Source organism: Corvus cornix, chromosome Z (genome assembly GCF_000738735.6).
Source record: "Corvus cornix cornix isolate S_Up_H32 chromosome Z, ASM73873v5, whole genome shotgun sequence".
NCBI classification, from domain to species: Eukaryota; Metazoa; Chordata; class Aves; order Passeriformes; family Corvidae; genus Corvus; species Corvus cornix.
Window position 1 is genome coordinate 57888278 of NC_046357.1, and position 288358 is coordinate 58176635.

Here is a 288358-nt window from a genome sequence, read left to right on the forward strand (position 1 = left end):
TTAGGATACCTAGCCTTGAAAATTGCAACCCATTCAGACAGTGTGGAAGTCCAGAGGCACTTGGGGAGATACACACAGTGCCTTCTCTAACAGAGAATTCTCAGTACAGAAGAAAATGGCTCTCACTTGTGTAAAAGATCTACATTTAGAAAGACTCACATCTTTATTCCTATCAAGGTAAATTAGGATTTGTGTAGGTTAAACAGATGGCACTACAGAAACATACTGTGAGAAGTGACTATTGCCAGATGCTTTAATTTTTACATTTTAGAGTACAAAATCATAGAATGGTTTGGGTTGGAAGGGACCTTAAAGATCATCATTCCAAACCCCGTGCTGCAGGCAGGGATGCCTTCCACTAGAGGAAGGTTGCTCAGAGCAGCCTGGCCTTGAACAATTCCAGGGACAGGGCACCCACAACTTCTCTGGGCAACCTGTGACAGTGCCTCACCACCGTCACAGTAAAGAACTTCCTCCTAATATCTAACCTAAACACATTCTCCTTCAGCTTAAAGCCATTCCCCCTTGTCCTACTACTACATACCCTTTCTATCCAGCCCTCTTGTTGGCCCCCTTTAGGGACTGGAAGGCTGCTCTAACAACGCCCCAGAGACTCCTCTTCTCTACACTGAACCACGCCAACTTTCTCAGCCTTTCTTCACAGGAAAGTTGCTCCAGCCCTCAGATTATCTTTGTGGCTCTCAGTCTGCCCTGGTCCCCTTGGCAGGTTTTAATTCACTCTGTGCAATGTGCAGGAGAAATAACAAGACCCTCAGAAGGTTCAACAACAAACCTCTACTTGCAAACTTTGGAGCATTAAAATAGAAGAAGGTACATGGCAAAATTTAAAACAGCAACAAAGTAAGTAAGGCACTTCACAAACTTGAACTTAGCAAACTTACAGTTAGCCAACTTCAACCTATCCAGACACAACAGGGCACTTACCAAGGCATTGGCTGGAACTTTTCAGTCTGGCTTAAAATATATTTTGAGAAAAAGTTAGGAGAAGAAAGAGAGAAAGAAAGAGAAAGAAAGGATAATGATAGAAAAACATCACCACCTGTGGATCCAGAAATGAGACTTGATTGTTGCAATTTCGATGTCCATTGGTTGAAGTGATGGTCACAGTCTTTATCAATCTGGGGTGGGCAAAGACCGTGAAACACGAAGTTCAATGGGTTAATACACACTCAAGTTCAGGCGGACCACCCAGGTATTTCCCCTGGGATGGGGACTTTTATACTGTCTGATGCAACACTGTGAATCATGTTGTAACACTGGATCATGCCCACTCCTCTGGTGCAAGGCCCCAGAAATGAGTCTGGGGGCATTTTGGGGGTCTTTGATGGTTTATGACACTTCTCTCACATCAGCATAATAGAGCCAATTATGCTCCATCAGCAGGGTTGAATAATGTGAATGTCCCAGTATCTTCCCCTGGCGGGAGGCGGGAGGGGAGTTTTACAACTGAGCCAGTTGTGTAAGGGACAACACTGGTAGAATTAAAAGCATTATTCCATCTTGCAGGATCTGCTTATCAGCCCCTTATGTAGCTCAAACCCCAGATTCTTGCTAAGCAAGAAGGTTGATTTGTCACAGTCATCCTCTGGTGCTCACACCTCCTGCACACGGGTTGTTTCCATGAGCATCGACAGCAAAACACCTGATTGCTTGAGGTGTTAACAATTAACATTTCAGTCTCTCACACCCTCCCGTGGACCTGCTAGAGCATAATAAAGATTTTTGAAAGGGTTAAACATTTAAACAACTTTGAAGCACCATACAACTCCACGTATTTCATATTTAGTGTGTATGTGCATAAACACACATACACATACGTGTGTTTGTATATATATACACATATAAATTTATATATATGTATATGTATAAATACAAAAATGGCTATATTTCAGGGCCTCACCCTTGTCTCACTGTACATAATGACTGCAAACTGCCCATTTATTTCACACGCGCAGACGTCAGCTGTTGCTGCCCGAGGGACAGGCCTGTCTGACACAGTATTTCAATGGCTGTAGGGAATCAAAGCACCGAGCCCATTTTTTGGGAAAGTTTGCCATCTAGAGGTCGTATCAGGCAGCACCAGGAGAGAAAACGACCTTAACAAAAGAAAAACAGACTAAATGGATTTTCTGGATATCCGTAGGCATAGTTATTACAAAACAGCACTGCCTTTAATATATTTAATGTTTAGCTTTGCTAGCAATATCATCTTGGAAGCACTGAACTAATGCTTTTCCCCAAATCAGAATCAGTTCTTCACTAAGTTTGCAACACGTGTAACAAACTTGGTTCTAGTGTAAGGGGATTCCTTAAATATTCATATAATATAACCAAAATAATTAATTTTAATCCTGTTACAGTGTTAAAGATTTATTTCAGAGACCATCTCCTTCTCTGCTGGTGCAGTAAAGATCAAATAAGCAGTAAAAACAAGTATGTTCATTACAGGCAGAATTCAACATTTTTGAAAGCAAAAGGAAAAAAATTTTTTTTTCTTTGGAGCACCATCCCTTTTGCTGTCCTTACAAATATCTCTCAAACTGCATGACTCTTTCTCTGAAAAATGCTGACTGGTATTTCCATTTTCATTTGTTTACTTCAAATTAGAGAAGAAAATAATTTTTGAACGAAAATACCAATAAAATACCTTTAAAATATTAAGAAAGCTCTTCAAACATATTTGGCAAACTTTCCAGCACAGTTTGCAGAAAGACTAGCAGTGTTATACATCAGGAACATTTGTGCGTAAATCTGTCTCCAGCTGGGTGTATGGATTTCGTTTTGCTCTCTCTTTTGAGATGAAGTAGACAAAAATTTGGTTCTGCAGCATTCTTGTTTATTTTGGCACCAAGAAAAGAGGTCTCTTCATACCCAGTTGCCCAGGAGATACAGAAATTTGCAGGGGCAGAAAAGCAAGATGTAAAGTTATGAAAAAATGTTAGTAGTCGGGAAAATTCCCTCTTTTTGAGGCATATTTTCTATGGGAATTAGCTGATGCTCCCTGCATTTTCACTTCGACAAAAGATCATCAAGTGTTAAAGATCAGCACCAAGATCAGACTTGCAGCAGTGGGTGTTTGGCAATGTGGACGTGAAGACAATGGGGATAGTTTTCAGAGAGCTTTGGCTTCCTGAAGCTCTTTACACTAAGCTGTAATGGATGTTTTGTTGAAATTATTTTAAAATACATTTTGCTGGAATTACTGAAAAACATAAGAGCATGGTTTCCACATGTTTTGATGAATTTATCTCCCTTAATTTTTGTTGTCATTATTTTATTTGCATTGGAGTCCATGTCAATTTTTAGCTTCTGTAAAACCCTGAGGGAAATGGTTCCCACAGCTCAGTTTCATTTGCATGTGAGTGGCTTCCTTTTGCTTGCTTTGAAAATATCACACAGTTTCATATGATGGCCCTTATTTCTTGCATTGAAAAAGGTGGTGGTCAATCATTCTGAAAGATGTGGCAGGTTTTTTTTACAGGCCTAGTTCCCAGTCTTAATTTACAGGCGCAGGCAGAGTATGTTTGCATTACTTTCTCTAATTCTAATAAAAATTCTCACAAGCCCCTCTGTTCACCAGGTGCAACTGAGCAGGTCTTCCTTTTCTCAGAGACACCAAATAGTGAACTCCATAAATTAGGAGATACAACATTGCATCCTAGGAAAAGCACTGACTGCCATGAAGAAAATCTCTGTTTCATGCTTCAGTTAAGTGAACTTAGTCCAAGTGGATCTTTCTTCTGATTCCCTACCCAATATGGATAATGATATCTGTTGTAAACCAAAATGATATTCACAAATGACGAGACATATATAAGAAACATTATTAACACATGAATTCATAAACTTGTGTCTTGGTTTTTTTTTTTTCAGCTGGGCTGGTCCAGAGGAATAAAACCCTTAAGATCAAAAATGTGAAGAAGCAGCAATTATTTGTTAGTACTGCCAGAGAAACCTTGGTGGAAATAACCGATTAAAACTCTACACCACTTCCTAAGGTAAGAGAGCTTGCAGCTAGTTGTTTAGCTGAGAAAGAACTGGATCTACTAGTAAAAAAAAAAGTAATAGAAAAAACTTTATTTTATTGATTTTTTAAAAATACATTGCACACATTATGCTCCAATACATTCAGAAGCAAATACAGATTTTCCAGTATTACTCCACACAGAATATTTTTATTCTACAGTCATTCAATTTTTCCAACACAAAAGTGTATCTTTTTATGTAGCACATATCAGAAAGCTGGGCTTTACAAAGAAGCTAAAAGAAATTAGGTATTCAAAATCCCAGCGATATCCCCAGTTCCTCTGTAAATCCTACTTCTACTGTTGTGATTAGAACAACTAGGTGTTACTTAGCTGCTTTTTGTTCTTTCAAAATTGTACAGATGTGTACTAGTCATAACAAAGACATCCTCTCTCTACAAAGCCTGCACATGTGTTCACTGCCAGTGCATCTAAAGGAAAATGATTTTGAACTTTGCATTGATTTTTAGCAATTTTTCTCTTCAAGAATCAAATACCAACCCTGCTTTCTAATAGGAATTTAATTAATTCCTCTTGTTCAACAATTAATTAGTTCATGGTTTCTGTGTATGTATTGAACATGCATATTGACAGTTTATGAGAAAAGACATGAGGAAACAGCACACATTTTAGTCACACATTGGATAAATCCTAGCAATATCATAGAGTGTGCTTCATGAGAGAACTGTATTCTTCTACCAATTTCTTCTTCTCATTTAATTTTTCCAGTATGGCATCCATTAAGTATGAGGCAAAAGGAAACTGAAAAAGAAATAGAGTAAGAAAAAATGGTCATTGAACTTTATTTTCTTCATGTGAAAGACATTTATTAAATATCTTTAAACTATCAGATTTCACTTAGTTCTGACAACTACCACACACACATATCTGATCTTTAAAGTTCATCTGCCTGGTTAGTGTCTGAAAATTTGCTCTCTATCATAAAAATGATAAAAGAGCAGTGTAAAATGAAAAAAGATAAACTCCTTATTGAACAATTCATGCTTTACTGACCATGTTAATGATGTAAACTGCAGTACCAGCATCTCTGTCATTTATCTTCAATCAGCTGATCAATAAAAGGTTACAGTCACCTCTAGGGCATCCAGAAATGGTAGTGTATGAGTGTAAGTTCACTACTCTCAGGAGGGTGACACAGAACGACCAGTATAATTCTCACTGCTGTAGCAAATTGCCTTAGACTCACACACAAAACCTTGTAAATAATTAAAAAAACAATAACAAAACCCCCCAAAACAAACAACAACAAAACCCCAAAACAAAACAAATGAAACCACAAGAAAACCTCTTAAAGTAAAATCCCAAACCTCCAATTGCGTAAACTGGAATAGGACACAAATGTCTGCCTCTCTAAAACTTTAATCCAAAAAATTGTATTGATATATCTACAGAGAAAAAAATAAAACCTCTTTTATAACTTCTCTTATATAAAGATGCATTTGTACAACCAATGTCTTTGAAGGAGATTTGGTATAATTTTCAGTGCCATAGCTTTAATGCATAAAGAGGTTTTCTTTCAAAGTCTTGGTGTATCAGTGCACTGTTCACTGGGAAATATTTTTAGAGGTGGTACAGAACAGTGGTTGTGGCAGCTCCATCCAGAGTAGCCAGTGCTGTGCCACAGAACAGGACAGTTTTCCTTCACTGTTGAAAAGTCTGTAACAGCTTTCACAGGGCTCTGTCAGCTTCCTGAACACATGGTGAGACCAGTGGTGACTGAAGGGTCAGTACCACAACAGAAGTAACAGCTCATTCAGAAGGAGAGATAATTTTACATTATGAAGCCACCAGAAATAAATAAGGTAAAATATAGCAGCCAGTGGAACAGGCCAATCATCATTTTCTGCTTTTCACAACCGTAGTTTGAAGCAACACTTTTCTATCTGGAACTCCTGTCTAGTTCCACACTTCAGTATTCCTGTGCTAATTTCATTTTTTCACTTCTTTATTCTATCTGAAAGAGAAAGTTGTATGGTACTTACACCAGATAGAGTAGTGCTTGTTTCCTAGATAGACATGAAACAAAAAATATAAAAGAAACAAATAAAAACCCCAGACATAAAAGTGCATCAAATACAAAATGTAACATTTGAAGTGATATGCAGACTTGAATCTATGTACTGATATTTAAAATTACTAACAAGTCAGAAAAAATATCTAAAAAGGGAAAATCTTGTTAATAGAAGGCATGTATTGTGAAGCGATATAGTGGCAATCCTACATGTTGCTCAACAGTCGCTCTGTAGTTACAGGAAAAAGACAACGATATGTATTATCTCCCTTTTCTACAGGAAATGAGGTTTTCAAAGGCTGGTACTTGCTGGTCAGACATGTCTCCATCTGTCAAAAATAACTTATGTGTATGGTAAGAATCTTCTAGAAGACATCTATACCTGTCAGCTTTCTCCTGTGTGCTATTGTGATGACTTTTTGGGGAATAGAGGGTTTGAACTCACTGAGCAGAAATCTCTTCAGTGTAATATAAGACATAATCTTACCTGAAATTCTGGGACACTTGCTACTACGCTTTAAAAACATTGACTTCAGCATCCTGTTCACTCTAATTTCTCTCCCTCTTCTTCTAGGTATGTCTTTTATGAGAACACTGTATCATTACCTCAAAGTCTCTAATTCTTCTTGCCTAGCTTGACTACATCAATTTCTGATACATTTCACCTCCTTAATGTTGTGCCTGAGATGAATGGTTTCTTATTGATGTCTCTGGCTCGTATCATTCTGACTACATTTTACTTGCTGCTCACTACTCTCTGCGGCTTCCATGTCATAGCAAAGTGATCTTTCAAGAACTCTTGCCATTTAAGTAATTCATTTAAATCAAGAGCATTTGAAAGTGGAACATTATGCCATTCTTTCAACATTTGTTGATTTCAGAGAAAATGCTGTATGTTTCTCTCTGGTTTTCTCTCTGTATAGACATTCAGAACTGGATGATCTCTAGAGTCTTCATCTTTAATACAAGCCTGTCAGATTTACTTTTAATGATGGCTCTGCCACTATCCTGGGAAACTTCCCTTTACATTTCTCCCCAGAACTTCACAACTGTTGAAGTCATCTCTACTCTAGAGCATTCATCCCAGCTTCTAAACCTGCCATATTCTTGGGGAAGGCTTTGGAAGTTCAGTGAGTGCCAAGTGCACACTGAAGGAGTGAAAGCTTGTTTCTACCACTGATAATTAGGTATTTTAATACAGAATGATACTTCTTTTAAATGTTTTACAATTATCTGTGCCACAACCCGTTTAACTGACCATTAACAGTGGCGATCCTAAATCAGTACATTATGGTAGGCTTTAACAGAAGTAGTATTGATCTGTATGATTTCACAACATCTGAAAGTGCAAACTACATGTGGATTTAAAGAATTTTATTTATTGATTTGACTTTCCAGATTTACAAATTTCTTCTTTGATAGTAGAGAGCTATATGAATGAAAGGCATATTTCTTATACAATTTATCAGACAGATATCTGATAAATGTAAGGTAAGATGATCCTAAAGACTCAGAAATAGTGACAGTTAATTCTGTTTCTCTCATCTACTTATTCTGAAATTAAGTTTGCTTCTTTTGGAGATCCCTTCTGTAAAAAGCAAACTAGTAATATTTATTGACCTTACACCACATGACTGAGTCTCTGTCAGCACAAGTGCATAAATATACACCGATCTGCCAGTGAAAAGCCTTATAATGAATGCAAGGCAATGTTGTTGTTCTAATGAGACATCACATCTCCATTTGCAGAGTGTAGCATTACACTCTGTCTTCTGCTTCACAAACTCTAAAATGTGTTAGCATAAAAATAAAAGTATTTAGGTTTTGGAATATACAAATTAGTGGTTACAACTATTTCAAACCTCACCATATGGATCATCAGTATAAAATACATTTTCCCAACAAAAACTATTCAAACACACTGCAGACATGCCTTAGGTTGAATTAGATGAGCCACAAAAAATAATATGAAATAAAACTAGACACTAAGACCAATAACCAAAACATCCTAATTTCACTAAAAAATAGAAGTCGCAATTTTAAAAAAAGATAAATGCCTCACTTTATTGCTGTTTTTTGTCTTATTCTTTGTTCTTATTCTGCTTTGTGGTGGCTGCATATACATCATTATATAAACACATAGGTGCCTATATGTATTCTTACCCTGAGTGCCAAGCCAATTTTTCCTTGTTTTCAGTTCAGGATGAGTGATATAACGTGGTTTTGTTTGTGCCCATGAGATAAAATATAGATTTATACCATAACGGATTGTCAGTGCACAGGACTAAGCTCTTATTCTCATAATGAGAAGAAAATCATGACCTGATATAAGTGCTAATGGTACCTAGGATGTGGTTCAGACTGTGCTGGTGCTGCTTTTTAAGGTGCAGGTGAAGCACCTGGTGATGGTGGCAGTGGTGAGTGTGCACAGGTATTTGTGCATGGGTGAATACATGTTTCTGGGTGTGACCTCTTCAATGACACACACAGACTGGGGAGAGACTAATAAAAGCAAAGCAGGCGAGTCACAAGCCAAGAAATTTGGAAGGAAACAGCTATGGCTGTTAGTGTCCATTCCCAGATGACAGCAATAGAAATATGCATTTAGAAGCCAGTGCAAATCGTAAAAAGAGGTTGGGGAAAATCCTTACTGGCGATTAGTTAATATACTGTTCCAAACCCTATTCTGGAGATGTGCTATACAAAGAGTGTCCACACAATAGAAGGAGAGGGAGACTTTCTGATGTTTTCACAATTGGAATATGACTTTTAGATCCATAATGAAATCATGAGAGGAAAGATTTTATTAAGCAGCTTTGTTTATGTGAGATGTGATATCCCAAGGAGGGCATGAGGAGGGAGGAAAGGTAAGTGCTACTATAGATCTCACAGGGACATACTAAATCAATGCTGTCATTTGCTTCACTGCTTGGAAAACTTGGCAGATGATTTGCATTTTATTAAAAAATAATTCTTGGAGACTTCAGGCAGTAATCTGGATTGGGCTACCGTGCTATACTCACACACAAAATTATTAACAGATTGTTCTGAGATGGGCGTTCCTTAAAATAAGTCACAGTGAATGAAAGCCAAGGGTGCTATAAGAAATTCATGTTTAAGTTACATGAGAAGAAGTCATCCTCTTGGCTTATCTATGTAAATTTCCTATGATGGGAAAAAGCTAGAGAAGATTGCTGTTTTGTTTGAGTTTTTAGGGGGAGTGTTTATGATGATGAGAAGAGAGTGCTACTATACAGAGCCAGGCTCAATTAATAAGACAGACACACTCAGATGTGAGGGATAAAGTGCGTAAAAGCCTTATCACTTGCCTTGCAAGATGTAAACACACATACATATTGAGATAATCATACTTGTTCCCCCCCCAAATATTATAAACTGCTAAAAGCTCAAAGGTCTATAATGTGAGACCTCTCCCAAGCCCAAACAGTAATGTGTAATTAGTCTGATGCCTCTACACATGTGCAGGTAGCAGGTATCTCCACGCACTCATGTGAAAACTCTCCACGTATAGGTTCTTCACAGGCCCGAGAACCTTTTCCTTTTATCCCAGTGTCAGTTATTGAGATGATTTATTTTTATTCTTTCATTCTTTAGTGAGAACAATCTAGGCTGTTACTGTATAAATAGAGAGAGGCAACAGAAAAAAAACCACTTCTTGGCCATTCAAGATGTAGATTGAGACAACAAGTGATTTTTACCAGCTCTTCCAAGTTTATATATGACTGTACTTTCCTATTATATGATTCTTATTTACATAATAACATCCCTATGCAGAGATGTCTCTTTCAAATCATAAGCTTCTTAGCAGTGGTGTAGTTTCTTCACATAGTAGTTGATAAAATAAGGACACAAACTCTGACTGGTATCTGTGAGTTTCAGGAATGCAAAAGTATTTATAACTAAAATATTAATATTCTTGTAAAGTTGGCAGATATTAGATTTTTTCAAGTAATAAGAGTATGGAAAACAAAGGTACAGATGAAGTGAAAACAGGTGTGGTATCCTTTATCATTACACTTTAGGGGAATCTATAAAATGACAGTAAAAAGCAACTAGTACTCAGTCTCCCCCAAAACTCTAGTGCAGCAGTAAAATGGCGTATGTCAGTAATAAAAATAAAATGTCTATGACATTTTAAATGTTATCGTACTGTCACAGTGGAATAAAATTAGCTTGAAGAATGATCTAAAGGGATATGATGCAGTTCATTATGTATAACAGCAACAGCAGCAGTTTCCCAGTGTTCATAAAGGTTTCTCCATTAAATTTACCTCCAGTCAATAATTAGGAGTCCACAAATAAACCTAGGCAATTAAATCAATACTGCTGGGCAATTATGTTCCAAAGTCCTGGCTCAATGGCACAAAAAGACACTATATCAAACTGCAATATTAAGTGATCTGATGCAATTTTCCACTGAACATTTACTCAGAATAACAGAAAAGGGCACTCCTGCATCTTTGTTCAAGATGCAAATGGGTAACACAGTGTGCCAACACGTAACACTTGGCAGGCAGTCTTATGAGCAAAATCCTGCAGAAAGCTTACATTTCACCATGGGCTTTAGTTTGCTGATCAGAAATATTACCAAAGCTTACTAAAAGAAACCACAACCAAAGTCTGCAAGATATGAGTAAAGCATTTTAAAGGGCACAGAGCTGTTCCATGAGCTGCTCTCAAATACGTGAAGAAATCTTAACCATTTCCATCTATGTGCCTTAGCATGGACAGAAATGAAAAGCAGAGCTGGCTGCTCCCCAAAACCTCTATAATCCTCTTGCAATTCTAAACATGGTCTGCTTGCCAAAAATTACTTCTACACTCAGTGTTTCTTCTGAGGAACCCCACAAGATGGAGCAAAAATCACTGAAAATCATTATTAACTTGTACACAAATGTACACGGCTAAGAGCAATGAGCTCTTCTATCCTTATGTAACATTTGCAATCTTAATATACCTGGTTTCATTCAATAATTCCTTCACTCTCCCTCCCCTGGTTTTTGCTGCCTGTCTATAGCAGATGAAGAGAAGCGATAACATTCTGCTTAGTGTTTTTTAGCGATTTACCAAAGAATAACAAAAACCAGAACAAGAAGTCTTCATTGTATTCCATGGAACTGATTCATATTTTGGAGACCATAATATGAACAGAATCTTGAAATTTATAATTTTTTAAAAATTCTTAAAATTATGGCAATTAAATGAATAGAAATAATTGTGCTTTTAATGCTGAGTTTCATGTAGCATTATGAGGTTTAATTAAAACGCCAGTTTTTCTGACAAAGCTAGTAAAAGCACACTGATATTTCTATCTTCTCTGCTGCAGCAATTAAGCAGTAGTAGTAAGTTTTGATAATGAAAGAGGGAAAATCTGTCATTTCTTACAAAATCTGGTCACAGGATACAATCTTGACACAAAAGCTGTTAATGGTAAAATACATAAATGTGATGTGAATGTTCCTTTGAAATGGCTTTCAAAATATTTTCCATCATTCACATTCTTAACTGATATTAACTACATCGTTAATGGACCCATGCTAGTGAATATGCATTAGGAGCACTAGATTTATAAATCAAGTTTTATTTCTTTCCAGACATCAGCTGCCCATCATCTAAATAAAAGAGACAACTAAAAATATAATGGAAAAGTTTCAAGAGTCAGTGTATGTTGTCAGTGATGTCCAAACAAAAGCTGACTATGGTTAGAAAAGCTGGGCTCTCACCTGCCAATAAACTGCCCTTGATCACTTACAAGAGGGGAGCATCCCAGCAGACTCTGTGTGTATTAAAAAAAAAGACTTGAAAGAGAAGAAAAAGTATCACACAGGTCACAGCAGCAGTCTCAATGGACCCCTCAGGGATTTCTGCTAGTCTCAGACTTGTCATCCTCTATGCAGCTTTCCTCTCTGCCCAGAAAATGTCGATAGGAAAATGTTTGAGGGGCCTCTGGTGGAAATTTTTTCATTCTTTCTGCATTGACAGGATGCCAAATCAATATTTACTTCCCACTAACAAGCTGCTCGAGGTCTCAGTAGAAAATATTGTAGAGAATGTGAGAAGACACGATAATAAACAGCTGTCTGGCTATGAGGAAAACATGAATTGACTGGAAACAGGTCCACAGTAAAAGGTCACTGAAACCCATGAACTCCTCAGGTGTCCATAACAACTAGTAACTTTAAAGGCACATAAAAAAAAGTCTCTTTTTCCTAAGAGGTATGAGAGAATGGATCATTTTCACTCTAGCAAGTATTATACTGCATTTCAATAATTCAATTAACACATTTGCCAAGATATGCGCTGGTTTTCTCCAGCACTGTTTTACTGGCTAAGTTAGCTTAAGTTAGCTGTTAAGTTAGCTGTCACAAATCCTTGATTAACATCTCTTCAGTTTTATGCAGTAACCCTGGTTTTAAAAGAAATAAAAAGGAAATGCTACAAAACAAGGATTTCACATTGCCTCATCACAGTGTAATTTGAGACCATCAACGGCACCGCAATTAAAAATACAATGTATTAATTACAATCTAAAAACACTTAGCTAATCAGAGGAGAAAGTTACAATTCATTGTGGGATGATATAAATTGAGCACCTGTACTTCAAGAAGTTTCTGTATATGCTGTAGCCATTCTTTATCTTTTTCAAATTCCATTTTTGTCCTTGCTGTTTCCTAAAAATAGAAAAACATCAGGAGCAATAAAGGAAATGTGTAACTGGGTATACATTAAATACACAGCATATGAAAGTCGGAATCACATTTGCAAAATTAATTATCTGAAGCATATCCACCAAGTATCAATGCTCTGTTAAATTTTTAAACCTATCCTTGTCTGCTCATGCCCCTAGAAATGTGCATGGCATGTTCTTTTCATATGAATATACTGGTGTAGTGTGATCTATGTCTAAATTGTATGAGTCCAACATAAAGATGCCTGAGTCTATGCACTGATAGATGGAATATATATTGTATGTGTAGATTGAATTCATCACCTGTGTTATAACTTCGTTTTATATTTATAGTTAAGTATGTTTATGTGTTTTACACATATGTTCACAGTGACTGAAACAAAAAGAAATAGGACATAGAAACTACTCTGAGAATGAGATAAGCATGGAACAACTCTGTCAAAGTGAATCACTTTATAGGGTTGTATAAATGTTAGTAAACAGGCCAGGGATCAGCCCATTATATTTGTATTCATGAGTGTAATCCATATCAGTGCATACACATACGATGCACTGTTATTTAACCAACATGAAAACTCCCTTTTCGTGACCTCTTTAATATAAAGCTCCAACAAGGCTAAATCTAAGTCATCACCAGAGTACTGTTACAACCCAGTAATGGCCAACTGCTAGACACTTGCTAAAGTAACTGTACAGGCTTTTTCGTATATTATTTGAGCAGGACTAAATAAATCTGGAAAAGAAATCCTATCACTGCATCTATTTAATAGAGTGATTTGATGAAACACTACCAAATATTTCATAGTAAAATGTGTGATAGAATCAACAAAAAAGGCAATGAATTCACCCAGAAACCATCTGTCTACCAGAAACACCTTTAATAGGTATCACAATTCAGACAGGAAGCATCAACAAAATCAATCTAGCACACCAAGATACATTCTGATTTTGTTTTCTTTAATGCAGAAGTCTATTTAAAATGTACAATCCTGATATAATCTCTAGATACACATGCTCTAAGCAGTATATTTATACTTATGCATGCCTGAAGTCTTGCCACCTCATGAATCTCTAACCTGACCTTTTCATTTAGATTAAATCCTTCTTGATTTTTGTGCTGCATCTTCCACAATGAAATTTCAGTCTTTACCTCCAAATCCTTTTCCTCAAGGATGGATATAGTCAGCATCTTCTCATCTACACCTTTCTTTACTGAAGTCCTTAAAATAACGTACCTCATCATCTTCTTCTTGCAGTATTTCGTAAAGATCAGTAGTTGAAACGTTAAGGATAGGTGCTGCCCACTGAAGACACTCTTGGGAAAGACCCTTTTTGCATGCTTTCATTCCTCCCATTTTTTTTGCCAGTTTGATTTTTGTTCTCAGCTCTTGTACACTGCGGTGTAACTCTCTGGTTAGAGTCTAGAAGACATAAGCAAAAAATTCTCTACTGTGATTTTTTTTTTTATAGTACAAATAAGATGGAAAAAACAGTATCATTCAGACTAAGCTCATTTAGATGGGAGTTATCATCATTCTGTGTTATTGGTTCAACAGGATATGTGCTGGAATATTAAATTACAGGATACTTAGAACACGAAATATGAATTAATATGGTAAACCAAAAAATGTTCTTAAATGTAGGTATTGTTTTATTATGTTTTTAGCAAAATAACTATTTTTATAAATGCCATCAGTAGTAAGACAAAACAGCTTCCACAGAATCAATCAAAATCCCCTCCTGACCCAGTCTACCAGAAATGTTCTTGAAATAAGAACATAACTGTCAGGCTTTACTGTGGTCAAATAGAGTAGGGTTTTTTTGTTAGTTTGCTTTTGTTTTTGTTTTTAAGCTTATTGACAGTCTCTGCATGCAGAAACACCAGTGCGCCTCCTTATTCAAAACCTGAAATTTTGTTTCCCACCAAGACAGGGTAATTCAAAACTGTCCTGGCTACCAAGTTTCTACCTTTCCTATTTCTTAAGTCCTGTGGTTCAGTGAAATAACACTAAATACCAGTGTAAGTCATCAGTTTTATAACGGAAGTTATTTTGGTTTAATATTTATGCAACTATGACACAAAGATTTTGTCAAAAGCTGAGTAAGACAAGTTTATTTAAAAATTGTTGACTAACAAACAGGACTAGTAATCCATTTTCAGATGATCCGCCTCGAATACTCTATTTCCATGACTCAAACAGAACTGTGATTGTCAACACAGACACCTTGGTTGAGTTTAAAATGAGAGAAGATGATTTTCGTTTGATAATCCTAGTGGAGCTCATTTTATTAAGATACATCTCAACAGCAGCTGATCAGCTTCTGAAGATTCTTTTTCTATAGAATGCCATCATCTCATAGAAACTGACTACAGAATTATGAAGCCGTTTATTGGCATTTAGGGTAAAGTATTCTATAGTCTCTAGTGTATCTGAAACAGCCATTAGAGAGCATTTTCTAATATATTTCAACAAAGGCACAGAAGACTCATCCAATTCCAAGATTTGTTTGTTTGTTTCCTACCACTTCCCAAGTTAACATTTTTCTGTATTTAATAAAATTTAATTACTTAAAGTAAAAATACCCTACCACAAATCTGGGGAGAGGAGGCACAGTGAAATTTGTCCAGTTTTCTAATTCAAGTGTGAGTCCCTCCATCCACAGAATTTCCAGCAAACTATTTCACACATAGACCTGTCTGCAAATGCAGAGCTGAGAGGAATGAAGAAACTTGAAATGTAATGAGCAAGGATCTAGGGCAACTTGGACTAAGGTCATGGAAGGAAATAGACTAAGAGAAGAGGGAGCCTCAAAAAGAAAAGCACCCACTATGAAAAACAATACAGTTAAATCACATGTTTTTGTGGCATCTGAAATGGTCTAACAATAAATTGGCTCTTGCAACACATATTTGACAATGGAAAATAAGTTCAACCCTACTTTTTAATGAAATTGAATCAGCTTCCCACGTTTTAAAAGGAGATTTCTCTCAGACGTAAGTGATCACTCTACAAGATGCACATTTGTAACCTGATGCAAAGAGGAAATGTAAATTAAAGGAGCAAAATACCAAGAAAATTAACTGCAAAGCCACATGGAAAGGCCACAAGTAATGACAAACAAAAAGCATGATAATAAACAATGTTAAACATTCACTCGAATGCCTTAGAAAACACTGAAACATTGCCAGGCAATAGTCATTTGACATTGTCACATAAATTGGTATATTGGTATATCCAAACTCTGAAAGAAGTTCATGATGAATGAATAAGCTGACAGCAACAGTGGAACTCAGAAACTGCAACTGCAGTGTGATTGTCTTTTAGTCCACAGTTCCAGAAATGAAGGTGCCAGAAAGACAAGTACCTGAAAGACACTGAAGATTCTATAGCAGCAATTTAAAACAAGAGAAATAACAAAAAATTTAAAAAAAGAAAGTTAGAAAAAAAGAAAAAGGAAAAAGCAAGTTTAAACAAAAATCAAAGAAAATTACAACTAATAGGTTTTAATATGCAAGCACACACTTTATATATAATCACAGTAGATCATACATATGGAGGACTTGCACTTCAATTCCTCTGTCCCTTGAGCAGTTCAAATACACTAAAGCATATGTGAAGCACAAACCATATGTGAAAAATAAGGCTTCTTTATGGACTTTGAAGTTGGACTCTGAGAGACTAGCTATTTTTGAACCTCCCTCCTCTAAGTTATTAAGTTGATATAATGTTTTGATATGCATTTTATCACTAAATAAGCTCCTTAAAAAATTATAGTCTTCCTATGATTTTGTTTTTTCTTCTGATATTTTCTCATCCATCGTATACTAATGTATTCATGTGCTAAATTGTTTACTTATTAGTGATTTAATTTATATGTCTGTTCATGCTCCAATATAGAAATGTTCAGTCTCAAGCCACACAGGTTTTAGAAACTGAAAGACCCATTTCCAAACTGAAAAGTACAAAAACTCAAGAGTTAAGCAACATAGGTTTTGCTGATGAGTGTAGTGAAGCCACATTAACGATGTTTCTGTGATTAAGAATTTGATCAAATGCATTCTGGAGCTAGGTGTAGGATTTTGAACAAACACATTTCCCTTTTTGTATTTCAAAATTGTTTATTTTCAAATTAATAGGCATAGGTGATGCAAAATGCCTAAAATGAAATCAATGCAGTATATGACTTCTGTACTATACTGATATATAACAATGCCTTTATTAGTACTAGTAATACTAGGATTTGAGATTTTTCTCCTTGGTTGTTTTTTTTTTTTTTCTGCTGTTAATTCTAGAGGATATTTTGTTAATAAAGCCATTTTCCTAACTTAGATGTTATCGTCAGAGTTATTCCTGTGGGACACACTTAGCTGCTACCAACCAACTAGAATAGGAGTTCCTGATTAATTCCTGAAACAAATCTACACTGCTTCTTGTCAGACCAGTGCAACTGCTACTGATCTGACTAGGAAAAAAAAAAAAGCTTACAATTCTAACCAAATGAGCTTAAAGTTCCTAGTCCTTTTTAATCAGTAGCAATTGTTGAATTATCTACCAACACCATATGATTTATATAGTACACATTACAGATGTTGGGTTGCATATAATTCTGAAATATCTCTATTCTAAGCCTTTTTACTTTATTTTCAGTACCTAAAACATTTATTCTTAAGAATATATTGTTTTTAAATTTGGCCTCAGCATGTAATCACTTCTTAGCACTGTATCTTTTGCCAGTTTTGAGATGTATAAAGACAAAGGTCTTCTTTCAATTAAAGGGTCATATTTAATTAAACACTCAAGCCATGATGATATAAAGACCCTGACAGCACACTATTAATAAGGCCTTCACATCCCAAACCACTGACACTCGTTGACCCTGGGATTTACACAATTTGATCAATGGCCCTAAGTAATGTCATATGACCAAGGCAATGCAAAAATTTTTCCAGTAATTACCATGTTAATTTACACACTATTGTTTCTAGCATAATAAACCTTAATGTTCCCAAGACAAACCAAAGTCTGATGCTAGCTAGCACCATACCTACATATAGCCAGCTTTCAGTCTTGCACTGGTGCAGATCTCAGGGCAGAGGCCATGGCTCACAAGTCATGGATAATTTTAAGTTTTACTGTATTTTGTACAATAGTAATAACAGTGTGCTGCATCTGGCTGAGATCACAGAATCATCAAGCTTGGAAGAGACCTTCAGGATCACCTAGTCTTTAACCACAGTGACCAAACTGACGTTCAGTTTAGCTTTGGCCCTTCTAATATTCTCTCCACATACTTTACAACATCTTTGTAGTCCCCCCAAGTCACCTGTTCATCCTTCCAGAGATGCTATGCTCTCTTCTTTTGTCATAAGTTCGAGCCTAAGGTCTCTATTTAACCACACCAGTCTTCTGCCCTCCTGGCTTATCTTACAGCACAAATAGAAATGAAGTTGTCTTCTAACAGCTCAGCTTCTAGGGTGCAGCGCTTGGGATTTGTAACTAAACCAGTGCTGATAACATACCAGCCATCGCTGAGCAGCACTGGCACAGTGTCAGGGTCTTCTTTTTCCCATGTTGTCACCTCAGCAAGTGGGCTTGGGATGCACAAAATGTAGAGAGGGAACACAGCTGGGACAGCTGGCCGCAAGTGACCAAAAGGACATTTCACACTTACAACACTTAACAATAAAATCTCAGGGGAATGGTGGTTTGTCTGTCAGGTAGATGCTGCTCAGAGACTGGCTAGGCATTGATCTACATTCCTTGGGGATTTATTCCCCTTTCTTTCTTTTATTAAACTGTCCTTACCAACACACAGGTTTTCTTACTTTCCCTCTTCCTATTCTTTCCCCAGTCTTACTGCAGAAAGGGAGCAAGCACGGAGTGAACAACTATGTGGTGTTTAGCTGCTGGCCAGGTCATCCAACCAAAAATGTATAGAAGAATGTAATATACAGAACAATTTTATGTGTAGCATTGTGCGTGTAGTTCAATATGAAACTGTCTTTATATACAAGTGATGTGTTCTTAGAAACTCATTTGTTTTGTAGATCAGAAAGGCATACAGACTTGGCTCAGAGCATTAAACCAAAAATGAAGTGGAAAATCTTTTCTGAAACAAGGTTAGTTTCCTAAAGAATCAAAAGCATTATGAAGATGTTGTAGCTGTCTGTGAACAACAAGAGCTAAATTTCACAGAACTGAACACTGAGCTTAAAGAACTCTACTTTTGTGATAGAATATTTATTGCTGGCCTAAGGTTAGGCCAGATCCTAATGCTGTAAAAGGGCTGAGAAAGTATTACAACCCCAAATACCTCATAATCAACAAAAAACAGAATGAATGGGCAAAAAGACACAAAGAGATGATGTCATACATAATTTCAGCATCTGAAATAAGCATTCAATGAAAGTACAGTTATTTCTTCCTTATTGCCTCTCTAAAAATGACTTTCAAAATACTTTCAGTAATAATATTTAAACTAATCTCATAGCATGATTGAAAACTATTCCGTAGTAATTTCATTTTTAAAATATGTTACTCAATATATATTTATATATGTTATTTAAATTAACTCAGCTCCTTCAATTGAAAAAATCACACCTTCTAGGCATAACCTTTTTTTATCAGAAAAGGGACAAGACAAGACACAAAGACTGCCCACTACAATAGACCTGTTTGGCTTAGGGCTATAACAAGTAGCATTCTGACCCAAGGGAATGAGAAAGCCTCAGGAGGTTGATTTAATTCTTATGATCCCCAGAGATCACATGCCATTTTAGAGACTCCAGCAGATTCCCTGTAAGTAGAGTATAAAAATGTAGAGGACATATAGAACAACCTTACCTTCCTTCACCAAGTTCAGTATTCAAACTCCTGCTGCCAAATATTAAAGTGGTAATAACATTATTTTACCAATGTCACACAGGCCACATTTATAAAGTGATGAGTTGGTCTTATTTACCTGTATACAGTCAGTTTCTGCTGTAGTTCTAAAATGTATTAATATTCATGTTCAAACTATGTGTCTCATAGTTGTGTGTACTTGGAGCAATTAAGATATAATTATCTTTTCTATTAAGAATAAACAAATGTACCATTGAATATGTTGAACTCCTTAAAAATCAAAAATATACATTCAAGAGAATATTAGTGTGACACCTAAAAGCTAGAAGAGATGCAAAGTTTCAAAGGCTAATACAGTGAAGTCCTGAAAAGAAGAAATACCTCCTGTAAATACCTAGCTTTCAGACCAATATATATGATTTAAGTTAAACAGTCTTATGTTGATTAGCACTGAGAATAGTGCTCACAACTTCACAGAGATAAGTGGAAAATGAAAGCACACATTGCCTGGAAGAACTCCTGTTACAGTGGGGATACTGAAACACGTGTATCAGACAGCGAGGCCCATGGAAAAGAAATATCTATGGACCGATTCTTGGTAGATGTTTCTGAGATGTTTATTTCTCCAGCCGCATGGCCGGGATCTGCCCAGGAACTGCTCAATCCCGGGACCCGAGGGTCCTTGCCCGCGCAGGGAACACAAACCAACCAATGGGAACGAGGCTGACCAGGGGCTGGGAAACCCCGTGTCTGTGCCCTCAGGGCCCCTCTGCCAGGGCTCCATGGCGGGGGAAGGGATGCCAACATTTCACCCGTTTATTTTTAACAAAAAGAGATTTAAAACTTAACATTGAAAACAACTGGATAAACATGAGATAACAAGGACAGTTTCAAAACAAAACAAGCCACCCTCCTGAATCTTTAAAGGTCCAAACAGATTCTGTGGAACATCTTAAGGCTGACAATAGGGAGACAGGACTCTCCGGGCATGCTTTGTGGGGAAACTGAGGCAGGAGAGGGTTTCTTCCATTTGTACCTGTTGGAACTCTAAACAACAATAGTTAATTTCTTCCCTCCCCCTCTTCATTCCCCACTCAGCATTGGAAAGGGATTTTTGGGGAAACAATTGGCAAAGGCATGGTTTTGTGAGGGAAACCATGGGTGAAAAAACGGATTGGGAATACACTGGGGGTAATAGGATATAGGATAAAAGGGAAAGGTGGGATTAGGAAAGGGAGACTGTAGGGACTGTTTATAATGTGGATATTGTCTAACATGACTACGATTTTTAGCATATATACTGCCTTTTACAGAAACACCATCAGGCCCAGTGACCTCTACTGGTTATAACCCTTTTCTACCTTGCACAATTTTAAACTCTACTACTTCTCCATCTCCTAAACTTGGGATGCATTTTTCAGGGTTATTCTTTTTAATAGCAGTTCTACGAACGAATATGTCTTCTTGGTTGTCACATCTTGTTATAAAACCATAATTTTGTTCAACATTATACCATTTTACTATTCCTAAAACCTTAGCTACGGTGATTTTTTCCTTTTTCGGAGTGGCTGCTGTTTTCCATCTTGCTGCGTTTTTGCTTTCTCTTTTGTTTTCGCTCACTCCCGCATTGGAGCTGCCAGGGCTGCTGGGGCCATGGAGGCTGCTCGTGCCTGCGCGCTCTTCCCGGGGTTGCATTCAGGGCCGCGTGGGCCGGGCCACGCTGCTCAGCTCCCCGCGCGCCGCCACCTCTGCTCACAGCTGCACTGCCGCTGCCTGGGGCTGCGCCCACATCTTGGCCGGGCCTCCGGGTGACGAGCCCCCCACGCCCTGCTCCAGCGCGCGTCTCGGCTGGGTGTGGCTCCGCTCTGCCGCCACCACTGCCGCCGCCCACTGCCTGTGCGCCGCCCCTCTCGGTCGGGCGTTCACGGGGCTCGCTCCACCACGCGCTGCGCGGGGCCGGGCGGGCACCGCTGGTCTCCCCGCTCCTGCTGCGCCTCGCTCCGCCACCAACACTGAAGCTCGCGTGGCTCCACCCGCACGCGGGAACTGCCTCGCTGCTGCTCGGAGAGCGCTCGGTCCACATAGCCTGGGTTGCACAGTCCCTGAAGCAGTTTTAACTTCGCAAGGACACAGCTGACATTGCTCAACAGCCTCAGTAATTAAATAATATTCACGAAAATATTCTTCCATCGGCATATATTTTGACTCAGAAATTAACTGTGTCCAAACGCTGTTCCAAAAGTCTTTGGTAAGAATCAAATCCCAAGAAACATAGAAAAAGTTCTTAAACAACCATGAAAGGAAATGTTTCAGTTCCTTTTGAGCTTGAATTAAGCTAAAATTTATAAATCGTTGTTCAAGAATCTTTTCAAGTTTAAGATAAATGTCCATGTGCGGCTCTGAGAGCCAAGAGTCTTCCCACGGTTCCTCCATAGAGATGGAACAGCAAAACAAAAACAAGAAGAGAAATCCAAAGTTTACTCACAAATCAGTCGCTGTTGATCGGGGTTCGTTCTGCTCTCATTATCCACCATTTGTTACAGTGGGGATACTGCAACACGCATATCAAACAACGAGGCCCATGGAAAAGAAATATCTATGGACCGATTCATGACAGATGTTTCAGAGATGTTTATTTCTCCAGCCACGTGGCTGGAGCTCTGCCAGAAACTGCTCAACCATGGGACCTGAGGGTCCTTGCCTGCGCAGGGGAACACAAAACAACCAATGGGGAACGAGGCTGACCAGGGGCTGGGGAAACCCTGTGCCTCCCCCCAGGGCCCCTCTCCCAGGACCACACGGCAGGGGGGAAGGGACCCCGACAAACTGCTTTACTGATGACCTGTAAGAATTCCATTATACATAAATATAGAGAAACTGCTGTCTGAGAGTAAAAAATAATGTGATACCACAGTTGCATCTACAACCTGATTTTCCATGTCAATTAATACAGGCAAACGTGAACACACAAGAGCATAACTAAGAACCTAACAGACAAGATCTGAAAAATTCGTTGAAGTAATTTAAAATATTACCATTCTCTTCTATCCTAGTGGCAAAAGCTATCTCCAGTTTGCAGTCCAACATCCTAGCCCAACCCTGCCTCTTCCATGGCTCTGAGCTATGGATGACAGATTGTGAACTAGAATAGGTGAATCCATAACATCCCAAACCAAACATCTAAAGAAGTGTACACAGATTTGCACAGTATTTTTTTTTCAACTATGAAAGCTAAATGCATTGCAGCTTTTCTGAAAATCCCTTGAGTCACACAGTGTAAAAAGAGCCTGATAATTTCAGCATTTGCATACAAAACTTCAGCTTCCTGGCCCTTAGTACTGCAGACCCCAAAAAACCCAGTTAAAATGTAGTAAGAATAATAAGGTACAATGACAGAAATTAGTAACTGTGTTGCATAAAATTTGATAATCTGATCCCTATCAAAGGCAAGATCTGAATTTGTATAACTATGCTGACTTAAATTGTGATATTCCTACTTGCCATTAGGGGTGAAAGCCTACCTTGGCTGGCTCCCCATTTCTCCAAAATACCTCATCCTACGTACTGTAGCAGAATACCATTCCTTCTGGATTCAAAACTATTGAAAACAAAGAGTTTCTTTATAACCATATATTTATGAGTAGAAAATTGAGAATGTTCTTTTGACTGCATTTTCTTAACCATCTCCAGGTGCAGAAAACCATAGGGAAGAACACTTAAAATATTTCAACCTGTATTGGACATTATAAGAAAAGGAAATGGAATACATTGTGCTATGTTCTAAAAAAAACATTAATTTATTTACAAATTTATGGACAATTGACTTAAATCATGGACAATTTTTAATTTTAGGTTGTCTTCAAAACAAGCCATATTTAAGCAAAGATACAGCAATGGGCTTATTGTGGCCATGTAGTTTATATTTCAGTAGAGAATATACCATGTATTCTTAACAGTATAGTTACATTTTTTAAAATTCCCTTTGTGAATAAAAATTAATGGGCTTTGTATTACTGGTTAGCTTTTTTCTCTTTTTGTTTTCTAATCCTCTCCTAATAACTGTTTAACTATCCCACTTAAAGCTTGAAATCGTCTTAAAAATCTGCTTTTTCTCATTACATTCTTTTTAATACCTTTAAGTAGAACTTATTACACCAGCTGTACACCTCATTTATAGAACAAACAGCAGGTACTTACTAATATGAGGGACCTATGGTCATATATAATTTTACAGCTTTATAATTATCTAATCTCTCCTGTACATTAAGATTTAGGACTGTCAAAAACTTGAACTGTAGACCCAAATGTTTTCAGGCTGACGCAGCAAACACTCCATAGCTTTCATTGTACTGTTGCTAAATTTTCAGCACAATTACCATGTTTTGTGACCTATAACAGAGAAAAAATAATAGTTTTCTTCTAGCAGAGAATGAGTTGAAATATGTATAATCAGTATGGAATGACAGGCAGAATATTTCTGCCAAAATATATTGGTTTCTAAAATTCTATTTATGTGGAATAGGCAATAATAATAATTTAAAGTCCTATTTACTTCTGCATTTAAGTACTACCTCATTTATATTAATTTTTAGCCTGCTGTAAATTCTTTGGTTTCAACAGAATTTCCACTGATTTACACAGGTGCTAGCAAAACTACCATCATTCCTTTAAAACTTCATATATTACACTTATTTACACAGAGGGAAAAAAAGGCACTGACAGAGATTAGATCTTCACATGTGCAGCAAGAGATGCCTGGGATCTTAGAGAGTTTATTATCTTGAACAGTTAGGGCAGACAAAGTCAGCACAGTTGTACTGGATGTAGCAAACAAAGACATTCAGGGCAGACCAAGAAATACTGAGGTGAAGCAACACTCCAAAGGTCACATAGCAGGTCAGTGACCAAGATGTGAAGAACACCATGATTTCCTGACACTCAGCTCAGTGCCTAAGCTTATGCTATCTTTCTGCAGAAACACACAAAAAGCCTAAGAACGACAAATCAGATGCTCTGAGCAAGACCACTGCCACTGCACGACTGAAACAAACCTGTCTGAAACCCAGCTTAAGAGGCCAGCTCTGGCATTACTTAGACTCTTAAAAAATCCCATAAAACTTACTAACTGTGTTTCCTTAAAATATTTTAGTTAGTTGAGTTTTTTAATGTTTCTGTCTTCCTAGGGCTCTTCTTACTTCTCTGAAGCCCATTTGGCAAGTGCCTTCGGGAATCCCCTTAGTTCCCAAGTTACTGCGGACACTTCACAAGACCCTGTATATGAGTGCTTTATGTTCTCCCTGCTATGGCTCACTTTCTTAGCAATTTGATTGACATACATTAAACAATTATTTCTACAAGAACTCTTAAATAAATCATTACTGGAGACCTTTTTCCTCCTTTCCAAGTTTTGCTAGTTTTCCTGTTTTTTTGCCAAAAGGCTTTCTAATCACTTCAAGCCCAGACCCTTTAGTATGTACTCATATGTCCACCCCTGAAGTCTTCCAGTTACTTCTTTTTTCAGTCAACATTGTTTCTGTCTTTTAGACCCCAAACTGGCCATTATCTTAAAACTAAGCACCTTTCTATGTCCAGCAGAGAGCTGAGTAAGAGCTTTAAAAAGAAGTCTCTCCAATCCATTTAAAGAAATCCCAGGTGGATCTAGACCCTTCCAGGAAGTGCAGTACAGAATCTCCAAGTAGTGCCCAGCTGATCCAGCTGATCCTGTTTCAATCTCATTCTCTGTTAAACTTAGGTGATTTTTTTTTTTTACTGAGGCACAAACAAACTTTTTTGAGAGTTGGTGAAATCAGTCTCCCGTTCAGTTCAAGTTTGTTGGACCTGTTCACACACTGTCTACCATTATGGAGTCATGGTCTGTGAAAATGATTCTCATGCACTCTAAGAAAAATGAAAATAGCACCACTATCAACAAAGTCACCTGTGTATGTGAGACATGCATCTAAACTTTGCATGAGACATACATGTGCACGTACAAAAACCTGACACACCTTAAAACTTGGTTACATAGTTGAATCCTCTAAATCAACATCCCTAAATTCTTAATACAGAATTAGATAAAAAGTAGGATATAAAAACATTCAATATATTTTAAGCTACATCATTTATGGTCTTTACCTATCATAGTCAAAAACCAAGGTGAAGTGTTATCCTTCCATGTCTAAAAAGGCAAAGAAAAAGTAGAGTAAGGAAAAGCTTTTCAGCATCTTCCTCTTTATTCTTCCTTTTTATTTATCAAGATTTTATCCATTAAGACATCTACATTATATGCTGTTCCTGGCACACTGTATATATCAGTAATCATATGCCTTCTGTAAATGGTAAGAATTCAGCCATTCATTTCATTCATTAAAATTCACAAGGCCTATTATTCTGTTTACAGTCTAATAGATATTCACTGTCACTATTCAGGTCTCTGATTCAATTTGCCTAAATCCCAGATGCAGAGCAATCCTGATGGAGATTATCTTAATTTATCACAAATTTCTTCTCAGAACCAAGAAAGGTTGGTATTTCATAATAAAAGCTGTGTTTCTCTTTTTTTCCCTGAAGTAGCATGCACAATGAAGAAGCAAAAAATGCCAAATTTTTTTAATGGTGAGGTTTTCTCAGTTACACAAATTCTGCTTTGCATATAGGACACCATCTTTTAAGGTGCATATTCTACAGGTAAGACGACTGATTCTCGTCATAGGGGAACATATTCCTGGAATCAAATGTTATGCTGATTCTGAATGAACGGATTGGCAGACTTATCATGTACTCCACACAATACAAAATAATCATTCTGGGTATACTTTTCTAGGTAAAGTGTTGACAGTTTGGAGTGTAATAAATGAAATATACTTATCTTTTGGCTCTCAAATGTTCCCAGTGGGGAAAATTTTCTAGCAACTTGAAGACATATTAAAGGTGTCCACTTCCAAATCAAAACTGACAGTGCTGATTTATGTGATAATATCTGCTGTTGTTTGCAAAATGTCCCAGCGACTTGCTGAAGAAATCTTTCTTTGGTCAAACAACACTTCCAAACTGGCACAGTTCAGATAAAATTGCATAAAATTTTCAAAATAAGCCAGTTTTCATCTGTACAGCATAGTTCTACTTCCATAAAAAGTTAGTCTGTTTTTGCCAAATACTGAATTTTACAGTTACCCATTATGTGCTTTTTTTTCAGATAAGGAAACAAATGATCATTCTGCATCTGATCTGCATCTGAAAAACTGCGTCCCATCATTCTGGGCCTGAAGACGTTGGAGCAGTAGTACTGCCAGGAGAATTGAATCCAGGGGGTTTGATAATGCATTCAGCAACAGGAAGGTTCTATGAAGAATATCTCTTGCTGTCTCACTGTAACTGGAGAATTCGGAGAGACCCTTGCAAGGATTTCCTTGTGTCTGAAAAACTGACTTTGTGATTGAAAGTACAGACAGTAGAAATGTACTTTGTTGTTCTTATGTTGTAAAGCACCTGATAAAAACCAACCGAATATTTCCCAAATATTCATGCCTTCCAACCCAACTAATTATGTCTAATTTTTTTATACATTTTTATACATTTTTATACATTTTTTGTTTATACATAAAGACCAAATAGGACAAGATCTGTATACACCCATGCTGAGAAGAACATACTTCCTAGCAATGCTCTATCTTGAACCAACACAGAACAGCTCAAGAGAAAAAGACAATGATAGTAAATAACAGGAATTTGCCAGATAATAGGAGTTTTTAATGTGGCCAGTCACTATCTAATCCGCTATTGTTTGCAACAGTACAAAGTTACATGTAAAATTTTCAATTAGCACTGCCACTAAGGCGCAGTCCCAGCATCCCCATCCTGCAAACATGTAAACCTGTCCCTGTTCTGACACTCTGTGGTACACAAAAGCTGGTGGTGTGGGTTTTTAGACGGTTAATTGAATTTTCATGAACTAGCTCACAACTGACCCAGATAATATCTATGATGACATTTCAGAAATGGAGTAGGGATGAAGTTTTGTAAGGGCAGGAATGAGGAGTGAGGTTCACTCGGGGGTGTTGCTTTTCAACAGAAGTGTTAACTTACCTAAACCTCTATTTTGAACTACAGCCAAAATTTACATCAGTATTCAAGGTAAACTGCAGAAAGGTAATAGAGATTGACATATATTAGGATATAAGGTAAACTGACTGAATGGCAAATAACTGGCAGACCACCACTTGGCCAAGCAGAGGTGATATAAGTCCTGTGACACATGTGGCTGGTGAACATAGATGTATGTCAAACAAGAGGGGGGGGGGGAAATGCACGTAGCTTAAGCCCTGCTCTGAATAGCCAAAATGAGGGCAGCTGTCTTAAGAGGGTATTAGATCCCACTTAGATCCATTAAGCTTGCCAAGTGAACTGCCACGGGTCTTGATTTTGGCAGTCAATTTTATCAGATGGTTGTACTGCAGACCTATCAAGAACAATGCCAGAACACACCAGATGTGCACTGTGCTGCAGTGGGTATCCTCTGTGGAAGGCACACAAGTCCCAAATGACAAAGGCATTATGGAAGTGAGAAGTGCACTCAACTGATTTCAAAGCATTCAGCTGCCATCACCTATTCATTACTGCCACAGTTGAATACAGATGCCTTATCAAAACAATCCTTCTCAAGGTCAGAAAAGTTCTGATATGCTCAGGCAGGTGTCATCACTGCAGATTAAAATGAGTTTTGCTGATGTACAAGTTGAATGGGACAGATGACACTACTGGGTCTTGGCTTACAAAGGTCTCTAACAGAAACATACGGTCAAAGTCTAGAGGACTGTAAAAAATAGAACATGCTGGAACACAGAATTCATGCAGGATTTTGGACAGTTTCATAATAAACTAATATGTTGTACTGTATTTTCAATAGAAATCCAGCCAAGCAGTCTAATAGCAATTTTTTAACTTTATCCAATGGCTATTTTCTGCATGAGTTCTCACAAGTACTACAAACACACAACAAAGAACATTTTGCTTCGGTTGCTGTGCTGCACATAACTGGCAGGACCCACCTGAGGATCAGAAAGTACATATTATAGAAAATCCTGAGCAATGGTCCACCATAAAAACTGAATGCATGATTCAAAGAGAATTTATGGTGCTGATGGAAGTGGGATGGGATAAAGATATGAGCTCTAGAAAATGCTTCTGAAGTACTCTCAGAGCCACCTGATCCTTCTTCCAGGTAGCTCGCATTTTCATTATTTGGTCAGCTGACATACTTAAAGCCTTACTTTCATTACTATTTCTTAGTCTTTATAAATGACATGGAAAAATTTTATCAGCATATGAATTTTGTGAAAACGTTTAATAATCAAGTTTAGTTCTGATCATTACAGCACTCTAAAAAACACCTACATTTAATGATTTATTTTTCAGATCAACTGCATGAGCTATTTTTAATCCATTTAACATACTATTGATATTGTATAGCCTATTTTTCTTATCTCAACATCTCAGTAGTAGGTCAGACACCTTAAAAAAGTATATTAAAACAAATAGTAATCTTTATCAACTGACTTGTAGTACTCTCCAAAAAAACACCCAGATTTACTCAATACAGTTTGCTTTCCATAAAGGCATTCTAAGAAGTATAACTATACTCCCATGCTTTAATACTTTAATAATTGAATTCTGTATCAGTATTTTATTCAGAAATTAGGTCAGACTAATGAACATAAAATATTGCCTTTTCTGAATATTGACTCAATATTATCATCTTTTTAGACTCTAGGCAGTGTTATAATATATATGCACTAACTTTGAATACTTATTCAAAATGAAAATCAGCAAGAGAAAAATTTCTTAACCAGCTCTATAAAGTTGTAAGCTGTAAAAATTCTCAATTCAAAATTACTACCTCTTTTTAGAAAATGTTAAAACTCTTCCCTTGGCTACTAATGATTAAGGATGTTGCAGCATCTTCATAAGATATCAGCCTACTTCATTCCAGAAACAGAAGAGAAATATTAATTGACCTCTGTCTTTACACAGTTATAGCGTTATCTAATGATAGATTGTATCTGCCCTGTAATAGATACCTTAGTAGCAGTACATTTTTAAATCCTGCCTGTTTACTACTGTTCCTGGCCTTGCTACCCACATATTTCCTCTTGATTTCCTTAGTCTCTTTTCCATCTTTTATACTCCATTGCTGCTTTTATTTTCAGATTATTATCTATAATCTATTTTCCACTTTGTTTATATTGCCTTTTATTTCTAAATACTTTGCTCCCTTTTCTACCAAAATGAAACAGGTATTTATAAGGAGCTACCATCTAATTATGCAACAGTGGTTTTTTGATTACTTAATAAACTGTTACCATCCACAATTTCTATTCATATTTCCTACTAGCCTATATCTTCCTCTTAACAGCTTTGGAGAAATAAATAGCTCTGAATTAACCTATATTAGGCATCCTGTTGATTCCCACTGAAAGTCATTCAGGACATAATGCCTGATCCCTATCCCACACTCCAACAAAAATAAACCAAATAATTACTTAGAACATATTGGATTCAGCAACTTTTGTTTACAAGTATTCCTTTCACCATTTTCAGAAACTATTACTAGATTCTACAATCTAGCGATGTTAGTTCATTGCCTAACTGTCCCAAATTGGGGTGACCACAGCAATGCAACACTATATTACATTACATTAGAAACATGTGCTCAATTAGTAACTCACCATATCCTCTAATGTGATCCAGTGGTGCATATTGGACTTCTACAAGAAACCTCCTCCCTAGGTTTTGCAACTTACTATCTTGACCCAAAGAGATCCAAGATCCTGTGGTTCTGTGCTATCAGTAGCTCTAAAAGCAAGTAACACTGCCTGCTATAAAGAGTCACACTCTTTTCTCTGAAGTTCCCCTGTTCTCCCATTAATAGCTATAACTGTTAATTAGAAACTCTAAAATAATTTAATTGTTGTATGTTACAAAAGAACTATATAATGTCAAAGAGACATGGAATGGGTAGAACAAGTAACCGCATTCAATTTATGAATGAGGAGAAAATTACACTTGCACTCTGAAAAAGAAGTAAAGCTTATGAAGCCATCAGAATAGCAGATGAAGATTAGACGGTCATATAATTTTGTTAACCTGTTTAAGTGATATATATAGGTTAAACTTGATCTCTATATGGAAAAACTTATTTGAGTTACAGGAACTGGAGTGAGAATCAAGATCAGGGGACAAAAAACTGACAGCTATCCACAAGAGTAGAAACAAGGGAGACCAGACTTCAAAAGTAGAGCTCCTCTTCAAGAGGAAGCAGTACTGCTATTTATTACGGTAAGTACTGTCACAATACCTTGTTATAACATCAGATACACAAGAGGTATTTTAACAGGATTTACTTGACATACTGCACAATTCCACCGAATTGTCAAAGATTTTACTTTTTTACAGTGGTATATTGTTATCTGATTTTAGCACCCAACTAAACAAAGTAGTTTACTTATAGATACTATCTTTGTTTTCAAAAAATCTTTCTGCAGAGGAACAGTGGTCAGTAAAAAGGTTACTTGAAATATGCATGCATATTCTTTCTATCTAGGCAAGAAAGTAGGTATTATTAGCTAAATATAATTGTTATTATTAATATTTTTGTTATTGTTATTATTACTACTACTTGAAGAGAAATTTTCTTATTAAAATTTTTTTCACATATAGTGTAACTGTGCAAGTGCTAATGAGTATTCATGGTAATTAACAATGAAGCTGTCATCTTATTCAACAATGAATAAAGTTATCATTATAGATGCTAATAGGTGATTCTGCTCACTACAGCTACTTTTGAGAACAGAAGACCTTTCATTTTCTCATTTTCTAACTTTTGAAAAACTTTTCATTAAGACAGTATGTAAAATATTGATAGTATGATTGGTTTATCTCCTTATTTCTATAACTTCTCCCTTCACTTTATTAAATGAAGAAATTCCAAAATTCATAGCAGTCTGAATGGAGACTGAATTGCTTCTCTCTGTCATCAATGACACAGGAGTACTTAACTAAAAATAATAGATAATACATTAGATTAATTCAGGTTTTCCCATATTGATCCAAAAATAAGCATGCAGCTGTGGAAAGAACATCTATTTCTTCCTCTTAGAGAACATTCAGTATTAGAAGAAAACACATTTTCTCTCATGAAAATTTACAGTTTGTTCAAGACTAGGCAGCATATTTCTGAATGAACAGGCATAGTGATCAGTTTTATACTTCTTTTGCAAAAGTTACATCAAAAGGCAAACAGAAAATAGCCTTTATTTTAAACACAAACTTTAAAATAACTCACTTTTTTAAATAACAGGCACTTTTTTTGTGAAAACCAATCATTATTTTCAACTTAGATAAATTAGCTTTGAATTATTTGAATTTAGGATTTTAAAGTGTATTCAACATCATTCAGTCTTTTTTCATAGGAATTTTATATGAACTTTGCAACTGAACTGAACATGGGATGATTTCAGGCAAATGCTAAAGGTCTGAAAACTGCTCTGCAGAGTGACTTTTCACCTGATGATGACAGAAAGGCGTGCACAAGTATTTAAGTTACTAAATTTCAATCCAGTGTTGAAAGTTTTTCTTGAACTATACATGCCTTCTTTTTCCAGTGCATCAAAATACCATTACTCTTTACTTTGAATGCTTCAGCTTGCTCAAACATATCTGAAAGCAGCTTACTTCTACAGAAATCCAAGAGCAGTAGAGAAGTAGCTCTGTTTCTTGGGCTAATAAGGAATAGCCTACTTTGAAAGTTGGTATACAGTAGTTATATGCTAAATTAATACAATAAAAAAATATTCTGAGTTGGAAGAGACCCACAAGGATCATCAAAGTCCAACTCCTGGCCCTGCTCAGCACCATCCCCAAGAGTCACACCACGTGTCTGAGAGCACTGTCCAAAAACTACTCTGTCAGGCCGGTGCTGTGACCACTTCCCTGGAAGGAATGTAAGGAAACAATATTCTACATACTGCTCTTAAAACGGCTTTCAATTTTGCAACATGGAAGCTTCCTTATTTAGTATTTCTAAAACAAGAAGCACGTGCATATGGAAAATGAGGTAATTCACAGTAATCAACATGAGTTATTATATTAAATGCGTTGGAATTTTTTTTTGCTGCAAAGTAATCTGATACACAACCAAGCACCTTTTTTTGGGAACAAGTATATGGCAGCTATACATAAAAAGATGACCAATAAAAGTTGTGGAAGTCTTTGAAAGTCTGGGAGAGAGGCACTGATTCTTTCTCCTCATTGAAACCTAACACCAGAACACTGCAGGAACTACAAATATTGTTCTGGAACAGGGAGTGCATCAAAGCCTTGCTTAATCTTTTATTTGCTTTCAATCAAAAATACATTTTTTCAGGTGAACACTCAGAAGAAAATCAACATTCAAACCTTCACAAATGTCTTCAACTCTTCTACTTTGTCACTGGCAAGCAGCAGCTTCTTCTGTAGAGTTTCCAAAGCCTGTGCACTCTGTTTAGCCAATCCATGTAGCTGTTGACATGCAGCAGTTTCAAGGTCAGTCATAGCACATTCAGTCTCAATCATTTCGCTCTCTAGTTTGGTAAGCTTGAGATCCTAAAACACATCCACAGAGACATAGCAGTGCTATGACAAAAGCTGACAGGATTACAAAAAAATGAATGAACAAACCAACCTCCCACACCATGGTTGCCATCACACAATATTTCACTTCCAACATATAATATGTAATTTCATGGCAAAAAGTAATTTCATTTTCAGTCATTGTGCCCACGTTTCAGTATCTAAATTTCAGAGGTGTGACTGAATAACATCAGAGAAACAGATTACTATTATTCTGCTATTTTCTCCCTTTCTGTACTGAAAGTTTAAGCTGATGACCTTGCAACTTTTCATTTGAAAGGAAGGTATGAAAAAGTTCCACCGTGGAGCCATCAAAACTCTAGTTATACCTTTTTCTCCAAATCATCTTTAGCCTTGTGATACATCTGCTCATACTGAGACTTCTCTTTCATAGCTACATTAAATCTTTGTTTCAGTGAGTCAATGGAAGCTTTTTTGTCTTCAGCCAGTGCCTTCACCTGAAATAATGAAAGGTCAAGAGCATTGATTATCAAGACAGAAAACTCAAAAATTAGAATAAAATCAGAACTAAGCATATCTATATTACACAAACATACGTAACTATATAAATAACTTTATTGAAGTATCTTTTTCTGAAACTGCGGACTTTAATAAATCTCTACTGCTGATCCAGTAGAGATCAGTTTGCACACAATCTTGTCACATAAAGTTTTGACCTGTATTAAATATAAAGAAAAGCTCTTCATTTGCAGAGTTGTTCGTTCATATTTTTGACTTACAGTAATTGCAAAAGGGAGTAAACTACAACTTCCACGAATTTCTTTTGTCAGAGATAAAATCATAAATTCAAACTCAGCTGAGAAAATAAACGTCTATATGTTAACAGTCTGTAAAGCTTCTTAGATAATGATTATCCAAGGTAAACACTGATTGGGGGTAAAATGAAAAAAAACAATGCTCTGAAAAATCGTTCAGCTTTCCTATAGTGCTTATCACAAAGTTTTCCTGTCAATATCAAGTAACAGGGAATTTCTTTGATCTTTTGAGAAGATAATGTAAAATTTATCAAGCTGATTTTCCACATGGAATAATCAAAATAATATATGGAATATGATTCTCTGGAAATGCAGTGCTTAAAACAGTCAAAGTACAGCACTAAAGCACATCATTCCATGCTAAATCTTTTATCTAAAACCAAAACCAGGTATTTTTCTCATACTTAGCTCTCATACCTTAACTCCCTTGCTTACTTATGTTCTCACTTTCTGGCTGTGGATTTCTTAATAACACCTTATCTTTAGTATGGAGGGTTATACAGTAGCTCTCTCTGGAGCAGAAAACACTCTGTGACAGCAAGCAGAAACAGGGCTTGTGATATTCAGCAAGCACTTGCATTCTAGGCAAACAAAAGCAAATTGGCAGATTGTTTATTTCTGTTTTGGATTCATAAGCTGCATAACCTGACAGACAACCAAACATCATGATCTTTTTCTGGCACTAAAGGCCAAAGTGCAATACATCAGTTGGATAACACAGAAATATGCCAAACCATATGCAAGTTCTCTTACCCTCAGTGAAATCATCCTAAAATTTTGCAGGAGAAAATGATTTGCTAGAGAAGTCAAATACTACCTACACAGTTAGAATTACTTTAAGCTAAGAACTGTGAATCATTCATAACACTGCAGTAGAAAATAGATTAACATATTAAAGCATTTAACTACTATAGCCAGGAGAGATGCATGGACTTCATTAGCATATGTCATGTAAAATCACCCTTGTTTCGGGTCTACTGTATTTTATGAACTTACAGTGCATAAAACTAAATCCCACTACTTACAGCATATCCTTGCAACTGTGTGTTCTGAATACTTTAATATTTAATTACACCTATCATGAAGAGAAATTAAATTATGCTGAATCCATTCAAGCTATCACCATATACTGATTTCATACAAATTATAGTGGAGGGAATTACACCCTTCAATTAACTGTGTGTTATTTGCTTTAAGCAATATATTGATTTAATATGAATAGTGTGTTGAAATAACTTCTGTAAATCCATCAGCTTCTGTTTTTCCAAAAACTAGGAATAGCAAGAAAGAAATACCTTTCTCTCAAGACTTTCCAATGTTTCATGTGAGGTTTTCTCATTTTCTTGATTTGCTTTTAGGCGAGACCTTAAGTCTTCTGTCAAATGTCTTTTCATAGTAAGGTCCCTCGCCAACTGAGAAATTCTGCACGGGAAGAAATTGGACTGGATATTACTATTAGAAAATTTGGTTAATATGCAACTAAAAGGTATAAAGGCAGTAGACAATCTATCATGCCTGCAGCTTTAGAATACTTTTAAAAACAAAAGCTGATTCAGTTCTTGCAATTTACCCTGTTCTCAAGTACTAAACCCAGTTTCAATCTCTTATTAAACAGACCTATTTCTAAATATGCAATATATTTGTGATTTGCTTTTTGCTAGTCTGAGCTGATATCACAATAATTCTTAAACTATTATCAAAAAAAGGGAAAAATAAACCTGCTGAGCCCACAAAATTTAATTAATTAAATTCCTTTGATCTCTCAAACAGTCATTCAAACAGTATTTTTTGCAAAATTATTTTCAAAAGAAAGTGAAATGGGGAAGTCTGCTCTCATCATACTGAGCAAAACACAGAAAACTCTCTCCCTGTGTGTCAGATGAGATAAAATGCAAAACCTAGAAATAACATCAGCTTTTGTCAGAAACTGCTCAAAAAAACCCCAAAACTCTTATGTACTAAAAACTAAGTTTGTTCAATGAGAAATTTATGCCTTATACAATGCTTCCAGTATAATAACAAAAATTAATATTTTAAATATAAACATAAGCAATAACGATATATGTATAGATATCTGTATCTTTTTCCAATGAAAGCAAAATGAATGGTAGTATGTTCAGGAATACAACACTGTCAATATAATGTCAATATCATATTAAAAAAAAAAACAGGAAAAGAGTGCATCTAAAAATTTCTTTGATCTGTTTCACCTTTACACTCTTACTGTTATTTTGGTTACTATGTCTAACAGCTTATGAAAAAACTAGTATCTATTTTATAAAGAAAGCATGCTATCCTTTGACTATTTTAAATTTAAAATCTTATGGTGGAAAAATTCAGTTTCACTTTGAAACAGAAAATAAACAATGAACACAATTTAACCATTTTAAGAGTCTATTTTTCAAATGAAATTATTTCCAATAAGTAAACTGCATTCTTTCTTCAATTAAAAAAATCAGAATGGTTAGAGGAGTTAAACTCTTGGGCAGACAAGAAATTCAGATACACTAATAGCTTTTTTATGGTTTATAAAAAAACTATACTGAAGATCAGTATTATATCAGTTACAGTAGGTAGAATAAAAATCTCGGTGGCATACCTGACAATTTATGAAATTCAAAATGAATAGCAAACCTTAATCAATTCAAATAGAAACAAATACATCTGTCTTTTTGAACTTTTTTATGAATGTAAGAGTAGCTATTTAATCTTATTTAAGCATCTGAACCTTGACATGTCTCTTAGCCCCTAGGCAAAGAATTACTGAATTTGAAAGACTGTGTTTAACAGTGCTGAGGAATTCATTTCGACTTACATCAAGGATAAAATATCCTACTCTAGAGTCTGAGTTCTGACTTAAGGTATCTTTATTGCCATACAGGTACTGTAGCTAGCTAATCACTCATCAGTTTAAAAAAACCCGAAATTTAAGCATATACTGCTCCAGTTTAAAAAAAAACCCGTAACAGTATGCAAGACTGCAATATAAAGAATACATCGCTCTCTTAAAAACCTAAGTACAGCTAACGTTGAAGCGATTTTACAGCTGCCACTGGGTGGCACCAGACACAATGGATAGAAAAGTGACCATACTTCGCTTGTAGTTCCCGAATCCGTTCTTCTTTTTCCTGGACTTGATTTTTAAGTGACTTAATGGTGGTCGATTGCTTAACGGTTTCAGTATTCAAATTCTATATTGAAAAATATTAAAATATAAATAAAGTAGACTAAATATGATCACAGTCAACAGTAAATTCCGAAAAACATTATCTGTGTAAATTTCCATGTATTTTATGAAGGTTCTTAGAAATTAACTGGTAAAAAGGAGCATTCTTACTTTCTAGCAACACTTAAGCAGAAGCACATTCCTTGGAAAAAACGACGAAAATCAGTACTTTTCCATTGTTCTAATAATGTACGGTTAACAGATGTTCCCCGGGACACTTGCAAGCACCAATCAGGACCACATTTTCTCTTGCATAGCATGGTCAGAAGAAAAGGTAACAGAAGAGAAGTAAAACTGGATCTTCATTTGAACTACATCTTTGAATGGTATAGTTCTACAGCACAAGGAGTCTACATCTGTACAGCACAAGAACGTCCAGTAATTCCTTTCATCTTGAGTATTAGGAAATACAAGAAAATTTACAAGAGTGATTGTTTTCATGTCTCCTGAAATTTAAAGCACAAGACACAGACATTTCCATTTGGCTGTTCTAACACAACAACAAGCAGGTATGATCCTAACTTTCAGGCACATATCATTTCAGTGAAGGACAATTATACAGTTGTTGGCCATTCCTCATTTGTATACAGTAAGAAAAGAAGTGCCTCTATTCCTCCATGCAATTACACATATCATCTACCCAAGACCTAAATTCAGATCTGAATCAGCCTACAGAAAAAAAAAGAAATTTAACTAAGTAGCCATCTTAGCAATCTGAGCATTGACTGCCATTGCTGAAATGGCAGCTCAAACACACCACACTGAGGTATTTAAGAACTCCAAGAAGTGTTGCCAAAAGATACGTATTAAGCATATGCACAACATATATGTGTGCCTATATGTATACCGATTCAACCACTGCACTACAGCTTTTTACTCACTATGTATAAACAATAAGCAAACAGATCAGATATGCTGTAAACAAAGATACTTCAGGAGAATTTCTCTGCTAGGTGCAGAGTTGTAATGCCTATTAACATTAATGGCAGTATTGTACATAACTCTGTGCACCTCAAGGGGAGTATATATTCTTGTGTGCATAGTTAGATGTAAAATATTGTTCTTAATAACTTGTCTAGTCTATTTACTATTATTATAATGCAAGGTATAACCAGAAAATTGTTAAAATGATGTATGCTAGCAGAATATTCCTGAGTTTCCCAAGACCTGTTTGTGGAGCTTGAGTTCCATTAGTGTAAAGCACAGCACCCAGTTACGTGGTTTACACACCAGACATGAACTTGAGTATGTAGGTGGGCCCCTGCACATGTTCAGAGGCAAAGACATATGCTTACGGTATTTTGCTTTCAAACTCACCACCCACACTTAACACATTTCTTCCTATTGGCAGAGATACAAGGAGTCATTACACACAACATAAACAAACACTGCAAAGACAGTGCTAAGGAAAAAAAAAAATAATAAAACCAGGTACTTGGAGATTTTGAGCTATAAGGAAAGCTTTTGCTACTTATACATTCAGATATCTAAGAGAGTAACTATGTGTCTCCTTTTTAAGTCAGCTAGAGAGCCTGGAACAATAATCGACAACCCTTTGACAAATTCTTCTGCTAAAAGGTGACTTGCAGGACTTGAACTAGCTTTAAATCAAGTTAAGAATTTTAGAAACTTGATTAAGTAGTTTTTGAGGCCCTTTTATTAAAAACTCTCATCCAATTCAGAAACCAGTGAATTTACTCTACTGCTTAGCATTTGGGGTCACAGACTATCTCCATCCTAAATATAGTTTTGCATACATGATTTATTTTTTCATTAAAAATTTAATATATCTTTAAGAAGGAATTAAAAGTCATGCTAGTATTTTTGATATCAGATTTATATATGCTTGCTAAATGTTTCCTCTGCTGCAGAAACAAAAAAACCTTTGATTTTTCAGCAATTTATTTTGCTGTTCACATTTGGCAGACAAATAGAGCAGGCTTCTAGCATGGGTGCTACTCTTAGGCTATTTAAAAAAATAAATCCCATTTTTTTTATTTTTCCTACTTGCATAGATCAATTGATTGCTAGGTTTCTGTATAATGAAGATACTTATCTAAAAGGTACAACCCTAATTAACAGAAATTACCACTCACCAGCAACAGAAGCAGACTAGTCAATCCCAAATCTAAAAACAATACTCAAGAAGACAGTGTGTATGGTTTTAAGACCTCTTTCTCATAATTAAAGTACATCAGTTTATGTGCCTTTTCATGGCTACTCCCAGCTGGGCACATCTCTTTATCAATGTGACCTACCTTTACTAATCCCTGAATTTAGATGTTATGCATCCAGTGTGCAATAGCCAAGATCTGTAATACCATGATTACCATCAACAACGAAGAGGTCTGAGCATTACCCACATCTCGTGTGCTAGCACAGTTAATCCAGCATTTAGAGTCAGCTATGTTGATTGTGTAATACAGCCTTCTCTTGTAGCTGGTGCTTTGGCAGACCCTTTGGCTACTGTGGAGTTTTTTCTAGCAGCACGAAGCTGTACCATTTTGACCTTTTCTCTTTCTTCTACTATTTAACAGAAAACAATGGGAAAAACCAACTTTAAGACATTCTGTTGCAAATATATTTCCTCCAGTGAGAAGAGAAGAAGAATTAATATGCTTGAGCAAGGCCACCTGCTGAGAAAGCTTTCAGAACAACACAGTTCAGTATCTACATCACTCACACGCAACAGATTCACCGGAGACTGAGAACTGAAATCATCAAGTCAGTATTTCCCTACCAGCTAATCTACAAAAATACAAATTGAAAAAAATAGTCCCTTTGAAGACAAAGACAGTAGTAACGCACACACAACAGTGTTGCCCCATTAGCTCAAATTCTTTGCTCCCCTTTCACAGACAGCTATTGCTTTTCTTCTTCGTAAAGGAAGAAAGGAATCAACTGAATTCTCATCTAACTAATTCCACAGCACCTTCCAACAAGATGTACTTTATCACTGTGCGAAAACCCAGCAAGTCTCCTTGTCTGGACTATTTGATCTGCAGGAATTGTTTTAATTGTAACTTCTAGTTCTGTCTATGACTACATTTCATCTTACCATCAAAGGCAATCTAACACCTAAGCTGCTAATCACTGGCTATGATATACAAATGTTAGCATATGTGAGTATACGTATGTCTGCTTGACCCAGTTATGAACTACTGCTCATACGAATTATCCTCAGCTCTAGATAATCTGTTCTGTCACCTTTAGTTTGCACTGCAGCTGTTTTATCTCTAAATCAATGTTCTTTGAAGGAGCTGGTGTGGCTTCACTCTTGCCAGCAGTTTGAGACAGGTGTCCTCTCAACTTTGATTTTCCTTGTAAATCCTCCTTTTCCTGTTGCCACTTGCCCAGGTTGGAGGTCAACACCTGTTTTACAAAGAGAATAAACAATCACAGTTTCATCCTAAAAATATTTCTGCTTGATCATTATGAGATGTTTCTCCAGTTCAGCATTCAAGAGGAATGAAACAGTATACATTATCCGTAATTATATTGCATAGCTGTTGGTTGAATTCTCTAGTATAGGCAAAGATCAAATCCAGCAGGAAAAATAAGTCTAATTCCATTAAAAACAAGCCAAATTTTTTTAGGGCAAAATAATTCAATTTTGACTGAATATGTTACTGTTTTAACCACGACAAACAAAAATTATCATACAAAACTGTGCAGCAGTTACTGTTGAAACCTGTTTACCTAGACCCCTCTGGAATTCAGCAATTATTTTTACACAGAACATGAAGAAATACCATGATGTCTCAGACACCAGTGTGAATTAAGGGTCGTTAAATGTCAAATCTGTTATAATGGTGACCACTGAAGCTCACTAGAATTGCTGCGTTGACAACTCCTACAAAGCATACACCCTTCTCTTGGCTTTTGTTTTGGTATTTGTAGGGCTTGTAGAGGTTAAAGCAAAGTGGACCAGCTGCACTAAAGATCTCCTGGTTGGCTGGTCTTTACCTATGTGTTATTTCATCCCTTTCAATATATGCACCACAGCCAGAGAACCACATATTCCATAACCTTGACTCTAGGGCTGAAGTACTTAAGTGGTAAAAGACAAGCTGGAGCAGGACAGGATAACAGATGTTAGTTGTTTATTCCACTGGGTAGGTCTTACCACCCTATACTGCAGCCAAAATGCTTCTCACTTAGCAACATAAATGCAAAGTCCAATTAGCAGACAAGCCTTGTTAGGGATTTAGTTCAAATAAATACCATGCAAACAAACTCTGTCTTGTTGCACTTGACTGACAACCAACAAGACTTATTCAACTTTGTACCAATATATTTCACATTACTCCTTACAGAAGTAACGTTTTAAATAATGGCTTTAATTTAAATAATATTGAATGTTGTTCTGCAAAAAGGGGAACTGAAATAATCTCCATGCTAGTGATTAACTTTCACAAAACTGTAGTCAGATGAAAGCTAACAATGGCCTAACAGCTCTCTTCTCCTTAAAAGGGTTATTAAAGTGCTATCTTATTATTCCATATAAGACTATAATATAGTAGCTTAACATAAGAAACAATTGTACAAAATTGTATTGAAATATCTCAAAGCACAAAAAACCCCTTACTTTGTGAAGAATCCTGATCAGAAACATGAGAAGATACAGGACAGCTTGAAACAGCTAAATGTGTGCCTGATTATAAGCTGGTGCCAGACAAAATACCCAACCAAAAGAAACCCCAAGCCTCAGAAACACACAAAAAACCCACCCCAAACCCAACAAAACATTAAAAACCCACCCCAAAAAAACAAAAAACCCATGAAAAAGTTAAGGAGAGTATTCTATTTTCGAGCAATTTATTATTTAACTTACAAATTAGATTTTATACAGCTTGATGTTATTAGAAAAAAAATTAATATATATGTGTTTATAAAAACACTCCCATGACAATATATATACGTGTTTATAAAACACACTCCCATGACAATAATCTGATGATCATATATATACAGCTAAAAGAGAGTCACATTTATTCCCATTATGAATAAGAAAAGAATGCTTGTAGATTTTGCATTAGCCTAAAAAAATATCATGGGTACAAGGTAAATTCATCTGGCATTTAAAGTTAAAACTCTAACAGTATTTATTTCATATTCACTAAGTGCACTTATTAAAGTCAGTGGGCATTTTACATATGTATCTGAGGTAAGTACTGTTCTTAGTGAAAGGGTTAATCTTTCCATTCCCTTCTGTGTCTGCTGTCATTAAACAAGCAATAGATACTGTATTTTCGAATTGACTATTCCTTAATCTGATATATTATTCTCATAATTAATACATTCGCAGAGTAAAAGACAAAATGAGGGCTATTTCAATAAGCAAAACCAGTAGTAGTACAGAAGGACATAGTATAGAAAAATATGAGGGTTATGTTAATTTGTCCAGTATAACCAATATTTCTACATGCAGAATTTCATGATTCAGTGTCTCTATAATAAATTATTCATAAAAAGAAAAGCAAGAAAAAATAAAGCATAGCTAGATCAATATCTCTGTTCAAAATTAGAAATGCCCCAATATCTGCTCAAGATAACTCGTGCCTCTTAGAAGTATCTTACACTACTGCTCCTGACAATATGCATCAGTTCTAAAACGTCATGACTTGCACCAGACACATTCTCAAAAATCATAATAAATATATTCAAAAAGAAAAGGTCTTTGTGGGACTGTTGCTAAAGATGACAGTTATAAAAACTACTTAAGGAGGTAGAAAAAAAGAATTTGAAATAAAAATCTACATAAATTCAGAAATAGCGTAAGGACCACAAGGATAAAGTAGCATATAATGTACAAGACCCCCAACTCGCAAAAGGAGACAGGCATGCAATTGCAATCAGAGATTTCACAGAAGTTGTCTCTTAATATTTCTGTAGACATTGTAAATGTACTACAGGACTGATAATTCTACTGCACTACTCTTGCTTTTAATCTATTGAACGGTTATGTGAAAATCCTGTGTAAATCCATGTGGGATGTAAAAAACAGCCCCCTTGCCCTATAGAGATATTTATGCCTAAAAGGTATTCCTTGCATTTACTTAAGAAATAAGTTTATTACCCTGGTGTTCTTTACCGCTCCCTATATTTTAGGTCAAGTTTTTTATTATTTTTTTCTTTTTTAGACACAATGGAAGTTTTGTGTGTGTGCTACCATGCACACAAATCCTGAATGACAGAATAAAAAGAATTTACTCCCGGGGAAGAGGTCACCAGGATGAAAGGTAGAAGAATCTTAAACATCAGCTAGACCAGATGTTGGTAAGCGCAGCCTACCGCTGTTCCCCTATGATGTAGTGGCCTTTGTCTGCTGCACCTCCTCCAGAGTGTTTTTGGCTTAACAGATGTTTATAGGTTCAATATTTTAACACCCATCTATCTTAATCTCCTTGCTCCTGGTATACCCACGACACTCTGTTCTGCTGTTCACAAAGGAGTAGTGATGAAACCTCAGTTTCTATGCAGTCAGCATAAAACTTGCAGTGACTCAGCAAGGCTTTTTACCCTCTGCTCAGAAAGACAGCTGTGTGGATGGCCCAGTGGGTTAACACAGGAAGTTCCTGGAATGGCCTATTGTTCCTTGGCATCACAATCACTCAATAAGGGGCTTTGAGCTCATTTTACAGAAGTCACTATTCTACTGCAACTGCACGTATGAATATAACATTTCTGTTGGAAGTAGCCGATACTGTATTCCTACTGAAGTCACACAACCCCATACATTTATATTTGCAAAATAAATTATACAGAATAATTATAAACCAGGACGTAAATCAAACATTCTTGATACACTTTTTAAGCAGTGACATAATCTTATTTTGCTACTCATTTCGTAAACCGGCTAAAGCTAATATACTGTGATGTGTAAAAATCCCACTTGCTATGAAGCTTCCCACCCTAAAATCCTGGCAGACGAGAACATTTCTATGTCTGTAAGAAAACTGAAGTTAACACACTCATTTTTCTTTTCTCTAAAAAATCTTGCTACAGTAGGTAATAAAATACATTTGCTATGTGAGTAGCTCCTATACAAAGTTCTATTTTAGAATTTAATACTGCTTCTATAAATGTTTTATACAGAATAGTATTTTCTCACAGTTTCAGCTCAATCACGGAAAACATACAACAACATGAAAAACAAGTGCAGTACTTGTTGCACACATAAAACATAAAATAACTTTTCAAAGCATGCTTGCAGGTAGACAGTTACGTAGTTACAGTTTTACTCACTCTATCAAATATTATATGACGTAATGATAAACCTATTTACAATATCCAAGACAAATTTATTGTGTCAATCCCACTAAACTTGACCTTTCTGCATTCTCTTGAATCAAAACCTGCCTGAGCATGATGGGTCATAGAAAAAAAAAAGCTAAAATTAATAAAGATGGTATGTAGCTCTCTGAAAAGATACATACCAGACTAAAAAGCTGTGCTGAATACTTAATGTGATCATATAGAGAAAAGGCAAATAACTTCAAATCCTCAATCAAAGTTCCTTTCATGCAAGTGCTGTAAGTCGTTGATTACTTAGTATTCTAGACATGAAAATAAAATATCAAACAGAAGTCTTTGGTGACTTAATATCCCATCCCTAAAATGAAACAAAGACCCCCCAAAAGCAAGGAAAACTTCTAAAATGTAGGAATTATTTGTCATTTATTCCTCTGAAATTTTAGTAAAATCTACAGAATCATTATTAGTTGTAATAATTAGTTGTAATTTTTTTCAGCCAATTGCAGTTATCAGGAGCTGACTATTTCACAAAATGTCAAATAAATGAAGGTAATATAGAGGACTTTTTGCCAGTGCTTTAGCTAGTTGTTAGACTTCAGTAGCCTTTAGAGACCATTAAGTACCCTTTGGCTAATTGGCCAATGGTAGATTAATCCTCTTTTTATTCTAGCAGCACTATTTTAACACCCTTTGCACTCTGTCAGTGTAGTATCTGAATGACAAAATAATATTGTGCATGAATAATAAGCAGAAAAGTTAAATTAACATTTCATGTTTCACATGCCATACCTATGTGTCAGGGAAAAGAACCCTCTTTTAAAGCCACTGACATTCAACTTTTTTAAACAATCTCGTGTTGACACCTTACTGAAGTGAATCTTCCTAATTACTGCTAATTGCCTATCAAGGAAAAAAAAATCTTTCCTTGAAGTGCAGTTGTCTAGTATGGATGAACACAGCTCCAAAGTGCATAGTAAAGACAAGCATGACACTTGAGGTGTGCTACATTATTATGAGGTCATACTAAATATGGTTTGCAATGAACAAAGCAGCTTTTAAGGATGTTTAAGGTACTGAAAATGTCAATCTCTCATGAAGTGTTTAAATTAGTTCCCAGAAGAGAAATACAGACATTAACCAGCAGATAAGAGGTATATTTCTCATCTCAGGTATTTTACTAAAGAGAAACATTTGTCCTATTGATATTGGTAACACAATTGCAGTTCATCTGCTTTATAAAAGCAGTGTTTACATTGGAATTGTCCTTTCACACATACAAATTATAAATTCAGCTATTATTGGAAAAACATTTGTAATCACTAACAAAGACTCCTAGACTCATGGATTTTGAGTGTCTTCTTAAACATGCTTAAACATGTTCTACTACTGATCAGTCATCTTTTATAAAGGGCTATTTACTGTGTAACACTTCATAAACAAAGGTTTTTCCTGTAATTTTAATTCAGGTACTCACAGTTAATCTACAGCTAAATTTATTCTACAACTTATAAAAGCCTTGTATTGCAACATCTGGCTACAGCAATTTGTTAAATAATACAAAAAGAAAATCAATTGAATCTGTCCAGACAGGTCCTTTTTGAATTTTGGTTTGTTTTATTCTTTTTGTAAATACTAGTAGTATCACATCGATCAAGAGCAGAAAACATAAATATATTTTAGAGGAACACACAACACTCATGTATAAACAAATCGGCTAATACATTCTGGGCCCAATTCTCCAAGAAATTATCTGCTCCTATAACAACAGACAAGTCTGAGTACAAAACTGTGTATTGTGCCACCAACAATTTTTCAAATAAATTATAGAAAATAAGAGAAAACTTAGTAATAATATAAATCACAATTTTTAAGATGATGAAAATGCTTCTGAAACATGTAATCTGTATAATGATTACACCAATTCAAAGATAAATGCTTTGTCCTGCAGCAATTCTATTTTAGCCTTCATTTTCTATCACTTTCATTTCATGTCTATGTACAAGTAAACATTGCTGTATCCCATGCCTAATTTCTGTGCGTATTAAGAACACTATCTCGCTTTCATACTAAAGCAGATGCTGCACTCCATCTGTCCTTGCAAATTTCAAAGGAATATAAGGAATATTAACTATTTATTTAACAGTACTTATACAAGTATTTCATAATGATCACTTACATGACCACAACTATGTGATTTAATTTTTGTAGTGATTGATTTTCCAATATGGAGATGTAAACTCACAAAATATATAGTGTGCAGGACACTGTCTGCAAGACCTTAATATTGCCAGAGAAAAATTATAGAACTTTAAGAAATCAATATTAAAAATAAAAATATTCAGTACTTCAGTATATACTATCTTATCTATTTGAACTTATTCGAAGTATTAATACCTACCAGACATAACACAATACATTAAAATGTTTTACTACAAATAAATTAAAAATGAAAATATAACTGGTGACATTTCATGACACTTTGTCCCGTTTGAAAATATCTGAGTATGATGGCAAACCAGTTGTGAAGATGTGGCTGAAGTTCAAAACCAATGTTTTCATGTACCCACCACTGCTATTTAAATAAATACTAGTATTCCAACACCTAACATGCCTGTGCACATTATTAAGATACAAGAAAAGATTTACAGCTGATGCATAAAATTTGCCCCAAGATTTCCATGGCTGTGTACTTACTACGGGATTTTCAACATAAGACATGATATCCAGGCAATCTTTTGTAGTTAGGACCAGGTTTTATGGCATTATTTTTTTTTCAGGACTACACAGTATTTATCTGATTTCCACCAAACACAAGAGTAGGGGCAAACTCATAAAGCTTGAAATTTGAATTTTTCATCTAGGGTCAGGGATAGTGCTTGCCATATTCCCCCTGCTTAATCTTAACACATCTAAGCACTGCAAATGAACTACTTGCATGAGAGCCAGTCAGGGAATTTCACAATCCCTACAACTCATTACAAATTTAACAGCAGCAATACTAAGTATTCATATGTTTCAGATAACACATACAAATATGCTGTACTAAAACTCATTGGGGGAAAAAATTAATAATGCTTCCATCTGTTTTCTGTATAACTCACATAAAATAGAGAGAAACCAAAATGAAAATGCTATTTTAAAGACTGTGTTTAAACTTTCTTTTGATTTACCCACTAGGTTTCGAAGCATACAGCTTTATATCTTTAAAAACTAAAGTTGTTTTTAAGAGAATATATAAGAAAAAAAGAAACAAAAGAACTGAAAGAATGGAGAAATATTAATTTAACCTCTCCTCATTTCCATCTGTTTTAGAGAGTAAACCATTTTCTACTGAAATATTTCTGCATCTCAAATGTAAGTGAGCAGGAAATCTGTGCTTGTAGGGAAAGCTGTTCCACCTCCCACATTACTCCTTATGTATTATTTTCCTTTGCTTAAATTTCAGATTTTCAACTGTTAAAGACCATTCTCTTCCAACTTACTTTGAGGAAGTGATGTAACTATTTTAAAATAAAAATTACTAAAATGTATGTAGGCTATAGGCATTCTCAGAAGTTGGTTGCAATATTCAAGGAACAAAATTTATAAAGATAGCTCTATGCTTATTTTTGTTTAATTATTTCAGCATCTAATTTGTAGCCACTTCAGATATCAACAAAGCTGAAAAAATGTCCTAAGAAAGTTTTCTTACTTGTTTTTTTGCAGACAGCTGTGTAAAAGCAAAACATTTTAAATATAAACTGCATTAACAAACTTAGGTAATGGAAAAGTTCTATGTTCTCATAGAGAATGAAAAATAAACAAGAAAGAATTGCAGGGAAAAAACCATTAAGTATCTGGAAGGAATTTTTCTAGACACATAAAGGCGATGTTATATAAATATTTATGTATTATTTACATTTTTATAAAAGAAAACAAAGATATTGCTGGCCACTTCTGAGAGGTATGAGAAAGCTGATGACAGACATTGTGGTGAGGATGCAAAGACAGGAATATTTTTCAAAATAATGAACTGCATTTAAAAATTACCACTAAAATGTACTTCATATAAATTAAACTGGTAATTCATCCCTGGATTCTTGTAAATGAGCCCCCACAGTCTTATCTTTAATTTGTAATTTATGTTATCATTGGAACTCTTTCTAAAATTACAGGCATAAATGAACAGTTTAGAGTAAAATACTCTTTATATTACTATATTACTTATATACTATTTATATTTATTTAATATCTGAAGAGACCATCACAAGAGAAAGCCATGTTTTCAGTCTAATGTGTAAAGTGAAATATACTTTCCCTTTATCACGATTATCATCAACATTATGACTCACTTGGGCAATTTATTATTTTCACATACATGAACAGTTTGAGGACAACACTACAGTTCTAAATCCCAGCTTGAACCAGACCTACAGCTGCTGCTCCTTAGGAGTTCCCTCATTCTCTTCTGCTTGCTTTACCAAGGTAAGAGCATAGACAAAATCACCCATTTTGTGTACATAATACCCTAAATTGTGTACACAATACCCAAAAGACCACAGGACAACCTTTCAACCAAAAATAAAGAGAACACTGTGCACAGTTCAACCACCAAAGAGTAGATGTTTTCCCAGTGCCTGTGAATCTTGTGAGATGTGCTATGGCTATGGCTATGGCTAGTCATACAGTCTCCACTGCTGAGAAAGGAAGGAACTGAGGCTCTTGGCACATTAGGCATCAAGAGTAGAGTGGAATGATGCAAAATAAACCTGAACATGACACAAGCTATGGGAACAGTCCATGACTCCCTCATTAACTCCCAATTAAACCTTAGGAGAGCAAATCAGACTGTGCAAAACATTAGTAAGAAAGCATAAAAAGTCTTCTACCTCCTCTAGCAGTTACGGAGTCCATGAGGTTCAGGGACTTCAGGCAAACCAGCATCTCGTCAAAACCACAAAATTCTTCCCTTGGGTTACAAGGACAGTAAGAGTGTCTGACTTTGGTAGGGATGCCATAGTATCCTAGGAATCAGCACTCATTGTCTGAAACAATGGGGAGTCTAAGGCAGAGAATAACTAAGACAATCCCAAAGAGGAAAAGCTGTAGATAAATATTTTTAAAAAGGAATCTCAGGTGTAGTTCCCTTGTCTCAGAAGTGTCTTAGTTGTAACACTTACTTTTTCTACTGTTGTTGAAGATGCCTTGGTTCTTGACTCCCATTCCTTTATGCCTACAAAGTCCAACCCCACCCCCCCCCAAAACAAAAAAAAACAGCAACAAAAACTTTAAGAAGGTTCGTGCATCATCCTTGGTGAAGTGATAAGAATGGCTTGTACTCCTGGCTATGGATGTATGTTTTGAAGTTTCTTCCTATAGCGGAAGGGAGTAGCCAGGACAACAGAGCAACAACATTAACATTGAACACATAAGCTTAAACAGAGGATTGTGAGAGTAAGAAACTTGGAGTAAGATGCAAGCTGTAACAAAAGTGCCAATTTCCTTTGTGCAATATAATCCAGACAAAGAAATCTCACTGTGACAGGTAAGAAAATAGGGTCAAACAGGAAACTCATGCTTTGCAGACCTATCAATGTTGAACTGGTGGTGGTGACCATTCCTCTTCTGAAATCCAGAGGAGTCCAAAAGAACTCCTGTTCCCAAAGGACAAGATGTGGGAGCTGTTATGGTCCTCCTTTCTGATCACTGTTAAACCCTACTAGAAATCAAAGAGTAATAAAATGCATGGAGGAAAAGGAGAACTTGGAGTCCAAGGAGTAAGACTTTTCAAGAAAGACTTTTCAAGAATTAGCTTCTAGATCCATGGTTCAAACTCTTCTCAATTACGAAATTTTTCCTGTGCTATCTTAACAAAAAGATCTTCCATTTGAGAATGAATGCAAATAAAAAACTAATTGCTAAACAAGAAAGTGATGTCAAGAATACATTAAACATAGCACACGGACCAAACAGTATAAGCAAATTATTCCTGAAAACTTTGGTATAAATGCAGAGAAGATTCTCCTGGCAGCCTTCTTCCATGTCCTCAGAGAGAAAATTTGCATTATCTATGAGTGGTCCTTCTTGAAAAATTAAATCCATTCTCTTTAAAGGATATGGAAGCACAAACTGACCACTAATTTTAAATAGTCTTCAATGTGTGGAAAGGTGCGTGTTGCACTCCTTCAGTCTTTACCATTAATCTGTTATTATTTTATAGATTTCATTAATTACACAACTTCAATCTTTCCTCACTGTTGTTATGTTCAAAACTAACTAAAATTCTTGTTCCTTTCTTCCAGTATGTGTTTTGTGTATGGTGCCAAACCAAGGTGCAATATTACACAGAGTGCCTTGGCATTGCTAAGTAGAAAAAGAAATATCCTCTGTGAAATTTTCTGTAAAAAATGCCTGACAAGCTAGCAATGGTTCTGCTATGAAGAGCAGTAGTTTGACAAGCTGGTGGCCTTCATGCTATGAAGTACCATCTTTGTGTTCCTAAGAAACACACACTGGTATTTGTTCAGCCTGTGGATCTTTGTAAAATAAACACGCATATCCACAAGACAAAATAAATCCCACACGCCAAAACAAAATCTCAAGCAAACAAAAAAGCCATGACCCAATCCAAAAACCAACCACCATTTTGACTTTTCCCACAACTTACTGAGTTTTACCTTATGGTGGATGTCACATACGGTAATCTTGTAAAGGGAGGGATAACATGTAAAAATTAAGGCTTCATATATGCAAATACTTTTTTCATGACCAACAACAACAACTTCTCCCCTCTAGGTTTACTCTTTATGTACAAATGTTGGAAGAACATTTGAAAAAGTAGATATCAAGAACATTTCTGTGGTCATTCACAAGTGGTGTTTCAATTAAATCTTGATTTTGTCTTGTGGGATTCAAACTACAGAAATTATTTTAGAAAAATAAAAGAAAATCCTTGCTAGCTTTGGAAAAAAAATACCAAGACAGCCTAACTGAGAACTTTCACTTCAATAAAACCTGCTTCTTTTTACTTTAACTAATAACTGATTTTTAAAACAAATAGGAGGAGATATTTTAAAAGATTTAAATGTTTAAAATTGAAAAATGTTTGCAAATATGTATTTTTTTTTCCCTTTTCCTTCATGGCTAACTTTGAAATTGTTAATATTATAACTGATTTAGAAAGAAAAAATGAAAATTAAGAATTGCAGCTTTTTGTGCCTTTTTTATACCTGAAAAGAATTTTTTAAACTGAAACACCACCTATAAAAATGTCTGGAAAATTGACACTTGACCTTTACAAATATAGAAACATGGAAGTTTGGGATTTTGTTATATACCTTAGCTTTACCTAGCACTTTTTAAATGACCTGCTTTTGATACTAGTAAAAAATGTGCAGCCTTTCTCAATCATTTTTATAAAGAAAGAAAATGCATAATTATCAATATTACGACAGTTTTATCTGTGGAGACTGTCACACATCCTTTCCGACCACTGTTACTTAATGAGATCTTACTGACAAACATTAATTGACACATATCTCTACCTGCAAAAATAAAGCAAGGGAAGTTAAATTTCTTTAGAAAATTTAAGCAGAGTCTCCTGCTTGTAGCTGTACAGGAATCACCCATTTGCTACAAAGAAAACAAAAATTACACACTTGCAATGCTTAGATCACTTTTACTAACTTTAAATCTTGTTTTCCCTAGTGACTTGAAAACCAGCAGCATGACTACACTGTACAGGGTGTTCCTAGTGATAATCATACTTTCTTCAACACCTAATACAAAACACAGACATTGTTTTAACAAATATAACTTGGCTGACCTAGAAGATGGGATGAAGGAATAAGAGAGTCACGTCCAATTCCTCATGGATTCTCAGCTTGAATCCTGGATTTTGCACAGTTTACCTTACGAACATGATCTGAGTGACATTTCACAAATTCCTGGATAAATGTTGCTACACTCTGCCAGCAGAGAGACTGGCTGTGTCATGCACAGATCAATAATAGCACTGTGTTTCATCAGCCTCAAAATCAAAAGTGCTTCATCTGGCAAAAGCCATGGCCCTTGAGGATCTGACATATATAAAATGAATACTGTACACATGATGTCTACTACAAAAACTGCTAGTGTAAAGACAAGTCTAGAGACAAAAAGCTGAGTATATGTAAATAGGAAAATATGTATTTTTATATATAAAGAAGTTTTAAACTCCATTTTATGAAGAGTGTCACAAATACCACAAAGAAGCAACTGAAAAACAGAAATGAAACAAAACTTTTATGACACCTGGAAGAAATATAAAAACACAGGAAAATCCAATATTCACAATCTTTGCAGGAATTCTCAAGAAAACAAAAGGACATTTTGAACTGTACACAGTAATATCTATGACAGTGGGCTGCAATAAAATGCACTCTAAGCTATACATAATGCCTCCTTATCAAAATTATGTTCATTGAAAATCTTCTTTTATCTTATTCAGAGTAACTACTCAAAGTAGAAGTCTTGAGACCGTCAGTCATCATATACTATTATCATATACTATCATCAGTCCTCAATATAGGTTTTCCTGAAGAAACAACAGAAATTTATGTCTCCTACCACTTAGACTTCCTCGTATCTAACAAAATCTTTTGGTGACAGAGCTTGTAAAATATTCAAATAAGTGCAGCACTTGTAGAATTTTAATTGAAGTTACTTTTTATTATAATGCTTCTCCTTCATTTTTCTCATAGTAAATTTAGTTTTATTATTTTTTTCTGCCAAAGTTTTTATTGCAAACAATACATTGAAAAGTAAGTATTTTTATTCTTTTGAAACCAAGCCTTTAACAAAATATCTCGAGTACTTTATCAAGATTTTGATTCAAAAAAAAGATATTAAACTATCTCTATGCCCCCAACTAAAACAAAAAGCTTTTTCCTTAAAAAATGTCATGACTAACTCACTAAAAACATGTTTCCTTATGCTCAATCCTCCAGGTAGAATATGAAATAAATATTTAAAAAATCATAATTTATCTTTTGTTTTCTGCATTTTTCATACCAAGTTATATACTACCTAAATTAAATAGCTTTAATCTTCTCTCAGATCTGCAATCAGCAACATTTAAAGGGTTTTACAAGACTAACATTTCTGTGTACATGATACACAAAAGCCGTTTTTCCTTCTCTGCATATCTTCTGCTTAAGACTAATGCTCTTTAAATGCTCCTGTTACACACCATAGAACAGGCATTTCCTTTGGGTTACTTCCTTCATTTCAACATCCATCTTCCCTGTGCCATGGCTTTATATATGTATGCCTTCAGTGGTGATGGCTTCTTCCTCTGGCTCAGAATTTCTCTTCCTTATAACCTGACATTTGAACGTTAGTATAGCACTCCTGCTTGGATTCAGGTAGATCCTTAAAAACAAGTGGTTTGATTTATCTTAAATTTATCATCCATCTCTTTTCCACAGCATTAAACTCATTTTAGCATTAATTACAAAAATACTGTTGCCCAGCTGAGCTCTAGGATGTAAATGCACCTCTTCCATCAGTTCTTCAGGTGAGTGAACAATGTTACTGAAGTTGAGAATTTACTTTCCTGTTCATACCTCCCATTAATTCAGCTCATGCCATCAAACAAATCCTCTCTCTTCCTGTTTCTTTTTCATGCATCCTACAGACCCAATATTTTTTTTATTCCTTTAAGAAAGAATCTACCCACTGCTAACCACAAGCAGCTGATTTCTCTCTAAGTCTTCCTTTTTAGATTAGTTGGCCAATATCATGGCATTTGTCTGACTCCAACTGGCAATGGACAGTTACAGTCACCTAAAAATTACAGATCTCATATCTGGTATGTTTCTATCTTCGGTATTTTTTCAATCTTCCTTTGCTAGACAGAAGTCTCTACAAGATTTCTTTTTCTTAGATATTTAAACTTGAGTTACCTGTTAATCTGCTCTCTGAAAACCTTACATTGTTCTCTGGAACAAGGTATTTTCAGATCCTCCTCCTAAGTCTTCAAATGTTTTCCTTCCTTTAATTTCTTTCTTGGATTCTGTGTATTGGAACTACACACATTATTCTAGACCAGTCAAATTACACCAGTGAAAGAAAACATAATCTTTCTGCTCCTCTTGTACAGACTCCAGTTTCTATATTCGAGGATAGTATTTTTTAAAATGGCAACGGGAGGTCATGCTCAGCATTACCTCCAAGGACTCTCATTTTTCTTTAGAGACCCTGGTTCCCAGGAGACAGGCATTCAGCCTCACTCAACATGAAACTCGAGCAATGTATTGGTTTTCATTATGATGTAATGATTTGCTCATTAAAAACACTGTGAGATCATAATGATCCATACTTTTCAATCAGACTCTGGTGGATGATTGAAAGCTTAAGAGTAGTTGTCAATGACTGAAGATATCTTATTGCACTGGCTTGGATTTTTTACGTTGCCACTAATTTTTAAAAAATGATTGAAAGATTTTACTTTTAAAACAAACAGCAAAAAGTCATTTATTTCACAGTCTATCCAGATAGAATAGATATGTAAGGTGTAAACCATTATCTTGGTGAAAAAATAATGTTATCATTCATGTGAGGGATCAACTGAAAAATTAATTTCATGGTACGTGAGATTCTGAGCTAGTGAAAATGATTAAGTGGTACTTATATGCATCAATTTAACCTTAAAGCATGAATTGAGACATTGAGTCTACACTGTGTTCCATGTAGCAGTGCTTAGCTCCAATCCAAATACTAAGTAAAACCAAGTATGATGAAGACAATTTTAGAAATTTTATTTCATATTTACATTTCAATAAGCAATGACTGTTGCACAGAGCCACATAACAAAAATGACTGAATGTGCTTACCAAACTTCTGATACTTCCAAGTCATGGAGCTATTTTTTCTAATCCCATGACCCTACTCATCCAACTTAAAAAATGCAACTCTTCAAATAAAGAACTGTCTCTTATCAATTCCCCTAGTCCCCTAGTATGTACTTGCTAACCATACTAAGCACTCTCCTCCACCAATCTTATGTTCCATATCTTCACAATGAGAAGAATTTATTTACCAGACTAGGACAGGAGCAAAGGAAAGAAGAAGTAAGGCAGAAGATGCCATTACGAGAGTGCAGGAGAATCAACTCACTTAAAGTTCACAATACAAAATTATCTCTCCAATTTTGCATGAGTCTTGAAAACTTTTCCAAAGAACATAATCAGGAAAACATTTATCTAGGCTGGGAAAGAGAGAAAAGAGTGACTGTTAGGTAAAAATCAATCACAAAAGCCCAGCAAAGAGAATTGAAACTTCCAAGGGAGGATATATGGCTGATGGAAACCCAAAGCAGTTATTTCTTGCATGTTATATCACAGTCTATCAGAATACTAAATCACACAATATTAAAAAAAAAAATGCTGTTGTTGCTCCTTCTCCAGAAGTTGAAAACAAAAAGGAACCTCTCACTATAGAGAGATCTATAGGCAAGATTAGAGCAAATAAAAATTTTACCACAATAAGTAGGATGTCTTGACATTTCCATGAACTCAGTGGAAATAAGCACATGCATAAAGGGTTTAGTAACTTCCAGAGTTAATAGTAGTAGTTACTAATAATGAATAATTCATGGACTGCTCTGGTGAACAAGCCTAAGAGTACCGGTCCAATTCCAACGCAAACCGGTTTTCTGTGACAATCTGTAAGAAAATCTAATATGCCAGATCTGAAATGTAATCTCTTGGCAACATATGAATTCCCAAATCAGTGAACTTCTTTGTGTGAGATTAAATGGTGAATAAATATCCTCTGACAAAACCATATATTATCCATAGAACTTTACATAGTAGAGAAGGTTCAAGAATCCAGTGTAGCTTTATGCTTAACTTTCATTAATGTGCAGGTCACAGTGAATTCAATGAAGACACTCCCCTGAACACAAAAGGAAATCCTATTATGATAGTATATGTTGAGCTTTTCCAGGTCTCAAGTGGTATCTTATTCAGGAAAATTTTTACAGGAAAAAAACGAAAATTGAGTTCTCTTTTGGTTCATGGTGTTTTTTCCAATAGTAAGATAAGAGTCAATACAAAGGAAAGTTTGATCAAATCACAGGGAAGGTGAAGAAAAATAAGCTCATATCACATGACATTAAAAACATAAAAATTACAGGATTGTATCTTCTGGATTTCATTTCAATACGCATACAAGTATGTTGTATCATCTAAATGACTGTTCCATTACTATATTAAACTATTGGATATAAATATATTAGATATATTTACAGATATGTGTACAACCTCTGTTTGTAACATTACAATAACATGCTAATTCTTTTGATACAGGTTCTTTCTTCTAATATAGAAGAATGCTTTTTAGGATTTCTACATGATACAGCAATATAAATTGTTTTTATTGTAAGCTTATTCTCTGAACTTCACATAGTTTTCACAAATTTTAATTCATATTATGTTTTTCTAGAATTTACCTATCTCTAAGTTATTTCATTTTGACAGGAGTATAAGTCTAGCAGTCCTAGTTCATGCCAACTGTTCTTTTTAATTTATGAATGAGACTCATTCCCTACATGCAAAGTACTTCAAATGCTGTTCATCAATAATGCAACATGTCTATTGTCATTTTTCTTCAAAGATCAACATAAATTGTAAAAAGTATTTTGCTTTATTTTTGTTCGGTAGTGACAACACAGTTTCAGGATAAATATATTTTACATATAGTTCTGTTAACAAAACAGACTTCAGGATGCTGTAAGTATTTGATGCAGCAAAATATCAAAATAATTAAAAAATTTTGGTGTAGATGCATTTTAAAAAATCAGTTACTCTCATTTTTACCCTTGGCAATTCCTTATTTTATTTCCAAGTCAACTTAAGAAGCAATGCTGACTCAGTGGTTAGAGGAAGTATTAGAGATTTCCCCATTTAGTAACCATAGAGTTTGAGCAAACATATTTGACTAGCTGACTGTTTCTTTCCAGGCAGAATTTTGGAGTAGGACTTGAAAAAGGTGAATTCTAATCTCAGAGAGTCACAGAGCATTTTCTGTCTCTGTTCCCAGCCTTTATGTGACTGCATACTCTGATTTTCAATTTATCTGGTTCAGCAAAGCTTTAATAAAACTGCAACAGACCAGAACCTATTATTTTCAATATTGTCAATTCAAAGCCTTCAAAAATTACAAGTACGGCCCAGAAATTAAAATTAAATTCAAAAAAATTGAGGTTTGAAGTAAATTACAGATAATTTTTCCTGCCTGCAGATAATGGCACTGCTCAGGTCTGGAACAACACAGTGAGTCTTTCTTTCAAGAACACATAGACTGGGCGTGTGTTTCGAGCTTTTAATTATATACTGCGCCTGCAAAGAGATCTTTTCAAGACAAATATAAACAAGGCTAAAAGCAGTGTGACATCAGAAGTAAAAAACCAGAATTTCTCAATCAAATTTTGAGAAAACATCAGTCTCATCAGTTCAATTATTAGATAAACCTCTGCTGTCTTAGACTGCATTTGCAAACTCTGGAAAGGTCAGCAGTATATCCTGGTTTACCACAGGTTTATTCCTTCTGGTTTACCTTTCCATTTCAGCTGCATTTTAAGAAAAAGTAGAATAGAAAATTTGCTGGTTTGATTTTTAAATATTTTTGAGAAATCTTCTTTACTTCTTTTTGAGTATTGCGTCCAAAGATTACAGTTCTTGTAAACTAACCTAAACTACTCTTACTAAAAGTAGTTAGGAAAGATTATCTATACGCTTCTATAGAAGAGGGGATAAATCACGATTCTCCTCACATTCTTGGGAACAGACTTTTCCTAAACAGCTTCACAGAATTCTTTGGTTGTTCCATTACAATCTGTGCCAAAGGTGGACAGCTGCAGAAATGATTTTGCATCAGGTTTGGCAAAGTGCTAAAGACGACATATACAGGGTTTTTATTTTTAAGATACATACAAGTAAGAGGTTCCAGGCTGAACTTTGCCCTGTAAGAATGGAAAGGAACATTGTTTAACAGAGCAGAAGCAATTTGAATTCTTATTAGATTATTTTTTACCTATTAAAATATGAAGTCATTATTAGCATCTCTACTTTGACTTTCTTTTACTACTTATATATATGAAAGTCAGAATTCCTGCATATGCTACTGACGTAGTAGTAACTTCTTGCTAGGTTTATTTGAATAAATTACTATTTATGTTTAACTTGAAGTCTTGCAAATTTCAATTATTCTAAAACATTTAATAAAATTTTATCATTCAGATCTTCTGTAGGTATCATTAACATTATCATACACAATGAGAAATATCTTTTCATGCTACTAGAGAAAGAAGAAAACCCAACACTTAATTTAGAAGATGTGACACTAAATGTAGAATCTCTTATGAACTTAATAAAAATGCACAAATGCCCTGGAGTACATCCATGTAAGAGATTTCAAACACATAAACCCAGGACATGGATCAAAGTGTTTTGACAGGAAACAACCGGAACAATCTACAAGCATTTCTAACTGGACAATGTTTATCTAGAAAGCCCACAAACCTGTCCAAGTAATTACACATTTGCTGGAATGAACAAAATGTGAGGAAGTTTCAAAAGCAGTTCTAGCTACCGCAGGATAATTACAAATATCATTCAGTTTACAATTTCAAATTTATTCATAAAATTTACTTCAAGGAAACCACAACCATACAAAAATTGTTATATAAATAGCAATACATCTTTAAAGAGTGAAAAACCCTTCATGAAAACCAGAGTCTAAGTGAGATCTTTGCATAAATAATAGTTCTGTCAATAATTTCCAATGCATCTAAATTTGTCATCAGTTTCTTCTTTGTTTCAGTGTAATTGAATAATGCTAAATTGGCTGACTTACTTATATTTGGGTACCATAAGAGGAGTGAAGCTGTGATGCTGGTTTTGCAGATGCAACACTGAATTCTGGTCTGTCCTTTAATACACTGAGCAATAAAAAATAGTCAAGAGAATATGTAAAGAAAGCCACAACCTTTAAAGAATAAAAGGCTTTCTTTAGCACTTTACTTTTCTGCTTTCCATGCTCACACTTTTCAATGCTTGAGATAATCTATTAGATAAACAAACTATGAGCTCAGGGGGAAAAAGTTCCCTTAAAATTCAAAGAAAAGTGAAAATCAAATAGCTAAAATAAAGTTTGGAGGTATGTTTAAAATGCTGTCAGAAAAAAAGTGTCGTCTGGGTCACAGTTAAAATATGCTTCTAAAAAAAATTAAAAGCTTCCCAATTCAGCAGAAGTGTATATATCTGCAGGAATGCATCTGAAAAAAACTTTACTTAAACATTCACATTATCTGCATTTGACAGGTTGACTTGTTCTTATTCTGAGATTCAAATTTCCTGCTGAAGTAGACTTACACAGGCACTTTGCAAATGCCCATAGTATTCCACAAAGCAATGCAGCTTTCCTGTGATATCACCTGAGAAACACTGGAGAACTGGAGATGCAAAAGTATGGTACATTTCAGCAGTGGGCCTTTGAATAGCCTTGACATGAATAAGAGAAGCACTAGTGACTTAACCTGCTTATGATTTTAATTTCTTATTCAATATACTTTGTCTGGATTTTTGCCACAAGAATGACACTGCATAAAATTATTATTACTGTGTTGTAAGCAATAAATACACTCCTCTTATAAGCACTTAATGGTAGAAATTAGTAGAGAAGGAGACTAAACCTTAGAAAAAAGATCCTGAACTTTTACAACCATTTCTTTCAAATGCTTTTCTTAGAAACTAAGAAAATGCTAAATACCATTGCTTCTGCATTAAGTATCTGCTCCAGCTGTGATTTCTATACACCAATAACAAAATGTAACTACTGTACTTCTGTACAGATGGTCTTGACTCAGTGTTAATGTGAATCCTTAGAGAATGTAAGTGTTGATTCTCACGTGTGCAGTCACTTCACAGCCATTTTTTTAAATATACAAGGAATTGCTTTTGCAGAAATGAAACAAAGATATCTACATTACTGCAAAGCATTTATAAGGCCAAACAAAACTAGAACTTAAATCCAGAATTCTGAACTCTTAAGAGCACACAAATATACACCTACATACATGTCTGTGTGGATCTTCAAGAGAAATACACAAAACCATGCATGAATATATATTCTGAAAATCAACAGATGCCAGACAGTCCTTAGGTTGCATGAACTGTAAAATCTGTCTCAAAATGAACATCTGGAACATTTAAATCTTAAATCTAGAGTCGATCTTCTAGATTCCCTGGGGACTATAACAAAGGACTGACTGCACAAACATCTGTCCTTGTCTGCTAAAGGATTTATTTTCTTAGATAAATTCAGACAAAATGGCATCTTGTCCAAGCCATTATGTTAATGTTTACAGTTGCTAGACTGCTAAACTTACCTTAGCCTAGGATCAAAATATTTAATACACGTTTACTCAGAACTTTATGGTTATGGCAGTTAATAGAAGTTTATTTTTGGATATTAGTAATTTTGGCACTCTTTAAGTATTTAAGATTACCCCAAATCCAGAGATTGTGTCAATCTTTTATTTTTTCATGATTTGACTGCTTGTTTTTCACCTTCTACCTCTCAAGGAAATTCTAAAATCTAAAGTAACAAAAGTATTAACAAAAAACTTAACAAAGATTATTTCCCTTGCAGTATCTTAAAAGTTCACTTCTAGATAGTATTTCTTACAAAAAACCCCCATACAAGTCCCACACACAAACACGTGTTTTACAACCATTTGATCTGTCTGAATCAGGGTTCTCTCTCTAAAACATGAGTCTACCCTGCAGTGACTGTGTAGGTTCTTTACCTCCTTAATTTTCACCTGGCAAGTAGCCCAAGCCTCTGCTTTAAATTTCCCACTTGGTAGCACTAGTATGGCACCTGAAGAGTAATTAGTTGTAAGAAAGGGAATTTGAATTGTTTGCTGAGAAGGAAAAAAATGTGCATGCCTAATAAAGATTTTTTCCTTGAGTACCTGCAACACCATTTATTTATTTTTGCTTAGAATGCACCACCCTTTAAATAGACTAGTGACCATTTTTTTTTTAAAACCTTCCAGAAAAACTGAGTGATAGAAAACCAGTTTAGTTTTAAAGCCATGCTGTTTTCATTTTAGTCAGTCTTTTCCATTACACCCGCTCTTCCGTTACACAAATTTTGTCCCCTCCGCCTTTTCTTTTTTTTTAACCTGTTCCCTGATAACAGCTTTTTCTATTTAATTTCTCACATTGCTCTTCTATGGACACCTAAGGAGTAGTCTTCTAGGAAGGCAAATCATGAAGATGTCTCAGAAATCAGAACATTTTAGCTAAATTACACACATAGTTCCCTGTGAAGTTTATACTGTCCATGAAACTTTGTATTATGATACTGTTTGTAAGATAGGCAGATCTCCACTGGTTCCAATGACCTTGGAAACACTTTTTGAACAATTCATTACACATATATAGTTATGCAAAATGAGTAACAGAAATGAAGTTTTCCCTCCTCCAGAAATTAGCAGTTCCCTAGCCCTAAGAAAGTGAAAAGTGCTGCTCCTGATACTGCTTCTGCCTTCTGTGCAGACAAAAACACGGAGAAGTTTAAGGGGGAGGGGATTTGATTTCTTTTTTAATGTCTGCCTCCTTCCAGCAAGTCCATCTGTTGTAGCACTATAATTCTGGAAGCAGGATATGTGTGTGACCAACAGGAGACAATTACTGCATAAGTGTTTGTTGATTCAGCTCTATAAAGGGCAGGCCAATCACTACAGTATGAACAGAAAAGAATTCCAGCTGAGGAGCTGCATATAGATTAACACAAAATACATATATACATGAGAATGGGGAAAACCAGAAAGGAGTAATAGCATGGAAAAGGATTAAGTAGGAATGAAGACTGAAGCAGAGAAGAAAGTTGGTGTCCTTGGGCTGTTAACTAAATACTTTTACTAATCTCTATTTCCATAAACTTTGTTCTTTTGCTTTTCACCTTAACAGAGAAAGATGGGATTAAATAGATATGAAACTCGTCTGAGCTCCCTTTGGAAGAAAACTCCAGTTGTCTTGGGGTGTAAAGAGACAGTGTCTGTTCTTCACAGAAGAACAGATGCTAGTTCTGGGCTAATCAGATTACCAGGAAAGTTTGCAGACTACAGGCTAAAAGTGAAACTTACCTTACTCATTTGAACACATGTAAAATATCAGCATGAAGGCCATTTACGGAAGGATAAATGAATGGGGTCGACACACTAACCTCAGTATCATTTGTACATAATAACTGGCTCACATAAAGCATGGTAATATAAAATATTTCATAATTTTGACAATAATAAATTAAAATCCAGAAATTAGTGTTACCAAAAATTCACAGAACTGCAATAGCATTAAGGTGAACATTGTAAGACACTGTAATGAAAAGTACTTTACCTCTATGGTCAGTTTACTAGTGTGAAGTGTCTGATCAGCCAAATGTAGCTGATTTGTTAACTTTTCATTGGTTTCTTTAATCTTTTTCATGGAAGCCACTGCTGACTTTTTTTCACTCTGTAAAACAGCTATCTGCTTCTGCAGTGATTTAATTTTTTCTTGCAGTAGAGCAACAGAGTAGGCTGGTTTCTGGACAGTGGTATTTCTCCCTTTTGCTCTGTTCACTGAACATAAAATGGCATGTTACTAAATGGACAAAATCATCATAAGGAACATGATTTATGATTTTTTTTTGGCCCTTCACAAATCTCTAAAATATTTCTCAGTAAGCAAACTGGTAAATTAACAGTTGACCTATAAAAACATAAAATGTATAAAAACAGTCAACCTGTAGGCACTCCACGTTGTGCTTTTTCTGAAGTGCCAACACTACAAAATCAATACAGACTTGGAAGTTAAATGTGTCTTGAGTTTCTGATCAATATTACCAAAAATAAAGGCTTCAGTGTCTTGTTACAAAATACATTTAATTTGTTGCATTGGCTGTGTTGGCTACAAGGGGCAAACATGAACAAAAGGTAATAAAACACCTCATATCAGTCAGTAGATTCACTAGGTGGGACTTAGTAAAAACTTACTTTAACTGCGTGAAAAGATGCTGTTTGACAGTCACTTATATGCGAATTCCACCTTAAAATGATGAGCTAAATATTTGAAAATACACATACAAATTCAAACAAGCAAATCTTGCAACAGCATATCAGTGGGTTGGTGTAATATCAAAGAGGTTTTAGTAGGCAGGAATGTTTTATCAATCTTACTTATGAAATATATAATATTCATATCTTTGCTTAGAATTGATGGATAAGATGGTATGGGATAGCAGGTCCTCCTCTTGGAATGTAATTTTTCTAGGTCTTTAATCTGTTAATGGCACAAATAAAAACCAGAAGTAAAAAGCAAGCCACTCTTCATTGTGGCACACCAGCCACAATAGTGCAAGTTTTTGCAGTTTGAATTGAAAGAACAAAAATTACTTCAAATAATACATAAATTCCAATTAATTTTAATTGGAAAATCATTCTTACAACATCATCCAAAAAAGAGTAAAAATTTCTGCCTTTCACATCAAATGTAAAAGAAATAATGAATGGTTATAGGTGATTCATGGCCTTTTCCAAATAATCTCAGAGAAAAATGGAGTATCTGTTAATACATACTTTACTTGCTTAGATAAAGCATGAATTTACTAGTAGGGAAAAAAGATGGTCTGTATTACTTGAAAGTCTATAGCATCCTATTCTTCAAGATATTTAAGTGAAACTAAAAAGGAATAGCAGTCTCATTAGTTCAAAAAGAGGAAGACCAGATTAGACACTGAGCTGTAACTAGAAGATGCATACATCTATATGAACATGCAAGAGAAGATCCCTGTGTTTGACCGGGGTTTAACAGAAGTCTGCTGAGTGCCTTTTAAATATGCGATTTGAAAAACCAGCTGTTTCTAGAACCTATCAAATGTTCAATGACAGAAGCAGAAACTGAAGAAAAATGTTGTTTGCAATACATAAAATAAAAATGGCCAGAGTTTGGCATAGTCTAAAATCAAAGTACTAATTTCCTGGGTATTAAATGCTCAGTGTATTTTTAACCACTTTTGATCAGGAATTCTGCAGCATTTATCTAATTTTTAAAGTCTTCAGATTGCAATTTCTATGTCATATCATGCAACATATTCCTGGGAATATTCATATCTAAAATAGCTGCTACGCAAATTTAGAAGAGTAAAGAGCAACACATTCTCTACTAGCTGCACTGAACAAACTACTGACATTGCAGGATAACTCATTAATGAATTCTAGATTTGTACAATCACCACACAATTTGAAAGACCAAGAACTGAGCTCTCAGCAGATGACGAGCAAACAATCCACACCTGCAGCAAAAAGATGGAGATCTCCACTCTAGGCCACAGCTCTTAATAAATGTATGATTGTAAGAGTGTGCCCGTAACTCTGCTGATAGTGCACAGGGTATTATATATTCATACCACATGGGGAAATACTGACCAAGTCCTTGTGTCATAAATTATCTCATCTCCAACCCCTCGCACAGCTCAAGACTTAGGAGATTTCTTCAGCCTCTCTTTGTATGAGAATACTGTGACTCAGCAGTAGGGTCCTTAAATCCTCTGGATGGATTTAAGAATCCTGTTAAAATTGGTGTTCCTAACTATTAATACTAAATGTTTGTGCAATAATATCTTCCACACTCATAAACCATGTTTTCAGGTGCTTTTCCTGCAATCGGGGACTTCTGCTGAAGCATATTTAATGCTTAGGGCTCTCCAGACACTTCCTGTGTATGCTTCAATTCCACCAGTCTGTTACAGATGTAATCAGAATATATCTGTCTTCTCCACTAGGAGCAGAGAGTAAATACACGCCCTACAGGAATCGTAATGGATGTGCTACACTACCAATAAGAGAGGACAGTCTCCTGGATTCCCTGCCTTGTATGTCCTCACTCAGGAGCCGCAGGAGATTAACAGGAGTAGCACACTTGGTCAGATTTTCACATATATCATGTACACCTACTCATACTATGTATTGTTACCAACAAAGGGTTGCATAAGAATTTTCCCTTTTTTCAGTTTTTCTGACCAAAAAGTATTGATTAGATAACACAATCAAGTATATTTAACAAGACCAGAGAGTTTGCATTTGCTTTAAAATTTTGGAAACTAAGAAAACACAATTTTTTTTAATATTCTGCTATATTCAGTATTATATATTTAAGTATTCAAAATACTGAATTTCAAACTAGTTATCTAAAAGCAGCAAGCTCTTCGGCGTTTCAGTATTCTATTTTTTGAACTAAGAAATAATAATATCTGCTTATGTTTTAAATTCTGTGAAGTGATTTATTTGGACAAACACAGGAGGGAAAAAGTATTAGACACTATTAAAAAGTCCAAGAATGAGTCATCTGTTACAGATTGTATGGAGCCTCTAAAGACCTGGGACATAACCAGCTGGCCCTCTTCTCTGAGAAAACAGCACATAGATGTTAGCAATGAGACAAGCAGTTCAGATCCCAGACAATGAATTTAAATAGGCTAAGAAGAGGCTAAAAGCATACTTTTCTCAAGACAGAATCTCCTGGACACAGAGAGAGTCAAAAGTATCTTTCTAAGATGGAACAATTCGTCCAGTGCACAACAAACGAACTGAGAGATGTTTATGCTTGATTAGTCAGCACACCATTTGGCTAGAAGGGAGGGAGAGAGGGGTGTTGCTGTCTCCCTGTTATGGGTTAGGTCAGCCTGTTCTGTATAGCTCTTCTGACTGAGAGAAAGTTTAACGTGATGTCTGTGGCATTCTTTGTCTGCATTGTGAGACAGCACCATTAGCCTACAGCAGCTTTACATTTTTTAATCATCCAAATACGCTCCAAATACTTTTACAGATATATTTGGTTTGTATGGCCAGGTTTTGGTAGTGGGAAAAAAGTTAGCTTATGTGAAAAGCTGTCAGAAGCTTCTTCCATGTCCAGCAGAGTCAATGCCAGCCAGCTCTAGCCAGACCTGCAACTAGCCAAGACTGCGCCAATTAAAAATGATAGCATCTCTGTGATAACATATTTAGGAAGGAAAAAAATGATTGTGCAGATGTAATTGTGGCCAGAGAAGAGCAGGGTGAGAATATGTGAGAGGAACAACTCTGCAGACACCAAGGTCAGAGCAGAAGGAGGGACAGGAGGTGCTCCAGGTGCTGGAGCTGGGATTCCCCTGCAGCCCATGGTGCAGACCATGGTGAAACAGCTGTGCCCCTGCAGCCCATGGATGGAGGATCCATGAATGCAAAGATCCACCTGCAGCCCACAGAGGAGCCCCACACTGGAGCAGGTGGATGCCTGAGAGGAGGCTGTGACCCCATGGGAGGTCTGTGCTGCAGCAGGCTCCTGGCAGGGACCTGCAGACCTGTGGAGAAAGGAGCCCATGCTGGAGCAGGTTTCCTGGAAGGACTTGTGACCCCATGGGGGACCTACACTGGAGCAGCCTGTCCTTGAAGGACTGCACCTCATGGAAGAGTGACCCACATGGAGCAGTCTGGGGAGGACTGATGCCCATGGGATGGGCTCACATTGGAGATGTTCATGGAGAACTGTCTCCCATGGGAGGGACCCCACACTGGAGAAGGGGAAGGACTCCCCTTCCTGAGCAGTGGGAGAAACAACATGTGATGAACAGACCGTAACCCCCATTCCCTGTCTCCACGCACTGCTGGGGGGGAGAAGGTTGAGCAGGGAAGGAGGGGGGGGTGGGAATAAGGTGTTTTTAAGGTCTTATTTTATTTCTCATTATCTGGCTGTTAGTAAAAAATTAAATTTATATCTCTAATTCCAATCTGTTTTGCCCATGACAGTATTTGATGAGTGATCTCCCTCTATCCCTATCTCAAGCCATGAACCCTTCATTATATTTTCTCTACCCTGTCCAGCTGTGGAAGGGAGTGAACGAGAGGCTTTGGTGGATGCCTGGCATCCAGCCAGGGTTAATCCACAACAGCAGACTTATTGTTCAGAAAATATTCTAAAATATAATGCATCCACCCACTGAATATCTGGAAGCAGGCTTTCACTTTAATATCAAGAGTCAAATTAATTAAGAGTAGAACAGCAGTGCTAATATTAAACTACAAAACTCCACCCAGGAGAACAAAACAAATTCTATTATATACCTTTTTATTATATTGCTCATTTTTGACTTCTAAATGAACCACATTGCAGGGCTTTTTTTCTTCTTGTTTACTTCTGTCTGGCAGTGGATCAATGTCTTGCACTGACTTCATAATCACTGTTTCCAAACTTTCAGAAGTTGGTATTTCAGAGTCACTAAAGTAGCCCATGCCGGAAACAAAACAAATCAAGCTAAATATTAAATGTTCCACAGTCAATGCATAAGCACACAGAAATAAACACATGCAAGAAAGAAGGGAAACTAATATAAAATCCAAACAGTAAAGTGACTTATTCAACACATTTTACAAATACAATGAAGAAAAAAATCTATCTCTGAAATTTTTTTTTCAAGTTCTACTCTGTCAAACGCAATCTCGCTACAATGCAGGGAGGCCTGAGACTTCAGCTGCTTCTTAAAGGACAGCTTTTGTGAAAATCCACAGAAGTGGAAAAAATGAAAAAATACTTGATTGTATTTCTAGTCTGTGAACGGCTTGTAAACTACTAAATTTCTACTTTCCTTCACTTTCACATTTTATAATAAAACAAGTAAATCCACAATACTTAAGAACACTTTTTTTCAATTGAGCTTTATTTGTAGTGTTGACTGAGACAAACTCAGAAAGTACACTTCAGAGGAAGCTTATTTAGCACCCCTTTGCAGTGCTTTTAAATTCTGTAAACTTGTTAATCCTTTCGCCGAGATTGCACGCTGTGCAGAGAAACTGGACCTGAAACTTTAAATCTTTTTCAGATTTTTCCTTAGAATTGCACTCAATGTGCTCCTAATTTCCAGTTTTTCACTGCCTTACCCCACATTATCATTACATTAAGGTAGAGAAATCTGCCTTAAAACATGAAGTCTTGGATATATTCTTTTCTATAACATCAGCGGGTATTTATCATCATTTGTTTGAGCAGATTTGTGAAGGAATCCCTTGACAGAAGTCTATTTTGATTTGTTACTTTTTAAACCAAGGTATTTAAAATAGCATAACTGAGTTCAAATTAAGTTACACCATCATAAAAATCAATGGTTTAGAGATGCAGTCTATTTAAGCAGAGAAAAGCCCTCAAACTGACAAAAAGAATTCACACATAAACATGTTTATACTTTCCATAACCTGTCCTGACACTCTGGTATGTATTATTGACTGATGAGAACAGAAATCAATGCAATGGTTTAAAGGTGCTGCAGTACCACTGAGATATTTCTAACTATACACACATTTCCCCCACCTGCTTTCAAGGAATGTTCTATTTAGAAAATGGAAGGCTTGCATTTAGAAACTCAGAGACAGGTACTAGTGATAAAGAATGGTATTTATTAATAAGCAGAAGAGGAAACAAAATGAAGATATTTCCCTAACTTGATGAGAATGACACCTTGACAGTTCACTTTCAGAAATATTCACTGTTCTACGACAAGAATTCCCTAACCCAACATTTGTATAATTATTAAAGGTAGTATTTATGGCTAGCCACAAGTGAAGCTATGCAATTACTTTTCATTTCAAACTTAAAGTGGAATGACAATGTGCTTGCTCAATTTTGTTCTTAAGGAGAACAACATAGCAAATTAAATACTCACTAATTACAACATGCATACATGTTTCCATATGTGCAAACAGGTATGTTTTCTATTAAAATCAGATCTGCAATATTTAATTATATATAAAACCAACCAAAAACCACTAATGATAACAACTGACAAATAACACAGTTCTTAATTTGTTTTCTCTCTCGAGACACTGTGTTCAGGAACCCTCTATTTTGCAGGGGGAGAAGCAGTAGAAGAGCTTCACATTGATTTGCTCCATATGACATATAAAGCCAGTATAAAGTCTATGAAGAAATTCCATTTTCTTTTTTCTTCTCCCATGTTTCCTGTATTTTGGATACATACAGGCTTGAGAAATTTCTTTGCTTGTCTCTTAGAACGAAGCCTTGGAAGACAAGGTGTGATAACCATTTACCTAGCCGCTAAATGCTGCCTCCTCAAGTATATGGGAACATAATACGGAGAAGCAAAAATTCTCTATGTTTATGAAGCTTGCCAGTGGAATTTTCAGAGAGCCTTTTGATTCATGACTGAGATTGTATGTGGTAACCATTACCTTTAAAGAACTGACTTTTTAACCATCATTCAATTAAAGTTGGTACAATGACTGCATAAAACATACATGAAATAATTAGTGTGGATGGTTCTTAATTTAAAGGATGTTAAACAGCTTGTAGACATCTGCTAGCAAGCTGAAATGGGTCATTCAAAATTTATCTAACTAAATTAAGGGGAAAAAATGTTTCTCCTCCCGGGTCGGCATGTCACAAGATAACTAAACTGACTTAGTAGGCTTGCCTGGGAATCCTTAGCTGTCAGTGGTGAATATGCAAAGGGCCAGCAAATTAAATCAACCTGCCAAACTGTCAATTTCAAGCCTCATGACTGCATGAAAATAGCATCACTAGAAGAAATCAAGCATTGCCTTCTTTTGGGTTTCCTGGCACCTATTCAAATACTCATGCAGTTGTGGCTAATTTCGCATGCAAATTTCAGTCAATAAGCTCAGAACAAGACCTCCCAAGATATTTCAAAGGATCTGACAGTATTTTTTTTGAATACCAAATCAACAGTAGTTGAAATTCAATCTCCATTTGCTAGTGCTTTACATATGCACAGTGTCCCCTCTACAGGGCTAAGTTAATGAGAGCCGTACCTGCTTTCACTCACATCCTCCCAGCCGTCCTTACTGAAGTTCTCAAATACATTACTCATAACCTTGATGGACTGTTTGAGTAAAGCTCCATGATGTCCCAAAGAGCTCTTTTTCTTGGCTGTTTTTAATTTAACCTTGGTGCCTGTTATCTTGCAATTACATTGCCCAGAGATTGCCACTGCTTTGGCTTTATCCGGCAAACACTTCTGCTCCTGCACTTGACTCAGCAAATCTTCACTTTCATTTCTCAACCTGTTAGCTTCTGTCACTTGCCTCTTCAAAGAGGCAGCTTCTTTTTCCTTCTCATCAATCACTAACTGAAGTTCTGCTTTTTCTTTTTTATTTCACAAATCCTCTTAAGTAGTATTTCCAGCTCTCTTTTTCTTGTGTCTCCATCTTCCTTTTGCACCTTTAAAGATTCTTTCAAATAAATTTTCTCATTCAGTAAGTCTTTATTTACTTCTTTCTGTTTCTTTAATTCCCCTTCAGTAGCTTTGAATCTTCTTTCTAATTGTTGTACCTAACAAAAGCAATTTTAGCATTCACAATATTTCAACCTGTCCTGTAAAAACGCCAAACTATGTTTTCAGATATATTTACTATATGACAATAATATTACATGAAGAGCAAGGACAAAAGCTATCTATAGTCCTTCATTTAAAAATAATTTTAACATAGTACAGATGAAAACATTTTAGACGCAATAATACAGCTGTTGAACAAAGGGCAGATGGTAAAAGAAGTTACAATTCCAGGCAAAGTGACACAGAAGTTTAAGTATCCCATGCTAATGAATCTTCCTGATGCATCTTGAGCCCATTACTGATTTGGTTATACATACTAATTGAATTAAAAAAAAACATTTTCAGAAGGATTACTACTTTGAAATATGGACAATTTTGCACTAGCTATTTGAATCAACAAGTTCTTTCAAGTGTCATAAATACAGAAATAAAATATCAATTTGATGTTTCAAAAAACCCCAAACAAATCCTAGAAAAATATATTAGAAATTCAACACCTGAAAATTATGGAAGCTAGTATGTGTTTTCTATTCACTAGAAGGGAAAATCTATCATGTTTCAATTAAGAGACTAATTTTACAAGTTTATCATATAAATTTTGAAGAAGCATTTTACCTTTTTTGCTTGTAAAGTCCTTTGAGGTTTATGCATATTGAAGTCCATTAACAATAAACTGATTCTCTAGGATGTTCTGGAATATCCACATAAAAGACAATTTCCAGAAATAAGGGGCAATTTTAATTTTAGCAGATACTCAAGTGATTATTTAGTCTAAGAGATTTCCTCAGAAGCTTGAAAAGAGCATCAGAGCAAATCTTGTGCTCAGTAACCACTTACTCCAATACTTGGCACAAATCTTTTTGGTTGCTTTTGTACAAGCGCAACCCCTTTCACTCTTTCACTAAGCTAAGTGTCAGGGGTTCTAGATTTCTCTGTACATGGTTAGGAAAGGCTGATTTTCCAGGAGCTATACTAGCATGTGTATGGCTAACTTGAACTCCTAACCTTGTAAAATACTGGCCAGTTCCCACACTTTGTAGCAATACAAAATGTCAAAACTATCTTTGACACTTAAAATATTGAAACCATACTATTGCTGCAAGATTTTACTTACAGGTTTTTACAAGGACATTTTGCCAATGCTTTTAAATGATTTGAAGATTTATGAAATGTTTTACAAAGTGGGTACTACAGACATAATTCAAATAAATGAGAGCTCTTGATGTACATGGAAAATTAGGACAAGAGCTGATCAAACTTCATATATATTTGTGAATTGGATACTGAATTTGTGAGTTTGATAGGAAATCTTTAATATGAAGAGACAATGCATTATAGCTACATTAAGTTATCGGGTGAAATTCGAAATAAAAGGGATTTTTTTTTCAAATGCTTTAGTGAAACAAAGGGTTACGATTAGAATCACAGTTTGCACTTTCTACCCCAATGACAACGTGTTAGACCAATATCTTTCTTCAATCCCCTTCCTAAATTGAGATTTTCTCAGTTCTTTAAAGCAACCTTTTGCACTCAGTAGCACTTAAAGTCATGTATGACAGCTGGAAGGAAATGAACAATGAATAGCTTCTACACCTATCCCTAAGGTACCATCATAACTCTGTATATCCATAGAGATAAAAATTATGTAGTACCTGGCAAACAAAATTATAGTTCTGAAATATAGATGATAAGCAAGCATAAACTGTGTGACATTTCAGATGGTAGCATTCATATTATTTCAATTACTCACTCTACCTTAAGATAAATGAATGTGAGCACTTCCTATTCTGTGTGTTATTATTTTAACATGATGTTTGTCATTCAGTAATAACGAGATGACAGCCTTCATTGCCTGACCATATGGCAAGTGTTACAAGTATACGCAATCACATCATCTGCTGTAAATTACCATACTTCCTACAAGTTAATTCACAGATAAAAAATAAATAGACATACCTGAACTGACATTCAAAGTTATAGATTTGTGTTTATTCAATTTAAGCATGCTTTTAAAGATTTATAAGTAATTAAACAAATAGTTTTGCAAAATGACAAACAAAAGGCATGATACTGTTTGAAGGATGCCTTTTCTTTGCAAGCAAACAAAACATATGGTAAAATACAAGTGAGCCCTCTTAAGTGAACACCTGTTAACATACTAAACTACTTGTGTATATTACAAATATCAATACAAATAACAACTAGTTAAGAATATCTCGTTACTGCATGAGGCAAAACCTGTAGAATGAAAAGCAATAAAGATAAAATACTTACTATATTTGTTAAGCTAAAGAACACTACATGTGTATGGTACTATATTGTAAAAAGAGTGGTAGACCCACATATGTAGAAAATATTTGCATATGCAATATTGGGCTAAAATTTAAATACAACAAAAGGTGGATTTATTACTATTATGCATCAATTCTATTCTGTAGAAGAGCTCTATGGAGATTAACACCAGATATAATCTAAAGTTAAACACCCAGCCAAAAAAATTAGGGTTCCCGAAGTTCAGGGGAAAAATGCTAAGTGTATGGTATTTACAATTTAGGTAATTTCTTAGCTTTTAACATTATGCCCCTAAACACTCTTTTAATTTTCTATGACATTACCTATGTTTATCATACAAGACACATTCACAGCTATTTCCCTAGAATTAATTTCTGAGCAAAATTCAGGAAAGCCACATTTTTAAATTAGGTAGGAAAACAATGGCTAAAATTCATGAGTACTGACATATACATATATATATAAATAATTCTTTTATTAAAATTTAGATCTGTTTGCTAGGGTTAGCATCTTACCTTCTGTGACATTTCATGTGAAACTTCTCCCATATACCTCTTTGCAGTATTACTCTTGACCTCATCATCTTCACTAAGTTTAAAAACTGGCTATATCAGAAAGTAAATAACACATCACTATCATATAATAAATAAAATACATTCTGACACCTAGTATTTCATTAAAACAATCCATAGACATTTTAAGGAAATGCATTCTTTATTTCTGTAATTATTTATAATGTGGTCTATCTTCTTGACAAGCCTTTTGGTCAGTTTCTAAAATGACCTCACTTCAAAGTGTTCTGTCACATAATTATGAATTTCTGTAGCATCACAGTATGTTTTTTTCAGAGTACAAGCTTTTCAAAGGTACAATAGATCTGCAGGTTAAAGACACTCTACTTTCATTCCAATTTTTATTCTTTTACAGACTATTCCCTCTATGCCTTAAAAGCAGAATTCATTGCCTTTTTATCTACACAGTCACTATCAGTTTTGTTCTCTAGGTCTTGTCCCCTGCTAGGAGGATCAGAGTGATTGTTGAACAAAGCAAACAGTAACTGAATTACGATGGATGAAAACTTTAAACCCTGGTTTTTGTTAAGTTAAAGATCATGTACTTCACTAGATAAATCACACAAATCATTGAACTGAAATACTGTGAAATCATAACAATTAGAAATTGATAAAACTAATGATAGCTAATACAAATCTAAGCATCACTGTCAGAGACAGCTATACATTTGAGATACCAAAAATCCCAAGTTAAAAATTAGACTTATCCATAAAAAAAATGTTTAGAAGTACCAATACATATGCTCAATCAGAAGTAAACCATATTCTGTTTAGATTTTAGTCAAGAGCCTTAGCATTCACAAATCTCCCACTGCTCACAGAAATGAGCAATTACATACCTCAGAAGGATTTCACCTTAGAATATGAAATACCGCATTACAGACCAATACTCTAAAAGCACCACAATATTAGTATTTCTTTTTTGGTCCTTCTTTCCCCCAAATTAACTTAAAGAATTAATCTTAAGGGATAAATATCTGTGCTACACGGTGGAGGTCTGCTTTAGAAGTAATATTTCAAACTACAAGCAGACACTGTAGGTCACTTAAAAACTTTTGATTTATAAACAAAGCAAGTGTAGAAGAAAACAGTGTTACTCTCTGTAGATTCACAATCCTCTTGATATAAACAGTGACTAACAAGTTTGTTAGAGTGAATTAGACCTTTCTTTTGTCTTTGGAACATGTCATGGCCAATTAATACTTCTGTATTCATGAAATAAATGGAACACTATTCTAAAGATAATAAAAGCTGAAAAAGGTAAAACTATGCATCTGGGGAATATGTACCTTTACCTTGATATTAATATGTTAGTTCCCATGTTACTTCAGACTACGGTCCCCCAGCACAGTGGTACTGCATACATTTAGAACATTCTTTAAGTAACACACAAAGATAATATGAACATGCTTTTCATCTTTTTCTAAATATTCACTCATTTGAATGCCTGTTGTAGCTTTTATATCAGCATTTACTGTACTCCACTGAAAAGAAGAATTATTTCCCATAGTCAAAGAAACTGATCAAAGCACACAAGGTGTTATGTTTATTATGTGGTTGTATTAAAATGCAATTTAAAACTCTATAAATAAACATATTATATGCAGATAATAAAGAATACTACTGCAAAATGGATAGAAAAGACTATACATGTTCAGTATTATCAAAGAAGACACAAGCAACATAACTGAAGTATAGCCAAAGGTCACTGAAACATAACCCTTTCTACTGAGCAGAAAATATATGGCCCATTCAAGCCCCTTCTTCCCTCCTCCCTTCTAATTGTTATGTAATTGTTCATAGGAATTGGTTAGGGAGGCAGTGAACAGCATTGCCTTTAACTGTCTGTCTAGGACAGCAGAAAGATACATCATATCAGTCTACTCAGCAAGACATGCTCTACCTGTCATACTTCTACATAAAAAAACAACATCTTCTCCCTCAAGGAATATACCCACAAGTCATAAACCCCACTATCTTCAGTCATCAAATTACCATGGTCTTACATAAGGACACTTACATCCCACTGAGAAAACATAGATAACTGTCAGCTTTAGAACATAAAACTTAATTCCTAATTAATAGTCACCAAATCTGATGATGAGTTAATTCAACCCTGCTGCCAAAATGGTACTTGAACTATGAAACTATAGCTCACTATTAGTATTTGCAGAAAGCCTGCTTACACAGAGAAAAAAACCACCCATTTAAAAAAACACAATAGAGCTCCGTTATAGTCACCTACAAAGAACCTATATAAACAATCAAAGGAATGACATTTTTTCCTGTAGTACACACCAGGTGAAGGATTTCCCTGACAGACAAAAGGTGTTATGGTTCACAAAGCCACTGTGTTACTGACTCCAGTGGTAGCTACCCATGCTACTGGGTGGAAAGAAACTTCTGGTGGGAAACACCAGGGTGAAGACCAGAAGGGAATGCCACTCCCACATATGCACTGAGGACGCAGTAAATTCAGAAGTCTCATAATGAAAGAAGCCTTCAAACTGTCTCATTGAAGAAATAGCAGGCCAACAGTTTACTGCTTTTTAGGAAGGCATTTGGTATTTTTCTGAATAGGATTTTATGGATCCACTATCCTGCTTTTGGAGGAAATACCGTGACTACCTGCCAACATATTCTTTACCTTCATGAACAAATAATGACATGAATAGCATGAACAATGAATTTAGATTTGATGACTACAAGAAAATAACTGGACAACAGAATAAGAGTGGAAAGAAATTGGGAATGGCAGGAACAGAGTTTCCTTTTCCCTTGACCCACTTCATCTTTGACCAACAAGATTTGAAAAATTATATGGAAGAACAACATAACTATTTGTTACTTCTTCCTGACAAACACAGCTGATATCCAATAAAGACAATTTTAATATAGGAAAGCTCAGTCTTTTTTTACAGATTTTATCCCTTGATATTAGAATGCCTGATGAAAACAGGTATCTGCTAAGGTGAAAGTGAACTCCAACCTAATTGATAAAATGAGGAAATTGGCATCAGATTTTCTTTTATGAAAGACAACATACTAAAATTATGAACAAAGTGTATTTAGACCACATCAAATTTGGACTCTCAGCAAATTACTGGTAATAGACATGAGGGTGTATTTTTATCTAGGAAGAAGGCATTTAACACGCTTTTTAAGGCAGAGGGTGTATGCACTTTCTTAGCGCATGAGCAAGGACTCATAACATACACTCATTTATGCTCAAAGATGGACATCCAGCTTCAGTCATTATGGTGCAACCTTCTAGAAAATCTCAAACAATACATGCATCACGACACTGCAGTGCCCTTCGATTTGCAAATGGAATAAGGAAATTACTTTTTAGAGACCTTGTGAGCAACTGTTTTTTTACATTTCAACTGGCAAAATATGGAAACGGCAAGAATCATCTCAGTCTTCAGTGCTTAATACATATCTTTGGACTTTAATCTTACCAGACATTTCATTTATATGACACCCATAACAAAGACTGGTAAAGGTAAATAAAATTTGCCTAGAATGCTTCACTAGGAGCTTAAACATTTTTTTCAGTCCCAAAAAAAGAAAAGCTAATCGTTATACTAATTACCAAACCAGAAAAGTGCATCTACCCACACACTTTTAAAAGAGGATATGTTAACCTGAAAAGAGAATGAAAAAAGAAGGAAGAAAATACTAATTGCTAAAGCACTAAACATGTCAAGAACTGGCAATTCTGGAGATCTGATATTTCCACTTAATTTTAAAGATAGAATTTTAAAATAAAGGAAAAAAAACTTTATTTTTTCTTTCAAGTGATCAACATTATCACAAAGAAGAGAAAACAGCCACCAGCAGAAAACTGCAGTAAATAATGGTAAGGCTTTATTGCTAAGAATGTGTAGAGTATTTCTCCAAGTCTCCTACATACTACCTTTGCACAATACTGTGCATAAAGAATTCACCACAGATGCAATACCCAGCTGGACTGTAATTATGCATTCTTGAATGTTTCTCCCAGACCATTCAGGGACAGCTAATAATACAAAGAATCAGAGGAGTGATTGAGAGGCAGTGGCAATATATTACCTATCTGACTGACAAAGACTCATCTTCATAAAACCATTATCTATGGTAAAGATTATAAAGATACAGAAGAAGATATTCATGATCAATTCTTACAATTTCACCATTTTGATTTACTTTCAAATTCACACGCTTTGTTAGACTAGTATTAAAACCGAAGTCTGAATAAGCATAACATTTCTATACACTGTATTTCATACATTAGTTGCAAATGTATTAGTGTGTATATATTCATATAAATTGTCATTGAATTAATAGATATGTGGAGAACTAATGGGCAAACATACTTTCAAATCATATGTATGGCCTTATGGTTACAAAATGCACATTGAAGAAAAAGCAATCAATCTTTGGAGAGAAAATAACCTTATATAAATAATTAGTATTCTGACAGACTACTGTACTGAGTGGCCAGGTTTTGGTGGTGGGAGGGCCTACAGAAGTGGCTTCTGTGAGAAGCTGCCAGAAGCTTCCTCCATGTCCAGCAGAGTCAATCCCTGGCAGCTACAAGATGGACCCACTGCTGACCAAGGCCAATCAGAGTTGACAGTTAACACAGTAACATATTTAGGAAGGAAAAAAATGATTGTGCAGATGTAATTGTGGCCAGAGAAGAGCAGGGTGAGAATATGTGAGAGGAACAACTCTGCAGACACCAAGGTCAGAGCAGAAGGAGGGACAGGAGGTGCTCCAGGTGCTGGAGCTGGGATTCCCCTGCAGCCCATGGTGCAGACCATGGTGAAGCAGCTGTGCCCCTGCAGCCCATGGATGGAGGATCCATGAATGCAAAGATCCACCTGCAGCCCACAGAGGAGCCCCACACTGGAGCAGGTGGATGCCTGAGAGGAGGCTGTGACCCCATGGGAGGTCTGTGCTGCAGCAGGCTCCTGGCAGGGACCTGCAGACCTGTGGAGAGAGGAGCCCATGCTGGAGCAGGTTTCCTGGAAGGACTTGTGACCCCATGGGGGACCTACACTGGAGCAGCCTGTCCTTGAAGGACTGCACCTCATGGAAGAGTGACCCACATGGAGCAGTCTGGGGAGGACTGATGCCCATGGGATGGGCTCACATTGGAGATGTTCATGGAGAACTGTCTCCCATGGGAGGGACCCCACACTGGAGAAGGGGAAGGACTCCCCTTCCTGAGCAGTGGGAGAAACAACATATGATGAACGGACCATAGCCCACATTCCCTGTCTCCACACACTGCTGGGGGGAAGGAGGTAGAGCTAGGAAAGAGGGAGAGGTGGGAGGAAGGTGTTTTTAATATTTGTTTTTACTTCTCATTTTCCTTTGATTTTTTAGCAATTCAATTAACACCCTGAAGCTGAGTCTGTTTTGCACATGACAGTACTTGGTGAGTAATCTCTTTCTGTCCTTATTTCAACTCATGAACCCTTCATTATATTTTCTCTCCCCTGTCCAGCTGTGGAGGAAAGTGATAGAGAGGCTTTGGTACATGCCTGGCATCTAGCCAGGCTTAAGCCACTACAACGACACATAAACATATAAAATACTGTACTTTCCCTTTTTTTGCTATAAGCACAGTTCCTGTATAGTGAACTTACTCACAGATTGGTGTGTTTTCATCTTATCCAATTCTTCTTCAAGATTCAGTCTACAAAGAGGAAATAAAAAAATAGGAACAATCACACAGATGCCACTAAAATCATAAAAAAAAAAAACCAAACCCATACCAACATATTACCGGGAATAAAGTTGTCAACACCCAGGAATTAGTTCTAATTTGTCAACACTTAGCATTACTTCAAACACAAGGAGACCTTCATACAACAGCTTTTTAAAATGTGTAAAACATCTGAATTCCCAAAATTCAGACACTGCTGATTGTAACACACACTAAGAAGTTTCAGCCAATCTTTTTTAGGCAAGAAAATGTTTGAGATGAAAAGAAGACCAGTAGGAGGTAGAAGCCTTTTAAGAGGTGGATAAATACTCTGTGTCAGGGGAAACTGCCAGCCAAACTTGTGAAGATATGTCTTATGATCTAGTAACTATTTGAGAAATTTATTAACAGAATCATTCCTACTGTTTTTCAGCCCTGATGGAGTATTATATCACTACCATAGCTTATTCTGTAATATCAACCAGCTAAGGTCTGCACAACAAATTGAATTACTCTTTTTTCAATTTAATAAAATTACATACAAATAAAGTTGCCAGGATACCAATACTAAAGTTTCGAAGTCAAATTGGGAAATGCTAGAAAGAAAGACATTAATTTAAATTGTTTATTTATACTTGTGTTTTCTGACACATTCTCTAACTCTATAGTTGTACACTATTTCAGCAATAAAATCCCCACCTGTTTCAGCCAAGGATCATACAGCACACAAAACAGCACACAGTCATTTAATATGAAGCTTTTGCTTAAAACATAAACACATACATGCACAAACAAACATTAACCTAGCTCTGTTGTGAAAGATGGACAGCTAATTTTCTCACTTATTTCTATTGTACTCTGAACAGCAGCACCTGTTTCACAGGAAATTTACGCTTTATCCTACTTTGCCCTCTGAAATAAGGCACAAACAAAATCTGGCCAAAATATTTGCTAACTTAACAAAGGGACTTTAAAAGCCTGTCTTTTGGTATACACAGTATGTTAAAGCACATTATCAGTTAAATGCACCTCTGACTCAGCTGTAAAACATGAATTACAGAGAAAATTATAAATATGAAAAGTTAAAGTAACTTGCTTTGCATGACACATAAGAAATCCAGCTGTTTTTGGGATCACTCACATGTTGACTTTGCTGTTCTTTCATCCTCCAAAACTCAGTCATCATCAATTTATATTACAAGACTACAGTGGCTTTTGTCTTCACACTGTCTTAACTCTTCACAGCATGTTAGTTTTTTGCACTGAATGGCAAAATATTTCCTTGAAAAAACATTGTTTATGTAATTACAGACTGAAATCAACATGCTTGATCTTCTGAACAAGTTAATTTTCAACTTCATAAACATTATCTGAATGAACACGTTTATGAACATATATACTGCCTCTTTACACACTAATTGACAAGCATACAATGGTGACTATACAAGATTTTTAAGAGTAAACTTCTACATGTATTTTTTCTCTAGGCTGATGAAAGACATGCAGAAGTAAACTAACTATATGAAGTAAGTAAAGGGGTAAGTTTATAGTCAGAATAACTGAAGTGCCTCCAAATAAACTCATTTGTCTATGAAATAACCTCCAACTGAAGTTATGATATATCTACAACAGAAAAATTTTAGTCAAGTCCAAACCAAAAATTACAATGTGCAATACAAGATTCGACCCATACAAGTCAATGACTGGCTTGAATGAATGTTAGAAATGCCCAACTGGGTTAGCCAGGTGCCAGGTCCAACCACCACCAGTACTATGTCTCCAACAGAGGCAAAAGCAAATGCTACTCAAGGAAATGTAGAAGCCTAACAGTTTCTGCAGTCTCATTCAAATTTTTCACCCTGGAAGTGTCACATAAGCACTACTCTTTGCTTCTTCTGCTTTAACTGGTTCCCAGTTGCGAAAAGGACCTTTCCTCCAATCCCACAGCAACAGAATTTCTTTATAACCTTTCATGTGGAGCCTTTTCAAAGGCAATTGGAAAATACAGATCAGATTACTGTTACCACATAGTTACTGTCACCCTTCTGCAATTCTGCAGGTTAATGAAGCAGTATTTACCTTTACAGGAGCCACATTAATGCTTCCCCAACAAAACTGTATTGATCTGTGCTTAGTGATATCTTCCTCTACTGTGCTTTTTGTTGGTTGTTTGGTCATTGGTGGTTTTTTTTTGCTTTCTCCCTTCCACCCTCTTTTTTGTAAAGACTGACTGCCATCTTCTAAGTTCAGAAGCAGTCAGGCTCACTGGTCTGCAGCTCCCTCTGGAGCCCATTCTGCAGATGGGAGTTACAGTGGCAACCTGCGGGTCTGATGGCACAGTGGCTGTAAACAGTGAGGTTATAGTAACTTCATACTTCAGTTGGCATGTGAAGAATATTAACTTCAATATACTTACAAGTAACTAATCTACTTGACCTCATAATTGCTGTACAGTTACTTCAAACAGGTCTAACGCCTTTGATCTATCTGCTGCAAAGCATACACAAGTTGTTGGCATCTTCTAATCATCATTAGCATGTAGACATACAATCATAGCAATGTTTGGGTTGAAATGCATCTTAAAGACCATCTAATACCAAAGACTGACCAAGCAAAAGATTGTTCTTTTATGACCTGTAAACCCAGTGTATCATTTTACTCTGTTATCACTAAGCAAACCTATGGATTTCCTTATTGTCTTCTTTTTCACTCTATATAAGCAAAACTTTACTGCAATAGTTTAAGCATCTTTGCAAACCACTCTTCAAGAGCCTTTTTAAGCTTCTGAACTTCCCACCTGCATTTGTCCTGTCTCTATTTATTGGTCCTACCTGTTTCTCAGCAATGCAAGCTTAAGTTTTAAATGCTGACCTTTTCCCTTTAACAGCCATAAAAACTTCCACAGTCTCTAAAGAGAGCTCCTTAAGACTCTTTGGGGGCAGGGAATGGTTTAGTTTTATTTGAATTTAATTGTTTTAAACTGTAGCACGTATTCCAGGTAGGTTTCAGCTACAGTATCTTTCTTAACAGTTTCCAACCAACGTTTCTGTACGACTTTCTCTAGTCTTTAGGGGTTGGAGATTTTTTGACTAGTTGCTTCATTTTTTATATGGCTTCCTTTCCAGAAAGTGAGTATCCCTAGGCCAATTGATTTGGTCCACTCTCTTAATGATATTATTTAAATTAAACCAACCAAACAAAAAACTACAAAAACCCAATACAGGCCTTCCTTCTTTCCCTAGCAAAGTTACAGAGCAAATTATCCTGGAAATAATGTCCTGTCACCTAACAGACAACATGATTGAAAACAACTAGCATACACTTACCAAGGAAAAATTTTGCTTTACCAATCTCACGACACCTGTAAGAGATGACTGGCTGTAAGAATAAAGGGGAAGTGGGCAAGCGTGTATAGCTTGAATTTAGTAAGGCACTGCCTTGATGGCCTCTCATCTCCTTATTGCCAAAGATTTGAGATCTGAATTGAAAATTAAATAAAGTGTCTGTAAAATTGGCTGGACTGTTAGGTTGGAGGGGTGATTATCTGTCATATGGACTACAACTGGCAGCTAGCAATTATAAGCATTCCTCAGGGATGCATTATAGAGCCAGTACTGTTTACTGTCTTTATTAACAACCTCAAAGATGTGCTAGAGCGCCTCACAGCAAGTTCACAAATGATGTAAAACTGAGGGAAGCAACTGAGGGCTCAGTGGAGGGCTGGACCACTGTTCACAGACACTTCGTAGGAAGAAAAAAATGGCTGATGGGAACTTCATGAAGCACACTTAAGGCAAAGCCCAGTTAGAAAAATTACTTGAAAGAGGACATCCTGGAAGACCAATTGGCTCTAGAGCAGCTTTGCAGAAAAAAATTATGTCCTTTGAACCAATATGACCAAGATTAGCAGTGACATGCCTTTGTGGTGAAGCCTAACAACATGCTAGCCGTATAAGCAAGTCAGTCAATTTACAGAACTGATTCTAATCCGTGCTTCTGAGACAGCATGTGTGGTTGTGTCTTGTTTTAGGCTCCTCCAAGAAAGACACTGACCCAAATAGATTAAGCCTAGCAAAGGGGTACCAAAATTGCCAGAGGTTAGGCATATATTTTATGCTGACAGGGTGAAATAAAACTTCCCACTACCAACACCTGCTTCTTTCTATCTTTAAAAAAATTCCTTTATTGCAGGACCATTCTTGGTGCAAGAGGACATTATTACATCAGCTAGAAAGCAGGTCTCATATTTCATCCATGGTCTCATTTAAGGGACTCAGTTCCTCCTGGTGAGCTCTTCTTTCTCAAGGGTTATGCTCTTTGTGGTTATGTCTTCTTATATGTAGAAAATCGTACATGTCACACTACACCAAACTGGGTAAGACGCATACCACTGGGGGGACTGCTATCTGCATCCTGAGTTTAATTTTCTTGATCTTGGGAAGCTAACATAGATATAGCCCCCCTTTCTGAACCAATTACTGTCATCCTATCCTATCACGCCCTATGCTAATTAGTTTGTTGGTTTCTTATTATTTCTAACAGCTGAAGCCTGCTAATCTTCTGTTCACTAACTTTTGAAGTTTTGAATGCAAATATTAGGCTGCTCAAGACCAATATGTTTGCACTGAGCAAATTTCTAAGTGTTTAACTGATTTGAAAACAGATACTATACTGATTTCTGCTCACGCTTTTTTTTTTATCTGAAGAATAACATAATAAAACAAAACCTTTAAGCTACTCTAGCTAGAACTTGGAAGAAGAAAAAAAAGCACCTGTATAAGCATTATAATAAGAAATACACATTTATTTCAGCTCTCTAAAATTAACCACAAAAGCACACTGCAGTTTTCATTACAAGAGTGGTCTTCTTGAAGAGAACAGCTCTTTGAAAAGGCTCTATAATTGCCACATTCCTCAAGAACAAGTGAATCGGATCACTTGGAAGAAGCATCACAGAAGGTTCAAGTAAGAACTTGCAAAGAAAGAAGGGACTCCAAGCAATTCAAGGTAACTGAAGGCTGCTGAAGTATAATTCAACACTGAAATTACTCATCCTGAAAGAACACAATGGCAAAAAGCAGAGGTGGGGGGAAATACTTGCTTTCCAGTCTTTCATTTACAGCATTATCTTTCTCAGTGTCTCAAACAGATATGCCAACTTAATAGGTAAGAACTGATTTATTTTTCTGAAATTTTCCCTCCCTCTCCAATTAAAAGTAAGTCTGAAGATAAATGTCTCGGTTTTTCACCCAAAAGTGGGATTGCCTTCGACAAACTATGTCTGCCCCACCAGACTTTTAAATGATTCACATACAACTCTTTCACAAAGCAGATTAGGAAGAGACCTGTGATCCAGCTGCACAGATTCTAGTGACATGAGATGCCTCCCTCATTTACTGATGGAAGAATTGCCTCTCCAGTCCTGCAGCTCAAAGGAGCAAAAGTTGTGCATGTGGTAATGAAGAATACTAACCTACTGGAACTATAGTCAGAACAGCAGTGTCAAATTTCAGATATTGTGAACAAGAGCTTCCAACACTATTTTACCAGATTAAGCTAATATTGGCTGTAATTATCTTAAGCATATGCTCACTGGATTTACTGCATTAGTTTTTGCATCGTTCACTTTCAATTAACACATCAAAAAATGGAAAGAAGGAATGTGTCAGGTTTTGGTCCTAACTGAAAAGGGGATTTCTCTGAACATTGAAAAACTTGTCTTTGATTTAGCAAGTGCTGAGCAAAGGGCACCATATTTATTTCATCTGAAACCATCCAACACACAAACTGAGGCTGAGAGACAGAATCTTTTAAGATATTTCAACAGTGAGAAATTAGTTTCTGTCTAAATTGTTCCTAAGGTGATTGCAGACTTCAGGCATGGAAATTGAAATGAAACCTGTGAATATGAGTACTTGTTTTCTCCATCTTTTGACAGTAGAAACACTGAGAGCTGATGATGTTTCAAGACTAGGCAAGAAATGGCTTATGTTAACATCCATTTAACTGTGTTTATACAGTTTTTTTTCTTTTAGGACTTTCCATGGATTTCATATTTTACAATTACTACAAGCTTGATTTAAAAAAGAAAAAAAAAAAAGTATACTTTAAACTTTTTGTACAAGATATCAAATATTTTTTTCTTCTAATAAATCCAGTAGTTACTAAATGAAGTGAAATAAATTACAAGTTTATATTGCAGATGAGGTTAAATACCTTCCTACTTCCTATTATAATATTAAGTGGCACACGTACTTGAGCACAACTTTCTTTCTCAGGAGGGAAATTCAACAATGAGTATATAAAGGAACTGTAGGAGAAGCACAAACCTACAAAAATTTGGAAACAGTCTGCTTTAACTGTCTGCTTTGGCAAGCAGTAACATCAAACAAGGTGGTTGCTTTCAGTTTACCTTTCACAAGTCTCCTAATGACAATTTATCAGTTGAGAAGCAGAGTACTTTATAGTTCTCTTCTTCTTACTATGTTTTTCTACTGTGGTAACCATAGACTTTGTTTTGAGTTCTACATTGCTGTATGTATTTCAATTTAGAACTTGACTTGACAGAAATAACACAAACACAACCATGTAACCATAGATTTTAAAATTTCAGTTTTAAAAAGAACTTTTTTTTCCTCAAAAAATGCTGATTTATAAATCTCATACGCTGCATTTATTTCCTTGCTCATGGTTGTATTTGTGTTATTTCTGTCAGCATCTCATAAAGACAATCTCAAAATTATGTCTACCAAACAGTATTAGAACCCCTCAAACTTCTAAGCATTTTGCAAGAAATGAGGAAGAACTAGAAACTGAAGTTTATTTAAAGATGAAATCCCTGTACAAAAGGAAGAATATGCTACCTGTGGGTACCTAAGTGCTGATAAGCAAACCATACACAACATCACAAACACAGTCAAGTTCTAAATTGAAATACATACAGCAATGTAGAACTCAAAACAAAGTATGGTTATGACAGTAGAAAAACAAAAACTTTTCTATGGAAAGAAGTTTGTTCTATAGACTCAGAGAAGATAAACCTCTGAACTATAATTCAAGAATGAATGATGAGATTTGAATACAATGAAAACACACAGGTCACAAGAAAAGACAAAGCAATCTAAGTGTGAGTATTAATTGGTCACGTCCAGCTCAAAAATTCGTAGCTTCACACTTTGTCTCTTCACAGAGACAAAGATGACTACTGCATTTTACTGTCTCTCTCACATTTCTGTTGTGTATTCATTCTATTACTTAATTCAACTTTAAAAAAATGGAAGTTCCTGGGATATAATTTAAAATAATAGAGAGATACCAGATACAAACTTTGCACAAGTGTTTATCAAATACTGTGAGCTATTTTGACAACTTACACACTATTTTTTATTGACATGGGGAGTAGGTTTTTCAACACCTTGCAGGATGTTTAAAAGCCAAAATTCTGCAAATAAGCTCTTATCCATTAATAAATTTATGGAAAAAATAGAAATAAAACCTAACTAAATTTGAATGGGTTTTCAAAGTAATACAAAAACTGTTCAGAATTGTCTCTGTAAATTTACACAAATAACACATACATAAATAATGTCAGGCAAAGAAGATTCATTACTAGGAATACATATCAGCAATCCAGAACAAAAGAAAATAAGTAACCACTGAGTTAAACTTTCATAATGTTTCTTTAAGTCTAAACTCAAATCTGCAATGGTAATGCTAACACAGTGAGCCACTTCTAAAAACCTGCAATGTTGAAATTTCAATTATCACTTGGCCTTTATCTAGATGCACTTTTTTCATAGGTTTACTTTAATCACAATGGATTGGTTTCTTTAAACTGAAAAGATACAAAACATTTTCAAATCATGTCAAATGTGTCAAATATTTTCTGATTGCACTGTAGGAGTCTTTACAGTCCTGATTAGTTTACATTCAAGGTTTAGAAAGTGCTAAAGAAGACTGTATAACTGGAAAATGTATCCTGAAAATTTACAGTAACAACATACCAAACTTGCCAATAATGAAGGTTACGTAACTATGAGTGACACACATGACTGCTATTTTTAATTTTAGGACTACACTAATCTTATGTCTGTCTACCAGATGAACTGAAAATGGTCTTTGAAATAACTATTCAGCTCCCACACAGTCTTTTCAGCTTTTGAAGAGACAGGAAAAGAAAAAAGAAAAAAGGCCGGTTTTGCAGTGTAGTTGAAAGAGTAATAAAAACTAGCAGACTGAAAAAAGTCCAGAATTTATGACTTCTTCCAGAAAAAAATGTCTTGCTCTTATTTATACTCACATGTTGTACTTTCTAGCAGCATTGCCAAGTTTAAATGATAGCCCATCAGATGGGAAAAAAGTGACTTAAAGCCATACAAAGCCTAGAAACTAGTGCACTGCTTTTCAGCGTTATGCACACCTTAAACTGCTTAATGGCCTTGAGCCTTCTGCAAAAAGAGGTTATGCTGCTTGTAAGTATATCTGGTAGATTTTATTCTATTCCTTCAGTAAATCTTTGTCAACAATAAGCATTTTCTTATCTGCTTCCAAAACAAGCTGACCTTCTGACGATGTAATCTACTTGAAAGTATTTTTAAAGATTTTGTTGACAAGAAACAGGGCAGCAGCAGTCGTAGATGCTCTAGACTAGGTTGTCAGAGAAGAACTTCCAACTCCAAGGAAGAGACATTAAGTCCTTGATTTAAGAGGATTCAGCACCCTAAATTAGCAGGAATCCATTGGCATTTCCTAGAAGACTACCAGGATCTTCTAATACGGCTGGTCAGAATTCTAATAATGTGTTTTTACATTCTGAGAATAACCTCAAAGCCTTTGATTTGCTACAAATAACTTCATGAAAAAAGTCATTCTTCTTACTTGTAACACATATAGAAAATGCACCATCAAGAGCAGTAAGTGTGCAGCATTCTGTTTTATGTAGAAATGCTTCATTTCTATCCTCCAACTATGATTGCCACAGTCTCACTTGGCAGTATGAAAACAAGGATATTCAGAAATCAAGAGAGATCAAATCTATATGAAATAGCTTATGGTGGTATTGCATTTATTTTTCAAGGTACTGATCTTTACCCACAATTACACAATCTACTGTTTTCAGTAACCTACAATATTCTGGACTCTATTTTCTGCATTATAATACTATTGATTATATAATACTCCTCCATTTTTAAGTTATTTTTTAATACTCACCAATTTGGAATACAGGAAGAGGTAGCATATTAAAAACTGTGCTATGGAATCAGTTATACTAAAAAAACTACCTCCCATTTCTTTTAGATTATAGCTAGGCATCAGCAAGAAATTCTTTGTAACACTTGCTTACTTATCAAGTTACTAGAATAGGAGAAATGCTCCCACCATCTGCATATAAGCTGGGCTTCTGCAAAATATACCTTCATGCTGGAACAAAATATCCTAGTACTCATCATTTTTAACTGTCAGCAGTTCTAAAGATACCATCAGGAGCCCTCACACAGCTCCAAAGCTAAGGTACATATATACCTGCACACTTAGGTCCCAATGCATTAAAGAAAAGGTAATTTTGAAAGACAGCCTGAACTATAGCATAAACTTTCTCTCTGCATTTATGAGTTTAAAGGGTTCCTTCCCTCCAGAGTTGCTGACCCTGGGTTAACCCATTGCCAGAAGACTCTAGTTAGTCCTCTAGCAAACAACTGCCTCCTGAGTAATGCACATCCCGTAAGTCAGCCATTGCTCATCAGCAGCTTTCAGCATTCACAGGTAAGACAAGCAGGAGACTTCTACACTCCCCTGCATACAGATAAAAGGAATTAGGAGAGCAGGCTCATGGCAGTCTAAAATAAACATCCAAACAAACAATAAGACATTTTTCCCATTTGTCCCAGGGAATTTTATCTGGAAAATAAAACCATGCAGAGAATCTAATTTCTAATAGAGCTGAATACATAAGATGGAAAAACCCACAGAGGAAACCGACTCCTTCCCAAGGATTACAAGTTGTAAAGACCGCAGCAGGATGACTCTTTGGAGAAATAAGCACAACCAACCACAATCTCCTAATGCATATTGTTGCTGGTATGGACAGATATTAGGGGGCTAGTCCAGGAGCTGCAGCAGTCAGGGAAGCCTTCCTCTGAGTCCATGAGGTTAACTATTGCCTTTTCAAATGTTTTCCTCCAGAGTCATGGAAGACTGTTAAAGACAGGAAAGCCAAATTAAGAAGAAAATCAGACAGAAAAAGACTGCTAAGCAAGCTTCACATGCTCTTTATCACAGTCCTTAAAAAGGGACAGCAGCATTGCTTATTACAGTACCAAAAAAAGTAAGTTTTAAAGACACCAGGTCAACATAGTGAGACAGAATTTTTTTCTTATCCAAAGCTTAAGCTGAATAGCCTAATGATCCTTGCAAGGAAAATAGAAAAAGGACAGCAGAAGCAGCTCTGTTTTCTTCCCCTCAGAAAAGAAAGGTGCTTGAGAAGAAAAACAGCACATCAACATAGAAACATCTAGGTAAGCAAAGGTGAATTGCACTTTCTGTTCTTTAGACTTCAAAAGGGTAAAATTTCTGCTCTGTAAAACCAGAGGAGAATGCACATGCGCATTACACATACTTCTGTAAAAAGCCCATACAGAAAATATACAAAGAGGCTGTTGTAAATGGTCTCATATGTCATAATGTTAACATTAATTTTAATTTTCTGCTACTTCAAAATTATTTCGAGTCAGGAAAACCAAGCCAGACAGAAACTTTATCCAACTTTTACAGGTGAAATACTACTCTGACAGAAATATGTCACTTTGCTCCTACAGCATTATGATTCAAGTACATTTGCCTGCAGTAAGAGCAAAATATGCTCTTTTTATAGGTCTGTATATTCATGTGTCAACAGACAGCCTTGGGAACTCAGAGCAAATCTGGGAGTGAGTGTTTGATATAGACTGTGCGAGAGAGCAAAAAGCATTACATATGTCTGGGGATAACACTGCCAAGGTAAGAGTAAATCAAAAAGTACTAGCATTACTCCCATTTTGTGATCATTCACACTATCCAGAATGATTTATTGGAATTCCCTTACACTAAAAAATTGTAAACTTATAGTTTACAATAAGAAATGTATAGTCTTAATTAACCAAAGAAATGAAGCATTTGACTACATAGAGTCTTTGAGCTATCCATCTTACTTGTGCATTCACTTCCCAGAAATATGTCTTTATCATTTTTGTTTCCCAATTCAGTCACTTGTAGGATGGATGAAAATTGCAGAAAGAGGTATCTGTTGGTGCTAAGTAAAGTCTCTCTGATTTACAACTCACATTCAGGAGCAAAAAAAGGATAAAAGCAACTCCCTCTTCAACAGTCCAATGTCTGTTCACACAGCAAAAAAGTCAATAGTGTCATAGTTGTCAAGAGTGACTTTTGAGATATATTTCAAATTAACAGTCACTCCAAAGCTAAAGAAGCACTAGTGACTAAGATAGTTTCAACATACAGCATAACCTTTAGTTTGCAAAAGGATGGTAGAAGCCCATGCCTAACATTTTATCTACCATTTAGTAATCTTTTATTTGTTTCACTGTAGCACAGAATACAGCTTATTTATCAAGAAGTGTTTAATGACAATATAAATGTTACACTGTGTGAATTATGTTTATTATTCTAATTTGCAGTTTTTCATTCCTTTAAAATAAGACCATCAGAACAGCCTCATAAACAGTGTTTTTACCTGTAGTTGGTTCACAACAGATTCAACCTCAAGGGCCAAGACTGGGGTACCACTGCCATCAGCGTAACTCAGAGAAGCTCATGGCACAAGGGTACATCTTCCATCATATGAATATCAAGAGAATTTTGTTGTTCTATCAGTCCTTCTAACCTTTATAAACCTAAGATGACAACACACTAAAGTCTCTTGCCTACAGCCTGCTGTTAGTATTGAGCTGGTTTTCAACAATGCAAAATAAGGATAAAAATTAATTTCTTAATTTATTTCTTCCACTGAAGTATTTGAGTTTTAGGAAAATTTTGAAGATTCTATGTTTATTCTCACGTGATTGTGTTTGAAAAAAGCAAATACAAAAATAATTCTTAGAAAATGCATTCTGAATTCCTTATAAATTAGAAAAAGATCCAAAAGCATTAAAATAGGTTAAACTTTTGCATGTATCTGCATATTCTGCCTCATGCAACAAAAGACAGCTAAGTATTTTATCACAAAGATCACGATGGGCCACAATATAGGTCCACTTAGCACCACATCTGACTTTCTAAAATTACAAAATAGTACACTTTAGGAAAGAGTTCAAGAGATAAAGCAAGAGTACATAAACAATGTTTAATAACTTTCATTGTAAAATACTATTTGCACTCTCTGAAATAAATGTCTCTATAATTTTGCAAAATTCAGTTGTTGAAGTTCCATATTGTATTATCAAAGCTGAGATACATGGAACCTGGAAAATTTGTGATTTCCCTTCCAAAATCAGTACTATGTAAAGGAAAGTAGAAAATTAGCACTGTATGTTAAATTCATCGTGCCAAAATATACCAAGCACTGCTACCTTTACCGGAATTCCCAGAACTTCACAGAAGGTACTGTAGAGAAACTTATTTTCATTACTCACTCCTTATTCTCTTAATATATCAGTTTGACATGTTACTAGCAGTTAGTGTGCTTTGGAGTTAAAGATTGTAGGTTCCTAGGCTTCTTCTATGAACATTCGGCCAAATTTAACATGACACATTTAGTACTTGTTTTTATACATGCATATATATGTATATGTAGGCTAATAATTCAGACATTTCCATCTGAATGCTGAAAACCTTTTGTCTAGGCCAGAGAGGGAGATAAGAAAAAGACAGTTCTTTTGCAGGCAGTGTGCTTATCAACAGTACAACAACTTACTTCTAAACCAAATAATCTACAGAAATCACTCTGATCCAACAGCAAGGCAAGGAATAGTACCGTGCAAGCAATACAAAGGGGAGCTAACAGAGAGTCCTTACCTTTCTTCACCATCTCTCTGCTATTTTTGTCCCTGAAAATGCTCAAATTTTACGATTAATGCAACTTTAATTTTGCCTTTCCCTGCTTCTGTATCATGAAAAAAAAATGTTAAGCAGCATGACTCATGTTTTCAATATGACAAAGTTCCATCATACATGAGAAGGCACATACAAATCTCTGCAGACAAGCAGAGTCTAATTAAACACGAAAGCACAAAGGAAAAACACAAACACATCTGATATAAAAAACCACACTAAGTCCTCAAATTTGTCTGTTAGCTACGATGCAGGAAATTACAAGATCTAGTGGATGTAGGTAAGAAATGTTCTAGAGACAAGGTTAACAATTAAAAAGCATTAATCTCATAATCCCTGACAGAACCCTCTCACTGAAAAATAGTTGGTTGACACAGTGCCTTGTGAAAATAAACCTGGAAGCTTGCTAGAAAAAAAGAACTAATTCTCTTGACAAAAAGGGCCATTTTGTTCATTATGTAAAAGCCCCTACATGAGTGCATGTGGCATTTACATTTCTGACTTTGGTCCTTTAGAAACATCTTTTAGAAACTATACTCTGCAGTACAACAAATGCTGCTGATTTCTTACATTTTAATTTACTTTTAGTGCACTATTTCTTGTTCTCACACTTGAGCCTGACTGTCATTTTCACTGAGCAATGTTCAGTTAGGTCAGTAAGAATGCACTTTGTCAAAACCCTCAGAAGAGTCACAACACCAGCTGCAGAACTTAGGCTGAATTGCTTTCAGTAGAATGAAAGGTGGTATTTCAGATTTTTTTTTTTATCCAAAACCTAAACAAACCCATACACATAATCATTTTAACTACAGAACTACTAACTGCAGAAAAAAGTAAACAAAAGCCCTGACCTATTAGATTTGAGTAATTTACAGTAAGATGTCTGCTATGTCCCAGCATTCCTAATACTGAGAACCAGAAAGATTACTTTACAGAGAAAACACATAAATCAGAAGAGCTATATGCTGTAGATGACACTTTTTAACACTGACGCAGCATGCATACCCTTTGCTCCAAATTAATCTGGTACATGATGTACCCATTGAGTTAAACAAAAAAAAAAATTACTGCGGTATTTGGATGTTGCACAAAACCATAGAGGTTTAAAAATAAAAGTCTTTGATGATCAGGTATTTCCTATTGCCTGAGACTGTCAAGATTATCAAAGCTGCATTTTTCAGGAAGTTCTCTAGTTAAAAAATGTAGGGGGGATGATACATTCAACAAGCAGAGGAACCAATAAAGGCTACATTTGTTTTTCTTGTTGCTAGCATTCCAGCGCACTTAATTTAGCTTTCCTCCACCATACCGATTCTGATAGCTAGAAAAGGCAAGAGGCATCACATGGTTTTGCTGGTACTAAGATAGGCTCCTATCAACTAGTTGGTCGCATATCACTACACCAGGTATACAGCAGTTGCTTTGACTCTACAGGAACAAGGAAAGCAGAAACCATGAGGTCTTGTTTTCCTAAAAAAGGAAAGCTTATCAGAAACATTTATTAAATAGCTGCTATAGAAGAGGAAAGATACCACTGAGCTTGTAGTGATTCCATATGATTTAAAGACGCAGAGCACACTTCCTATAATGGATGACATGCACAACTACACAGCACTCATACGGACAACAAATTTCCGGCTAGCTGTGAAAATGATGACTTATGTCATCATGTCTAATGCTGAAGAATGTTCTATGTCAAATAATTGAGTGTTGCTGGTATCTATTACAAGGTCGCTTACAAATAATCCAGAATGAAAGATGTAAAATTTTAAAGATTCCACAATAGTTTATATACAGTCATCTATACGTTTCCAAAGTCTGTACATAAAGGCCAAAGGGACAGGATATCCCTATGCTCCAACTAACTAGCTTTTGATATGGAAATACCGAAATAGTTTAAATTAGCCAGCCTGCAATTAAGTAGCAGAACAATTGGATGTGTGGCAAAGCAGTTCTATGGAGTGGGACCTGGGGGGTCCTTCTGGTCAACAAGATATCCATGAGCCAGCAGTGTGTCCTGGTGGTGCACTAGGAATAACACGGCCAGCAGGTTGAGGGAGATGATCCTGCCTCTCTGCTCAGTCCTGGTGAGGCTGTTTCCAGTTCTGGGCTCCTCAGTACCAGAGAGACATGGAGCCCCTGGAGTGGGTCCAGTGGAGGGCTAAAAACATGATTAGTGTATGTGCATATTAAAGACATTTTACATTATTGCTCTCCCCTCAGAAGATGGGAGAGAAAATCTTTCTTACAGATTGAATACATAAACAAGCAATAAAAAATAATCCTATCTTTGTAACACTCACTCTTTGGCCTAGTCAGAGAGAGAAATTGAACATATTAAAGTTAAAACTACTTAAACCAAAATAAAATCCCTACACAGGCACTGTTCTTTAAGCAATAGTGCATTGGTTTTGGTTTATGTATGTTCTATGTCAACTTAAGACAACAACCAGTAGGGTCTATTAAATTAAGTGCATTCACAAAAACTTTGGGCTAACCTGATTTACTTAGACTGCTTGTAAATTACACATATAAGCAACTGGTCCAACTCCACAGATCATATCCTTTATCCACAGAATTTAAATAACAATATATGCAATATAAAGAAGCTCTATCCACAGATCTAAAAAGTACAATAAATTTAGTATTGAATTTCTTAAGAAAATGAGCTGAAATCCTGAAATAGTGACTTCCTTCAACAAATTAAAGACTGTCACTATTAGAGAAAGACAGATATAAACCCCACAGTTATGCATCCATTTCTTCCTTACTTCAACTAACATAAAGTGACATTGCCCATAAGGAGCCAAACAGTACCCAAACCCACACAAGGAGTTCACCTTAATGAACACAATGCTGCACTGGCTTCTTACTAAGTACTTACCACACGGAATTTTATGAACCCATTTTGTATTATAAATTCTGTATTTCGAAGAGCTCAACTGTTTGCTCATGCCACCTCACCACAGTCTAGTCAAGGTCAGTGATCTGCAACTTACAAGACATAAGGGTGTTCCCATAAATGTGACTGCACAGGAACTCTGGAAAAGCAGTCCAACTGTACAAACCTTCAGGGTGTGCAAAATACATAAGCAATCTCTCTTGCATGGCTTTGTGTGAAAAAAGTGGCTTACATTATTGCTCTTGAGTTACTACTGCCTGTGGTGAATGTGTTCATTAGTGATGGAGGGAGAATTACATATATGAAATTACATATATGGCAAGAAAGTGTTCTTTCCTACATAAAAACAAAAAATGAAAACCCAAAAATTAATTGCATGTGATAATTTGTTGTTATAGCTTCAAAACAGCAAACAAAGATATGATAACCAAGTGACAAGAACAGACACGCAATTTTAACTGGCAAATATAAGAATACCCCATGTAACACAGCTACTGGCAATATTGCCTATAATACACCAAGGGAGCTTATGGTCAACACAAGGACTTACATAGAACAAAACAATTTGCTACCGTTGAAATTCTGAAATAGCAGCCTTCATGGTATCGCCACAAAATGGGTTTATAACATGACCCATTGGGAAAACATATTTTCTTCAATGCTGACAAAAACAAAGTCTGAATAAAACTTTCTATGATGTCTTGGTTCTTAAATTAAAACAAAAAAATCATCGTGACTTACAGAAAGTGTTAAATCACAGCAAAGGGCTAATTATACCATACTAACTTCCTTTTGTCTAGTATAAAAGGACATTTTTTTACTTTGCCTGGCTGAGTGTAATAGCCTATGAATTATGAGATCAAAGCAGCAAACTGTATGTTTTCTAAAGTAAGAGTTTCCTTCACCAAGTTTTACACTTACTACAGCTGAAAGAGCTGTGTGAAGGGATCAGCACTAAACCCAAAGGACAGGCTGTGCACAGCAAGAAAGAGAGCAACTCCCTCGTGCTTTTTGCAGGTCACTACCAAGGACCATGTTAGCAGATCCACACCAGACCCTTAACAGGCAGCTCTGCTGCTACCAGTAATTAGCTTGGACAGCTCTGGCTCCAGGAGTAGCAGCAAGGCTACACCATAATGAGCTCAGCTGGGATTAGCAGGACAGGGCAGGGAACCAAGAGAGCTGAGGCATTCTGCATTGCGTATGTATCACAGAGATCAAACAAGGATGGCTGGCTAGGTTATCCCCTCACCACCTCATTCCAAAAATGAAGCACGGCAGTGTGTAAAATACAGGCTAATGAAGAGCGACACCTCCAACAGATGAGAGCCACATTAATTAACACAATCCCTAGATCATGGAATACAGTTTCTGTTAGTGCTAGCAAACTTGTAACTTGTCACTGATTTAAGGGGGAGAGAGAAGGAAGGAAAAAAAAAAAGAGCTGATGTTTTCCTTTTCTGCTTTTGGTAGATGTTTTTATAACAGAATTTTGCAAGGAATTTGTCTTGTATGGCCTGTAAAGCACTTCAGAAAAAACCCAGTATGTTTCTTTATTTAAACACCATTTAAGAAACAAACTCACTTCTCAATCTACAGTTTTTTGTGCTCACTTTTGAAAAAAGCCAGTTCATTCCACACTACACCAGGATCCTCTTGACAAAGCTGACAGAAGCCTGTATACTGGTATCTGCTTTTACTATTTTCAAGTCTGTTTATGAGTAAAACTAGGTTGTTCATTTTCAAATATCTAAATATTTTAGGAGAACCAGAATGAAAGCACCCTTGCTTTCAGGAAATACAAATTTTCAAGTACAGCATCCAGTGAATCTAAATTTTGTATGAAGTATATGTTCTGAGGCATGAAACCTTAACTGTGGCAATGAAGAGAAGTTCAATTACATAGTTTCAGACATATATTGTGCTAGTATGACACCATGCCTCCCAGGTGACATGAGGCAGAATAGTGTCACTCACATTCTGATGACATTACTTCAAATACTGGTATGAGAAAGAAGTTGTTAAAATCATCACATAATCTCTTGAAATATAAGGGAGAGCCATCAGCTCCCCTAAAGCCTCAGCAAGCCAATCTGGAAGTTGTAACTAATGCCCACTCTAAATCAAACTGTTCTACAGTTTAATAAAAGAATTAACTATCTACACACAAGATGATGTATTAAGAAAAAGCATACTGACTTTAGAAGCACAGAAAAATAAAATTAAAATATTTAACAGTTTATCTGTCATTAAAATATTTTTAGGTATTTTAATAATGCCAAATATAAAAATTGTATTAAAAAATCCTTTATGAAATTAATTTAAAACTCTGCAATCTAAATTCCTACTGGGCATAGAAATAAACTGTTAGACAATGTGGTAACCTCCTAAGGCCCCCATCATCTTTGCAGTCACGTACATCAGTGGAAGTTGTATGTACACTGACAGGTGAATTAGGTCCCATCAGCTGCCATCTCAATAACAGATACTAATCTATGAAGAATAAGGAGAATGGGGTCCTCCATCCCTTACAGAGGATCAGAAATGCCACATAAGCACCTGACACTGAGTTCTTAATGCATGATTTACATTACAGCAGCACTATTACAGCTGAGATACCAGAATAACAGAGTCTTATTGTTACAGACTGCTTTTATTTGTGTCTTGTCTACACTCCTTTGTTTAAGCACAATAAAAACAAAAACCAAACCTCCTCTAGTGTGGTTTCATACAATTCTATTCTGATGACAAAAATTATTGAAACCCTGTTATTTTCAGCTCATCTTAAATAGTGATGAAAAAATCAAATGACTAACTGAAGACTGAGCATTACATTTTCCCCAATATCTACTTTTCCCAAATACATTCCTGCTGGTCTCATTTACTTTAAACAGAAGCAGAAGTCTCCTTTGGCTCTCTTTCCCTTTTCTTCTTCATTCTTTTTTTCAACTATCAGAACCAGAACACCCAGTGCTTCACTACATATCAAGTTTAAGATTTTACTGTCTTTATCTAGCTCAATTTTTAATCTTTTTACTCTTGGCCTCTCAGTGGATATGAATGCCTGTTTAGGTACAGATCTAGAATTAAATAATTTCATTGAATATAGTAATTATCATCCCTTAGTCACTTCAAGATTGCACTAAATTTAAAACAGTGAGCTAGAAAAAAAAAAATCCGTATTTTTCCTAAATAAACAAAACCTTTTCATTGTAATTTAAATGACTCTATTTGTCTTTATGCTTGGGTATTTCAAAAAATGATCCTCTGCTACCATCAATGCATGTAGCAATTTTGTACTTTGCTATTGTTTTCATCCACACTTTTTTCCCCCCTTTTTTAAAGACAAACCACTCCTAAGTAAATGCTAGTACTTCAAAGCAATGCAAATCTACTAAGATAGGCCATAGCATTACTTATATATGAGGAACAGTTTATCATTCACAGTAGGATGCTTTATGTCACCCTGGACTCTGAACAGCTACCAGTTTTGCAGCATTTTCTGTGACTCTCTTCTTGTTCAGAGAGAGTTATAAAGTTAGTGTCAAGATTAGTGAGTATTGCTCTAACTGCACAAATAATTATTTTTAGTAAAACACGTGTTTACTGAGCTGTAGGTGCATGCTAAAGCCCTGCTAAAGCCACAAGGAAATTACTTTCTTGAAACTGGTCCTGAAAAACAGCAGTGTTTGATAACTGAACTGATGAGAAATGTTTTCATACCTCCAACTGCATCTGTTTACCAAAAATTCTGTCTGCTAAGGACTTAAAAAACAAGAAGAATATCTGCATAAAATTTTCACTCTTCTGTATAGAACCTAAGGGAGAATGATATACAGAATGTTCATTATGCAAATTTTATGTGGGAAAGGCTTTCCTCTTTCCATTAGTAAAGATATATTACTCCATTTTTTTGTAAAATTATCGAAAATAATTTATTTTTGAACACTTTAACAGATGAAAACACCCTGCTATCATGCACGTATTATTTTTCCCCTATAAGGAAGGAGATTTTAGCTTCAGTTAATATTTGAATCACTAAATGTTAGAGATATTTCTATATTTCTATATTTTAATGAATAAAACTATTTTTGAAAACTATTTGAAACATAATGAGGAACTGTTGTGTTACAGAAAATTAAAAACATACACAGTCAACAAAATAATTGAGTGAGGAATTAGACAAACACAAGTAAGCAGTCCTAGCAGATCTGTGTCCAGTACTCAGTCTCAGAATGAGATACTAAACAAAAAAAGTCAAAGTGTCAGCTCAATGTATTTCCTCTTGGTTTCAACTATAATTTTTCTCATATAGGGGTAAGCCATGCATTCTGCTTTAACATGCTTTAACATTTAACAAAGGATAGTCTTGATCACCACATCATAGCTTCTTCCTTCAAATCAAATTCTCTTTTGAATACCTATGTAATACTTTAATTCAGATTTTTTGTGTAAGGAAAATGTTTTTAATGAGCTATGTAACTTACCTGCTATCGCCCTTTTGAATACCTATGTAATACTTTAATTCAGATTTTTTGTGTAAGGAAAATGTTTTTAATGAGCTATGTAACTTACCTGCTATCGCCCTCTTCCCATTGCTTTAACTGCTCTTTTAGTGCTCTGTAGTTGGTCTGTAACATCTGCAGCCTCTCTTCGTGTTTTCCATAGGCTGCTCTTAGCTCATAAGATTCTTGAGACTATAAGAAACCAGAAAAACAAAATTAGAGTTGGACAAAATGTAAGAGACTGTTACACAGCTCACATGAAACAAAAGTTCTCTTTTAACAGCTACCATGAGACTCAGAAATCTAAGCAGAAAGATCACGAATCACAGTCCTTGAGGTCAAAGTTTTTTTATTACTACTTCAGAAAATTTTGCTGATTTGGCAATTCACTTAAATATTATTTTCATGCTGCTGAAAGTTTCAAAAATTTACTACCAAACTGTCAGCTTTCATCTGGCAAATGCATTGCCCTAATACATTTAAAAATACATAGGCTGAAAAAGGATTATTGGCACTGTTTCTTTATTCAAACTACTCTTTTTTTTCCCAATGAAAAACTGATCTACGTGTTTTCAAGGGAAATACTGGCCACATGAAAAAAATCTAAATTTAAATGGCTTCAGGATTTCTTCACATATTAAGTTGTTTATGTAAGTATATATATACCTGCAACAACCAGACTTTGTCCTCTAGTAAAGCAGCAAATAAGAAATAAAAACAATTTTTACAATAGCTTTTATGTAATGAAAACCATACCAAAAAAAAAAGTACAGAACAAAAAGCGAAATACACCTTGATTTATATTACTGGATAACATCATGTAAGCTTAAAACCAGACTTTTCTAAATGACAATACAGTGCTCTGCAAAAAAAATTAACACTAAGAAGAAGCATTTCACAGTATAAAGCAAGTCAAACTCTGGTATACACTAGTAAAGAATTCACCAGCAAAGAATTCTGCTGTAGCAAAATTTGCAATCAGAGCTTCATTCTCAGTTCAGTGGGAGCTCTGCTTTTAAAGCAATTATAGAACTAAATAAATCACAACACTTTATTTGCAAGTATTTACTGCTTATATGCAAGGAGAACTTTTCAGCATTAGTCAATAAATTAGACAGACCAATAGTCAGAGCTGCAAACAATAAAAATTGAATCCCACTATAAAAACATGGCAAGGGTTTCTAGAGAACTGCTAACTACTAAGTACCTATACTAAGCTTGGCTTATCAAATGTAGTCCAGCTTTCATGATGCACAAAGCTGAAAGATACCAGCTAAAGTTTGAAATGGTACTATATGCAAAATTCCAGAAGTTTTCTGGAAGTGACTCAGGAAACACAAAGAGAAGATTTAGGAACCCAATCAGGTCCAAAGTGACCTTACCATTAAATACTTTCCCAAAGCAGTGGTGGTAAGGTTTTTTTTGAAACAACCTCTAAACCAAATACATTTATAAATTTTGAATTGTTTAAAAAGTACTTTTGACTGTTTTTAAGTGACTCATGTATATAATAATATATACCACAATGATATTAAAAACAATCACATAAATAGCAATATAAATCTTAGACTAAGAACATAGAGACCATTACCAAGCTTTACAAGAGAAAATTTTTGTAAGAATCCAATTACAGATGTTGTGTTTTCAAAAGAAGTTCATGAAACAACTGTTCTGAGAATGGTTGATATCGCTAGCAAAAACTGGTCAAGTCTGGCAGGGTACTGGAAAATAACGTCTTCAACATAAATCCTCAGAAGCTTATTAGTGTCAATGCCCTTTCAGAGATGCAACCAACTGTAGAATTTGGCCTTTCCTATTTATGAATCTACATTTTTCATTATTGCTTACCTGTTCTATTATCCATTCTGTTACAGTTATTGCCTTCCCTTATCACTTGCCCTGCTCTTGCAGAAATAGAAATTAGACAATTAACTGCCCTAATAACTCTCTCTCCATTAAATTAAGCACTTCAGGACTTTAAATATACACTGAAATTTCCATAATCTGTTAGATCTGTCTCTGTCTGACTGTATTATGTTATATTTAATAACTAAACTGTCTTATACACAGTTCTGTATATATTTACAGAAATGGGACAGAACAACCATCTCTAGCAGTGCTGGACCACCAGATTATTCTCCAGCTGTCCACTGTCATCTGTAGTACTTCCCATGAAATAATGAAAAACAGTAACATAAAGTCCAACCTGCAGGAGAAAAAACCCAACTGCCTATGAAAAAAAAGCCTTCTTTTTCCTTTTTTTTTGGAAGGCTGCTCAGACAAGTCAAAAGATTCTAATCACTAATTCAAATTTTTGTTGAAATTGACCTTCTGTTACAGTAAAAAGAAAATTTTAAAAACTACACTCATTCAATTATTTGACTACTATTCTTAGGCTTACAATAACTGAGGCATCCAATCATTACAAAAATAGTTTCTTCCACAGTTACATGGATAAGCTGCAATATTCATCTATTTTCAGCATTTGAACACTATACATGGAACAGGACTATAGATGAAATCTGAAGTAAATGTGAGTGTGGTCTTGCTCACACAAGTATTAAGGTGGCCTTAAAGACTGATGTGCATATTCTACAATACATGTATTAATTACCTCCAAAAATTTTAGAACCTAGAAAGGATAATAAAACTCAAAGGGAAGAGCTCCTCTTGCTTTTGAGACCTCTCCAGTTAAAGGGAGGATTATCTCCTCCAGGCTACACCAGCGATCACAGCTCTAGAAGCAATACAGGAGAAGATGAATATATTTTCTTAGTTTGTATCAAATACCTACCTCTCAACAACCAAACTCCTACTCACTTCTTAAAGATCAACAGTAGATTGAAGTACTTATGCTTTGGACCATTCTAAGTAGCAGCTTGATAATTTATTTAAAACCCTAAAAATATTATATATTTTGACGTTGTCTTCTGTAAACAAGGGTGCAACCAGGCATGCTCTGTTACTTTTTTAGTATGTCTAGAAACAAAGCCAATTCTGTATAAAAACTCTGAATTTATAGGATCACCCCATTTATATTAGCAACAAAGATAGTAAGAGCCAACTTTTCTTGTTCACAAATGAGTCAGTTGAGAGAACTGAATGGGAGCTTGAGCTTTCCTGCTCCTTTGCAATACTGACTGGGGCATTTCTGTTCCTGAAAACCGCATAAATAGAGCTGTTCTTTTTTTTTTTTTAATTGTTACCAATTTTTCTAAAGGACTAATGTATGGAGTCACAATTTCCTGTTCGAGACATGCATCATCAGTGTGTGTATTGATAGAGCAACCATTTCTCTGAGCAAGAATATTTCAAATAATCATATAGACAACACTTTGTTTGAAGAGGCAATAATGCAAGGACCAGTTTTGAAAATGTTGATCAAATCCATTTTTCTTTGTTGGAAACAATGCCTGAGAGAAGGCTAGTATTAAGAAATCACAGCATAGCAATAGAAATATTCTGCCATTAACTTTATGACAGCTTAGTTCATGCTGGCAGTAGCCTCATTGAAATATGAATGTAGTGCCACAACTTATTATGTTGACCTGGGTCTCTATAGCTTATTTTCAGCCCATTAAAGCATTCTGCAAAAGAAGCCAAGTAGATGAAATTTCAAGAGAAAATGCAAGAATTTCATGTGTTCACTTTTGAGGTGAGACTTAGCCCTTAAAGACATCATGGATGTCTGTGATAGAGATCCCACATCTCTAAACATCATAAAGCTGCTCAGATTTCTAAATTACACTTTAAGATTAAATAGAACATAAGTAAAGGCAGTATGGTGAATGGCACAAATTATTATATGAGGTTATGCAGAGAGAGTTCTTTCTCTTCTGCATCTGCTTTCCTTCACTCCTCTTTCCAGAAGAAATGTCGAGCTCTTTATCATTTAGGGCAACAACAATATGCACTGACATGGGAGTTTTGCTTCCGAGGGCAGAACAGATGCAGCCCACAGTTCCAGAATAATCTGTAGCACCAGTGTCAGGCAGGGCAAGTAAGAGTAATGAACAGGAGGCCTCCCAAAGGCCAGTTCCCAGGTTTAGCTGCTGGGACATGCCTTAGATTTCTCAACAGAGAGAAAAAACACAAAAAATTAGTTTTCTATCTTCAGGAACAAGACAACCTGGAAGACTGAATTTGAAGTCTAAATAACCTTTCCTGTCCGTATACTCTACATGTGTTAAGATGATGCATTAAACTCCCCCAAGTATACAGAGGGGTGAACTGTGGCATTTGTGCTAAAATATATTTTATATATAAATATTCCCATTTACAATTTTTCTAAAACTGACTTATCACTATGGTTGGTAGAGCTCCCAGATTTTTCACTTACCTAACATTTACCACAGCATGTTCAATATAACCAGTTCTCCTTTAGGCTACACATACTTGAAAATATCTTTCAAATTCCATAACTGAACAAAGATAAGCAAAAAAAAAAGAGAAGGAGGAGACGGAAGAGAGGGAGGGGAGGATGAATTTTACATGTTTGAAAAGATACGACTCAGGGCTTGCGTTTTGCATTCAGAGTTGCAATTTTAAACCAATCGTTTGTTGAAAAGGTACTGTATTTATGTAGCAAAATACCAAACCAACAAAAACACAGCTACAGAAATCTGTGAAACAGGGACAAAATGAGAAATTGTAAAACATGCTCAACTAAGATTTTCTATGAAGGGGTGGAGCGAGCAGAATTTTTACTGGGTTTTTTTTAACAGCATTTATTAGACCAGCAACTAACTGAGCCATAATTTCTATGATTTCCAGGGGTCAATCTGTTTCAAGTAATTGACTTCAGCATTTTAAAGTATGGGTCTATTGTACAGAAAAAAAATTCTTTGTAGTTTCAGTGTTTGTACTTTCTGATTTACTTCATACGAACACATCAATTTCTCAAAATATATATTCTCAAACACAAACTTTGAAAATGTATTTAACAAGTATACGTTATTGATGACAGATCAATTAAGCTTCCACAGGACAGCAGGATTATTCACACAGTAAAGCAAAAACTAATGGACAGTGCTCTCTGATCCAAACACACAGTCCACAACAGTACGTGTATTTTTAATTGTTAAAATGTCTGTTTTGGTGTATCTTTATCTATGTAAGCTTAGCTATCAGGCTCTTTATTTATTTTATTTAATGTTCACCTTTAGCTGTAGTGTCTTCTCTAAGTTTTCAATCTTCCTTTCAGCTATTTTAAGCTTCTTTAGCTCCTCTGACTCTCTAAAAGAGCTCTTTGGGGACAGAGACCTTGAACGTTTCACAGGTGGTTCCTGGAGAATAAAACAAGGACATGGTTGAACTAGTTGGAACACCGGATTATGAAAGACATGCAGAATTAAAGAAGAAGTAATTTTGAATACTAATAATGAATTATAAAAAAAAAAATCTGCATGGAATACCAGAGAAATAACAAGCAGAATTACCACAGCGCTACCACTAAAGGTTTCTCTGTGACTCGTTAATGAGAATATTCATTTACATTTACATTGTTTCTTTCAGAATAATGATGTCCCATTAGGGAAGACTAAAGGGTTATAGACTCAGAAATGCAAGAAACCTCATTACAAAGGAGGGGATAGAGGCTGGTCTAATTGCTCTATAAGGGTCCAAGGTTACACTTGATAGGACAACCAGAAACAAGAGGGAAAGGATTTTTTTCCCTTTGAAATAGTTTAACACACTGTGAAGTTGAAGGAACAATATGCTTGAGGAATATAAATACAACAGACAGTAGATCTTATACCATAATGACCATATGGTCATTAACTATAATGTGACTAACTAGAGACAAGAATATGTGTTTATATTATGTACAGCTTCATATAGCAATCTGGAGAAAGAGTATGTGAAAGTAACACTTAAACTGGGCAGCTTTCTTGTTCATTCTATGTCGTAAGTCCTTATGGCAAAGAAAGAAAGGCCTCATAAAATTAGACTTTCAGATTTTCTGAATAACTTTGGTTAAGAACAGTGAAATACTAACACACAGTTAATGCCAATAAGGTAAAATCCATTGTGCCAATACATAAAGTCAAACAAAAACTTAAGATAAATTGTGATTATTCTTGTTGCATTATGCCACTTTCACTGTGAAATAACTGATGTACAATAAAAGGAATCAAAGATAAATTCTTCTTCAATACTGCATACGTCAATACTTCCACTATTCCATTAAAATAATTTAATCTTGAAGAGTATCTTAATTAGCAGCTGGCATTTTTTTCTTTGACCACTGCCTTCCAGTATGAAATATTTACAAGACATCATATATCACAGTTTCATTTTAAATAGTACGGGTTTCCAAAAAGGAGAAAAAGAATCTATCATGAAATATCAGAAAACATTAATATCTGATATTTATATTCCTATATATGAATGTTAATATTTCCAGTGTGGTTTTGTCATTTGGTTTCAGGATTCTTTTGCCTCTGAAAGAGAAGTAAGAAAGTGATGTAAGAAAGCCCAACAAACAACCAAGCAAAATGTTTTAAAAAAACATTGTTATAACCTCACAAAAAAAACCCAACCAAAACCAAAACCAATCCAAACAAAACAAAAAAACCCACCAAAAAACAACCACCACCACCAAAAAAACCACCCCAAACCAAACCAAAATAAAACCACCAAAACAAAACCACTAAAACAACAAAAAACCCCACCCTAAACCAAAACAACCCACCTGCACAAACCCAGAACTAACATCTGGAAAGAATTTTAGTACATTTAAAATCTGAATACCAAAAAAATATATGCATCTTCGAAGTCCCAGATGTCTTGAATAAAACGAAGAGCTTTAAAAAAAACCCCCAAACCCAAACCCCCTATTTTCTACATTTCCTAATCATTATATGACCATATATTAGTACAATCATAAATCATTATTCTTCAAGAATTGTTTTCTATCTAAACACTATGTTTGTATAGAGAAGATCTGGAACATACATAGTTTCTCTGAAATCAGAAACAGAAGGTCAAAGCTCTCTACTTGTTGCCAAAGAGAAGGACAACAAAGGAAAAGAAGTGGATCAACCAGTGCCAGACTGTTAAGAATACATAGGTAGAGAAAAGCCAAGAAGGAACAGGGGAAAGAGAAAAAAAGAAAAAGAGAAAAAGATAAAATTCATTGTCTTGCTAGTCTAGTCACAGCTGATAACATACGATGAGTACGTAAGCATTTGTATACATATATATATATATGTACGTATATATATATATGTATATATATATACACACAGAGTTTATATATAGCTACCTAGGATTGTGCTAGAGCCAAGGTACGTAAAGAAACAGCGAAAACTGTTAACTATTTATGGATATGGAAATAATTCCCTGTGACAATGGATGGGATTGGTGACATGTATTAAGAATATTCTATTGCTTTTACCTTCTTAGTGATCAGACTAAAGGTCTGTGGATAAAGGACACTGGGTCTGGGCTCCACAGTTGCACATAGGTAGTTTGAACAAAATCTTTGCTAAGGAGGCAACAAGTCCTATCAAGACAAAAGAGATTGTGTAGTAAAATACACTGTAATTGGATAGCTGAGGGCTGCTGCAAAACTCAGTTTGAAAGATGGCATCTGTAATACCCTTCTCACAAGTGCAAACTTTACTGCTCCTGATGCCACCAAATATAAAGAAATAATTTTTAATTCACTCCTCAGATTCTACAGAACAATTCTGACATATCTGTATTTAATATCTTCAGAAATGTATATCATGTTTCAAAATGTAATGTTCCAAAAATTTTCTACATGTTTCGGAGTAAAAAAGCCCTCCAATTTTATCAGTGAATAATGTTAATTCAAGTAAGTAAAGGAATTTAGATCAGAAGACTTTTCATTGAATGTTCCTAAAACATTTTTACCAAAGACTAAACCAAATAGCAATAGCAGAAAATCAGAAATAAACAGAGTCTGTAATATGAAATAGATATAACACTTTGTAACAGAAAATTTAACATAAAGAAATAGCAGGTAAGTAGATGGGACACACATTAACTGGTAATGGAGGCACACAAGTAGAAAAAGAAAATATGCCTAATTCTAGACAACCTTCTCTTACCTGTCTGCGCCATGAAAGACACCACGGGATGAAGCTGCAAATAGTCACATTCTTGAATTCAGCAAGTTTTGTGTTTAATAAAGTGCCAAAACAAGCCAGTAAAACAAACAAACAAACAAAAAACCCAATCCAACCAACCAAAAAAATGACAAAAAAAATAAATAACAACAACAAAAAAACAAAAGCACAAAAACCACCCACAAAACCAAACCAAAACAAAAAAACCAAAGCCCACAAACAAACAAAAACCCAACCAACCAACCAGCAAAACCCAAACCAAAGCAGGGAAGTCAGAACTGCTCCTGGAATATCTTAATAGTTGAGGACAGTGGCCAGAAATCTTAATGTTTTTATCAGTTGAAGAAACAGAAACATCATTGAGGCTGAACCCAAGACTGACCAGATACAGGTGGGGTTTTTAGGGAAGAAAAACAGCAAATTCTTGATTCGCTATGTTTCTTCAACAGAAACTTTACCAGTACTGCAAGTTAACATGCCTTTCAGTATCTTGACACTACAGACTTAGAAGAATGATATAGAACGTATATGAATAGAAGGCAATTCTAACTCCCATGCATCATACCACGGGAAAGCCTAGCTGTAAGAAAACCCCAAAACCCTACTGAATCAGCCAGCACACATATGAATGTCAGTTTAATCAGCTAACAGAAATCATCTAAAGCTCAAAAAGGTACAAAGTGTAAGTTTCTAAAAGAGCTCTAGGAAGGTCAAGCAACTGACTCCTATCAGACGCAACAGCTATACCACTTTTCACAGAGACTGGACTTATGAAGGTTACAGTTGCCTGTAACACTTAACAGTATCACAGTATCAAGGTAAAAGACATGACATGCATATTTAACAAAGCTTTTAACCAGCTCTTGCAGAATAAGTTGTTTCTGTTACTCTGTATGACTGTAGGCAAGGCGGATTTCTACATTTCACAAAGAAACCAACACAAGGCTATAGAGGCATATATGCTGTTGCATATATACAAACACAGCTGGAAGCATCTAGTCATGTGGCCATACCTCCCGATTTATCACAGTAGCGCCAAGTTTCTGATTTGTACCAGGCTCTTCTTTTTAACACCTCTCCACCTATTCCTTCTTTCAACACCTTCAAAATCTTTTCAGAGCAGTAAGTCATCAAAGCAGTGCAATTCCGATCAGAAGTGATTCCATGCTTATTTGTTCTTTGTATCCTGGGAATGTACATAAGGGGGAATGAAGGGGCAGCACAACAGTCTTTGTAAAGTCAAAAGGGTCATCTTTTTAAAACAAAGACTGAATATCCAACATATTTTTTCTGTCAAATCATGTGCTAATAACTTCTGTCAGAAATAATTTTGTGATAAAAGGCTGAACAATGAGTTAATGAGAAGATATTTCATTGAAAGGGAAAAAGGGTAAAGCGTAAAGTACTACCGCAGCAGTACCACCTTTCTATTTTAGAAAATCCAGAGTATTTCCAAAATTTCACTTACTGTGTTGCCTAAATACAAAGGATTTGTAGCTCATCAGTTGAGTTCCCAAAATTTTTAATAGAAACTTGTGTGCACTTGTGAAAAAGTGGACATATCAAACAACCTTGACTATTGAAAGAACATGATTCAGATCTACATATCAAAACAGGAAGAGATTTTCTACAATAGGCTTAAAAATTTGTATTCAGTTTTAATCAAGGAGGTGTAATTGCTTTATTTTGACACAATTCACGACAAACACAGCAGACTCATTTACTTTCCCCTGAGGAAATAGAAAATAACACTGTGGAGTGCTAACCTTGGCAAAGGGTCAAACACCCACTCAACTGCTCTCACTTTCCTTCCTCACTAGGACAGAGGGAGAAAACAGGATGATAAAGCTTGTGGGTTTACCACTCAACATCATGGGCTGAATCAACTTGAAGAAAATCAATTTAAGTTACTGCCACTTAAAATATATTTAAGTAATAAGAAATAAGGAAAAAAAAATTAATCAACACCTTCTTCCCTACCCAGAAGGAGCTCCCAGCTTCCCAGGCACAACTTCCCTCCATCACTCCTGACTTTTTTACCACCTTCTGAGCCATGCAGGTGGAAGGTTTACAATCAATCCATAACAGCTCCTATTGGGCCATTCTTTCCTCCTCACACTTTTCCCTGCTCCAGCACTGGGCCTCTCCACAGGCTGGAGTCCTTCAGGATAAACCTATTCCACAGCTTGTCTTTCATGGACCACAGTTCACGTAAGAGAGGAACCTGTTCCAGCATCAACTCCCCTCCATGTGGCTTCCACGAGTGAATATCCATCTGCTCTGGGTCCCTCCACAAGCTGTAATATTGACATCTGCTCCACAGTGATCCTCTCCATAGGCTGCAGGGAAATACCTGTTCCAGCATGTGAAAAAACTCCTCCCTCTCCTCCTTCCTGACCTTGGTGTTTGCCGGGCTGTTTCTCACCTTCTGTTCTTCACTCTGCACTGCTTGTGTAGCATTTTGGTTTTTCTTAAGCACATTGTCACAGAAATGCCACAACATGCTCCTGAACAAATGTTCTAAAGTATGTTTTTTCCCAAAACTAGCACCCAGTGCAGGACATTAAGAAAGAACAAGCCATATATTTTTCAAAGAAAACATTATGAGATACCATATGTGGATAAACTAGAAAGTTTCTAAGGAAGCAGACATGATGTTCTACCCTTGTACATTACTTATACCATTCAGAATCATGTTCACCTTTGCAAACTTGTTAAGGAGATCTCTTCCAAGATTCCCATACTCTATACAATCACAATAGAAACAGATGAGGAAGAGTCTGAACACACTGAAAAGCATCATGATTACAGCTAATTTAATAGATCCATTTAAATCACAGGATTATTTACAGATGTCATTCATTTTACTATAGCTTATAGCTGTTACTGTTATTTAATGCCTAAATTAAACAGTGAGAAACAATGAAAGAGGCAATCCAGCACTATACAAAGTTGAATGTATAAACCTCAAAGGACATCGTCATTCTTCCTCGAAAAAATACTATATCCCCCTCTAAAAATCAAGATTTTTTTTAAAAAAAAATCTTTTTCACTTAAAAAATCATAATAACCATTTATAGTTCTCTCATTTTCCTTACAGTGAAAGATGGTCATTCTGATAAACACCACAAAATATCTGATAAATATTCATATTAGCAAACCTACAAAGAATTTATCCTTCAAATAGTTCATTTAATTAGGAATCCCTTATTCAGTATTTAATAAGGTAAAAATCTTCTACTCCCAACAGCTATTTTAACAAGTCTTTGGCAGATAACACAGGAACTATTCAAACAACCTTCCAGAATTATAAGCAGCGTCAACAGATATTAAAATTATTATCTGGACCCTTGAGCAAAAACGTTTGGCTTCACCAGCCTGACTTAGACACAAATACACCAGACAATAAAACTACCCTACCTCATGCTTTCTTCCAGTCCTTAGACTGTTGCTTTCCAGAGTAGCTGTAGTGTACAAATTATGCTCTGCTAGGTTAAGACCTGCTTTTTTCAATTTTTTCTATAAAAGTTCAATTTCATATGATTGCACTGTAATACAGCACTCTAGTTCACTTAAAAAAAGGCTGTTGAAATATTTAGAAAATGGCAGCACAGTTATATCATATTGGTAACAAAAAATCAAAACCATAACACACCATTTACATAAAACTGCCCAGAGAAACATATTAGCAATATTACAGAAACATGTAAAAGCTGCAAATAATTCTGCTTTCAAAAATGACTCATTAATCCATAATCAAAACCAGATCTCAAAATATAAAGTAAACATTTTCAGACCACTACCATATCTTCCAAATCCAAATTTGCGTTCTTAAAAATGGTTGTTTTATACAGATGTTTCTTCTGCAGCAACTTATTCTACTTATTCGATGGTATTTTGTATGTCACATGCTATCAAGCTTTCTTGACAAAGTATTGCACCGTCTGGACTTGTTTCTGGTGAAACTTCAAGTTGTAAGTATCACTGGTCTAACAAAAAACCTTTAACTGCATATTCTGTAAATAAACATACATTCTGTAAATAAACTTATTGTTAGTTAAGAACTGCCTCAGAAAAGAACTTTTTTGACGTAAATCTACAACTTGTCCCCATTACATCCTTAAACTCAGCACAAGCGTTGTGGTCAAACTGAAGAGACTTATAGAAAAAATAGATTTTAGGTCACAGTGTTACTCAAGCTAGGTACTTTATTTTGTTAAATTGTTAAATTCCAGGACCTTTCCTAGCTATCAATCCATGTGCAGCAATTCCTTGGCACAATACAATGCTCCTGCACACCGATCAATTTGGCCTAGTTACCAAACCTGTTCAGACAGGACACATTTCACTGGCAGCAGCTACTCTAAGTTATATCCCTGATATCCAGTAGCAGACTTGTGTGCACATGACCAAGAGTAGTAAAGTTACCGTGGCTTGATGACTGACTCCTTGTCAGCTTAGTTTTCATTACCTGGCTGTGATGACACTCTACTCCATTACAAGTACTGGGCAAAACTTCCTACGCTTAGCGTAAGCAGCAGCAATATGCCTGTTGTGCCACCTTATGGCAATCACAAAGTGAAATGCTCTACCTCAAACCTCCTCCACAGTGCCTTAAGGCTGGGGACACACATTCATCTTCAAACAGCTGTGCCAAAGATGGTAAAATTCCCACATTTTAATACTGCATCCAGGCAGCTAGAGGTTAGCACCTCAGTGCCACTGCTGGAGAAGGAACGATGAAAAACACCTCCCTGATTGATTGCATAACTAAAAGGGCTGGTTAGTTTAAAAAGTCAATGGAAGTGGCTTGAGCTGACCTGGTACTACACTGATGAGAGGAAACTCATGGAACTCCATTGCCAGTGGTGTTCTGACAGCAATGACAAGCAGCTGGCAAGCAGTAAAGTCTTCAACCAACAAACTTCATCCAGAAGACACACTCTTAAGACTAACTACAAGTTTTATTTTACCCCTTATTAACAAGGTCCTGGCAACAGCACTTGCTTGCAACTGTTTGAGCATATTCTTAAGACCAATACTTATTTCAATAGAGAAGATAAAATTAGGTATAATTATCCCTTGGTACTACCATCTCAAATACTGGTATTCCCCATGTAAAACAAGTCAGGTATACTGACAAAAATCAGAAAAAGCAGTGTAAAAAAAAGGTTAAGTAAATAAATCTCCAAATTCATGCCAATCAAGAAATGAGGTGGTCGAAAGTTGATTAAAATCGATCAAGCAAACACCTTAGTAAGCTTACTATTTTTTAGAAACAGACTAATGGGTATAGCCATTTTATTTCTATGCAGTACATGATGCTTTTCATAAAGCCTAATATAAACTCACAATTTCAACAAATAAATACAAATTAAGGATATTGAGCACTTGTTTTAGAAAAACCACAGCTCTTCTCATAAAGTAAGTGTAAGAAATTTGTCAGAGAGTAGAAGTTGCCCATGCTTTTGTTGACTATAAATTCCGTTCCTCATTTGCATAGTTTAGGCCATATGTAGTTGCAAACAGACATCATTACTACCTATGATCAGTAAAAGGCCTGTTTATAAACATTAGATAATTAACACACAGGGAAAAAAAAAACCAGGAAAATGAGGAGTAGACAAGCCATGAATTCAAAAGAATGCTTTAAAGAAAGCTGGACCACATGTTTGTTTGAACAAAACCTGAGCACTATTTAAGAAGGAAAAAAATCCAGCAAAACCTAGAAGACAGAAATAGTGTCAGTAGATAAGGGATATGTAGCTACACTTAAGATGTGGAACTGATTTTATTACTTGAACTTTATTCTTTCTTTTTACAAATGAGAAATACACCTATGTCTTGGGGTGACTTTATGATGTGTATCCCATATCGCTGCCTATGCCAAGGAATTAATTTTGTGCCTTTCTATGCCTTTAAACTGAGCCTGAGAGGGGGGAGGAAAACTTGAGCAAAACTTTTTCAAAGCAGTTTGCAGCTTGTTCAAGGTCACACAGAGACAGAGATTTTTTTTTCAGCTGCAGCAGGGGAGCGAGGAAGCACCCGGCTTGCTGCTTTCCAGTCAGTTTCTGGCCAGTTGTTCAGTTTCTTTTTCTCCAGAGAGAGACTGAGACTTGGACTTTTTTTCCTTCCCTGGAATTTCGGATTTTCTCCTTTTCTACTGGACTGCTTCAATATCAGAACACATTGGGAGGACTTTCCACCAAGCGCAGAGGGCCTGGCCCTGGCCCAAGCCCCAGCTCCGAGGAGACCAAAGGAGGACTCTAACACTTTCCCAGGTTTTTTCTCCACAGTGAGAGATTTTTATTATTTAGCATTATTTTCCTTTTCCCATGTGTTTGTTAAATAAATAGTTTTTATCTCCTTCACTTTCCCTCAAGGAAAATTTATTTTTTTCCCAAACCTGGTGGGGGGGGAGGGGTGGTTGTGCCTTCTCTCAGAGGATATATTTCTAAATTTGACCAAACCAGAAAAACCTATGAACTTGACACACACATCTTCCTCAGCTGCATGTAAAAAAAGAGCTCCATGTGGAGCTTTACAATTATATTAGTAATTCAAAAAAGAGTCAACAATTCCAATCTGTTACAACAATTTAAATTCACATTACTGTTACTTTAAAGAGTAACACCTGTTAAGTGCTCATAGAATCATTTAGGTTGAAAAGGACCTTCAATATCCTCAAGTCCAACCGCTGCTGCTGACTTTTAACCCATAAGAATTACAGAATTTTCACTAATGATTAACTTCTTATTGTACTTTTTTTTCTTTAAAAAATGAAATGCCGAGTGCCTTAAAACATAACTCCATGTAAGAGTCACAGACTACATCAAAACCTTGCTCCTCTATGCCGTGCAAGTTCTACTATTGACTTCAATAGGACCAATACATAAACAGTATTATTCTTAATTTCTTTTGAGGTTATTTTCCTACTCTTTTCTTCTTCCAAAAGAGATCCCTAGAAATCACCATGCTGTGATACTTATTTCAAATAAAATACCGTAAAGGCGCAGTTTCTAATAAAACCCTTACAACAGTCTCTGTGCAAATGGCTATACAGACATATTTCTTGGAAAACTAAATCCAACAAATCCAGTCTTAGATCTTAACGTACACCTCCAAAATGCTTATGCTTTTACCACAAAATATTCAATAAACTGTTACCAAAACATACTTACCTATAGAATTGGGGTCTAAAATATCCTCAAAACCTGCTCAATTTTTTTAAGCATACCTGTCAAATTTCTTCATTTTCAGAAATTCTAAGAACCCAGATGTAACCTGATGAGATCAATTTAAAAACAAAAGTTTTGCTTATCAATGGACTCCAGTTTAAAAGGAGTTGGGTATAATTTTCCATTAAACTTAACATATCCTTGAATAACTGAGAAATATTCTTTTAATTTTCCTAGCCTAAAGACTTTGTTTATTCAAATATCAAGAGAATGTTAAACTTTTTTTTTTTATACATTAAAGTAGACCTTCCCAAGACAGAAAGCTGGGTGAAATTTCTCTCTCTGGTCTTTTGTTTCATATCCATGTCAATTTAACTTTATACTTCCAGACTTTTGTGCTCCAGGTATCTTTGGTTAAGAGCAAAAAGAATTACTAAACCCAAATTATTTAGTAAAAAGATTTGGTTACTATGAGAACAACCAATTTTTCTGTATAAAAAAATGACTCCATGAACAAGACAGAGTTTCTACGCATGAAAAAAGAACAACATTTTTACAAAGGCATGTAGTGACAGGACAAGGGACAATGACTTCAAACTGAAAGACGGGAGATTTGTACCAGATATTACAATGAAATCCTTTACTGTGAGGGTGGTGAGACATTGGAACAGGTTGCCCAGAGAAGCTGTAGATGCCCCACCCCTGGAAGTGCTCAAGGCCAGGTTGGATGGGACTTTGAGCAACCCAGTTTAGTGGGAGGTATCCCTGCCCATGGCCACGGTGAAACTAGATGATCTTTAGGTTCCTTCCAAGACAGGCCATTCTATGATTCTGTGAAATGCAATTCCATCAGTTCCTCAAAGAGAAATGTGACCTTGGCTTTTCACTTTCTAACTTTACATCTAAACTCTAATTTGTAACCTAAGATGGGAAGTATTACAAATAGTAAGGCCAAAAAGGCAAATAATTTGGACTATAATGGAACTCTGATTTAAAAATCCTAACACTATCAGGAAAAAAAGCAGAATACTGAGTTTCAAAACTACATAAATCATTCAACATTCAAGGCCTGTATGAAGGATGGAGTCCAGTTTCATAGTAAAGATCAAAAATCTACAATCCGGAAAACTGCAATCTGAGAGGCAGAAAATCGCAATCTAAGAGGTTCTTCAACAGCTTCTGCCTCAGAATGATCATTAAATTTTTCGTTTTATGAACTGAAACAGTAACTCACAGAGTAACTCACCAGGGAATTCTGTAAAGGTTCACTTCCTAAAGTCTATTCTGAATCCTATGTCTAAAACTAAAATTTCTATGAGACAATCGTTTCAGTGTACATACAATGGTGACCCTCTTCACAGTCTATCCATCTACATGCTGAGTGCAGCAAATGAAAACTTTTCTCTCAGGTTCAAGCATCTTAAGAGTCCAACTGTATTACAAGGTCTAGATTAACAGAGTAATGGTTTCCTCTTTCACACAGCAAAATCAGTTTACATCACGTTATTTTACGAAAGATCACGTGTCTATTGTGATACTGAAACTTCCCTTACAGGCAAAATATATATTCCAAATAAATGTCAGAATTTTAGTTTATGTTATAAACAACAAATATAATCAAGAAAATATGTATTTCTATCAAGTAGATATCTCACTACTCTTACATGTCTTTTCACAGTGAGACTCAGCTGATGGTTTTCTGGATGCATTAATCAAGCTGAAGCATAAGCACCACCTTTGCCACAAACATGTAGTATATAGGGAGCCATCCACTGTACTTAGAGAAGGGAATCCAATACCACTGTTGTCACCTATCAAAAGCAGTACAAACAACATGGAAAAAAATACAGCTATGCTCCATCATATTTCTATTCTGCATGAGTTTTCTGAACTGGCAAATGAGAGCAGGTACCAAAGGAATGGATATCTAAGAGCTTCAGGACTAATTACACAGCTTAACAGGTTCTTCTGTTCCTTATGGGTGCATGTGCTCAGCTTTCTTAGCAGAAAGCTGTGCTAACACCAACTGCACCGTACCAACACTATGGGCTAGGAGAGAACAAGAAGAGCCTCAACAGTCTTTCTGTGAGTTAGATGCAAGCTCAACTCTGTTGCAAACTGGTCAGGAGGCACACTGTGGCTTCAGTAAAAACTAAAGGCTCAGCAACAGAGCAAAGTTTAGACATACAGCTCAGACCAGGGAACAGGTATATAGGATTACCAGAATACCTGAATTAGGAAAATAGTAATTTTGATCTGTGGCACCCAACTAGACTATGACCCATACCTCAAAGTTTCCTTCAGTCAAAACTCCTGGAATCCAGTGCCATATGCCAAGCAAAGCCATGATGAATGAACTGTTGAGAAGGAGTTTCCTCTTATTCTGTTATTCAGTTAAAAAGCTGCCCAGCGAAGTCACAGGCAGTGCTCACTACAGCATCCTTTGCAAACTCCTTTCTGCAGCTTGGGCATCCTATTACAGCCTCATGACTATTCACTGCAAATACATCTAAGATGGGCAACAAGTCTTGAAAAGCAACTTACTCAGACTGGACCTTGATCTCATATGTCCCCTTGAGCTGCCAAAATGTGCTACAAGTCAGACAAAGAGTTTACACCATCCATTCACCCTCAAAAAACACTTATATTTGTCATCCTCCAAAATTCACGTGATTTATATCATATAAAAAGAACACTCTGATCATCTAAGATCAGAAGAACAGGGAGGTGAAAAAAGGGTGCAATTCCTTTCTGAAGGCCATGTGGCCACTACACCAGAAAGATTTCCCAAACCCGGTATGAATGATTTATTTTATTCATCAGGAAGACTAGACCTCCTGGTATACAATTAATGCCCCAAATTATCAGAAAAAATATGCAATTACAAGATAAGAAAACCATTTTGTAGTCTGAAAATGCATTTAGAAGAATAATCACTGAAAGCATAAAGACAAGGCTGGATTTCATTAAGCCTTTTTGTCAAACTAGCCACTCATTTCCTCATGCATTTGTTGAACTGGCAACTTTTTAGCAGCAAGTACACAATAAAACTGGGTATTTTTCCATAAAACTGATCACAGCACAGCAAGCAAAAGTTTAAAACATCAGTATTATTTTCTTTAATACATTATAATTAGTAGACATTAAAAACAGACTGCAACACCATAGAAGCCCAAGTAAACATTGATTAAAATATCTTTATACTATTGGAACAAAGCTTTACAACTCTGGTTTAGAAGTTTCTAGTAAGTATTATGGCTTTTTCTTCTTATTTTTTCTTAAGAACTCTTACAGCATTTCCTCTGGCATCTTAGTTTTTAAAAAGCTTATTAACTGATTACCAGGTGATTTAACTAGACCAAATACACCAAATGAAGACAGTCTTTCTTCAAAGATTTTAAACTATTTTAAGATATAGATAGATAGACAGATAGATAGAGAGATATAGATATATCTCCATATTGGAAGTTACCAGGTAAGTTTAAAAAAGCACATTTTTCTGAGTTTTTACTGAGTCTCAGCACTAGAAAGATAAAAATATAAACCTTTGTATGATGGTGAGGCTGCTCCAAAAAAGTAACTTTGCTGTCTACTGAACTATTACACTATTATCACAAGTAAAAATCAAACCTGTGCACTAATGGTGTAAACTAGGGACTGTGCTTGTTATGCATTATCATCTCTGTACATTAGAACCTCAATCATACTCAAACAAATTCACTAAAGTGTGGTTTTCAATCTGCTAACTATGCATTCCATAATAGCCTGTAATTATTAAAAACTGACAAGAAAGCTACGCCACCTGTGTTTATGTGAAGCCAGGTAATGAAAAAAACAACAACGCTGTCATCACCTCTCAATTCCTGATTGCATTATCAAAACTGTAGCCGAGTTTGGCATCTGGGTGTGACCTTGTTAACTGCTAGGGTAATTAAATTTATTCTATTGGGAAAAGGGATGATAAATTATTAGCAAGAAGATTTTGTTCACATTTTATTAAATTGGCCTGTCAAAGGGTCGGCCAAATTATCAAGGGCCTCATTTATTGGAGGCCAGCCATATTGCCACATCTGTTACAATTATTTATAATTTCAGCAGTTGAAAACCAACTGAGTTCGGCATCCGCCATGTAAAGTAATTTACAAATTATCTGATGAGGGAGTGTTTTAGCTTCTCCCTCATTTCTAGCCAGCAGAAAGCCGCGCTGTAATTACAGAACACGATTAGGTTCTTTGGGGAACTTATCTTGCACTCATAGCCATAGTAAGATGCAGCAAGAACATATGGAGGAGCTTGTGCTTCTACTCCCTGAAGCTCATGACCCGCCTGCCGCTGAGCCCTTGAGTTGAATTTGAATGAGAGTGCCATGGCTAATGTTCTACACATGCACCATTTATGCCACAAAACAAATCGGATCACTGTTAATTATGAAGCAGCTATAATCAGGCCTTCACATCTGTGTAATGTGAAGCGCAGTAGGCTGTATTCCAATAATGTATGACTACCTTTGGGTCGCAAATTGCGAGCCATATTGCCTCAGTAGTAGTTACTAAATTCAAAGTAAGTCCTTTGATAAAAGCCCATCACAAAGATATTTTTATCCTTTTTTTTTTAAACACAAGCCTTTCTTTATCAGCTATTGACCAGAACAGTTAAAGCATATGGCACAAGTTCATTAATGAACAGTAGCACACAGCACTCTAATTTAATGAAACCACTTGAGCCATAAAAATCAGATTTAGTTAATTCCCCCCTTCCCTATTTTTTTCTTTTCTACATCTAGCCTATACCCTGGACTCCAACATAATGTCATGGGTGATCTTGCTGTAAAATATAATTATTTTCTCGTACATTTATAAACAGATTTTATATTTCAAGAGCCTGTGCATTTTGCAACGTGGAATGAGGGGGATATGGGGTGTGTGGGGATGAATGAAAAGAAATTTGAAAATTGGAAAGAAATGTCCAAGTAGTTTCCTCTTCATAACCCAAAACTTAACCTGATAACAATTAATAGTCCATGTATCATTTCTATTCTAAAAATTATTGTCTGGCAGCTGTCTTTTAACAAAAAAAATATTCTTTATTCAGTGAAAAATCTTTCTGTGAGAAAGCAGCTAAACAAGCAGCACCCAGATGGCAAACCAGCTACAGTTTAATTAATTCACTAAAAGCCATTCAGTTTTCAGTAAGGGTAATGTAATTTTGAATAATTGTAGAGAAAAAAAAATCACTAAACGTTCTTAAGTTTTATTATAGCAGCATGAATAGTGCCACTATAGAGTAGTTAAAGTTGAGTTGCTCTTTGCATTATAAACCTCACATTTTCAGTATCTTGGTCCTTTTTGATTCTTGTACATTGAAAATAGATATATGGAATGTCAAACTAAACTAAATGAAACTATTCTTCAAATCGGCTTCTTTTTTTTCTTTCTATATTTTTAGCACTGTGGAGCAGGATGTAGATTACTTTTCAAAACTTACACTACTCCCTAAGGTACGCTGCATTTCTTTCCTTCTTTAAAAAGAAATTTCAAAAGCTGCACAAAACCACTGTTCCTTGTTTTACAGGCACCACATGCCTGCATCCTGGCACACATACAACATTGCAGGTGAAATTCCAAACTGTCATAGTAAAACAAACCCAGATATAACTGAAATTGCATTTTATGGTGATCAAGTGCGAGTGTACTGCGATCCCAACAGCAACAATGACTTCACAGACTTCATTAGACAAGTTATAGTGCCACACAGCTTTTCTGAGGCCAAGAATCACTCAGTGCACAGTCCTTATATGTGCATTACCTCAGCATGTGTGCAGCTCAAAGACTTTATAGACTTTTTGAAAAATAATAATACTTTAAAAAATACCTGTATTTTCTCCTTTGCATCTTGTTTAAAAACATGTATACAAAACATTGTAAATACAGTTGCACAACACATTAGTGTAAGAAAACATGTCTGGAAAGTAACAAATTATTACTGTTTCTCTGACTGAGAAACAACCTGACACAGACTTGTAGTAGTTTTTTTAAAAGTATTTAGCTATAAGCTACCATAATTAATTTGATATTAAAAATATAACAAAAATTTAAACTACCTCATTAATATTGAAGATCCCATGTGATGCACATGTAAAGTTAAAATTATACTTACCTATGTGTTTCAAACACTAATAAATATTGTTACTTTTCTATTACATATCTGAGCATGGAACAAATTAAACTTTGCAAGCTATAATTTATACTTGTCCTTATTATAAGGGTAATAATCTCAAAATAACAGACAATTTGCAGTTAGGGGAATACAACCATTTGAAAAATGTTATTGGTATTTTCCATCATTAAAGCCTAATTATTTACTCAGCATGTTGTGTCACGTAAATTGGTCAATTTCAGTTCCATATTACTTTCTCCAAAGCCTGAGCCTTCAAGCAAACAGTGATAAATCTCTTGCTTTTCTCAATGTGTTTTAGTGTTACACAGCAATAATATCCACTATGATTTCATCTTGCCTACTACAAATACCTTTTTACTACAGTATTTGTTAGTTCCTTTAAAAATTACATTTTGACATCTTTGTGATGACTTTAATTCTTTTTTTTAATGAATTGAATATTTCTAAAAACTGGAAGACAATTCTGTCAAGTTTTGACCCATAGAGGGTGCAAGATTGAGAAGTTTTTATTGCATATAAATTAATAGGTTTTCTAACAGTAAAGACAAAATAATTGTAATGTAAAAAGCATTTTGTTAGGAATGTTTCAGCAACTGAAATGATCAAAAACTGTAAAATGGAATTTACAGCACCACACTTACAATGGGATATCTGCCTTTTTTTATGCTGTATCACAACCAAGACAGAAAATTAAGCTCAAACATAGACTTCAAATATTCACATTGCAATATAAGTATATTGGACTAAATCTAGAACTGCCAAAATAAACTAGAGTTACCCTGTCCAGCTAAGTTCTTTTACCATTTATATTTCAGCCAAATTCAGTATTTTAAAGACTCTACTACATAAGCCTAATAAACTGAAATCACTGAAAAACTAATGTTAAAAACCAGTAAGTCATACTCTGAAAATACATCTTGATGGACTTTTGCAAGGCAACAATGGTGCAGTTTTGAAATATTTTCTTTATGTATTTCTCATATGAATCTAACTTTTTATTTTAGTCAAAAATCTGCTTTTTTTTTGTCTAATAATCTTAAGTTCCATCTATGTGCAGTCTATGTACTTCCATTGTTTTACTGATATTTTCTATTCTGACTAGTTTTAAAAACTTCATAATCAGAAATTATGATACTGCTATAAAAGCACAAGTGAATTCTGCATTAGGTAGAACACACATACCTGTCAAATGCTAGTTACAAATGGAAACTTTTACATGCCTGTTAATTACTGTTCTTTGATCAAGTAACACCTCTTTGGTGACATTGTCTTTGGTGTCTGCACACGTACAAAAAGTAGGAGCCAAGGCACTGACTGCTTCAGTTGAGTAAATATATTGGTATATTTTTTATTTACAGGGGTAATAGTTATGGTATACTAACTGTATGACTAAATGCATACATAGTAAGATGTAAGTAGAAATTTTCTGTAAGGCAGATTGAAATTTTTCATCATACACATTACCAGAATAGCCAAATGAAATGAACCAAAAGTTTGTTCTCACCAACCCAAGCGCCACATTGACTAGATTAAGATTACAATCTTTTAAAAAGGCATCTTTTACCTTTAATGGAAGAAAACAGAGATACTCTTGCTAACAAAGCCAATACTAAAAAACTCGGTTTTGCCTGACTAGACATAATCTGAACAGCAAGAAAAGTTCAAATCCAGGAAAAACACATGCAACACTGATGTATTTCTAACACATGCAACACTGATGTATTATATTCCTAGCTGCTCAGTATATGAAGAAGATACATTACTGTGTAGACGGACTGTTAGCATGCCCCACATGCTGAACTTTCAGCAAGGCATTAATCTGAACATGCTCAAGAAATCAGTATTTCATGGCAGAAATTAATTTGCACTTAAACCAACTTCTCTTCTTAAGAATGATTGCTTAAAAATTTTTATAGGGGAACTAACAGGTGTCCACACTGCTTTGGTGTCTTGTTAACCAAGCTTTTATTCCAAATCCATTGTATTCTGATGTTGCAGTCAAGGGACAGTTGAATGAGCTAGAAGGTTCCTCTTAATGACGTTTGACTTCGGAATTTCACAAATTACCAGAATTATGGCTATCTAACAAGTCAGAGAAGGTAATCATTGTTTTTTCCCTCCAGAAACCCCTGATGTGCAACCAACACAATAATAATTACCTTTCTGAAATTTATACAGGATAGTAAAGTTGGTGATGGGAAATTTGGCTGTAATCAAAATCCAGTCAAAAATGAGCATTATGATACATTCCCAAAAGGCATACTCCAGGCTTTCAACCAGAGCAAGACTGCATGTTAACAAAATTTGTGGTATTTGTTACAGCAGAATGCAAGAATGACTCTTCATTTTACTCTTCGTGTTGTCACTTTTATTTAAGTGATACAATTCTTTCTCCCTTTCATTTGTTTATATCACTTAGGAGTTAAAGCCTTTGAAAAATGATCACAGGTTTTAGATTGGGAAACTACCTAATATTTTGTGAGAAATTTGGAAACAATAATCAGCCTTTCATTCTTCCTATCATTTTCTACTCCCATGGGCTCTCAAAATCCACTTAGGACAAAGTGAATTACTTCTTGGCTATTTCCAAGGCAGATCAGAGATCATGTCTCTCAGGCAAAATTAATTCAAAGTCCAGATAGATTGATATTTCAAATGAATCCAAGTCATTAAACACTTGCATTGAAATTTTTGTGCCTATCAGATCTTTCTTTTATATTTGTATTTAAGAATGCTTACATCATCTCTAGAAGTGGAAGTTCAAGATTAGCCAATTTCTTATGGAAATAAGTATCTCAAAGGAACATAAACAGTTCATTTATCAAAACCATGCATTTTTATATAATGTCCTTCCAAATGAACGGAACATCAAGACACAGTTACTTCCAGCTATAACTATATAAGCTCATTAGCTAGATCATACTGGTATGACAATTTGCTGGTTTTATGACTAGCAGTACTTAAGTGGTTGTAATTATAGTATCTGAAAGGTAGCATCCTAGTAAGATGAATGGAGAACATCAAAAATATGATGCTTTTTCCTAGTTGGCAGCCACATCCCCTAATGTAGCTAATGGGTTTTTTTGGTAGTCAGCATTTGTCAGGACAAGACAAATAGCTTGTCTTTTGACTTGCATAAACTTTTCCAACCTTTCCTGCTTTGAAAACAGTACTAACAAAAAACATGTTCAAACATAAAGCCAGCTAAATCTATGTGTAAAAACCATATTCACACTATTCATCTTTTTAAACTAAGGTTTATATAATTTTTAAACAACACCAATGTACTATTCAATACTAGTTGATAATACTTAGGTCCTTTTTTAAAGGAATTTAGCATCAGGAAATTTAAAAACCGAAATTATCTGTTAGAAAATAACACCGATAACCGGAACAGCTTCCAAATTTCCATGTGGCTCCTCATCTTTTCTTTTTCTGTTTTGTAGATCAAATAAATGCTTAATATTTACACTGGATTATTTTGCGTTTAATGCTAATTTCTGACCCGATTTTAGGAGAGGCACCATATTTAATCACATTGCAGAGTAAGCACATTCCAAAATACTCAGAATTGCACAGCATGATGTCAACCATTAATAAAGTCAGGTGTAGAGAAACAAGATGTAAAACAGAGATCAGAGGACTAGAGACAGAACATTGCATAGAATAGTCAAAAGAAAATCAAACATATTGTATGTCATTTATCTCAGAACTAGCAAACTTCACAGAAAAACCAGTGGAATCTTGACTGTATATATGTGAATGGTTATACCTTATTAGAATCCAAACAGGACATGCGATTTACCCAGTAAATGTTTTAATCCCCAAAACTTAAAAAATTATGCTTGTAAGATAAAAATAAAAAGGAATATATTTTAAGTAATTCCTTACAACATCTTACGACATTTGATAGCAGAAAAAAAAAAGCACCAGCAAGCAAAACACAAGTGCTCTGCAAAAATTGCTGATTGACTGTACTTTGAGAATTTCTCCTTAACATGTTATAGCTGTCCTTTCTCTGACAGGCAGCACAGACTGTTACAGGTGAAGATACTTAAAAACAAATGAGAAAAGATTAAAGATATCAGAAATCAGTATACTGTAATGAATCTAGTCTATATGACACAAGAGCATTATTCATCAGTCAGAAAGGTAAGTAATTTAGCTGAATTATACAAAAAATAAAGTATTCCACATTTCTCAGCTAGCCGAACAATTTCCTGTATTGATTTACCTGATTTCATCAGAAAACAGTTTTTTGGTACACCATTGAAGAGTTACTTGAAACAGAAAACATAATGCCAACAAGTAAGCAAAAAATGCCAAACCAAAGCCAAGACTTCCAGAAATAAAAGATGGGACTGTAATGCCTGCTCAGAGCCTAATAATGGTGGGATGAGGAAATACTGACATATATTGCATACGTGTGATGGCAAAATTGTCTTAGGTCAGACCAAGAAAAGCTGAGAAACTACAAAAAACCCTAGTAAAACTAAAAAACCAACCCATGCTATTTATTGGATGGTATGTTAGCCAGAAACAAAGCACAGTTGGAAAAAAAAAACCTGCAGAGTGAAACAGCTGAAAATAATTACCAACACTAACAAGTGTACAGGAATTATTTCAAAGTAGGTTTAGATTGCTCCTATGCACTAAACGCCAGCTAATAGCCGGGGTACATTTTTCAGTTTCATGGTCCAAAAGGTATTTAGTTGATACTGTCATGAACTTTTCTATGATATCAACTGAAGTACAAGAATAGGGCCATTTGGGAACCTTTCTTAATTTCTGGTGAGGAACTAACACTAAGGTAGATCCATCTAAAAAATGTAATATATGCACTGTGTATAAAACAAGTATTCTCCTACATTAAATGTTTTATCACAATTCTCACACCCTAAAAAAGTGTAAAGTAAACAGAGACCCGAGTAAATAGAATCATAGAATCACTAAGGTTGGAAAAGACCTCCAAGACCATCAAGTTCAACCTTTGACCAAAACCATCACGTCAACTAAACCATAGCACTAAGTGCCACATCCAGTTGCTTATGAACCCAAACATACTGTAATATTGAACATATAGTAATGATGTAAGTTTCAAAAAGTTAGTCTAAATTAAGACACAGTAAAACCATAAATGGAAATTATTACAACACCATCACAGAAATCCATGTTACAACCCATGCTTTTTATGAGAACTTGAAAAGGACAAGGGCAGAAATCGGCTGAAGAAATTCTAGGGTGAAGGTGAAGAAACAGTCCAGACAGACTATACATAGCACATTCATGATGTTTAGTTTTACTTTATTTATATTCACTTTTTTCCCTCCCAAATACTTGAATATTCTGCAGATATCATTCTACACCATTACACACAGGAACTACTGTGCTGTAAGAATATCAGTACAGGGTCTTCCAAGCATGACAATCATTGCCTGTGAGTGCACAATTTAGTATCACCCTAACAGACTCAGTCTAACCCAGAATTTCTTCAACTTTAACCTATAAGAACATCTGGTGCCAAAATCTACTTGCTAGAATGTGACCAAGTGTACTGGTGTTTGGCATACAAGAAACAAAGACTACCTTAATTAACACCCTTTTTTTTTATTAACAATAGAAAACAGTATCTGAGCTTGAACTAAAGTGTGGGAATCTGCTAAAGATCTGAATTCCTCAAAACTTTTCCAAAGTAGACATGAAAATGACAACACACTTATTACTTATGTGGGCTTCGGCATATTTGACTGGACATAGAGTTTCTCCCCTGCCTTATCATGTGAGAAAGAACTTAGGCTTTTCATTCCAATTTGAATAGGAACCTGCACTATCACTAGCATTTACAGATCTGTATAGGTTTAGTATTTATTTTTAGACTTTAATACTGCTTGCATAAACACATTTATTTTTAACTATGCTTAAAGGTTGCTGCAGTTACAAAAAATATGAGAAGTGTAAAATTTAACCTTGTTATGGTAAACACAGTAACTTGATGTTCTGATGACAATTTCTTGGGCTTGAAGCAAAGCAAACTACTTCTAGAAGACACCATGAGAAGGACTAGCAAAAGCAAATGCAGGTACGATATTAACATCTGAAAATGTATCTGTCACGTTTCTATTTTTAACTATTTGCTGATGCACTTGATGCAGATTTCTGCAATGCCTCATAACTGGAAACTCTTACTTGCTTTCTAATTATTAAATCTAAATAGTCTAATTAGACTAACTACTGTGCATTCCTTTTCTTCATCCACAGACATGCACGGTACCGCTATTCATAGTATTCTCTATTTGAGAGCTGAGTTCCAGGACATAAATTATCATTTCCTGTTGAATGACAATGGTCTTTTCACTCCACTGAAAAGTCTTCCACTGAAAAACATCTAATCAGTATGATTAACATGGATCCTAACGGCCACATCAGATCAAGCAAAAGTACTTCATTATAAAAACAAAGGCCTTAAATTGTAAATTTCAGAAAACTGTGATAAGCTGGCGAAGGACTTCAGAATCTCTTCTTGTCTTATTATCCCTAGTATTGATTGAAATCTCTCCACCTTGAAATTGTTGGTGAGGACAAATCTATTGAGTCTCATTAAATCCAGCATAGGAATGAAGTCCCCAGAGCATTTGGGACCACTAAAGCAGATGCTACACATTTCAGAAAAATATTCTCTATCCTTGAGAATATGAACTACAGCTGCAATATGAAGTAGACATCAATTTGTTTCCATAAAAGCTCTAATGTAAAGGTGTTATTGTAGAATACAAAATCCTTAAAATTTGTACTTAGAGGAAAAAGGTATGTCAAGTCAACCCAACTTGATAAAACAGATTACAGATCTTTACATGCTGCTCACCACAGCTAGACTTGAAAGAGAATTTGTGGTGCCCGATGGATTTACATATAATCCAATGCAAGTTTATGATCTTAGATTTATCAGAAATATTTTTTTCTTTTTCCAGTCTACTGTTTCATACTACACATTAATATCAGCACAAAGATCTGTTTTTCTCAATGGTACCCTGTTAACGTGAACTTTGAATATGTGAGCCAACCATACTGCCTGAGCTATAGCACATTGTGCCTATCTGACCACTAACAGTGAGGTCATTGATCTTGCTGTAAGGGACAATATATCATAGGATGTACACGCTGATAGGCTCAGTGCCATTTGAAGAAGTAGGAAAATATTCCTTTGTGACTATATTTATGGAATAGCTGACACATCCTTATCTAGCTGTTGCAGACTGCATATTATTAATGGAGGGAAGACAAACCGAACACAGATTTGTCTGCAATAGTTTGTTCCTCCCTCATTCAAGCAAAAAAGAAAGACATTTGTACAATTTCTAGAGATGCTGAGTTTTCCAAAAGCCTGCTGTGACTTTGGTAGGACTGCCTATCTTGTGATTCAAAAAATCCATGTAACTTTGAAGCAATTACAGTTGGCTGTTTTATACAGTTCTGATTAGAAATACATAATAGGACTGTCATGATTAGGAATTCCTTTCCCCTTCCAAAGTTCTCTCAACTCAACTTGCCACAAACATTAGATCTATTCCACTCTGACTTCAAAAACTTCACTTACTCCTTTTTTCACCTTTTTTTCTCTTTTTTTCCCATGTTTTTTCAGGTACGATATTTTACAAAAAGACAACTTAGCAGTTCCACAATAGTAATTTTTTAGCAGACCTGAGTTGGCTTTTAGTGGTTTAAGAGGCAAACCTTATTCCTTCATGTTAAAAAATATTGAACTCAACACCTCCAAACCAGCAAATTTTAGGGTCTTTTATAAGTTGGAAGTATTTGGTAGCTATCAAAAATTAGGACTTATCTTCTAAACCACATTATTCTTGTTATAAGGTAAGATAGGTAGAAGTTTTAAGTCCTGCCTAAGACTGACTAAAAACTGTGAAACAGCTTTCTGAAGCAATCCTGAATATTGAACCAAATCCAGATTAGAAGCGGCTTGACCCTATAGCTATATCAGTATACCCATCATTTTACATATTACTTAAGCAACTATTTTTCAAAGGACAGATCAAACTCTTTCCCATACGGAAGAAATACTGGCAAAATCACTATTATGCAAGGTAAAGTAACCTATATAAAGAGTTTTGTCATGCTTTAAAACAGTCTAATGAAAATCCAGTTTTATTTTCTTTCATATTGTACTGTCATAGAACTTGTCTGGAAGAATATGGTTTTACAGCCACCGGTGAAGACACTTCCTACTGTCTTTTGTCACCTTTTTTGTTGGTTTTTGGGCTTGTTTTTGTTTGGGGTTTTTTTTGGTTTTTGTTTGTTTGGGTTTTTTGTTGTTTTTTTAATTTGGTTTGGTTTTTGTTTGTTTGTTTGTTTTGGTTTGGGTTTTTTTGGGCTTTTTTTTGTTGTGTTGTTTTGTTTTGTTGGGGTTTTTCGTTTTTTTGTTTGTTTGGGGTTTTTTTATGGTTTTGTTTTTTTGGTTTGGTTTCCTTTTTGTTTGAGTGACTCAAAGGATCCATTTAACACCTTCAGAAGCATTGACTGCAGAATGAAAAATAAAAATCTAGCAACTCCTGACACCTATATTCCCTTTTTTTCGTTCTAGAATTTACTCTGTCTTGCCCCAGCTGGATAAATTCCCCCTGCCTTGTACATGTTCTGAACAACTTTGATGGAAAGTCTACCTGTAGCTTGACTGGGCTACTATTGCAATGCAGAAGAGATTTAATATCTATCATCACTGCAGTCAAATAAACTGTAGAGTTTTTTAGGTGTTTGGGGTTTTTGCCACTCCTTTTGATGTGCAGCAGCTCTTTATGCTGGTATTCCACAACATTTATAATTACCTTAGCAAACTGCATCACATGGTACAGTGTCAAGTAGACAAGAATGTGCTGGGCCCTATGAGCTATAAAATGCTAACCAAACACATCTTTAGAAACCCAGTACTGATTCTGGTTTGACTCAGGCCTAGCTTCACAATTTTATTACAAACTGCATACTCTTAAGTAAGATGACAAAGGGAAGAAAAAGTTTTTGGGAAAAAGCACTAGCAATACACAACTCCAGAAAGTAGTTCCAAGATACAAGAAGGCATGTGAAAGTTGTTTATACAAATTCTTTCTTTGCCTTCTTCCTTCCTAATCTTTCTAAAAAGGAAGCAAATATATCTTCTCTATTTCTTACAGATTGAAAAACATACATCATTTCATAAACCTAAAACAAGTTCTGAGTAGTGCCCCTGACATCACCAAAGATATGAAACTGTTCTGCAAATGTACATACTGTTCCAGCTTTGTGAACTAGTCAACCATTTCAAAAGATATTATACCAATAATTTTTCCAGTTAATTTTTATAGAGCAGGTTTTTGTATCTTAAACCACTAAAATTCTTTGTGATTCGCACAAATACTTTGTTTACAAATGAAAAGAATATCTTCCCCTAAACTATGAACATCAGTTTGGAGAATTTAGTAATTGAAAGCTCCCATCCTTCAGAAGAGGAAGAAAACCATAGTTAACACCAGATTAGATAAAGAAATTTATATGCTTGGCAATCCAATCCTATTTTTCTTAAGATGAAATATAATCTTGATTTTTAAGTCTGATCAATTCAATGTATGAAAGGGGCCATATATGCTGGTATGCAATTAGGCCAATAAACTCTCATACTCAGCTACTTTTGGCAATAATAAAAAGCCAGAGATCTAAAGGATGCAACACTACAAAGAGCTTTGATTACTCTTTCCATTGATATTGAACAGATGGATATTAAAATGAACCCTAAGATCACAAAGCAGAATAACATACTTTTTGATATGATGTTGTTTTAGCTGTGTGAGCATACTCTCAGTCTTGCAGCACTTTTTCTGTATCAGTATTGAGAGTCTGTAGCTGCTTTATCAGCTCAGCCTGCTGTGTTGTATCTTCAGTGTCTTGTCTGTAAAGATTTGGTAGCTCCTCTAACTCCTTCCTGTGCAAAACAAGGAATAAAGAGAAATTAAGAAAAAGAACAATGACCTCTGTTAAAAAATTGTATGCAAATAATTTTATTGTAGGTAATAAGCTTCCTATCTTCATTCATTTTTCTGTCAATTGCCTTACAAACACTCTAAGTTACATGTAAAATATTTACCACATTCTTCTGAGAAATATCTACAAAACAGTTAACTTTCAAAATAGAATGCCTTTCTATTTCCCTGTAATGCTTTAACTGCTCTAAAATAAATGAATTTTCACTACTGCATTGTTTTCTCATCAATATTCAGTTAGCTCTTTAGCAGTTCATGTCAAAATGTAAAATATGCAGAACACATCAACTGTATATAAGTTTAATTTTTTTTTACCTAGAACAATCAGAAAAAGATAAAACTTTTTTCCTGAACTTGCAGAGTATGTGTGAGGCAAGTTTTTTTTCTGAAATGCATCTATTCCCTAGACACATGAAGTATGTCTGCTGATAAATTACTTTTTGTCTGCAGGTACGGCATATTGCAACAACCATAAACAAACTAAGCAAAAACTTTGGTGTGTATTATATAACATAATAAAAGCCCTATGAAGACAATAATAGGAATGATGTTGTAATGCAACCATAGAATAGATCTAATAGCCAGCTTTGTTGATAATTTTACTGTACTACTGATGGATTTTCTAAATTAAGATCAAAGTACAGTAACACTATTAATAATGATTAAAACTTCGAGTATTTTCTGCAAAATATATTAAAAGTACAGATGATCCCTGATGAGTACAGTATCCCTGTTTATATATTTTCTACTTAATTATTTTTTAATTCACAAGTGCATTTCACACTAGTATTACATATAGATACCAAAATATATATTTAGCACTCCAACTAATTTTCTTCCTTATTTCTTCAAAGATTTGTCTCTGTAACCTCTAACACATACATAAGATTTCTCTGACTAGAACTATCATTAACAACAGGAGTTATCACTGAATTTTTCTAATACTGCTGGAGATGTCCAGGCAAAGATTAGTGTACAAAAAGTAAGCAGCCAATACCAACTACACTGTTTTCTTCCAGGGAAAACACAGAATGACAAATAAACAATTTTAAGGGGAGTTCCCAAAATTTTTTTCTTAAAACCTATGCCACTAATTAATAAGATTACTCAATATAGATACATCTGAATACAAGAATTTAAATTACATATACAATACAACAGTCAGACAGTTTTATTTTGTTAAAAGGCACCATTTCAGAAGGCCTGTTAACACAGCAACACAGGATAACACTTAAGGACATGCTAACCGTGCTTACTAGGACTTAACACTAAGTCCTACTGTTCTGAATGAATTGTTAAGTAGTTAGTTCCCCGAAGTTAACAAGGGTAAAGGTACATTAAAGACTCCTGATGTAAGAAAGTGCCACTGCAGTATGTATTGCATACTTAGTAATTTAATTCTGTTCAGAAGTACAACAGCAAAAATAAGGACAGGGTGATATATTAGTGCTTTCTGACAGCTGTACGATGAGCTTCCAAACATGCACCTGTTTAATTTCCCTGTGTGTATACAGTAGAAAATGACAAATCTTTTCACTGCAGTTAAAACAGAGATTGTATTAATTTTGTACAGGTTCTCCCATCAGATCTTCATTTGGTTGTGGAAGGGAAAAATATGGGATAATGTTGAATTCTCAAGACTGGTCTGCTATATTGCTACTCTTTAATTTGTATGCAAACATCAATGCAGTTATCTGTGTCTGTCACCTGAGAATGCAGTATTATGTGTTCTCTAATGGTCGGCCCACAAACTGTATTAAGGTCAATGGGAATCTTTTTTGTTGACTTTATCAGACTTCCAGCTATATCCTTAAGGGGAGGCAGTGGGAGGGAGAAGCTAAACCTTGCAGCCACACAAGAACCACAGCACAGTCAGAACACATTAACATATTTGCTTGTGTTAAATTCAAGGCCTTTTAAGTGTAAGGAAACTCAGCCACAGTTCAGTTACAACATATTTTAAAAATCCAACTTGATTTATTCATAGTTGTACTTTAACCTGCTTCCCTCTTTAGTGAATAAGGCACTATTTTTACATTGTAAGTCAATGGGGGTACCTTCTTTTATCTCATTTATTTCATTTTTACAGAGCAATATGGAAATTCTGCTAACCTTAGCAGGTACTATTCAGTAGCCATGTGCAGTACAAATAAATACACAGAAATAAGCACCATTGATAACGATGAGCCAAATCAATGAGGGGAGTTGTTGGGGCCCTCCCCCTGCCATGGGGTCCTGGGAGAGGGGCCCTGAGGGGACAGAGATGGGGTTTCCCTGCCCCTGCTCAGCCTCGTTCCTCATTGGTTGTTTTGTGTTCCCCTGCGCGGGCAAGGACCCTCGGGTCCCGGGATTGAGCAGTTCCTGGGCAGAGCCCCGGCCACGTGGCTGGAGAAATAAACATCTCTCTGAAACATCTACAAAGAATCGGTCCATATATATTTCTTTTCCACAGGCCATGCTGTCTGATACACGCGTGTTACAGTATCCCCACTGTAACAAATGGTGGGTAATGCGGGCAGAACAATCCCTGATCCCTACAGTGACTGATTTGTGAGTAAACTTTGGATTTCTCTTCTTGTTTTTGTTCTGCTGTTCCATCTCTAAACTATGGAGGAACTGTGGAAAGACTCTTGGCTCTCAGAGCCGCATATGGACATTTATCTTAAACTTGAAAAGATTCTCGAACAACGGTTTATAAATTTTAGCTTAATTCAAGCCCAAAACGAACTGAAACATTTCCTTTCATGGTTATATAAGAACTTCTACGTTTCTTGGGATTTAATTCTTACCAAAGACTTCTGGAACACCGTTAATTTCTGAGTCAAAATATATGCCGATGGAAGAATATTTTCGTGAATATTATTTAATTACCGAGACTGTTGAGCAATGTCAGCTGTGTCCTGGCAAAGGGAAGCCTGGCTCAGGGACCCTGCGGCCTCTCCCACATAGACCGAGCGCTCTCTGAGCAGCAGCGAGGCAGTTCCCGCGTGCGGGCGGAGCGACGCCCCGTGAACGCCCGACCGAGAGGGGCGGCGCACAGGCGGTGGGCAGCGGCAGTGGTGGCGGCAGAGCGGAGCCACACCCAGCTGAGACGCGCGCTGGAGCAGGGCGCGGGGGGCTCGTCACCCGGAGGCCCGGCCAAGATGTGGGCGCAGCCCCAGGCAGCGGCAGTGCAGCTGTGAGCAGAGGTGGCAGCGCGCGGGGAGCTGAGCAGCGTGGCCCGGCCCACGCGGCCCTGAATGCGACCCCGGGAAGAGCGCGCAGGCACGAGCAGCCTCCATGGCCCCAGCAGCCCTGGCAGCTCCAATGCGGGAGTGAGCGAAAACGAAAGAGAAAGCAAAAACGCAGCAAGATGGAAAACAGCAGCCACTCCGAAAAAGGAAAAAATCACCGTAGCTAAGGTTTTAGGAATAGTAAAGTGGTATAACGTTGAACAAAATTATGGTTTTATAACAAGATGTGACAACCAAGAAGACATATTCGTTCGTAGAACTGCTATAAAAAGAATAACCCTGAAAAATGCATCCCAAGCTTGGGAGATGGAGAGGTGGTGGAGTTCAAAATTGTGAAGGTAGAAAAGGGTTATAAGCAGCAGAGGTCACTGGGCCTGATGGTGTTTCTGTAAAAGGCAGTATATATGCTAAAAATCGTAGTCATGTTAGACAATATCTCCATTATAAGCCCCGCCTACAGTCTCCCTTTCCTAATCCCACCTTTCCCTTTTATCCTATATCCTATTACCCCCAGTGTATTCCCAATCCGTTTTTTTACCCATGGTTTCCCTCACAAAACCATGCCTTTGCCAATTGTTTCCCCAAAAATCCCTTTCCAATTCCAAGTGGGGAATGAAGAGGGAAGAAATGAACTATTGTTTAGAGTTCCGACAGGTACAAATGGAAGAAACCCTCTCCTGCCTCAGTTTCCCCACAAAGCATGCCCGGAGAGTCCTGTCTCCCTATTGTCAGCCTTAAGATGTTCCACAGAATCTGTTTGGACCTTTAAAGATTCAGGAGGGTGGCTTGTTTTGTTTTGAAACTGTCCTTGTTATCTCATGTTTATCCAGTTGTTTTCAATGTTAAGTTTTAAATCTCTTTTTGTTAAAAATAAACGGGTGAAATGTTGGCGTCCCTTCCCCCACCATGTAGCCCTGGGAGAGGGGCCCTGAGGGCACAGACACGGGGTTTCCCTGCCCCTGGTCAGCCTCGTTCCCATTGGTTGTTTTGTGTTCCCCTGCGCGGGCAAGGACCCTCGGGTCCCGGGATTGAGCAGTTCCTGGGCAGATCCCGGCCATGCGGCTGGAGAAATAAACATCTCAGAAACATCTATCAAGAATCTGTCCATATATATTTCTTTTCCACGGGCCTCATTTGATACATCGTGTTACAGTATCCCCACTGTAACACATTCCTAATTTAAAACTCCCTGTTATAGCGGGGAAACTGCAACACACGTATCAAACAACAAGGCCTGTGGAAAAGAAATATATATGGACAGATTCTTGGTAGATATTTCAGAGATGTTTATTTCTCCAGCTGCATGGCTGGGATCTGCCCAGGAACTGCTCAATCCCGGGACCCGAGGGTCCTTGCCCGCGCAGGGGAACACAAAACAACCAATGGGGAACGAGGCTGAGCAGGGGCAGGGAAACCCCGTGTCTGTGCCCTCAGGGCCCCTCTCCCAGGACCCCATGGCAGGGGTAAAGGGACCCTGACATTTCACCCGTTTATTTTTAACAAAAAGAGATTTAAAACTTAACATTGAAAATAACTGGATAAACATGAGATAACAAGGACAGTTTCAAAACAAAACAAGCCACCCTCCTGAGTCTTTAAATGTCCAAACAGATTCTCTGGAACATCTTAAGGCTGACAGAAGGGAGACAGGACTCTCCGGGCATGCTTTGTGGGGAAACTGAGGCAGGAGAGGATTTAATGTCTTCCGTCCCCCTTTTCATTCCCCCCTTGCCATCAGAGAGGAGTTGTAGGGAAAGGGAACTGTATAGGGAAGCCATGGGGTGAAAACCAGATGAGGAATAAACTGGGGATGGGGTAAATTTAGGAAAGGGTTTATATTGGGTATAGGGTAAAAGGGGAAAGTAGGCTGTGGGTAGGGAAGTTGCTGGGATGGATATTGTTTATAATTTTGTGCATAACGGCTGCCTTTGACTGGAATACCTCCAGGTCCAGTAACATTCGCTGCTTGTAAACCCGTCTTTCCTTGCACTATATCAAATTGTACAATTTCCCCATCTCCTACACTTTGCAGGTAATTTTTAGGGTTATTCCTTTTAATGGCAGTTCTATGGATGAATAAATCTTCCCCTGTATCATCTCATCTTATAAATCCATAGTTGTTTCTGACGTACCATTTCACAGTTCTTGTGATTTTCATTGCTACAACTTCTCCTATCACATGCTTGCGTGTTTGTCATGGCTGCTGGTCCCGCATGGCTGCTGCCTCGCCAACTCCGATGTCTCTGTCGGGCCCTTGCGTTGCGGCTGCTCCGCGCCCTCCAAGCGGCGCTGCTCCGGCAAATGTCTGGGCTCTGGCCCCACGGCCTCCGAGCAGTTCCGCTCCGCCATCTCCACACTGCTTTGAGAGCGGCCCCGTTTCAGCTCGGCGCTGCGCACCTTCTCATGTCGCTATGGAAACCGCCGCTTCTCCCTCCACAGGGCTCGCCGAGCCGTATGCTCAGAGCGGGCTTCCACGCTGACCCCCGGTTCCTGGCTGCTCATGGGGGCCGCCTCTCTGCTGCATGTGGCCCACGGCACCCGCGGCGCCTGTGGCATCGCTCCCTCGCTCATGGTTGAGCGGCCAGGGACCCGAGACAGGGATGGGGTCTGCGATAAGGCGTGGGCTCCCAAGGGGGCCGGGCGCATCCAGCACAGGCACCTCCGCTGGCACGGCTGCAGTCACACACTCCTGGGATGGCTGCCATGCGGTCTCGGCCATGGGATTATGGCCATCCTCTGCTATAGGGGTAATGGGACCATACAAATGATCCTCAAGAGCTTCACTGATTACAAGGCATCCACAGAGCGGTTCAATCACTAATGCATGTTTTGTTTGATCCCTCATCTCACACAAGATCTTGTACCAAAAGCACTCGAGACTAGTTCCAGGAGGATTAATATCAAAAAGTAAGTCTCAAGAAATATAGAAGAAATTTTTGAAAAGCCAGTTAAAAAAATGTTCTAGATCTCCTTGAACAAATACTTTCTTGCTTTGTTGTTCGAGGATTCCTTTAACTTCTAGATACATTTCTTTCTGTGGTTCAGAGAGCCACACTTCCCATGATTCTTCCATAGTCCAGAGAGAATATCCAAATCAAGGTGAGAAGAGAAAGATCTAGAGTGGTTTTTACTCACGAATTTTCTGTCCTTAGGGATCGGGGATCGTTCTGCTTGCAATTCTCTACCATTTATTACAGTGAGGATTCTGTAACATGATATATCAAGCAAGGAGGCCGTGGGAAAGAAATATATATGGATGGATTCTTGATAGATGTTTCAGAGAGATGTTTATTTCTCCAGCCGCATGGCCGGAGCTCTGCCAAGGAACTGCTGCAGTCACGGGACCCGAGGGTCCTTGCCTGTGCAGGGAAACACAAAACAACCAATGGGGAATGAGGCTGACCAGGGGCAGGGAAACCCCGTGCCTCCCCCCAGGGCCCCTCTCCCAGAGCTACATGGCAGGGACCCTGACAGGAATGGCAGGGAACAAAGATGTTGATGAAATGACAAGTGAGGGAGCTGTGGCCTCGGCTGGCCAGCAAAAGCAGACAAGTAGATATGCAGAGAAAAGACCTTGTGGTGAACAGCAGAATGTTCAGGGAGGACCTTCACCTTAATGCACATAAATAAGAGAGTGCTGACAGTATGAGGGAGGTTCTTAAGGGTCTTCCTGGTGATAGGAGAAATGGATGTTAATGTCTTCACAAACAACTCAATCTGAAAGAATCAGCCAAGTTCTGGAAAAAAGGCTGTGGGGGTCTTCACAAACATCAAGCTGCACAAGTTTGTCACAGAACCGAGTGCAGTCTGAACTTCAGGGAAAAATGTGCAGGCTTAATAGACTTATGAATATTAACTTTTCCACCCAGGGTGGGCTTAAAGCCAATCCTAACAGCCATGCAATGAATTATGGTGGGGGGGGATACTCTTACAGGGGAATATGCAGTGGATGATTCAGAAAGGTTGTACCTTCCTAGTACCTCAGCCAATGGGGAAAGGACGAGGGCAACACGCAGTCAGGAGTTTAGGAAAAAAGGAGGCCATGTCTTCCAAAAACCCAAGAGAGACCCCACAGGGGTATGGCCTAGTGAACTCTCTCCCTTTATTCCAATAAAGTTGATTCTTGCAGGACTCCTCTGTCTCCTTTGTGGAAACTGGCCTTTGACAGCGTGATTTTCCACATGGAAATAAGCATAACCAGGTGCCTATCTGAAGCTGCTGTTCAAATGGACACAGCACATCCCCATGGAAAATGACAGGAGGAATGAGAGATCTATCTGCACCTGCTGGACTCATTGGGATCACAAAGACAAGGTGGGACAACTCACATGACTGAAGCACTGCCATACATGGATACAAGTTCTTCAGGGAGGCCTATGTTCAAAAAGAAGGTTCTGCGAAACTAGAGCAGTCAACCACATCTTAGTCTGTGGTGATCTATTTACTCATGGCTTTTTCCTATCCCAGATTGTTCCCCACTCTGTTCCTTGTCCCTAGCTCTGGGCACTCCCACAGGCTCTCCCTATTGGTTCCTGTACCCCAGCTCCGCCCATGTACCGCCCCTGTGCCCCTGAAAAAACCCCCCAGCACCCAGACCAGAGGTCTCTCTGCCTCTGAGGGTCATTGGGACAAGATGAGATAAAAGTCCTCTCAAACCCTCATGGGAGACCCTTCTCACCTCCTTTGCCATCACTGGTTGTAGCGCTGATAGCTGCCGGAGCAAGATTGCGGGGCCGTCTGAAATGGACCGCGGGAGGGCGACCATGGTTGCACTGCCCTAAGCAGCCCTGCTGAGTTCTCAGGAAAGCTGCAGCTTGCTAAGCTAAATCTAGCGACTACAACATTAGTCCCTTGGAAGGTGATGGACCATGTAATGGAGAAGATGATCACTGGGAGTCATAAGGGGAAATAATATTCACAGATTCATGGAATATTCTGAGTTGGAAAGGTACCACAAGGATCATCAAGTACAACTTAAGTAAATGGCCCATACGGTGACTGAATCCACGACCTTGATGTTACTAGCACCACGCTCTAACCAACTGGCCTGGCAGCCTTCTCTGAGGGAAGTACTGTCTCAGTGGCTAAGGGGTGAGCACTGAATGTTCTTCTTTTTGATTGTAGTAAGAAAGACTTTTGACACAGTATCCCAAAAAATGCTATAGGCAGACGGATGAGGTACAGGCTAGATAAGTGGACGGTAAAGTTCCCTTGAACTGGTAGAACTGCTGGGTTTTAAGAGTTGTCATCAATAGCACAAAGTCCAGTTCAAGGCCAGGAACTAAAGGAGTAGCTTAGGGGCCACAACTTTTCAACATCTTCATTAATGACAATGGAACAGAATGCACCAAAGCAATTTTGCTGATGACACAAAAAAGGGGGATGGCACAACAGATGTTTGTGCTGCCATTGAGAGGGACCTTGGCAGACCAGACAAATGGCCTGACAGGAACCTCATGAAGTTCAACAAAGACAAGTGCAAATTACTGCCCCTAGGGGTAATAATCCTGTGTAAAAGTACAATCTGGGGACAGACAATCCGGATAGCACCTTGCCAGAAAATGCCCTGGGGGGCACCTGAATTGCCATCAGATACTAATGTGGCCTTGTGCTAAATGCCATGACATCCTGAGCTGCACAGAGGATACTGTTGCCAGCAGGGCAAGGGAGGTGATCTTTCCCCTCTGGTCAGAAGTTTTAAGGCACATCTTGGTGCTGGGTCTGGTTCTGGGCTCCCCGGTACAAGAGAGACACAGACATGGCTGGAGTGAGCCCAATGAAGGGCCACAAATATGATTAAAGTATTGCAGTATCTGCTATACATAGAGAGGCTGGGAAAGCTGGGTCTGCTCAGCCTGGAGAGGGAAAGTTCAATGACAAATGAACTATCAACATCTATAAATACCTGATGACAATCTAGAAAGAAGATGCAGATGGACTCTTTTAAGTGGTGCTCAGTGAAAGGAAAAGAGGCAATAAGCACCAATAAAAACCAAGTGAAATTCCAGCTAAAAGTAGTAAAAATATTTTTATCCATTAAAAGTGGCCAAACACTGGAAAAGCCTACATAAAGAGTTTGCAGAGTCTCCATTCTTGGACATACTCAGATTAGACACAGTACTGGGCAGCCTGCTGTAGCTGATACTGCCGGAGCAGAGGGCTAGACCTGCTGAAGGAGCGTACTACACCATCTCCAGAGGTATCTGCCAGTTTCAGCCACCCTGTGATCTTCTTTGATTCTGTTATTAATTTGCTTGTCCTGTGCTCCCAAGTATTCAAAATCAACCCCATGGTAATCAAAAAAACTGTTAAAAGATAAAAATTAATTTCTGATCAAAATATTTATTAACATGCTTACTCTAAGCAGCAAACAATAAACACCCTACAAGACAGACACCTGTCTGTCACTGCAGCAGGATAAGGATGTCAAGTCCTCAGAAAAATTTTCGTCCTGGGTGAGGACAGAACAGAAGAAATAACCAAAAATTACTAATTAAATGTAACAATGATGAGTGGCATCTAAAATATAAATGCCATTATACACACCCATACATGTATACAGGCATCTATACATACATATAGATATATAAAATACATACATCTACACATAAAATATAAATTACATGTAAACATGTACATACATAGATTTAAATAGATGTACAAACAAGCACATGCTGATAAAATGTTTCAACACACCATACACCTCAAAGAAACACAATTTTAAGAAAAAAGTCACCATCAGCAACAGTAATTGAAAAAACAACACTGTCAGCTAAGACCCAAGCTGAAACACTCAAGTCTACTTTTTTCCACCACCCCGCATTTTCCATAAACTAACACACTACAATACTGAGAGCTTTTAACTCCATTTAAGAGCAAAGAAGAAATTTACAGACCTGCACTCTTCAAGCAACAAGAAAGGTTGTGCTATGAAAAACAGTCTGGTCTTTCTCAAGTCAAAACAGAAGAGCATTACTAAATTATTTCAGTCACTGAAGTAAGACTATTGTTACGGTAACCTTAGTAGACTTTGCTCTCAGCATTGCAAGGTTGATGCTACATGAAGACTCCACAAAGCAGACTGCAGAAAGACTCAGAGATTTGGCACCTTGTTCTACCAGTAACAATATTTAAGTCATTACTGTTGCTAAGGGTATAGAGACAGCTCTGGTGCTTGAATCTGACATTTCCTTCTATCCCTAAAACATAACAATAAATAAAACCTTTCTGTTCCTGTATGCCCCTACCAATGGTTTTAGAGTAACCTGTGGCTTCCTAGAGACGTAAATGAAATGAGTAGCTATTGTCATTCCACAAGCTATATAACTGTGCTACAAACAGAATTAAAAACACACCCATCACTTCAAGCGATGTTTCTTAACTTTGTTTCACCACCACAATTTTAGTGAATATACTGGGACTTTGAGCACCGCAGCTGCCCCTGTCATCAAGGGAATAGAAGATGGTTTGGGGTAATTCAAGAATCTCTAGGTTCCATTGCCTGCAGTTTAAAAATACAGCACAGTGACAGGTCCTACAAATTATGACTTCTCATGGAAATGGCATAAATACTACAAAATGGTTTGCAGCACACAGCAGAGAATTACCTGAAAAATCCAAGAGCAGCAAATTAAGACCTGAGTAAAAACCTGACTGTCTCATAACTTATAGCACAAAAATTAAGAGCAACTGCATTGGAAGGGGTGGTGGGCAGGGTGGGGGAGTAAGATTAGCAATATTATTACAAAAAAATTAGTTGGAAAATTATCAGGGGTACCTTTGGACTAGATACAATTCAAAAGCATGAAGACATGGCTCACATTTCCACTAAAAATGCAGGGGCAAGAAATTCAAATTAATTTTAGAGTAGATTTTACTACCTTTGCAAGCAGTTTAATATTTCCTCAATAACAATGACAGCAAGGCTCAAGCCTCAAAATGTCAAGCAAACCTCTCCAGTCTGATGTTCAGAGCTTCACCAGAGCTCTGTGTCAGACCACAAAGTTCTAGACCCTAGTATTTAGCATAATTTTAAAGCAAAAATCACCAAGTTTGATAACATGAAAATGGAAAGGTTACCAGGGACTCTAAAGAGATCCAGAAAATTTGTACTGAATGCAAACACGAAAAATAAAACAAGAACATGCATTTTACAAGTAATTGAGAAGTTTGAAATTAAATCTAGTAAGGTCAAGAGTGCTTTGCAAAAATTAAGCCAAAGAAGAAAGGTAGTGGCTTCTTGAAGACATTCACTATGCAGGATGGATCCTGTAAATCCTGTTTTTTCTCTGGTCCTAGAAAATTTATCTTCCACACCTCATAATTATGTGGCAGACTCTTACTAACACATGGCAGTATTTTCAGAAATATCTTTTATTCTGTAGGACCAGAGTTACACTGCAGTGTTTCTTCAAAGTCTGATCTCTGCTAATTTGCTGAAGAAAACGATTCTCTTGATGTCTACAGACACATTTACTGTTAAACTAAAAAAACCTCTTGCTGGCAAACTGACAGATATGCACAACACAGGAAGTTGTGAATGCACAAGAAACAGAGCACTAGCCCAGTATGCACATATTCCCTTGGAGACTTCCTTTTCCAATTGAATTTAGCACCTAGTGAAAAATTTTGGACAGTGTCACCAAGGTGTCAGCAGAAGGTGTATTTTTCTGAATCTGCTTATGGTGCATATGAAAGAAGACACCAAATGAAGGAAGCCAGTTGCCTTTCTTTCTTCTTCCAGAGCTTGTTTCTAACAATTTCAATTGTGTTCCTGCTCTGTTTTCACTGAATGGAAGGTTGGGGACAGTAGGAAGGCAAAAAACAGGGAGACAGAGCACTGGTGAGAACAGATACGTTTCCAAGTTAGATTGTCTTTTCAGCTCTAAAGTTTGAAATTGATAATGGGAAACTGAAGATAGTAAGGAGAATGGGGTATTTTCCACACTATTTGTCAAAGAATTTTCTGCCAGTATCAAATGAAAACCAAGCATTCAATGTGATACTTTTATAAGACTAAGTTTTAAACTGATTAAAAAAACCCAGTAACCATAAAAAGGAAAAATTAAATGCTTTCGTTGTGAAGTCAACACAGTTGTAAGACCTTGGCCTAGATATGAAGATGGAAAGGCTTCATTTTCTCCTCAGATTTTTTCCCTTAACTGAGGAGTTGTTACTTTAACTTAAATAAGAGTTTGTCTTTTGTTTACAAAGACCTGCATAATTTTCACTATTTTTTTTCATTGAGAAACAACAGAAAATTAGTTTTCTCTACATACTGACATCTCCGGAGGATTAGGAGAAATTTCAATATTCTGTACTGTAAAAGTACAGACTATTTGCAATTCTTAGTATGCATTGCTAACTACTGGAACTGTGAGTTTTACAAAATATAAGTGTAAGCCTTCTTTCTTCATAACAGAAATGTCAACAAGAAATTTGTAGCTGAAGTTCATTGAGAAAGATTAGCAGAAAGAAGTTAGCAGACAATGAATTATAATTATATTGATCAAACATATACATAAAGACATGTGAAGTGTAATTCACATACTAGTGATATCAAAAATACTATTATTCTTTGCAATACCACTAAGTATCTAGGTAGGAAAACATTAAAGCATACAAAAAACCCCATCTGATTGATTTACTGTTTTCCTTAAATTTAGAGGACTGGTTATATGGAAAAAAACATAGAAAAAGACTTACTTTAAAATAAGTATGCTGCTCATCTCTTTATTACTTCATGTTCAGACCTTATGTTAAAATGCCCTTATTTTAATTCTGTATTTTAATGAGATGTTTGTGCCAAATTCTAAGAGGTTGTTTTGTAGTGAATAACAAAGAACATATTTTGAGAAATTTGAAGTTCAATGATTTGGCCAACTCAGATTGCAATATCCTAAGCTGAAACCAGCAAGCAGTAAGTTTGTTAATTTGATTACTTGACTAAAATGCCTTCTTTTCTGTCCTCACACATATGTATTTTTCTGAGAATAATTTCAGGAGATAAATTCTATTAGTCCATTACTGAATTTCACAAATGCTACTGATTTCCTCTTTCAATACAATTTCCCAATAAGCTTGCCCATGTTTATTGACTTTTTTAAACCAAACTGGTATTATTCCTTTTAAACATGAATAAAACAAGACATCAGTTTTCTTGTAAAGATTTCAACAAGATGACAATTTAGGTCAGATGCATCAAAAATCATATTTCTTGGTTTTTGGTTTTTTCCCCAAAAAACACGTAGATAGTGACTCCTGATAGAAAGAATATTTGTGCTTGGAAAGTTAAGAGAAGTATCCATACCAATTACTTCTACTTCCCAACTGCAGCTCTTCAGGCAAAACGTCAATTTAAAGGAATATTGAAGGGAATATTATTTATCTATCATAGAAGTTAAACACTGTGTATGCCTCTGAAATTAAGAAGTAAAAAACGGGCAATTTCCTGACAATCCACTTAAAGTTACCAATTATCTTCTGACATTACCTTCATTCTGGGGAATTCAGCAGTCTTTTCAATTCATGTAATTCATTCTGTCCTTTACTTCTTTTCAAAGACACAAATAATGCAGCACTAATCTTACAGATTCAGTGTGAAAAAATAGTGTGTGAGACCTAAGATAAAGCTTAAATCATTGCACTTTAAACCTTTAGCACAGGCCTATGTAGACTTTTGCTGACTTGTCAGATATGACTCTAATTAAAAAGTTAAACTTGGGCTTAAAGCCTTTTCAAGTTTAGGGCATTTAGCATTTCTAATTAATGTTTATGTCACTAATCATAATGGTTACTTTGTTACTTTCAGTAGAGATTGGTAGTTCTCTGACCCAAAGCTAATTACAGAACTGTAATGTTTTAAGTCTATCACTACTCAAAAACTGGTAAGATACACCAAGAGTCAAAATGTATCAGAACGAGTCTACATAAACTGGTAGACTTCCAAAAGCCTTAGGTCTTGTGCAACAGAATGTTAAAACACACTGTTGCACATCTCTAATGCATGATACTGCTTTGTAAGCGGAACAACAGTCCTTTTCAGAGGATTCAGACTTGAAGTCATTATGAAATACTTACTTAGCTCTGACCACATCACAATCCTTTTGGAAAAGTTCTTCCTCTTTCACAGCTACCTGAGATGACAAGTTACAGCATATACTGTGCAAACTTTTTATTTGTTGTCTTGTCTCTGCTAAATCAGCTTCCAAATTCTGCAAAGAAAGTATTTGAAATTCATTAAAGCTAATGCAGAAGAAATAATTAAAATCTACTATGCAAGTTATCTATGTAAATAGATATATAGATGTGTCCATACATACATGCATACACTTATTGTGGTCTAAGCAAATACATATAGGTATATGAGCATGTATGAAAAATGTGAAATACCAGAAAAAAATGCGCGTTTCCAATTTTAGGTGGCCACAACTTCTTTACTCTAAGAAGTTTTCCTTAGTTCAATTGCTGGATGTGGAAGGAGGATCCTGAATTAAATCTTTGCAAAACAGTAGTTCCCTATTTAACTACTGAACTGATTAAACCTTGTTTTCTATGTAGAAGCTCCTAAAAAAAAGCAGCTATGCATTCATTGTTTTCAGCTCTCAGAAAAATTTACAATATTGTGTATATGAACTAAGAACCACAGATACAGATTCATTTTTGAGACTGCTTGTTGAACCTGCTCTTATTTTGATCTGTTAATACAATGCAAGGAATAGTTTATTCAGGAAAAGAAACAGCATACAAGAAAACTTCTGAAAGTGCTCACTGAAAACAGTGTAAACAAGCAAGGCTCTGCCTTTTGCCCTAAGCTAGAAGTTAGTCAGCAAACTGTGAAGGTGTATCCAGGAAACACAGCAGTAAGGCACCTTACTTAAGCAAGACTTCAATCTCTACATAAACCTTGCCAGAGTTCCCTCAGAAGAGCACATCAGTCCTCAGGAAGCTTTGTATGACTGTTCTCCCCAGAGTGTTTTGAGGCAAGAATGGAAATACAAATACTACAGCAATATCTAGAACAGAATTTCAGACGCTGGCAACAGCCTTAGACCTGCTTTGGAATCATGCTACTCACAGATGCAACCACTCGTTCTCAGTAAGGCAAATATTCAATGATTCATTAATAATTTAAAATAAAAGCCTCCTAGTAGAATATCATCCCTAATCTACTGCCAAGAGTGTATTAGTTTTCCATTTACATACCGACTTCGTTAGAGACATAAAGAAATGTATATTTTTCCCTTTCAGCAATATCTCAAATACTGAGGTTATCAAAATATATCTATAACTGAAAAGTGAATAATTAAATTCTAAATAAAATTCCTTAAAATTGCATAAAAATGTCTTATAAGTATTTAGATGTATGAGAAGTGTACTACAATCAAATTCCATGAAATTTTACAAGAACTGTGATGTCCTGTTAATAACAGTAACATTGATGTAAGGAAATACCAAAATTCACAGGTGAATGAGGTAGGAAATTAATTTGTTTCTTGACAAATATCAGGCTATATACTTGGTGTACCCAACAAAGGAGTCACCATTCAATGTCAAAGGCTAGGTAAAAAACCTTATTTTTCCTTGAATAACGAAAAAATCAAAATGATAGGAGACAGTTCACTATCAACATATGAAGAAATTTTTTTAATGTAATGAGGTATTTGTAACTCGCAGACAAATAATTGTAGGGTTTCTCCTCAGTATTTTTCTCCTCTGCAGCTAAAGGTATTGAATATGTGAACAAAAACTGTAATAGTTCATATATTCTGTGAATAAATTCTATATGACTATTTTTAATACCACACTATAGAGTTGCAGAGGTTTTCCATGGAAGGGATGGAAAAAATCTAACGTTACCAGTGCTGTAAGTTCCTGTCACCCATTGCACGGTACAATACAGAGAATACGTAACACATTATTTTGTCATAAATACAACTTTAGAAGTTATCTAATGGCAGAATTTAAAATTATAAAAAAGTATCCTTCAGTACTTCCATTTGTGACATATGTGACTACAGCTCTTGCTTTCAAGTAAGAAATTAATCAGGTCAATCTTTTGAACCAATTTTGAAAGCTTGAGTTTTTTGGAAGCATTACTGAAAAACATGAAAATAGGGAAAGAAAAAACTTGTTATACAAACACCTTACCTACTGAAATACTGCATACTGATGTACAAAAGCTCAGCTTAATACTGAAATCAGAAATCTAAAACAGAATCATAGAATGGTTTGGGTTAGAAAGGATCTGAAAGGTCATCTAGTTCCAGCCTCCCCACCATGGGCAGGGAGATCTACTAGGTCAGCTTGTTCAAGGCCTTATCCAACCCGGACTTAAACACTGCCAGACAGCAAGAGAAGGTGAATTTAAAAGAACTTCAAAATGAAAAGCATAAAAAACCAAGGCATGAGGCAGCACAGTTATGCCCATTATGGAGTCACTATGAATTAACACTACAGTTTTATTTGTAGCTTCAAACCCGTTGAAAGTCACTTTCAAAGACAGTAGCTTTGTTTTCACGCTTTTTCCTGTTACATATTATGACAGAAGTGAGAGTAATTTTTCAAGGTCCCATCTCAATAAAACTCTCATTTTTCAGTGGAACTAAAATCGTAGGCTCCTCTTGAGAGAGATGGCTGTTTCTTTGGAAGTTCTGACCTTCAGACTTTAGAAACTTCAAGAAGTACCATGCTAACTAGGAATTAACAAAAACAAACAAACAACGCACCTGTAAGCAATTTCACTAGCTTTTACTTCACTTCCACTTAAAATCTGCCAGCCTGACATTTTTTCATCTAAATACAAAACCTTTTGTGACTTGAGTTTGGGGAAAAAGGTCATCTTGATAATAAACAATAGCTTAAGTAACCTTCACCTAAAGAACAATCAAATAACTCAAATACCTAATTGATTCTTAGATAGGGAGACAGATGGCTGGTTGGCAACTTTTCCACTTGTTCACTTTTAGGATATATAGAAAACTCTGGGAAGCACAAAAGAAGCACAAAAACTTCTCAAGAACTATTTTAGGCAGAAAGCAAAGACCTAAGTCAACTTTCTGTACACTGTACATTATTTACATGAAGGTACATACAGAAAGGACAAACAATAAAACACTACTGTCAACTTTTTTGCCACCTTATCAGGTATCCTCCTGTTAACCTGTCTCAGTCTGATTTCAGCTAATATGACAAAACTTTAAAGAAATGTTCTTCGAAAGGACAAACTAGCCATAGCAGCTTTTCCTTTCTCTCAATTTGAAGAAGTTGAATTTTATACCCGAATTCAGGTTACAGTAGGTTAGGAAAAACAACCAGTCTTTGAAAGTGAGAAGTGGCACTTTTCTTCAATGGATATGGTTTAAAGACTGGGGGGGGGGGGGGGGGAAAAAGAAAAGAAAAAGGCTAATAACACTTAGTTCAGCCTCTGTACAGGTGACCATTTTTCCAAAGAAGCAATCTGTGATTTAGATGTTACATTTCTAGCATCTAATACACGTTTTAAAGGCAATGTTGGGCTAGCTCATTTTGATAAGGACTCTTTTTATTCTTTCAGATAGAGGAGACTAACATTGATAACATCTGCATACAACACATCTTTAATATTGTAAAATTCCTTGTTTATTACTAAAAAACATGTACAAAAAGATGCTGATTCAACTCCCAAATTAAAGGCTGAGAGGCAGCCAACACTCCCGGCACCCCTGGACGCAGTTCATCTCAGGCTGTCCCAATGGACGTGTACTAGTCAAGTTCCCTCAGGTATCTTCTAACACATCCATTCTTAGTACTTTACACTGAAGTCTCTCTCTAGGCACAAACTTTTGGGGACGTCTTGGAGAAGACTGAGGGAAAGACAACATTTAGTACCTCTGCTGTATCTATTACCTTTTGTAATTATAATTGTTACATTTCAGCAGCAGATCCCCATTTTCCTTGTTCAGCTTTTCACTGATAAAGCAGTGCAAGAAACTCTGGTTTTACCAGTCATTATTTGCAACTCTAAACTGCAGGTAGGTTACCACCACCCTTCCAGACAATGTTTCTCAACTCCTCCTTTACAGATTTCACTGTTTCCACTTCTTGAATACTGTTTTCCACCTGCAGCCTCCACTGGAGTCTAGTGGTGAATTCCGTTTCGCCAAGCTGATCTCCTCATGCATCCACTTTTTTTCCTGAATATCACAGTGGACCATACTTGGGCTTGGAGGAAGCTGTCTTTAAAGACATGATAGTTTTTCCTGAGCTCCTTACTCTTCAAGGCTGCTTCTCACAGGATTCCACCGACAAGTTCCCGGAACAGCTGAAGACTCTGCTTCTAATTCCAGGACTCTACTGTGCTACTTTCCTTCCATCATTGTCTCAAGGTCTTGGCCTTGACAACTTCATGGTCATTATAGCCAAGACTGCCACTGATTATTATTTTCTTAATCTGTTCTTCCTTGTTTGTAAACAGCAAATCCAACTGTGTGACATCCCTGGCTGTCTCAGGCAACACCCATCCCCAGAAGTACCCTCTGTCACACTCTAGACACCAGCTGAACCTGCTTGTAAAACCCCTCTGAAATACCAACTCTACTAATTCTCATCCCTACAATCACCCAGCTCTTTCACTCATCAATGTGCCTCATCAGCCACAAAGACAGAGACATAAAACTTATTCTGTGTTCATTGAAGGGATGGGTAACAGATTTTCAATAATTTGTCCAATATTACAAGTATTACATTTGACAACTTAAAAATTATTTTATCAGTTTGGCGCACAGTAGATTTTTCTTTCCCAAGAATCAACAAATAATTTCTTCTCCTGGGAAGCCTATAACCCTTTCATCATAACCAGTCCAAAGAAGTCAATTTGCAAGAACTTTACTTCCCGTGAGATCTGAATTAAGCTCTTTCAAAAGAGTTTCCATCACCATAACAATCAGAAGCATCACCAAAATTCCTAGTTCAGGAAAAAAGGGCATTTCTGGGTGACGTGTTAATTAGATAATTAAGGCAATGAATATACTTCGATAATGTAAAAGAACACAGCATTGTAAGTGTACGTTAGTCATGCAAACAAAAAGAATCCACTACTTAGGTGTGTATATAGGCAGCTGTTGAACACTAAGATAGCATGTTTGTGGCTCATTTCTTGGAGGAATTTAAAAAACACTAGCCAACTTCCACCAGGAAACAGGAAAAAGTATCATCTAAATAAGAGAAAATACTCTGTATCATGTATTCAGTTATTTCCTTTTTTCGCTTTACCATAAACTATCATAAACTTTTTAATATATTCTAAGCAATAATAAGACCCATTACAGAACAGAGATCTTTGGAGGCCAGGACACAGTGTATTTGGAACTACATGTTCTTCCAAAACAATGAAGATCAAGTCTACTGCAACAAGATTATAGGTAAATAAATTACAAATCAAGAAAAAAATTGTGGTAATACTTTTAAGCTTTTATTATTTTACACACATATATATTATCTGAAAGTACAGCATCTTCTATTTTTTAATGATTACATTTTAAGATGACTATTTGAAGTCAGATTCCTGCTTTGCAGCATCAATTTTTAAAAAGCTGTGGGTCTTAAGTGATAGAATGTAAATGAATGCAAGTCCCCACTGGTAGATTTGAATACATAACTTGCTATTTAAAGAAAATAACTTGTAGTGAAATGTCTGGAGAAGTTAATTCTCAAATAACATCTAGGAGTCCATTCCACTTCATACCTTTATTCTGGCATCATTGCCAGATGTTTCCCTATTACTGCAGGCCTGGTTCCTACGGTATATCACCGTGTCCCACAGCCATAGGGAGGAGGAGGAGGAGAAGATCCAGCAGGCAGGAATTGTGCAGCAAGATTGATTTATTTAATTATTTTACAAACTCTTTTATAGACTTTTTTCTTCATAGTCTAATTGGACAAAGGACCAGCCACCCCTTGGGGGTGATTGGCCAAAATCCTAAAACATCCATTATCAAAATATTTTCTACTATACCATAAACAAGACTTTCCAAGGTTGCAGGTGGCTTGGTTGTTTACATTCCCTGCTACCTCTTCTGTGAGAGAGAAAAGTCTCTCACGGACTTAGAAAAATAACAAGAAGATCCTCACTAACAGCATTTTTGTACCTACAATTCCCCCTTTTTGTTTTATAAGATAACAACCCTACTATTAATCCTAAATAGAAATCTACATCAGTTATTAATTCTAAAAATGTCCTTAAGGCTTTAACTATCTGACTCCATAACAAGAAATTCAAAATTCAGTCTCTGCTTGTGGAAGGACCATCCCAGTCTCTGCTTGTAGAAGGACCATCTGCCTGATGGTTGACATCCTGGTCATCATCAGAAGAGTCATTAGGCTGATGATCTACATTCTGGTTGCCATTTGGATGGTTGGCGTTCTGGTCATCATTTGGAGGTTGCCTGTTCTGCCTCTGCTGCCATAGGTCAGGGCGAACGCATTTTGAAGGTAGCCACCGTACCCCAGTATCTGTGGAAACGCAAGCATACCCACGACCCCAAACGATAAGCTCATGAGGGCCTTCCCACTGGTTAGTGAGTAAATTCCGTACCCAGACTTTTGCCCGGGGCAGCTGTCTGTCGCCTGCAGACTGCAATGAGAGAAAATGATTCAGAATAACAGGATTATTTGAATTTTGTGGTACTGTAAGGTGATTAATTGTATACAAAGCTTTTGCTAGTCGGCTCTGTGGGGTTTCTCCATGCATTCCCCTTTTCTGTTTGTCCAAAACACGCTTCAAGGTACCATGAGCGCGTTCGACAATGGCTTGGCCAGTAGGAGAATGTGGGATACCAAAGGTATGGTCTACACCCCATAGGTGTAAAAACTGCCGCGTCTTCTCCGAGGCGTAGGCAGGACCATTATCGGTTTTCACAGAAGCTGGCACGCCCAGGACTGAGAAAGCCAATTTCCAATGGGCAATGACATCACGGCCCTTCTCTCCAGTGTGAGCAGTAGCCCACATAGCCGAGGAGAAAGTGTCAATAGACACGTGCACATATTTTAGCCGACCAAATTCTGGGATGTGAGTTACATCCGTTTGCCAAATCTGCAAGGCTTTTAGCCCTCTGGGGTTTACCCCTGCTGGCAAAGGCGCAGCGAGTCCGTGACAGTCAGCACAAGCACTGACAATGTCGCGCACCTCGGTTGGCGTTAAATGAAACTGCTTCTGCAGGGTATGTGCACTTTGATGGAAGAAACCGTGCGATGCCTTGGCTTGTGCAATTTTGTCAGGCTGAGGCCCTACCCACGCAGGGTTGGCCAGCATGTCAGCCCTGGCATTGCCTTCTGTTAGAAACCCTGGTAAATTGGTGTGGCTTCGAATGTGCAGAATGTAATACGGATGCACTCGAGCCTGAATCGCAGACCACAAGGTTTGCAACAGTGAAAACAGAGCCGCATTGTTCACCTCCTTCAGAAGTGAACAATCTAAGCGTTGGGTGATATCTGCTACATAAGCAGAGTCAGTAACCAAATTCAAAGGTTCCTGTGAGAATCGCTGAAAAGCCATGGTAACAGCCCTTAATTCAACTAACTGAGCAGAGCCTGACTCGTGTTCCTTCAGCACCTGCCATTCCGATCCCTCCTTCCAGGTAACAATGGCTTTCCCAGTTTTCCCTGAACCATCCGTAAAGACGGTGGGTCCTTGCACCGGCACTCGGCTATTTCTCGGCCGCAAGGAAAGTACGGTCGATTTTGCCAGCTGCAGTAATTTATGGCTGGGCAGATGGTAAGTGATCTGCCCTGAAAAGTTTTGCAGCGCGCTTTGCAAAGGAGCACTATGGATGAGGCTCCACTCAAAGTATTCCTTTGAGATCGGAATGACAATTACTGCAGGATCCGCAGCCATCAGTTGCAAACACCGTTGACAGCATTTGATTATCAGAGAAGCGACCAATTCAAACACTGTGGTCACCGTCCTTTTTGGCTGGTGAGGCAAAAAGACCCATTCTAGGATATGCAAAGGATCAGGCCATTGTGCATTCCACTGGCCAATGATACCTGTAGGATGGAGGTCTGGAATAGTAATGAAAACAGTGATAGCAATGGAGGCATCCACTCGATAAACCTGACGAGCGGAAGCAGCCCGTTGGACCTCCTGCGGCGCTTGCCGTGCTTCCGGAGTCAACTCCCGAGGTGAATTCAGATCAGGGTCCCCTTTTAATGTATTAAAAAGAGAGGAAAGCTGCTTTGCAGTTAGACCTAAATAAGGTCGTAACCAATTGATGACACCCAACAGCTTTTGAGCATCATTCAAGGTTTTAATTGAATCCGGGAATTGCACCTCTTGGCGTTGGATAGTTTGGTCCAAAATTTTCACTCCTAAATATTTCCAAGGAGGATGCTGTTGAACTTTCTCCGGAGCTACCTCTAATCCATAGGCATGCAGAGCAGCTGAGGCTGTATTCTCAGCAGCTCGTCCCGAGTGGATGCTGCCACCAGGATATCATCGATGTAATGGTAGCAGCGTGCATCAGGAAACTGCTTGCGAACTCCGGCTAAAGCTTGGGCGACATACCACTGACAGATAATTGGGCTGTTCCTCATCCCTTGAGGGAGGACCTTCCATTGGTATCTCTTAGCAGGTTCAGCATTGTTAATGGCAGGCACAGTAAAGGCAAATTTTGGTTTGTCATCAGGATGCAAAGGAATTGTGAAAAAACAATCCTTTAAATCAATGATCAGGATGTCCCACCCCGTAGGAATCATGGTGGGAGAGGGCATGCCAGGCTGCAATGCCCCCATACCTTCCATTACTGCATTAACTTTCCGGAGGTCCTGCAATAACCTCCATTTCCCTGATTTCTTCTTAATTACGAAAACAGGAGTGTTCCAGGGACTAGTAGAAGGTTCAAGGTGCCCCTGTTGTAACTGTTCCTGAACCAGCTGATGAAGGGCGTCTAACTTCTCTTTTGGTAGGGGCCACTGCGGCTCAAAGACTGGTGTGTTAGTCAACCACTGCAAAGGCAGTGTAGGATGCTGTGCGCCCTTACACACAGTGACCCCTGCTAAAAATTTGTCCCAATCCGTACGCCCCAAGCTGCCAACACATCCCGCCCCCAAAGGTTAAGGGAAGTGGTAGTAACATAAGGCCTAATTGTAGCTGTGTGCCCCTCTGGGTCCCTCACCATCACAGGCTGTTCGCTTAAATAGCTCTGTGTGGATCCTCCTAATCCTGCGATGGTCGATCCCACCGGGGCTAAAGGCCATGAGGGAGGCCACTCAGAGAAGGAGATGACAGTTACATCAGCACCCGTATCAATCAAACCTCGAAGCCGAGTCCGGGGCGGATGGTCGTTTGGCAGGATCAGGGTACACGTCATCTGTGGCCTTTGGTCAGAGATGTCTGCAGTCCAGAAGGCCTGCAGAAGTCCCGTAGATCCACTGCTGTTATCTTCGTGAGCTTGTTGTTCTATCCTGGGGACACAAGACTTAAAAGGCACTAATTTAGCAAGGCAGGTCTTTTCAGGAATAGTTACAGGGGGTTTTTGCATGGAGACCATAGCGCAAATCTGACCTTTAAAGTCAGTGTCAATAACTCCTGAGTCCACTAAGATTCCTTGATGGGCAACGTCAGGTTTTCCCATCAGCATCACACTGGATCCCTGGGCTAAGGGTCCATATGCGTCCAAGGGAACCTTATAAACATCGCTAGAGTCTAAGACGACTGCGGCTGCGGTGTGGACGTCAAAACCGTCTGACCCCTGGGTGCTGTTTCTAGGGTGGCTGGGTAGGCCTGTGCCTGTACCTGTGCCACTCTCTGGGGGAGCGACTGCATCGGAGAGCAATTCCCCCTCCTTGCACCCTGGCAGAAGTTTCCCGACAAAGGCTGACCATTGGCATGAGTCCGGGATCTACAGTAGCTCGTGCAATGCCCTGGCCTGCCACACCTCTTGCACTGGGGGATCAGTGTGTTCTCTTTTTGGCTCGGCTTAGGCTGCTTCCGTTTTTTCACCTGTTTTGGTTGCTTTGGTTCACGACCAGAAGATGCGTGAACAGGCTGCAGGAACGCAGCCAAAGCAGACCTTCTCTGGTTCCCAGATCCCACCTTAGCGCAGGCTTTGACCACGTCTGTTACCTCAGGATCCCCTGGTAAGGCATCTATGATTTTTCTGCACTCCTCGTTTGCGTTATCTCTCACTAACTGCCTTAACAACAACTGTCTTAACCCGTCATCCTCAACCTGCTTCTCGAGAGAAGCAGCGACTTTCTCTACAAAAGAGAGGAATGACTCTGATTTCCCTTGAACTATTTCAGTATATCGCTTTCTGGGTGCTGACAACTCTATGGTTTTCAACAGGGCAGCCATGCCGACCTGTTGAGCTTGCTGCAGGATGCTAGAGGACAAGTTACCCTGTAGACTGGGATCAGAGAAGGGACCAGTCCCCATCAAAGCATCCACTCCTGCTGTCTGTCTAGGATCAGCAGCAGGGAGCTGCAAATTTGCTAATGCAGTCTTGTCGGCCAGCTTTCTCCAGGCTTTCTCAAAAACTGTAAATTGTACAGGTTGAAATAGAATTTGACCTAAGTGTCTAATATCAAATGGAGAAAGCAAATCTGTATTTATCACCCTTATTATTTGCATAACCTCAGCAGAACCTAGCCCATATTGTGCCACCTTGGATTGGAGGTCCTGGGCAACTTTCCAAGCAATTACCTCATGCTTGTCATGCTCTCCTGAATCTGGGAGAGCCTTATACACTGGGAAAGCATGGATCCCTTTCGGGGAACCAGTACCATCCTGAACTTCTGGCACAGCCTGCGGATGGAGTGTAACAGCTCCCCGGTTACCCCCAGAATCCTCAGATCTATTTGGCATTCCAAGGATTTCTAATAACCTCCAGTCACCCTCCCCCAATGCTTGCATCTTAAGAGACTCTAGGAAGCGAGTATGGTGCGTCGGACGCACTGTTACCGTGCAGTCCGGAAAGGTCCAGGGGCGAGGCCAGCGCAGCCTTTTTCTTCGCCGCGTGGCTACAGCCGCCTGACGACCTGGAGCCAGAACCTCATCTGCCTCACTGCCTGACGAGGAATCATCAGGCAAAGGCAACTTTGGGGTGCTGGGAGGGAACAGAAATGTACGGGGAGGTGAGGCACTTTGGCTAAGTTCGCCAGAGCCAGAACAGACAGGACAGACTGCAGCTGGCTGCGCGGCAGTTTTTACAGCAGTCTCTTTACGGGAGGCCGTCTTGGCCAGATCCGACCGAGCCGGTACTGAAGCTGCAGCCGACTCTGGGGCTACGGCTGCGCCCGGCGCCGTGGTCGTCTCCCGCACAGCAGCCGCGTTCGGTGCGGTCGCCGCTTCCGCTGCTGTTTCGCGCTCCCCGGGCGCGCTCGGCGCCGCTGTCTCCGGCCGGCGCTCCGCGGACACGCCCAGCGCCGCTGCCGGTCCGTTCTCTGCGGACGCGCCCTGGCGCCGCTGCCGGTCCGTTCTCTGCGGGCGCTCCCGGCGCCGCCGCCTCTGCCCGCCGCTCAGCAGCCGCTGCCGCTTCCGGGTTTTCCCGCGGCAGCGCTGTTCCCGGTTTCGCCGCCGGCTGCGCCGTTTCTCGGCTCGGAGCCGCGGCTCCTGCTTCTGGCGGGGGGGGCGGGGTGGGCGCGGGTGGCGCGGACGGCATGGCCAGCGCTGGCGTCGCTTGCGGCGCGGGCTCGGGCATTCGCCGCTCTAACAGGCTGAGCAAGTCCTCCATCCTTTGGGATAGGTTTCATAGCTCTGCCAGAAAGGGCAAATGCTGCATAAAAAGGTCCATGGTTCGGTTCTGCGACTGCGCAGAACAGTCCAGCGCCAGGGAGGGCAGCGGACCATAGCCAGGCAGTCCCGGGGGAGGCACGCCCGGCGCAACACCCGCTAAGTTAGATCCAGGTGCATAGGGAAGTAAACTAGGAGGCTGATTTGCGGCCCTGGATAAGCCGTGGCTGCCATCCAGCCAAACGGCAAGGCAGGCTGTGCGCCCTGCCTCTGCCCTGACCCCCCCGCCTCTGGCAGCGCGGGGTTCCTGGGGGCTGCAGAGTCCTGAGACTGTGCAGGGTGAGCCGGTGCAGGCTCTGCCTGTGGAGCCAGGGGGGTTATTCCAAATCCACCATCACTTGCCCCAGAAGCCCAGTCAGCGGGGCCCCCCTCGGACATTCCTCCGTCACTCATCACCGAGACAGGCGATCCAGCCCTGCTATCACAGTCAAGGGCTGTCAGCAGAATAAATAACGACTGCCAGGTTTTGTATAATTCTAACGCTGCTGGCTCCCCAGTCGGGAGCACGTGTCGGACAGCAGAGCCGAGTTCTTGGCATAAGGAAAAGTCCAGGGCAGTATCTCTGTCCATGGAAATCCCTTTTAAAGTAGCCCAGTCTAATAATTCCCGAACTGAGTTTTCAGGAATGGAGGTGCGCAATATGCTAAACACACCCTTCCAGACCAGTACGACAGCGTTGTTCTGTGAGCCGCTGTTCGCCATTTCTCAGTTCTGTTGGACCTCCCGGTCCCGGGGGGGTAAAGGAACAGCGTACCTCTAGAGGAATTCGGCTTGGCTCGCAGCAGCAGGACACGTCAGAGAGTGCAAATCACGTCGGGCAGCACCAAATATTACCGCAGGCCTGGTTCCTACGGTATATCACCGTGTCCCGCAGCCATAGCGAGGAGGAGGAGGAGAAGATCCAGCAGGCAGGAATTGTGCAGCAAGATTGATTTATTTAATTATTTTGCAAACTCTTTTATAGACTTTTTTCTTCATAGTCTAATTGGACAAAGGACCAGCCACCCCTTGGGTGTGATTGGCCAAAATCCTAAAACATCCATTATCAAAATATTTTCTACTATCCCATAAACAAGACTTCAAGGTTGCAGGTGGCTTGGTTGTTTACATTCCCTGCTACCTCTTCTGTGAGAGAGAAAAGTCTCTCACGGACTTAGAAAAATAACAAGAAGATCCTCACTAACAGCATTTTTGTACCTACATTTCCCTTTTCCATTGTGCCTCCTGTTTCCTCAGCTTCTCCAGGTCACTTAGCAGGTCAGCACAGCATATATTTAATTCCTTACTTTCCTCCTCCAGGTTTTTTATAACCAGTCTGTTTTGCTCTTCCTTCTTTCGTGCACACTCCTCAGTGTCCTGTAGAACAGTACCACAAGGGCCGATAAACAAAAAAGTGAGAACTAATCAGCAAATATAAACTGTGCAGTTTTACCCTCACAGCAGCTTCTTCTATATTTGATGGCCAAGGTCACCTGTGTACTTTTATTGGCCTCTTTCATGCAGGTGGAAGGGTCATATTTTTTAGCTGGATGACAGCTTTGATGAGTACACATTTGCAAAGAGCCCATTAATTGATCAAGCTGCCTTTGATGCTGTCCCCAGCTATTTTTGAGACCCACACAGACATATCCTCCCAGACCTCAGCTTTATCAATTAATAATGCCAGTCCCATCAGAATCTAATTACAAGAAGCCACATCTTCACACTTCTACTTTCTTTGCTCCATTTCCATCATTAACTATTTATCTGAAAGTTACAAGCTTGGATTCTTGGCTTTAAAGCATCTTTCTCAGTTGGCATGTGAGAAAACGGTAAGGTATAGCAAGGCCTAAGGCAATTTTTTCTCCAAGCTTGTCACTTTCTGTGCCACAAAGGCTGACACTGCTTAAAGAAGTACTTCAAAGCTACAGTCTTACAAAACTATGTACAAGTCAATATACCTTAAGTTCTTGGCTTTTATCTTTAAATTTCCGGTTCAAGTTACCGAATTCATTCTTCAAACGGGTATTTTCCTCATCCACAGCACTTTTTCTCTGCATTAAGCTGTTTATCTCCTGCTGCTGTCCTGTGAGTCTCTATTTAAAAAAAAAAAAATTTGTTCATAGACAAAAAGCAAATGCAGAAGAGCATGCATGTCCTGTGTTTTAGGCCTATGAAATGTAACTATCTGACATATGCAGTTTTTACAGCATTATTTTAATTCATTAGTACTTTAATCATACTCAAAGCTGAATGACTGTAAGACACAGTAATGCAAATGAGGAACCAAATATTCTGCTGCTACTGAACAAAGAAGCCTATAAATGCAGAACTGAATGGAAATTACTCAATGAAGCTTATACAAAACCAGTCATTTACAGAAGTTATATCTGTGCTTATGGATTAAGAATATATTAGAATACCATTTAACTTGCACTGCTAGCACATCAAAAATTAAACCAAAGAGCTGAATTCAAAATTCTCCACAACTTCCATATTTTGTGACAGTAAACACAAATGACTATTAAGTGAGGCTACCAAAACGATTATGATACAAAATAGTTTTAAAGAGAATTAAGTCTGGCTGAATTTAGAGCTCAAGGAAAATAATACAACATTGCTCAACACATATTATGGGTCAGTTCACCCACAAACAGAAAAATCCCACTGCCATAAAACAAGAACTTCAAGTTTCTGTGATAATTTCATTTGATTCTCATGATACTTGCAATGCCATTAGAACTGTGTTTTTCTGAAGGAGTCTGCTTTAATTCCACAGTCTATTTTGTCTCATCTCTTTCTAAATCAAAAGGGCATTAATCTGTAATATTTTCCTAGCAGTGACACCATAACTGTGGTACAAAATTGATGAAACTTTCACGTCAGTACTGAAGTCTATCTGCTTCACTTTTAATACACAAGCTAAAATGAAATGTGTACAGAAATATGAAAAATTAACAACAAAACAATAATCCTCTAGATTATTCTACAATACAGCTGATAATACATGTAAGAGTTTTCACTGTCTAAAGCTTACATCTGGTTCATAAGTATGTCAGACATAAAAAAGAAGGAAAATGTGCTGAGTAAAAAACACGCAAAACAGTACATTTGAAGTCGCATTTTCACCATTCAAAAGACAAAACATTTGCTCTTTGGATATATTATTACACTTGCAGAAATAAACTACTGCTGGCAGAGATGATTTAGTTGAATCTTTAAAAAGGTATGTATCCACATTACTACAGAAAGCATCAGTAATTTTGTTTGTTACCCTCCCACTCCCTGGTCCTCATGGAATTAGAGTAAGCGGCTCCTTTGAGTCTTCCTTCTAGCTCATTACTACTTAACATTTATCAAAAGTCTGTACTTGGAGACATCCTTAAAACATCATTAAAAATCTCACCTGTCTGAAAGAGACTATTGGCTCTGACCTAAAAATTCACAAACACACATTTTCATAAAAGCTCCAGCTCTTTAAGGCATCTAATTCCTGAGAACACAGGTACATCATATTAGTACCTAGTTTCATTATACACTGTGCAGAAACTGGTAAGCATATGTGTATTTGTGAAGCAAAATCAGATATATTTGGGTTCTGTTTTGAATGGGATGTTTTCCAGCAATTTAGAGAATGAACGGAGACACGATGGTACAAAAGTGCAACTAGATATTTCAAATGTTTGTTCTGTATTGCTCAGGATTAATTTTCAACTGAAATAAACTACTTACTGTGAATACCTTGCAGAATAGTCAGACGGGTTATCCTGAATCAGACTTGCACACTAATTACTTATCTCCACAACTGACTGACTTAGCACTTTGAATCAATCAAAAGGCAAATATACCACATCGATCACTAAGCAGCAAACTCACCTGAGTAGTCTACAAAGTCATCTACTGCAGCAGTAGTGAAACATTACCTAGGTGAGTTACACTTGCATGGAAAAAAAAATGTTATGTTTCAAAGCATTTTTTTGGGGCATCACTTTGCATGCTCTTATCTTTTCCTCTAAATGAATTGAACTTTTACTCACATATCTGCTTATTTCATGCACTTATAAAGAGGAGAAAAAACCAGAAGTATTACACAGGAGCCATAACTGGGTAGAAATAAGGGTCATAAAAAGGAATTTCTGAGATACAGACAATTAAGTAAACTATCATCTGCCTTTTCCTGTGCAGCTGTTTTTGTACTTTGCTTCCTCAACCTATACATTACTTCATATAACAGGAGAGTAAAGATTGATTTCTTACAGCAGAGAACACAAGCAGTGTTCCTAAAAGACTACCCTATTCTGGTAGGCAAGGGAAACAGCAGAGAAAAAAAGATACCAAATCAACACATGGGGCAACTTCTGACATGAGGTTATTTTGACAGATTTCACCAGGTAAAACACCCATCAGGAATTCATCTATTCCCATAGTATCTACTGATTTTTGTCTAGATACTATATAGACAGTCTGACACTACACAAGAACAATCTCAACTTGCACTTTGAGTTGACTCAGTCATCCTTGTTTGAATACAATAGGGCAAAAGCAGTGTTTGACAGCTTGGAGGTCAAGAACCATAAAAAACCCTAATGTAACTAAGACATTTAAAGTACACTTTGACAAACTTCCAAGAAAGAAACCTATTCTAAAATGAATTTGTTCTAATCAAAACCAAAAGAATCTGATTTTACCCTTCTGTTTAGGTGGGAAGAATCAAAGAGTATCCCCTGTATACTGCTGAAGCCCAGAGTGCTCCAGGCAACAGTACACAGAAAGAAACACTGTGACCTGGTGGAACAGACCTTTTGACGCTCAGAGGACTGTCATTCCAGAATTCATTTTCATCCTTTCCCATGGCATCTCTTTACCTACAGTACAATACAATTTTTTTGCTTCCATAATACAGCTACACTGTTTACTACCAAATACTATTTCTTTTTTAAACACCTTCATATTAATCTGAAGAGGAAGCAAAATCACATACTAAGTCGAACTGAGAAAATCTGCTATGAAAACAACAGATCAAAACCAAAAGGACACAATAGCCTTTTTTTGTCCTAAATCTGAACACATAAGTCTTTTCACAGCAGTAGGATGTCAAAATTATCTGTCCATACTTCATGTGACTAGCCAAAAAAAAAAAAAAAAAAAGGTTTTAAATTAAAACCTCATTTTTACCCATTTGTGAATTTTCACTGTGGAGACAGTGAAAGGGGTGACAAAATCAAACCTTTAATTCCAGGAGTCTGATTCAAAAAAAAAATGTGAGTTAGGACACAATTACCAGAAGTTACATACTGTTTGATATTGCAGATATCATCACTGAAATTCCAGTCTTTAGCGAAATATTTTTTAATCTACTACATAAAAAGCGTGTAGAAAGAACTATGAAACAACAGCTGTACATGTTATTAGTACATTAAGTGCTTTCCAAATTTTCTTATTTTGGCGGTTGAGGCAAAAATGTTGGGAAACCAGCTCCTAACTCTGCATTTTGAAATCAGATCAGACTCCACTACTAAATCAGTATTGCATAGCTACCTCTATACAGGTTCATAAAATGTAAGTAAGAGTGGATTTTATTTCATCTGAAGCAGTTAACCAAAACTGGAGTAAAAACTATCTAGCAGAAATGCAAAACTGACATATCCTTCAATGTTGCTGCTAATACAGAAATGCACCAACACACTGGGTGTTGAAGCACTTCATGAAAAAATTCTGTGCACCACAATATTAATGGAGTCCATCTATGAATGCAACAAAAGGGCATGCATTTGATTTTTACTACCAAAAGGATCAGGGTAACAAATATTAAATTCTGTACTTTCTTCATTGCATTCTTTATCAGAAGCTTTTAGTGTGCAGTAGTCCACTTCTAATACAGCACATGGAAAAATATTAATAAAATTAAAATCCTGACATCTTATGCAGAAAAAAAATTAATTTAGTAATGAAATTATTTTATTAAATTTAAATGTGGAAATACCATTTCTTTTAAAGTTCTCCTCAGAATTTCTACTTCAACATTTTACGACATATTTTCTCCCTTTCATCATCTCTTTTTCCTCGCCAAGTAGTTGAGGTTGACTTACCACACTTTTAACCCCTCCTCTCCTTCCTGTTTTCAATTTCTAGCAGGAATTTATCAGTAAGTATACACCATTAGAAATGTGCCAGTGACATTTTGTATCTTCCCTTGATTAAGCTTTCTTAAATTTCTCTCTATATTTTTTCAACTTTATTAATCCTCATGGTTCTTGAGCACTCATATGCACATTTAACAAAAAGCATTGCTAGTCATATTCTCATACAGTCCTCCAAAACAAAGGGAAAAAAACAAAACAAAACAAAAAACTAATAAAAGAAGTTCCCTTTCTTTCATCTCATGACTATTCATTAGATTCTTAAATTATTTTCAGATGTAGGACAAACAGAAGTTCAATGCAAATAGTTCATGAAAAGGTAACCATGTGCTGTGAGAGTCATCAGCTGCATTCTACAGTCTGTACAGTGTCCTTTCAGAGTCTGAATGACAGTAGCTAGTTATGATATAAAATATCAGTTATTTTTAAATCCATACTGCTCTAGAAGTAAAATGCCAACAGTGCTACCTGATTCTACCATAGGTTCCAGAGCATACCTGTATTCACAGCTAAGTATTCAACTTGAAACTTGTCTCCTAACAAGGATGAAAAAACAATGAAAAATAGCAGCTGACATATAATGGATTAAAATGTAACACATATAACAGTATTTTGAATGCATGTCCCATTTTTAATTCTTACTTTTCATTCCTAATCTTCTGCCAGAACAATCTTAAACAAATTAAAAAAGCAACCACAAATATAGAGTAATTTAAGTGGGGGAGTTCACTTGATTTTCGTAACACCAAAGTTTGTTCTTCCTCATCCAATCCCATGTTCTCCAGGATTCCCTGAGATAAAGCAATTTTAAAAATGGTTTCTGAGAAAAATTATTAACCTGCAAGCAGGTATGTATAAATCTGTTCCCAAAATGAATGAGAATTTTTGAACGCCTATTTCTATCAATTTAAGACATGAAATACAACATGGTAACTTAGAGATGTATACAAGGAAAAACATTCTTAAAACATTGTCCATTCAAATGTGCTTTCCTACCATATACGTGCTGTTGGAAAAGGACAGGTCTGTTTTGCAGGCAGTAGAAAAGAAAATCAAGATTCTTTAAAGTTTTTTTAAGAGGATCAACTAAAATGGTTCTACAGAGAAGCAGACCAGAAATATGAGCAGCTGACTTCATCCTGCTCATCCTGCAGGTCGTGAATATGTATTTACTTCTCTACTATTAGTCAGCCTTGCTCCTGAATTCTCACCTGACCCATAGATTAAGGATGGGTCAAACAGCATAATCTATTATAAACACCATGTTCCCTATCGCCCTCTTTGGACTTGTCTGGCGTGATTAATTTGCTATTTTCAGCAAAGTTTGCTATCTTAATCGAAACACCTGATAGAATTTTTCATTACCTGAACATGTGGTGGAAATAAACTGTGGCTTTATGCAACTCTAGCACCACACTTTCACCAGCAGCAATGGAACCATCTCTCACCAGCAACCTACTGAGTAAGTCACAGCCTGGAAAGAACTTTTTTATGATGTGCACCACCTCCTTTCCCCTCATGCTGCTCCTTACAACTCCACTGCAGCACATTCCTTCTTGTTCACTAAAACAAAGCTTTACTGATATTTTCCACAATATCTTACAATCCTTTGTATCCCTTTCTCTCAGTTCCTTCTGCTGCAAGCAAGCACTGCCAGCAACTGCATTTTTGCATTGACAAGGAAGCCAAATACTGCTTCTGGCACATGTAGTTTTCCACAACAGGCTTTCCATCTCTGAAACAAGGAACACAGAAGCTCCTTGCCCTGCAAAGGCAAAAAATTTAGGGACAGTTTTTCGCAAAAACACACCTCTAATTTGGAAATGAGACAGCATTTCGTCAAAATAGAAAACCTGCAGCTCCATAATAAATTCAGCATCAATACCAAGCAGTGTAGTGTGTATTGCAGCAATGCATCTGCTACACTTAGGAATTTACTGTCCATTTTACTCTACTGAGCTCTCAGGAAAACTGCAGCAAATACCGACAACATAATCTGACAGTCTTGCCACAGCTAGTGATTCTCTACACCAGGACAGACCAGATTTTCTATACAACCCATAACACAGTGCTGTACAGCAACACTCCCTAATAAATTTATTCTCTGTTCTTTCCTCTCAGCAGCTCTACTTTGAAACAGCAGCAGCACAGCCTTCTAGGTCAGAAAACAAAAAATCCAAAGGATCTTTCTATCCTCTATTCTCTCTACTAATTTCCAATCAAATCCAATACCCTGCTAAATGAGCTTTTCTCTTATTTTCATTGAAGAGCACAATCTTAACGGAACTAGGTTTAGATTATTTTTTCTACGCTTTCCTTTCCAGCAAGGCTTAAACAAGGTGCTCAGAGTGAGTTAGCCTCTGCCTCTGGAAGAGAGCAGGACGATCTGAGATCTGCAGGAATCGATACCTACTAGCATCTATGCCTGACACAGCAGTATTTCATTACACTCATATACATCAATGCTGCCAGATCAGGTGTAGTAAATAAAGAACAGCTGTTGCTGTGATCAACTCTTCTGACAAGCTCCTTCTGAAGTGTTGTCAGCAGATTCATAAGGCCACAATCTAATCTCACAGGGCTCTACCTGCTTCTTTCTGGTACTTGATCCTTAAAGCATAACCATTTTCTTGAATTTCAGGAAATCTGCCTGTATTCAAGAAACCATGATATATGAAAAGCCTCCTCATCAAACGTCCTTAAACAGGGAATAAAATCCAACCCCTTAAAAGCCTACTGACCTTAGAACTGAAAGAAAAAAACAAAACAAAACAAAAAAAGCATCACTACAATGACCAACTAATATACTAAAAACAGTGAAGAAGTTAATATCTTACACAGTAAAAGTAGATTCCAATGGCTACAGAAACCATTTTCAGCTCAAATAAAAAGCTACTCTGTTGTAACTCTCACTGGCTACATGATAACTGTTCTTACCAGGCTGCAAAGAAATTTCCCGACTAGACACTAACACAGGAGGATGAATGAGATCATAAAGACCACATCTCTCTCTTCTTTCTAGGCTTGACTACTGAGTTCTGCTCAATATTCAAGAAATCATGCATTTCAAACTAGTGTACTTGGCAGAGGACAAGAGATACCACATTCCTTTACTTACTGTACATTTTTCTGTCTAATCCAAGTGCAGGTACCATTTCAGGCTGTCTCTGTAGAAACACCACTAAGAATATGAAGGCTGAGTAAGCCTAAGACCCAGAAGCTTTAGCCAACTTCAAGAACGGCCGCTCATGTGAGTTATTAAAGAGGTAAAGCATAGATTTACAACACAGCTGTATAAGTACCCAATATAGCTTCTTTTCTGCAGAGTTAAGTAGGAAGAAGTTAAGTTTAAAAACTATTTACTCAAAATGAAGTAAGCTACCTCACAGAAACATATTTTCAACTGGTAGAAAAAGCATTCCTACTGGGAATTCTTACAAAAATACTAATGAGCTGTAAAGGTACACTGTAACTTAGAGCTTATTAATTGCTGCAGTCAAAAAAGCCCACAGGTATTAGCCATAGTCATCATACTACCTACCTCAGGTAGCGTTCTATCAGTAAACCAAAATCAGCAATTTTCAACTGTTTGTGTATTTTTCTTCCCATCTTTCTCACTGAGATCAGCTCCTTAACAAGGTTTCCTTCCTTAATTTTATGAGAAAACTAACTAGAAGATGTCAAGCAGAAAGGTAAAAAGACATATGATAATTCACTGATGCAGTTCAAAGGTGCTACATAGAACACGTTTCACCACTGAAGGTTGATCCCTTTTCCAACGTACACACTTGAGTCACTGTTTTTTAAAGAAAAAAAATTTGTGTTAGTGTCGCCTTCAACACGCTTTGTCTGCAGGATCCATAAATCTTATTTGCCAAACTTTTTTTGCGAAACGTTTATAAAATTCACATCTCAACACTGCTGACACATTCACCTGAACTTCTTATTACCAAAATTATCGTCATGTCCCTCATTACACAAGAATAATCAAGCTTACATGCTACTGAAAATAAAGTATTTAGATGGTAATAATGTCTGCATACATTTGTCTTAATTTAATAAAAGTATTTTATTGCAAAGAAAAATATAATCAGGTGAAGGTACAAAAGTCAAGAAAAATTTATCAGTGTTAATTAATGCCTGAAGGTAGAATTATGCTTCTTTCAATTGGACCCATTAAAGCAGCTTTAATACAGATTTGCACAGCAAGCTGAAGATTTTCAAGAGCAGATAATGAGGCAAGCTAGTACTATTTTAACCCCTCTAGAGTATAATCAGTTGATAAGGTTTTGAAACGTTACAAGGTCTAGGACAAAAAGATTAGCTTTAGTTCCTCCAGATCAAAATTGAAACCTAATTAATTAACAATGTTATAAGAAAAGGTTTACTGCTATTTTTACATGCCTTTAATGTCATCTTCTAAAGAAAACAGGTTAAGATATTTTAATTTATCTATTGCGTAAATGGCAGAAGAATATTCCCTGCTCCAACATTATCTGCTAAACTAATTGAATTTGAAAATTTCAAACATTCCTCCAAAAACCTCACCTTACTTTTTAAGGAAAAAACAGCATCAGTGATCTACTTGAGATACACACAATTATTATAAATCAAATACAACAGGTTAAAAATAAAAAAGAGAATTAAAAGATTTCTGCAGTAAGTTATCTATCAGTCTTCAGAAGAAGAAGAATTAAAATTCTAAGAGAGTGTCCTAGCCACTTAAACATAGCAGTTAGAAATTGTTTTCCTTGAAACAAACAGAGAAGTGATGCATGTATGTCAGGGATACATAACTGCTGAAAAAAAGTTTTGAGACACTGCATAAAACAAAAATAACAGTAAAAAATAACCTAGACACTAATCTCAAAGGAGTAAGATTTTTACCACACAGCATTTAGAAGAAACATATCTATATGCAAGATGAGGCCCAGTTGTGACTATCAGGACCAATAGTTACCAATAAACCAATTAAAAAAAAAGGAAAAAAAAAAAAAGGGGAAAAGTAAAAGTACAATGGAAAACTCAAATATAATACATTCTGTACTGAATTTATGTGGAATAATAGACAAGAATAATCTTAATCTTAAGTGCTTTAACAAATTTATTTGAAACTTTGAATGGTACATCTTTAAATGTTGCACACTAATTCATACTTTAATGCATTGAAACAATATGAAGTTCATGACCAAAAAGAAGTCTTATTCATAAAACTGAAGATTACAACACTGTAATTTAGGAAAGGTGAAAACCTGAAGTGTGGGGTATTCCCAGCCCCTGCCCTGGAGGGATCTCTGCTGAGACAAGAGATTTCGCAATTGCCCAGCAGAACTCCCTGGAAAGGCAACCACTTCTTTGGTCATGGTGAGAAAAGACAGACCCACAATCCTTTAGGAGACTCTATGCAGATCCTTTGTAACCCATTGGCCTTCACCCACCCCTGTATCCCTATAAAAGCAAGCCCTCTGCCCCTGTGCAGAGAGAGAGTTCTCGTCCCTGGCTTTCCCCTTCGCCGGAGGGGACCCACAATAAAGCTACCTTCGTGCGGAACCAGCCACACGAACCTCTCGACTCTCTCTCTGGTCTGGCTTGGCCTGGAGGCTGCCCCGCAGAGCTGAGCTGGAATCACGAGCTGACAATCACTAAAGAGCTGACAGCCTCTGCAAGGGCCCTCCTGCCAGCAGCTGAGGGAAGACAACCGGGCCTCGGGAAGGTGATTCCTTTTGGGACCATCTTCCCAGACTGGTCACCTCTTCCTGGGTCAGAGCCACTCACCCCATCACCAGCTGTCATGCTCAAGTTCTATTAAGTAAACAGAAGTTCAATGCATATACTCCATTCCAAAGATACTGGACAGCAGAAGTTTTGAATAATGATGATTTCCACTTTTATTTTAACCCTAAAGCCGCAATGAGTATCAATTCTCACGAGTATCTGAGCACTCTTCTTCCCTGTTAGTTATACAAATGTGATTAAAGACCATATTATTTCTCAATCATAAGTCTCCAAATTTATTATTTTACTTGATTTTCAGTAGTATCTATTAAAATAGAAACCACTCTGATACTAATCTCATTACAAATTAATTTCATTTAGCTTTCAGTAAGAACTAACTAGATGGATCTATCTCACTGTAGTGGTTTGGTCCAAAATACTCATTACTGTTTACCTTCTGTGAGATAAGAATTAGGAGAAACGCAAAGCAGGCACCAATCTTGAAAGAATATAAAGAAGTTTATTAATAGACCTAAAAGAAGAAAAAAAAAAAAAAAATCATACCACACCTTCAGAATTCTTCTCCTCCCCCCACCTTCCTCCCTTCTCCCACTGACAATGTAAAAAGACAACCCTTGAGATGTTCAGTCTGTTTACCACTCCATAATAACCTTGTTCAGTCCATTTAGGAAGAGGAGTCCCTCTTGTTCATGCTATGAACACATATCACAATGAGCCAGCCGCCCAGGTTGGTTCTCTGCTCACATGTGAGTCCCTTCCCCCGACTTGCAGCTTTCCCACAACTGTTTTCGAGGGTCCACTCTTGAAATTACTGGGGTGAAATTTTAAGGTTGAGCCGTTCAGAAATAAAAGTTCTCTTCACCCATCTCTGGGAGCATTTCATCTCTAAGAATAGAGGCCCTTCTCCTTCCCTGGGAGCAAAGGGTCCTCCTCATCTTCATCTTTAGGACTGTCTCTGGGAGCATCTCTAGGAACTGAGGTCTTCTCCTTTTTCATTTGGAGCAGAAGTCCTCATCACTTCCATCTCTCCCTGTTCAAATTTCTCATTAAATTACAGCTGCATCAGCATCTGCCTATCTCAGCACAGGTGCTTTTGCTCACAAGTACAAGTTGAATGCTCCACCCCCCCTGCCTTCATGAAATTACAATGGGTACTCTGATACATCATAGCTTTACAACAGAATTTCAGCTTTAAGCATCTCCTCTTTCTTCTCCCTCAGGTTTTCAGCTCTTCACAGCACTAAAAGGGTTAATCTCACCTCAGCCTTGCAGCTTTGCAGCTGGAATGTTGAATGTTTCTTATCGAAGTGGAGAGGGGGGAGAGCCGAGCCGCTCCGGCTGCCCACGGCAGGGCTGTGGGGGGGTTCCACGGGTGGAACAGGTCCATCGGCTCCAGGATGGCCGTGGCCTGGCCCGAGCAGGGCCTGGCTGGGCCCGCTGGCCCCTGCACGGGCCCCGCAGCCACCTGTGCCAGCACCGGAAACAAGAGAGAAAGCTGGGGGGGGGGTTTGTCTGTTCTTAAGTGTGTATCACAGAGGTGGTCACAATTTTAAGTGGCTTAAAGAATTGTCCATATTCAAACTGGCCAGCTGATAGGTTCTATCAGGTCACAGAGGAGCTGTAAGCACTCCTTTGCAAGAATATCACTTCCAGGACTACGCTTGCTAACGCATGACACTCACCTAGACTGTGGAGAATATACTGTCATATTTACAGAAACTTTAAAAGTCCTCTTAGGCATGTCAGGATAAAGTCTAAGCATAATACAAGACAAGAAATATGATCTCATGTTCTCCTTACAGGGTTTTGTTGTTATTTCTAGAAGCAATATAAGCTTACATTTATGTCAAATGATGAGATACCACACTGATTTTTCTTTTTTATCTTACTCAACATTGATTTATACAATCAGCTTTTTGGTGGTCACCCAGAAATTCCTAGACAATAAACCCTACAACAAATTATACTGTTGCAACTGGTATCTTTGTATGGTGCATGAAGGGGAAGAGAAAAACAACAGAAGACATGACTGGCTAATCTCAATTTAGTAGATGTAACAAATTAGTAGACTGAAATACACAGCTTTCAAGTCTTCCTGTCTGTACTTTACAGAAAGGAACATTGATTACCATTTCTGTCAAAATGCACATTTTCACAAGCAACCTATTTTGCATGTTAATTACATAAATAATAACTTTTTCTCCTTAGACGAACAAAGAAGGAGCACATTCAGTAAAAAATAAATAAGAACACTTCTTACTACATTGTTTTTTAAGCCAGCTCCATTCTTTGACACCAAATCACCAAAACCACATGCTCAGGAAACAATCCCTCTCTTGATTCAACACTACAGCATCCCAGCCAATGGATGAGGCAAGAAGGTCAGAATGACATCACCTCTGTACATCGCTTTTAGACACAGCACTGGCACCATCTGGTGCCCTTCACAACCTGCCCCCCCCCCCCCAAGTCAATGATACTCTAAGGGAAGCTAATTGTAAGGGCTGCATTAGAGTTGTGATGATCATCAGAACAACTTCTGTTCTCTTCATCTGTTAGAATCACCAAATCACAGAACATCCTGATTTGGAAGCAACCCACAAGGACCACGAAGTCCCACTCTTGGCCCTGCACAAGACAACCTCCAGAATCACACTACGTGCCTGAGAGCAGTCCAAATGCTTCTTGAACTCTGGCTTAGTACAATAGCCACTTCCCAGTGGAGCCTGTTCCAGTGCCCAACCACCCTTGGGGTGAACAAACCTTTCCTAATATCCAACCCAAACCTACCCTGACAACTCCAAGCCAATCCCTCCAGTCCAGTCCCTGGTCACCAAAGGGAAGAGGACCAGTGTCTGCCCCTCCTCTTCCCCTTATGAGGAAGTCATAAATCACAATGAGATCTCCCCTCAGTCTCCTCTTCGCAAGGCTGAACAAGCCAAGTAACCTCAGCCACCCCAGCTCAAGGGGGCTTCCCCTGAAGGCCCTTCACCATCTTCGTTATTGTGGTGCCCAAAACTGCCCCCAGCACTCGAGGTGAGGCTGCCCCAGTGCAGAGCAGAGCGGGACAATCCCCTCCCTTGACAGGCTGGCAATGCTGTGCCTGATGCCCCACCCCGGACACTGCTGGCCCTCCTGGCTGCCAGGGCACTGCTGACTCATGCTCAGCTTTCTGTCAACAAGGATCCCTGTATTTTCTGTGGGGTTACTCTCCAGCCTCTCATTCCCAAGTTTGTATGTATATCCAGAGTTTTACCATCCTGTTGACAAACTCTTCTTTCCAGGCTGCCAGTTTTCCATGGTTCTAGTCACAGTTACTAGCCTCTCTCCATTGCCACGTGGATGATGTAATTACATCACACCATCAATTTCAGATTTCTGATCAATTAGTTTCAGCTTCTGAAACTGATCTGAAACCACAAAAAGCAATCTCATGGAGATGCACACCCCAGATTCAGATGCTGCCACAGTAGGCAGCTTTCTTAAAAGCACAATACTGCAAACATAATCCTGGTAAAGGTCTTCACAGGTATTTTGTCTTTCAGATAAGGACTGGATAGAAATGCAGGAGTAATCATACACTGCTGGCTCCTAAACATGATGTGTGTGCACCACTTTACACATCACACCTACAGCCATGAGGATGTGACAACACACTGAAGTTTCAGCCACTGCTGTAATACAAAGTAAAAGTTTATTTAATAATAAACAGTATTTTTATTTTACTGTATTATTTTACAATTACATCTTTCATAGATCTACATTTTATATTAGATGTAATATATATTACATCTAATATATTAAATATTAGATATAATTCTACAGTATATGAAGTATATAATATAGATTACGTACTATATATACTATACATTATATAATCTCTATAATAAAATATAATGTATCTACTGCACATCATATCATACATAATGTATGTATGTTTTCTATATATTTGTTTAAATATGAACTTTTTAAGTAACAACTGTTTGAACACACAAAAGAGTTTAAATAATACTTTATCAGAAAGTTATAATCTCTGAATCACCTGCAGCTTTCTTCGTAAGACACAATAGCAAATTATTTTCTATTTTGAGAAACATAAATGTGATGTCAACGACAAGTTTTCTTAACTGCTCTATTTAAACATAATACAAACCTGTTCTAGAGATTCTATTTTGCTGTCTTTGGCTTGTAAAATCTCTAAAATTCTTCTGTCCTTGACTTCAGCTTTCTGTTTTTCTCTGGAAACAAACAAAAAAAAGAGACACTTTATTAGTCATAATTTGCAGTTAATCATTTGAATTTTTCATGTCCTGATAATGAATGTCATTTTAAAGCACAGAAAATTAAATTATCTGAAGCTGACAGGCCCTGCAGAATTAATCAGTGAGCATATGGCAAGTGACAGCAAATTACATCTGTAAACATCTAATGCAACTTTGTTCAAAAAGAAACAGAAGTAAGAGGTCTTAATATTTTTAAAGCAGCTGAAATGACCTGTCTCATTCTTTCCCAAATTAGAAAGTGTACTTGAACATAGAATGAGCAAAATGTTTTTGCTCCTTCTTTGCAATGCAGAACACCAAGCTACTTGGGTTTGTGAAGTCCTTCTCACAGTTACATGGCATTTTTGTGTCTGAAACAACACTTCTGAACATCGTAGATAGTTATTTTACTATCTTCCACAGGGACAGAATAAGTAACTTTTACCAGCAGAAAAAAAAAAAAAAGACAGCTCAGAAGCTTGAGTAAGCGGGATGAGCAGAGCCACTCTATGTGGTTAAAAAGTGTACAGCTATTACCATCTCTGCAATACTTTGTACAATGCCAGTTGATGAGTCATTAATGCTTTGTTTAACGAAGTACCTCATCTCACTGCTATCTTATTTCTTAACTGAGTTCAAATACTGATGCCCTTACTAGCTTGTTTTAGGCAGAAGGAAAACAAATGTTGAAACAGTAAGGATATTCAGATTCCTTAGCACCAGTCAGAGTTCTTATCACATATGCGTGACCAAAGGGCTTAGAAATATATATTCCCTAAAAGTGTCCAAATATTTCAGGCAATCCCAGCACCACAGCTGACGGAAGCAGAAACTCATACAGATTAACCCTGTTCTCACAGTATAGTTAAAACTTGCATCATGGCTGGTATCAGCCACCTATGGAAGCAAAGGATTCCTACTTGAGCAACTCTTGCTCTACCAAATAAGGAATGTTTCGGAGCTGGAGGGGAATGAAATACTAGCACACATGAGTCTGTAAATCTGATCTGAAGTGGATGAAAATACCCAGCTGTACACAAAAGGCCTTATCTGCCAAAGCATTTTGTAACAGTGGCCAACAAGGACAGTAGATACATGGAGGATTATTTTTCTCCACTATTAAGTATCATTGTGTAGCCTAATGATACCAAAGATCTTGAAAACTAAACTACACTGTCGTAACAGGCCATCCAATAACATGGGGGTTTTTAATAAAGTTCTATGACTGCTAAAATATCTAGTCCAATCTTGAGTAAACAAAGAATTAAATAAAATGGTGCAGAATTTGAAGTGAGGGCTTTGGAAACTCAGGTCTCAAGGCATCATAACTCTAAATAGCTCTCTCCGATTGCAAATATAGCAGCAATGATGTGTTGTAAGACCTGAAGAAAACTAAGAAAAACCTACCTGAAAAGGTATGCATTTAAGCTACATTTAGGTTAGGAATAATAAAAATACACAGGAAGCAGTCTTAGTCAGTTGTATGTCACTAAATAAAAAATCTACTTCATAAAGAAAATAACTTGGCACTGTAATGAGAAAAGTCAAATCATGAATATTCAACAAGTATTCCAAAAGACATTTCATATCTGAAATGTATTTAACATTTTAAGTGAGACAGAAACTTAACAGAAAAATTAACATCAAATACTGACCTTAAAGCATCTGATCACCTGCAACCAGAACCATCAAGCAACTGCATGATAGGTTGCTAGAAACACATAAGCAGTAAAACAAATAGTACAAACAGCTTTTCATAGTTTATCTTTGAAAACCAACAAGAACAGAACTAAGTAGACTGCGATTACAGAAATTCACACAAATATGAAATTATTTGATGCATTCCAAAAGTTATGCTGTGATGTCCTTCCAAAAAACAAATTTTAAAAAAAATGGAGCACTAGAGCCAAAACAACAAACAGGTTTCAAAACATGACAGGTTATGAAACCGATTCACCCTGCTTATAACACGCATCTGGCTAACAGAAGTCACATTCTTATACTCATTTTAAAAAAATGGTAGAAGACTTTCTGGTAGGTATATAAAACTTTGTACTAGAAGATTCTAGACAACCTTAAAGAACAGGATTTAGTAAGCAAAAATGTCTGAATAGTTTATTTGTATAATACTTAACCCAAAAGTTTGTGCAAGTTCCTGAAGGAGACATACTGTTCATGATAGGTACTGGATATTATTCCTCAACTTAAATGAAACAAAAACTGTTCCAATATAGAAATACTAATGCTTCTTCGTAATTTCTTTGCTGTGGAGTCCTAAATGGTGACCAACAATTACCGTTCCTCAAAGACAATAGCTGCAGTAATCAAACCCCAAATATTTGGGGAAGAAGGTTATCACTCTCCCGTAACCATGCTACCCCAACCTGAGGAAGTGATACACCTATATTGATCTATGCCCAAACTGTAAGAAATGTAACATTGAAAGTTTGGTCAGGTCTTAATTACAGCTAGAAAACTTAAGAATTCAAGATTAGACACACACACAACTAGTTGATCCAGAATCCTAAGAGCTTCAGAAGACAAAAAGGAAAGCAGGTCTTTACTACAAAGTACTTAGAAGAGTCAGGTGCAGACACAGAAGGAATCATACCATTAACCACAGACAAGCCCCATGAACCACTGATTAGCATTGCCTCCAGCCCTCAGAAGTATTCCGACCTTAAGTCTATCATCCACAATATGCCGTCATCTTCCCAACTCTAACCATCATCTCCTCTCTCAAAGTCTTCCTTCCATAAAACAAGACCCAATCAAGACACAAAAACTGTTTAATTAGATAGCCTCCGAACTCAACTATGCAATCACCACTTGAAATTTATTATTAAACTTGTTTTCTAATGTATTAATTGATTGGAAAACTTGGTAAGTTAGGTAAGTTTCCCTAAGGAACTTTACATTTGTGAGTGGTTAGTTTTTAAAAATTTATTTTAAGGAGAAAACAGAAAAAAAGTAAGTGAAACAAGAACCAAGTAAACGAACAAACAGCTCTGAAAAACAGTACGCACAGCTAATTCTGATTCATTATTGGTAGTTAAGAATCTATGGAGCCCTCCGACTTTAGGACATGGTTTCAAAAAAGGAGTTTAAAGAATAAAGTCTGGGACTGGAGAGGAAAAAAAACCAGATCACTGTTAGAGCAAAAAAATATGCCTGTAACAGAGGTACCTACTAGCCAACAGTTCCAAGTGCATTTCCAGTTAAATGCAGCATTTTCCGCCTATCCAGTGCTTGGTAAAACACTCCTTCAGACAAAGATGTCAAAGAATATAGTTTATAAACACAGATGTAACATCATCATAATGAGTGGGGAAAGTTTAATAAATTTAATGTATTTTGCCTTCATGACGTTTTCTCTCAAGCTCTCTAGATAACACATGCTGTGCTAATGCCCCCAAAATACAAAACATGTAACCACCCACATCTAAAGAAAAACGTTCTAGTTATTAGAAGTTAGGTACACAATGGAAGTTGTCAGAAGCCTAAAGAGAAACCTCATATCCAATTTTATCAGTAGTTTCTCCTGACGGCAAAGGACGTTTTCCCATGCTTGTTACAGGATCACTCCCCACAGACACTCAAGGTCGTGTATATGACTGGAACTTGCATATCATATTTGGATCTGCTGTCACACCTTAAAATGAGACTTGATAGGAATTGCAGTAATCACCTCTTCTTTTTTTAAAGTGTAACAAATGTTGTGAAAAAAAAATCTTCAAACAACTTCATTCATTGAGCTGTTATGTCTCTAAAATGTATTTTTAAAAGTCCATTGGAATATGGGGGGGGAAAATTCAGGCACTGTCAAGAAGCTGATGATGATCAATGACTGAGACAAACTCCTGTTTAGCTAATTAGAATCACTGATGAGCAATAATGATGTGAGCTAAGAATATTTGCAGACTTCTTTAGGATGAAAAATGGAGTAAAGAGAGGCTGTCAATTTGTACACATTCTAAGCTCCAATCAGTTTTCCCATGAGTAGTACCTATTTTAAATGTTTAACACAGATGCATTTAGCTACAAAAATTATTGAGATTCAGCTTCCCACAAAAATGAAGAAACTGAGAAAATATTCTTAAGCTTTTCCTCTGTTACGATTTTCTTCTTGTATTATGCTCTACTCAATTATACAAGACAACCTTCTTGATGTTTGGCACCATTTTACCGGCTTACCAGAAATGAAACATTAGACTACGAGGAAACATTTATCTGTGAATGAGGTATGAAAACAGCAAAAACCTTAATACTTTAAAAATCAGAAGTTTGTTCAAGTTTCTACAAATCTTCAGCAAAAGCAGTATGAGCAAAGAGGTATCCTGTACCACAGGTCTTTATCAAACAAGCATTTAACCATTTGTCAAGAAAAGGTAACTTGGAGTCGTATATAATTATGTCACATTTACATCAGCTAAATGAAAATAAATTTAACTAATAAATTGAATTTGCTGTTTACATGTTTCATGGAATACATCCTTTCAGTTTTACAATACGCTGAATTAAAAAAAACAACAAAAATCAAACAGAAAACCCCCAAAAAAACAAACATAAAAAACCAAACAAAAAAAGACCCCAAACAAAAAACCAAAAGAAACAGTAAAAAAAAATTTAAAAAGAACCCAAACAAAACCACAAACAAACAAACAAAAAAACCCCACCAAAATGTCCCAAACCCAAAAACATATCGACAACTTTGGTCTTAAATAGAAAGTTAGGAATAAATACACTGCAAACTTTGAACAGTGTGGTAAAACAATAGACTGCATTTTAACAGTATACCTCTACCTACAATAAACTGCTTCGAGAAACATTGTTACTTTTGAAAGACATTTCATTGATTCTAAAGGGCTGCAGAACTAGAAAGGCTATAAAATATCAGTTTGCGTGATGCAGTTTAATTTGATTACCTTATTTCCTTGTCCTCCAACCTCCAAGTATTTTACAGACTTCCAAAATTCACATTGTTTGTATTAAACAGATAATTAATCACCCACGTGCAAAGTGAAGTTGTAGAGCACAGACTGTCAATGTTATAGTAAATATGGAACCAATATTGTAATTACTGTGTACAGTCACATTCCTGTGATTGCACAGTCGGTGGTTAGCAGAAACAGAGCCTATGCCTTAATCTTCCTAGAAGAAACTTTAGAGTGTTAAGAACTAATTAGTTAAGAACTAATAAAAAAAAAAAGCTCTTTTCATTTAATCAAGAGTTTAATTTCACCTAAGATTCTAGAAGATCCTTTATTTCTTCCCCTTATATCCCGGGATACACCTATTTTCATTTCTTTACAAAAATAATTCAAGATCTAATAACAAATGTTAAATGAACTTGTTTCCTTAGTAAATTATCTATGGAGCCAGTCCTATATTATATGATATGTCTCAAAATGAAAAGGCATCATTACAAAAACATAAATTTTCTTGAATCTCTAACTTGATTGATTTAATTCATTAGATGATGTATTAAGGAATAAACCTCTCATTTTAAGCATATGATGATGTCTTATTTTAAGCAACATCTATAAAATACTAAACATATTTTTACACTAAAGTAGTACAAAAAATATAGACATTTTTGCCCAGTAATTTTGCAAACATTTTTCATCTAAAATACGCAAGTCTTTTACAGTGTTCAAAATATCAGCACTTCAGAACAGACTGCTTTAACATCTGCACATCACCAGGGTTTCCTCCAAGGATTTTTAAATGATGCCTGCCTGTGCTGAATAAAGTGCTAACTTGCACCTTGCATTTCAAACTGTGTCCTGAGCAGCCATCCAGTTGGTACAACACCAGCTGAATTCCCAGAGGCCACTGTTCAATCAGGCTTGACTGCAATTATCATGTCAATATTTTGTGCTCCGATATGCAGATATGCACACATGCAAACTGCATAATACCTTCTTCTCCATGGAATGTTGACTTATGTTCAACGTTCTGAGAATTTTTAATGAAAGAGGGTATTAAAGTTTCATTAACTGTAGAAAATCACAATTATTTGACCTTAGCCAGAAAGGTTGTACTCTTACGTTGTATTATTCTATCCACTGTATTGAGTGATAGTAACTGGGCAGTCCATTGTATTTTAAATTCAGAGTGACAAAACGGTAATGACTTACATCTTGTTTACATCATTGTCCTGCTGTGATGGTGTTTCCTGTTAATTTGTAAAAGGGTGTTTTAAGTAAGCTTCTGCACAATGTTTACCATCCCTTCAAAAGATGTGAGATACAGATTTTTAGTTTTTTCAATTAACGTAGGCGATCTACAGCATTCATTCATACAGCACATTCACTTATTCTTTTACATTAAATGTACTTGCCATTTTCAGTACATCTGCGTATCTTCAGTCACTGAAGAATCTATGTCAACCTGTTTATGTTTCTTCCACAATTTGCTATTCACAGGATGCTGCAAACCACAGCGTAAGCTCCTGTAATTACCTTTCCAAAAATTCTTTGCTTATTTTTGATCTCTTGCTTTTCGGCCATATTTTTGTCCATCTGTTCACCTTTAGACAGATGTAACTCCTCAGCAAGAAGAACAAAAAAACATTGGCAGTAACATTGAGGTTGCCACTGTTTCTTAAGAGTGGCCTGAAATGATAAATCCATTCTTTCCCTTTGTTAAGACCTGCCATACAAAGCACACTTGAAATTTAGATGCGGAAAAACCTCCACGTAAGGCAGGCTTGCCAAATGTATTACCTAGCATAATAAAATCCCCATGTACATCTACCAAGTCTTATATCATTGCCACAGTTTGATCATTAATGGATCCTGCTACATCCCCCTTCCAGAAGAAAGGAAAGGAGTCAGCTAGAAGCCCTAGAGGAAAATTAAGTCTGTTGACTTGTCAAGATTTCATGTACTATAGAAGGAAGAGTCTTAAAGCAGAGCTCTGAAGTCTGCAAAAATACTTCAAAACATTTCATACTCTCATCTGAACCCCAACTCCACTTCAGTTTACACATGCATTTACCTAATAAGAGCTATTTTCTAGCACCTTTTTTTTTAAATCATAAAAAAAAATCTTTCAAAAGGCAGCAAACTAGAAATAGCATATTCTTTACATAATACTGAGATCAATAGTATTTAAAGTAGCTGGAAAGTATACTAACATGAGTAGTAGTTTTACAATGGCTTGTTTGAAAATACCTGGAGGCTTTTACATATCCCAAAGGCATTTCTCATTTGCACAGTAAAGATAATTTTTTGTTTCTATCTGAATATTAAATTGGGAATATAGTTACAGTTATCCAGCAAGAACTGCAAAGACTGCTGAAAAGTATAATATCATTGGTGTATTACAGGAATCAGCAGCATAGCCATAAAAAAGTACAAGTTGCATTTTTACTATTTTAGGGCAGGAGAACTTCTATTTTGGGACCATGAAAGCATTTGAAAATAACAGACAAGTAATGGCAAGGTACTAGTAATTTCCCCCTACATCCCCCAAATTATGTCTTTTACATTTTCCTGGTTTGTTCAGAAAAAGATAATATAAGGAATTGTCTAATGCCATAAATATAAATTACTTTACTGTAAAACTAGTACTGCCCGCTCCTAATACGTATTTTCTTTTCTTCATCACACATCTGTAGTTTAAGTTGTAATGTTCTAAGTGAAAATTTTGTCCTGCATCTTTTTATTCTTGTCACTGTAATCTCATGAAGAAAGCCTAGCTGTCTCTTTCATCAGTTTAATGAATGAAATGCACTGGACAATACTGTTTGTTTCTTTATGTATATATATATGATCTAGGATACACATGCCTATGCTTTCATAGATTCTGTCTGCTTCCATTACATATCCAGCTTATGATCTCGGGCCGTCTCTAACAAAGATTTGGTGGGGACTCAACCGTTTCTTGGTTATGGAATTTTTGGTGGAAAGAACATACTGGAAAAATGAAGCTATGTAAACATTGATGGTACCCATGTCACAAGAAGCAAAAAAAAAGGTTTTAATCCATTCCATTCTGTTTGTCTCTATCTCAAAATCTCATAATCAGCACAAGCAAGACAGAAAAAGTTATGAACTTGAATATGACTGGGTCTCTGTTGTTCCTAATACAGGTGAGAAGGAAAAATAAATTCTGTAAGACTTAAATGGCTTTTATCAGATTTTAGTGTAAATTCTCAATTTCCAGCTCATCTGATACAACTGTGTATAGTATAGAAAAAAATACTGCAAGCAGCAGAGATCCTCCCAAGTGACATGCTTCAGGAATCATTTTAATTATAACAGTTATTTGATCATCCCACTCTTTTATACTCTTTAAACCCACGTATTTTTCCCAGATTAACAAAGCCAGAAAATCTGTTGTCCTGTAATCTTCTGTACAGCAACCGTGCTAGATAACAGATTCCCTGTAAAGCTAATCAATGTACTGGAACTAAGATAAACTGATACTATCATAAAAAAGTATTATTTACTCCTACAAGGTAGGGAATAAGACAAAAACTTTTCTGAAAGGATGAGAGTGTGAAGAGGTACAGTCATGAAACTGAAGCTACTTAGGAAATCATTATAGAAAGTAAAACCAGGAAAAGTTAGGATAGAATACATGGGGCTGTAATTTGGTTGTGCAGAAGGTTCACAGGTAAAGCTGGGCTAGAAACTATTTCCAAAGCAGCAATTAGACCATTCTCAGGAAAAAGAGATGAAGCTACATCAATTAAAGAGAAAAATACACACTATTGGTACATCTGTCAAATCAAAGCAACCCCAAAGTTCAAAGTTGTGATTAATAAAACTCCTATATACTGAATGGGTTTTATCCAAACCTATTCCAGGATTTTCAGGAGTAATGATAACACCTAAAAAGAAGCTGTGGAAGCAATTTCTTCTTTCTTAATTCCGTAATTCAGAGACACATGGAAAAGCTGTAATATAAATGTATAGCCCTGAGTTCAAAAAGGTTCTAAACCATTAGCGTAATTCTAAAAGAATAGAGGACATAAAAAAACTAGAGAAGCATGTTAACAGAAGTATGTTGGGCAGGGTTTCACACACCAGTCACCAGTGCCTCTATACACTCTATGCACTCTATACAAAACACATACAAAAAAATTTCAGCTTATTATCTTGCTAGTGTGCATCAAGGTGGTATATAAGAATGCCATATTCATTGTAACAATCAGGATAATACACAAAATTACTAATTTCTGTTCCAAATAAAGCATAAAATAATTTAAAGCAAGAGACAACTATCACAAAAATATTCCTAGACATGAAGAATAAAAAACAAAGAAGAGAAACTGTATCTTATATAGGCATACAATTCAAGAACTCCAAATAATTAATTTATTGAACATTATTTAAATGTATACTTTCCAACATGTCTATGCTTCCATTCATCCCGATTATTTTTATATGCAACATTAATAAAGAATGTTAGTAAGCCTGAACACCTTCTGCCTTCTTAAGCTTCAGGTAAAAGAACTACAGTTTTCCACATTGTTCAGCTATCTATAAAATGTGGTTAGGACAATAAAGTTTTTTAATATTTTCAATATAATTGTGCTTACATACATGTAATGTATGTTTACACATATTAAATACTGTATTTATATATTTTAAGCAGTCCTCTCATTTTTTTTTAATGTTTTATGAAGGAAGATCAATTCTACCACCACTGTCCTCACGGAAACATAACCAAATCTCATTAGGAAACAAACCATTATGATTTTGCATTTCAACATACATGAAGGATGCTATAAATCTGTGCATCAGTCTCCATCATATATGAAAATTATTTCCCAAATCAAACATACAAACAGTAGTAAAAATAGTATACTGTCTCAACAGCCAAGCTACTACTCCCTGCAGTTAAGTGTCCCAGTACAAAGCCAGCAGTTACTCGATACCATTGGTGACCATATGTGAACTCCCCAATAACAGCTGTCTTAAAACAAGATGCATGTCCTCACACCATCACTGTCTTCCTCTAGATATGAATCCTTTAGAATATCAGCTCTGGTTCCCTTATCACACTGTATTCTTGGACAAAAATTTTCATTGCTTTATACTAGGCAGAACATGGGACAACACTATAGCAAATAGTGACTGAGAGGGGATCTCATCGATACATACAAATATCTCAAAGGTGGGTGTCAGGAGGATGGGGCCAGACTCTTTTCAGTGGTGCCCAGCACCAGGATGAGGAGCGGTGGCCATGAAGTAAAGCACAAAAAGTTCCACCTCAACATGAAGCGGAACTTCTTTGCATTGAAGGTGGCAGAGCACTGGAACAGGCTGCCTGGAGAGGTTGTGGATTCTCCCTCTCTGGAGACACTCAAAACCCACCCGGACACGTAACCTGTAAAACCTGCTCTAGGTGACCCTGCCTTGGCAGAGGGGCTATACTAGATCTCCAGAGGTCCCTTCTAGCTGTAACAATACCATGATTCTGTGAAATGCACTCCCAGCTAAAGAAATTAATGCTATATTTTCACAAGTGAAAGAACACGTACAGATGAAGTCCAGAAAGGAAAGATGTGAACAACGAAACATGCATTCTAAGATCAAAGCACTGAATGGAAACTCAAAGGAGCCAGGACCCCTCATGAATCTATAAAAAGCTTCAAGTAAAAATGGCATGCCACTTAAAAAAGTTAAAATCCCTTTTTTTTCTTTTTAAAAAAACCCAATTTTTCATTTCAAAAGAGGAACTCATGGCACCCTAAGATAATCAAGTGTTTCAATTCTGACAGCCAATTCATTCACATTCTCCTTATGTTTGGCCTACAAAAATTCTGAATTCGTAAGTATTAGCATTACAAAACAATCAACTGCATACTGTGATAATTAACTAACATTTATAGGAACCAGATAACAGTTAGTATCATGAAGAAATCATCACCGTTACTATCCTCAGAGAAATAAGCTGCAGAAGTAAGATCCTGCTTGTCTGTGTTAACAGAGAAGGAAGCTCCTACAGTCAGGTAAAAGTTCTTCCCCCAAAGTGTGGCTGGGCACTGGAACAGGCTCCCCAGGGAAGTGTTCACAGCACCAGCCTGAGAGAGTCCAAGATGCAATTGTACAATGCTTTCGGGTACCTGGTGTGACTCTTGGAGTGTCCTGAGCAGGGCCAGGAGTTGGACTCAATGATCCTGACCTCTTCCAACTCAGCATATTCTATGATCCTATGATAGTTATCTCTTCTATTACCAATTCCTAACTTTTCACTTCCTTAAGAATTCAGATAAACATAACTTACATATGTAACTGTAATCCAACAGCTTATGACACTGGAAAATTACCAGTCATTTACCTCCTCCTGCTCTTCCAACAGGAAAACAAAATATTGCAGTACATTTATAATTTTAAAAATGTATTCAACGGCAGTACAGCAATCTCAGTGAGAACAGATTTTAAAGCAAGCTTCAACTAGCACAAAAAAAGTAGAACTTGTATTCTAGGCACTCTTCACAAAATTTAACTATTAAACTTTTTCAACACATTTTTAGAATTCTACATAGTTCTCAATTAGAAAGATAAAGAATATGGTATCAGCGGGGGAGGTTGGTTGCTTTTTGGTTTTAGTAGCATGTTAAATCTTCAAACTCACCTTTCCACAACCAAGCTGACAGCTCGAGTAAGATCTGGTTTTGACACTTGGAGATGTTTCCAAAGAGACCACACAAATTATTTATCAGCCTTAGAAATAGGAAAAAAAAAAAAGACAAAAACACATTACATATATAATGCCTTTTACAGACAAAAAAAAGTTATACTGAGCATATTCAAAAGACAATTATCAAAAAAACCCTATTCTAGTGAGAATTCCCTGCAAGTTACTCACCGTTCCATGAATGACAAAAACACAGCAAACAGGTCTCTTGAATAAATAAAGTTTTAACCGTACAGAATTTTGAAGTAAAACAAACACCTACAATCAACATTAAAATAGTATGCAATGCAACATATGGCAGCAGAAAGTATATTATTCAAACAAGCTGCCTTTTGCTATATCTATTACTGTTATTGACACAACTTCTATTAAATACTAAGTCTGGAATACATGCTTCAACATTAAGCTTTACCACATGCAGCTCTTTATTTTAAAATATGCAGTAAAACAGTCTTGTAATACACACTCATCTAACCTGCATACATATGTATGCAGAAGTTTCTGAACAAAAACCTCAAGTGAGAGCAAGAAATACAAACAGACTTCATAAAGTTTGTGAAAACTAGATGTCAGCTAAAAGCTTTCCCACATTTGTGTTTTTACCACCCATAAGTTATTTTTCATTGGTGTCTTCCTATTCCAATATGATTTTATTACTGGAAGCACCAATATTAGTTATTTTACAATCCAAACCCATGTATTAATTATATAAAAATGTTAGGGAAGAAAAATAAAATCCAGCAAAAGATGAAGACCAATAAGAAAATATATGTACATAAACCATTGTCCAGACTAGGATGAAACCTACTCAAACAGTCTAACATAAAATTAGGAACTAATAAGCCAAACCCATCATATTGGCAGCTAGGCCTATTCAACAGGCAAAAATAATGAGAGTGCAGCTATGTCTACTAGTTTTTTGGAAACAGGATCATTTAGACTAGAAAAGACATTTTAGTCAATGCATCCAGCCAGTAACCTAACATTGCCAAATCCACCACTAATCCCTAATGTCATATCTACATGTCTTTTAAGTATCACCAGGGATGATAACTCCTCCACTTTCCTGGGTAGCCTGTTCCAACACCCGACAAGAAATTCTTTCTAATGTCAACTCTAGATGTTAAAAACTAAATTGCCAAAAAGATCTTGCAATTCAAGACCATTATCAGCTTATGCAAAATGCACTACACCAGAAAGAATTCATCTTTCTTAAAAGCAGAAAAATTTCAGCTGTCTTTCACGGGCTGTGAACAGCTTTTAAAATGCTGACTGTTTCTTGAATTTCAAACAAAATCAAACAATTAACTAAAATCTTCGTACAGAAAGAAAAGAGGAACAAGATGTTTTTAAAACACTTGAAAATACCACAGTCCTCCTCTATCCAAATTGGGTTACTAGTGTAAGGACTCTTCAAAACCAAGTGAACCTGCTGTATGCAAACAAACAGTAACTAACAGTTACTATCAGTATTAGTTACCATTAGTAACTGTTAGTTAACTAAACAATAACTATGGTGCACTAAGGTGCACGACCACTTTCAATTTTTGAAGAAAGGTAACACAAAACCTAAACTATACACCATATAATTAATACCTCAAATGACTTTGCATCAGTATCCAAGTCTTTGTTCAATACAAGTGCTAAAAATAGTTTAACTTTCAGCTCAGAATTAAGTTTAAACACTAAGCACCATATTAATTGAGTCACTAAGTAAAAAAAAAAGGACAACCTCTCATTTCGTGCTGTCACCTTACGCACTTAGTACACTGAATTTTTATGTACCAGTGGGAAAGACCATAAAAAGTGTGCACTTGTTTCATGTCCTCAAAATAAAAGGCACCATCTCCTGAAAATGCCTTGCAAGGCCACCTGAAGAGCTACAATGTGTGCAGACTGTGAACCAGGCATGGCCTACTGCTTCTTCTCAAGCAGAAACAGAATGAAAAAATAAAAATGTTTTTCAGATTTGGAAGAACTGCTGCAGCCTTCCAAAAAGCATTAGGATCTACACAGAAGCCAGATTCAGAATAATTTTAACATCTAAAACAATCTTGTGTTTATGGCTGGCAAGTCAGGGGGGAAAACAAACAAACAAAACGAACACACAGAAAACAAGCCACAAAGCCAGACTAAACCTCACTAAACAATTGCAAAGAAAATGTGATTTCTTTTTAATTATTTTGAAGGACATAAAATCAGTATTCTTACAGCCTATATGACACTACTTTCACAGAACCAATCAGGTTGGAAACAATCTCTGAGATCATTGAGTCCAACCTATGACCTGACACCACCGTATCAACCATAGCACTGAGTGCCAGATCCAGTCTTTTTTTAAACACCTCCAGGGACAGTGACTCCATCACGTCCTTGGGAAGACCATTCCGGTGCCCAACCACACTTTCAGAGAAGAACTTTTTCCTAATGTCCAACCAAAACATCCCCTGGCACAGCTTAAAGCTGTGTCCTCTCACTCCGTCAGTGGTTGCTTGGGACAAGAGACTGACCCCCACCTGGCTACAGACTCCTTTCAGGCAGTCGTAGAGTGATACAAGGTCTCCCCTCAGTCTCCTTTTCTCCAGACTAAAACAGCTCCCTCAGCTGCTCCTCACAGAACCTGTGTTCTACACCCTTCTTCACCAGCCTTGCTGCCTTTCAGTATAAGGAAATCCTTGAATCATAGTAACAGGAATAAACCCGGTATCTAGTCCAAGTTTAAAATAATTTTAATTCAAATTTCTCATCTGATCAGAAATACAGACAGCAGAAATGACATGAAAACAGTGTTTGAGCATTTTTATATATTTAAGACAGAATTCACTGTGTATTTTATACTAAACTACCAAAAATCACTAACAAATTAGTCTAAGGACCATGAAATCATTACAGCAGTAAGGAGACCCAATAGAACAAAGAAATACCTAATAGTATTCCACCTGAAAACACTCAGAAATCTTGAGTCAAGCAAATAGTCAAAAGTTTCTTATGCTGATTGATAACCTCATGGCTATGTTTCATTAGTTTTGCTTGCCTGTTTAAAGACTTGGATCTGCTTATAATCATGCTTCCTTAACTTTCCCCTTTACTGTCCTGAATACAAAAACCACAGAAGTAGCTGTTGGGTTTTCAGCTTATTTTTTTATATATCAGAAGAGCTGAGACCCTTGGGCTTCTGTATGACTCTAAGAAGCACTATCAAACACCGGGAGACTCCCTACCAGCAGGTGTGTCTGCTTTTTGTCCTACCATGCAGATTCCTATACATTTCCAGTCCCAGCTGGGAAACAGCTTGAGCCACTCCAAGAACACGGAACAGCACATAACTTTCAGACACATACTTCTTAGCACAGCTTTCCTCCATTACAAAAAGCAAAGCCAAAAAAATTGGAAAACCACTTTAATAGGTATTTAATTGCTCCTAATGAACAAATACATAGTACATATATGTACAATAAGAGGGAAGTATTCACATCCTTCCTATAGTTTTTGATGAGTATACAGCACGTATTGAGCCTCTGACAACTGAGTTTCTACCTAAACTTTGCAAAATCTCCCTTTGATAATATTAACACAAAAGATGAAGTTTCAAAGAACATTCCTAATAAAACACAAACACTCAGGTACAAACTACCTCTTTTAACTAAATAAGCACTTTGATTTAACCTCTAAATACCTGTAACTATTCCACAGACTACTTTAAAAGTTGTCCAAAGAAGAGTAGTCAGCCACAAATTGTACTCATGTCAGTGAAATTGCCACTCCTTACATAATTAAGTTCTGTAACACTTCTGTCTGTGCTAAAAGAACAGCAGATGAAACAACACAAAAAAACCTCATCCTAACTGTAAAATAAAAAGTCTTCCTTGCAATAAGGAGTATTGAATGGGCACTGAACAAACTTCAAAGAAACAGCTACACAGAACAGGCTAAGAGGTGTCCATTAAATAATAAATAAATAACAACAACCATAACCACAAAATACAAACGATAGCCTTCACAAATCCTTTGGAAGTAAGTGAAAAGTATCTGGAATTTCCAAAATCGCAAAACAATGATATTTCAATATATGTTGTTTATTTTTGATGATGACAAACTGGTATTTAAAGTTACTACAGGAAATTATGAATGAGCATACACAGAACTATAAAGCAATGCTGCAATTCTATCAACAGATATCCCAAATTAAATCATCATATGCCTTTCACTAGGTACTCAATATGTACTTGAACTTCTCCAAATGCCCCGCCTAAGTGTGCTTCTGCCAAAAGAGTAAGGACATAAATGCATCTTTAAAAATATGTTACCAACCAGTAAAGAAAAAAACCCAACTTAAAAGACAAAAAACCACAACTTCATCTGCAGTTAAAAATAAGAAAACTTTACTTCACAAAAAAAAAGTTTACACAGAAATGTACAAAAATTTTCATTATGACAACAGAATATTACTAAGAAATTAGTCAAGGAATTTTGAGTCATCATATGTGACTTTCTTACCTTTAACATGCCTAACATTTTAATAGTTATTTCATTTAAATCTAAGTAATATGATTAATTAAGCATTTTGTATAATGGAATGAGTATTAGTTAAAAATTATTACAGTTTAAAGACGAAAAGTCTTTTTAAGCTCTTGGCAGAATTCATGGACTTGGTAAAGCTCTTCCCTGAATGGCCCTGGGAGCCAAACAATTTCTATGGAAAAAAGACTGCTTAGACAGACTGAAGTTGGCACAGAAAAACACTGCAGCTGTCAAGGCCTGGGATGTATCAATCTTCAGCTCACCCGAAGAACATTCAGCCTACTCAAGTGCACGTTAACAGCTCAAGAGGTCAGCAAGAGTATACCTTGAACAGCTGAGATCTTATATAGAGTCAAAATACAGATGTCATTTGAAAGCTAGCAAAAATTACTCATTACTTACAACATTTCTAATGTCAGATAAAGATGCTCACAAAAATTACTCATTACTTACAACATTTCTAATGTCAGATAAAGATGCTCACCCTGCAATCAAGTTTGCATGCCAGAGCTAAAATACTCTGAAAAAAGAAAAGACAGGACATTGTGTATTCCCTGAAAAGTGACCTTTTTCCCCTCAGCCTACAGTGAAAGTGACTGTAGTTCATCATACCGAAAGACAAACAGAAATGCAGACTACCTTAAGCTTTGAAAGTGTTCTTTGCAAAATAAGCTGGATTTTTTTCTTACTGATTTCTACACAGCAAGCTCAGAAGCACCGACAAAAGATAAGCCATTAACAAGCGCTATATGGTATAACTACCTACAGCATGAGTATTTGTTTCCAAGTGGACCTGTGAATTTATAAAACATCAGCAGAAATGACAAAACGAAGAATGCCTCTGACTTACAAACAGGGAAAGACAAATATCCTTATTTAAAACATTTTATCTTCCTTTTGGAAGGGAACTCCAAGCATAAATATTTCACTGGCTATTTGATATCAAAAGTACCTAAAACTGTATCAATACTGCAGCTGTCTAATGGAAACTTAAAACCATAGAATCTTTTGAATATTTTTATACTGCTTTATCAAGGAGAATTAGCTGGCATCTTTTTTTTAAAGTAATGATACTGAATTGCTAAAGTAAAACTTATAAACTAGCAGTGAAACAAGTATCAAAAGCATAGGCAGTATCTTTTTTCTTTTTTTATCTCACAGAAACTATAGATTCATAACAGTTTGGGTATTAAATTTACAAGTAAGTTTAGTTTTTTGTTTAGATGTATATCATGCACTGTGTTGAGAACAAGGATAAACTGAAAAACTTCCCCTCTTCAACATAAATTCGTACATCAAGCATCTCAGTTACCTGCAATTTGAAATCAGTACTCTTTTGATGTTTCACTCTATTAATTTCTAAGCATATTAACTACTGTTAAGTGTTCCTATCATATCTTAAATCTTTGCAGCATTACAGTTTATTATTCACTTATTATTAGTCATCTTCTCAAATCTGGGAGAGAATACCCCCAGGGCAGAAAAATGACAAAACACAAACCCCAACCTCTTCAAAGTCAATCCAAACAACCTCTTCTCCACCCCCACCTCTCCAATCATCTCTACAAAAATAAAGGACACAAACTCTTATTTTAGTTCTTTAATCAGTCTATATCCCCAAGTGGGAAAATAAAACAGTTGGGAGGACAGAGGGAGCTATTGGTTTACTGTTAATTTTCAGTAAGAACTCTGTAATAATTACATACTAAAAATTTTCTGTGTTATGAATTGAGTATTTCAAAACACATGATTGTCAGGTTGGAAAAATTTGTACGGGAATCAAAATACTATGTAGCATGGGGTGTGAGGGGGGAATGCACAAGATAACTTGGCTGGTATAAGCACTGAAAGCCCTCCAAGAAAATTTTTACTATGGATTGTTTTGGGATCCCCTAACTTCTGGGATAGGTTAGTACACTTCCAACTAAACAGCTAAGCCTTTCATCAAGCTGACTTATACACTTCACATGCAAGTGACAGACTTGCTTCTCTCTTGATGTCTCACAAGAAACTTTTAAACTTACACTGCTGCACACTGTCAGTTCAGACCTTCTTGACCCTGCTGTGCCAGTGTTTCTTTGTGTTTTCCAGTCACATATTACATTCCTAAATAAGTGGTATCCTCTTTACAACCCAGTCCTGCTGAGTGGTCACAACAAAAAATATTCTTACTTTTTAGAGAATCTATCTTTGAGGTGCTGTGCTTTTCAAACACCTACAAAGTCACCAGAAGATGGATTGGTAACTCACAAGAAAACTTAGAACCTTAGACACACCAGGCTCTTAAAATAATACTGTTATTTTTCAAGTTCACAGAAGTCACACACAGTATTGCACTGTTAACATTTAATTACCATGTAGAAATTTGGAAGAGGGATGTAGGTGACTCAACCAGACTGACTGCTTTTTTTAACAGATGTCATCAGCAAACAAGAGTACTTTCCCCCATCCCCTCAATTCCTTAATGTTGCAGCATAAGTGATATACAGTCAACATGTATTATAGTAAAAAAGAAAAAGTTTCATGTATATTCCAAGCATAATTTTCTATTCAAAGAAATTCCTGTTACTTTGTCTCTATTGGGAGTTCTGGCAACAAGTATACATTTGATTTAAAAAAGGAAAAATGTAGTATACCACTTTACTTACACTTGTGTGTAAACATACATACACACACACTCCTTTAGAAACAGAACTCTTACTCATTCCTCTGTTGAACACAAACAGGTACCATAAAAATAATATAGTGTTGTCACTGTTACGATGTCAATGCCCTAGAAGTGGTCTAACCAAAAATACCACCCAACTTATACTAAAAGATGCTGTCATTACACAACTTAATCATCATACTCTCAGATTTGTCCATCAGTGTAACAAAAAGACAGCAATGCACTTAACTGAGTAATTTTATTACATATTCTTAATTGACATAAATAATCAACTTATTGTGGCATCAATGGACAAGAAATCCAAAGTATCTCCTGATGATGGCATAGTCAGAGAATTAACATCACCAAAGGCAAATCAGTAACATCACAGGAGGCAGGGACAAAAATAAACATCCATTCACTGGTAGAAAGGACTTACTAGATAGACCTGGACCTATTACACACAATGCCACCCTCACTGAATAGCAAAAAGTAAATTACCTTCCTCTTCAGGGAGCATACAGGATGCTCTGCTTCTCTTCATTCACTAAAACAGCCTTCTACCAACAGTTGCTTTTTTTGTGAGTACTCAGCATTGGAGATGTGGCACTTAGTGAATGCAGGAAATCTTTTCAAAAAGGAGAAAATGTGAGAAATCAAAAGCTTTCTTTTAATCCCTTTCTAGACCAAGGATAAGGTAAGTGTTCTGCCAGCTTTCATTTCAAGCTATAACTTTCTAAACTACTTCAATTAAAACTAACCGCAGTCATAGAAGTAATTTAGATGGGAGATGCACAGAATTGGATAGGACATGAATTTTCTAAGTCACATAACTGCTTTCTGTAAGCTCTACAAGTCTGAGAGTTACTGTAACAATTCCATCACTTACCTGAGAGCACAGGATAATTTAAAAGCTTCAGCACAGCTCTTAAGAGTTAGTTTTGTTTAAATGTAATGCTCTGAATTAATATAATCATAATGCACTTGTGACTTTCAATGCATTCAAGAATACAGGAACGCACAAATGATTTTATTTTACAGACAATATAACCATATGCGTACATTTGGGTATATTCACTCTGAATTACCATGACTAACCAAGTGGGATTTGGGTCCATTATGTCAAGTGCATCTGAAATGACATTGTAATACTTTCCAAATCCTGTAAAACTGTGGACAAATAGGAGAATATTTGCATATCTTTTAAGTCATAAGTTAAACTTCAAATAGTTGAAACAGTGCACTCTTAATAACAGCAAAGCACAAGAAGACTATCTGAAGACACTCAAGAATAGCGTATCTCCTTCTCAAACCAAAATAGTTAGATGGGAAAGCTAGACCAGCTACAGTCAGTCACTCTCCTCTATGCTGAATCTGTAACTACATGGTAAACATAGACATTAAAGTGTGTTCTAGAGGCTTCCTCCGTGCATTTGGGAAAATTACAAAAGACTACATCTCTGCACATAAAATGCAACTTCCTTTACTGACAATAGCAATGGTTTGTTGCTCCCGTAACAGGCATTTTTTTGCACTCATGTCTATCTTATGGCAGTTGGACAAAGTCCCCGGTGACTGGAGAAAAGGGAGTTTCATGTCTTTTTTTAAAAAGGGTAAAAAGGATCATGGGAACCACCAATCTGTAAGCATTACCATGGTGCCCAGTAAAATCATGATGAATGCTACGACAAGTTGCATGGATGACAAGAAAGAGCTTAGAGACAGACAACATACTTCACCAAGAGCAAACCATGGCTGATAACCTAATGGTCCTATAAATGGAGTGATTACATCAGCAGATAAATGAAGTGCTACGGATGTCACCTACCTACACTTCTGTAAAGCCTTTGATACAGTCCCCCACAACATTCTTGCCATTTCATTGGAGAGCTAATGGGCTTGATGGATGGACTATAAGAAAAGTAACAATTGGGCTGGATGTCCCTGTCCAGAAGGTTACAGTGTACAGCTCTGTGTCCACATGGAAACCAATCATAAGTGTTTATACTGAGACCAGTACTGTTTAATATATTCCTAATTACATATTCATTATATAAACAGTACCAAGCTGAGCAGTGCAGTTTCTAAACCAGTAGGAAGGGATGCCATCCAGAGGGAGTGACACTGACAGGTACCGTTGCTCTCTCGAGCTCTGCAGCTTCTGTGCCGGAGCGCGAGGTGTAGCGATCTCTAAAAGGCATCTCCAAAGCGAAGCCGCTCAGCAGGATCGGCTACACACACACGCGTACATGCACAAACGCACGGATATCTCCAGTAATATGGGTTGATAGCAAAGAGGCAGGAAGGGTCTTTGCACAAATTTCCACAGGAGTAGTTTATTGCTTCTACACTGGAAAGGGTTTTAGAGGCAAAGACCGAGAACAGCAGAGCGTCTAGTTTTAAGTACGGGGGCTGAGGGCACAGGGGTGGTACAAAGGCGGGACTAGGACAAGGAAGCCAATGGGAAAGCTCTGGAGGAGTGGTGAGGGGCAAGGGCCAATGGGGGAAACAGGGAGTGGAGAACTTCCGGGGACAGGGGACATATAAGGTATAGAGGGGATGGAGAGGCTCACGAGCCAACCAAGGGAGCAGAACTGGGGTAGATTAACATAACAGAACAATGCATCCTGGGAGAAGCCTTTGTGGTCACCCTAACTGGAGGAGGTTCTTTTGGTACTAGGGACTTACCAAGAACTCTTTGTCCTCTGTACCACAGGCCAACCAGCCACCACAACAGGCTTGCAAATCTCAAAGTTGAAACAAGGCAAAGTGCAAGGTCTTGCACCTGGGTTGGGCAAAGCCCAGTATCAATACAGACTGTGGGATGAGTTGATGGAGTCCTGTGGAAAAGGAGTTGCATGAACTGCTGGACAAAATGCTGAACGTGAGCATGCACTTGGAGACCAGAAAGCTAACTGCATCCTAGGCCCACCAGGTCAGACAATTCTCCCTCTCTAGTCTGCTTCTGTGAGACCCCACCTGGAGTGCTGTGTCCTGCTCTATGGACCTCAGCATGAGAAAGACATGGCCACATCAGCACAGGTCCATAGTTGGGCCACAAAACTGGTCAGAGGTGTGGAACACCCTTCCTGTGAAAACAGGATGCAAGAGTTGGGTTTGTGCTGCCTGGAAAATGCATACAAGGGTCCTGATTGCAGCCTTCCAATACCTAAAGGGCTTGTAAGAAAGACAGAATTTACCAATGCCTCAAGTAACAGAAGGGTCAACAGTTTTAAACTGTTCCCTTTTCAATTTAAAAATATTTAAATTTAGATTAAGTATAGATTCAGATTGAACATAAGGAAATGTGGACAACAAGGTGGTGTGGCAACCGAAGAAGATTGCAGATCCCCCCATCACTGAAGTGTTCAAAGACATACTGGGTAGCGTTTTAAGCAACATGACCTACTGAAAGACATTCCTGGCCAGGGAGGCTGGACTAGATGATCTTTAAAGGTCTTTCCAACCCAAGCTATTCTGTAACTCTGTAATCTCTATACCAAATTTTGAATTCCCACTCGCATGTTGGGGGCAATTTGAAATATTCACACACAGACATACTATGAATAGGTAACTACTTTATGAAGCACAAAAATATACGTTTTTAAAAAATCTCACTTTTAGTTCATCTTCAGTTTTACTTCTATATTCTAAACCACTATTTTTCAAAAGGAATGCCAGGTATGAAAAAATTTCATTACATTTAACTAAAATTCGTCAGAAGTAAAAAAAAAGTAGAAGAAAATAAACGTAGCTATTCAACAACGGTACTTCTACATATAATACATAAAGAGTAAGGCCTCTATTAACAACACCTGTACTAATCAGACTCATGTGATTTACACTCCTTATGGCAAAATATAAGAGTATAAAATAACAAAAAAACGACCCAAAGCACTAAACAGCTGGCATCCCTTGGCACCAATAAATATGTGGTCTTGGCTTAATCACTAATAAAAGAAATTAGCATTTAATGAACAGAAGGATTAAACACTTTGCTCCATTTTGAAAGAACAGCATGGATATCAACAATTTATCCACAAGAAATATTGACACACTCAAATTCTCATATTGGTAGTTTACAAAAATTTCAATTTTGGTCACAAAGTTGGATGGGTAAGAACGAAGTAGACATAAAAATACAACACCATGGAAGAACTATGTTTTCGTGTTCTGTTTTTTGAAGTTTTTTTATTTATTGTTACTTACACTTCTCAGATATTGATTAAAAATATTTCTAATATGTATAATCAACATGCATCTGCAATATCTAGTCATCTATTATGAAGCAACACAAAGTCTTGACGTGTTGGTTAATGTATTTTTCATGTTTATGTATAAATAAAGGAGGGGGGTGATAAAACTACGTATAAATCAAGAGTATCATGGTTACATTATTTTCAGTGGGTGTCCTGGATATTAAATTGGTCCAGAATAAATAAATGTGCCCTTTCTTTCAGCTAATGAAGTATTTTCTGTTATCAGTTCTAGTGATGGCAAACAGAACATTTTACAACCCTCCCTGATGCAGAAAGTGATCAAAACAAGACAGTTCCACTACCCGCAAAGAACTGTTCTTTTTCTGCAAGCACATTATAAAACAGGACATGAAGATCAAAATGGACCTATGCACAGCTCTTCACAATAAGCAGGAAACACAGCATGAAACAGGGCAAAAAGCAATTGAAATCCCTGCCACTCCACTTCCCACAAAGTAGCAGCCATCTTTCTTGATCCTCTCTTACCCAAAAATGCCTAGAGATATACATAGTCCATTCTTTCCAATCCCTGGTAAGAAAGAGAAGCAAAAGCAGCAGCAGCTACAGGAAGATCTCTTTATTCCCCATTTGTATTTACCATCTTCTGACAAAGTGTCAAAATGCTACTGGTGAATCTGCTACAGCAGAATCTTCAACAGATTACTGATCAGTTCCTAACTTTTTGACTAATGGTGAACTGTCGATGTTTTAATGGATAAACTGCATTTGTAAAGTGAAAACCATACACAGCATGGTTTCTTTGACTAAACAGTATGGTCTGCAGACTGCTGGCAGTTGACAGACTGTACTTTTTGGGCTAAGATTATAAACTGTGCAGAGTACCATGCAATGGTGTACTTAATTCCTAACACAGAGAAGGATTTTTAACTTTTTAACAGTGATTATAACTATCACTAACAGAAAAGGCAAATGAGTTACAGAAAATAACATTAACAAGACCTCCCTAAAAATAGTACACATATTTTTATGCAGGGAAAAAAAAAAAAGCAAAAGAGCAGTTCAGTTTTGGTAGAACCACAAGTTTAGAAAAGTCCTCAGTTAGGAAAACACAGTATCATTTTAGCAGAAAGACATGCCATATTACCTTTGAAATCAGAGCTGCAATCAGCAAAATGAAGACTGATGGTGTCTTGGGTTTTTTTGAAACTAATAATGGGTAAATTGTTAAGATATTTGTTTGAAATCAAACCAGCGTTTTCAACAAATAGAGAGATCCTAGGCTGGTAAATAAAAACTAAGCTAAACAAATAAAACTCTTCTTGTGAGTCCACCAATAGCATAAGTAAAACCAGAAGATGATGTGCTTGCTTCTTCCAACTTTTTGTATTACCGTCAATATAGGACACTCTCTTGGATGTGGAAAACCCAGTCCAGAATCACTGTCTTGTTCAAATCAAGGATTTAAAGTAGTTTCCCATCACAAAATGCCTGGAAGAATTATTCCTATCTTTTCCGTTACAGAAAAGGGAGGCATGAAAGTATCTATTCTAGAAAGAACCTGAGAGCTAGGACATCAATCATCAATTTAGCAATGCACATTATTTTACATCAAATGAAGTATCTTTCACCACAAGAGACTTCCCTGCAGGACAGCAACCAAGGACTATGCTATGAATCTTTATAGACCAAACAGGTGGTTTAAAGAAATACACAGGACTAAAGAGAAAGCACATAAAGCTAAAGAAAGTGATCTTGGCTCAGAAACTCCACCCATAGAATGAGCTGCCAGAGATACAACATTTTATCCCCGTTACAAAAAAAAACCAAACCAAAAAACACAAAAACCAATAAAAATCAAAACAAGCACAAACAAAAAAAAAATCAGAAAGAAACTAACCAGACTAATTTCTTATACCAGGAGCCACTATGTTTTTCAAAAACAGCATATCCATCTGCCCCACCCCCAAAAATACACAAGAGCAAGGGAAAACAAAAACTCCTGAGAATAATAAGAACATAGGTACTGAAGATCTTGAAATTTTGAAGTGGTAGGCAGCAGCATAAAACCCTGAAATAGAATGCAGCAGTTAACACAAGCAACAGAGACAAGATGTGACATGCCTTAATATTTGACCTTTGTCTTTCCACTGCCCTCCGACAATGTCAAGCCCATCGTAACAAGGTGCCAAAGAAAACAAGAAATTTAAAAATAAAAAACAACTTCCTGCTTTCTTTTCAGTTGTTTTCCGGAACCAAAACTTGATTTCTCAAGTAATTTTCAAGTAAAATAAGAAGATGAGCCACTGAAATTAAAAATAATTACAAAATGTCTTATTGCAGACACAACCATAATTTTCCCAAAACAGCATACTATAGAGGCACACCTCCTTAGCTTTATACAAGGCTTCTCAGTAGACAATCTGGGAGATTTGGACTATTTTCTTAATTTTGCTTTCTCATTTTTGCCAATTCCACCACAGAATTATACGTCAACATCAGTTTTCAGAGTGACTGCAACAAAACTGTACTTTTAACAGGCCCTACTCCAAGATCTTGCTTATTATAATTGATGCTCCTACAATGGTTTGAGTAGTATTAAAGGAAATATCAAATACTACCAACCTAAGCTGCAGAAGTCAAGACTTAGTAGTAGAACCTCAGCTTTAGAAACAAAGAAAGGAACAGAAAAAAAAAAGAGGAAGTATTAAAAACACCATACATGGCTCTGTAGGCACCTTTACTTTGTGGGAATTGTTGCCTTAAAAGAACAGAGTAAATGTGAATAAAAATCTTGTTTTGAACATAAAGGCCACCATCCTGGATGACTAGAAGAGTCAGGTTCTCCAGAATTCCGTCAACATAAAAGAAACAACATCCAGAAGTAGATGCCTGGAATAGAGCAAAGCTAGCATGCACAATACTTCCACTAAAGCTCAGGAGCTTCACTAGCCAAAGAAGGCTCTCATGTATTTACCCAAAAGACCCAATATCAATGGGTTCCCATTCCAGGAAAAGACTTCATTTCAGAAGTGCAGTTTATGTGACAGTGAATATAATAGCCCAAGAAGGTGTGTAGAAGAGAAACATGACATAATCTATTCAGATGCTAATAAATCTGTATCTTGGATACATACCTGTTTGCTAAAACTGTTCGGTTTAGAACCGATTAAAACTGTAGCCTCAATCATTTAATAAATGTCTTTTTTTCTTTGGAAAAAAAAAGATATCCAAAAACCAACAGATACTTAAGACTAATCCTTTGGTTCTGATACACCCTTAAACTATTAAAGTAGATTTCAGCTGGAAAGGTTTTTTTGCAAACACAGTTTACGAGCCTGTTAAGGAAAAGGAAACAGACTTGGGCAATTTTATCTAGTTGCTGGATGAAAAGTTAACACCCTCTCAATAACATCTTTTCTAAAGACATTTACATAGCTTTTCTATCTAAAATGCCTGCTAAGGCAGTCTGTGAAGGAGATAACCCTAGCCAAAAGCATGGGATAGAGGACAAGGAAAATCTTAGTAGAAACTGAAACACATTTACTGTGATACACCTCCACAGGTTGTCCTGAAGGATTGCAGTCTCCAGGAATGGACATACTCAAAACTTAACTGGGCACTGTCCTGGGCAATATGTTCTAGGCTGGGGTGCAATAGATGCTCTAAACTGATGCCATGATGATCTTTTGCCTTTTCTTTTATACCCCTGTTACACCTTTTTACAACTTCTGTATTCTTAGTGCTTTTTGCCTACATTCTTGGACTTGTTTGTTCAGATAGGAGACTAAACATTTTAGAAGTTTCATAGTTAGGGATCAGTGTACCCCAGACCCCAAGGTCCTCTCCAGAACACATTCTGTAAACTAAGATAGAACCATCCAGGGGAAGGTTCCTCAGGGAGGGGAGCTCACTTGAGCCCCTCATTTGGGAATCTTTGATAGATATGCTAATTAGTAAGACCTACAATGTTATACCAGATCGATTCTGTGTGCGCATTGCGGTGTGCATTTCGGTGCATTCCACTTGGATGTCGTGCACCTAAGGATCCTTAAAATAAATACCAAGGTAAAATCCCTTTTTCCCTTCTAACCGTGTTTGACTCTTGATTTTAAGACCAGGAAAAGGCATCAAAAGAATCCCCATCCACTCTGAAAGCTTTCACAACTCTGATTAACAAGACCTACAAATGTTAGGAGACAGCACAGGAACAAAATAAGTTCTTAGATCTAAATGAAATTAAGTAAACCTCAGCAGATGAAACAAAATTATGCTTAAGAAATTAGCTGAGCAGCAAAAACTTTATATTTCAACTGTGAAGAAGCTAGAAAAACACAACATTAACATCACCCATATATATTTATGCTTTTAAATGGCTTGTCTCTGCACAACGTTTTCACATGAAACATGACCTTAAAATGGATTAACCTTCTAGAAATAATTTTATCAGTTGACTTTTAAACCAGTTGAAGAATCTTACTGAAGTCCATTCAGTAATTCAGAGCAGTATAGTTCTCATTCAAATCCAGAGTATCTCCACAAAACTTTCTGTACAAGGTTAATCGCCTTAGATAAACGCTATATTGAAAAAGCAGCCTAACTGACTAAGTTATCACTTCTTTTACTTATTTAAATCTGCCTTCCCCCTTCTTTATGTAACATACACATGCTTAAACCTGTCAAATGTATTGATGGATTAGTGAAATGGTAAAGCATGTAGATGTCTACACTGCAGTACTTTCAGAGAATCTCTGCTTAGAGATTGCTCTTCACTTTCTTTTATATTTTATTAATAATCTGAACTAAATCCTGAAGACATGCATCCCCTGTCATCAGAAGGATGGTAGATACTGGATTCTACCTAGAGCTGGAGAGATTGCTGCAGAATCTCTCCAGTAACTATCTTCCTGTTCTTTTTTTGCCTGCTTTCCTCCCAGAAAGCTATCTGATCTGATAAAAGACAAAGATACAAGAATGGCAAGATAATATGCAAGAAATTTAAAATAAATACATTTCAGAATATTTTCTGTCTGCTGAGTTCAACACATGTGGAATGTGTTCATCAAGGAACAAGTAGAAATGCACACACAATTGAAATTAATCTAAAGGGTAAATCAGATGCTTAACTACAATTTGTGTACATCAAGTTATCAAAGTGATTAGAAATTCAGATTTGTACTGTTTACTTCAAAGTTTCTATTATGTATAATGCTCTTCAAAAATATTACATGCTACTAGGTTTTAGTAAGACAGAATTTATGTCCAACTAGCAAACTAGCAGAGCACAGGACCTCCTTCTGCCTCCACCAAATTTTGTCTGATAGTGCATATCTGCATACTAGGAATAGCAAACTATATCTTTATAGAGAGCTTCCTGAACTTCTCCCACAAGACATTGAAAACATCCCCAAAGTATTTAACATTGTTCAGCTTTCCAAACAGGATTTCCATTGACAGCTCCTTCTCCCCACAGATCTCCTATGCAATATGTCTTCTCAAGAAGTCTTGATTCTACCCACGGCAGGAATCCAATGCCAACTGCCATGCAATGTACTAATGCTGCTTGGAGCAGGGAACCTCTACTAACTTCAACATGGATGCTTTCTTCTGATGGCTTCATCAGCCCAGGCCTTCATGGCTTTAACCAGACCACATCCCATGTCAAAATACTGTTTTGGCTACCAGCAAGTGAGAAAGCACCCACAGCATTAGGTGTCACCTTCCCCTCTGCCACATACTTCTGGTGTAATCCATGTGTTTGGTAGAGAATTTTCACTGATTCCTACCACAAGACCTCACACTGCCAACATTTTTATATTTTCAATAAATACACTTAACTGTCAGCGATGAATGACCAACTGGAAAAATTAAGGAAGTGTACCTGTGAAGAGAGGCCACAGGTAAAGAGGCAGACGGGGAACTTTTGAAAGTACACCCATAATTCCTCATTAAGCCCTCCCTTCCCAGAAACAACTTGGGTATATTTGATCCTGCTGCAAGGTTGGAAAGAGATGAAATGACCTCCAGAGTTTCCTTCAAGTCTTAACAATTCTCTAAGATCCCTCTCCCTGTCCATTTTTCCCCGGAGCTGCACAAGGCAGCACCTTGGGACTTTTGCCATTTCAATTCAAGAGAACCGTGGCTTCTGGGAGGGTGAACGAAAAAGCTCTCAGAACAGGTGGTTTCATCCAGGGCAAGGGCTCAAGCCCGATTTAATTCATGTCTCGGAGTCGTCGGGCGCCCGCGGCCCTGCTCCTCCTCCTTGCCCGCCGGGAGCGGACGCGAACCCGCGGTCCCAAGAGGGACGTGCCCGCCCGGCCCCGAGCCGCCCCCCGCCCCGCGCTCAGGTACCTGGCAGCGGCTCAGCTCCTCCGCCAGAGCCCGCAGCTCTTCCTCCAGCTCTGTCACCCGCTGCGCCGCCGCCTCCGCACCCCCCGAAGCCATCGCCGAAAGCCTCCCGCCGCTCCTCTCGCAGGGACGGCGAGGGGAGAGGAGGATCCGCGCCTGGCAGAGCGGGATCAGGCAACCCCCGCCCGCCGGCGCCTGGGGGAAAGGGGAGAGAAAAGACGCCGTGAACCACACAAATGAAAACTTTCCGCTGCAGTCACCGCGCGGGCGAGCGCCGGAAACCGCAGGGAAGAGAGAGGACGCGGTGCAATGACGTCACAGCGCAACCGCTACCCGGCGAGGAGAAGGGGCGAGGGGCACGTTTGAATTCGCCCGCCCGAGCCGAGGGGCGGCGCATGCGCCGTGCGGGCGCTGGGGCGGGGACGGCGGGATGTGACCCGATGCCCGGGACTGGCGCTCCGGGAGCGCAGCTCCGCGGGCTTCTGCCCTGGCCCCGGGACGTCTGCCGCCTTCGTCTAACAGGGCTAGGAGCACCTGCTGTCCAGCCAAGGTGCTGAGCGAGGGATGCTGGAAGTGCCTGGGAACCCAGCGGATCCCTGCCCCTGCTCAGCCGGAGGAGCAGATGTCCCCCGCTGCTGTTCAGATCGTAGATGTTTGCATACGAACCGTGCAGATCAGACTCACAGAATGGGTCAGGCTGGAAGGGACCACAGTGGACCATCTGGTCCAACCTCCCTGCTCAAGCAGGGTTATCTCAGAGCGCATTGCACACAATCGTTCTTGAATATCCCCCGTGAGCGGGAGGGACTTCAGCAGCCTATCTGGGCAACCTGTTCCAGTGCTCACTCACTGCGCAGTAAAAAAATTCCTTCTTATATTCAGGTGGAGCTTCCTGTGCATCAAGTTTTGCCCACTGCCTCTTGTCCTATTGCTTGACACCACCAAGCAGGGCTGGATCCATCCACTGACGCCCTCCCTTCAAACACTTGTGCGCATGATGAGGTGATGAGATGTTTCTGGGTGTTCTGCAAGATGCTGAGGCTCCAACATACCTGAGCGCCTTTTCCTCTTTGTTTGTTTCTTTTTTCTCTGTATTAAGTAATAACAATGGCAAGACAAGAGTCAAAAATCTGGCTTTAGATTAGGTCTTGATAGGGTTTTGGGATGCATGAGCACCCTTGTTTCTCAGACAGGTAGATTTTGAGATTTAACAGTGCCAGAGTTGGATTTCAGAGCCTACAACTGACAGCAAAGGAAGGCTTCCAAGATCTAACCCTTACAAATATGTGAAATATTTCGGCTGGTGCTATGTAAATGTACTGTGTTTAAGATCCAGATATGTGGAATACCTGGTTTTGTAAAAAAGGGTTAAATGGTATTGCCAAAGTAAATCCTCATGTAGCCTACATGGGAAGCAAAATGCTCATAAAAAGGATAGACTTTCCCCCAAACAAATGGATAAAGAAGCTGAAACATGTGGTCGGAATATGTTTTTGCCTGGAAATTGCATTTCACCAATGTCATTATCTTACTACAGAAATATGATACCTGTTTTATATAGAAGTATGTTTTCTTTTCCTCTCCATTGTAACTTTTGCACAGTTTTTGGAGAAGTTGCCCTTAATGTACCACTGTGACAAGAAAGAAAACTCTTAGTGTGTACGTGTACATGCAGAGAAGTAAGAAGGTTTCACACCATGTGAATTAGGACACACATTAAAATGTCCAATCCTTCCACCTATGGCCCTAGCAGAAAGATTCCTGCATCCTTGGTGATAGCTGTGCCTGTCAAAGTTGATTTTGCATCACACCGATGTCCAGGGGCACTTCTCAGAAGAAGAGAGTGGCTACAGTACTCAATGCCAAAATTTTTTTGCCTAATTTTTTAATAAAAGCTTTTACTATGACTTTTACTAATATTATCTGCACAATTATGAATGTAAACAGAAAGGTAGGAGACCACATTTGAGTCTTCTCTGTCCAGTTATACGGAGATTTAAGGAGATTCAACAATTATTGGATCAATACCACATCTCTCCTTAGACCACCCTTTATAATTTTTATAGTTCGTCACTCATTGTATATTGTGTCATCTCACATTTGTGATCTTGCACTTCCTGTCATTTATCTTTGTGTGTTATTAAATGTTCATTTGACCATAATGACCATCACGTCAATTCTAACTTGTTTACATTTTAAACTTTTTCTTTGCTTTTAGGATCTCCTAATTCTCTTTTACCGTAAATTATCCGGTCACTATGATTCTATGTAGCCTTCACTTTTTCCACAGCCCTACCTTTTAATAACCGTCTTTTTTGCTTTTCATTTGTTTCCTAATATTTTTGTCATTCTCCCCTTGACCGTTTGTTCCCTATTACACTTGGGCAACAAGAAGCTAACCTTACTTAAAAAACAATATGCTTAGATTAACTGCTGAACAACTAGAATGACTAAACAGGATTTAAAAACATTTTCCAAGTACAAGGTCATTCAAAGTTGAGCTGAAAAGATCCAGTTATTACAGGGGCTAGGCTCAAAGCTTGACAGAACACAAAACAAAAGACTGCAATTCCCTACAACTTTAGAACCTTAAAAGAGAAATCTGTGTATTTAGTATTTGTGTAGACACAACATGTTACCACAATAAACACAAAAGTAACACTCTCCCATAACAAGATATTTATTTTAAGGACATAATATTTTTGTGTGTCATTTAATCATCATCACATTTGCTTTCCTGCTATTTCATAAGGTTATTCTCTATAACAAAGTTTCTAGTTATTAACCCAAACAGTATTCTTAGAATATTTCAGAAACTTTAAAATGTGCAGTTGGCATGTTTTGGTGAATTGGGAGACATTGACTTGTATCAGCGTATTTTGTACATTATATTTCTCCCAAATCTTTGTATTTTGGAACCCCTGCATTTACAGTTATCAAATCCATGAGACTGTTAGGCTAAATTCTTCCAAAACTATCTTCCGTTTGGATTTCACTTTTTAAAAATTAAATAATACTGCGTTTGAATTAGGTCAGCACAAGAATTTTTCCTAATATGTAGCAGTTGAGTAAGCATGCAATTTTTTGTGGCTTTTCCACTTGTAAGACATCTATTTGGAATACATTGCACAATTGAAACCTATTTGTTATGGCTTTTGCTCACTTGCAGTCCCTGTGAAAGTTACACAAATGGAAGTGCTCCCCAAGTTGCGTTGGTGGCAGAAGAAAAATATTTTTTGTTTGGGTTTTTTATTTTGCGCTTGGAAAATTCCACATCTTTCTTTGAAACATGTTCATATTACGAACATGTTGCAGTTACTCTCAATCACAATTTCCTTTCTTTCTGTTTGTGTATTTTTTTCCTTATCTTAATGTGCAATAAAAAGTTACTCCATCCATTTTGGCAACCCCCAATACTTCATTATTAGAAGTAAAGAAATGTAAGTACATAATAGATCATTTTCATTTTCTTTTAAACAAAAAATATTGTACTGGTCTGATTTGAATTAAAAGTGTTAAAATGTTATACTTAAGAATTTGCATTTCTCCTTGGATTTTTATGTTGACTGTTCATGTTTGTCACCAGTAGTTTTCTAGGAAACAGCATCATCAAACAGGTTCTTTCTGAAAGATGTTTGTCGGCTACAGTGAACAACACAAATCAAAATTGCTGAAATGATTTCTAGCAGGTTTTGGCAATGTCCTCAATGCTGTAGTAATTTATATGTTTCTCAAGAACATATTATAACCCTAGAAATACGTTAGATCTTGTTTAGACAATGAATTCAAAACATACTTTCTTCCAGTAAAAGTTTCTGGATTGGTTTTGTGGTTTTTGCTTGTGCATGCATTCAGGGCTGCAGGAGACATTCTTTCCACTTCTGTGATAGCTGTATGTAATAACATGATTATGGTCACAGGAAGAAGGGAGATTTAAAAGTGCCAAGGTCTGCAAGGAAAAGTAGTATCTGATATTGGATCACCTGTCATAACCAAGAGAACAGGCAGACCATTTAGATGTTAAAAAAATTGTGAACAAAAGTATTTGACCAAATTTATACTTTTTGTTTCCAACTGCTTGTAATAAAAGATACAACTTCAGACCTCATTCCTACCATTATAACATATTCATACTGAATTAGCAAATTTTGAAAAAGCAGAGCTGGAAAAGGTCAGCATGGAAGCTTAGATTCACTGATGTAGGGGCCTGGAGTTCCACCACTAGCACAATTCACTTTTCACTCAGTGCAAAGAAAGTGCCATTTTGTTCTCATAAGCAGAGGGTAAGATAGCAAGGAGATTTGCTCCCAAAAAGACAAGAGGTAGAACCAAGTAGCCTCTAAAATAAATTTATTTTATTGCCTTAGTTTACTGCATACTTTTCTACTGCACACTGTGCCTTACTTATAGACTGGGTAAGCATCAATCAACAGATTACATTCCCCAGAAGGGCTACATCATGATGCCAGAGGAATCCGTAACATGGCCCTGGGAGTCCCTGTTCCACTTACCTTTGCCATGGAGAAGGCTTCGGTTTTTTGTTGTGTTTTAAATGAGGTCACAGACCTTGGCACTATATCCTTCAAGGCAATGAAAAACACAAGCCACTAATATAAAGTAGGGCATGTCAACTGAACAAAGCATAGAGGGAGGAAGTGATTAACAGTGTCCTGAATGAAGTCTTCCCCACCCCATAGCACCTGCCAGCGATGGGAGGCCTAGAGGGAGGGGCAGACAGCTGAAGGTCATTAAGAGGGGGAAGCAGATTCCAGTGTGGCTGTCCTGGCAGAGGTGTATTGGGTTTATGTTGTAGTGAACTGAAGAGATGGGTTTAGCTGAGCACTGGGAGTTGATTGTTTCATTGTTAATTTGTTTCGTAGTGAAATTGAACCCCAGAAGGGAGTTGAGCTTTGACCTTGCATGTGGTGTGTAGCCTGTATCATCAACTAACTGGGAGAGCCACATGGTTATGGAAGTGTGGCATGGAAAATGAAGAGCTGAGTTCCATCACCCTGAAAAAGGGTGTGAAGAGTACATGGCCACCCAGGCTTAGTAAGTAAGCCATGATCCACGATACCCTTGTTAACCCAAGGAGTGGTTGCTGAAAGGGGCAACACTGTCAATGACCACCCAAACTTTTTAGAGTATGCAGAGGACACAGACGAGCCACTCCCTCACCCTAGGGATTACAGCTGAGAACATACACCTACACATCCTCTCATTGCATTCATGTACATGCACACGACACAAGAGCCATGAACATGTGCAAGTGCCTCACAATTACCCCTTTTTAATATTAGAAATCAGGTTTGCAACAGTTTGTATATTTTAGTATTGGACACTGCTGCACAATACACTGAAATAAACTGGTTTTCAGACTGAGGACAAATTAAAAGTATAAACACTGGAATTAATTAAATTAAAAAAACAGGTTCAATTTAAAAATTGCTACATTTCAAATCTCTGTCATTCAGAAGTAATAAGAGAATTTTGAATAGAAATTTTAAAATGAATGTCTCAGGCAACCTGCAAAATGCATGGAAGTATAGCTTACCTCTTTTTACATGACAGGAAGGTTAAGGTGTAGTCAGGTTAAATCACAGCAAAATGCACAGCAGTAGCATTGATAAAGATGCAAATATTAAATAGAGCATAAATCAGAACCCAGCAATGTTTTTGCCCATAACAGAGCCAAGCCATCTGATTTTCAGGTCTTTGTTTTACAGTTCATACTGTGTTAAAAAAGATAAAGGCCTTTGGAAAATAAATTGAAACAAAGTATAAGCTAGTAGTTTAGTCAAAAAACATTTGCAGCAATTAAAACACTTTTTCTAGTTTTATCAAAATGCTTAAATTAATATGTATTATTTTACAGACACTAGCTTTTAAAGAAGAAAAAATCCTTGCTCCCACTCTAAGATAAGGAGGTTTTGACATCTTGTTATGATATTTCTCTTGCCTCAATTACCTTGCTGGTTTCTTTTGCTTGAAAAGCTGAGGTAAATGTCTTTCTGTTTGTTTCTGGTTTTCAGTTGACCATCAGGTTTAAGTTACAGTTATTTACAATCACTTGAATTCAGAAAATACTTCAGATGAACAAGATTCTATTTTTATTATCTGTGCACACTGTGGCAGTAGCTAAGAGTTACTGGGAGGGCACTTTGTGCTGCAGTATTTCAGTTGCTAACACTGTTCCCAAAAGCACTGTTTGCTATAAATTCCCAGCCCAAGGGAATACAAAACAGATACTGCACATTGCATTCTGGGGTGGTACTGCAGACTCAGCCCAACATGAACTCTTCTTGCAGCCTGAACTCCATCATCACAGTGGGATTCAACTGACTCAATTCACCGAGATAGAGCTCGTGTATTTTGGCAGCGATGCAAAGTTGTGCATTTGAACTTTCCTTTCCTTTCCTACTGTGGTTGATTTTAGAGTAACAAAGTGAGAGAGTCCATATCTGTTGATTTAAGGTTTTGGGCTTAAAGCTTTAGACAGTTTTTACTCAACAGAGTTTCTTCCTTTAGAGACACAAAATATTTAAGAATAAGTACTACATAAATATCTGTATTAAAAAAAACCCCACAGAAGTATTGTAATGAAAACTGCATTTAAAGTTACCTGGAATCATTCACAAACAAAAGATAATTCCTGCAGTAATTAAGGGGGTTTTCAACACTGAATTTTGATAAATGTGTTTGTTTTGGTTAATTTTCTCAGCAGTTGGATCCTAGTGATGTGCACAAGATAAGAATTGATTTAAGCATGTAAAATAATTTAATTATGTCTGAAGGCAGACAGTGAGGGTTCAGAGGATAGCTTTTCGTGTTTACTCATTTGTGAGGTGGACAGGCAGTTGTCAGATCATACTCAGTTTCAAATTTACAAAAAGCAGAAATAGAATTCTCGCTACACTTAATTTTCAATTCAAAAGGAAATAAACAACATTCTAGTAGAGTGTAAGAGTGGTTTGCCAAGAATAATTACATTCCTTTTTTTTTTTTCCAGAAAATGAAATTTAATTCTTACCAGCTCTCACAATTCTGTTGGAAGATCCCTGTTACTTTCCTTAAAACTCCTTCTGGAGTCCTTTGATTACATAAGAATTTCTAGGGTTGTTTCTTATTATGCTTTTAGCACTTTTATCCCACAGTATAAAAATATGACCCAAGTATGATCTAAGAACTCAAAACCTGAAAATCAAATATAAACAGCTATTAGAAATCACAATTTTATTTTCACTCTGACCAGTAGTTTTTGGACACTCTGCATAGGTAACACTAGATATCTCTTGAAAACCACAGATAAAAAAAATAAAGCTGATTTGGTTTTATGACCCAAATAGTGGTAGAAATATGCTAAATGAAGACTAGATACAGATACTAAAAATTTTGATACTAATATTTTTCATTGCTTTAGTTGTCTGAACTTACTACAATATGATATATTGAGACTGTGAACAATATAAAGTAAATATGTAGCCTAGACAGCAATTACATTAGATCATGTGTTGATTTTACTCCGCTTTGTTCAGGGAATGAGGTATAGCTACAAGTAGAAGAATATATGTAGTCTCATGTTGCAAGCTAACTCCACTTTTTTATTATTTTCATTTAAGTCTATGTATTCCTAGTGAGTGTCATCTTGACATCTATCTCCCCTGACCAGTTCTGCATCCTGACCACGTGACTCCTGACCACATAAGCTGTTTTAGAAGTATGCTCAAAATTACGGAATTCCTGAGTTGCTCTGATATTCTGCTGAGCTTTCTGGCAGTATTTCATGACCTAGAATATCCTTTGTGTTATTCAGTCTTTTATCTTTTCTAAGGTATCGTTTCTGAGAATCCAACCAAGTGAATTTAGGTGTCACTACTCTGACAAATGACCACTGAATAATCCAGCAGCAGTTTCAAATACAGTCTTTGCATCCCTGGGCCTCTGTCAATGGCTAAGACTTCCACAGAAGCTCTTCCATGAGGAATGTAAGCAGCAAAGACAGTAGCTTCTTAAAATGTTGTAGCTTTATGGATTAGATGATCATATTGGTATAACCTCCAAGAACACTCAAGAAAATAACTAGGGGTATATGAATTCTTATTATCTATGTGCATAATTCTGGTTTTGTCTACTGTAAATAGGGAATACTTATCTGGCATATCTGAAGAATCTGTCATGTATTGTGCTAATTAGATTATTTGTATTTTGTAGTACATTGCAACATTCCTGCCAAGTACCTTGATTTTTTTAAAAACAGATTTGGGAAGCTTTGTGCTAATGCCTCAGCTTGGTCAGACACCATTTTAAACATTTCTTTTGGTGCTAATAATACATAAGTGTGCCAAGTCATGGAGACCCACTTCATTCTGAAACCTCTTGGTTTGACAATAAACTGAGGAAATGTAGTCTCATACATGAGGGTCACTCAGCCTGCTACAAGTACTCACCCAATTGCACAGTATTTATTAGAGGGTGGTTCTGACCTCATGCTTCACAAAAAACTATTCTATTATTCTTGTGACATGCAGCATAGGGGAAATAGCTATTATATTGATTTATATTATGGATGAAGTGTTGTTTGTGGGTCCAAGGTCACACTTGCACTCCCCTGACTGACTCCTGGAAGAAAACATTTTCAGTCATTGTCCTTTTTCTCTATCCCGCCATTGTGTAGCGAGAAGCTGACATTGGTATTTGAAAATATTTTACAAGATAGTAAATACACACAGGAAACCATCTCTGAAATAGAAGGAGGAATTAGGAGGCCTATATCATCAAATCACACTGTAGATGCACAAAATAACAATGCTTCAATGCCTAGAGGACACCACTGCAAAGAAATATTAAATCTGAAAGACAATATTTATGATAGAAAATTTCAGCAAAAAATAGTAATTTCTCCCAGTAGCTAAAGAAAATCTGGCTGTGTGAATATAGGTATTTGCTCTTAAATAGGGTTCTTATTTTTTAAACATAAAAATACATCACCATGGGAGTTCCAAAAGATAAACTGTGCCTGGATACAGCAGAAGATTTAGTATTCCAGTATCCCAGACTAAATCAATAACTGGCATCTTATCTGGTCCATTTATTGAGAGAACATGATTTGCTTTTTCTTTGCATCATGTTAATGGATTTCTTTTCCTATTGAATAATACCTCTGTATGAATAGTGTTTTAAAGCTTATTTGGGTGAACATTTCCTTTGTACAGATTATATACTTATCTAGGATTATATACAGCAGAGTGCTGCTAACAGAAATGCTGTTACTTGAGTCTGTTATTTTACGGTAACCAAAGTAATAAAAAATAATATATTTCACTGTTAATTTCGCATAAAGGTTCGGGTAACTATGCAGCCTCCAACTCACCTGGAAAATGAAAATTCTGAATCCACGCATCATTATCAGCATTCAGGGTAGTACAAAAAACTTAAAAAAGTGTAACAGCAGGTAATACAATACCTTTCACTGATGTGATTTTTTAAATCATTATTTTCATTTAAGAACTGTTGGTTACATTGAAAGGAATTGTCATAGAAATTATGGTTTAGAGAACCAGAATTACTGCAGATTAGTTTGCATACATGTTACTGATTTGCTTATTCTTTTCCTTTATCTAACTTGCTGTTTCTTGGACTGGAACAGTAGTTGTTTGCCACTGCCTTTAGTCCCAGTGGACATACTGCCTTTGCCTTCGAGCAAAGCCTCTTAATGAAACCAGAGAATACTTTTCTCTATCTTGGGCCCATGTCTAGACAATATTAAGTATGAGTTGCAGCTCTAATGACCTCCAGGAGGCCCACAACTTTCTTTCACACTCTTTTGCTTTGTATGGCTAAATAAACTTCAGCTATGTGTTTCTATTTATTGCAACATTTTTATTATTATATTTATTGCAAAATTTTATTTAGAACTCTGTCAATTGTCACATTATACCTGTCCTTGATAGCTCTTTTGTTCATCAGTGCCTTTCACTCTGAGCAATGGAACCTCATAGTGTCTATTTACTTTTAAAATCCCTTAGAAGTAAGTGTAAGTATGTGTTTGTGTGTCTGTGATGACTAGGGGACATTAGACCACAAGAGAAATGTCACACCATTCATTGTTTCCTTCATTCTGGCATATGCAGGCCTATTCCTTGACCATTCTTTTCTCTAGTATTTCCTTTCCTTTCCTGAAAAATATGTGTTGTTTTACACATTAGAAACTTGCTATTTCTAAATCTGATTCTTTCTTATTACCACCTTTTGCTCGTTTCTCTGTTTTGATCATCCATGTACGTAACATGTCCCCGTTTTCCTTCTCCTTCAACCAGGTCCTTCTTCCAATTTATCCCTGCAGTTATGTTGCTTATTGGGCTATCCTTCTTAGTCAGAGTTGCCCCTCCATGTTCTGTTTTTCAACAAAACAGTATTGACAAATTCTTAGGTAAGCTGGCAGCTTCCTGTATTCCATTCTCCTCCAGTTCTAACCTACACTGTGGACTCCTGTAACCTCCATCTTCTCTTTTTTTTGGAACATCCATAAAGTCTTTCAGTGTCTGCACATAGTCACCTTTGTTTGTCAATCACTGTGTGGCCCTGCCAATTATCTTACCACCTATTGCCTGTTCTTTTCTTTGGAAAAATTAAAACACTTTTTCATCCAGTGTACATCAATGGGTTTCTTCTGCTCAGTTGGATGAGTCATCACATCTCTGCAACTATGTAGTCTGTAGTCTCAGAAGTTTTGTTTCTTTCTGATGTCTTGGAGTTGAAGTTGGCTACTAATGAATTGCAGTATTGTGGCAAGTACTGAAATTTTTTCCTTTCTTCTCCAGACCAGTTACTTGCATCACAAAGTCCTTTTACCTGAGGTAATTGTATAGACTGCACATAGCATTTATTTGTTTGAGGCTTTAGAGGGCACATGCTGTCTGTGCAAAGCCTTTCATACACAGTATTTCTCATATATTTAATTTCACTAAATGACATCATATACTACTATCCTAATATAGAGAAGACAAGACCTTCCCATGTGTGTTGGTTTTGACTGGGGTAGAGTTAATTCTCTTCACAGTGTCTGGTATGGGACTGTGTTTTGGATTTTTGCTGAACACAGGGTTGATAAACACAGATGTTTTTGTTATTGGTGAGCAGGGCTTACACACAGCCAAGGCCTTTTCTGCTTTTTGTACTGCCACACTGGGGAGGAAGTTTGGGGGTGCGTGGGAGGCTGGGAGGAGACATAGCCAAGATGGGTGACCCCAAGTGACCAAAGGGATATTCCAAACCACATGGCATCATGCTCAGGATATAAAGTGGGGGAATAAAGAGGGAGGGAGGATGTTTAGAATGATGGCATTTGTCTTCCCAAGTCACTGTTACTTGTGATGGGGCCCCTGCTCTTCTGAAAGTGGCTGAACACCTGCCTGCCCATGTGAAGTGGTGAATTAATTCCTTGTGTTGCTTGGCTTGTGTGCACAGCTTTTGCATTACCTATTAAACTGCCCTTATCTCAGTCCACAAATTTTCTAGCTTTTACCCTTCTAATAGTCTCCTGGATCCTGCTGGTGGGGGAGTGAGCAAGCGACTGTGTGGGGCTTGGCTGTCAGCTGGGTGAAACCATGCTGCCATGCAGAAGCACTCACCCACGCATACTCAGTAGTATATGCTGGCAGTAGGTCCATTCCTCCCTACTGCTTCGTGACTTGTGCGTCCTCTTTTTTGGCAGTCACATGGGGGTGCAGTGCCAGCTTCCCTCCCAGGAATCTTTCTATGGATTTCACAGAGATCTGGGCAGAACATGCAAAGCTAAGCACCTTCTGCTCAGCACAACAGCAAAGTGGATGGTGTCTTTTAGGAAGAAGGGGAAAATAGGAGAAGTAACATCTGCTTCAAACAAAATGTCCAGCAAGTACAGTTTACCTGAAAGGCAGTGAAACTGTCTCCTTCACTGCTACCATGTTGGCTAGTTTTTTATCCATCATATTGCAATGATAATGACCTGGCTAACAGATGACTGTAGTGCTGATACTGTTCTAAGAATTAAATTTTCTTTCACATCCAGATGGCAGAAGAGTGTAACCAAATGGTTTTTATGCCAATTCACCCTGGCCGGGAGCCTATGCTGAAGGCTACTACAAAGTCCCAACAAAAAAAACTGTATATAATGTAAGTATGGTTAATAGGGCTTGTCTTAGCATATTTGGTAATGTTGACTCAGTAAGAGTAAAATTAAAACTTTTGGACACTTCTCATATAAATCTAAAGATTTACAGAAAGAAGCCAGCAACTGCCAGTGTGAGATAGTCAACCTGATGAAAAGGGAACAGGAGAGAGATCAAATGAGATCAATTACAAATTTTCCTTTTGGTTTTTTTTGGTCATTGGTTTAGGAGTTTTCTGGGGGTTGGGAAGAGGAACAAAGCTTTATTTCATGTCATCTTCAGTAACCTTAGATATTCAGACTGTATTCCAAAGTACGTCTCCTATATGGATTATATGGATTGGTAGTATTGAAAGAAACCATTAAGGTGTGTCCTTGACACTTTCACTTATTTGCAAGAAAAATTGTAACTGTTTTCAGAAAAAAAAAAGCCTGTGAAAGAACATGGATCTGAATTATATATTGTACTGTTAAGTGTGGCAATGCAAACTATGTAAATCTATTTTTACCTCTTTTGTTGCTTTACATCTCATAATATACTCAATTCTTTTTTATAGTACAGTTCTTCCACTATGTTTAGGGCTTAGGTGATCTCACCACTGTCCAGTTTTTTAAGAATGTACTGCCAGACTTTACTGAGGAACCCTAGTATAGTGCCTGTCCTTATGGTGCTGTATGTGCACAGTAAATCCAGCTTGTCAAATACAAACCCACCCCATAATACATTGCATTCCGAGTAGGAAAAACATTATGTGCACTATAAAGTTGGTCTGAATATGCTTGTATGACATGTACATGCTTGTACCAACATTAAATCTGCAGCAGATGTGAAGTATTAAGCATCAAGGCCACACTGTAATTCTCAGGACCTCCTTCAAACTGGTCCAAGGTCTTTAGACCTCAGCACTAACAGGCAGCACAACATAACATAAATTGTTAATCTGAAGTCTCTCATGTAACAGGATTATCCTTCCTATTCAAGTAAAAATATAAAAAATAACAAATTTTATTCAAGATCATTATCACTGCATCGTAAGGATATCTAAACATTTCATAGAAACACTACTGCATTTTTCTCTGAAATACACTGACAACAGAAAGACAGTGATCCAATAGTATAAAATAAAGGGAAGTGTAGTAATGTAGTGGATGTAAGATGTCAATTTAGCTAATATAATTTCATACATTTTCCAAACACTACAAAAAGAAAAGAGAGACAAAGGCAGTATTGGGAATTCTAAATGGAAATCCTGAAAACAATATATTATTAGAAAGTAATGCATCACTAACAATAGTAAAGCTGAGAATGATTTGGGTCCATAACTAAATAGAGGGGGACCTTAGTAACAGAGGATACAGAGAAGGCAGATTTTACTGAACACTTTTTTTGCATTGGACTTCACTGACAAGACCAGTCCTCAGGAATCTCTGAACCAGAAGACCAGGGTAAAGGAATGCTGGAAGGAAGACTTTACCTTGGTTTGGATTGGGCTGGAGAACACCTAGGCAAACCTGACATCCAGAAATCCATGGCTCCTGATGAGATGCATCCAGAAATGCTGAGAGAGTTGGTGAACACCATAGCTGGGCCACTCACAGTCATCTTTGAAAGATCATGGAGTATCAGGAGAGGTGCCTGAGGACTGGAAAAAAGCAAATTCACCCCAGTCTTCACAAAGGGCAAGAAGGAGGATTCAGGGGACTACCAGCCAGTCAGCCTCACCTCAGTCCCTGGAAAGGTAATGGAACACCTCATTCTGGAGGCCATCTCTATCCACATGGATGAAAAGAAGGAGATCAGGAGCAGTCAGCATGGATTCAGCAACGGGACACCATGGTTGGCCAATCTGATTGGTTTCCACAGTGAAACAACTACCTGGATAGATGGATGCGGGGAGAGCAGTGAATATTGTTCTACCTGGACTTCAGCAAGGCTTTCAACACTGTCTCCCACAACAACCTCAAAGGCAAACTCAGCAAGTGTGGCCTGGATGAGGGGACAGTGAGATGGACTGAGAACTGTCTGAATGGCAGATCACAGGAGATTATCAGTGGCACAGGCTCTGGTTGGAGGCCTGTCATGAGTGGTGTTCCCCAAGATTCAGTACTGGGCCTGGTATTGTTGAACTTCTCCATCAGTGACTTGGACGAAGGGGCAGATGCCTCCTCAGCAAGTTCATTGATGACACAGAGCTGGGAGCAGGGGCCAATACCCCAGAGGGCCGTGCAGCCTTTCAGAAGGACCTCGACAGGGTAGAGAGATGGGCAGAGAAGAACTGTCTGAACTCCAACAAAGGCAAATGCAGGATCCTGCACTGGGGAAGGAACAACCCCAGGCACCAGCACAGGCTGGGGTCTGATCTGCTGGGAAGCAACTCTGTGGAGAAGGACCTGGGGGTCCTGGTGGACAAGAAGCTGTCCATGAGCCAGCAGTGTGTGCTGGTGGCCAAGAAGGCCAGTGGTGTCCTGGGGTGCATTAGGAAGAGCACTGCCAGCAGGTGGAGGGAGGTGATGCTGCCCCTGTACTCAGCCCTGGTGAGGCACATCTGCAGTGCTGAGTCCAGTTCTGGGCTCCTCAGGACCAGAGAGACACAGACCTGCTGGAGCAGGCCCAGCAGAGGGTGACATTGGTGATTAAGGGACTGGAGCATCTCTCTTATGAGAAAAGGCTGAGAGAGCTGGGCCTGTTCAGCCTCAGAAAGAGAAGACTGAGAGGGGACCTCATCAGTGTCTATAAATGTCTGAAGGGACAGTGGCAAGAGGATGATCCAGGCTCTAGGTTACTCAGAGAGATTGTGGAGTCTCTGTCGCTGGAGATATTAAAGATACAATTCTGTGCAGTGTGCTTTAGGATGACTCTGCTGGAGGTGAGACATTGGCCCAGATGACCTTTTCAGTGGTCCCTTTCAACAAGACCATTCTGTGACTCTTTGAACTAAAGGTTAATTAGAACTTCAATTGATGTTTCATAAATGTCTATAAAACTGTCACCACCAAAGCTGACCCATTGTTACCCAATGTGTTTGAAGATAACAATGGGCTTTCAGCTATTAATAGATTCTTGTTTTATTAGTGGATTCCAAAAATACTCCCATTTCCAGAAAGGGCGAGCAGTGAAAATAATAAGTCTCTTACAAGAACACATGAGTTTGATAATAATTAAGGTTCCTACAATGATATTCTTGTACAGTGTCTTTATTATGCTGTCCCTAAAACAAGCTGTATTTATTAATAGCATTGAGTATCTATAGATAATTTAGTACAGATAATTAAGATAATGTGACAGGACAGAGCTATTTGAACAATCTGTAAGCTGACAAAGCATTCAGTTTGATTGAGAGGCTCTCTCCCAAGATACACCACAAATGCTCAAATGTTACCATTTAAGGCCAAACATAATTAGCCAAATGCAGTTTTGACTTAAAAATTTTAAAGTATGTGTGTATAACATAGCAATAATACTAATACTGTATTTATCACTATCAGTAGTAGTAGTAGTAGTATCAATATTCTTACCTCCTTGAAACTGATGGGTGGGAATAAATGTATGGTTTTGTGTTATGCTAAATAACTAGCACATTCAAGAGCATAGAAAACTATTGAAGGCAATAAAAGCTGTATTTACTTTTTGTTTCAGCTCTTGTTTTGTTTTTTTTTTCAGGAACTTGTTCAGTATTGTTTCTTGTCTTTTGCTTAGAGTAAATCATGAGTCACAACATAATTGGAGTATGATTAATGTTCAAATGACAGACACTTTCCAGATGAGAATGATGTCCCAATCAAAGGTTGGATGTTTCCTCGGATTTGTATTTTTTGTCAGTATTTAGACCTGACCACAAGTATAAAGTGCTAAAACCTCAAAATCATAATGGGTTATGATCATTCTTTCCTAAATTATTATGTATCTACATGCTATAAAACTTTTGGAAAATCATGCCTGAGTCCTGAAAATTCACAAAGCTCTTGCGAGGATCAATTTCTTCTCAGAAAGAAAAGTAACACTGATCATATCACTCCTTCTTTTGTATCCAAATGACTTCATAATTTCTGTCTTAGTGTTTTCATAACCATTATAATACTAAGGGTGAGGTCAGGAAGGAATTTTTCAGCTCTTTTCCCTGGTTTTAATGCCTACTGTTATACATCCACGTTTTTGTTTTCATCATGTAGATGACAGCATTTATAATCATACAGGTTTATGAGAACTCAGTTATATAAATTGTCCAAACAACTTAATACACTGAAGCATAAAAAGGAAAAATAAAAGTAACTTATAGCTTTTTCTTTCTTTCTTCAATTATTAATTATTATGATAACAGAGGAAATAACACACAGATGTCTACCTTATATGGGCAGAAGGAAACTTTTATATATGACTAAAACTACTTTAAAATTTAATTAATAATGTAGCTAAATATTGAAACACAATCTGCATTGATTTAATATGTTGGACACTCGTTAAAACAGCACAGAGATTCTTCTCACAGTAGACTTGATTTTATATTTTTCTATACATATTGTTGCTGCAAGTTTGGAATGGTTGTACCTGTATCAGGTAAGTGCAAGTCACTTGTGCCATTATCTACAGCCCATGAAGGTAACAGAAAGACTTCTTTATTTTTACTGGATTTTGGATTGCATGTTCTTTTGCCATTCCCTTGTACAAGCTGTACTTGTACAACTACAGATTCACAGGTTACCCCCATCCCCCCTGCCGAGAAAACAGCAGGAGACAGGGATATCCCCACTGCTGTTTTAAAGATACTGTTAGCGTATCAGTTGCTCCAGTTCAGTTTTTAGTTAACAACAGTAGTTGTATATGGCAAAGAGCAGGTTTTGGTTTGTTTTAGTTTTTTTTTGCATCCAAATCATTAGACAAATCTTATTAAGTGGACTATTTATGACTACATTTCTGTTCACAGTGAACAAGCAGGACCTTCATTCCTCATGAGAATTTTGACACCACTTTTCTGGTATTTAGGCAAACACATAGGACTGGTTGAGAGAGCATCTCACTGTAATATTGGAAGTTCTTATTCTGGTAAATTCTGCTTTACTGTTAGGATTTGGTTTTGTTGTTGTTGTTGTTTAATTAGTTGAATGCTATTTTAAGTTCCTGATGTGGCCTAGTCAGGCGAATTGAATCTATGTCTCCTCTCTATTTTTATGTGTCAAACAAGTAAAAGGACCTGGAATGAGATGAACATGCTTTAGTGAAAGCCACAAAGCTGTAACAGCTGAGCTAAAGCAACACTTGATGGAAGGGAAACGGAAGTGTCCAAGGAGATATTAGGAAAAAAACCCAAAGTATCTGTTTGCTGCATTGAAGAGAGTAACAGGCCAGCTTTCTGCCTTTCTCAGACATCAGTAACATATTTGGTTCACTTTTTTGTTTCATATCTGGTCTTAAGAATACTCAGTACCAAGTGCACCTACTTGTAATTCCTGCAAAAATGAAATCAAATATTTTTCTCATCCAGTTCACTGCATGGAAGTGTGGTGGTTAACCCTTCTTTCAGTTAACATAATCAGACAATCACACAATCCTTCCTACAGCAAAAATCTTTAACGTAACTGTACCTGCTATGCTCTACACCACACAACTCACACACTCAGTTGCTGAAACAATAATTTCCAGATTTCTCTGTTAAGAGTTTCCACCTCTGAAACCTGAATATAGAAATTCATTCTTTTTTTTTTTTACTTTTGATTATCCTGAGACTGAAAAGGCAGATACAGGTATAGGATTCCTAGCCAAATATTAGGGACAATAAAAATGGCCAGAAGTGTATTTCCTAATGATATCCGTTAGGAAAAGCATATTGTAAAAAATTAAAATGAGAAACTGAGCTCTTCAATAGTACAGATCTTGTTTGGTCATCAAGCTATGCCATAATTCCATCAGTTCAACTGGTACTTCATGTTTTCTGCTGGACTGTGGAGAATGGAATTTTTCCTTCTTTTTAAAAGGCCAGGGTGAAATTTCTCTCTTCATAACTTTGCTCTCAACCAGCAAAAATACCTGAATGAGAGAAAATAATCCTGTTAACAGAACTAAGAGATATTAGAGATGAGAAGTAAGAGCCTAGAATAAAAAAGGAGGCTGGATGAAGTTTGAGAAGGGACAGGGCATATAACCAAAATGGGGATAGGCCAATGAGTACAATGGCAGCTAGCATCCTATCATTTCCAAGTACTCAACTAGAATCCCTTACAACATGTTGTAAGATTTCTGTGCTTGGAGCCATAAATTATATTGATGATTTTTTTGGGCTTTCCTAAATCTGGATATACTTTCAGTTCACCTGCACATTTTTCACACACAGTACCTCATTGTGAAGAATTTCTAGATTTGAGTATCCAAATGCCAGCTGCCTTGAACTCTACAGCAGTGCTGCATATCTCATAAAGCATTTTAGCAGCTTAAACCATGTCCTTCTTAGAGCTCCTCTCTCTGATTTATACTTCACAGCTCCAGGGTCCTCTAATCAATAGAACAAGAAGATAAAGATTTAAAAAATGTTTAATAGGAACAATCACTCTTTAGAAACCAAAGAGATGCACATCTAAGAAAAATCCCAAATACTCATATTTTCAGCCTTCATTTTATGCATGTAAAATAAGGTGAGCTGTATTTCAGGAATGTTGAGTTGATGCCTTTTTCTGGTCTTAAAATCAAGAATCAAACATGGTTAGAAAGGGGAAAAGGGATTTTACCTTGGTATTTATTTTAAGGATCCTTAGGTGCACCACGTCCAGGTGGAATGCGCCGAAATGCACACCGCAATGGGCACACACAATAGATCGGGTATAACATTACAGGTCTTACTAATTAGCATGTCTATCAAAGATTCCCCAGTGAGAGGCTCGAGTGAGCCCCTCTCCCCAAGGAGCCTTCCCCTGGATGGTTCTGTCTTAGTTTACAGAATGTGTTCTGGAGAGGACCTTGGGGTCTGGGGCACACTGATCCCTAGCTACGAGGCTTCTAAGATGTTTAGTCTCCTAGCTTGACAAAATACATCTAAGAATGTAGGCTAAAAAACATTAAGAATACAAAAGATATAAAAAGGAGTATAAAAGAAAAGGTGAAAAATCACCATGGTATCAGAGTAATCACAGTTCTATATAGAATTTTTCAGAAAAAAAGCTGCTCACTGGAGGCTTTATAAAGATACAACTTCTAAACCTTACTTGTTTAAAAGTAGGCATGAATAGGCAGTATTTTTAAGATTAGAAGATATTTCCTTCCTTCAGTTGTTTAACTTCTCAACTTGTGGTTCTATTGATATAATAGTTTCTGAGTCTTTTAAGTGAAACCCATAGGTTTCAAAGACCCACAAGAATTAGAATGTCTTTAAAGCTAAAAACAAAACAAGACCTGAATTTTTTTCTGTATCATAAAACAGAACGAATACAAGTTGTTCCTTTTTTACCTGTGTTTCTGATCACTGTTTGCTAAAACATACATCTCCATTGACAATCAGCTGCACCAGTAAAAGAACTTATGCTGTCCCATCCCATTCTGAACTGTGAGTTGTGGCATCCAAAACCAAATACAGAACTTCCTTTTCATGTTTCTTTAAAGATTAAAAAGGAGATTAATAAATACTTGAGACATAAATTACTCAAATTAATTAAAATCACAATAACCATCATCATTTACCTGCTCTATATTACACTTTCTTTTCCTATAAAACTGTGAAGGTTTTTTTGTTTAGATACCTTCTTCATTCAATATCTGTCCATTTCTGTATTAGGTACTCTTCCTTTCCTGTCTGACTTGTCTTATAGAGATGCTCATGTAGTCATATACACATACTTTGTTCGAAACTCTCTACTATCATACATGCATATGTGCATATGTACATGGCTTATAACCAGCTAAACAAAGCTGCTAAACCTTAACCTATTGGCTTTTTCTCTGTGGGCATATGCTTATGAATGATTTCTAAACATACAGTAGGTAGAGCATAATTATGAAATTACACTAGCCAAGTAGATGTAGTGGTAGACCCTCATGCTCCAAGTGGAAAAAGCACCAGCAGATGGGCTTTCATTTAAAATATTTTATAATGTAGTCTTTTTCAAGTGAAACATTAGCACTAGATTATGGACCTGCACTCAAAACCACAATTAATCAGTGATCTAAATAATTATTCTTTTGAGGAAGAGCATCTGATATAGCCACAAATACTACAGTGTTAATATAATAGGAATTATATTGTCAATTGATCTTGATGACCCTCTGAACTAAATCTAAAATAGAATTTGTACATTTAATCCATGTAAGTCAAAACATCTGCAGTTCAAGAGACAGAGACTTGTCCAAGGTTTTCCAATTCCAAAATAAATTTTGTTTTCATACAAAGAATGTTCTTCTGTTTCGTTTATTCTTTTTGTTTATTTCCTATGACAATTGGCTGTGATGTGATCTCTAACTCACAACTTCTTTGGACATTGTGTGTACTAAGTCCGACCATTATGGAAGAGTCTTGAATTACAGGAATCCTAAGAGTGAGCATTCATGAGCCAGATCTAGATAGGCATGCATCTTTATACTTCTTTATGATATGTAAAACATGTTTAAAAATGTAAATTCATATAGTTACACATATTTCAGATGTGCAGAGTTCAGAACAACATCATAAAACTGATTTTGATTAACAATATGAAAATGTGTGTTGAGACATTTCCACATTTACTAGTGCTTTTGTATTCTCTCATCTGAAGGTGAAGAAGAAAAATGTCCACACTGAAAATCATATTTGATGTATAACTCAAATGAAGAGAAATATGAAGGGGCTTCTTCTGAGCATGTATTAGAAAGAGGTTGCCTACCAGAGTAATTTTAAGGGGTTTCTTTAGTTAACAGATTTGCAGTCTAGCACAGTAATAGTTGAGTTCAAATTAACTCAATAAATGCACACAGAGCACTTATTAGGGATTCAGCTAGGTGGAGAACACTGGGAAAGTTAGAAAAAGATGTGATAAGCTGTCCATAATAAAAACCTAAAAAAGCCCTCTTTACATACATACAAAAAGATAAGTAGTAAGTATATGATAATGGGATTTTGCATACATGTAGTATATACTTTTCTGTGTTATAGCAGCAATAACAAACAAAACTTGAGACTACACTAATAGAGTAAGTATTTATGTATTGCAGATGAGAAATTTTAGAGAGAAAACTATTTAGTGACTTTCCCAAAATACTGGAATTGATTTGGAAACTTACAACTTAGTTTCCAAGTCTGAGATTCTTTTTATACTATCCTACAGAACTTCTCTTATTTAATAATTGGATACATTCTGTGCTCCAACCTAACTATAATTCTTGCTCCTCTCTGGAGGAACTTACAACTAAGATGGCATTTTAAGTCTGTGTTATTTGTACTTATGTGTTGAGATTTGCATTTATGTGCTGTCCTGAGACACCAAACTGTTGAATGCCATCTTGCTTCATTCTCAACCTCTCCCCAAGGACTTATAGGTACTTCTTGGCCAACAGCATTCCCATAGATATAAAAATCACACTTTTTTTTGTGTTTTCTAACCATTTGGGCTTTTTTCCCCCAAACAGCCTTACATACAATCCTCAGGTGGATCCCATTTGGGGAGAATTTTTTTTGGGCTCATACAGTCCTATTCACAGTTATGTGATCACATATAAGAAGATAGAAACAGCAAAGCAGCTAAAACCCAACACAGTATTTGAAACAAACACTGCAGACATTCACTTTGCTATTGCTAAGACTCTACAAATTTTATAACAATTATTATTTAATGAGCATACTAAATATCTAGCCAGGTCTATGGTAAACCAAGAGATCAGAAAAGCTCGGAGGGAGCCCATACAATCTCTTCTGCAAGTTAATACAAAGTTAACAGTAATTAATAAATATTTTAAGCATTCTGATTTAGAGAAACTAAAACAGTTCTGAAGGAACCATTCCATCCTCAGGAAAAAAAAAATGTTCCTTTTAAAATTTTCCATAAGGCATAATTTTGCCTTAAAAAATAGAAACAAAGCTAATAAATTACATTTTAGAACTCTGTTTAAAGACACTCATGGAGAGACTTAGACTAACAGAACCCAGAAAATTCAAATATAGAAGTAGAAACATAAATGTAAGAGGGGTGTAATTCATGCCATTATACCTGTTTGAAACAATTTGTGTGAGTTAAGGATAGAGTGCCAGTATAAACTTTGAATTTATTGGCTTTTGTTGCTTTAAATCAAACCCTTCACATTATTTAAACATAGTTTTTGTATTTAATATTCAGAGTGATAGAACACGTACATTTGGCTGAAGATAGATACATAATTCATGTTGGTAGAAAGCATACCTTATAACATTTAAGTGGTTTATTAAACTTGTTTCATCTGATATGGGATAAATTCTGTAATTGACAGCAAGTCATAGGCAGATCATACATTTATCATATTTAAGATTACCTTATATCCTTATGTTACAGAAACTATTCTGCTTTAGCCTCTCAAGGGTTTGGGTTTTTTTCTTCTCTTGGAGAGAAAATACATGAAATATGTTAATGTTGTTTAAAAATGACTCAAACCTGAACTCCAACATGAAATTAGTTTAGTGGCCTCAGCTCAGTCCCTGACAGATAGTTGAGCCTATCAGGAAAACCATCACACATACTTTAGCACCAGTCAATAGGACCAGCAGCTTCTGATCTAAAGAGACCTAGGCAACGAGCCTGGGGAGGTTGAATGACAACTTATTTTAGGGACCATGAAATCTTGACGTTAGAAGGGGGGTCGTATTGTGCAGGGAGATTATTTCTGTACTCCTTGTTCCCTCTCAAATTCATAGAGGAATTATTTGAAAGTACCCCACCTATTTGATGAGGAAGGATAGGAAAAAAAAAAACAAACAGGGTTGCTCTCTCAGGCAGTGGATTCTACTCAAATATGCTGACACTAGAATTTTCTTTCAAGCCATTTCTGTTATCTGTATGGCTTTATTAATAGGGACTGGGAAGAGCCTTAGTGTGGAGCAGGCTACAGCTAGATCGTAGTTTTACAAGCATTATGACATTTAACATTTCATTTGTCTGCATCATAATGGATTGAAATGTTAAGAGACTGCAATAATTTGTTTGACTCTTTGCTCCTGCTTTTGGCTGTTGAAAACTATAAAGTGGAATTTTGGTATGGAAGTTCTAATGCTAACAAGGCATATCTAAATTAAGTAGATGGGTCAAGGTGACTAAAATACCATAACGATTATGACACAATAGGGGCTAACCCCTATGTTTTTTAAAGAATGGATGAAAGTAGACTATTAAGTAAGTAAATTCCAACTAGTACCTTTTTCTTCCGCTGCTTTTATTTGTTTGGTTTTTTTGGGAGGCCTGTTGCACCAGCCTGGAATAACGTTCACTTAAATTTTTTTTTTCTCAAAGAAAGATACAAGCTGTATAAAACAGTGAAAGAACATCACAGTTGGACTATACAAGTAATATTTCTCTTTATTGTAGTATTTGTACCGTGCACCTTTTTCTTCCTTTTTCCCAGAAAGAAATGACTCATTTAGAGAAAGGTCTCAAGAGGTTTTTAAAAAGGTTGTTAGAAGCTACAGAATAAAGAAGGCCTTGGGAATCATTAAATGAGCAAACCATCATAACTAATCCTGTCTGGATATGTATTAGTGTATAGATATCTGGCTACCTGATTGTTTTCCTTTGAGTTTATGATAAGTTTCCATGCTGCGAGTTTTTTATTTGACTAGCTCCTCATTGCATCTCTGCAAAATCAGGTTACTCTGGTTATAAATATGATGCATTTACTGACTTTATTGACTTCATGCTTTGTAAGGTACAGCCATTTTCAGAGATACGGTGTTTGGATTGCAGGAGAGTAATTGAATTTCTATTTGGTTTTGCCTTCCCGTTCATGTCTAAGGCTCTGAATAGACACAGGGGGCAGAAGGACCTGCTACAGAGTATCAACCTGGATGACACTGTAACAAATTATATTGTAAGGAAATAATAAGAATATTAATGGTAAAGTTGTTAGTGGAGCTCTTGTGACAGCAGTAATCTTCTTTTCACATTAGTAACTTTACAGACAAAATAGATGACTCAGGAATCTAAATTTTGTGTAAGTAGGCTCAGACTTCAGGTGAACATTCATCTTCTCTGTTAAATATTATTGAGACATTTTGGAATGATTTGCAGTTTTCTCTCATAGATACTGAATTTATCAGAGCAACAGAGTAAGATTTTAGACTCTTTTCTCTTAATGATCCATTAAAACACTATTCAAAGGGAGCTTGACACTCAAAGAAATCAAGTTTCTTAAGAAAAAGTCAGGCTGAAATCCTATGGAAACACTTGTTTCTTTTCGCCCTGTATCAAATCAAGATGGTGTTCATAATCTGAGATGTGAGAGAGAAGGGGATTGACCATTGAATAAAGGAATGGCCCATTTGTATTGGGCCATTTCAATGGTGCCGTTCAGCATTTGAGTAAAGAGATTACTTGAGACGAAGTTCTTGAATGAGGAACCTTGTTGGCCTTGAGGTGTAGACTGAGTGACAAGTGGAAAGAAGCTTGTGTCAGTAGAGTGGAATATTCCAGTTGAAGTAAAGAAATAACAAGGTTAAAGCCTTAGAGTCCTCAGTAAAAAATTTACAATCCTCAGAAAATGTGTCCAGCTGTGATGTTGTTCCTTCAGAGCACTAAAAGAAAAATGAAAATTTACATCTATTAGACAGATGAAAATTGTCAAATTTGTTATCCTCCTAAAGCAGACAATCTTTTTTGGCTTTAAAATAAGAACTGATGTAAAGATTAAGATAGTACTCATTTCTTTTGCAGAGATTGCATAAATATTTTGCAAATAAAGTACTTCTAGAAACTTTTTACCATTGTAACCGCAGTTCACATAGATGATTTTTTTTGATTCTTTTCCAGTGGGATGCAGGAAACAAGCATCTTTCATACTCTGTCTTGCTGTTTATCCAAGAGACCTCCAAAGTTAATGTTAGAGAAACAGACACAAGTTATCTAATGCAGAGCAAATTTCACTGGCACCCTGTTTCATACTGATGTGTCTTGGACTTAATTTAATGGTGGTAGGATCAGTTTGATGTTATTGGCTGTTGGCCCTGCTCTCGAGAACTGAGGAGAGATCTACTTTTCTCCTCTTATTTTGATTGCAAAATGCTCGCTGACTCTAGACTCCCACTGACCTCAACAGAAAAGCAGAAATTCAGGACTCTTAACACTTTACAGAATTGGGCCCAGATGAGTATGGCTATCAGTTAATTTTACTGCAGTTGTGAAATAGGAACTATGATACACATTTTTTGAACAGCTGGAAAATTATATTATAACTTACATTCCATCCTTCAGCTTTCCGTGGAAGGCATTTTACTCTGCGACCTGAGAGAGAGTCTAAATAGTTGCTTGATACATCCTCACCATAGTCATAAATGCCACAGTATTGGGACAGGTGGGATGTTGCTTTAGGACAAAGTAATTTATTAGTAACATTCACTTTACTTTGTATTTAACATAGGATTTTTATTGTCTTGTATGTGTAAATACAGAAAACCAGAAATTATAGAACTTTTAACATCCTTTTTGTAGTGTAATCAGACATTCTACGCACTCTTACTTTTCTCAGTCAGACTATAAATCCTGAAGGTTTTTCCCTTGTGAGCCAAATTCTTCTATCTCTACTAATCTTGATGTGTTGCTACATCAGCCTACAAAGTAATCTCAGTGGGACAAATTCTTGTCTCCACTACTCCCACATAAATTGAAAGCAATCCTGTAATTACAATTATACCAAAACCAGAATTTGACCTAGTGATTTGAAAGAGCCAGGCAGGCAGTATTTGCCTTCAAACACTTAGTTTTCTCCTTGTGTCTTAATGTGTCCTGTAGAATTGTATGAACAAAAAAACTCATGATGAGTTATGTTTACAGCTTCCATTCTTAGCAAAGTTGTTCCCTTAATTTCCTGTTGAAGTTAGTGGAAGCTGAATGTGTTGGAAGGAAAGGTGGCACTGGGTCTCCACTAAGTTATGTTCCAAAGCATTACAAAGCACTGATGGAAAGGGATTATTATAGTTAAGACTAGTCAGCTAGTTAGAGCTGAAGATCATGTCTAATTTACATTTAGTTGTAACAATGGTCTAGGAACTGCTTTTGAAGACCTCAAACTCTGTCGGATATGAGGAATAGCAGCCTCTTTTTAAAGATCAATATACCATAGCACCCATCCAAATTGCTTGTAATACTGGAATTATTTCTTACACTAATGAAATGATCTGCCATGACTGTGCAATCTGCTTCCCCTATATGGTGTTGCAGTATAGCGTGATACTTACAGGCAACAAGTCCAAGTGTAGACTAATCTAATAAGTGATTTTCAGCTTTTTCTTTTCAATGCCTCTGGTTTTGCTATCTCACTTGGTGGATGCATAGGATCCAAAAATGTAACTTCAAGCACTTAGAAACCATCAGGATGGCCAGATTTAGGAATTTTGCATTAAATATAGTTATTTAGCAAAATTCAGCTGAATTCAGGGATCACCTTCTGATCTTGTGAAGGACTGTCTTGATTGAAGATAATGAAAATTTTGAGTGAAGAAGAGATTAAGTGACTACCCCCTTAAGGGTGCAGTAGGGGATTTTTGAAATAAGGGATTTAACATTTAATGACTTTTAACATTTTTACATTGTAGTATATTTTATTTCTGTGTAGGTTACTTTTATTTTCATGAAAATAAAAAAATTGACTACATTACAGGCTGTCTTCTACATAACCACAAAACTATTACAGGATAAGAGGCAGGGAGTGAATGCTCCCCATAGCAACAGAAATGTTCTCAAACTCTATCCAAAAGACACTGATAGAGCAATACAAGCACAATACATTCCTAACACTTATTTAACATCAAGTTCCTGTATAAACTCATGCATATGTTGAATTTTTGATGCATGAACAGTAACTTTGAAGACAATGACCTATTCATATTCACAAATACAGCACACAGATAAGCACTGAAGGATGATTTAATCTTTGTCAAACCATGAACATTTTTTTTTTAAATCAGAAAAATGGACAGTTTCATTGCAAGACTTTCCACATAAAATATACTGTTAGGGATAAATTACTGCATTTATGTGTTGTGACCAATATTGTGCGTAAGGATATAGGAAGTAGAGTATATTGCCTTATCACCTAAATATTAAAATGCTATTGGGGAAATTCTGGAGTTTTTTTTCCAAAGGTCCAATTTTCACTGAATAAATCTGAGCAAGAACTTCAAACTATGGCCTCATTATTAACTGTTTTTATTTACTTCTAACATGTGTGCTACTGACCTTTTCAGATTTACCTGAAAATTCCTGGCCGAAGAAAACTGTTTACATTTGCAGAATCTCACTGGTATGGAGAGATCTTTGTGAAAGAAGCCTTAACACTTTTGTGGCTCTTAAAATGCCAGGTCTCTTTTTCTGTCTCTTTTTCATAAAAGCAGAACTCTGCACAGATCCCAGGCAGATATTTCCTCTAGCCATTTTATGACAAGGAGACACAAGACCACTGCTACCCCACAAAGGGGGAATTTTGAGCTTCTGACTCCTCTGAGATTTGCAAGAAATGAGGGATATTAAAATTCAGTTTGCCATGCTTTTACCACACAGTCTTTAGTGTCTTTTAACTGCTCTGTTTGCATAAGACCATTGGAGCTGTGCTGCCACCAGCACGTAAAAGCCCTCTGGATTTTGAAAAGTACCAGCACAAAGCCTGTGCTTCTGTGTTTTGTTGGAGATGGGCTTTTTACCTTTCTCTTAATATATTCTGTTCCCAAAGGCAGCAAGCAGATTTTCTAGGAAATTTATTTTTAAATGTTTTGTTTATCCTGTATACACCAAAATGTCTCCTACTTCCGTGGTATCAAAACAAAACTTTGGGTGAAATACTTCATTACAGTAATCAGCAAGTCCTCTGGTGAACATGAAAAGTTTTAGGTAGCCACAGATTGTATCAGGATAATTATAGAAGCATTGGACCAAGACCTATGCAATGCTTTTACCTCCACAGGTCCTAACTGAATCAGCACAGCATGTATGTGCACTCAGGGAGAGGCACACAATCCTATTTCCCTCTGTATTCTGTCAGGACAAAATGAGAGAGAGCAGTATCAATTCATATAAACCATACCATTCAGTGATGAGAAAAGCCCACATATATTACCACTCAAAGCAGCAGAGTGTGGGAGCCCCCTGCATTACAGAGGGTCTATGTCAGGAAAGCACACTGTATTTCTTTTCCACCCTATAGTGTGGTAGTGAAGATTTGCCTTCCTTTTTCTTCACCAACATACCAGTGAGAAAAAGCCAAACAGGCATTTTAAAACACGATTTCCCGCCTACAGCCTACAAAATACACATTTATATTTTTTCCCAGGGAATCTGAGCTACATTAATTATAACTCTCATTACAATTCCTTTAATTAATATAAAAATATTTTTAATATTATTTAATATTAAAATATTATTTAACATAAAAATATAAAAATATTTTGAGTTGTTATATATTTTTATTAGGATTGTGACTTTAGTCAGATGTGAGTGGCTGTAACTGTACATTACAGGCTTACATTTTCTTTATTTAGAAATGTGGCCCAAAATGGTTTTCTAGACTAGAAATCTTATATAGTCACAGAACACAGTCAGAAGTGACCTTACAAAGTGCAGGACAGTAGAGAACTATTCCAAAAAGCTCCATATCATACATGTATATTTGATGAAAGTATAAAAAAATTGAATGGTGGGGAAAAAAAATAAATTGCATTTTCACATGAAGTAACAATGGTTTGTCCTCGTTTTGGCCAAAGACAGAGTTAATTTTTCACAGCACCCAAGAGGGTGAGGGGCCTGAAGTCATGTGGGCATGGCCAAGACCCTCAGGTTATTTGCTACCATCACTGCCAGGGGTGGAGGAAAGTGACTCTCACTTCCAAGAAGAAGGGTATCTGTTGGGGGGAACAAGCGTGGCTTGCACAGGGTGCATCTGGCATTGTTGCATTTTCTGGGGCTTGGTGAGCATTTTGCATGTAAATCACCCTCTCTTTTTACACTTTTGTGATTAGTGTTGTCACTGTTACAGTCCATTTTCTCATCTCATTGCTTTTTCCAGTAAATTGTTCTCATCTCAAGCCATGATCTTCCTTTTGTGCCTCCCACTCTCCTCTCTGGCCACGCATAGGGGGTGGGAGGGATTTTTTTGGTGAGAGCACTAAACTGAGGAATACTATTCCTGAGCCCCAACAACAGTGTTGCCTTCTAATCCTAGGGCAGTCAAATTTCATGTGGATCAGGACTAGTTGCCATAGAAATTTCTGTATTTCACAACTGAATTGGTATCCAGTGGAAGTTATGGACCATCATATGTTACAGACTATCCGCTATTTTGTTTAGAATGGGCCTTGTTCTGTGTTTCTGCAGTTCTGCATAACTGCTGTTACAGATAATAGGATACAGAACCTGAGACACCAACCACCTGATACTGGATGTCATATCTTATGTTTTTATAATCTGGAGGACTCCAGGAAAGGAGAAGATTAGATGCTACAGCCCAGTCAAAATTGACCTGAGGTACAGTACTTCCTCCACCCTTTTAAGGACATTTGTCTCAAATTGCATCTGTTTTCTGAGTTTTATTATAGAACAGGAATGGATTTCATTGGATAAAATAATCTTATTTTCCTACTGTTGCATCACTCCATCAAAAAAAACCTCCTTCCTAATTTTGACCATCACTGGGAAACAGAGAGATTAAAATGGAATTCTTACACTGTTTAAGAGTTACCCAGTATTACATTTTAGGTTGGAATCATTTTAGGTTGGAAAAGCCTTTAAGATTATCTAGTCTGACCATTAACCCAGCATTGCCGATGCCACACCTAAGCCATGTCCCTAAGAGCCACAATTACACATCTTTTAAATACCTCCAGGGATGGTAAGTCAACCACTTCCCTGGGCAGCCTGTTCCTGTTGATAACCCTTTCCATGAAGAAATTTTTCCTCAAGTCTAATCTAAACCTCCCATGGAGCAATGTCAGTTTCCCCTTGCCCTGTCGCTGGTTGCCTGGGAGAAGAGGCTGACGCTTACCTTGCCACAATCTCCTCTCAGGCAGCTGTAGAGAGCACTAAGGTCTCCCCTGAGCCTCCTTTTCTCCAGGCTAAACAAACCAAGCTCCCTCAGCTGTTCCTCACAGGTCTTGTGCTCCAAATACTTCTCCAGCTCCATTGCCCTTCTCTGGATACACTGCAGCAATTCAATATCTTTCTTGTCATGAGAGGCCCAAAACTGAGCACAGGGTTTAACATGTGTTCTCACCAGTGCCAGGAAGAGGGGGGTGATCACAGCCATGGTCCTGCTGACCACACTGTTGCTGATACAGGCCAGGATGCCATTGGCCTTCTTGGCTACCTGGGCACACACTGGCTCATGTTCAGCTGCTGTTGACCAGGGCCTTTTCTGACAAGCAGTTTTCCAGTCACTCTGCTCCAGCCTCTAGCGCTGCTTGAGGTTATTGTGACTCAAGGGCAGGACCTGGCACCCGGCTTTTTTGAACCTCCTACCATTGTTCTTGGCCCATAGATCCAGCCTGTCTAGATCCCTCTGCAGAGCCTTTGAACCTTCCAGCAGATCAACGCTTCTGCCAAACTTGGTGTCATCTGCAAACTGACTGAGGGTGCACTCATCAATCTCCTCATCAATGAAGATATTAAACAAGACTGGCCCCAGTACTGAGCCCTGGGATGTCCAGTGGTGACCAACTGACAGCTGGATGTAACTCCATTCACCACTACTCTGGTGGCCTGGCCATCCAGCCAGTTCTTAACCCAGTGAAGGGTGCACCTGTCCAAGCTGTGGGTTGCCAGCTTCACCAGGATGGTGCTGTAGGAGACAGTGTCAAAGGCTTTGCTGAAGTCCATGTGTACAACATCCCCTCATCCATGGGTCACTTTGTCATAGGAGGAGATCAGGTTGGTCAAGCAGGACCTGCCTTTGGCAAACCTTGGCTGATGGGGACCAATCCCCTTGATGTCCTGCACATGCTGTGTGATGGCACTCAGGGTGATCTGCTTCATGACCATCCCTGGCACCGAGGTCAGACTGACAGGCCTGTGGTTCCCTTGATTGTCTTTCCAGCCTTTTTTGTAAATGAGTGTCATGTTTCCAAACTTCCAGTCACCTGGTACCTGTCCAGTTAGCCATAACTGCGGGTAAATGATGCAGAGTGGCTTGTGAGCACTTCCATCAGCACTGTCAGTACCCTTGAGGGGATCCCATCCAGCCTTAGAGACCTGTGTGTCTCTAAGCAGTGTAGAAAGTCACTGACCATTTCCCCTTGGATTATGGGGGCTTCATTCTGCTCCCCATTCCCATCTTCCAGCTCAGGGGGCTGGGTACCTGGAGGATGACTGGTGTTGCTCTTAAAAACTGAGGCAAAGAATCACAGAATCACAGAATCACCAGGTTGGAAGAGACCTCTAAGATCATTGAGTCCAACCCATGCCTTAACACCTCAACTAAACCATGGCACTGAGTGCCACATTCAATCTTTTTTTAAACACATCCAGGGATGGTGATTCCACCACCTCCCTTGGCAGACAATTCCAGGATTTCACCACTCTTTCCATGAAAAGCTTTTTCCTGATATCCAACCTAAATTTCCCTTGGCACAGCTTAAGACTGTGTCCTCTCGTTGTCAGTTGCTGCCTGAAAAAAGAGATCAACCCCCACCTGACTGCAACCGCATTTCAGGCAGTTGTAGAGAGTGATAAAGTTCACCTCTGAGTCTCCTTTTCTCCAGGCTAAACAACCCCAGCTCCCTCAGTCTTTCCTCATAGGGCTTGTGTTCCAAGCCCTTCACCAGCCTTGTAGCCCTCCTCCCATTCAAGCATCTCAACATAATTCCTGAACTGAGGGGCCCAGAAATGGACCCAGTACTCAAGGTATGGCCTCACCAGTGCTGAGTACAGGAAAAGAATGACTTCCCTTGTCCTGCTGGCCACACTACTCCCGGCATCCTCCAGGATGCCATTGGCCTTCTTGGCCACCAGGGCACACTGCTGGCTCACGTTCTGTCGGCTGTGGACCAGTACCCCCAGGTCCATTTCTGCCTGGGCACTGTCCAGCCACACTGTCCTCAGCCTATAACATTGCAGGGGGTTATTGTGGCCAAAATGCAGGACTTGGCACTTGGACTTATTAAACTTCATGTTATTGGACTCTGCCCATCCATCCAACCATTCCAGGTCTCTCTGCAGAGCTCTCCTACCTTCCAACAGATGGACACGTGCTCCCAGCTTAGTGTCATCTGCATATTTACTAATGGTAGACTCAATATCTTCATCCATGTCGTCAATAAAAATATTAAGCAGGACTTGCCCCAGCACAGACCTCCAGGAGAGTGCTGTGGGAGACAGTGTCAATGGCCTTGCTGAAGTCCAAAAAGACAACATCCACAGGGTTTCCCACATCCACCAGGCAGGTCACCTGATCATAAAAGGAGATCAGGTTGGTCAAACATGACCTACCCCTCCTAAACCCGTGCTGGCTGGGTCTGATCCCCCGGCCATCTTGTGGGTGCTGCATGATGGCACTCAAAATAAACTGCTCAATTACCAGGTCAAACTAATTGGCCTATAATTTCCAGGATCCTCCTTCTGCCCTTCCTTGTGAATGGGTGTCACATTGGCCAGCTTCCAGTCATCTGAACCTCACCAGTGAGCCAGGACTGTTGGTAAATGATGGAGAGCGGCTTCGCAAGCTCATCTGCCAGTTCCCTCATCACCCTGGGATGGATCCCGTCTGGTCCCACAGATTTATGAACATCCAAGCAGCTAAGCAGTTCTCTGACTGCCTCCTCCTGGATAACAGGGGGACCATTCTGCTCCCTAACACCATCTGCCAACCCAGGAGGACAGTTGTCCTGAGGACAAGCCATCTTTCCGCTAAAGACTGAGGCAAAGAAGGTGTTAAACACTTCCGCCTTCTCCCCATCTGTAGTTATTAAGTTGCCTCCTGCATCCAGTAGAGAACAGAGGTTGGTCTTACCCTTCCTTTTGCCTTTAATATATTTGTAAAAACCTTTTTTTATTATCCTTCACAGAAGTTGCCAAGTTAAGTTCTAACTGAGCTTTTGCCTCTCTAATTTTTTTCCTACATGCCCTAGCAACCTCCTTAAATACTTCCTGAGAGACCTGACCCTCCCTCCAAAGATGATACATCCTCTTTTTATTCCTTAGCTCCTTCAAAAGCTCCTTGCCCATACAGGCTGGACATTTGCCTCATTGACTCATCTTTTCGCACACAGGGACAATCTGTTCCTGTGCCCTCAAGATCTCCGTTTTGAAGCAAGCCCACCTTTCCTGGACTCCCTTGTTTTTAAGGGCTGCTTCCCAAGGAACTCTCCGAATAAGTCTCCTGAATAGGCCAAAATCTGCCCTCTGGAAGTCCAGTGTGAAAATTTCATTGATGTTCCTCCTCATTTCACCAAATATTGAGAACTCTATAATTTCATCATCACTATGCCCCAGACGGCCTCCAACCACCACATCTCCCACCAGCCCATCTCTGTTTGCAAACAACAGGTCCAGCGTAGTCCCTCTGCTGGTGGGCTCACTCACCAGCTGTGACAAGAAGTTGTCCTCCACACACTCTAAGAACCTGCTGGACTGCCTCTTCTCGCTGTGTTGAGTTCCCAGCAGATGTCTGGTAGGTTAAAGTCACCTACAAGAACAAGGGCTGGTGATCCTGAAACATCCTCCAGCTGCTTGTAGAATAAGTTATTCTCCTCTTCTTCCTGGTTGGGTGGTCAACAACAGACTCCCAACAGGACGTCAGCCTTGTTGGCCTTCCTGTTAATTCTTACCCATAGGCATTCAACTTCATCATCATTGGTTTTAATTTCCATGGCATCAAAAGCCTCCCTACTATAAAGGGTGGATATATATTATCCACCTTTTCTCCCTTCCCTGTCTCTTCTGAAGAGCTTGTAGCCATCCAGTGCAGTGCTCCAGCTGTGTGAGTCGTCCCACCACATTTCTAGGATGGTGACTACGTCATAGCTTTGCTGCTGTACCATGGCTTCCAGCTCTTCTTGCTTGCCACCCATGCACACAGCATGGGTATATGCACTTCAGCTGGACTGCTGATTTCACTCCTGACTCTTGTTTACCACCCTTGGGCTTGCTTCTGGAGAGCCCAGCTGCATCCCTTTCCCCCTTCAAAGGCATTCAATACCTCAGCCTTTTCCTTATCCCTTGTCATTATGCTACCCACCCCCCTCCTTGCCAACCAATAACGGACATATTTCTTGGCCCCCTTTTGTAGTGAACATATTTGCAGAAAAAATTTTGGTTTTCTTTTATGGTAGTTCTAGTTGGTCTTTGGCCCTTCTAATTTTCTCCCTGCATAACCTCATGACATACTTTTAGTCCTCCTGAGCTGCCTGTCCCTTCTTCCAAAGGTCATAAACTCTCCTTTTCCTCCTGAGTTCAGCCGAAGCTCTGTTCAGCCAGGCCAGTCTTCTTCCCAGACAGCTCTTCTTTCAGCACATGGGGACAGCCTGCTCCTGCACCTCTAAGATTTGTTTCTCGAAGAATGTTCAGCCTTCCTGCACTTTGTCCCCTTGGGACCACCTCCATTCACCAGTCTTGTAAACAGGCCAAAGTCTGCCCCCTGGAAGTCCCAGGCAGAAGTTCTGGCCGTTCTTTCATGGTCTCTGTGCCCAAGATGGCCTCTGACCACCACATCTCCCACTAATCCTCTGTTCACAAGCAGCAGATCCAGCTGGGCACCTTTCCTGGCTGGCTCCCTCACCCATTGTGTCAGAAGTATCAAGGCATGTTTCACACAGTTCAGAAACCTCCTGGACTGTTCCCTTTCTGCTCTGTTGTATTTCCAGCAGGTATCTGGTACGTTGGAGTCGTCTATGAGAACAAGGGTCAGTGATTTTAAGGCTTTTCCCAGGTGCTTATAGAATATTTCATCTGCCTCTTCATCCTAGTTGGGTGGTCTATAACATACTCCCACCAGGATATCTGTCTTGTTGGCCTTCTCTCTGATGCTTATGCATGAATGCTTGAGCATATCATCACTCTATCACTGAGCTCTAGACATTTGAAACACTCCCTAACATAGAGGGCTACCTCACCCTCTCTTTTTCCTTGCTTATCCTTTCTGAAGAGTTTAGCATGATCCACTGCAGCACTCTGGTAATGCACTATGTTTCTGTGATGACAGCTATGTCATAGCTTTCTTGCTTTGCAGTGGCTTCCATCTTCTCTTTATTGCCCATGCTGCATGTTTTGGTATAAATTCACTTGGGCTATTGATCCCACCCCCCCATCTTTTTGGGGCCAGAAGCCATAATTCCTATATGATTCTTTTCATGCCCTTCTGTGGTTTCTATCAATAACACCTGTGTCTTCACTGCTGCATGGATCTCCATCCTCCACCTCCACTGAGGGAGCAGACCGAACTCACTAGCACACCATCCCCCAAACACTGGCATGCTATCTCCAGGTCTCTAGTGTGCTTGGGGCTTCTTTACTCTTTCAAACCTAGTTTAAAGCTCTTTCACTGAACCCTGCTAACTCCTGTGAAAAGATCCTGCTTTGAGACAGGTGTACATCCGTCAGTCACCAACTGGCCTGGTGTCATGTAAACCAATCCATGATCAAAACCACTAAAATTCTGCCAGTGACACCAGTTTTGAAGCCGGGTGTCAATGTGGTAGCTCTTCCTGTTTCTTCTCTCATCATTCTCAGCAACTGGAAGGATAGAGGAGAACATACTTGTGCTTCTGATGTCTTAACCAATCACCTTAAGGCCCTGAAATCTCTTTTGATTTCTCTGGGACTTCTTGTTCCAAAATTTATCACTGCCTGCTGAAAAATTAATGCCACACCAGGGTAGGACGCCTTCTCTTCACATCTTTAACCTCTGCCCCAGAGGAGGAGGAGGGAAGTTAGGAAGTGGGCCTACTCTATGTGTTGGGTCCTCTGTTCTTATCAGGGAGTCTTCTGTGACAATGATCCATCTGTTTTTTCTTCATGGAAACAGTTTTAATGCTGGTTGGTTGACTAAACTTTGACAACACTCCCACACTAAATGAACCATCGTGATCATTGTTCTTCAGATCCCCTTGCAAAGCCTCGATCCTCATGCCAGGTCACGTGGAAAGGTGGGATAGGCAGTTTTAGTTATTAGGTTAAATGAATGATCGCTTCAATTTCCAAAACGGGATATTGTGCACCTTCAAAGCTGTTTTCTTGTGCTTTTGGAGAAGGAGTTGCTGAGCTCTTTTGCCTGTTTTTCACTGACAGGACATGTGGAAATGGCTCAAAGCTGTGTCAGGTGAGGTTCAGACTAGATATAAGAAAAAATTCTTTACAGAGTGGATGATCAAAAACTGGAATAGGCTTCCTGGAAAGGTGGTCGATACCCCAAGTCTGTCAATGTTTAAGAGGCCTTTCAACAATGCCCTTAATAACATGCTTCATCTTATAATCAGCCCTTAAATTGTCACGGAGTTGGACTAGGTAATTGGAGGTCCCTTCCAAAGGAACTATTCTATCCCTCATAATTGATGATTTTAAAATGCTTTGGGGTAACAACAAAAGTTTTTAAATTCTTCTTCTACATTCAAAGATGTTTACAGTCCAGATGAAAAACATGACTGAAGTCAAGGTCTGCTTAGATGACACCTGTCATTGGATCATGGTTACATTCCACACTGAGAATAGCTTGCTAATGGAAATGAAAGTTCAGTCTGAAGACAAAAAAGAATCTGAGATGAATAGCTGACAATGTGGGATGACTGAAGACTGCATAAATTCAACAGAATATGCTATGATATGGCAATTAAAAGGTACGTAGTTTTTCCGACTATCAAAGCAAAAGTTGATTATTTACAGTATTCATGGAAGTATTTTGCTAGAATCAGCATCTTCCACTGAAAGGCTATTGTTTGGGGGGCGGGCGTGTTGTTTGTTTGTGGCTTTTTGCATGATGATCTCTTTATATATTTGCTGAGTTATTTCATAAATTTTATTTTCATTGCAGAATGAAAAACTCAGCATCTGCAAACTGAGAAGAAAGAACAATGATTTATGCCAAAAATTTTTAAAAACTGTAAGCTGTAAACACTGGGCTATGTTTGCTGGGATCAGGAAATGATAACAGATTGGTCAAGTATTAACTGCTTTTGCAGCTGCTAGAGGTAATAGGAGTAGGGGTGGTTTGAACACTAATAATTCTTAACTTCAAGTGTATGAAGGAGACTGCAATCTGTATGACACAAATCTTGGAGTTTTCTTTTTAACCATGATGGATGGTGTACAGTGTAACATTTTCTTCTCTGAATTTGGATGCTATAAATTTCACTGTTTTCTCTATTAGTTCAAAATATTAAAGATCTTGAGATTATTCTATAGAATTTTTTTTCCTCCATCATATTTTATACCATGAAATGATGGGAATACAACAGACTTCAGTAATAACACCTCTCAACAACATCATGTTTTAATAGTAAGAAATTGTTGAAGTTTAAAATATAACTTATTGTCATGGAAGTAAATTAACTCTATTGAAGACATCCCACAGGAACCTGTGATGCCATATGCAATATAGTTCCCAGAATGATTTTCCATGTATCTGTCTGACCTGCTTTCTACTTGTGAAACATGTATCACAGAAGTAATAAAAATGTATTAGTCTATGTGATTTCTAAACAATAATTTCTAATATTGTATGTACAACGCTACCAATACAGTAAATTCTCCTGCTTTTGACATCAATCTTTGGAATTTATATGAGGACAAAGCATTTTAAGAACTCTATCTACATAATCTCTTGCTTATTTACTATGTAAAAAACCCTGTTAAATAATTTTCCTTTCCCAAAGGATGACTCTCTCTAGCAAGACCCTAGATTGTCATGCCAAGGCGTAGAGGGCAATCATAACCCCATCTACAATTTCTACTTACATTGTAAAGCATTGATACACACCATTTTACAACTGCAGATTTCAGCCCTGATGTTTGTATTTTATCATGTGCATATAGATCAGTTCTACACCCAATATTATTTTTCTTGGCATGTCGCTGGCATATAGCTTATTTCTTCCACATTGCTTTGAGTGCATTATATATTTGTCCATTCCCGTAATGAGTGAATCAGAACTTGAGCACAGACATGTGTCTATTTGAGAACATTAAATTTACTGCACAGGCTCTCAGCACTTGGTGGTAGACACAAGTTAATCTGCGTTTCTTACTCCATGACCTAATTCAGCAGAGCACTTAACTAAAGTGCTTGATCTTAAACAAACACTTAAGTCTTTTCCTTTCAGAGATTTTTCTTTTTTAAATTAGTATTCCATTTCATCAAAATAATGATATTTTCTAAACCCCAACAAATAAGCTAGAAGTTTTTCAGTCTAGATTTTCTGCTGGAACTCAGCACATGATTTTGTAGATAAGATTAATGTCTTCTGTGAAGCTTTGGAGAAACAGTGCAAAGCAACCATCAAAAAGCCATATCAACTACTTTACCACTACCACTAAGAAGAAATAATCACCTACCTCATTTTAAAATTAAAGAAATGAAAGGCACTGTGGCTCAAATAATGAAAGAAATAAATGCCTTATTTTTCTGGGTGGGGCTATAATAATCTAAGACTAATCTAAAAATGTCCAGGGCATAATTCAGTCATCAGCCTTTGAGTATTTTTGAACCCACTTTCTTGATTGAGGACATTTTGTACTACCAAATATTTTTTCTCTTGTATGCAGTAAATAAAAACCTATTTCACTATGGCAAATAGAGAAGTAATTCTCTCTTGGAATTTATCAGGACAGAATTTAGTTTTATTGTAGATATGCTTGTATGCTAAGATAATAATCACTAAGCACAGCTGTCATTTGTTCTGCAATTTGTTCTGTGATTCTGTGACTCAGTATGACACAGAATGGTGACAAGTTTTATATGTTTTGGAGATGGTCACTTAAAAGCAGCTACAAAGAGGACAGAGGCTCTCACTTCCCATGGAGCCACATGGAGAAGATAAGGGTCAGCAGATACAAGTTGCATTGAGAGAGGCTTCATTTTGATAGAAGAAAGATGGTTTTTTATAGTGATATATTGTTCAATGGAACAACCTCCCCAGGGACATGGTGAATTCTCCATCATTGGGAGGTTTGTTTCAAAATATGATTGGACAGGATACTCCATGTTCCAGGCTCCCTTTCCCATGAAGACCATGAGACCTTTTGAGGGCCCTCCCAGCCTGGGCTGTTCTGTGATTGTATGGTTAGAATTAAGACAAGCATTGTAAATTGCTAGAGAGCAGTTCTCTCTTTCTTTGTATAGTGACTAAGGTTTTATAAATGTAGAACTTACACAAGTTCTTATTTCAATGCTCTCTCTTGTACAGAATACCATATATTGAAGGTTTCTAGACACTATTGTATAATTTCACAGAATCACAGAATGAACTAGGTTGGAAAAGACCTTTAAGATCATCGAGTCCAACCTATGACCTAACACCTCCTCATCAACTAAACCATGGCACTGAGTGCCACATCCAGTCTTTTTTTAAACGAATCCAGAGATGGTGACTCCACCACCTCCCTGGGCAGACAATTCCGGCACGCAATCACTCTTTCAGTGAAGAATTTTTTTCTAACATCTAACCTAAACTTCCCTTGGTGCAGCTTGAGACTGTGTCCTCTTATTCTATCAGTTGCTGCCTGAAAAAAGAGATCAACCCCCACCTGACTACAACCACATTTCAGGCAGTTGTAGAGAGTGATAAGGTTCACCTCTGAGTCTCCTTTTCTCCAGGCTAAACAACCCCAGCTCCCTCAGTCTTTCCTCACAGGGCTTGTGTTCCAAGCCCTTCACCAGCCTTGTAGCCCTCCTCCCATTCAAGCATCTCAACATAATTCCTGAACTGAGGGGCCCAGAAATGGACCCAGTACTCAAGGTATGGCCTCACCAGTGCTGAGTACAGGAAAAGAATGACTTCCCTTGTCCTGCTGGCCACGCTATTCCCGGCATCCTCCAGGATGCCATTGGCCTTCTTGGCCACCAGGGCACACTGCTGGCTCACGTTCTGTCGGCTGTGGACCAGTACCCCCAGGTCCATTTCTGCCTGGGCACTGTCCAGCCACACTGTCCTCAGCCTATAACATTGCAGGGGGATATTGTGGCCAAGATGCAGGACTCGACACTTGGACTTATTAAACTTCATGTTATTGGACTCTGCCCACCTATCCAGCCTTGTCCAGAGCTCTCCTACCTTCCAACAGATCGACCCATGTTCCCAGCTTGGTTTCATCTGCATATTTACTGATATACCCTCATCCAGATCAGCAGTGAAGATATTAAACAGGACTTGCCCCAGCATGGACCCCTGAGGGACCCCACCAGTGACCAGCCACCAACTGGATGCAGCACCATTCACCACCACTCTCTGGCCCGGCCATCCAGCCAGTTCTTAACCCAGCAAAGAGTGCTCCTGTCCAAGCCGTGGGCTGCCAGCTTGTCCAGGAGAGTGCTGTGGGAGACAGTGTCAATGGCCTTGCTGAAGTCCAAAAAGACAACATCCACAGGGTTTCCCACATCCACCAGGCAGGTCACCTGATCATAAAAGGAGATCAGGTTGGTCAAACATGACCTACCCCTCCTAAACCCGTGCTGACTGGGTCTGATCCCCCGGCCATCTTGTGGGTGCTGCATGATGGCACTCAAAATAAACTGCTCAATTACCTTGCCAGGTACTGAGGTCAAACTAACTGGCCTGTAATTACTAGGATCTTCTTTCCAGCTGTCGGAGACTGAAATACTATATTTTATGACTTAAACATTTTCTTAAAGGACTTTTAAAACTGTATGACAAAAGCTGAAGAGAAGACTCCCACACCCTGAATGGGGCCCTGAGGCCTGACATGCTCCATGATGAAGATAAGATAAAGTAACAACTCAGGGCTGGGGACATTCACTGAGCACAGGCTTAACACCTCCAAGATGAGGACCACAGCCCCAGGGCTATCAGCTGCCAGGCTCGAACAGACCCTTGCACCAAGGGGTGGAGGGAGGAGAGGCTCTGGGTATCTTGGAAAGGCCTCTGGTCAGAGGTGCAGTGACTGCCCATCCTCCAACTGTGCAAAGGAGCCCAGCTGAGGGGTCCTCACGGGGGGCGGGGGGGAAGCTCATCCACAGCAGAAGGGGGTGACATGGCCCATCACAGGGGCCCCCCTCAAAAGGGTCCCCAGACCCTGCACCAGAGCCCCAGAGATGATGCAACAGACCCTCAGTGTTGCAAGGGACAGTGTCAAGCCGGCCCCTGCAAGGGAGGCACGTGGGCGTTCCCACCTGGCCCAAAGTGTATATGAATCCACGGAATTCTGCACTCTTTGGCGTGTGGCGGTGTGTGGTGTGGCAGCGTGGCATGGCGTGTGGCAGCGTGTAGCAGCGTGGCCACGGCAGTGACAGGGGACCCTCACCACCAGCAGACCAGATGGAGGGGAGCAACGAGACGTCGTTGGGACCCTCGGATGGGTGATCTGCTTCCACCTAATCCCTGTCACCTCTCCCTGTCCCCCCAGCCCCCCCCACGCACACTTCTTTTTCTTTCTCTCTTTTCTCTTCCCTTCTCTTTGCCTCTTTTACTATTAAATAAAATATATCCATTTTTTTTGGCAACAACATCTAACCTCGTTTGGTTTTAATCTCATTTCTGGGAATATTTTGAACGTTCTAAGTTCTTTCTGGTTTATGCACAGAGACTTAGCTTGCTTTGCTTTCCTGGGTCTAAACCGGATCGTAACACCAGCCCTTCTTGTGAATGGGCGCCACACTGGCCAGCTTCCAGTCATCTGAACCTCACCAGTGAGCCAGGACTGTTGGTAAATGATGGAGAGCAGCTTCGCAAGCTCATCTGCCAGTTCCCTCATCACCCTGGGATGGATCCCATCTGGTCCCACAGATTTATGAACATCCAAGCAGCTAAGCAGTTCTCTGACTGCCTCCTCCTGGATAACAGGGGGACCATTCTGCTCCCTAACACCATCTGCCAACCCAGGAGGACAGTTGAAAACCTGTCTCTCTGTTGAAAACTGAGGCAAAGAAGGTGTTAAGTACCTCTGCCTTTTCCTCATCTGTAGTTATTAAATTCTCTCCTGCATCTAATAGAGTAAGGAGGTTGTTCTTACTCTTCCTTTTGCCTTTAATGGATTTATAAAAATATCTTTTATTGTACTTCACAGAAGTTGCCAGTTTGAGTTCTAACTGGGCTTTTGCCTCTCTAATTTTTTTTTTTACATGCCCAAGCAACTGCCTTAAACATTTCCTGAGATATATGATCCTCTTTCCCCAGATGATACATCCTCTTTTTATTCCTTAGCTCCTTCAAAAGCTCCTTGCCCATACAGGCTGGACATTTGCCTCATTGACTCATCTTTTCGCACACAGGGACAGTCTGTTCCTGTGCCCTCAAGATCTCTGTTTTGAAGCAAGCCCACCTTTCCTGGACTCCCTTGTTTTTAAGGGCTGCTTCCCAAGGAACTCTCCGAATAAGTCTCCTGAATAGGTCAAAATCTGCCCTCTGGAAGTCCAGTGTGAAAATTTCATTGATGTTCCTCCTCATTTCACCAAATATTGAGAACTCTATAATTTCATCATCACTATGCCCCAGATGGCCTCCAACCACCACATCTCCCACCAGCCCATCTCTGTTTGCAAACAACAGGTCCAGCATAGTCCCTCTGCTGGTGGGCTCACTCACCAGCTGTGACAAGAAGTTGTCCTCCACACACTCTAAGAACCTGCTGGACTGCCTCTTCTCGCTGTGTTGAGTTCCCAGCAGATGTCTGGTAGGTTAAAGTCACCTACAAGAACAAGGGCTGGTGATCCTGAAACATCCTCCAGCTGCTTGTAGAATAAGTTATTCTCCTCTTCTTCCTGGTTGGGTGGTCAACAACAGACTCCCAACAGGACGTCAGCCTTGTTGGCCTTCCCCCTGATTTGATGTATGTTTGCCACTTGCATAGAAATTTTCCACAACCACAGTATACCATTGATTGTGAGCTGTGACCCCTAGTACAGAAAGACTAATCGGTAATTAAAAAATTAGATACATAATTAGATTTGACACAGTGCTTACTGTACTATTGTCTGGTCTCTTCATACATGTTCCTATTTATGCACTCCTAATTTAAAGTCAAGATGATTCGCTAAATGAGTCAAATTATTACGTGAATACTGATTCTATCTGGCTTTTGAAATACTTCATTTAGTTTCACTGCTGAAATTCAGTAGTTACAAGAGAGGTAGTTGAAAAAACTGTCTCTTTGGACTTCACCCCATGCCAAAAATTTTATTATGTATTTATTTTTATTTACAATACAATTAAATCCCACTTTCTATTCTCCCAGGGCCCTCATGGCAGACAGACCTTACCAGAACTGCCCAGCCTGCTGCTGTGCCTCTCCACAGTCTGTGCAATGCCCAGGATCCTATGTCAGCCCCCAGGGCCACCAACTCCTGTCCCAGTGATGCTGCAGTAGAGCTGGTCAACAGCCTCTCTCAGACCTCCCTTATCCAGCCTCTGGGCTGATGTCCCAGCCTTGCCCTGCCCACCCTGGTCCCTGTCTGAAGCCCCGGTAGGGGCTGCCTCTCTCTGCTTCCACGTGGCTGACTCTGTGTGCCCAGGGAGCATCTGTCCCTTCCTCCACCCTGATACATTCTCCCTGTTTGGTATGCTTTCTAGTTTGTCCCTGTTAAATAAATAAAAATTGTCTACCATCATTTAGCTTATACAAATTAATTTTCCATGGAAAAGAGAGAGATTTTGAGTCAGAGGAATTTAAATGTTCCAAGAGAAGTCTTAGCACAGACTGCCCACAGGTGCTCTGTGCTTGGAGTGCTTTTCCACTGGGGTTACAGCTTCCTGCACCACAGTTAAGCTGTTATGTAGTTTTGGTTTGGGTTTATTTTTTGTTCCTGCATAGACTCTCATGACAAACAATATTACAGCCTCAAGAAGACAAAGTTCAGTTGCAAAGTTGAGAATGTAACAGTTCTCAGAACAATTTTTTAAGAGAGTATTTGTTTACACAGTACTCAGTAAACTCAAGCAAAGGAAAATTTACACTCCAGACCACACAGCAAAAAAACAAGGGCAAGAGTTCATTATAAGGGCACAAGCACACACGTGCACATGCTACACCCTTGTTTTTTAAAAGGCTATTAGTAAACCAAAAGATAAATTGTTATTACAAAAATGCATTATTTAGTTCTGTATTTAAATACCATTTTATTGTGTGCATAAATTTGTGCTCTAATCCTTGCCACCCTTCCAGGATGACATTCGCTATCAGATTTATTTTTTGGGAGGACACAATTTCTGTCTGCAATAAGCTTTAGTCACATAGGGTTTAGAGAAGGATTCTATCATCTTCTTTGCAAGCACTGGCAATTTATAAGCTTTCAGAAGCAGCCATGATTGTCATATGCTTGGTGGACACTTAAAGAAAAGTGTTAGACCTGTCTAACTAACTAACTAATTATCTTTTCAGACCTAATAAATATCTCAATAAAGATTATATTCAAATCTTGGGCCAAGCAAAGCATCTATTTTTGCTTTTCTAGAGCCAGTAACTGAGTAAGTTCAGTAAGCTGAATACTGGATATTTGTCCAGTGTTGTCAGATGCTTCTTTCTGCATAAGCCAGGAAAAGATAAGTGGTCAATATAGAACCCACTGTAAGGAAGATAAAAGAAAACATTACAGAAGTCAGACAGAGAACAAGTTGAAGAGAAAGAGATTTAGATAGGGATATGCAGACTTTGGAAGAAGGCATCACTCATAGATGCAAAAGAGCTCTTTCTGAGTTTGTAATTTAGGCAGCAGCAGCAGAGGGAAAAGTCTATAGATGAAGAGATAGACATGTTTAGAGGAATGCATAAAAAAGGAATGAATAAAACTCAAAGCCAGAAACAGTACGATCAGATGAACACAAAAAGATGGGTCTTGGCAAAAAAGAACTTGATATTTTTCTGCCCTTTGTATGTACATTTTTCTATCCCATGTAAATAACATGAAACCTGTCAGCAAAAAGTACATTACAGTGTTTTAAAATGCTGTTCCTTGTACAGAATAACACAATAATTCCAGGACAATCTAACCTGTTAATTCTAGTTTTAGTTATGGGTTCTGCACCTACCGAGCTGAAGATTGCTGATGGCACAACTTATGATAGACTTTTGTTTTGCGTGGGTTTTTGATTCATTCACTAAACAGGCGGTCAGGATGTTAAATAGAGTTCTGCTCTTAAGCAGGTTATTGCTGATACAATCTCTCTTTCCCACAACACAGAAGTGGAAACAGGGTGAAGAAGCAGTGTGGAGGACTCCTTCTCCGGTCTTGGCCTCAAGACCAGTTGTCCAATACCAGTCACTGTTCTAACGTGTTCTTTCTTTCCTCTTTCCATTTCTGCTCTCTGTCAGCACCCAATTTCTTTTTCATAAATTCCATTAAGTCATGACAGAGCACTTCTTGGGTCTCCTTGAGAGCTTCCCCTCAAGATGATAAAGGATAATTCCAAAACAAAGGCCAGTTTTGTATTGATTACTAAGTCATTAATGCACAGTGTCGATGACAAAAAGAACTATCAGAATTTTTTAGTGTCCAGTGCAAGTTTTTTGATCTTATTCACAAAGCCAAGATAGTTTTGTTAAAAAAAATATATATTTTATATATACTGAAAAATATATATACTGCATCTGAGGTAATAGAAAATACCATTCTGCAGTACGTAAGTTTAAAAAGTTATCAAGGCACTCTCAAATTAACACTATGACATGCTTAGCTGTATGTAGATGTGACAATAGTGGAATTTTTTTTTACTATCTTAATATGATGATACTTTCATTCTCCCTTATTCTAAATGCCATTAAGTGACACTAAATTTTCAGTACTCATAAGCATGATTCTTAGCATCAAAAGAGGACATATTCCTTATTCATATGTTTATTAAAGAGTTTAATACAAGAAACTTGAGTCTCAGATTTTCCATTCTAGAGAATTAATCATGGCATATTAAGTCTAAAAATCATAGCATAGACAAGACCAGCCCTCAGGAACTTCTGAACCAGGAGACTAGGGTAAAGGAATGCTGGAAGGAAGACTTTACCTTGGTCAAGGATTATTAGAACCCCTAGGCAAACCTGACATCAAGCAGTCCATGGGTCCTAACAGGATGCATCTATGAATGCTGAGAGAGTTGGTGAACACCATAGCTGGGCCACTCACAGTCATCTTTGAAAGGTCATGGAGGATCAGGAGAGGTGCCTGAGGACTGGAAAAAAGCAAATATCACCCCAGTCTTCACAAAGGGCAAGAAGGAGGATTCAGGGGACTACCAGCCAGTCAGCCTCACCTCAGTCCCTGGAAAGGTAATGGAACACCTCATTCTGGAGGCCATCTCTATCCACATGGATGAAAAGAAGGAGATCAGGAGCAGTCAGCATGGATTCAGCAATGGGACACCATGGTTGGCCAATCTGATTGGTTTCCACAGTGAAACAACTACCTGGATAGATGGATGCGGGGAGAGCAGTGAATATTGTTCTACCTGGACTTCAGCAAGGCTTTCAACACTGTCTCCCACAACAACCTCAAAGGCAAACTCAGCAAGTGTGGCCTGGATGAGGGGACAGTGAGATGGACTGAGAACTGTCTGAATGGCAGATCACAGGAGATTATCAGTGGCACAGGCTCTGGTTGGAGGCCTGTCATGAGTGGTGTTCCCCAAGATTCAGTACTGGGCCTGGTATTGTTGAACTTCTCCATCAGTGACTTGGACGAAGGGGCAGATGCCTCCTCAGCAAGTTCATTGATGACACAGAGCTGGGAGCAGGGGCCAATACCCCAGAGGGCCGTGCAGCCCTTCAGAAGGGCCTCGACAGGGTAGAGAGATGGGCAGAGAAGAACTGTCTGAACTCCAACAAAGGCAAATGCAGGATCCTGCACTGGGGAAGGAACAACCCCAGGCACCAGCACAGGCTGGGGTCTGATCTGCTGGGAAGCAACTCTGTGGAGAAGGACCTGGGGGTCCTGGTGGACAAGAAGCTGTCCATGAGCCAGCAGTGTGTGCTGGTGGCCAAGAAGGCCAGTGGTGTCCTGGGGTGCATTAGGAAGAGGGCTGCCAGCAGGTGGAGGGAGGTGATGCTGCCCCTGTACTCAGCCCTGGTGAGGCACATCTGCAGTGCTGAGTCCAGTTCTGGGCTCCTCAGGACCAGAGAGACACAGACCTGCTGGAGCAGGTCCAGTGGAGAGTAATAAAGATCATAGGGGACTGGAGCATCTCTTGTACAAGGAAAGGCTTGTCTACAAAAATTTGAAGAGAGGGTGTCAGTGGATGGATCCAGGCTCTGCTTGGTAGTGCCAAGCAATAGCACAAGAGTCAATGAGCACAGACTGATGCACAGAAGTTCCACCTGCACAGGAGGAAGAGATTCTTTACTGTGCAGGTGACCGAGAACTGGAACAGGTTGCCCAGAGAGGTTGTGGAGTCTCTGTCACCGGAGATATTCAAGAACAATCTGGATGTGATCCTGTGCAATGCACTCTGAGAAGATCCTGCTTAAGCATGTATGTTGGACCACTCTGGTCCCTTCAAACCTGACCAACTCTTTGATTCTGAGGCTTTTCTTCTCCTAGATGACCAGATCAAGTTTTCTGCATTTTCTCCTAAGAGAATTGCTCTAGTTCCATCATGATCTTAGTAGCCCTTCACTGGACCCTCTCCCATACTTGTATAGGTGTCTTTTGCCGTGGGGCCCAGAACTTGACACAACACTTGAGGTGTGACCTCACCAGCGCTTAGTAGATAGGAAGGATCACTCTCTCAAACTGCTGGCAACACTCCTCCTAAGGCAGTTGAGGATACTGTTTGCCTTCTTTCATGCAGGGGAAAATTGTGTGAATACCAGTGAATTCATTGTCTTGAATAGAGTATTCTAGAGTATTCAAAATCCTAAAGACTATGATTGTCATTGTCTTGAGAGAACCTCAGTCTCTTTAATTACTGTGAATCCCCTTTTCAGTAAAACTGAACATCATACAGGCTAATGTCTGTGTTAATATTGTAAGATACTAGTACATACATATAACATATAGTCTCTTGACACACCATTAGAGCAGGATGTTTATAGAATGTAAGCTAAAGACATCACATAGTAAGGACTAATTTTTGAAGCATTTTGGTGCTGGACAACCATTGAAATCCTTGGAAAACACATGCCAGAAGACCTTTAAAATCTAAGCTGTAAATTAGCTGCCTTAATGTCACTTAAAGTCACCAGTAAAATGGAATATAAATTCCAAACATTTTAAAACTCTGTTTAGCAACAGAAAAACAGGCTTAGCCTCATTCTCATAGGAGATAAAACACTTCTTTTCTTCTGTAACCCATCTGCTGACAATTGCTCACAATAATCTTCCAACGTCGTAACATTGAGAAATGAAAAACTGACCTAACATAAGAAATGCAAGTAAAAAGTAATTATATACATTTCTAATGGCTTTAAAAAAGTTTGAGAAACAGTTCATGAAGTATTGCAGGTAAAAATGCAACGTGTTCTTCATAAAAACACCCAAGAAGATGAAGATGAATAAATTGTAGATACAATAAATTACTAATCTCCTGTTCTCTAACAATTAGTCTTAAGACATTTGGTGATAAAGATTCTTTTTTTCCCAGTTCCAGTTTATGACAGAATCATAATTCATGCAGTATTAGCATCTTTTTTATACTCTATACTATATGTCTGTCCTTCATAGACTTTCCCAGACCTAACAAAAGCATGCTTTGAAATAATTAGAAATACATAGCTGATTTCTTTTCTGGCTTGTTGTTCTACCTCAAGAAACCTTTTACCCCTCCAAAATTGTGACTGCCTTAATTTTACTGTAGTTCAACAGCAACTGTTAAACATTTGTAATTGAAAACTTCAGAGAGACATTGGTTGATATACCAGCCATTTATTCTCAAGAAAAAATCTCACCTTTCTTTCAAAAATAGAGTTTATTTGGGACAAAGCGGACAAATTTAGTAAAGTACAAAAGTATTCAGAAGAAAATGAAGTTCTCTTGCTACCCATTATTATACCAACTCCAACACAAATTCCTTTTTGTAGTAGCGGTTGAAAACTGCTCCAGTTAAACAATAGATTTGAAAAGCAAAACTGTACTGCACAATCTGAGAAGTCATGACAAAAATCTAGAGAAGAAGAGAGAATCTAGAGAAAAATCCTAGAGAGTCTAGAAAAAAAATCTAGATTAACCTGTACTTTGTTCAGATTTCACACTGGAAAGTCAAACAAAGATTAGTTAATATTTAGATATGAATAATAGAAATGGAAATAGTAAAAACCATGAGAACAGAAAAATGAAAACTAGTAATTTCATATTATTTAGGTTTGACATAGTAATCTAGAATTAAAAAGTATAAAATATATTAAAGTGATCAGAATTTTCTGATATACAGAAGAGAACTGCTGAAAACTAAGAGCTTTTCTATTCCAAGACAAATTTCCATGCCACTTCAGTACCTGTCATAATGGCTGCCATTCTCTGCTGGAAAGAAGTGTATTATTTTGTGTATTACTGCATAGAAATGAGACAACTATACACCATTGGTCAACTCTTCCCATTTTTCAGGCAGAGAATATTCTACCTTACAGACGAATTACACTAAACAGCATTACATTTCTCTCCATCTCTGACTTCAGTTTTTAAAACTAAAGCAAAACAGCTGCTCATCCAGCAATACAAGAGGAATGTGAATGTCTCTCACTGCTTTGTTTTTTCTTAACCATTAGGATGTAGAGAAAACTAGTCTATCTCGCATTTACAAAGAATGAAGTATATGATCTAAAAGGGAAGAATTCCATCTACCTACCATTAACTCATAAATTGCAAAGGCTGGTAAAAAAGATAATACAAAATTTAAAAATAAACAAAAGGAAACATTATAAATGCTGCTTCTTTACTTCTGGTAGCTAAAGAGAGAATGATAAGTACACATAAATACAGAGTTATCTGTTTTGAAATGTGACTGGGACAGAATTCTCACTGCCACATTTATCATAGAGAAAACCTTGCATTTACAGGAACAGTTGAAATGCTGGATACAAAAGGATTTCTGACCATCTTTAGCAAAAGTCTTTTCTCACTAGCTGGAATTGTTGGTCACCTTCAGGGAAGAATGAAGCAAATAATATTGCCTGAGCAAAGACAATTTGTCTGTCAAAAGGCTTTTCCTCCTACAGTCATCAAGACTGCAGGGCATATTTTTAATGTCAGTGCTCAGTTCACTCTGTGCTTGGAATAGAGAGTTCTTCAGATGTTTTGTCCTGAGCCAGAAAACAAATACGCAAAAATAATCCGTCCATGACACACTGCATGTTCACAGTCTGGCAAAGAAGAAGCTAGAACACTTTTGATACACATGCAGTTACCTGGTGTGGAGGACTAAGTTTGTGTAAGTGTGAAATGAGAAAACTTGAGAGGACATGATGGAGGAAGAGATACTTTTTTATATACAGATACTAGGTTTATTCCTATTTCTGATCATAACATGGTTTTGAACATATTTTATCATCTTCTGGTGAGAGCTACTCCAGTTCATGCCAGAAGAGGGGGGTCTTCTCTTTCACCACAACTACCTGGGCATAGTAACTGTTTGTCTTGGGTTGGACTACCCTTGTTTTCACAGTTTGTCCAGACTGAACTTTTTTTTTTTTTAAAAAAAAGGACTTAGCATTCCAGATGTGACTTACAAATAAAAGCACCTTCACTAAGTCCATGTGTTTTTACATGTGCACAGTATGTTTTTTCATAACAACCCTGAAAAGGCAGTACCAGCCTGAAATTCCTTTAAAATTACCCTGTGTTAGACCTGATGTTCTGATTATGACAGAGAGGTAAGAGGAATTTGGAACACAAGGACATGTTTTGATTGTGAGATAATAGGTTTTAAGGCTATCTTACTAGATTTTATATTTAATTCTAATTTTTTTAAATGTTGCACAACTAACACCACCTTTGCTATAATCCTCTTACAAATATGCTGTGTGGCAGTCTGAGGAATGTCTGAGTTTTTCTGTCTGGACTTTAGAGGGAAATAGGCTTTTGGGAAGCATTTTTGAGTGAAAAGGAAGATGCATACCTTTTACATTTTTTTCTCAGCATGTAGCATGGAAAGATATCTAGAGATGCAATAAAAAGGAGTGATAGAATTAATGGAAAGCTGGAAGATACAACGTAGTTAATGCAGCATTCTTTATAATAATCCTGAAGAGGAGGAAAAGGGCTATCCAAAGTGTCTGATTTTAAGAGCTATTCAAATACTATAGCAGAGGTTCTTATCAGATGGCCTCACAAAGACAATGCCATTAGCAGGTTTGTTGAGAAACAGTTGTCTGAATTACCATATTCAGCTCAGATCCATGACCTGAATAGACCATGTTACCACAATCATAAGCATGTCAACTTCTTCTGTAGCCAGATAAAAGAATGGTTTGACTATTTCTGCCATTACATTATTCAAATAAAGCCTGAAACTCTATAGGAGTTTTAAAATATACAACAACCATCTTTATAAAACTTGCTATAGCCTGGGTAGAATGTAGCTGGGTAGAATGGTAAATGGCCACCACCATTGCTAATGTAGAAGGTCCTTGGAGACATAATTAGAAGTCTAAAGAGGAAACTGTCACACTGTTGGAAAGAAAGAAAAAAAGAAAGCCCACTAGGGGACAGAGATCAAATAGAAAAATATTTTACTCTGTTCCATTAAATATAACAACTAAAACCCCAATATTTTTGTTCCTACAGAAAAACAATTCTGAACCAGTTTTGCATGTACAATGAACATTATACTAAAATAACACCTTTCAGATGGGCTTGCCAAAACAGTTCGCAGGTATTAATTGTGGAGATCAGTTAATCAGCTTGAGCCAAAAGGATCCACTGAGGTTTGAGCTCTGATCTAAAACCTGAAGTATGTTTTACATCTTCTCCCTTCATGGATAACACTCAGTTTCATCTTTGAGGAGTGTAGCAGCCTCAAAGAGAGAGAGAGATACAAAAGCTTCAAATAAATTTGAGTTGTCAGGCCACAGGTCAGCAGTCTAAGACCTCAGGAGGTGAACTGCAGACACACAGTCAACAGACCTAGAAAGTGGATGTTCTGTATTGCACTATTGTTTTTCAAGTCAATGTATTCTTGCAAGTACAGTAAAACAAAGTGTTGCCTATACCACTCTTTAAGCAATGTTGTGTGAGAGGCCAAAGCACTAGTAAGAATGCTGCTTTTAGCATTTTGCACAAGCCAGAGCTTATATAGGGGTATATCTCAAAGCAGTCCACACGAGTACCTGCACAGCTTCTAAAGCATACAACACTCTCTAGGCTTAACAGCAGACAGTTCAGGCTAGATTATGAATATTTCTAAGCTACAAAGCAAGGATATTACTGTCAATGTGTCCCTAATGGAAGCAAAAATCCTGAAGAGATAACTAAAATATTTCTAAAGTAACTAGTCAAAAGAAACCCACAAGGTCTTGACATGAGGTCAGAATGTGACATTTATATTTCTTCTATTTTCAGTACAGAATGGCTAAAAACTAATACATAGTATCAATCAATGGAGGAATGAATACTAAAGTAGCTTAAAAAAGACATCTAGTTAATCTAATTTCAAGTGTTTTTAAAAAAAGAACTAGAAATAAATGCCAGGAATATGTCAAATAGAAAGAAATGGAAAAAAATGTGGCATCTTTGACAACTTGTGTGGCAGCACAGAAACATGAACATAATGACATATGGGAAGATCTCAGTAAAGTCTGTACACAAATCCTTTGGCAGCAAACTATCAAAATAAGATTCAAAAAATGGATGAAAACTAATGTTTTGAGATATAAAGGTTGCACAGATAGATAATAAATTTCATTTACTGTGGTTAGTGAACTAATGCACTTAAAATTCCCTCAGGAACCTCATTGAGAAGAACCTTGCCTAACAATTTATGCTCAAGAAAATAAAGATAATACTGAAGGTTAGGCAGAGAATATTCCACAGAATTGCCAAATATTGTTAACCTCTCTGAAAAAAGAATAAGCCTAGTAATGTTTATAATTTACAAAATTGTTTCTATAAGTATATAAAACACATGTGCTGTTAGAGACCACATAAAGCATCAGAAAAAATCTGTTGGGAAAATTCTGATCCTAGCAACTTCTTCAGGATGAGAATTTCTCCCACTGAGAAAATTAAATGAGGGGGTAGCACCATAGAGAAAAGATCCAATACCAGCTAAGTGAATTGAAACAAACGAATAAGAAAACACCAAATAAACACATAGAACTAGTATGGGAAATAAACATTCCTCCCACAAACCTGCCATGTATGTTGGCAAAAACTGAGAAGACAAAATGATTTGTGATAGAATTATATTTGATTAAGCAATGCTGCAAGCATCATTATTCATTAGAATCTACTGTTAATCAAATTTTCTTTAATACAACATAACATTTCACTTTTTACATTTAAAGCAATGGTAAAGAAAAAATAATCATACATGCAGAAGTTTCTTTTAGAACAAGCTCGAATATTTATCCAAAACTTCAGTCAAGCTATGGAGAAGAGAGAACTGAAGGTAACATCCCTTTTCAGAGTGTCACTATAAACATGGAGTAAGTTCTGGAAAATATTCATTCTAAAACACATGTGCCAGCATCCAAGGAGATTATCAGTTTTGGCAGGCAAACTGAAAGGAATAGGAATCTTGTTTTAAAAGGAATAAGTTTCATGATTCATTTACTAGTCAGAAAAAAGGAGAGGGACATTAAGAACAGGAACTTCCAGAACTTTGTAGAACTTGATAAAGAGGTATGGGGAATCCATAGTGAGAAAAAAGGAAAGGGATGTTAAGAAAGGGAACATCCAGAACTATGTAGTGCTTGATAAAGAAAGAAGTATGAGGAACCCAATGTTCAATATAAAAAAATTATGCCTCTCTTTTGAAATTAATTTATTAATAAATAAACTGGGTTCAGAATAAGAGAGGTTTCAAAAATTACAGTGTTGATATTGCTTTAAAACATCTTCCATAGCAATTCCATAGCTAGAAATATGTTGTGGTTTTTTAAATTCCTTGATATAAAAATCTAAGTTTTTAAAGCCTCAACCTTCTGCAATATGCATACTATCTGGATTTTTTAGGCTTAATACAGCTGTGGTCATAAAGACCTATTAAAATAGATTTTCCAAATTTAGATCATACTTTCTCTGTGACATTTAGGCAAACAATCTGACAACAACAATCATTTGGGCCCATTTGGCCCTACAGTTGTATTGTATGATTTATGAAGCATTATAGAGAAACACGCAGTTTTAAATGCACATGAATGTCAGGTTTATGTCTTGAGCTTGACAAACACCATAAACCACATGGTATTGCTGTTTTCTTTTAAACCCCTAAACCTGAGAGCCAAACTACCTGGAATGACCCAAGATAGCAGAGACTGAAATACACCAAAAACTGGAAACCTGATGAAAAGTCATTCTGAATTTTAAGCTAGACCTGTAGACTCCAACCTTTTTTGATCATGCACCCCTATATAATTTATAGATTATATACATGCACTACTATATTAATATATTATGTATAAAATATTTTAAAATCAAAATTTAAAAAAGGATAATATAAAGACAAATTAAGTACTTTATTTTTATTTATTAATGGTACAAGATGTATTTTCTTCCCAGTGAATTATCTTGTGCTCACACCTCTTCAGAGGCCACTAGACTAGACTGCTGGGGAGTGAGAGAAATTTTTTATAGGACTGGTTGCTTTCACCTCATCTGAATGGGGTGTACTGTAAGTTACACCTTCATCTCAGCAACATCGTTTCCCTTATTTTTTTCTCCAGTCTTAACTATGTAGCAGTTTATGGAGCTATGCAGCTCATATTGTCCCCAGTGTTGGCAATTAGCAATCATAGTCTTAATTAGCTTGACCCACCTGGCTATTTTGCTACTAATAAATCAATTAATTCAAATCACATGGAGGAACTTCTGTGTAGTACCATAGCCTAATCACTACTGGTCATCCTTGTATATGACTGTTTTATGTGCTAGAAAAACTTAGTATCCAGGCTGAATTTGTATTCTCTACTGATAGGCAGCCTGTCAAGCAAGTATGGAGTGTGGTTAGTATTGTTAATGTATGTAGGGATTTAGCAAAAGCCTCAGCAGAGTGCAAAGGAGAAACTTGGGAGGTAAGCTATAAACACTTTAGCATGCTGAACTGGATGGTCTTTGTTTCTCCCTGAATGGTATGGGTACTGCTCATTTGGGGTCTCAGTTTACTCAGGAGCCTCTGTTACTACTCCACTTGCTAGTTTTTGATATGAGAAACAGAAGCTTCTAAAACCAGGGTATCTTTGTCATTTGGATCTCTGAGGAATTTCTTTCTTTTTTTTTTTTTCTAGAAATATCTGCTCCCTTGAGGGCTATTAAGCTGCGTGATCTCGTACTTATAGCCAAAGATGTCCACTTTCTGTTTTCTTTCTGGAAAGCAAGTGCCTGACTCTTTCTTTATTCACCCTTCTTAACCAGTATCAAGAGGACAGTAAAAAAATCCACTGTAAATAAAGATATTTTACTGTCTGCCCTTTTCTTTTTAAGCACAACTATATGTTTTTTGGAGATGGCCTCATGTTAGTCATGCAGAGATCTGAAAAACATGCTTTTTCAGTCATCATCATTGTTTTCCTTGTCTTCTCCTCTCACATAAGGAGCCTGAATGTCACTTTGCCCATGAGTTCAGTAAGATTTTCACTAGACTCACTTTTCCTCACCAAAAAAGAAAAATCTCCTCTTCTATACTGACATACCTTCACTTCCGGAATCAAAAATGATTGCAATATTGCTGGAAAGTGTGGAAAGACATGCAGGATACAGCAACTACAGAATAGTTGAGCTGTTGATCACAGCTACAGATGTTCACAGTGAGAAATTTTCACCACTCCCTGAAAACCTTGAGCAAATACCCAAGAAAAATCCTTGCTTCCATTTTCTTACTACTTATTCTGACTAGTTACTAACCAGCCTGAAGATATATAGGAAAACAGTATGTTCGGGGAGGGGAAAGAAAGCGGACACAAAGATTAACCAGGAGGTCAGACTAGGCCTTTTAGCCAAGGACATACTAGTCCACAGGAATTTGACTTCCTGAGGGGTAGAATCAGTACTATTTTGAGTAGCGAAAGCCTGATACTTTACGTCCTTGCAACTTTGTGTCTTGTAATGCTGCACTGACATTTGACAGGTTTCTAACAAGTGAATAACCTCATCAATTAGCACTATACTTTCCAACTTCAGAAGAGATGGAATGGCCTTTTATAAAATAAGGAATACTTTTAACTCATGCCTACATAGGCATTATAAAAGAATACAGAACAAATTCCATAGGCTTCTATACCTGTTTTCTAGGGTTCCCTCTCAAGTTGAATACTCTCTGAGTCTCAGTTGATTTCTGCAGGCCTGAGCTTTTTCTTCTCTGGTGCCCTCTGCATTACTTCTTATTCATGTTTGTGGCAGCTCTTTGGTCTCTTCACACTATTTTTCACTCTGATATTTAGTGCGTACATAACTTCTGTGAATATAGCTTCTTTGAAAGACAGACTAAAAATTTCTAGGACTTCTAGCAGGCTAAATGTTTCACCATGTGTATTTTCCTCCAAATATTTTCCATAATCAGTGACCCTAGAACTAATCCTAACATGATCTTTTTTTTCTGCTCTCAGAAGTTAACTAAATACCTCTCTCTTCTCTGTGTCACCTGTCCATCCATGCCATGAGACAATAGCTGCCTCATGATGGACCCTCTTCTCTTCTTCATCCCCTTTGAAATTTGTCAAGTTGTTTGCTTCAGATTTGCTGGTTTCTATGGATACTTCTCTAATCACTTGTAATCTACTAACTTGCAGATTTTCCCCTAATGTTGAACACCTTTATACCCAAATGCTTCATCCACCTTGATGAATCAGTACTGTCAGGGTGGGAGGGAAGGAGGATGGAAGGACGGATGGAAGGGAGGGAAGGGGGGAAGGGAGAAACGGGGGAAGGAAGGAAGGGGGAAATGGGGGAAGGAAGGAGGGGGGGAAGGAAGGAGCGAAGGCAGGAAGGAAGGCAGGAAGGAATTCGGAAGGAAGGAAGGAAGGGAGGAATTCGGGAGGAAGGAATTCGGAAGGAATTTGGAAGGAGGGAAGGAATTTGGAAGGAAGTAATTAGGAAGGAAGGAATAAGGAAGGAAGGAATTCGGAATTTGGAAAGAAGGAAGGAATTCGGAATTCAGAAGGAAGGAAGGAAGGAATTCGGAAGGAAGGAATTCGGAAGGAAGGAATCCAGAAGGAAGGAAGGAAGGAATTCGGAAGGAATTAGGAATTAGGAATTCGGAAGGAAGGAATTCGGAAGGAAGGAATTCGGAAGGAAGGAAGGAAGGAATTCGGAAGGAAGGAATTCGGAAGGAAGGAATTCGGAATTCGGAATTCGGAAGGAAGAAAGGAAGGTCCAGTAATTATGCAGAAGGTTGTTAGAAAACTTTCTACTGCTGCAAAGTCTTTTGATTGCTGGTCATATTCTGAAGTAATATAAAGTAAATGGTCCTAGAGTAGATACTAAATTGATCAGGAGCCTTTTTTGCTCCCAAATGTTAGAAAGGCAAATGATTTGCTTGTTCGATTTAAATGTTTTTTTTTTTTTTTTTTTGAGGATTCTTTTTAGGGAAGGAAGAAAAGCATCCACACAGAAAATTAAAAACTATCATGACAATTACCATAGCGGTTTATTTTACTACATGATGCAACTCATAGCATTGTGCATGCTAGCTCGTCAGTGCAAAATAATTTGATTGCTTTTGCCTAGTATCTATGTTGTATTTCGTATACTTTTTGATTGTGTTAAAATCTTAAGGGAAATATTTCTGCAACATACAGACCTATGTGCAAATGAAATTTAAAAGCCTGGAAGATCAGCTTGGAAGAAAATGGAAAAATGTTTGAGGGCAAGCAAATGAGATTACCGTGAAAAACAGGACATACTGTAAAAAAGCCTCTGTAGAAGATTTCAAAGACAGTTGAATAAATGCCTCAAATTGGAAAACAAAATGTGTAAATTGCATTGTGGAAAAGGATTAAGTTACTATAATAGAAATAGAGTCATCAGATACTACTTTTTACTTGGAAAAATTACATGAAAAGTAAAGGTAGTAAGAAGCAACAGAGACTATACATCCTTCTCTGTTGTTTATTCCTGTTTACTTCCCCTGCAAGCTCTTATACTTCCTTATATGCGCTACACGTTCCATTTCTTTTATCACCAGCATGATTAGTTTGCCTTGCATCTTAATCACCATTTGCCTGCCTTTGCCACAAGACATTAAATGGATTCTGCACACTGAGCTTTTTCCTTACTCTTCTTACTTTTGCATCTCAGCAGTGTCTTTGCTGTGTAATTTGCTATTGTGCTCTTCCTAACAGCAGAAGTGTGTACATTGGAGTGTTTTGGAAAATTTCTATAACTTTAGAAAACTTTTTCCTCCTGTATGTTTATGGGAGATATAATAAAGATAGGAAATGCACCTCATATTTGAAGCAGAAATCAGTAAATTTGCACAGAATTCCACAATCCCAAGAAAGCTTGATATCCTGTACAGATTAATTTTTTTTCTTTTTGTCAAAAGCTGCTATATTCCAGTGTAGTATTTGTAATGATTAGTCTTAATCTCATAACTTTAGCTGAGCATATGTGTCTCTACTCCTGTAAGTTGGAAACTTCTTGTAATACCCATTCCACCATTTCAGGTGGAACTGAACTACAAAGAGCTACACTGGCTTAGGTTACACAAAAAAAGTAGGAAAACAAAATTAAAACCAATTTTCTTAAGAATCCCTGGGGGTGGCCCAAGAGACATTAATCCTCTAGAGTAACTGCTTCTAGTATTTGCAGATTTGGTATGTACCTCTTGTAGTAAATAAAATATTTTTCAATATGTAAAAACAAGTGCCATCTTGAGAAGTATTTTTGTTGATACAAGGAATTTATAATATATGTTAACTTTATGGTATTTTTGATCCAGAAGACATGCTTGGTACTAATAAAAAGCATTCCAAAGTAAGAAGTATATTTACTAATGTCACATATGTTATATAAATTATTATATGTGGAAAATTAATGTAGTAACTTATATATTTCCATGTTTCTTTTCTTTCATCTAAATAATACATCTTCTTCCTTATTTTTAATTTATGGAAGAAATTGTATCTCAGAATAGAAGGGAGGAGAGCGAAAGATATGTGGCTTGTGAATGAAAAGAGAAGTTGTACTCAATATTATTAGTCTTTGGAGATTATACCATCTAACACAGCAAAAGTAGTGGAGGGAGTTTGAGAATACAGATATCTATGGTGACTAGAAAAGCAGAAGCCAAGGAAAACATGAGGAAATGACCCAACTAGAACAAGGAGAGGAAGTTCATAGTTAAATAAGTCACTTGGAAGCACTAGATCAGTATTGGAGGCAAAATACATTGCGACAAGCAATTCTGAGCAATTCCATATACTCACCAAAGAAACTTTACAGTAGGATGAAATGAAGTGCCTGAGTTATGTAAGCTGTCTAGAACAACAGCTGTCAGTTTTACTAAGTATTGAGAGTTGAATGATTGGTGTACACAGGAGTTCTTTAAGCTGTTTTCTTAAATATCAATATACTTTTTGTATACTTTTGATTGTTAATCAACCACTTTTTGTGGTTGGTCTACTAAGAGTAATGTAAACTGCATTATTAAACAATATCAACATCAACTTCCATGAAGTGCTTGAAAAGTAAACTACTTCCTGAGATGGACTATTAGTTCATTCTAAGAGAAATGAAAGCAGGTACTTTTGTTCACTTTTCAACAAAATATTGAATATTATCAACTGCCACTTTTCTGACCTTTTATGAATGTTATTTAGGGAAACTAAAGAAAGAATTTATTTTAATATACCACAAAAACTAAGATAGTCAAAATACGTAGCAAATGTCTGCAACTTATTTTAAAATATAGACATTGACTTGGTCTGAATTTCATTGTGGTGCCTTACACTAAAGAGCCCTATGTTTGTGGAAATCAAGGACAATATTCCTATTTGTCTTAAGTAACAGTAACAACAACAATAACATTGTTTTCAATCTTGCTGTTTATCTCAAATATACTACAGTGCCTAAACAGCAGGCAGAATAGATAATAAATGGGCATTCTCTACCCTCACTGAAGGCTTATTTTTTCAAGCACACACCCAAGCTTTTACCCAAAAGTGAAAAAAAGAAAAGAAAGTCCTAATCTATGTGTCCAAAATAAACTATTCAGGATCAGTAATAGCAGCTGTATGTCTCTTTAATCATAAATATTTTCCTTCCTAGCTCTCAGCATGGAAACCTGACTGCCAGTAGAACTGATTTAATGACAAACGAATGAGGGAAGTTCTCAAGATACATGAACACCACCACAAATTACCAAGCAGGGATGAAGTATGCCCATTCCTTGTTATGCCCTGGTGCCTGAGTTCTGCATTAAAATACAAGGTGAATTTAGTTAATACTCTTGACCTACTGAACAGATTTGTTTTACAGATCCAAGCTTCCCTTTGTGCAATTTGTTTGTGTACCCTGCACAGCTTGAAAGCATTTATTCTTGAGCCTCTCTACTAAAAAAGAGTATTATAACCAATTTCATATGCTAAGCAATTTTTAAAAGTCAAATTCAGATACCTAGTACTGTTTGTGTGGGAAAAAAATAATTTCATCTAATATACCCCAAAGCTTTACAGCTTTGCAAGTGCAAGTACCTTTGAGCAGCCTTTACCCAAAAGGTGTCTGATTCTGCTGTTTGACTTTTGTTCTTGTACATAAACACATTTCTGCAAACAAATACTTTTCTATTCTGAACAGACAGTCCTTTAAGTTTCTCAAATTTCTAATTGTCTGTGATATGAAATGCGTTTATCACACTGGCTAGATCTCTAATTTCATACTGTAATCACAATTAGCATCTTGAAAGATTTACAAGAAAACTAAACAATCATCCTGCCCTTAGTCCTAAAATTATTGCTTTCTGAGGATACCATGATTTAAAAAATCCCCAGTCTGGATATGACTTCAGTATCACATGTTATTTCTGGGCCAGCCAAATATCTTTACTGTGGTTAGTGGTCTGCAAGACAGTGCAAAAGACTTCAATTTGATTCCCTGCTTTTACTTACTTGACCAAACAGACAGCTATGTTTATGCCTATGTAACAGCTTTCACTGAAGACTCTCTGAAGATGCGCAGCAAGAAAATGCAGAGCTGTTGCTGTTCTTAGGGTGATTTTACAAAGAAGGAGGAGATACATGAAATACCAAGAAATTTGAGATAAATTGTTCAAACTTGAGAATAGATCATTATGGGAGATATAGTTTTTACTAATGTTAAATGTCTCTACTAATGTTAACTGAATCTACAGCTTTGTGTCAAGCCAAAGAGACTTTAGCATCCTCAAAAATTTTTATCTTAAATAGGTCTTACAAGGTAGTTTTCAGAGAAGACTTCAACACATCTTCACTGGTTTATCAATGTATCTCCAGTGTGCTCTGTTGGCAAGGTTGTAGTCAAACCTGAATTAATAAGATTTTTATGATAGAAGCTAATTCTGCACAGAAGCACCAGACTACCTACAATGGGTTTCAAGAGTCATGTAAAAGCATTTATTAGTTTGGTTTCTGTTCTATTTGATAACATCTGTACTGTTTTTGTAACTGAGCTGACAATCCTTGGATCAGCAGAGTCACAATTACTTGGCTCAGCTGTCTTGAAACAGATGGCATGGAACAGAGGATTTTGACAGTTATAAGGTTGACCATAATTTCATATTTCAGTAATGACTTTGGTGACAGAGCATATTTTATATAATCTTGATAAACTGAAAGAATCTAAGAAAAGTTTGTTTCAAAGTTCCTGGCAAAGAACAACAGAATAAGGTAAAAATAATTAAAAAGAAAGACCAACATCTTGGACATTGTTATCACAGTACTACAGATAGAGTAGTTAGATCAAGTTAGAGTGGAACATAAACTGAGTAGATCAGTATAGTATTAAGAGGCAAATGCCATTTTGAGCTGCTTTACCAAGAATATTGTATATCAACTAAAATAGGTAATTATTGCCTATGGATCACATGAAGCTTCAGCTGGAGCACTATTTGCAAATCAGACTAGTGAACTTTCTGGTATTTATGATAAATTCAGTAGTCCTCGGGGAAAAGTAACAAGAGTGCTAATAATTTGCAGAAATACAACACGTGAGCAATGCTTGAAGGAAAAGGCGTTAGGCCTATGGGGAAGGTGGAAGACTCAAAAAAAAAAAAGAGAAAAAAATCTTCCAGTGTTCAAAAGTCTTCTATGAAGTCTGCCTAGGACTGGACAAGAAGGAATCAGCTTATTTATAAGAAATAGTATTTTGTTTAGCTCTTAGGAAAATCTAACATTAAAGGCAGTGAAAGTACTGGAATAGGCCACTTATGGAGAGTATAGAGGAATTTTTTAGGAAATTTTGAAACAACTTGTCATAGAGATGTTCTACACATAATCTTGTCTCAAAATAGATTACAAGTCCTGAGATTTGTTCCAGATCCAAAACTCCGCAATTACATGAGTTCAAGGCAACATACCGACTGCACAGATCCAGTTTAAAGTGAAGTAACATATCTCTTTGTCATACACAGTAGCGATGCTGGGTGTTTTGTGTCTCCTGCTCACCATCACAATACCTGCTTTTCATCTACAAGGCATGATACCAGTAATCTATAGCTATTTTGTATTAATGAATTAACATTTCCTGGTATAAGTAAATAAATTTAGAGCCTAAATTATTGGCCTAGCCTTTACAGTAATACAAAAAAATATTTTAAAGGCTGCAGGTTAGATTGTTTTGAATAAGACAAATAGAGAAAGAAGTATTTTAAGAGCCAGAAGTAGCTCATTATGTATTTGTTTTGATGGCCCTTTGTTGCAAAATGGGACTCTGAGCTACTTGCACTCCTGATGAATAGTATTTTCCTCTGGAGTCTGGAAAAACGTATCCACTATTATGCTTCTACACAGATTTCCTAATTAAATGCCTCCTAAAACTATACATGGAGAACCAGAAGTCTATGTCTTTCTGCTGCATAAATGGGGCACTCCAATTAAAGATCATACTTCCTTTCAAATACAGCATTTATTTTAGCTCTAATTTTAAAGCAATTGTTTCAATTCTATCAACATCTCTTACAAATCTCTAAGCAATCTTTTGTGTATGTGTGTATTTGTGACTGGTCTGTAAAAGGAATAAAGTCTCAAAAGAAGCTGAAGAAGTTACAAGGACATATTTTTTGTCTTTTAAGAGAAATACGCGAATTGAGTTAGAAAAGTCTAGACTATGCAGTTTCCTTTTAAAAAATGTGACTTGGATGGTATTTCAACCACTCTTTAAACTTTCAGGGAGAAGGGAAAAAAAGAGAGAGAAGAAAACAGATTGAAACCCTGGGCTATCCTATATTACTAAAGACTGAAAACAGGAAATAGCAACAATGTAGCAACAATATTACAGGGAAGCATTGACAATAAAGCTTGGATTCATGTACTTTAGTAAAGTACACCATCAAAACCCACAAGACTGTATCTGCCATGCTATCTGAAGACTCAATTAATTCTGTGATTAGGAGTAACAAACCTGATATTTTAACTATTTTATTTGCTGAACATGTCACTGAACTGAAGATGCCACAGAACTGCTAACTTTGCAAGAGTTGTTGTCATAGTTCTTATGTCATAGCTTGTGGTAGTTCTTCTTTAGTAGCAGTGTATGTGCTACCAGTGCAATACCATTAATTTGCAGTAACAAGTCAGGCAGAAGAAATTTGACTTAATCAAAGTGATCTGTGAAATAACGTTGCATCCTTGGATTGGGGCAGATTTTAGAACTGCTTAAAATTTAAAATTTATGCTGTCTAGATCACAAAGGCAAACACAGTACTGATAGCCTTTTTTATTTATGTGTGTCCAACATAAAATGGCTTTTGCTTGTACATAGTGTATTCATTTACAGAACTCATAGAGGATACATGCACATGAAAGTTTTTCAGGCACGCCAAGAAATCACAAACAAGAGAATTAAATTAAAATATTCAGCGTACCGAGCATAATTTTACAAAGAAAATCTCAGCTGCTACAGGCTCAATGTCATACGCTAAGAATAGCTACTCCTTCTGTGAGAGTATTTCACAAAGAACAGTTTCTTGCAGTCCTTCAAATGATAACTTCCTTTGTTTCTTCCTTAGAGCCAATGCCCTGTCCTCATCATCTCTAGCACTGCTCTGAACAGAGGTATTTCTTAACAGTACTGGTAGGGTGAATTACACAATTAACTTTCAAAGTAGGAAGTCACATTTTTATATCCTTGAAATCAAATATACTGAAAGACTATCCTGCCCTGCGTAATTAATTTAAACTCACAAACTACAAGTTACCAATGTTGAAAGATCCACATTTTAAGTTTGAACTGACTCCAAAATATTTTGAGGGTTCAAAAAGAACCATTTAGACAACTGCTCACTATTTCCCTTATTCTCCTTGTCCATCCATACATGCATGGAATAAATTCCTCTTATTAATTTCATACATATACACACATACACACACATACACTTACACTGGTGGGGCCACAAATTTGGAGAAATTGGTTCAAGGTCAAAGACCAACACTTTGGATGTGAAATCAAACTAACTGGAAGTGGGGCAGCCAATAAACAGAAAGGAAATTCAAAATTCTATCTGGATAGCTCTGTAAACTGCAAATAGTATTTGGCTTATGATCCAGTGGTAGAAGCGCATGGATGAAAAATTACTTTAAAAAGGAAACCAGTTTTTGGACACAATATTTTTAATTTCCTATTTTCTCCAGGTTCCTAAGATTTAAAGTAATGCCAATAGTAAAGTCTACACCTTCTTTCTGTAATTGTACCTCGCTAAAATAAACAAATACAGGAAGTCTATTAGATGTCCCCAGCAAAGTGTTTATAATAAAAGCAGTGAGAGTCCCTGGCATTCTAACTAGATCTTTGGATGTGAGGGTTACAATCAAGCTCAAGTTCAAACAAGACCAATTAAGGATCTGCTATTAGAGTAGTTGAATGAACTGCTAGGAGAGGTCAAAATCTAAAAGTTGGTCTTTTGTAAGAAGTCAAGGATCAAGCTGTCAATTCTTCTGCCTTCTTTTCTTTCAAAGATCAAATAGTATTGTAATATCTGAAGCAATTATTAAAAAATAAAAATAAAAATGAATAGAGAAGTTATGATGGATGAGGAATTATGCCACATTATTTCAAGCCTGCTTTAATGCTCTGTACTATATGCAGCTTAGGGTGCCACGTCCATATTTTGTCACCACTTAAGCAAGGTGTGAATAGCAGAAAAATAATTTTTCAAAAAGTAGGGAAGTCTTAGCAGTAATCTTTCAAGACTAGGCATGAAAGATTTAATGATTTGCCCTGCCGTATTGCATTTGACATTTTTGATGTTTTTAAGATGCTGAGCCCCCAGTCACTATTAGCTCTGACTGGGGCATTTTATTTGTTAAAACTAATTTATGAGATCAAGCTAAGTGCACAGATACTCATTGTAAGATACCAGGATGAAAGAAATAAAATCCCATCAACAATTAGAGTTCAAGACTAAAGCAGTTATACTGGGTAAGAAAAAAGAGACTTTCCCATCGTGCTCCCAACTAACTCTCCAAGGCAATCATTTTTGACTGGTGTAATATAAGGAAAACAAATGGTAAAACACTAAGAGAACTGAAAAACATTGAGATTCACTTGGGAAAAATACCCTCAAGTGTTATATGAGATAAGCTGAAACATATTCCAGAATGCATATAGAACACTACGTGTGGTCTCTGACTAGCAATTACTAAGTTATAGAAAACAATTTTGATGGACAAAGATTGGAAGTGACAACAGAGAAAGAAGAAACTTCAATCTGGAGAGCTCTTAAATGTAAACATATGTATTCTTATTGGAGAAAGGATGATAATAGAACTACCAAATAGATCCAAACCATTTATTTTTACTTTTTTTACTACTTTAAGCAAGTTGCTGAAACTTACTGTACTGTATTCCTTACATCTCTATAAAGTGCTTGAATAGTTTTGTTTCTTTGCTTATGTTTAAAACCTTCTAGCGTCCCTTACAAAAACTGTTGTAGAACTACAAACTAATATCTATATCTGTTGCTTTTAATATATATTCTTTCAGCTGAGCTCGCACAGTACTGGAAGTATATTTGTCTTAAAGAACATCTGCTGATGCTTTGGGGAAAGCTTAGGATAAATCAAACTGTGTGGTAGCAACCTCTAAAAGAGTGTTAGAAAATATTTGGTACAGAGGATATGGTACAAAAAGAAAAAAAGATGGATAAGTTGCAGACAACCTTTTTTCATACCCCAAAACCATTATGACTGGGAGGACTAAGCAACATTAAAGTGCTGGAAAGGCTTTGAATCACCTTCAGTATTTTAGTGCAAGAAGCAAAGGATAATTAGCTATTCTTACTTCACTTTGTCCATGACAAAAATACTTTACACTCAGAACACTACAGTATCAGTATTGTTATTTGACATACTTTCATGAATTTAATACTGAATTTTGACAGCTGGCTAGCAGGGGTTAGAAAGTTATACGTTCAGAAGTTAAGAAATGTTATTCTTATAAGTGTCTATGCAATATTGTTTCAGCCCTGCGATGTGATGAGTACACAGCGTCTGAAATGGTATGATCATGGACTGTTTCCTTCCTGCAACATGTGTCTGTATCAAGTACAGAGAAACCATGACATTCTTTAAACAGAATGCCTGTATAATGAAGGGGGCTTCTTTCCTAATATTCCTGCTTAATTTACTGCTGAAGTTTTAAGGTGTGTGATGAACAAGACAGAAAGAGAAAGACGGAACTGTGGTTAAAGCAGATGAAGCAGATAAACTTCATCCTGGAGACTTAGATTCTATCCCTGTTTCTAAGCTCCTGTGTGATCCTGTGCAACTGACTTTAAACTTGAGTTTTCCACATCTTGTCTCAGTCCCCTGGGGTTCAGAGCTATGAAGGGTTTTAGGTGAATCCCTTCAGAAGTAGCATCCTTGATACTCTGCCAATATAAGGTCAAACTTCGAATTCTGTGAGGAAATTTATAGTTTGCCTAAGAAACCTTTAGACCCTTTTTTATAATAAACGCTCAGATATTCTCTCCTAATCAGATTATTGACAGTGGTATCCCAAATATCATAATCTGATAGACTAACTAGCATAACACTCAAACAAAAATGCCTAAAAAGAGGAAGAAAATAAAAAGAAAAAAGGGAAAAGAATAATCTCTAATAGAAAGTAGGAGCCTATCTTTTGTAAATCATGCTATAAATCTAGGCTAGCTGTTTTAAGTAACACTTAGCATAGGAATTTAATACAAATATTCAGTAGATATATGGATGGTACAGCCATTTTCCTAAATAAAATTAATAATCAGATTAGGACTTTGTGATGACATTGGTCTAAAATATTGATGGGTATTTTTAGATTGGATTCTTTTCTCCAGTACAAATTGTGGACTACAGAAAACAGGTTTCATGTTCAGGACTGGGAATAATTTCTCAGTTGGAGATGTTGGTGATTCTTTCTACCAGTAAATTCTTTTTTCATTTACATTTCAATGATACCATTCTCAAGAAGTGCTCTGTCTTACCTTGCCACACATCAGAATATGGAAGACTTCAGTTTAGTATCTTGCTGTAGTCCTTTTCAGGATTCTGGTGCCTTGTGTTCCACATCTGCTCTGTTGGTTGGGCAAATGCTCTGGACCACACCTCCAGGTTTGCAAAATGGGCAAAAGACTCAAGTGAACCATAAATTCCTTCTGTGAGAAACAGGATCAAGACAGAAAAGAAATACCACACTCTGGAGACATCACAATTTAGATGAATTATGTTTCCATTCTTCTCAAGTTGCAGTTACTACTCAGACTCTAATTTGCCATATCTTGGTGCTCCAATCTGTGAAAAACAAAAACAACAAACCAACCAAACAAAAAAAACCCCAAAAAGCAAAAAACCCAACCAACCAACCAAAAATACCTCCCAAAACCCCAAAAAACTCCCAAAACCCCCAACAAACAAACACAAAAAAACCTGAAGACAATTATTTTACTTTCTAACTTTGTTCTTGCTAATGAATCTCAGACAAGGAATACTACTAAGTCTTTATGGTGATCATAGCTCTTTTTGAAGGAAAACTACAGTGAGGAATACTTTCTGTCTATATATCCCTGTTGATGAGGCTGAAATTGTTAGAGACACTGTTTTCTTCATGAAAAAATATAATTCGACTAAGAAGCCAATCAAAGTTTCAGCTTTGCACTTAGTCTCTGAAACCTTGCATATAATATCCAAAATTTAAGACAATTACACACGTTGAGAAGTCATAAGGCAGTCCTGTGACACACCATGAGTCTGTACACTGTCTTTTGAGACTGAACGGCAAGTAAAGGTATGTTGTCATTTCCTGCAATATCAATGACATGCTGATTTCACAGTCACTGCAGCACTATAAAGAAACAAAAGTTGCTGTGCGTGTGGATGGTATAGTATTTTAATATGTGCTCTATCTTCTTAGTTTTATCTCAGAATATACTACATAGTAGACAAACTTGAAAGCAAGAACTCAGTGGAAATTTAAAACACTATTGTGCATGTGACTGAAAGCATGACTTTGAAAGATGTGAAATTTCAGAAAAACTCGGAGCTTGTTCAGTCTGAAGACTAATGATGTTATGTATTCAAATGACACCAGTTAGTTGTTTTGGTACGGATTCTATAAGCAGAAGTGTCTTACTCCATCCACAATGTTTACCCTGTAATCCCACACTGTCAACCCAAGAATCAGAACTCCCAACAGCCAACTTGCCTCCAGCTATTTTACCTCCTCATCAGCTTTCAAGAGGCTGTAATACACTGCCAATACAAAAGACATTGGCTTATTGACAGGTAGAAGAAAAAAAAGGTTTAAAAATGCTGAATCAAATATCAAGCAAGATAACAAAGGAGTAACTCTATGAAGCTTTATTAGTTCTCATATAAAATTATTTAGAGTCTTTAAAAATAAAGTAACTGGAAGCTATTAATGATTGTGCTACACTTACAGGTTCTTTGAAATGACAGATCAGAGCTTAGATAATTTTTCTTTATTGATACAGGTTATTATCAATGTAATCTACTAATTTAGTGCATATAGAAATATATCCTTCAAACGCCTAGCCCCGGTTAAAAAAAAAAAATGTTTTCCAATGTAGTAAGGAAATCTGGTTTTAAATTTAGTTGAGTGGCCTTCTACATAGTCTAATACTTTCACAAAGCTGTAACCATTTATAACCTTTGATTCACTTCTGTGAAACTGCACAGTAAAGATTAGCCTTGTAATAGGCAAGGCATATCTTTATTCTAGCAGGTGACCATGCCTTTTGCGAGCCAAGGTTGCAGCGCTTTATTTTTAATTTGCATCAGGCTGCTTTGACCCTTCCCTCCTTCCTCTGAGTAGAGGTGGTTGTGAGGCTCTGAAGGCTTTGACCACGAGGGGGCTGTGTGAACACGATTTTTTGGCAACTTCTTGGCCCTTCCCTGGTTCAAAAGGGCAAATGCGTTTTTATGTACGATAAAATGTGACTTTGAAATAATTAACAAGGTTTTTCTTATCTCTCCCCTTTGACAGAAAACGCACCAAGTCATGGCTTAATTAGTCCTGTGATTTTTTTTTTTTTTTTTTAGAACGACCATAAATTACTCAAAATCTTTATTGGTCATGCCACTTGTATAAAAAACCCCAAATCCTGATGAATGCAAAATCCTTTTGAATCGTCATCTAGAGCCTGAAACATGCTCTCAAAGATCCTGATGAAGTGTGGACACTGCAAATCCTGTCCACAAGTTGATACATATTATGCCTAATGAAGGTATTCGACAGATACCCAGGACACAGAATGAATTTTCCACAGAAGCAGGCATTGAGATATATAATATTGGGTTTTATCAACAACTAGTTTTGATACTAGTACAGATAATTTACCCTTCTCTCTTCTGACAGGCATAGGAAATGCACAAGTAACAAAGATGCCAGAATATGGTAACAAGCTTGGGAAGTTGGCAATTCACGGGGACATGCCGTTCATTACAGCAGGCTTACTGTGAGTTCAGTCCATAGCAGACGCAGGGAAAATCAGGAGTGCAGACGGCTACCTCCCATCTCCTCTCAATTTTTCTCAGTCCCTGCTAGGTCATCTGAGTGTCCAGCTACACCAAAAGGGAGCAAAATGTGCTATCTGTGTTTCACATCGCCTGGAAAGTTCTCCTTACATGCACTTTTTAACGGTCCGGTCGTGTTTAAACCTCGTGTATAAACCTCGTGTTTACACGGCGCCTGACGAAGGGAGCCGGTTTTGACCGCACTGGTGACCCTCAGAGCCTTCTCAGGCAGGACACGAGGGACAGCGGGGCTGGGCTGCCGGTCCCCGCAGGTGAAGCCTGACAGTCCTCAGCCACCTTCCCCCGACCGAGCACCCTGTGCGACGAGGGTCGGCTCTGCCACCCCTCGGCGCGGCCGGCGGGGCTCGCGTGGAGACCCGCGCTTCGAGCCGGTAAGGGAAGGTTTCCGAGGGGACAGCGAGGACTGAGGCTCGGCAGTCCGGGGCCCCCGCGCCGTGCGCTGGCTCCGTGCCGAGAGGCGCGGGCCGGTCCGCCGGCAGCCGCGGGAGGGCGCGGAACGCCCCGCCCCGCCCCGTGCCCCGCGGGAGCGCGCCCGGCCGGCCGCCGTGTGCCTGCGCGCCCAGTCAGGGCCGCGGTGGCGGCTGCGCTTCCACGGCGCCGCCGGGGCAGGGTTTCGCTCGGTTTGGCTCCGTGTCACACACAGATGTGACTCTTGTCTGTTCCCTGCGAACGTACAACCGTGACGGCTCACCTCCTCCCGCCTCCCTTACCCAGCCCCCCCGCTCCACAGAAAAAAAAAAAAAAAAAAAATCCCACCCTTTTACAAATATTTCCTCAGATCCCACACCGAGCAGCAGCCGTCGCCGCCGCAGCAGAGCCCTGGGAGCTGATGGAGCAATGGGTGGGAAGCGGGAAACCGGCACCACGAGCAAAAACTTCGCCTAACTTTTCCCTTCCTTTCTAACGCTCTTCCCTCTTCCCCTCCGGCTCCTTACCCCCTCTTCTGGGCTACGCTCCATTTTCCGCCGTCTCTCTGCCCCCTCTCAGCCCTCCCTCCAGCTTTCTTTCGCATTGCCGCCTTCCCTCTTGCTCGCTCCGGCGGTGCCTGGAGCCGATAAGGAAGAGGAGAAGCAGCGGGAGGGACTGCAGCCGCTCGAGGAGCGGCGGGGCGGAGGACGGGAAGGCGAAAGGGGCAGAGGAGGCAGAGGGGCGGCAGCCCCGCGCGGCGCCGCCGGCCGCCCTCGCCACAAAGTTGGCGGCGGTCGCTGGGTGTTTTTGACAGCTGGGCGCGGGCGGCCTCTGCCGCGGCCCCCGCCTGGCACAGAAAGTTTGCGGGGGAGGGAGCAAGTAGAGGGAAGGGGAAAGAGCAGTCGGGGGTGTGTGTGTGAAAAAGTAACCCCCTCTGCCTCCCTGCCTGCCGCCCTCGCCCGAGAGCGCGGGGTTAGAAGGAAGCAGCGCTGCCCTCTCAGACCCGCTCGCAGCCTCCCCCCGCCGCCTCCCCTTCCCCAGCCACAGATCCCAACAACAACAAACCAACCTGTGGAGGCTCTGACCCGAACCTGGGTCCCTCCTCCCATCACTTCCAGCTCTCCGCTGAAAGCTCTTTCTCTTTCTTTCTCCCTGCTGCTCCGGCTGAACTTTGGGGGCTGAAGTTTTGAAAGAGTCAGAGAGAGAGAGAGAGAGAGAGAAAAGGGGGAGGTGGGGGGGGGGGAGAGAGAGAGAGAGAGACTGTCGCTGCTGCTACAGCTGCTGTTTTATATATTTTTTTCTGTTGTTGATTAGTGGTGTGGCTTTTGTTTTGTTTGGGGGTTTTTTTGTTTGTTTTTTTGTTTGTTGGGGTTTTTTTTGTTTGTTTGGTTTTTTTGAGGGGGGAAAAGTATTTTTTTTTAATCTCCATTTTTAGTTCAAATCACCTGGGAAGGTGGGGGAGGAAGGTGAAGGGGGAGGGGGGAAAGAGAGTGTAGCACTGAGAGCCCAGAGGCAAAAGGAAGGGTGCAGGCACTGCCGCTGAGAGGAGATCGAGAGACAGGGGGTGCACTTGACAACCAGCATGCAGAGATGGTAAGAAGTTTCCAGCAGCCTTTCGTTTTCATTCTAGCCTTTACTTTGGTTTGATTTGATTAATAAATTGTGCAGTAACACAAGCAGCCCTGCTCGCTATCGGTGTGTTTCAGCCTTCAAAGAAACAAGCAGCCGGGCAAGGCGAAGTAGGGGGATAATAAATAAATAAATCAGCTCTGTGCTGCGTGGATTGGGGGAAAAATGTCTAAGAGGTTGTGCTAAACTTTTAAGTGAGTTTGGGGGATTGAAATGGGATGGCCACATGCTTTTTACCGCCTCCTTCCTTTCACTAAAGATCAGGAGCTAGTGTAAAAAAAAAAGTGTTTGCGGATGGAGGGAGGGAGAGAAAAGGTGGAGTGGGGTTGAGTCGGACATACGGTGGTCTGATCTATTTTGGCCACCACCTTCTGCTCGGAAATGAGTACGGTTTGCACACAGTGTAAAGGTAACCTTTGAGAGCGGGAAGGAGCTGTGTGTTTGCGCGTGAAACATCGCCTGCGGCAGGGAGACAGGAGTGTAAATCCACCTTCCCTCCGAAACTCCTTTTTTTTGTTGTGCATGTGCTTGCAGTTTGCACCTCTCCAGTCAGCGATTGCTAACAGAACTTGCAGAGTTATGCTGATGCCCTAACTGTAAAGGGGAAGGTGGAGCCCCTCAAAAACCACCTTTGAACAAGTTTTTGCTGCGTATTTCATGTACTGTATAAATGCACGTCTCCTTTACAAGTAGAGGTTTTGCAAAGCAGGATTTGGGCTTTTAATTTAAAAATTAAAAGTCGAAATGGCCAAGGACCTAATTTGACTGAAGTCCGTTTGTCTGGTTTGTGATGCGAGGATAGGTTAAACAGCTGCGAAAGACAAGCTCATTTAAGCCGTGAGTACACTTAACATGCAGAATGATAACTGTTCACATTAACACATGGATCGACTTCAGCTAGTGATGTACAGTGATCATCCCATATTCAATGAAGTAGTATGTTTCCAGTCGCTGTTTGACTACCATTCTGCTTTCAGTCAGCTTTTGTCACCTCGCCCAGGGATGTTACAGAGCTGTCTTGTGTGCCTTGAATATGCATACATATGTACATGCACACACACAAGTGTGTATATATATATATTTCTGTCTCTATCTACATATGTGTGTATGTTTATGCATGCATACATGTATGTGTGTATATACAGTGCTCAAACTATAGATAAAGAATATCTGTGTGAATGGAGTTTACGATGGAGGGTTTGTGCTTTTCCCTTCTCTCCCTAACATGACATGTCTTGTTTCAGTGATCAAAGCCACAATTGGAGTGTAGGAGATGCAACTGTCAAATGTAGACAACAAGGAAAAAAAAAAAAAAGAGAGAGAGAGAGGGGAAAAAGCAGCATGTGCCCAGGACTGTGGTTACAGTAACACTGACAGAAATTAAAGTGGTTTTGAAAGCAGCATGCGATTTATGATGGTTCCCATTTACCCTAGAGTCAAGCTGTTGTAAAATTGATGCACAAAAGACATCATGTAGTAATCTGGTGTACCCACGATTAAAGTGGCAACGAGCGTCTTTTTTGTGTGTCTGATGGTTAAAATGGTTTGAAGCTATTTTTTAAGTATGAAATCAAAGCAGGATATTACTTATTTCTTTTCTTAATCTGTATGCTAACTATAAATAGCAGTTGTTGAAATATTTTTTAGTGGAAGTGGGCTTATATTTCTCACTGTCTTCCATTTCCCCCTCTGCATTATGACCCATCTCTACAGACGAATTATAAAATGCGTAGCATTTTTGTCAGTTTCAGAGTACAAATGTGTTCACATAATTACTGAGTTCATTTTAGACGGTAATATTTAATAAACCTGATCAGCAGATCTGCACAAGAATACCAGGTTCCTGCAAAAGTATGTGGAACATTCCTTGCCCTTAAAAATGGCAGGTTTTTTTAATCTGAAATTTAATGGGGCATATGTCCTCTCTGATACACTGTAGTTTCATTTTAAACTGTCCAGTATTAATGAGCAACTAGCTCTATGTATGTTCGGCTTTAAAATACTAAATCACATTAATTTTAAAACTTGCTAAATATTTCAAATGACTCATCTTTACCTGATCCACGTGTAGAAAGGGGTAAATTATAAACTATATGTTATGAGCAAATTTTGAAACTGCTTTTGAGACTTAGGATTGTGAAAGTGTTCCTTAAGCACATATCCTTGCACACGTAATAGAAAAACCCTGCCTTGATACAATGTTTTGTAAAAAATACAACAGTGTGACATTTTAGGGGAAAAAACTTCTAGGAGCAGATCTATATGCCTTTAATCGCATTACATTTTTATTGTTGAGGCCCTTGAGACAGACGACTATGCGATCGCAGTAAACAAAGTAAAGAAGCAGACAAAAGCAGAGATGGCTATTGCTATATAAAAATGTAAATGTTACAGTTTGAATTTTCTAGTGAGTTTTTGAGTTCAGTGCTTTACATAACATTTTGTCCTAATCTTGCTTGCTGTCAGAGATGTTTCATGGTTGTGCAATTGCTGCAGTCAAGAATGCCAATTTGCATTCCAGGAGTGTCATTTGATTACTTTTATCTACACAGCTCGAAGACCAGCCCAGACCTCTCATTTCATCTTGCCATGTCACGAGTCAGTGCTGTGTCCTCTTTTCAAAAATCTGCCTGATTTAGACAAGAAAGAAAAGTACTTTCATGTTGCAGCCGCAGTCCCCTGCTAACTTGTCAGCAGCAGGATATGATTCACTTGGGCCCAGAAGAATGGTACAGAGATGAGGGTTAGGCGGTTCAATAAGCCTATGGACAGGTAGTGTGTGACATCCCAGGGGAGCTTAAGTTAATGAAGAACAGGTCTGCTTAGCTCTTCATACTGTGACCTGGTGCTGTCCCCACAGTTTTCTCATTTGATCTTTCCCAGCAAATTGATCTTTTCTAGTACTTTTTTGCCTTCCAAGTTAGTCCTTGTGGGACTGAAATTAGCAGAGCAACTTAAGTTGGATAATACAGCTGTTCAGAAAAGAAGAAATTGGACACTAGCTCATAGAGGGAGGAGGGGAAAGCAAGCTATTCTTTCTGTTGTTGCTGAGAATTCCTTTTATTTTTAATATTACAGTTTTATTTTCAAAAACTTCAAATAACCATATTACTTTGGAACTTCGCTTTCGTATTTAATAAAGTTTGTACCGATGGTCCATTGCACACTGCTTTAAATGTGTATCATTTAAATAAAACAAACATGCTTGCAGCATAGACTGCAGGTTTGCTTTGGTGTTTGTCAGTTGAACTTGCTTGTTAGAAATGATTTGCTAGTCTGTAATGAGGCTTTTACAGTTGTAAGACATTTTAAATATCAATTGCACATGCCAACTACATTATTTATAGCCTGCTAAATAACTGTAATTCCATAGTATCCAATATTGAAATGCAGTGGAGATTAAACAATAAAAGCCATTACAAATGGTATGTGTAAATATTATGGTAGGTGAAAATATAGTCAGCAAATTACCACTGGCATTACTGGTTTTCTGGAAAACCAGCATATGCCAACAAATTGATTTTAACTAACATTCTCTGCTTAAAATCTGGATTCTAAATGGAGCTATAGTATTATCCGTCAAGTTTTTTACATGCTTTTGCACTTGGTAATTGGAAAGTGGAATGGAGGTGTGTTTGTGTGTGTGTGTGTGTGTCTCTGTGTGTGTGTTTAAATATATACATGGCTAGGTTGTCAAACAATGTAAGATTTCAAATCAGAATTTGGTAAATAAAGCGTAAGTTGGAAATGATTAAGAGGGTCTTTAGTATGCTGCACAAGAGAAAGCAGTATTTAACTTTCTGTATTTCATAGCAGATGTTCTCACATATAATCCACATCCTTTCAAGTTGTAGAATTGAAAACACTGCTGAATGGAAACAAGAACACGTATTATGTAAGGGAAATACTGCTCTCACTCTCTCTCAGTATTGCTTTTGAAAATGGAAAGGAACTGTAAAGGATCATTGGTCAGTTAAGCTCCTCTGGAGAGCTAGAGGGAGCTTCCAGATTTTATTAGATATGCCATAGGTAAGAAAAAGGGGAAAAATATTCTGAATAAGGGAGAGCTGAACTGCTAACTATTTTTCAATGCCAAAGATCTAGAAATTAGACTTTGAGATGGCTTTATTTTGTGTTATGTATCTGTGTATGTCAGTAGGATTTGTGGCTGACTACAGATCTTGTGAATTTCAAACAAAGCAGAAATGACCAACAGCAAAGCAATTACATTAAAACAAGTCCAAGTAAAACATTGGATTTTGTACAAAACCCAAATTTATTTTTCTTTCGTCTCAAAGATGGGCGTTTCTGGCAGTGTCCCTTTCCCTTTTGCACTTTGGACAGTGTCACTAGAATGTGAAGTCTTTTCATCACTGAATATTGTTTAATGAGAGTCCTGACTTTCAGTCTGCAGGTTTGCACAGAACCTTTTATTTAATGATTTAATTTGATTTAATGTCTGCTATTAGTATGTGTTAGGAAAAAAATGTGCGTCTGGAAATACAAAAGGTTCCTCATAAAATACAAAACAAATAGAGTGTATCTGTCATTTTGGAAATGTGTATAACTTTCTAATCTAGCCAGGAATTTGTACTTAATTTAGAAGAATAGCATTTAACATGGCTTAATAAAAAGCATCTGTCTAAACCTTGTATTCTGTGTCAGTTTCATCCCACCTAAATTCTGACATATTTTTTTCTAAAAATGCATTGATCATAATTGCTGCTTAATATTTATATGGCAGCTTTTATAAGTATTACTTTGGACAAACTTATTTACCATTTCAGTAAATTACATAATCCAGTGAGATAAAGTACCATATTTGTCTCCTTTATCTCTCACACAGTAGCTCTCATTATGTGCTGTGCTAGTAAAACCCTTTATTTGTTGATTATTAGAATCTTAGTACACTCAGGACTTCTGCTGTAATTTAATGTGGTTGTTCAAAGAGGTTCTCTCATTTAGAATCTTCCCATAATACTCTCACCACATATTATAAATATGTATATTTTATACTCCAGATAGATATGTAAATACTTTTTTTTTTTTTATTCCAGGTAAATCAAGGATTTTGAGAGAGAATTCTTTTCATCTGCAGCATCTATTTCAGTACTTTTCTCTTGAAATATGTTATGGAAAAAGAACTCACACAAATTCAGGTAACGATCAGATTTGCTTCTGATTCGTTACTTTAGAGAGTTCTTCCTGTTTCTTTAATTTTTTTTAATGTCCTACTATGTACTTAAATCACATTTTTGTAGAAAACTATGAAAAAGCTAGAGAAGTTTTAAAACCATGCTGGGCATTGCAATTATTTTTTCATTATGAAAACTAGAATGTTCATAGTGCTGATTTGTAAGTCACAAGCGAAGTGAAATCAAAATGCCATAAGCTAACCACTAAAAAGTTTTTAAGTCACCATGGTCTGGTGCACTGTCTGGAAGTTCAGCTATGTTTTTGCAGAGTATTGCAATTGGTTAGGTTTACTGTTCTGCTGCATATAAAACTGTAGAAGCGAGGCCTGTTAGAAAATCTTCAGCTATGGGAAGTTTTAAAGGGTATGCAAAGCATATTATTCACTGTTATCAGCTGTAAATGAAGCTGGGTGTATGTACAACACCCGTCATGCTGTCAGCTGGAATCACACTGAATTAGTGTTGCAACTTTATTATATGTCAAATATGTATTATTTTGAAACTTTTGATTTGTGCTCTTAGTCAATGCTCTTTACTGTTGAATACAGAGATGTAACAGCAAACAAAAAACATTTTTCCCTTTTGTGACCTGACATTTGCCAAAGTGCCCCATGCTGAAATCTCTTTTCAGTATCTTTTTTTTTCTTCCAAAGCCAGACATGTACCCAGACACAAAAGCCTCTGTGTATAGCAAGCTGTTTTAAATATTGTGACTCGACGATGTGCTGTCCTTTCTCGGCTTGAGCCAAGGATCTCTGCTCAGTGTCTGTGGATTACCAAGTCCCTTCTTTATTGTACCTCTTGTCAGCTATTCCTATTCATTTAACCTTTCATTAGTGTCTGTGCAGCTTCACTGTCTGGAAAGGCAAGGAGAAACCTAAAGGCCTACTGTCACAGTTATTAGATTTCTCGGTTACATCCCAGCAACCATAAAGGAGTAAGAGTCAACACTATTGTCATGCATGCTGCTATCCTGGGGTGCAACTCTTCTGTGCATGTCAAGGACATGTGCCACATGTTGATAATGCATCCCAGAGATAAATGCACAACATGGGGGATAAACCAAGGCTGGCACTAATGAGCTTTGTAGGAGTTATTGCAAAGACAAACAGTTGTGAAGGAATTTCTCTTAAAATGGTGAAGAGATGGATTTGCACTAAGTGTTGCCAAGGCTTGCTTGCAAGGTACTTGTCAATCACGTTAGTTTCATTTAAGTGCGATTTTCAAAGAAAATATGCTTTCTATGACTTAGAAATGTTTGCTTTTCACTTTTTAAGCTGCCAGGCTAAAATGTACTTTAAATTGTCCTCAATAATACACATTATGACAATTGTTTGTATTTAATTGTTTTTGGATCAAAAGCTGCAAATCTTTCAAATTACTTTAAAAAAAATTGCTAATATGGATTCCGATACATTTTAAAATATTCCTCTTAGGAAAACTTGAAAGTTCACTCTTGATTTTGTAAAAGCATTGTCATGGTCTTTTCTGAGGCATAAATTTGGCTAAGAATACCTAGGTCCATCTAAATAGTTTATTCTACATTTGCTACCCAAAGAGCCAAAATTACTAGTTGTGATGCAACTTCCTCATTCTACTGAGGCACATCCTCCATTTAATCCAGCAGAATATTCACATACATTTTGCTTCTGAAGTTTCTTGAAGCCCATCTTATCCCGTTAACCAAATCTAAGTGAACTCTGAGCTCTCAGTTTATATAATAGCAAAAAATACATGCTTATTCCTGACTTCCCTCTAGCTGACCTTTTAGAATGCATTTCAGTTACATTTTTATCAGTAGCATTATCACAATATGATGTATAACTTCATACAACTTTCATGAGGAGATTTCAGCCAAAACAAAATTAGACCTATATGTTTATAGTTAAATTATAATTTTAATAGCACTCCTTCATTCTATATAAAACATTAGGCTCTCATATTGCTCCTATTCACAGCAAGGTTGAAAGTGGGAGTAAAGCCACTGAAACCAGTGGAGTTAAAGTTTTGTTAAACTGTTGAATAAAGTCTAGTCACCTACTTTGCACTTTTCATAGCATGCTAGGAAGATTTTGAAGATTATAAATCTAGTGGGCTACAGGAAAATTCTTTAAAACTTCCTTATTTCAGATGAACATTTTCGATTAACATCACCTGAAAGTATGAGTGGTCATCATTCATTAATAGGAATTCTGTGCTTTTTAGCTCTTGATATTTTTATGTTAAAGAAGTAAGGCCTGGCTGCACCTTTTGCTTTAATTCAGAACATAGAATCCAAAGTGACCAGCGGTATAATAGTTGGTTGTAGGAACAAGTGCATCCAAAGAAAAATGCATTTAAGAGAAAATTCAGCAAAAGTAGTCTTTTTATATTTCTTGTTCAAACACTGGAAACATTTGTGACGCTGATACTTCATTCCAGTTTCCTGAAATTAAAAGAGAAGCTTCTGTATTTTGTGATTTGAATTAGACAAATATTTAAATGGAAAAAAAATCTTCAGACATGATCTGGAACAAATATAAAAGTTCCCTTAGTTTAAAACATCCTTTCATTACTAGACTGATATTAGCTTTGATGAGTCTAAAACTTACTACATGGTTTCCAAATCAAAGATGAAAGGGCCAGTTAGGAATCAAATAAATTTTCCTGTTGAAATGTAGCATTTGACATTTAGAAAGATGTGCTCAGCATGATGAACCACTTCTCTTTACTGTAACTAGCCTGGTGATTTTTTTGCAATAAAACTACTTTGAAATTGAATTGAGGTATAATAAATTTAAGGTAAATTAATTTGGAACCCCTGATTAGTGCCATTTTTGAACTAAGGAAAATATTTTCCTGAAAGTGCTTTTTCACTCTTTATTGTTAAGACATGTAAAATTTCATTACTAAGTAATTACTTGTGTAGTTGTTTTGATAGACTCTTTCTGGTCTAACTCCATTGACTTTGTAGTGGCAGTGTGCCAATTTTATTAAAGAAAGGTTTTGTTATTCATCTCACTGTGGAGTTGCAGGTATATTCCTAATACTAGTCAAGTGGGCATATACCCCAACTGTATGTTTGGAAAGTTATTATTATGAACAGTAATTTATAGTTTACAATACAGCTGAGCAGTGCTTTTTTACTGTTCTGATGCCAATTATATGCTTCTAAAAGTCTACTGATAATACTTAACTCTCCAGAATGAGATTCTGTACGGAATCCTAGAGAGCATTTTGGAAAATGTTTTGCTGCTCTGCTAGAGATGCTAAGAATTAGAAAAAAAAAGCAAATACTGCATAAGTAAAAGTGAAAACTTTCAACTTTTTTGTTAGGCTGTAACTATATTTCAGTTAGCAGCTGTATTTTGAGCCAGCTTTTGAAGATACCCTGTTTCTGATATCCCACAAAATATGCCTGATCAAAATAAATGACACTACAAGCCAGTTGGCTAAGTGATTATATAAGCAGTGTGAAGAGTCTGAGTAATTTATGTTTTTCAGTACAGAAACTGGCATTAAGATTTTCCTCTCACTTTGGTGCAAATATTAAAACTCAGTGTGTAGAATTACATATGTTATGTAACTAAAAGCTTCTAAGTGAATTTAAGTCTAAGCTAATGTAATTCACATGGTAAGACAGCAAGAAAGTTAAGTAGGAACAGGAAGCAATAGCAGATAAGCGATGTGTGATTTAAAGGTTTCTGTTCCTTTACTTAAATGACACTTATTTTTTAACTTTTGCCTTTGGAACATAAGTTACAACCTTCAATATTTCCTCTTATCTACATGTAACTCATACTAGTTTGTGTATCAGTGGTGAATCTCATTTATCAGCTGGTATATTTAAGGGATTTGTGATATCAGATGATTCTTCATAAGCAAGAATTTCTTCAGTTCCTGAGTGGACACTTTTGCAGTGGTGTGGTCAGTATGACAGTAGCAGGGATGGGAGTGATCTTCTGGTTCTTTGTGGTTTGGATTGGGGGTCATAAAATGGGAAGAAACTGCTCACCATCTCCTGTAGATTGATGGACAGCCTTTGTGAATGCTCTAGTAGTAGTCATTTAAAAACAAGAGATGAATAATAGGGTCTCTGATGCAGGTGATAGCAGGGAAGGAGGTGGGTGAGATTGATAGTATAATGCTGGAAGGACCTGGACATTCTATCTCTAGTCACCCCAGCAGCAGGACAAGAGGCTTGCCTCTTTCCAACTGTGCACAACTTTCACGTTCTCTCATGTTACTTGTATGTGGAATTTCATGGCTCTTTTCCTGCTAATGATTCACAGGTGTGGGAAGTATGGTGGGATGAATTTTGTATAATTTGTGAGTTCCATGCAGTATTTGGAAGCCTCTGGGCTTTACAGAGGACTTTTGAGTCTGTTAGACAAACCTATGGAACACACAGGCAGTTAATGTCTTCTCATTGTCAAACATGGAGGGTCAAAAAAAATCACTCTTCTCATGAAGCTCTTGCCACACTCACAAAGAATATAATTACACTAGGTCAGACAGTTGCAAGAGAGAAGCTTGCTGGGTGGTGGAGTCAAGAGAACTACTCTTGTCCTCACCTCACAACAATAGTTTTAACCCTCACCTAGAGTTCAGCCTCAAGGATGTGAGGGTTACAACTATTCACCTTCAGACTTCAGTTTTAAATTCAAGCAGTTTTTAGGATTGTTTTTACTCTTGTTGTGATAAGTTTATAACAAAGAAACACAAATTTAGCTCATAACAAGCAAAATCGTAAAATCATAGAATGATTAGTGTTGGAAGGAACCCTGAAGATTGTCTAGTTCCAACCCCCCACCATGGGCAGGGACACTTTTCACTAGATCAGATTACTCAAAACTCCATCCAACCTGGCCTTGAACACTTTCCAGAGGCAGGACATCCACAAATTGCCTAGACAAGCTGTTCCAGTGCCCCACCACTCTCACAGTAACACATTTCTCCTTAATACCTAGACTAAACCTACACCCTTTCAGTTTGAAGCCATTACCCTTACATTTCTATATGAAAAGTCTCTCTTAATCTTTCTTATAAGCTCCTGTCAGGTACTTGGGGTGACTTCAGGTCACCCCAAAGCCTTTTCCCCAGGCTGAAATATCGTAGCTGTATCAGCCTTTCCTCATAGGAGAGGTGCTCCATCCCTATAATGAACTTGTCAGCCCTCCTCTGGACTCACTCCAACGGCTCCATGTCCCCCCTGTGCTGGGGACCCCAGAGCTGGATGCAGCACTGCAGGTGGGGTCTCACCAGAGCAGAGCAGAGGTGTACAATCCCCTCCCTGGCCTGCTGCCCATGCTGCTTTGGATGCAGCCCAGGATAAAGTTGGTTTTTTGGAATGCAAGCACAAATTGCCAGCTCATGTCCAGCTTTTCATCCCTGTAAGCCCCCCAAGTCACTCTCCTCAAGGGTGCTCTCTTTCCTTAATTCCCTGGTCTGTGTTGGTACCGGGACTTGCCCTGACCCAGGTGCAATACCTTGCTCTTGACCTTGTTGAATCTCATGAGATTCCCATGGACCCACTCCTAGAGCTTGTCCAGGACCCTCTGGATGGCATCCTGGCCATCAGGTGTCAATCACACCACTCAGCTTGGTGTCGTTTTCAAACTTGCTGATGATGCACTCGATTCCCCTGTCTGTGCCATTGATCAAAGTTATTGATTTAATGACTGAAGACATTAAATAACACTGATCCCAATACTGTCGCTTGAGGGACACCACTTGTCACTGGTGTCCATTGGGATATGGAGCCATTGACCAATACCCTCTGAATGCAACCGTCCACCTTATTCACCTTATCCACCAAACAGTCCATCCACCAAATCCATATCTCTTCAATTTAGAGAAAAGGATATTGTGGGAAATAGCGTCAAGGAACTTATGTGAAGTCCAGATAAATGATGTCCATAGCCCTTCCCTTGTCCACTGATGTCGTCACTCATCATAGAAGGCCACTGGGTTGATCCGGCAAGATTTTCCCTTGATGGAGCAGTACAGGTTGTCTCGAATCACCTCCCTGACTTCCATGTGCCTTAGCAGAGCTTCTAGAAGGATCTGTTCCATGATCTTCCCAGGCATAGAGGGGAGATGACAGGTCGGTCATTGCCAGGGTCCTTCTTTCTGGCCTTTTAAAAATGGGTTCAATGATTCCCCCTTTCCGGTCACCTGAGACTTCCTCTGACTGCCATGATTTTTCAAACACCATGAAGAGTGGCTTGGCAACTACATCAGTCAATTTCCTTATGAGTATGGCATACATCTCATCAGGTCCCATAGAATTATGCGTGATTATGTTCTTCAGATGGTCACAGACCTGATCTTGTCTTACAGTGGGAAGCACTTTGCTCCCCCAATCCCTGTTGTGAGATTCATCCACTCAAGAGGTGTGGGAAGAGAAGTTGCCAGTGAAGACTGAGGCAAAAAGTTGTTCAGTTGTCAGCCTTCTCCTCATCCATTGCTACCAGTTTTCCAACTTGTTTGTCAGAGGGGGTATACCTTCTCTGACCTTCCCATTCTGGTTAACGTATCTGTAGAAGCCTTTGTGATTCTTTGTGTGCCTTGCCGAGGCGAACTGCACTTTTGCCTTGGTCTTCTTCACCCCATCTCTTCATAACTGGGCAGCACCCCAGCACTCTTCCCAGGAAGAAGACCTGTCCCTGCTTCACTGCCACTGCATTTTCACTGTTTGACCAACAGTTCCCTATTCTGCCATACCATCTCCTGCCTTCTTTGCCCGAATTCTCGTTCCTGAGCCTTGCTAGGTCTTATGCTCTATGGAAGACTTCATTAAAGATCTGCCAGCTGTGTTCTACTTCCTTGCCCCTGAGGGCAGTTTCCCAGAGGGTCCAGTCATGGGATTCATCCCACCAAGTTTCAGTAATGGCACCTCAGTCATAACTTTCTAGCAGCGCGGTGGCTTCCAGCTACTCCTATTTGCTGCCTATGCTGCATGCATTGGTGTAGAGGCACTTAAGCTGGATTGTTGGCCAAATCACCTTCTTAGAGGAGCACCTCTAAATTTCATTGAGATATTTCCCTGGTGTCTACTTATTGGCTGTTACTGGCTTAGAAGTTCCTATCTCATCTCCAAATGTGTTCTAGTGTGGCTAGCACATTTCGGACTCATTGACAGAGGGCCCTTGCTAGTACTAAGTTTGTATGTTTCTTTTGTTTTACATGTTGCGAGAATGATTTTGATTTGATGCTTAAATTTAATGCAAAGTTATTTTGAGAAGCAACTTAATGTTTGTGAAAAACTTACCAGTGGCCAGTATAGAAAGATGACCTGCAGATGGACTAGAAGGAAAAACTTTCAGAAATTCTGCTGCAACTTTCCTCTTTGTGTTTGTGTGTGTAGATATTTATACAACATATTATGGTAAGTGCATACACCATATTTCCATATAAACTCGTTAACATATAAATATACACAAACATAGATACCTACGCTCATATACATGG

The 288358-nt window shown here is 37.6% G+C and overlaps 2 protein-coding genes and 1 long non-coding RNA gene across 11 annotated transcripts in view; 1 reads left to right on the forward strand and 2 right to left on the reverse strand.

Annotated features, from left to right (window-relative positions):
* Window positions 1–4108: 4108 nt before the first annotated feature.
* Window positions 4109–203062, reverse strand: CNTLN (centlein). Its single transcript, XM_039567578.1, is given in 28 exon segments — window positions 4109–4808; window positions 6050–6073; window positions 12693–12770; window positions 14023–14208; window positions 33085–33270; window positions 33627–33755; window positions 35369–35495; window positions 37167–37264; window positions 40507–40671; window positions 62988–63213; window positions 63835–63922; window positions 67729–67883; window positions 70448–70781; window positions 70784–70967; window positions 73779–73864; window positions 79475–79524; window positions 97065–97190; window positions 100055–100176; window positions 105144–105453; window positions 131220–131399; window positions 145770–145903; window positions 151414–151444; window positions 158660–158814; window positions 159399–159533; window positions 173467–173551; window positions 185171–185259; window positions 194537–194632; window positions 202970–203062. Coding segments are annotated over 28 exon segments (3774 nt in total). The 3' UTR covers window positions 4109–4706.
* A 22240-nt stretch (window positions 203063–225302) lies between these two features.
* LOC109143690 lies at window positions 225303–275322 on the reverse strand. Of its 6 annotated transcripts, none has more exons than XR_005603928.1 (4): window positions 275152–275322; window positions 273478–273701; window positions 271106–271276; window positions 225303–227818 (listed from the first exon to the last, which is right to left on the reverse strand). It is a non-coding gene; the product is annotated as an uncharacterized LOC109143690 (long non-coding RNA). The 6 variants fall into 6 exon arrangements; XR_005603924.1 differs by having other exon boundaries at window positions 271106–271412; window positions 273595–273701; window positions 275152–275321; XR_005603925.1 differs by lacking the exon at window positions 275152–275322 and adding an exon at window positions 274610–274866 and having other exon boundaries at window positions 271106–271412; window positions 273595–273701.
* BNC2 (basonuclin 2) overlaps window positions 274489–288358 on the forward strand; it is a 349580-nt gene continuing 335710 nt past the window's right edge. For 2 of the 4 annotated variants that reach the window (XM_019281976.2, XM_019281983.2), the window contains exon 1: window positions 275562–275675. In XM_019281976.2, coding sequence (XP_019137521.1) covers window positions 275673–275675 — 3 coding nt within the window. In that variant the 5' untranslated portion in view covers window positions 275562–275672. Of the gene's footprint in view, window positions 274516–275561; window positions 275676–280768; window positions 280871–288358 lie in introns of those variants that run through there. The other 2 variants (XM_010392978.3, XM_039567529.1) reach the window with 2 other exon arrangements.